Source organism: Bufo bufo, chromosome 2 (genome assembly GCF_905171765.1).
Source record: "Bufo bufo chromosome 2, aBufBuf1.1, whole genome shotgun sequence".
In the NCBI taxonomy this organism is placed as follows: Eukaryota; Metazoa; Chordata; class Amphibia; order Anura; family Bufonidae; genus Bufo; species Bufo bufo.
The window spans coordinates 780,212,976-780,482,927 of record NC_053390.1 but is presented as its reverse complement, the minus strand read 5'-3'; the positions used below and the strand labels follow the sequence as shown (position 1 = coordinate 780,482,927).

At 44.4% G+C, this 269,952-nt stretch overlaps 2 protein-coding genes across 5 annotated transcripts in view; one reads left to right on the top strand and one right to left on the bottom strand.

The window, feature by feature from the left end:
• The first annotated feature begins 26,610 nt into the window (after positions 1-26,610).
• Positions 26,611-140,736, top strand: AFAP1 (actin filament associated protein 1). Of its 3 annotated transcripts, XM_040419149.1 has the most exons (18): positions 26,611-26,767; positions 75,181-75,309; positions 81,141-81,238; positions 93,789-93,897; positions 100,186-100,397; positions 103,103-103,282; positions 113,752-113,832; positions 114,305-114,383; positions 120,769-120,921; positions 121,033-121,244; positions 122,374-122,519; positions 126,954-127,071; positions 128,070-128,327; positions 132,271-132,385; positions 134,458-134,622; positions 135,604-135,788; positions 137,729-137,890; positions 140,112-140,736. In XM_040419149.1, exons 1-18 carry the CDS (start codon positions 26,716-26,718, stop codon positions 140,136-140,138), a joined length of 2,481 nt encoding a protein of 826 aa, XP_040275083.1. In that variant the 5' UTR covers positions 26,611-26,715; the 3' UTR covers positions 140,139-140,736. The 3 variants fall into 3 exon arrangements, with proteins under 3 accessions (XP_040275083.1, XP_040275081.1, XP_040275080.1); XM_040419147.1 differs by lacking the exon at positions 128,070-128,327 and having other exon boundaries at positions 93,789-93,870; XM_040419146.1 differs by lacking the exon at positions 128,070-128,327.
• A 44,764-nt stretch (positions 140,737-185,500) lies between these two features.
• Positions 185,501-269,952, bottom strand: part of SORCS2 (sortilin related VPS10 domain containing receptor 2) — an 894,852-nt gene continuing 810,400 nt past the window's right edge. For both annotated transcript variants that reach the window (XM_040419144.1, XM_040419145.1), the window contains exons 13-27: positions 262,435-262,526; positions 260,993-261,100; positions 254,220-254,340; positions 251,753-251,886; positions 250,195-250,320; positions 240,425-240,596; positions 236,107-236,293; positions 216,344-216,477; positions 215,988-216,111; positions 206,966-207,078; positions 203,722-203,847; positions 196,052-196,151; positions 194,149-194,251; positions 191,375-191,532; positions 185,501-186,151 (exon numbers count right to left, since the gene is read on the bottom strand). In XM_040419144.1, the coding sequence (XP_040275078.1) occupies positions 186,087-186,151; positions 191,375-191,532; positions 194,149-194,251; positions 196,052-196,151; positions 203,722-203,847; positions 206,966-207,078; positions 215,988-216,111; positions 216,344-216,477; positions 236,107-236,293; positions 240,425-240,596; positions 250,195-250,320; positions 251,753-251,886; positions 254,220-254,340; positions 260,993-261,100; positions 262,435-262,526 (1,863 nt within the window). In that variant the 3' untranslated portion in view covers positions 185,501-186,086. The remainder of the gene's footprint in view (positions 186,152-191,374; positions 191,533-194,148; positions 194,252-196,051; positions 196,152-203,721; positions 203,848-206,965; positions 207,079-215,987; positions 216,112-216,343; positions 216,478-236,106; positions 236,294-240,424; positions 240,597-250,194; positions 250,321-251,752; positions 251,887-254,219; positions 254,341-260,992; positions 261,101-262,434; positions 262,527-269,952) is intronic.

The following is a 269,952-nucleotide window of genomic DNA, read 5'->3' as shown; positions in this document are numbered from 1 at the left end:
CTGCGTTGCGTGAAAAACGCAGAATATAGAACATGCTGCGATTTTCACGCAACGCACAAGTGATGCGTGAAAATCACCGCTCGTGTGCACAGCCCCATAGAAATGAATGGGTCCGGATTCAGTGCGGGTGCAATGCGTTCACGTCACGCATTGCACCCGCGCGGGAAACTCGCTCGTGTGAAAGGGGCCTTAGAGATAACACTAGGGAGGTGGAGGATGTTTTACTAGCAGATCATTGTGCAGAGAGGGAGAAAAGCATCCAAGTAATCAGGAAGGGCAGATCACATAGGCGGGGACAGCACCCAAAGCAGATTCTGCAGAGCAAGGTGGGACTGGTCCACCAGAAGATCCTCTGCTGGGCTTAAGCTCTGATGTCTTACTGGGCACTAAGGTCTTGTGATTCAAAGCCTATTCAACTTTTTTGTTGATATAATGTTTAGGCCCCAAGAATAATTTTCTCTGGTGGGGCTAAGGAACCTCTGTCTGACACTGATCCCTTGGTGCCACACATCAGTGTCTCCTTAACCCTGTGGGTCAGCTGTTACTGAACAGAGACTGCTCCAGGAGGTACAGTAGCAGCCTGGTGGTTCCCTTGCAGCATAGACCAAATCCCTATATAGGGGTAAAGGGAAGACCAGAGAGGCCACTTAGCTAACCTCCTGAGGAGTAGCCCTAAGCTAAATCCGTTCAGTGACACAGTGGGTCCACTCCAACTTTCACAACAACAGCACATGAGAGCTAGAGAAGACAGCAGCTTCCTGGACGCCCAGAACTTACATTAAGCATGTTGCACATGGAGGGACATATCCACATGAAAAGGATGAAGGAATAGAGACTGCAGCCTGACACCTAGTGCAACTTTTTTAACTCAAAATAACATTTGGATTTTTTTTTTCTCCATGTTAAAGGTGTCCAAATAATGCATTGTACCCCTCATGGCCTAATACATAAATGCATATAGAAGTCACGGGGCCTTTCTTAGGCCACTGACTGCCATGTTGAAAGGGAGTCCGCCAACAGCAGTTTTCACCATGCTAAGCTGCTAACAGCACTAGGTAGGGGCTGTTAAGAATAGCAGTACAAGCATACCATTCATGGAGCTTTTCTTATCATGAGTAGTGAGATTATGAAGTTTTATTCTGCCATATTCTGCTAGTGCAAGTGCCCAGGAAGAGGAGCTTTACTGTGAAGTGCTCTCTGCATTGAGCTGCTTCACAGCCCCTCCCCTCTGCTCTGAGTGACAGCTGTAGCATCGAACCAGGAGACCACTGCAGCAGAGGGGAGGGGCTGTGAAGCAGCTCAATGCAGAGAGCGCCTCACAGTGAAGCTCCGCCCCATGGCAATTGCAGAAGCAGATTCTGGCAGAATAAAACTTCATATTCTCAATACTCCTGATAATAAAAGCTACACAATAGGTATGTTTGTACTGCTCCCCCCAGCCCCTACATAGTGCTGTCAGCAGTGTAGCATGGTCAAAACTGCTGAAAGACTCCCTTTAACCAATAGCCTCTGTGGCGGTGCATGTGATGGTACAGTCATGTTGAAGATTTTCAGTGCCTTAACAGTACAGAGGGTAGCGCCAACAGGTTAAAAGAGGCTCTTCAGAAGACTGTGCTCCAGCTGCTGCAGAACATCAGAATATACACCTCAGACGCTACAGAATATGAAAAAACAGATATAATTCTATGCAAAACTATCATCTTGAAGTGGTAAAGAACCTGCAAAGAAAGAAACGTATCAGATTTGCAGTGTGGGTGTAATTACAAGGATCAGTTCAATGACTCAGCAGCATAGTCATAAAACATACCCCCGGTGCAACCTTCAAATACTGAACTCATGTTTTCTAGCTACTTTCACACTCGCGTTTGGTACGGATCCGTCATGGATCTGCACAGACGGATCCGTTCAGATAATACAACCGTCTGCATCCGTTCAGAACGGATCCGTCTGTATTATCTTTAACATAGCCAAGACGGATCCGTCTCAAACACCATTGAAAGTCAATTGAGGACGGATCCGTTTTCTATTGTGTCACAGAAAACGGATCCGTCCCTATTGACAAAACAGATCCGTTTGGCTCAGTTTCGGCAGACGGACACCAAAACGCTGCAAGCGGCCTCCAAAGCGGAATGGAGACGGAACAGAGGCAAACTGATGCATTCTGGGCGGATTCTTTTTTCATTCAGAATGCATTAGGCTACTTTCACACCTGCGTTAGGTGCGGATCCGTCTGGTATCTGCAAAGACGGATCCGCACCGATAATGCAAACACTTGTATCCATTCAGAACGGATCCGTTTGCATTATTCATAAAAAAAAAAGTCTAAGTCAAAACGGATCCGTCTTGACTTACATTGAAAGTCAATGGGAGACGGATCCGTTTTCAATTGCACCATATTGTGTCAGTGAAAAACGGATCCGTCCCCATTGACTTACATTGTAAGTCAGGACGGATCCGTTTGGCTCCACATCGTCAGGTGGACACCAAAACGTTGCAAGCTGCGTTTTAGTGACCGCCTCAAAAACGCAACGGAGACCAAACGCAGCCAAACTGATGCATTCTGAGCGGATCCTTATCTATTCAGAATGCATTGGGGCCAAACTGATCCGTTTTGGACCGCGTGTGAGAGCCCTGAACGGATCTCACAAACGGAAAGCCAAAATGCTAGTGTGAAAGTAGCCTAAAAAGAATAATAAAATCACAGCGGTGCCAGAAAATGTAAGAAAACCTGAATTCAGAGGCTTTGAGTATTACAGCACGGCAATAGCATCAGTAATGAGATGACACATGGCGACATTGCATCTAATGATTGTCAATGGTGTCGCAACAGTGTGAAGATGTGCCCTTTTACAGTAGTTATGTCCAGATATGTGCCCCCTTACACTAGTTATGACCAGATGTGCCCCTTCACACTGCCCAGATGTGCCATTTTACACTAGTTATGCCCAGATGTGGCCCTTAAAAATAGTTATGCCCAGATAGGAGCCCCCTTCACAGGAAATATAAAATTAGGACATACAGTCCAATGTAAATAACATCACTCTCTCTCACCTATTAGGCAACTTTCACATTAGCATTAGCAGGGTCCGGCAGGGGGACAGCCTGCCATTTCCGTACTAATGCTAGCCCACAAGTGCCATCGGAAGTCCGCTCTGTCCCCATTCACTTTAATGGGGACGGGTCGGAGATGTGTCTGCAGCACGGCAAACATGCAGAGAGGCGGCCGGACAAAAACCACAGCGTAAATAACATCCCCCTCTTGCCCCCGGGAACCTAGAATATACAGTCCCATGTAAACAACATTACTCTCCATCTCCAGCCACCACCATTGTACAGTCCCATGTAAATTACATCACTCCCTCACCCAGCCACCTCCAATATACAGTACCATGTAAATAAACTGGCTCCATCACAGGTCCTTTAGCTGCTGAGCTCTGCCTGCTGATGTACTGAGCTGTGTCTACTGAAGCAATCCGTCACCGGTCCTTCAGCTGCTGAGCTCTGCCTGCTGACGTCATTGCAGGTCATTCAGCTGATGAGCTGTGTCTACTGAAGCCATCCGTCACAGGTCCTTCAGCTGCTGAGCTCTGCCTGCTGACGTCATTGCCGGACCTTCAGCTGCTGAGCTCTGCCTGCTGACTTCCTTGCAGGTCCTTCAGCTGCTGAGCTCTGCCTGCTGACGTCATTGCAGGTCATTCAGCTGCTGAGCTCTGCCTGCTGACGTCATTGCAGGTCATTCAGCTGCTGAGCTGTGTCTACTGAAGCCATCCGTCACAGGTCCTTCAGCTGCTGAGCTCTGCCTGCTGACGTCATTGCAGGGCCTTCAGCTGCTGAGCTCTGCCTGCTGACTTCCTTGCAGGTCCTTCAGCTGCTGAGCTCTGCCTGCTGACATCATTGCAGGTCCTTCAGCTGCTGAGCTCTGCCTGCTGACGTCATTGCAGGTCCTTCAGCTGCTGAGCTCTGCCTGCTGACGTCATTGCAGGGCCTTCAGCTGCTGAGCTCTGCCTGCTGACTTCATTGCAGGTCCTTCAGCTGCTGAGCTCTGCCTGCTGACGTCATTACAGGACCTTCAGCTGCTGAGCTCTGCCTGCTGACAGACAATGCTGAAACAGAGCAAGTCTTGGTCAGAGCTCCACATCTCCCACCCCTCCTGATGACTAGGTTAGTGGAAAGTGGGGGAGTGGTACCCAAGCTGAATAGGGGAGCGGACGGCTCCTGCTTCACCATTACAATCAGCTGACATGCCTGTCTAGGGACAGCAAGATGAAGATAATTTGCACATATTTTATCCATACAGTATTCCTGGACTTATGCTTGCTCAAACTAAAACCCAAGAGACTAGGAAAGATACCTACTGCAAATATGGTAGGTACAGTGGTGCTTGAAAATTTGTAAACCCTTCAGAGTTTTCTGCATTTATGCTAAATTAGACCTAAAGCTACATCAGATTGTTACTAAAGTCCTGAAAGCCTATGGAAAAAAAGTGTAAAATATATATATTTTTTTTTATAAAAAAAGTTACAATTTAAATCCCTCCTCCTTCCCCAAAATCAAAATAAACAATGGAAAAATAAACATTATGAACATCACTGTTTGCGAAAACGCCTGTACTAATAAAATACAAAAATGTTTATCCCATATAGTAAACGGAAAAAAAGTCAAAATTGCAAAGTTGCCTTTTTTTGGTCGCTTCACCTCACCCAAAGAAATTGAATAAAAAGTGATCTAAAAGTCATACACTCCCCAAAATGGGATCAATAAAAAGTACAGATCACCCTGCAGAAAATGAGCCATCACACAGCTCCATACACCATAACTACCAAAAGTTATAAGGGTCAGAATATGGCGATGAATATTTTTTTCAATTTTTTTTTTTTTTTCAGTATTGAAATGCAAGAAAAAACTATACAAATGTGGTATCGCCATAAAACACCCCATTTTGACTTTTTTCAAGCTTCCCACTACATTGTATGGTGCCATTAGAAAGTACAACTCATACGGCTATGTGAATGGAAAAATAAGCAAAAAAAAAACAAAACTCCAGGGATGAAGGGGTATCGAAGAGTTCCCAGATGAAGGGCAATGAGTAACGATCCTTGACCATGATCTTGTTTAGACCCTGATAATAAATATGTAGTCTTAAGGAAACGAAGAAGAACTCAGCCCCTGCAGGGGAAATAGATTTATGAACTAATGCCCTCTCCAAATCCTCTTTGATATAGGTTGACATGGCCTCATTCTCTGGTAGCGACAAAGGATACACCCTACCTCTTGGCAATTCTGTACTTAGAAAGAAAGAAATAGCAAAGTCAAATGGATGAGGAGGAGGCAGTGTCTTAGCTTTTGGTTTGGAAAATATGGTGGAGAAATACTGGAATTAATTGACATATAATTGAGTAACATAGTGGCAGGTTGAGGAATGACTTTAATACAGTTCTGGAAACAAGATGTCCCCATTGGGTAATTTGGTTAGGCGACCAATCAATCACTGGTGAGTGCTGTTTTAGCCACCACAGTTCCAGAGGCACCTGGATGCTAACTAGTAAAGGCAAGAACTGAAAAAAGACGTTTCCTCAAAAGGAAGAACTCCAACTTGGACTAACACCTTCTAGGTACAGTAATGAATGAAGTCATGTAGAATTGAAAGTCTTATTGGTGTCTAGAGGGGTAGCAATGGAAGGTTTATCCTACTGTCCAGAGAATAAAATATTCTACACATCCTGAATCCACAAATACCTGGCCAGAGAAATGGGAAGATCTCGAGAAGAAAGAAACTGGTATCACTAATTTATCTGTAACGGTCGCGTACACACACACACAGGGGGGAGGGAAGTGACCACTGTGCTCCACCCTTACCCCTGGCCCTGCCTACTTGCCTCGCGAGTCCTAATGACAGGGGACAACTGGACGGCAATCCCTAACTTGGAGTAAGTGCAGGGATGACAGACAGACAAACAACAGGACGTGAACGGACCGAGTCAATACCAGGAAAGCTGCAAAGTACAAATGGAGCAAGCAGAGAATTGTCAGGAAAAGCCGGGGTCAAATACCAGGAGAGCAGAGAAGTACAAGAGGAGTCCTAAGAGAGTAGTCAGGTGGGAGCCGAGGTCACAATACCAGGACGGAAGCGCAGTACAGGAGGAGCAGGCAAAAGGATGGTCAGGAACAGGATCAGGTGAGTATTCAGCAGTCCAACAAATAGCCAGGAACCTAGAAATTAACAGGCAACCTGTAGCCAGCAGGCTGCCTGTATTTATAGTGGGGAGTGAGGGTCATGTGACGTGGCCAGCGTCACATGACCGACAGACCAACCAGTCGAGCACCGAGTGATCAGCTCGGCGCTCAAGGCAGACTAGGAGCAGGGAGCCACCCAGCTAGTAAAGCCGCCCTGGGAATGAGGTCAAACACAGATCCTCATTCCAAAAGCTAAGCAACAGTTCTGCGGGCAATGGGGGACCGAGTGCACCTTCGGAACCCCGTGACATTATCTTTGATGGATGATAAGGTGAACCCTCCACTCTTACCTAGGGAATGGATTTTTCCTGCTTCACTTTAAGTCTGGGACAACCCTTTCAGGACTGGCTGTCTTCTCCACAATATAGGCAGACTGGGCATAGATCCTACAGGGAAATTTCCCAGGCTGCCCAAGCCCTCCTCATGGTATTGCTGCCCCTGCCTACTTCTGTTGTCCTGCCTTCTGTCAATTTGGACCTGCCTACAACATGGGTACACTTTTAGGGTTTTTCCAGGGTTACTTGAAGTTCACAGTCCCTCTGATAAGTGGCAAGCTCTCTCTGAGGAAGGCTAGATATGGTGCCCCAGTTGCATGGGTTCTCTCCCTGAGTGAAAACTTGGAATACATACTAACCCACGGGTCTTGGGGATCCTGATCCTTCTCTTTAGATTTCCCCTTAAATCAAAAATCCACCCTGGTAGCTAGGGTGACGAGTTCATCCAAGATTGTAGGCATCTTCTGGCTAACTCGTCGTTAACACAGCTGGATAGCTCTGCATAGATAGTTGCTAGAAGAGCCTTGTCATTCCAATAAAGTTAAGATGCAAGGGTGTGGAAGAGCATGGCACATTGTCTCATGGAATTGGATGCCTCAAGCAAAGTAAGACACCAGCTGCAGAATGAACGCAACAAAGCTCCTGAAATACACAGTGAAAGGCTGCTATGAAGGACGACAGGGAATGCATAACGGAGTCATTCCCACAGGAGTACTGCCCTGGTCAATGCTTCTCCTGAGAGCAAGGAAAAAAATATATGCCCAGTTAGAGAGGAACTGCTTCGGACAAAGTTCAAAACGTACCAGTAGACCTTAGGTTCTCCATTGAAGCAAGCAGGGGTTGGCAGATAAGGTGAAAATCTGTGAGGAGTAGAAGATCCCCAAAGATCCTCATGCAAAGTATTAGGGCTCGTTCACACAACCATTCGAAGCCCGTGCTGTGGACCACAAATTGCGGTCCGCAATGCACGGGCACCGACCGTGGTTCAGCCGCATGGGGATCGTGGACCCATTCACTTGAATGGGTACGCGATCCCTCTGTTTCGCAAAAAGATAGAGCATGTTCTTTTTGCGGTGCTGAGGCATGGAACGGAACCCCAGGAAGCACTCCGTAGTGTTCTGTTCCGCATCTTCGGATTTGCAGACCCATTGAAGTGAATGGGTCCGCATCCGTGATGCAAAATGCACACGGAACGGTGCCCGTGTATTGCGGATCCGCAATACGGCAACGGGCTGCACACGTTCGTGTGAACGAGACCTTAGACTGTGGTATATGTTGTAAAATCAAGGGAGATGATACTGGAGCAGATCCCTGAGCATATATCCATGCGGAGAAGTCACCTACATTCTGGTCTACCTCTTCTTGGGACACCAATCTAGCCAATTCATCAAGGTCTAGCAGTGCAGCCAGTGCACCTTTGGGATCCATGGACTGATTATTATGTTTCACCTGGTGAGGAGGATCTGCTAAGCCTTCTGTCTTGAGTAGTAGGTCTTGCGCCCCACTGAAAGGTGGCACTGGTGTGACAGAATGGAAACAGATGTAGCAGTGCTAGTGAATCAATGTGGTGGAATACAGACCTGATGCTGTACAGTTGAATAGGAGTAGTGGAGTTGAGAGTGTAGAACAACTGGAGTGATGCAGTAATGTAGCAAAGCCGAACCGGAACCGAACTGATACCGCAAAGCTGGAGTAGTGGAACCAAATTTAATGCAGCAAGCCAAGCAACTTGGTATAGCAGGGTTGATGAAGTAGATCAGCTTGGTACAGCAAAGCTGATGTAGCAGAACAACTTGGGATAACAGAATTGGTGAAGTGGAGCAAATTGGTATAGCAAAACTAATGCAGTAGAGCAACTTGATATAAAAGAGTTAATGTAGTGGAGCAACTTAACATGGCAAAGCTGATGTAGTGGAACTACAGACTTGAATGGCATAGTGGTAAACAGCATCCCCAGAGGGGACAAATAAAAAGGGGACACAAGAGTGAGTCCAAGAGTAGAGCTGGAATTGTTACTCACCTGTCCCAGATCCAGTGATAAGCACTCATTCCGCTACTCTAGGCAGCCCTGTGTCTCCTCCAGTGCATTGGGTTGCTATCCACCGAGCATTAATGTCATCACTGCCAGGTTTTTATTACTGGCTCCCGGCTGCATGACGGTGAATGATTATTCAGAAAGTGGCGTGATGTCATTAGTGGACGCTGGAGGAGAGATATGGTGATCTGGAGAAGTAGAATGATGCAGTGTTGGGCGTTGTATCTGGGACACTAGCTAAATACCTGCAGGAAACTGAAGCGTCTCAGAAATTCCAGCTCTCCTCTTGGTCTCTCTCTTGCGTCACCCATGCTCTCATATTTATTCTCTTGAGGGATGCTGTTTTCCACTACACTGTTCAAGTCTGCTATTTCAAATTACTCCGATAATTCAACTCAGCCATACTCTGCTATATTATGCTGTGTTATACCAAGTTGATCTACTACATCAACGCTGCTACATGTTACTCCACTACATCCACTCTGCTATACAGCAATTCCCACTTTACTCTTGGTCTCTCTCTTCTTGCACTTCCCCATATGGCTTCCCTGTACTTATGTACTGATAGCTACCCCTCTGTGGATGCATAAATGTGATGTGAACAGAGCCTAAGGGTACAGTCTAGCGGCCATTTCCAGAATCATTGAAGTCTATGGGGCTATTCACATTGCAGTTTTTTTAACGACCATTGAATAATGGACGTCCAAAAATAGGACATGTCTAATGGCTGTTAAAAATGGGTACATAAACGACGTAGAAGGTCCTTCCAGGGAGTAAAAAAAATAAATACAGGCATGGCTGTGAACACTTTCTCCGCACTGGAGGCAGCAGGACCTGACATGTCGTGCTGTCACATGATCACACTGGGAACGTCGGGTCCTGCTGCCTCCAGTGAGGAGCAAGTGTCCCCTGCTATGCCTGTGGTGAGTTTATTTTTATTTTTTGGCACTTCTGGGGGAGGGGCATTATTCATACTGCAGGCACTATGGAGGGCATTATATGTCCTAGGGGCACGACAGAGGAGCATTATTTATACTGGGGGCACTATGGGAGGTTTTTATATACTGAGGGTACTACAGGGATTGTAGTTAAACAAAAAAATATATATGAAATTCATCTGCAAAACAGATTAAAATCGGACAGCAAAAGTGGTTAGACGGCCAGGAAATGGATAGACACACAGATGCAAAGTGACCATGAAAAACTGACAGGTTAAGCGTTTTTAACACACGTTTATTACACTATCATGTGAATATATCCTTTTTTTGCATCTCTTTAATGAGAAGGGGGATGTTTAGTGTTTCCAGTAGAGGATCCAAGGTTAATGGTGCCATCATAAAGAGTAGAGGACGCAGACATTGCTGGAGCTGGTTTATTTAGACTTTGTTAATGGGCTGGATTTTTATTTAATTTTTTTTGAATGTTAGGTGGGATTGATAGAGGGACTTACCATTCCACTCCACTCCAGTACATTTATTCCCCCTAGCCTGAAGTGTTTCCAGGTGTAATCACTAGGATGGTTACTGGGGAATAAATAGAGGCCCAGGTGACTCAGTCTAGGTCAGAGCCTTGAAGCTGGTAGACCTGTCACCTGTGAAGAGTCTGAGCTGCATGGGATTTGTACCTAGGTGAGGTAGAAACTACTGTGTAGTTAGTACCCAGATGGACGAGGACTCGTCATTAATTTTTATGTGTTATTATAGTGCCGTGCCTTCACCAAAAGTGCTTCTATAACTTGGATGCCTTGTTTTGTGCTGGATACAAAATAAACTGAGATTAGACTTTTAAGATTGCTGAACCCAGTGATGTCTATCATCGCTGGCCCCGATCACACACAGATCCCTACACTAGCTATAAATATTGAATGGTATTTAAAAGGCCAAAAGACATAATATTATACCTCTAGTCAGAATGTCTCTGTATAGACCTTTCATTTTTAAAGTATATCATGCATTGTGGTATTTGGGTGGTGGCCTCCATGACACACAACCCTCCTAGAGCATCCCATCGGCACTGCCGTGTCTTACACACCCATGTGGTGGTCCCCTTTGTGCTAATTCAAATAGAATTTTTTATGAAATCTGCCAGCAGATTTTTTTTTATTATTACAACATCTGGGACATAGCAATAGAGTAGTAGATATACTAGAAATGTCATAGAAATGTGCCAGAGAGGGGGGACCTCCCTATGAAGGGTTTATTGGCAAGTCACTTTACTGCAATTAACTTGACATTACATAAACATTACTTCATTCTCACCAGAGCATACATAGCTGTAAATAAGAAATATTGGATTTTTTTTTTAAGATATTAAATATATATACTTACAATGTATACTGGTTTCCAATACAGCTTGTTCCACCACTACATGTAGTTCCTGCTACTACTACAGTTTGTTAGTGGTATTTGCAGAGTCCAATGCATGGTAGGTAATGGATGTCCATGGTAGAACAAATTTGGTGGGCCGTATTTGTAAAAGTAAGGATGTCCCAAGGGGCAATTGATTAAGATGAGCATGCTCGCTCTGTATTTCCCATAAACTATAATGGAGCATGACCACTATAATCTGGCCAGAACCTTGCTGCCATCAAGGTGCATGGGACACTGAATGTCATGGGAAGACACCCGAAGCCTTTACAATATGGTGGGCTGTATTTGTAAAAGTAAGGATACCCCAAAGGGCAATTGATTAAGATGAGCATGCTCACTCTGTATCTCCCATGGACTATAATGGAGCATGACTGCCAAGGTCTGGCCAGCTCCTTGCTGCCATCAAGGTGCATGGGACACTGAATGTTATGGGAACCCATCTAAAGCCTTTATAATGTGGTGGGCTGCAAGGGGCAATTAATTAAAGCATGCTTACTCTGTATCTCCCATAGAATATAATGCTGCATGACCACCGTAGTCAAGAAGCATTGGTTGTTGAATGCCATCTGAACACCTTATGATGTGGTGGTATGACCACCACTGTTGGCCCACATTTGTAAACATAAGGATGCTCCAGGAGCAACTGATTAAAGGGGTTATGCCATGATTGATAAAAAAAATAAAAATCAGACATATAATACATGACAATCTCTAACAAAGCTAGAACCAGCCCCGTACCTCACATGGATCTAAAGATATCCACATTCATTGCTCCAAATGCTCTGCTAGATTTATTTCAGACTGGCCCCTCAGGGGCGTGTCTTTCCTGCTACAGCTCCCTACCTATCACAGCTCAGGGGCATGTCCTTTCTGCTGCAGCTCTCTTTCTATCACAGCTCAGGGTGTGTTTTTCCTTTCTGCCGCAGCTCTTACCCTGTAACTGCCACAGCATCTAACATAACATATGGCAGCTGAAGATTTAAACTGACCATGTGTGACATAGACAACGAATAAGCAAAAGAACAAACAGCAGGTGGTGCTACACAGATGCATTTTCTTGAATAACATATTTTTTTTATTACATGCTACAAAAGGATTAAGATCCAAGGGCTGGGTTGAAATTTTTTTTATATTTTTAGTGGCACAACCCCTATAGACTATAGTGAAATGAGACCACCTTGGTCCGGCCATTGAATATTGTGGGTTGACCACCACTGCCTAGATAACTTCTTACATCTGGCCCTCATCTCTAAAGCTGGATTTACACGGCCCGATGAACGGTCTCATTATTGGGAAAAAATGTTTCTACAAACGCTCATTGCCAAAATTCTGACCATCTAAAGGTGCCGCAGATCACCCGATGGATGAGCGAAACGTTCGGTTATCGGGTAAAATAATCATCAGTGCAGACACTTTGATTATAGTTCCCGGGCAGCAGATTGTACTGTCTAAACAATACTCTGCTGCCCAGGAACAATCATTTTGTATGGGCTCTCGTCATCATACTGCGGGTGTTTGCCGCGCTTCCATCCCGACAATCAGCTGCTCCTCACAGCATCTAAATGCCCCTTAAGAGTGTCCCAAAAAGGTGATTAAGGGGGTCTCATTTGCTTGAAATGTGCTAAAAATGTGAAACAACCGAGATCCCCCTCTAGTTGTCTTCCTGCCTTCTGTGCGCTCTCATGAAAAGATGCTTTGATAATGTGACTGTAGGGCACATACTGTAAATGTTCTCCTCATCCATAACTGTTATGACTTTACCACCCTAAACATCTGTTAACAGCTGTCTATTCCCTCTTCTCGGGGGGCTCCTGATTACTCCCCACGCAGACAGGAAACTTAATCTATGTCGGATTAATGAACAATTATTTACAGCCCAGGGAACCGCTTGGCTTGATGTTCTCCTCAGGCCATTCTCCCAGGATACTTGTGTAGGAGAAGCGAAGGGTTATGGCTCACAGATGTCATTATGTAAAACCTTCTAGATGTGCAGATACGCAATTCTTATGGGCTAGAGGTCGTATCTCGCCTACTAGAGAATACAGTTCAGGGTGTGGATACTGACGGACATAATCTTACGTGATTTTATTTTCCCAGTGCAAAAATGTGGCCTCATACATCCTACATAGCTGCAAAGACCCAAAGGGATCATTCAGGAGAGGCCGATCATCTTCAGGACTCCAGATGACTGATGTACTTTACAACCGCAGAGTCAGACCCCTTCCTATTGCATGTGTACACAATCCTGTGCATATAGATTTCTTGTAACCAAAAATGAATCAAAAAAATAATTTGTAAACATGAAAGAAACTCTAGTTAGTAATGTGATTTCATGGTAATCTAGACAGGGCCGGTATTACAATGCTTTAACAAAGTCCTTAGACTTTTTGTACCCCATAATGAGAAAATGAAAACAGAATTTTAGAAATCCAGACCCTTTGCTATGACACTTGAAATTTAGCTCTGGGGGCCTCTTGTTTCTCTTGATCATCTTTGAGATGTTTCTACACCTTCACCGGGGTTCTCCTGTGGTAAATTCAGTGGATTAGACATGATTTGGAATGATACACCTCTGTCTATTGAAGGTCTCACAGCTGATAATACATAGCACAGCGAATCACCAAGCCATGAGGAGGAAAGAACTGCCTGTAGAGCTCAGAGACAGGATTGCATGGATGCACAGATCTGTAGAAGGGTACAAAAAATTTCTGCTGCACTAAAAATTCCCAAGAGCACAGTGGCCTCCATAATTCTTAACTGTAAGAAGTTTCAAGGAACCAAGACTCTTGCCCCACCAAAATAAGTAATTAGGGGAGAAGGGCCTTGGTAATGGAGGTGACCAAGACCCTAATGGTCACTTTGGATGAACTCCAGAGAACCTGTGGCAAGAAAGAAGCCTCTTCTCAGTAAAAGACACATAAAAGCCTACCTGAAGTTTGCAAAAAAGCACCTAAAGATTCTTTGGTCTGATGAAACTAAGACCAACAAACTAACAAAACCTGTGGTAAATCCATATATTGATAAAATGGTATGGCTAGAAGTTATGCTCAACCTGCTGCTCTATCTGATCAGGGAAATGGGACCCCTGTTCTTGGGATTGGTGAGGGTCTGACCGCCGGCTCTGTGGATAGGGGATAACTTCAAAACTTGGCACAACCCCTTTAAATATAAAAAGAGTAGAGATATAAATGTATAAATTACAAGTTTTACTGAATCTTCCCCTACAAAACTATATATCAGTCTGCTCAGCTCCTCCTGCTCTATAACATCCTGCCTGCAGTCTGAGCTGCATTTTGTGGTGACAGGTTCTTTTTAAAGGGTAGCTGAAGATATCTGTGTTGGTCCCATGTTCATATGTGCCCGCATTGCTGAGAAATATGAAGTTTTAATATATGCAAAGGAGCCTCTAGGAGCAACGGGGGCATTGATGTTGCTCTGTCTGCAACTGCCGTGCCCATTCCACTTTGGTTGACAGGACCAGGCACTGAAAACGTCATCACGCCTGGCCCTGTCAATCAAAGTGCAGAGAGTGTGGCAGTTGCAGAGAGAGCTGAGCCTCTAGGTGTAACGGCAATGCCCCCATTGCTCCTAGAGGCTCATTTGCATATATTAAACATAATTTTTCTAACCATTGCGGTGTGAATTCCGTCAGGTTGTTTTGGCAGAGAACAGCCTGCCGGAATTCACTGTATCCGGCACTGCCAGCTAGTATAATGGGGTCCGGCAGAGATCCATATGCCTTAAGGTAGGCAAGCGGAGAGTCAGCCGGGCACAAACCGATGCATGTCCGGTCGATTCTCTGCTTGTCTGTCAAGGTGTAAGGATTTTTGGTCACATGCATGACCAGTCCAGACACATTCCCATACCTCCCAAATTTTTGGACGGTCAAAGAGGGACACTTATAGTTCATTGCGTGAAAGATCCATTTTTCATGCATATCTATACACGTCAATAGTTTTCTTTTACGAAATGGCGCAAAAATAACTTGAATATAGAAATTTCTAAAATCCCAACTGCATCAAATAATGAAATAATATAATATACAGTACAGACCAAAAGTTTGGACACACCTTCTCATTCAAAGAGTTTTCTTTATTTTCATGACTATGAAAATTGTAGATTCACACTGAAGGCATCAAAACTATGAATCAACACATGTGGAATTATATACATAACAAACAAGTGTGAAACAACTGAAAATATGTCATATTCTAGGTTCTTCAAAGTAGCCACTGTAACGGTCACGTCCACACACACACAGGGGGAAGGGTAGTGACCACTGCGCTCCACCCTCACCCCTGGCCCTGCCTACTTGCCTCACGAGTCCTGATGACAGGGGACAACTGGACGGCAGTCCCTAACTTAGGATATGTGCAGGGAAGACAGACAAGACAAAATACGGAACATGAACGGACCGGGTCAGAACCAAGAGAGCTACGCAGTACAACGGATAAAGCAAAGAATGGTCAGGAGAAGCCGGGGTCAAATACCAGGAGAGTAGCGAAGTACAAGAGGAGCAGGCAGAGGATCGTCAGGGAACAGGATCAGGTAAATATTCAGTAGTCCAACAAATAGCCAGGAACCTAGAAATTAACAGGCAACCTGTAGCCAGCAGGCTGCCTGTATTTATAGTGGGGAGTGAGGGTCATGTGACGTGGCCAGCGTCACATGACCGACAGACCAACCAGTCGAGCACCGAGTGATCAGCTCGGCGCTCAAGGCAGACTAGGAGCAGGGAGCCACCCAGCTAGTAAAGCCGCTTTGGGAATGAGGTCAAACACAGAACCTCATTCCAAAAGCTAAGCAACAGTTCTGCGGGCAATGGGGGACCGAGTGCACCTTCGGAACCCCGTGACAGTACCCCCCCTTTTACGAGGGGCCACCGGACCCAAGACTTCAGGCGATGGCTTTTCAGGGTGTTCTAAATGAAATTTACGAACCAGTCTAGGAGCATGAACCTCCCTGGCAGGTACCCAAGATCTCTCTTCAGGTCCATACCCCTTCCAGTGAATCAGATACTGCAAGGAGTTACGCACCTTCCTGACATCCACTATTTTAGACACGACATACTCGACAGCATCATTAACAAGAACCGGCGGAGGCGAGGCTTTCGATGGTACTACCGGTTCAAAATATTTTTTAAGTAGAGATTTATGGAACACATTATGAATGTGGAATGACTCGGGCAGCTCCAACCTAAATGATACCGGGTTAATCACCTCCGTGATCTTATATGGTCCAATAAAAAGAGGAGCAAATTTTCTAGAAGCTACCTTGAGAGATAGATTCTTGGAGGACAACCATACTTTATCCCCAACCTGAAAGTTCACCCCCCTTGAACGTCTCCTATCGGCCTTGAGTTTTTGAGAACTTTGAGCCTTTTCTAGGTTCGATTGAACCCGGGCCCAAACTGTGCACAGTTCGAAGGAGAGTTTATCAGCTTCAGGGTTAGAGGAGGAGACGGACGACCCAGAATGAAAACGGGGATGAAAACCATGGTTACAAAAGAAAGGGGAGACCCCAGCAGAAGAATTGACACGGTTATTCAGAGCAAATTCAGCCAACGGAAGGAATTTGACCCATAATTGCTGGTCATCAGCAACATACAACCTCAGGAATTGTTCCACAGACTGATTAAGGCGTTCAGTCTGCCCATTACTCTCAGGATGGTAGGCGGAAGAAAAAGACAACGAAATTTTACATCTTTGACAGAAGGCCCCTCCAGAATTTGGACACAAACTGCACACCCCTGTCCGAAACAATATTTTCCGGGATGCCATGTAAACGAACAATCTCTCTCACAAAAATAGACGCCAGGGTTTTAGCATTCGGAAGTTTAGACAGGGGGAATGAAATGAACCATCTTGCTAAACCTATCGACCACTACCCAAACCACAGTCTTACCCTCCGCCAGCGGTAGGTCAGTTATAAAGTCCATCGAGATATGGGACCAGGGTCTACTGGGAATGGGTAGGGGTCGTAGGTTACCAGCAGGGCGAGTCCTAGGTGTCTTAGACCTGGCACAAACCTCACAGGCTGACACGTAGGACTTGACATCCCTGGTCAGAGTGGGCCACCAATAAGATCTAGAAACCAGATCCTTAGTGCCCTCAATACCCGGATGTCCACAAAAGGCAGAATCGGGACACTCACCCAACAGCTGGAGATGAAATTGTACGGGAACAAACAACTTATCTGTTGGGGTGGATGCCGGTGCCAGATGTTGTTCAGCCTTAATGCGAGCCGAGATATCCCGGGTTAGAGCCGCTAAGAAAATGTTTGCTGGTAGGATGGATTCAGGAGGCGTCTCAGTGGGTTGAAAAGCATGGAAGCTCCGAGATAATGCGTCTGCCTTCACATTTTTACTTCCCGGCCTGAACGTAATAGAGAAATCAAAACGGGTAAAAAACAGAGCCCATCGGGCTTGTCGGGGATTCAACCTCTTAGCGGACTCGAAAAACATTAGGTTTTTATGGTCAGTGACAACAGTTATCCGATGCCTTGCCCCCTCCAAAAAATGTCTCCACTCCTCAAATGCCCATTTAATGGCCAACAGCTCCCTATTCCCTATGTCGTAGTTTCTCTCCGTGGGAGAGAATTTCCTAGAGAAGAAGGCACACGGTCTCAGGTTAGTGAGGCTAGCAGGACCTTGTGAAAGGACTGCTCCTGCGCCGTCCTCGGACGCATCCACCTCCACAATAAAGGGTCTCTCCTGATCAGGCTGGATCAGAATGGGAGCGCTACTAAATGCCTCCCTTAATGTTTCAAATGAAGAAATGGCCTTGGTAGACCAATTCTCCAAATCCGCCCCTTTCTTAGTAAGGTCGGTCAATGGCTTAGCAATTACAGAAAAATTCATGATAAATTTACGGTAGTAATTAGCGAAACCCAAAAACCGTTGTAAAGCCTTTAAGGATGAAGGCCTTACCCATTCCTTAATTGCTAAAACCTTACCAGGATCCATCTTAAAGGCGTGAGGAGTCAAAACATGCCCTAGAAACAGTATCTCCTGTACACCAAAGACACATTTCTCTTGCTTAGCGGATAGCTGGTTCTCCCTCAACACCTCTAATACTTGTTTGACATGGGACACATGAGATTCGAAATCAGGAGAGAATATCAAAATGTCGTCAAGATAGACAATAATAAATTTACCTAAGAACTCCCTAAAAATATCGTTCATTAAGTTTTGGAACACAGCTGGGGCATTGCTGAGTCCAAAAGGCATCACCTGATATTCAAAGTGTCCTATCGGAGTATTGAACGCTGTCTTCCATTCGTCTCCCTCCTTGATTCGGATTAGATTGTATGCCCCTTTCAGTCAATCTTGGAAAAACCAGGTTGCCCCCAAAACCTGGTTAAATAAATCCGGAATCAATGGGAGAGAGTATCTATTTTGGACAGTGATTTTATTTAATCTCCGTAATCAATACAAGGCCTAAGACCACCATCCTTCTTTTAACAAAGAAAAACCCTGCTCCCATAGGAGAGACTGAAGGTCTAATATGCCCTTTAGCAAGGCTCTCCTTAATATAATCTTCCATAGCCTTGCGTTCGGGGCCCTGAAAGATTATAAATTCGACCTTTAGGAAATTCGGCACCCTCAATTAGCTCTATGGCGCAATTATAAGGTCTATGGGGGGGGTAGAACCTCTGGAGTAAGGGACGAGAACACATCAGAATATTCCTTAATAACAGAGGGTAATGTATTAGACCTTACTGAAACCCCAGCCGGGACCACGGACAAGCATGAGTCACACTTAGGTCCCCATTTCACCAACTCTCCTTTGGACCAATCAGTTGTGGGGTTATGTAAACGGAGCCAAGGCAACCCTAGTACCATCTCAACCGGTAGGTTCTCCAGGACTAGAAGAGAACATCTCTCAGAGTGGCACACACCCACGGACAGAGAAATTTCAGAGGTACATGACCTCACCGTACCACCAATCAGGGGAGTAGCATCAATAGCCATGACATGGATAGGTGTAGGTAAAGCAAACATTAGAATACCCAATTTACAAGCAAACTCAAAGTCAATAAAGCTGGCCGCTGAACCGGAGTCAATAAAGGCCTTACCCGGCCACTTATTAACCCCCAGAGAAATTGTTATGGATACCAAAAGCTTACCTTTAGAAAAATCAGGGTGTACCTGGTCTTTAGGTTGTCTTGCCTTAGAAGACTTGTCAGAGAGGTCCCTCTTAGGACATTTGTTGATCCAATTGCCAGGATCTCCACAGTAGAAGCACTCTCCGCGTCTGCGACGAAGATTACCCTGGGTCATGCCAACCTGCATGGGTTCCTCGGTGGAGACCTCAGTGTTGTCCCTGGAAAAGGCCTCTGGCTGGACCACCATCTGAGAACAGAACTGTCGTTCTTGTCCTCTCTCTCTAACTCGTCTGTCAAGTCGGACAACTAGGGTCATCATCTCCTCTAAGGTCTCAGGAATTTGGTAATTGACCAATAGATCTTTAAAATTATCAGATAGACCAGACCTAAACTGACTCTTCAGGGCTGGTTCATTCCATCCTGAGGGGACACACCACCGTCTGAATTGGGTGCAATACTCCTCCGCAGGGAGATGGCCGTGAACCAGTGCCCTAAGAGCTGTCTCGGCTACCAGGGCCCTGTCTGGTTCGTCATAGAGGGTACCCAGGGCCTGAAAAAAACCCTCCACAGAAGTTAGACAACTGGCCCCAGGAGGTAACGAAAATGCCCAGTCCTGGGGATCACCCTGTAGTAGAGAAATGATAATCCCAACGCGTTGGCTCTCGGGACCGGAGGACACGGGGCGCAAACGGAAGTAGAGTTTGCAATTCTCCTTAAAGGAGAGAAACTTCTTCCGGTCTCCAGAAAAGGGTTCTGGGAGCTTGATCTGGGGTTCAAAATATGGACTGGAGGACAGAGGAGTGGAAGAACCTTGCCCTAACTCACAAGAACAGAGTTTCTCTCCTAGCTCCTGCATTCTCTGTGTCAAGTTAGAGACATGGTCAGTCAGGGTAGTAAGAGGATTCATGATACAGTGGTTATTGGGCCTGTTAATCTGTAACGGTCACGTCCACACACACACAGGGGGAAGGGTAGTGACCACTGCGCTCCACCCTCACCCCTGGCCCTGCCTACTTGCCTCACGAGTCCTGATGACAGGGGACAACTGGACGGCAGTCCCTAACTTAGGATATGTGCAGGGAAGACAGACAAGACAAAATACGGAACATGAACGGACCGGGTCAGAACCAAGAGAGCTACGCAGTACAACGGATAAAGCAAAGAATGGTCAAGAGAAGCCGGGGTCAAATACCAGGAGAGTAGCGAAGTACAAGAGGAGCAGGCAGAGGATCGTCAGGGAACAGGATCAGTAGTCCAACAAATAGCCAGGAACCTAGAAATTAACAGGCAACCTGTAGCCAGCAGGCTGCCTGTATTTATAGTGGGGAGTGAGGGTCATGTGACGTGGCCAGCGTCACATGACCGACAGACCAACCAGTCGAGCACCGAGTGATCAGCTCGGCGCTCAAGGCAGACTAGGAGCAGGGAGCCACCCAGCTAGTAAAGCCGCCCTGGGAATGAGGTCAAACACAGAACCTCATTCCAAAAGCTAAGCAACAGTTCTGCGGGCAATGGGGGACCGAGTGCACCTTCGGAACCCCGTTACAGCCACCTTTTGCTTTGATTACTGCTTTGCACACTCTTGGCATTCTCTTGATGAGCTTCAAGAGGTAGTCATCTGAAATGGTCTTCCAACAGTCTTGAAGGAGTTCCCAGAGATGCTTAGCACTTGTTGGCCCTTTTGGCCTTCACTCTGCGGTCCAGCTCACCCCAAACCATCTCGATTGGGTTCAGGTCCGGTGACTGTGGAGGCCAGGTCATCTGGCGCAGCACCCCATCACTCTCCTTCATGGTCAAATAGCCCTTACTTTCAAAGTTTTCCCCAATTTTCCGGCTGACTGACTGACCTTAATTTCTTGAAAGTAATTGATGGCCATTTTTTTTCTTTACTTAGCTGCTTTTTTCTGCCATAATACAAATTCTAACAGTCTATCAGTAGGACTATCGGCTGTGTATCCACCTGACTTCTCCTCAACGCACGGATGGTCCCAACCCAATTTATAAGGCAAGAAATCCACTTATTAAACCTGACAGGGCACACCTGTGAAGTGAAAACCATTTCAGGGGACTACCTCTTGAAGCTCATCAAGAGAATGCCAAGAGTGTGCAAAGCAGTAATCAAAGCAAAAGGTGGCTACTTTGAAGAACCTAGAATATGACATATTTTCCGTTGTTTCACACTTGTTTGTTATGTATATAATTCCACATGTGTTAATTCATAGTTTTGATGCCTTCAGTGTGAATCTACAATGTTCATAGTCATGAAAATAAAGAAAACTCTTTGAATGAGAAGGTGTGTCCAAACTTTTAGTCTGTACTGTATATTATTATATATATAATTATTATATTATTATTATATACATAATATACAAGATGGGCTCAAATATACAGAGGGGAACCAGACAAACACTTTATGTGTCAATATTGTAAATGTAATAATGCAAATCTATCCCTCAGATCAAAAAGAGGGACATTTAAGGAGTTGTGATAAAGTGTATGGAAAGGTCGTGGAAGGGGTGTATATCTCACCCAGGTTCCTCAACTGGGTGAGGTAAGTAAAATCCAGAAAAAGCTAAAGTGGTTTCAGCAAGGTATATCTTGTTCAAGGGCTAGATTTTATTTGGACTGGGAAGGTAGGTTTGGTAGTGGGACCCTCCCAGTCCACCCCCATTCCAAGGCAGGTTTTCCACTAACCTGAGGGATCCTTAGCTGTAGCCAGCTGGGATCGTTAGAGGGAAATAAAAGCACATCCCAGGCTGTCAGTCTGATAGTGTGATGCCTGGAAGAAGTCTAGGAAGCTGGCTGCCTTGCTGGCTAGAGATGGCGGGGTCTCTGTGTGTGACCTGCGCTCAATAGGTGAGCTAGAAACTAGAGCCCAGAGGGGAGGAGTTTATTTTGTTTGTTTTTTGTTTTGTGGTGCTGGAACTTCACCGTACCCAGTGAATTATAACTGGGTTTGCCTGTAAATTGCCGAAGTGTCATAAAAATAAAGCATCGATTTGGACTTTAATACAATCCTGTTGTCTGCAAACGAATCTTTCACCGCCGCCCTGCTTAAGAGAGCAAACCCTTACAGAGCAAAGAGGGACAGAGGGACTTGGGTCAAAAAGAGGGACACTTGGGAGGCATGCATTTCTGACAAAAATTATTATTTGTTATCACACAATTGGGTCAGAAGTGTATGAAATTTACAGAAAATACACACAGATGAAATAATATTGCAGGAAATCATATTAGTAACATAGTTTATAAGGCTGAAAAAAAGACATCTGTCCATCCAGTTCGGCCTGTTATCCTGCAAGTTGATCCAGAGGAAGGCAAAAAAAACCTGTGAGGTAGGAGCCAATTTTCCCCTCTTAAGGGGAAAAAAATTCCCGACTCCAATCAGGCAATCAGAATAACTCCCCGGATCAACAACCCCTCTCTAGTAGCTATTGGGGATATTCTTCCCCAAAATTAACTGTATTGTATTTGAAGAGAAGACCACCAAAATATTCATTCTAAGCCCCACCCTCACGTTAACAATAATTTCCCAAGAACATCGCAATATCATCAGCGGCATCGCCTGGTGCCTGCGAGGTGGTCCATAGTACGCCCATCAGGGACTATAATGCTATCAGTGAACTTGCACTATAGAGTCAAACATCTCTGCGGCTGTCACGTGGGGTCAGCGCTGATAACAGAGGGGGTCAGCGTCTCAATGTGCCAGGAAATCACTGCTAGAGAACACATGGTGATCAGATCTGCCCTCTAGTCAGCGGATGCCCTATGGCAGCTTCCTACCAGAACTAATCGAATCATTATTTTAATGCTCTGAGGTGAACTCTTCTGAGGGCAATAGACAGATTTAGCTCCGGTCAGGACGGTGAGGGAAGAAAATGTCTAGAATGTGTTAAAAATAAGCAACCTCAGCTGTTCTGATGCTGCTCTGGTCCCTGCTTCTCTCCACTTCCTAGTTAAGGCTCAACACACAGGAAATGCCTGCTCAGCCAATCACTGGCCGCACAGGTGGCCCGCCTTAGCCAGTGATTGGTCGAGCCTGAACCATGAAGTTGAGAGAAGCAGTTACAGGAGCAGCGTCGGAACAGCAGTGGAGGGTCGGCGAGGTGGCTTATTTTTAACCCATTCTAGCCCTTTTTAAAACACATTTTCTCCCCCTTAAATAACTTTTAAAAGAAAGGATCTGTGGATGCAGATTCTCATCTGTTCCCACTTTGTGTGGGAGCAGTGGTCTTCAAGGGGTTGGCAAACCCCCTCACTTGGTTGGACCTGTAAAGGGAAGCTTACTTACCTGCTTCCCCGCTCCTTCTCCTCACGGCCTACGATGCTCCCCTGTGCTTCCTTGCAGAAAACATCCGGTTTGACACTGCCTGCAGCCAATCACTGGCAGCGGAGGAGGGCGGATCCCCTTGTGTCATGTGACCACTTGTCATGACATGATTTGTCTGCTCTTTTTATACTTAGGAGTCATGTGGGCGGTCCTACTTACTGATTGACAGCTAACTATGCTTAGTCATGTAGAGATAGCTGTCAATCACTGATAAGACCGCCCACATGACTCCTGAGCATAGAATCAGCAGAGGTTTAGGGCTCATTCATGTATTTTTTTTCCGTGTTTTTTTGCGGCCCCTTATGCGGAACCATTCATTTCGACGGGGTTGCAAAAAAAAAAAAAGGAAACGACGTGTGCATTCCATATCCGTATGTCCGCATGGCCGCTCTGCAAAAATCTAGAAAATGTCCTATTATTGTCCGCATTACGGACAAGGATGGGACTGTTCTATTAGGAGTCAACTGTTCCGTTCTGCAAAATGCTGACGCATGCGGCCAGTATCCGTGTTTTGCGGAGCCCTCAAATGAATGAATTATTAGGCTTACTGAATCTTTTTTTTTTTTTACAAAACCATGAGGGAGATTTATCAAACTGGTGTAAAGTAGAACTAGCTTAGTTGCCCATAGCAACCAATCAGATTCCACCTTTCATTTTCTAAAGGAGCTGTGACAAATGAAAGGTGGAATCTGATTGGTTGCTATGGGCAACTAAGCCAGTTCTACCTTACACCAGTTTGATAACTCTCCACCTATATACCAATCTGCTCAGCTAGTCCAGCAGATTACACTGCCACCCTGGGCATGGGAACCTATACTGCCACCGTTCTCTACGTCCTGGGACATCGATTATGTCACAGGGACATGTGATCACTGCAGCCAATCACTGGCCGCCACAGTAATTTTTTTCCCGCTGACAACCCCCTTTAAATATTTAAATGAGTCAAAATAAACGGTTCTATTTAAAGGGGTTTTCCACTTACCTACTACACGCTGCCTCCATCTTCCGGTCCCAGCACTATTTACATCCGGCTGGCTATAGGAATGGTCACATGCACAGCTCCAGCCAATGATTGGCTTCAGCAGTCACATGACCACAACCAGCATTTCACCGCTGAAGCCAGTCATTGGCTGGAGCAGTGCATGTGACCATGTCCATCCCAAAACAGTGCTGGGACCAGAAGGTGGACTGGAGCGGGTAAGTTTGTACAGTCCTGATCAAAAGTTTAAGACCACTTGAAAAATGGCAAAAAATCCTATTTAGCATGGCTGGATCTTAACAAGGTTCCAAGTAGAGCTTCAACATGCAACAAGAAGAAATGGGAGTGAGACAAAACATTTTTTGAGCATTCAATTGGCCAGCGGACGGGATCTTTCTCTGCTGGCCCTGTTTGCTATTAAGATCTCGCGCCTGCGCCGTAACGGTATTCAGTTGGCGCAGGCGCACTGAGAGGCGGCAGCTCCATCTTCAATGCGCCTGCGCCGATGACGTCACATCTACACCCGGAGCAGGCGCATTGAGGATGGAGCGGCCGAGCGAGCGTCCTCCTCTCAGTGCGCCTGCCGCCGACTGAATACCGTTACGGCGCAGGCGCCAGATTTTGAATGCAAACAGGGCCAGCAGAGAAAGATCCCGTCCGCTGGCCCTGTCAATCAGCATGCGGAGGGGGCGTCTTTAGTAAGGGAGGATGCGGCTGCTACCAGCAAGTAGCCGCCCTACTTGCTGGTAGCAAGGTAATTAGCATATTTTAAAAGTACGTTTTTAACAGAATCTGCTGAACGAAAATGATTAATTACAGTATGTATGCATAAATCGCATTATAGGCATTATAAGTAACCAAAAAAAAAAAAACTGTTTAATGGGGTGACAAAAAATGTTTTGTCTCACTCTCATTTCTTCTTGTTGCATGCTGAAGCTCTACCTGGAACCTTGTTCAGATCCAATCATGTAAAATATGATTTTTTGCCATTTTTCAAGTGGTCTTAAACTTTTGATCAGGACTGTATCTTCTTTCAGGGGGCCGGCTGCTGGCACGTGCTAAAATCATCATTATTACTGGAAAACCCCTCTGAAGGGGTGTCCTAAATAATTAGAAATATTACTAATGTTCCTGAACGCTATTAATGAAAAAAAAAAATTACGGACCCATGGACTTCAATGGGCGTGCCTGGTTCAAAGTAATGCATGTCTCCGTGATTTTTTTACTGACCCACGGTCAGCAAAAAAAAAAATACTGATGTGTGACCGGACACATTTAAAGCATGTGCTGTCGGTGGACGAGGCCTTATAGGTCCCCAATATACCAATGGCGGTCAAAAAAGGCATTATTTTGGCCTCCATTAGGCGGTATCCATTGGGTTTCCGTTTTTTTATTGCATGGAATAGTGCAGCAGAATGCGGCGCGATTTCCTACAGAAGCATCCATAAAAATAAAAAAAACTTAGACCGTTTGGATGCAGCAAGCAGTCATGTGACACATACCTGCGCAACACGGCTGCATCCACGTGGTATACTTTTTTTTTTACCGGATGCTTCTGTAGGGAACTGCACGGTGTGCAGCGCTATTCCACGCGCTGAAAGAACAGATCTTGGGCTCATGCAAACAAACATATTTTTTCTCCGCGCCTGTTCCATTTTTTTTTTTTGCTCCCTGTAGGCGGAACCATTTACTTCAATGAGGCTGCGGGGGGAAAAAAAAAAAAAAAAAAAAAAACGGAGATGACTGTGCGCATTGCGTATCCGTATGTTCGCAAAAAAATGAAACAAGTTACATTCTTGCCCGTTTTGCGGACAGACGGGCATTGTCACAACAGATCCGCAAAACAAACGGCTGTAACACAGACATCCCACACGTTTTTTTTTGCAGATCAGTGTTTTGCGGACCGCAATATACATACGGTCATGTGCATGAGCCCTAAGGGAAGCCAAAAGGGCCACTTTTTTGGGTAATATTAGGGTCCTGTTTAACATATGCATCATTCCCAGTAAACGCACAGTGTGAAAACACCCTAAGATTTTGCAAACGATTTGCCAGGCTGGAAAATGACACTTGTTTGCACCATGACCGGCAAGGGCCGGTTATCAGGAACGATCTCCCGGACGACTGACCGGTCGGCCGACGCTCTGCCGCCTCCTGCAGGCGATGAGAGGGGCGGCAGCCTTTGTGTGCACACAGCCGCTCCGGTAGTCACCGACTGTCAGCCCGTCTTCTTTGTTCCACAGGCCCCGCCCCCCGGCTGCAGCGCCTGCCCATCGGCTGAGGTGACTGGAGGGGACATGCTGGCCGGGCACTAGCAGTAGTCAGCCTGTGCTGCCGCTCCGCCGCCGCATTGTTACCGGGAGTCCGTCCTCCTCCTCAGCAGCAGCATGCCCGGGAAAGCCGCCTGCTCCGGAGCCGCCATGCAGAGGTCGTGCCGAGGTAAGAGCGGACTGTGGGCATGTGTTACTGTATGGGCAGGTCTAGGTGCTGTACATGTCGTGTTATGGGGTCTGTGCACATAGAGGAGGGTCTGCGCACTGTATGGTCTGTGTACTGTATGGTCTGTGTACTGTATGGTCTGTGCACTGTATGGCATGTGTACTGTATGGTATGTGTACTGTATGGTCTGTGCACTGTATGGTATGTGTACTGTATGGTATGTGTACTGTATGGTCTGTGTACTGTATGGTATGTGTACTGTATGGTATGTGTACTGTATGGTCTGTGTACTGTATGGTCTGTGCACTGTATGGCATGTGTACTGTATGGTATGTGTACTGTATGGTCTGTGCACTGTATGGTATGTGTACTGTATGGTATGTGTACTGTATGGTCTGTGTACTGTATGGTCTGTGTACTGTATGGTATGTGTACTGTATGGTATGTGCACTGTATGGTCTGTGCACTGTATGGTATGTGCACTGTATGGTATGTGCACTGTATGATCTGTGCACTGTATGGTATGTGTACTGTATGGTCTGTGTACTGTATGGTCTGTGTACTGTATGGTCTGTGTACTGTATGGTCTGTGTACTGTATGGTTTGTGTACTGTATGGTCTGTGCACTGTATGGTCTGTGCACTGTATGGTCTGTGTACTGTATGGTCTGTGCACTGTATGGTCTGTGCACTGTATGGTATGTGTACTGTATGGTCTGTGCACTGTATGGTCTGTGCACTGTATGGTCTGTGTACTGTATGGTATGTGTACTGTATGGTCTGTGCACTGTATGGTATGTGCACTGTATGGTATGTGCACTGTATGGTCTGTGCACTGTATGGTATGTGCACTGTATGGTCTGTGTACTGTATGGTATGTGTACTGTATGGTCTGTGCACTGTATGGTCTGTGCACTGTATGGTCTGTGTACTGTATGGTCTGTGCACTGTATGGTCTGTGTACTGTATGGTCTGTGCACTGTATGGTCTGTGCACTGTATGGTCTGTGCACTGTATGGTGTGTGTACTGTATGGTCTGTGCACTGTATGGTCTGTGCACTGTATGGTCTGTGCACTGTATGGTCTGTGCACTGTATGGTATGTGCACTGTATGGTCTGTGTACTGTATGGTCTGTGCACTGTATGGTCTGTGCACTGTATGGTCTGTGTACTGTATGGTATGTACACATAGAGGAGGGTCTGTGTACTATATGGTCTGTGCACTATATGGTATATGCACTATATGGTCTGTGCACTGTATGGTCTGTGCACTGTATGGTCTGTGAACTATATGGTCTGTGCACTGTATGGTATGTACACATAGAGGAGGGTCTGTGTACTATATGGTCTGTGCACTATATGGTCTGTGCACTGTATGGTATGTGCACTGTATGGTCTGTGCACTGTATGGTATGTACACATAGAGGAGGGTCTGTGTACTATATGGTCTGTGCACTATATGGTCTGTGCACTGTATGGTATGTGCACTGTATGGTATGTGCACTATATGGTCTGTGCACTGTATGGTATGTGTACTATGTGGTCTGTGCATTGTATGGTCTGTGCACTGTATGGTATGTGCACTATATGGTATATGCACTGTATGGTCTGTGCACTATATGGTATATGCACTGTATGGTCTGTGCACTGTATGGTCTGTGCACTGTATGGTCTGTGCACTGTATGGCTATTATGCAGCAAGGCATGCTGTACTGGCACTGTATACATTAGGTTCAGAGCTCATTGGGATTCGGAGCAGGTCTCGCCCTATACGGTTTCTACACAGCTGCTGCGGAACATCTTTCAGGACGTATCATGGAGTATACTCTTAGGCATGACTTGTGCCACCCTGTCCCTGCATACTTGGCAGTGGGATTGCATCTGTGGGCTGTGAGCGGTTCCCCTCGCCTCCTGACATCCCGATTTCCTGCGCCCCTGTGATTGGAGGACGCCCGGGCTTAGCTCACCAAGACGTATTTCAATTTCTTCCATTGGGAATTTTGTCCTCCCCTTTTTTTTTTTTTTTTTTCGTAGCGAGGGAAAGTAACTGAATGACTTCTCCGGGGCCGAGAGGAGGTCTGCAGCTGTGGCCGGCGGTGAACTGGTTAAACTGGCCCCCTCTAACGTCCCCCCCGGCCGGGATCGCTTGGTCCTCGCGTCCTTCGGTTTACAGCCTGGAGTGAATTATCCTCCGGGTAACGTAAGCCGCCGTGATGTTGTCTCATAGACCGAAGCCCTAATACAGCATGTCCTTATCTGGGAAAGCTGGGTGTCGTCCATGGTGGCCGCCGTCAGTCCGGAATTATACGTACTGCATAACTAGGCTTATTACCGCTGGAAAGCTGGGTGGTGTTCAATATAGTTACCACCATAGCGTCCGCAAGGATAGTCCTTTACCTTTCCAGTCCTAAAGCAAAAATCTGCCTAATTGTGGACCCCTCTTCCCATATCATTGTGTAACCGGGCGGGTGTGTCCTTCAGGACTCTTAGAAAGATGAGTGACAACCTTCTATAGGAGCAGAATCATAATGGCTATCCTCTAGGGCAGGCATGGCCAACCTGCGGCTCTCCAGCTGTTGTACAACTCCCACCATGCCCTGCTGTAGGTAGTCTGGGCATGCTGGGAGTTGTAGTTTTGCAACAGCTGGAGAGCCTCAGGTTGGCCATCCCTGCTGTAGGGTGCAGATGGTGGGGCTTTGGGTGCAGGACACCGGGGGAGAGTGGGGTAAGGGTGGCAGTAAGGCTGTGGTGTTCAGATATAGGGTATCAAATTGAATATTTTCCCCTACCTATTAATCTCGCTAATGAATGGGGGCCCCACTGTCCTCATGGCCTTGGGCCTTGCAACCAGATCTCACAGTCAGGGCTCAAACCTATATACAGCTACAGTCTGTAGCCTCTTGATAGGGCGGCATTATTTGTGCGCTGTATGATTGTATTATTTGGGTCCTACATAGAGGGCAGGGGTGCACCACCAATGAGGCCAGGTGAGGTGGTCGCCTCAGGCAGCGCCAGGTAGGGGCAAGAGGGGGGAGGCAACCAAAGGGTTAAGAAATTTGCATTGGGAAGAGGGGGTGCTGTATCAGTTTTCGCCTCAGGCAGCAGAAAGGCTAGGTGCCCCCCTGATAGAGGGTACCAACCGACCTAAGTGGGTCTGGCTGATATACCCCGTATTAGTTATGATGAGTAACAAGGGTCTTCTTTTCTTTTCCCAGAAACAGCGCCACACTTGTCTACAGGAAGCGTTCGGTATTGCAGCTCAGGTAAACTGCAGTACCAGGCACGGCCCGAGAGTGGCGCTGTGTGTGGAGAAAAAGCAGAGCTTTCTAATCATAGAGAACCCCACCGATTTGTAATCACGGTGACGGAAATATTCCACACATTTTGTATCCGTCCGGACATGTTTACTTGCGTTTTTTACTGACTTTATTTTTTGTTTTCTATGGTGAAATGTATGAAAACAAACCCAAAAACCCAAAAACGTAAGGAAACGGACTCAAAATGCTGCTGGCAGTGTTTGCAGGGCATTTTATCGTTACTCATGTCACATCTGGCGGCGGTGTTTTTTTTTGTAAAGTGTGGCAGCACTTTAGCACTTTACTGGTGTGATGTGTCTGAGGGGGGAGCACAATTAATTCATGGGCTCAGCGTGCGGTAATTTAGGAAGAGTCATTATTCACACAGAAACATATGTCGTCCCAGGGGCTCGGGGAGGGGATCTGCTCGTGGGACGGTAGACGATAGACTGGGGGGTGATGGTGTCTACCCGGTCCATTAAATATATATAGGGCTTTTGTCTCTTCGGGAAGCTCTTTGTCACTGTGATTTTTGTGGAGGCTGGGTCACAACCAATATGGCCGCCTCCATAGTTCTCACAGGAGATGTCACCCAAGCTTCCAGGGAAGATCCTACTATGGGTGTGGTGATAGGTCCATGGCATCTATTTCCATCACTGGGTGGTATTTAATGTTGGCGCTGAGGCCTCAGTGGTTGTTACTCAGAAAACACATCTTTGTGGCCCCCATCGGCCTAGTGTTTTTTTTGGTATACCGCAGATAAAAAAAGGTATGGAGTAGCGTAGACGACACTATTCCATACGACAGTATGATGTAAAAAACGTAGGGACCCCATGGGCGACATATCCCACTGTATGCCCGTGCGTGGTGATACGTTGAAGGGATACATCTAGAGCGTTGCCCGGTGTGTATGGCAACTTGAAGCCGAAAGACTTCTGTCTTCTGGGGTCTTCTCGTCTGGAATAGATCGGACGTGTTGAACGAAAACCCACAACTACATGTGGCACATGCAGATTGTGGTGCGGATTTCTATACTAGTTCAACATGCGGTGTGTGAACGTGGTCAATAATAGCTAGGGTTCCAGCATCAGTAGGACCACTCATGATCAGCTTATTATCGGGGTAACCAAGCAATTTTTCTAAAATGGACAACCCCCATTATCACTGTGTCTTAGGACTGTGACTAGAAATGCATGTACATGGGGAAAAAATAATGCTGATCCCATGTCTGAGGGTATCGGGGATCTCGTTTGTCTAAACTGATGAAAGAAAGCTCATTTTTGGCGTACAGAGAGCTGAAAAGGATTTAACCTTCATCTCAGAGGAGAAATCTCCAGCCTGAAGGCAAGACCGGGCCGAGGAACAATGCAGAGTGTGATTACTGCTGCCTGCGAGGCGCGATAAACATCTTAATCCAAAAATGTGCCTGTCCCCGACATGGCCCAGGGTCCTCCTGCTCCACAGCTTTATCACAATGGTCGCACCGAGAGCCAGACGTTACGGGGGCACAATCCAACTACGGATCTGTTTCAGTAAATTTTGTTGGGCCAGTGCCCATGCGATGTGAGGGGACATGAACACTTTTGTAAAGGACAAAGGGGAAAATTTGCATTGTGCAAAGCTGGAGACGCAGACTATGGCCTCCTGCACACGACCATATGTGTTTTGTGGTCCCCACAAATCGCGGATCCCCGAAGTACACATGCATCCCACCTTTTTCACAGGCCCCATTGTAGTATTGCCTATTCTTAGAATAGAACATGTTAAATAATTTGTGGCTCGACCATCTACACTACAGTATGTGCTGTGCCGTTGAAATGAACGGGTCCACATTAGATTCGCAAAAAATGCAGATCGGATGCATGAGGCCTATGCTTGGGGGGGGGGGGGGGGGGGGCCTGAATAATTATTCATTTGACTGCTTCTTGTGGTTAGTAATCTAAACCAATGTGGATCACATTTCTTGTCGATTATTGTCCTGTGAATGTTATCTAATGGAAGATGGAGAAGTCTAAAGGGAGGTGAATATTTTTATACACAAAGTAAAGGTAGCCATACAGCATAGATGAATGTTGGCCAAGCCTCCCAATTTCGACGGAATGTCGACCATCTAATATGTATGGTGGTGTCCTGTCTCACCCCCAACGGTAGGTGTCCAGGAAAAGAAGGGTTGGGCTGTTGGATTTTAACATATTGGATCCTTTTGTTCTCAAGGGAGATTCGGAAGTTCCTCGCCAACCATCAGTGTCCAGGCAGAATGGAGATTTCATCCCTGCCAAGTTGACCTTCTCTTCTGTTTATGACTACATAAACTTTCGGTGACGGTGCTGCATATCCTAAAATATTACACTTCTATGATGGCACCTGCCGTAAGATCATGGGTGCAACAAGGCAAGACGAATCCCTTGAGCGGTGTACCCATTACTAATGGAATATTTCTTCTGATGCCCAATTTTTTTAGTTATTTTGTGTTAGGTCGTATTTCTAGGCTACTAAAATAACTAGGTTGACACCTTGAGTGGTCCAATGTCTACAGTATTGTGGACATCCCCGGCTTTGTAGTAGCACCCTACTGATTTACAGAATCTCGTTATACACATCAGATAAAAATCTGCTGATTTTGGTGGGATCTGTAGATATATCTAATGTTCATGGGGCCTCCCAACTCCAGGCATCAGAAGAAATAAAGATATGGCGTATTGGATTTCGACGTGCCCAATCCTTCCCAGAAGAGTCTAGCTTATTTCCTTCTCCCCATGGAAAAATACATACATTCTTGACCAAGCCTAGTTTGAATGTTTATGGTGGAGATGGGAGGAATCTGTCTGGCCAACAGCTATTGGGTTTTCTGCCCTATGTCCATGTTATTGGTGGTACTTTTCATGCCAGTTTATTATCTGAAACGCTATTATTTTACAAGATCTGTCAACAGCTTTGTCTCATTTGTGATATTGTGTAGTAGATTTGGTTATTTTGCATTGTGGATCACAATCATGTACAGATACAAGAACACTCGCTGAAATATTCCCATCCTTCTTTTCAGCTACGAAGCACGTACCCACATGCTTGGTATTAGATAATTATGCCAACATTTACTGTTTTTGCCAAAAACTCTATGTATAGACTATGAGTCACTGATCTTGAGGTAACGTCAGCTCCTATGGTATCTCCAGGCACAATACAGATGTCTCTGAAAAGGAAGACAAGAAACGGCATTGTCATGTAAGAAGCTGCTCATTAGCTGCCTTTTGATGAACACAAAGGCCCTAATCTTGTAAGCCCCCATCATTAAAGGAAACTTTCCTTTCCTCTGTCCCTCATTTCGACACACGTCCTCTTCGTTGCCTTTGTTACATGGTGTGGAACATGGACCTTCTCGTCCTGGTTCAGTACAATATATACAACATGGAACATTTATTGTGAAGACATCTGCAGACGTTCTTCTCGGCAATTTTACATTTACAGCAATTTACAGGGAAGCAGGAAAATTTTCTTAGGAAAATAAGAGTGACGTTCCTACAAGAGGTCACACAGATCAAATTAGGCCTCTATTGTAGTGCTGGGTTTTGCCATCCAGGACACCCCTTTCCATGATTCTTGGGCTTCTTCCTCACCCCTTTGTTTGGTGAAGGGAGTGCCACATAGCTAGTGCCACTCCAATAGGACTCCATATAGCGACACAGATCTGTGGCACATTAAACTGCACATGGCAGCAGAAGCCTAGTAGTCCCAGCCTTCGCTTTCTGCCTCGGATCATGCAGTTTGCAAATTCTACATGTGAACATACCCTTATCTGTGTAGACTTATACTTGTGGCTGTATTGAGACATATGGAGAATGTATACGTTGTTGCTGTGAAGACCCTGGGTATGTAACTCTATATGACTTGTACAAGGGGGTAATGACCCTTTATGATAACGTTCAATTAAGCATGTTTTCTAAAAATACACACATACAGTAAAAACACAGGAAATGTATAACATATATATTATTTATACGATGTTCACACTAAAAATAGACTTCAATGGGGCCGCAAACAGACTTTTTGTCCATGACATAGAGATATGTTACAAGAAATCAAGAAATGTAAGTTAGCTCTTTTTCCGAAATGAAAAGGAAGCTGAGCCTCTCGTGCCACCAGACGTAAGGTAGCTGTCCTGTAAGTTAAAGGGGTTTTATCAGCTCAGACATTGGTGGCTTATCACTAGGATATGCCACCAATGTCAGAAAGGTGTTGGTCCCACCTCTGGGGCCTGCACCTATATCCAGAACGGGCCCTGGAAAGTGTAGGAGAGTGCATGTGCGGCCATTCCTTTCTAAGGGAGTTCTGAAAATAGCTGAGCGAGCACCATCAGCTATTTTCAGAAGTCCCAAATAAATGAATAGAGAGAACACTGCGCAAGTGCAGTCACCGCTAGATTCACCTCTATGGGTCTGCCGGAAACAGCCAAGACAGTGCTCAGCTATTTTCAGAAGTCCCATAGAAATTAATGGAGGGTGGCCACGCATGTGTCCTGTTCTCGTGGTAGGTGCAGTTCCCAGAGGTGGCCACCAATGTCTGAGGTGAGACAACCCCTTTAATGTTTGACCATTTAAGCAGGTCTTGAGACATAATTTAGGATTAAAACTAAGCCAATCCACCATCTGCACACACTGTTTTGGAGTGATTGCTCCTCATCAGTGCAGAGCAGAGAGAACTGGCTTAACTGGGTGAGAGGCCTTTGTAAGGACCAGGGGGTACTATTTCTTCTTATGGAGAGCTCTGAATATCACAAAAAAAAAAAACATGCAGTGAAAAAAGATCCAGCCTTCATTTCATTATTTAGTATTTTCAAATACTCTCTTTATCAGACATACATGAAGCAGGCCTTACAAATTAGATATCCAAACTGGAAGTTTCGGCCAAGCATCTAATGTGTATGGGTCCCCACTGATTCTGCCATCTGGGGAAGTAAGGGTCAGGCTTGCTGGAGTTCGATTGCATGAACCTTTTGTTCTCGTGGAGAGAACTCTGACAGTAGCTTCCTTCCATCATTGCCCTTTACCCACTTGCAGTATCCCAGTAGACTCCAACAACACCTGCAAATTACCACTTAAATAATAATTTCACAACAGATCCTATTACTTGATTAGATCCTAGTCAATTGATATAATAGATTTAAGCTTCAGGAACCAAGTAAATCTGGAAACATCGTATTTTAAACCTTGATTCATTTTGGATCACTCTGGTTCTTCTGTTGTGGATCCACAAAGATTATGCCTGATCCTTTTTTATCCCATGAGAAATAATCTGCTGCCAGAGCGACTCCCTATCAACACTAGCGGGAAGGGTATGGGGACCTTTAGCTGAGAAGACAAGTTTGTGTTATGTTTCTTGGCTAAAATTGTGGTGAAGAAACCAAAATTAGTTTTGTTTTTCTTTTTCATTAATGGAAGGGAGTACAGAGGACCACCCATCACATCTCAGTCTCCTGTTTTCAGATTGTTTTCCTTGACTTGACAATCTAAAGTGCAGAGTTGGCATGGTGAGGAGCTGGTCGTGATGCTCCGAGCCACCACAATGGGCAACGTCAGAATATTCTGCTCAGTCTGCATTTCTCATGTTGGGCAAGACAACCAGAAACCTGCGTGGTTCACCACACCACTCCGAATCATTTCCTTTGGGAATTTTGGGGCTACAGTGGCATTCAGGTTGATTTTTGTTTTTAAAGCATTACCTGTCCACATAAAAGTGAGGCGTAACGCAGAGGAAAACAGATGCAGATGCGCTTACTTTCTTCTGTGACCTATGATTTTGGTCTTCCTAATTGAAGGTGCTCTAAAACCAGATACAACCCTTCATTACTTTGTCCTTTGAAAGAAAAAAAGTGAATTTTCTGTATTTTATTTTTCATTTTATGTAAATTTATGTACATGTACACATTTTTCTTTATTGGCATTGTCCTGAATATGCAGACTGCCTGAATTTAATTTGAATACATTTTCTGAATATTTATGTACATTAATAATCTCTATCCATAGCTTCTTAGAAGGGGTCCTCTGCTTGGACCGCCCTGTATGAGCGCAAGCATAGAACTGAGAACAAGCAGAAGTTCTCACTGTGGTGGACTCGAGCCAGCCATATTTTACATGAATGACCAGTGGTGAGTGGCTCACAGATTCTGGAGAGTGCCCTTCTCCTTAAATGGATTGTCTGTGATGGGACAACTCCTTTTTAAATGGGTTTTCCAACCCCATGAAAACACGCCAATATTTCTGTAGTACCGTATTTTTGTACTCCATTCTAAGTTCCACAGCTTTTGCATTTGGTCTCCATTAACTATCCTAAAATTAGGAATGAGGCATATATTTTTGGGATTCGTGAAGGAAGTGATGAAATATCATCTTCTGCTTTAGGGTATGTCCACATGGGACACATATTCTGTGGATTTGCATGTGGCAGTCTGGAGTACCAGGAAATTGGATTGGAGATTTCATCCTCATACTACGATACTTCTGAAGCGTAAATTGACCTGACATGAAGATTTTAAAAATGTACTTCATGAATTTCTAAATCATAGATTTCCCTTATTGTTGTAGAAGGTGAAATCTGCAAAAAATCGGTAGCAGAATCTACAATAAATTGGCAGAGGAAATTCCACCCTGCGTTGCTATATCTGAAGGGCAATGCTAGACTTTTATGTGGAGATCTTGTGGCTTTAATCTCTCATGTAATAATTGCATTCTTGGCCATTGCTGATTATGGGCCAAGTTTGTCAAAACTGGCCTTGTTGCCCTTAGCAACCAGCCGTAAATCATGTTAACTGCAATGTGATGGGTTGCTATGGTCAACCAGGCCAGCTTTACTCTAAGGGTATGTTCACACAGCGTCTTTTGCCGTGGAACTTTTGGTGTGGACACCCTCACTGCAATTTCTGCACCTGCTGCGTCCTTTCTGCCTCCCATTAATTTCAGCGGGAGGCAGCGTTGAGGACGGAACGGCTTCACTATCCTCAATGCGACCTCCCATTGAAATGGGAAGAACAAAAGGATTGGGCGAAAAATTCATTTCACCCAATCCTTCTCTCTCCCGACGTTATCTTTGGGGGAGAGTCAGGAGCTCACCATAGATCCAAACAAATGTGCATGGGGGGCTTTGGGACATTTTTGATATATGACTATGTGGTCCAAAATGGAGCATTATAGTCATAGAATTGAGTCAGCTGTCAAGAAAAAAAGGCTCGTATTTTTTCTGCACATGGTCAGATTGGAGGTCATTCGTTCTACTGTGTGATTCTAAAATTGGTAAATTATTAGGGTTCATGCACAAGCTGCTCTCTAGGCCCTATACTGTAGCTCACTATTGAAAACCTGTAGGTACTTCATGATGCACCGTGTTCTGAATAATTCTGTAAGGATACATGCCATGGGGATACAAAATGGGCTTATATAATTGTTTTACAGATCCTTAATACAAGTTGTAAATGAGAGAAGATTTCACGTGTTCCTCAAGAATTGCTCTACATGACTAAGGCGTGAGGTAGAACGTCTCGGTATGGAATGAATGAAGAATATATAAACACACTAACCCCTTGTACAGCTCTGGAAATTCATGTCCGTGCGGATTCACGGCTGCTGTTCTGGGCTGCGGGATCAGATTACAGATGGAATCAATGAGAAGAAAGCTTCTTTATTCCGAGTCCCAAGATCTCTTGGAAACATGAGACCAAACTAGCAGACCGACAGCTGGGACTCGATTAGTATGGCCCTACATGTATAAGAAGGCTGTTTCAAGGTATCTAATCCAATATAGGCTGATATCAGCTGGGCTGATAAACTTTGCTCTCTGTCATTAATGTAGGGACCCTAAGGACCCGGAGTCCATATTGCAGAAAACTTGGTCACCATGCCAGCTAAAAAATCTGTTGTGTCGGGGGCCCTTCTTTGACTACTGCGACAATTTGTGCGAGTGTAGGCGATTCATTGACTACTGGGGAGGTAGGAAGCAAGCTATGGCAACTGGCGAAGTGTGTTGAGGCTGCTGTGAGTACCGGGTAAGTGTTTGTGGGGGCTAATGTGCCTACTGTGTAAGTTGGAGGCGAGTGCAAGTGACTTGGTCGGGAGGCATGGGAAACAATTTTTTGGTAATGGTGCTGTAGAGAGCAACATGGTATTCAAAGAGTAGGAACACAGACTACACTTGCCCTACAGTGTGTCATGGCTGGCAAAGATTTATTGAGGTCTGTGTCACCCATCCCCTAATAAGGTCCCCAGCTTTTTTCTAGCTTGTGAGCTACTTTCGGACATGACATTCAAAGAGGTATCTCCCAGAGAAAGAGAACCGTCTCACTAGCGTCGCTTTTTGGAAGTGGTTCCCTATGACTCAGTGTCCAACTTTTTAACAAGCCTCGAAACATGACAAGGAAAAATAGCCAAATATGCATTCACAGACAACTATTTGGGGGTATTTAGCCACATTGGTTTCTAAAAGGAGCAGAAATTATGGAAGATATGATTTACTCTTACCTCTGTTTACTGTAAACCAATATACAGAAATGTTAGGACTTCTGTGCTGCCACTGGTGCACAAAATTTTTGGCAATAACTGGAAAGCCACATGCTGAGGACCCAAGAGCCAATAGTTGGGAAACACTGACCAAGACACTACATAATTTGGCATGGGTCGGAGCATATATAGATTTTATATAAATATGAATCCAGTATGAGTCCATAGAAGTCTGTGAGCACCATATTACATATCCATATAACATAATTTTGTCAGACATCCATGTGCATCCTTTTTGGCTTAATTTTCTTCATATTGCAAGACCAAGAGCGATTTTTCTAAATTCGTTTTTTTTTTAATGTGCCTAAGACACATTCCTTATGTCCAAGTGACAAGGAGAATTGGAAGAGTTTGTTCAGAAGTAGGCAATTATGCTGAGCTGAGAATTCCACGAGGAATTACTTTTGGGTTTACGTCATTGATCACACATTTTGAAAAGGATCATCTTTCATGATTCTTGATAGTTATAATTGCACAGTGATGACCTATGCTCAGGATAAGTCATCCATATTAGATATGCGGGGATCTGACACCCCACACCTCTGCCGATCAGCTGTTCGGTAATAGCTTGGAAGCAGACAACTCCATCTACTTTTTGGTGGACTGAGCTTGTCCCTGCAGTGCTACTCCCGTTGACTTCTTGGTTCCGGTTTCTACTTCCTTGTCCCTCTTGACACGCAGGATGAGGTGATCACCACTGTGACCAGTGATTGGCTGGGTGGTGATTTCCCATGTATCAAGAGAGATTAGGAAGTAGAGGCTACCAGGGAATCAGGAGAGACGGAATGGGATTGGTGGGGGATCAATAAGGTACGTAGGACTTTCTTTTTATTATTTTGCTTTGTTGTGACCATTTAAAAAAATAATAATTTTAACCCGCTAGCCAACCTGTTGACTTCAGCATAAGCTGCATAATGATCCATGTCCACTACCGTGGTGCATGCAGGTTCCCAGATTTAAGTTGATCACTGAAGGCCCAGCAGTGGGATCAACTTATCGGAAGAAGACCCTTTTTAACAAAAAGAAAAAAAAATTAGCTCAAAATGGACAACCACTTTAAGGACCATTCATGGGAAGTGGGGGAAATGCATGGACCTATTCAGTTAGAAATGCTGGCCCCGTGGTAATCATCTAGTCACTAGACTGACTGACCTCTTCAAAAAGGGCTTTTAAGGGCTCCCAGGTTGCAATTATATCATCACAATATGTAATTATAGAACCTCTTAAAAATTCCATAAAATTAATATCTTCGGCTTATACTAGAAATGGTGTCCTGTCTTTAAAAAATCGTGACTTGATTTTGTCTTCTTGGCTTGTGATGTCTCCTTTATTTTATGCATTAGCTTTCCCAATTCCTTACTTGGCCCTTCTGACATAATCAGAGAGAAAAGGATTCCTAAGCAAAGAAAGCAATGACTTGTGGTTGGCAATGCCACATCTGCCGAAGGTTTAGAACTTCGGGAAGTTATTTTATCGTAGGCACTGACCCAAAGAACCTGTGATTATGACATATAAATAGTATGGACAGCAGATCAGCAGTGCTGAGTGGTATTTATATTGCGGAGACGAGAACACAATCGGACAAAAATAGCTGGAATTGTATCGTAGAGCTTTTATGAAAACAATAGAAATGTGAATATCTGAGCATACTTTTTATTTCAGGTGAAATAGCTGTTGGATTAACAAGCTATTTAAGGTGTATCTTAAGTTAGGAACCCACCCCCATATGCATTAGAGTAGCTTGCCCTGTTGGTCAACTTTTATCTAATTTGTTTGGCCAGCTTACTTATGCGTTATGCTAGAAATGACCCCAGAAGCCTTACTATCCTGCATTGTGAATGGACATTAAATACATATGGGAATATGGGGGGGTGTTGTCTCATGATCATCCCTTTGTCCCTGGAGAGTAAGGCGTTTATTAGAAGCTGTTCCCCACCGCAAAATCTGTAACAGGGCTTCCAAACTTCTATGAGCTATTATTACTGCTGGTGTCTTCTGATGTAGAATCTTTAGATCTTGTCAGGCATCGGGGCTACCCCTCCAAGTCCAAAAACTATGCTCCTGATGTTTGTTTGAGATATAAGAGGGCGTCCAGTGTTCTTGATGAGATATAAGAGGGCGTCCAGTGTTCTTGATGAGATATAAGAGGGCGTCCAGTGTTCTTGATGAGATATAAGAGGGCGTCCAGTGTTCTTGATGAGATATAAGAGGGCGTCCAGTGTTCTTGATGAGATATAAGAGGGCGTCCAGTGTTCTTGATGAGATATAAGAGGGCGTCCAGTGTTCTTGATGAGATATAAGAGGGCGTCCAATGTTCTTGATGAGATATAAGAGGGCGTCCAATGTTCTTGAAGAGATATAAGAGGGAGTCCAATGTTCCATAGTAAAATCAGGCATGATTATCGTCATTTGTTAAAATGGGGCACAATAATGGGGAAACAAAAATAATAATAATAGCAAAAATAATAATAGCTAGAGAATCCACATGCTGTGTCATGGATTTTAGGAGTCATTTTGTATTTCTAGAAGCGTGCTTTAAGAATCGTGTGTAGACAGAGGCCATGCATGTGATTGCCGAATCCGTATCAAATCATTGTGCTGTGTGTACATTGGATGACAAGATGAGCAGAAGAGAGAACAGCTGCCCAGGGGCAGTATTTGGATGAGAGTCATGGGTTAGTTGGGAGGCAGCTGCAAAGACAACACAGTGTAGGAGGAGCAGGGGGACGATTTGTCTTGGAATGTCAGCTCTCTTTTTGTGATGTTTTTGTATGGTAGATTTGACATTTGTACGGCCCAGATCAGATGATCTCATATTCTGGCAATGAAGATTATGCTATATCAGTTCTGCTTTGTTCAAAACTTAATGACTCCCTAGTTCACTAGAAGAGCAGCATTTTTTTTCTTATTTTTGTATAGATATAGATGAATGCAAAATGAATATTTTTGGTTTGTTGCCTGATATATTACACATGGCTTGACAGACTTTTTATTCAACATGTTCCATTGAAAATCTTATACTGCGTATCTTATGCTATACTTTACTAGACTTCCCGTAATCCATATGCATTATGTCCTTTGTGTAGCTACAGTGCTATAGAAGAGGCTTAGGGAATTCGTTTGAGAAACTTTGGAAAAGGTTAAAAAATATCATAATTTATTTTTAAAGGGGGTTTCTCATGAAGACTACCCTTGTCCGTATGCCCAATTAAGAAATGTCTTTGTATTACGTGGATGGCCATTCAACTGAATGGCCTCCATGAAATACTACATTTCACCAGCTGTGACCACAGTAGGGGAAATGCCAGCACCCGTTCTGGAGATAGGTGTGGACCCCACCTCTGGCATCTGCTCCTATCTGACATTGATGGCATATCCTAGCGATATGCTATTGGTGTCTGAGATGGGCCAACCCCTGTAAGGGTGAAACCGCTTGAGGCATAGCCACTGAAACCTGCATCAACCAAAGGCTGCACAGTGTTCAAAGGCTACTGCGGGTAGGCATGGCTTGGCCATGCACGGCCAGCCATACCATGTGGTCTTATCCTCAGTCTGGTTGCTTTACCTTCTGTTAATCCTGATAGCGAATTGCATGTGAACCAATTCCTCATTAATTTCTATGGGTAATATGGAAATCATCGAATCACTATAAAAAGTAACATTCTTATTGCGGTTGGAGGTCCCCGACATATGGGGCATCAAGGATTTTCAGTAAGAAACAGTAATAATTGAGGTATCACACAAGATTTGCCAGCTTTTTTTTCGAATGTCTTTTACGTCTCTTGAGCCCCTTGCTCCAACACGAGCACAGCTTTATTCATGCCCTTCCTTGGTTGGCCAGCATAAAGGGGTCACTTGTGGCCAAATTTAATTTCTTCTGTGTGTGTCAGACATATACCGTTTAAATTTCTATTTCCTCGTTCTCAGCCTGTATGTTTTTCTTCACCTTTCTGTGTCCTTGGTGGAGACGTGGTCAAGCTGTGCTTTATATTTCCTTTCTCTCCAATGGGATTTTATGATTAATAGATATGGCTTTCATCATTTCCCAGATTTATGTGCTTCTATCCCATGATGCACCTGGCAAATCTGACTTCAATTAGCGTCCAGCTACTTGGATGGAACATGCAGAAGATACAAACAAGCTACTTTTCTTATCTCAGACGCTTGTGTTGCATCTGTGTCCGGGGGTTCCTGATCTGTTTTCATCAGGGTCTTTTGCAAAGGCAATGGCAGCAAAATGAGTTCTCAACAACAAAAATCTGCTGGAAAATATTCACTGGGGTGTCGGAAAATTTTTTGTGGTTCGTTTGCCTCTGGGGACTAAAATTTTTATTGGCGTTCGCCCAAGTTGCTGGGATGATTTTCTGGCTGCACAGACGCAAATGTTGTGAAAGTATAGATAAGATCTAAGAGTTGTCAGCCTGGAAAACCGTATGATAAATAGTTGAAGAGGTCTAAAAAGATTTGTACAAGAGTCCCATGAAAAAGAGGCAATGGACATGGTTATAGATAAAATATGTGCCTACTCAGCTGGCTATAGACTACAAACTTTTTGACACTTTCTGGTGGACCAGTTCAACCCTTTCAGGATCTTGAATATTTTTATTTTTAGTGACCAGTGAATAGGAACTTGATTTCTGTAAGCAGTTTTTGCCTTTTGTTTGTCGTATACATTGGCAGAATTTCCTGACTTATACCTACGACTAAGGCTTTGAGGTATGCCATTGTATAGGAACTCAGTAGCTTTTGTCCCATATACACATATCACCCAGTATGTGTTTTCTATTCAATTTTATGGGAAAAGATTCAGTATAACTTGCAGATTCTGGGCTTTGGAGTCCAGTGGGTGGTCATATTCAGTGATTGGCAGCCTTCTCTGCATGAAATAGTGGTCAATCACTGACAGGACCTCCCACTGGACTCCTAAGACAAGAGTGTCCCTGAGTTTAGACCAATAAGTTATTCTGAATATTTTCACACACAATGTAACAGCAGTCTGCTCAGCTCCTCATGATCTATAACATGCTGCCTACTGCATTTTCAGGATGAGAACTTGTGAGAAACATTTTTATCAGTCTAATTTGGTACCAAAATGGTGTCAGATTCTGTAAGTGTCGTAATATCCATTATGTTATAAATGTTTTAAGTTCTTCAGCTAATCTTTTATTTAGAATGATGTTAAATATAGAGGAGAACATTAGGCTGTAAAGCCCATTATGCAGCTCTTAGAGACAGAATTGTCACTTGGATGATGAAGACTAAACCTTTCCACCTCTTGGAACTTGTTGCTGCCTTTTCAGTCATGCGTCAAGAGATAAGAACGGGAATGTTGAGGTCCTTTTAAGATCTGTTTGTTCTATTCCTTTGAACTTGTCCCAGGCTGTGACTGTGTAGAGGCATGCTTGTCTTTACTTGGGTCCAAAATAACAAAGTCATATACTAAGGCTTGCCGTACACTTTAGCCAACGGCGTTGTTCCCGGTAACTCCATACACATGCCTGCTCGGTTGAGCTTTCATATGCCATGATTGGAGAGAGGGTAGAAAGCTAGAGCCAGACACTTCTAGGGTGGCTTATCTCCTCTAAATCAAAGATAGCATGTTGAAATCCAACACCGTGATCTTTCTCTCCTCCGACATCTGCTTTGGGGAGGGTTGGGAGGCCCCAATACACATTTGCCAAAATCGGTAGTTTCATTGTACATTAATATAATATGTATGGTTACACGCTGGTTATACACTTTAGGTTGCTGTCAGTGAATGCTAGCTTCCCGAACCCCAACCCCCCCATACAGATGTGGCAGTGGCTTCCCTTCCATGAGAACAAATGTGTTAGGCATGTTTGAAATCAACACCATGATCCTTCTGTCCTACAACATTTCCCGTCGGGTGAAAATTGATGTACCCCCATGCACATAAGTAGATGGTTGGCTGGTCCCTCCAAAATGGATGGGTTCGGCCACCATAAATCTAATGTGTATGGCTAGCTTACCCTTTCAAAGCTCCTAAGTATTTGTTCGCTGTGCCACATCGATGACCTACTGTACTCAAGATAGGACTGTGACAACCACTGGCCACAATGTTAGTAGGGATGTCGCTACTATGATTGCTACCATCTTGTGTTGAGTACAGCACGTCATGACAATGGCCTAGTGAGCCAACACCAGTGGAAGACTATGGATAAGGATATCTGACTTATGCTTGAGTTTTTGAAAATATCATAAAACCCCCTTTCTTGCTAATCTAATGTCTTATGGTCTTGGGGAAAATGTATTCGAATTTTTTTTTTTAGATGCCGTTTTATGGAGCACTGAATGGCAGCACACAGAGTCCACTGTGGACTGAGCCTTGTGTATAAGGCCTAAATGGCGAATATCTCAGATGATAGTGTCCAAACTCTCTGAGCTATTATTATGGGGCAGGATACAGCTTCTTTATTTATTTTGTTCCTCACATCTTCATTAACCCCAGCACATTCTTTTCTAGACCACCTCATAGATGAACCCATGCCAGGACTTGATTTTTCTTAATCAGCATTCTCTCTGTCCTTAATATCGAATCAAGCAGAATGACTTGTGTACCATCATTGTGTAAGACGAAAAAAACAATCTGTGCTTTGTTTCAGAGGTCAAAATTGAACGTCTCTACAAAATCCAGTTTTATTGAAGTTCATAGAGTTTAATCAGAGTTTTATTCTCCATTGTTAGGCTGATTAGAGGGATTTGTGTCACATTGTGATGTTCCTACTCATTATCTACCATGGGTTTTAAGCGTGTGTTTGATTTCACGTGATGAGCAAGCACACAATATAATAAGAGGGCTGGTAACATGGACTTTAGTTGTTTACTTCTCATGGTGTTTTTGACCACCTAGTCTTGTGTCTACTGTCTTGTTATAGACATGTCTGAATCATAGTCTATTTGCATTTACTGTGAATTTATTTTATTTGGTGATATCCTTGGAATTGACTTGATAAGTGCTATGTAAACGTAGTCGTGTTTATGTTCTAGTCAAGTTCCTTTAATTCGGCGCCCACTTCACGGGTGGACATCTTCCAGGAAGGCCAACGTAATCAACATTCCAGCCTCCAATTATTTTTCATACTCTTTACTCCTTTCTGTCAATACACCATATCTCTTTTTTTCTTTTTCAACACTTGGACTTCCTCCTTATCCACAAAATCTGCTTGCCTTAGTTCTCTGTCTCAACTGACTTGCCCATAAACATGCCTGTATAGCCTTTATTTCAGAGGGGTGAAAAGTGTATGAGTCTTTGCCACAGACTGTTATTCGTACTCATGACTGAATATACTATTGGAGGACTATGGGGTGGCCCCCAGCTTAAGGACTACAAACTATTGACTTCCAGAATCAAATTTTACTATATTTTTTATTTTAGACTATGTATATGCTTTAGGCTGAAATTGCACATGCAGTTTGAGGTGCAGTTTTTGTTGCACTTTTATAAATGCTATGGACACAATTTGATATTTAAAAAAAATTGTTAAAACATTGTTGCACCAAGTTTCATTCTGCAGTCTTCATTCCTTTATTCTTTTTCAGAGCCCCTGATATTCAGTTTACGACCTTCTGGTTTCAGACTTTTCATATGTGGGTGCATCCTCGTCAGTAATAAATGCTGGTCATGTGTGTCCAGGTTGATGCTGTCTTCCCCCTGCAAACTGCCCGTGTGTATGTGTTTTCTTTCCTATCTACAACCAATGTAAGCTGCCCTCCATGGATCTTCTCTCCCCTCCGCACACATTCGCTATATACAACCTCTTGCTACCATGTCTAAGACTAAGTGATAGGAGGTGAAGAGCAGAGAGAGCTGACAGAAACAGGAGAAGAGCTCCGTCAAATTTAGCAGAACCAGCAGCTAGGTGAAGGGATTACACACACTCTACAGAAGCAAAATAGGGATTTTTTTTTTAAATTAAGATTATTTTAGAAAGTTAAAAATTTTGCATTTAGGAAGCAAATGAAAAATAATAAATCAGTGCAAAAATTTCCATAGCCTTTAAGCCAGGGCCAGATGTTTATTCAGCAGCATGGAGAAGACCATACTTTTTATTTCCCAGCCCATGCCTGGCTTTGGCTCAGAAAACAACACAAAAAACTGCATGTGGGATTCCATCCTTAAGGCCCCTTTTATACAGGCTGGGAAACCACTAGATAATTTCATAGGAACGCTCATTATCGTTTATCTGGTGGTGTAAAGGTGCAGTTGATTACCTGATGAACGAGAAAGATGCTCGTTTGTTGGGTAATATGCTAGTTTGTGTAGGCACCTAAATCATCAGTTGCCGGGAGCAGAGTGTGCTGTCTAAACAGCCTTTGCTGCCGGCAAACAGTGAGTCTGTATGAGGACGAGATATGACATTAGCGATCGCTCCTCCCCATACTGTTGAGGAGATCACTACATGTAAATGCAGCGGTCTTCTTCACTGATGAGAAAGCGATTTCTGGGAAGGTACCGTTCCTTTCCGACAATTGCCTGATAAATTGTCCTGTGTGAAGGGACCTTAAAGGGACCTTTACACGGGCCCATAATCGCACACATTATCGCTAGCGAGTGCTCATAGTAACACTCAATAGCGATGATCAGGCGGTGTAAATACACCATCGATTACCGGATGAACGAGCAAAACGCTCATTTATTGGATAATGCAATTGTTTGTGCGCACGAAAAATGTATCGTGTACCAGCAGCAGACTGTGTTGCTGGCAAACAATGAGCCAGTATGGGGATGAGCAATGGTATTAGTGATTGCTCCTCCCCATCCTCTGGAGGAGATCGCTTCCTTCCCGACTATCTGCTGTAATATCATCCTGTGTAATTTATGCCTGGATGCCTTGTTTGCACATAGTAACATCCCGACATCGCCCGTCTAATTGACACTTCCATTGTGCAACATCTAATGGCTAACTTAGTCAGCGAAACTATCATAGCATTGTTGGAAGGTTAATGAATACTAATAAGTAATGAGTCTTCTGAGAGACATTTGTTGTCCAGCTCAGGATATGGATGAATATAATACTATCATTTAGCGTTCTCTTATGTGGTCTATGTTCTATCTTCTCAAAGGGACATTAATGGATTACTAGACTAGTGTGAAGCATTTAAGCTGGCCTCAGGATGCTGACACACGTTCAGTTTTTTAATGCAGTTTTTGAAGCTAAAATCAGGAGGGGATCAGAGAAGAAGCTAAAGTATTAAGGACAGATACTCCTCCTCTTTCTCTTTTTTTAATCCACTCATGGTTTTGGCGTCAAAAACTGCATCAAAGGACTTAAGCTGTTTTAGAATGGCTATTCCTAAAAAAAACTCCTAAACATGATTGATTTTGCTGATTTTTATTTTTATTTTTGGTGGCATTGTATCTCCCTTGAGAACAAAGGATCCTGAATCTTCAAATTTTACATGCTCGACCCTTTCTTTCCCCTGATATATACTAAACGAATGCTGGCTTGGCATTTCATACACATTAGCTGGTCAACCAACCCAGCTGAATTTGGCAGGTTAGAGCGGAGTAAGTCTACTGTGGCCTTAGACTCAAGTACAAGAAATCTTGGCCATGATAGAGGTGTCCATTAACTGAGGAGGAGAAGTTTGTACTTGACCAAGAGAAAAGCAGCATTTATCTAACTTCCTAATGGACTTTAGGGCAGCTTCAAAAGGATTGTAAACCTTGTGGTTGAGAGAATGATTTATTTTGATGAGCAGTTTGAGGAGCAGATACTCGTTTTGTCCTTTATCAAGTGGTCAGCAGTCATGTTCCTGATCCCTGGTCAGTAGAACTAGTCCCTTGCAGGAACTGGTTACCACTCCGGATTCTTGGTATCACACTTGCGAATGTGCAAACTTCACAGACAAAGCCTTGGATCTTGGTGGTTCATTTCTCTCAAACAAGTCCTTCTAAGTATAGTGTTTTCTTTCACCTAATTCATAAAACATGTCTAAAAAGAAAAGGACTATTTTGGCTGCACCTTGATAACATGTTATAAGATTTATACAAACCACATGAACCGAAAATCATAATTGAAGACAAGCAACTACCGAACGTGAGACATGTGGCTTTAATCTGAAGAGATCCAGTTTTATTGACCTTAATTTTATTTTAGTAATAAAGGCATACGGTAAAGCATACCTATATTAAGAGATCAACTATGATAAGATTTATAGGTAAGAAGGTGGTTACAGAGGAAGCGGTTCAGTCTTGGACATATAATTAAAATTATATTCTTAAAATCTCAGCATGTTCAAAAAAATAAATAAACTTTCTTTTACTAAAGCTACTTTCACACTGGCGTTTTGGCTTTCCGTTTGTGAGATCCGTTCAGGGCTCTCCCACGCGGTCCAAAGCGGATCAGTTTTGCCCTAATGCATTCTGAATGGATAAGGATCCGCTCAGAATGCATCAGTTTGCCTCCGTTCTGTCTCCATTCTGCTTTGGAGGCGGATACCAAAACGCTGCTTGCAGCGTTTTGGTGTCCGTCTGATGAAACTGAGCCAAACGGATCCGTCCTGACACACAATGTAAGTCAATGGGGACGAATCCGTTTTCACTGACACAATCTGGCACAATAGAAATGTATCTGTCCTCCATTGACTTTCAATGGTGTTCAAGAGAGATCCGTCTTGGCTATGTTAAAGATAATACAAACGGTATTATCTGAACGGATGCGTTTGTGCAGATCCATGACGAATCCGCACCAAACGCGAGTGTGAAAGTAGCCTTAAAGGGGTTCTCCAGGAGTACAGATTTTTCAGCAAGTGCCCTCAGCCTACTGTAAAGAGAAGATTCATACTGACCTGCTCCCTGCTGCTATGGTCCTCTTCGATGCCTCTGCTGTGTACATGTTTCGTTCTCCAGCTTGGTTTCTTCTGGCGATACGTGGGCAGGGTGCGGTGACGTGTTGCTTCTTGATGATGGATGACCACTTTTAGCCATGTGTGAGCAATATGGCTGTGGTGGTAGTCTGTCCTGGAAGAGTCACATCAAAGGAAAGATGTGATATTGTCATGTGGTCAATTCATTCCTATACATTGGCATGTGGACACCTCAACATATTTCTAGGACAGAATGGCACGACTGCCAAACTGTCTCCACCGTGGCAAATTGCCTTACTTTTCCCCCTTTGTGCATTGAATTCTTACCGGCAGATTAGTCATGAAACATTTTGGTTGACAAGACATTATTACTGCCTCTTACTAATAGCTCCTGGTCTTATGTTGCTACCATCCAAACTCTACATAATTATGAGCCACCAGGCCAAAAGTTTCCTTTCCAGACTATAAAAAGAACAGTAAGATGATGCCAAATTGCAGCAATATTAAAGCTAAAATAACACCATTTGGCTTGGAGGTAGACATTTGTCTGTTAGGGGCTGGCAGCAGGACCTGTGATCTTCAGACCTTGAAAGAATCATGTCTGTGGGCTGGTGGAGGGGCGCTTGATCGACAAGACTTTGGAACGTTTAATACATAATTAAAGGGGGGAATATAAAAGTGAAGATCATTGCGCTACAGTGACCTTGTGGCTTATTGAGTTGCCTTTTTTCTGACTTCTTTTTCCTTGTGCCTCATTTCTCGCTGACAGAATAGTAAGAAAGAACAAGTCTGCTCATGGAGATAGAGAGTAGATGCAGCCACTTAGCTTTACTTTCGCCCATTTGGTACAGATTTGGTCAGTAGTAAATGTGCCTAATCCTATAGTATGAAGTGGACATGACCTGGACTTGCTTAAGTACAGCCAATGTGATCTTCTTCATTTGTAGCATTAGTCTCCATCAAATGTACTGGAATCTCTTCTCGATGGGATCCATCCGGAATCTCTCCAGACATCACTCCATTATGTACAGTATACTCCGCCATTATGCCAGCGGGAACAGAACTGTATTATTTTGAGGGGGAATGTGTTTGGACAGATTTTCGTAAAGGACAGGCCGTTTGTTTTAGTGGTCACCACTTTTCCACATTTGGATGGCAGAGACGGCAAATACCCAAAGTACGAGGGCACATATATGTTTACTTTTGTGGTTTGAATGACCGTTTCTATTGTCATTTGAACAATATGGTCTTTTTTTGTGCAGGACAGGTCCTCCTGACTCCTCTGACAGCAGATGTCGGGGGAGATAAGCATCGGGCCTATTGGACTTCAGCTGCCCAATCACTTTGTTCTCAGGAAGATAAGCTCTTAGCAGAGGAGTCGGGCAGCCCCATTCTCTCCCTTCTTCTACAAACAGTGCACATTGTTTGGCCAAGCGGAATGTTTATGAGGGGATCGGCAGTGATGGCTGTTGGCCGAACGATCGTCTTTAGCAAATCACTTGTAGATGAAAAGAAACCTCTGCTAAAAGGCAAAAGCCTTAGGTGGCCAGAAGAACAGTGTGATTATATGGCTTTTTCCAATATGGCTTGCAAGGTGGTTATCACGGCAGTCACTTCTCCAAATTAAACTGCTTGTTAGATGGAGCCATCTATGCTTGTTAGGTTCTTAACCATATCAGAGGCGGTGGATTTTGTATTTGTGAATAGGTAATGTATAGTGTGGGTTTGTAGGCCCTTTAAGCATTCGCGTCTTGCCCAGACCTGATTGGTATGTACATGCATCTTCTTTCCAGTCATGCTCGGATTACCTGATACAACTTTCTGATGGTAACATGTCGTAGACTTTCTTTACCTGAATGTGAGTTATGTCCTTCCACTTAATTAAGACTTCCTCTTCTTACCATCAGATTTTCCTCACATCATTCCTCATTCTCATATGCTTAGCTGTTGAAAACTCTGATTTATGAAGGAGAAGTGAAGAAAAAGTTATCCCTTCAAGTGCTTAACTCCAGCATGTATGACTAGTCCCTACAAGCCTCAATACTCCATCAAACCCCTAGGTCACATCACTATTTTAGATGAAGAGCTCTTCTCGGCTGAGCTCATGCTAATGAATATTCACACATTCATACTTGTCAGGTTTTAGTGAGGAGCCAGATATTACATCATTTGAGAACTGCTATATCTGTGCGGCATGGTATTACGGAGGTATTCTCAATACCTTAAAAGCATGCCACGCTTCTTCAGATGCAATATTTTTATATCTATATGAAATTGGAGGCATATGGATATACTATATAGAAGCCAGCAGAATTATGAATGCAGCTCCGGCCTACGACTTGACAATTCATTTACGAAAAATCACAGCATCAGTGTCTTCATAAATGTATATATTTTATTCTTTGGTGAAATCATGTGTCCCAAACAACCAGGACGCGTTTCGGCAATATGCCTTCATCAACAGGTACATCCTTCTACATACAAATATGTAGAAGGATGTACCTGTTCATGAAGGCATATTGCCGAAACGCGTCCTGGTTGTTTGGGACACATGATTTCACCAAAGAATAAAATATATACATTTATGAAGACACTGCTGCTGGGATTTTTCGTACGGTACTGGTGGGGTTCGCTCCTTCAATTTGCAGCGTGCACACACGAGTGAATGCCGGCCGGCTTCGCTATTTAGCTTGACAATACATTTAGACATTTGTGGCTCATTTACATGGGAAGGCTTGTCCCCATACATTAGCCCATGTACGGCACGTCTACCGATCAAGCTCTCATTTGTAGTCGATCACATCTTTAATCCAGGCAGAAAGATTCTTTGTCGGCAGCGTGCCGCCTTATGTAAACAGGAGATGTGCTGCCGAAAATAATGTAAACTGTATGGGATGGAATGTACGGTACTCACGGTAATTGCTGCATTTACATGGAAGTTAAAGAGAGCCAATCGGCTTGCTATATGCTAGTTAAGGGCATATTTTCTACATGTCAATGGACCCTTAAAGGGGTTGTCTGACAATGGTGACATATTGCTAGGATACCTATTTCTAGAATGAGAATGCACCGTGCATGCGCGCGCCCTCCATTCATTTCTATGGGAGTTCCAAAAATAGCCAAGCACTGGCTCAGCTATTTCCGACAGTCCCATAGAAGTGAATGGACCCTTGGCCACGCTTGCGCGGCACGCTCTCCATTTATTTGTATGGGACTTCCGAAAAATAGCCTAGCGTGCTCGCTCAGCTATTCCCGGAACTCCCATAGAAGTGAATGGAGAGCATGCCGCGCATGAGTAGTGCACTCTCTTTCCCTGTGGAGTTCCTGTTCTAGAGGTAGTTGCGACATCTGACATTGATGGCGTATCTTAACAATATGCCGCCAATGTGTGGGGTGACACAACCCCTTTATACACGGACGAATGAGCGTTCATTCTCGATCCTTGTGCTCTGTAATCGGGCAGTGATCAGCGGAGAAACGAGACATCCGATCTTTTATGCAAGCTTAAGGGTCCCTTCACACGGTACGGATAATGCAGATTTACATGCTGAAAACCCGCAGCGCAATAAAGTACCAGCAAAGTGTATGAAATTAGACAAATGTCATATACACTTTGCCTTTTTTTTACCGGGCGGATTTAGAAATCCACAGCATGTCAGTTGTTTGTGTGATTTTTTTTTTTGTTGTTGCAGATTTCGCCCTTTTCAGTGGAAGGCTGAGATCTGCGGAAAATCTGAATCAAATCCGCACCAAAAACTGTGGTTTGTAGCGCGGATCTTGTGCAGAAACGCAACGAAATCCGCACCAAAACCAGCTCAGGTTTAGTGTTGAGCGAACTTGTGTTTTAAGTTCGCCGTCCAAGGTTCGGGGTATCGAGGAATCCATAACTGGATTCTTCGATAACCAGAACCCGAACTTTTGACGCCGAACTTAAAACACAGGTTCGCTCAACACTACTCAGGTTTTCTGTTTTGAAATCTGTGCAGGTACCCTAAAAATCCTCACTGGTCAGCAGCACCTCTCTCCGTGTAAATAAAACGTTCTGTCGACGTAATGTAAAGTGTACAGGGAATGGACCATTTTAGTAGGGATCGCTCATCTCCCGTGCAGTATCCTTCAGCCCAGGTGAAGGCTCTTTAAATGAGCACCGATCAGCTTGTTATATCGTCCATTGGTGCTCGTTATGGCCAAGCATCGGGGAGTCCTATAGGATTCTTACTCATCTCTGGGTAGGTTTTAGGTATAAATATAGGTAATTAAATGGTATAATGCTTGTAGGCTCTTTGATCTGTCTTTAATCGTATTAGACGTCTCTCTCGCGTATTTTCCGGCTTTTAAACTAATGAGCACACGACTGATATTGTGTGTGGATATCCCGTGTAATCTACATTCTGATTGATGTCATGGAAGGAAGAGACGACACAAGCTAAAGTCAAAGCCCTTCCTGAGAGTACGTGCCATGGCGGTCAATCACTTGGAGCCACTTTGAAGACCATATGAAGGAAATACAGAAATAACAACTCCTTAGAGTAATCTTGTTTTTAGACACAAGAATTGGAGAAATTCCAGCATTAGGCCCCATGCACACGCTTGATTTTGCATCTGTGTCCGGTCCGCATTTTTTTATTTTATTTTTTTGTGGATGGCACACAGACCCATTTATTTCTATGGGTCCGCAGAAGAAAAAAAAAACATGTCATCCATGTGCTGTCCGCATCCATATGTCCGTTCCGCAAATTATAGATCATGTCTTATATTTGTCCGTGTTGCAGATAGTAGTCATTTGTAGTAATGGGAGTGAGAAAAATAGGAAATGCACACGGAAGGTGTCCGTAATTTGCGGATCCATGGTTTGCGGACGCGATATGGACGCAATCGTGTGCATGATCGTGTCCGTTTTGTAAAGGGATGGCAGCTGACTCTGGTATTGCAACGGAGCCCCGTTCAAGTGACTAGGGCTGGGCTGCAGTACCAGGCTCAGCCACACTGGAATGTGCGGCGCTGGGTACACAATGCCAGGGGTACGGCGCTCACTAGAGTGCTGCGGACCCATCTCCATGTTGATTGTCAGGGTCAAGCAACGAACCTCCACTGATTTAGAAGTTAATGGATTATGCTAAGGATATGTTGATATTGGATTTTAAAGGGGTATTACCATCGCTAGGGTATGCCTTCACTTATCAGTGGGGGGGCTATATAGCGCCATGTGACCAAGGATCGCTGTGTAGCAGTGCAGCCATGCAACTGAATGCGATCACAGTGCAACCTGCAAGTTATTGCAACCCCAGAATCGCTAAAAATCCTGCAGGGTTCTGGTGTCGTGATTCCGGCAGCTTGCGAGTAGCACTTTGTTTGACTCCAATAAGTTTTAAGGTTGCACTACATGCATGATGGGTGTTTCAGTCAAGATCGCCGTGTAGCCCCAGCTACAGTAGTCCTGAGATTGAAAGGGGGAGACGGGTCCCTTCTTCACCCGTTCACTGGTTTTCCTGTACAGCGGCGCTCCCGGCCATGCATCTGTGCAGGGAACTGCAGCCGCCCCCTTTCACAGCCTCTAAAACACACAGTCGCCCAGATGTTACAGCCTGAAGGTACTCCGTGTGCCGCCATATGGTCCCACTATTATCATTGTCCTATAGAAGCCCTACTTCTAGGGGAGACTACCCACTACCATGACATGCAATGGTCCTACTGTATATCACGCTCCTGTGGCCCTACTGAATTCTATAGGCCCCCATATTACGGATTCGCTATACAGCCATGTGCATGACTCCGAGTTCAGACACAAAGTCTAAGAAATTCCCGGTGCAGCCAGTCAGATGTCTCCTAGTATTGGTGTAACTGGGGGCAGGAGCGTGTCCTCTAAGACAGAATGGCTCTGTGTGTAGGGTACATCTACCATGCCAGATGCTGAGGGCTGCAGATTTCTGGATCAGATCAGCTGCGGGGGAAATAATGACCTCACCGCTGAACGTGCCGCAAACTGATGTAATGACCTGAAATGCTGAAATCCCACGTGTGCTGTCAGCGGGAATGTGACATCATCCAGACATGGGACATTCACAGCTTAACATCTTACTGCTCGGAGGGCAACATTTCTTCTTTCTTCTTTTTTTTTTTTTTTTTTTGTAGTGGAAAAAGGATTTATTTCTAAAGTCCATCTGTCAGCAGATTTGTCCCTATGACACTGTCTGACCTGTTACATGTGCACTTGGCAGCTGAAGACATCTGTGTTTGGTCCCATGTACATATGTGCCCGCATTGCTGAGAAAAATGATGTTTTAATATATGTAAATAAGCCTCTAGGAGCAACGGGGGCGTTACCGTTACACCTAGAGGCTCAGCTCTCTCTGCAACTGCCACGCCCTCTGCACTTTGAATGACAGGACCAGGTGTGATGACATTTACACTGCCTGGTCCTGTCACTCAAAATGCAGAGGACGCAGCAGTTGCAGAGAGAGCAGAACCGCTAGGTGTAACGGTAACACCCCCGTTGCTCCTAGAGGCTCATTTGCATATATTAAAACATCATATTTCTCAGTAATGCGGACACATATGAACATGGGACCAAACACAGATGCCTTCCGCTGCCAAGTGCACTGAGCAGACAGGGGGTGCAGGGTTCAGGCCCCTCCTAGTCAAATGTTGATAGCATATTTTAGGATAGTAGGCCATCAAGGTGAAAGTTCCAGAAAACCACTTTAGGGCCTAAACTATGCTATAAGGTAGATTTGTCAAAACTGTTGTAAAGGAAAACTGGCTTAGCAACCAATCAGATTCCATCTTTCACTTTTCAAAGCTCCTCTAGAAAATAAAAGGCTCACTGTGATTGGTTGCTTTGTGCAACTAAGCCAGTTTTCCTTTTCACCAGTTTGATAAATCTCCCCCTATGTCTTTAAAGGGTTAATAACTCAGATGTCTTAGAAAACATAAGTCACTGGAGGAGATTTATCAAACGTGTAAAGAAAAACTGGTTCAGTTACCCATAGCAACCAATCAGAATCAACCTTTCATTTTCCAAAGGAGCTCTGAAAAATGAAAGGTGGAATCTGATTGGTTGCTGTGGGCAACTAAACCAGTTCTACTTTACACCATTTCTTATGAGAGATTTATTTTATGGCCTATGGGCTTCAATAGTCTGAAATCTTCCTACTCTCATCAGGCTGCAGCTCTCTCCAGTCCCATGCTTTACACTGCAGCTCTGCTTTTTATATCAAGGATAACGTTACTAGAAAATCATATGAAATTGAGCAAGCAGCGAGAAAGAGTATCAGGTTGCTAGAGACCTAAATAAACTGATCAAATCCATAATTGCGTTATTTTCAGGAAAAAATACTTTATTCCAAAAAACAACACCATGCCTGACCTTGAGTTGCGTCCAGTATATAGTTACCAACGTTTCAGTTGGTAAAATCGGAACATATAAGCCTCAACGCCCTAATTGTACCCAGGAACACCCACTTATGGGTAGGGTTTGTGTTAGCCCTCCCTATTTTCGGCCCGGGACAGCACATATTTGCCGGGACTGTCTCTGAAAATCAAGGTCACCAGTCCCACCAAATTCGGGGCAGTTGGCAACCATGCCAGTATTTCAGCTCCGCTCCATTGAAGTGAATTGGGCTGAACTGCAATATCAGATGCAACCTGTACATAGGCGTGGCGCTATTTTTGGAAGAAAACATTTTTCTAATATTTGACAACTGCTTTAAATATAACCTTAGTACAGCCTAGGTTTAGGCGCCCAGATGTAATAAATGGTATTTAAAAGGAGAACTGAGGGGGAGAAACCTGCAAATGATGGAAAATTGGATTAGTTTTGTCACTTATTCATGGAGTCGATTAGTTTTAATTTTTGTCCTTTGGTGCAATTAAAAAATATAAGAGCCTAATGCCTCTAAGAAGAGGGCTGGGATCCCCAGCTGGCGACTACCCTTTGTGAAATCATCCTCCCGCCGACTCCGCCATCACAGATTCAGATTTATTTGACAAAGGTTAGAAGATATCAATGGCCCGGCATGGAGATTGCATCCCCCTCCTCACCATCTGCTCGCCCCCTGTCAATTAATAGGGCGGCTCTTTGATGCAAAAGTCATTTCTGCATCTGTTTTCTTTGAGCCGCAGATAATTGTGATATACAGTGGAGTCCGGGACCAAATCAGCGGCTTTTATATTTCTCTGAATCAGGCAACAATTAGGAATATTACCGAAAATACCCTGTCAGCCAAGTTACTCATTTTTGTGATCTTGAGATTCAAATTAACAGCTGTACATGGGCCAAATTCAGACTGTCGTAAAACAGCCATTTTCAGGTCTGAAATAGTCGGGTTCTGTGGCGGTTCATTGTGAGAGATCGTTTTCCTGAATATCTATATGATCCAATAGTTTGAACCTAGACAACAGCACAAACGATTTCAGAATATAGAAAATTTTAAGACCCGAAATGCACCAAATCCTGAAATGCTATACAGTGTGGGGCTAATATACAGCCAAAAAAGCGGGACATTTAGGCCTCAAAATACGGACACCGACCGCATTGCATGCACATTTTTTAGCGGAGACCTAAAGTAAATTAAGCGCGCGCCACACATTTGTGGCAATCACTGCTATGGGACTTCACAAAATGGCCGAGGGAGTTGGGACAGTGAGAACACTCCCATATACAGTCGACGGTCGCGCGGTCCATCCCGAATTGGCAGGTGTGGCCAAAATTCATCCAGTGTGTATAGCTTTTGACCCAAGTCTCTCCTTAATATCTCATGCACATGACCGTATCTTGTTTTGCGGTCCACAAATCGCAGATCCCCAAAAAATACGGATGCAATTTAAAAAAAATTTTTTTTAGCAGACCTATTGTCTTCAATGGGTCCGTTACCCACATTTCGCGGCCAAGTATTGGACATGTCCTGTCTTTTTGCAGAACGCACATATGGGTCATCTATGTGCTTTTCGCATCCATATATCTGTTCCGCAAAAAGATAGAATATGTCTGCCAAATGCGAGACACGGACCCTATTGAAGTCAATGGGTCAGCAAAAAATAAAATAAAATGCAGACAACACTCGGGCTGCATCCCAGTGGTTTTGCGGACTGTAAAACATGATACGGACGTGCTCATGAGGCCCTAAGAAGAGACAGAGACTTGGATCAAATGTAAAGGTGGCCATTCGACCGTATATGGAGGTGTCCTGATGGTCCACCTTGCTCGGCTATTTTCTGAAGTCCCACAGTAGTGATCGGAGTGGATGCCACACATGTGCGGCTTGCTCTTCATTCACTTCAGGTTCCTGTCTTTAAGATAGGAGCGGGTCCCAGAGGTGGAGCTTGCACCCACTGGACATTTTTTGCATTTTCTGTCGATATCCCTTAAAGGGAAGCCATCTGACAGCTGTCTAAAGTGTATAGCCATTTTAAGGGCAGTCCGTCCAGAAAAGACCTTACCTGGGAGGTGTAGTAGTGAAGTAGAGGGGAGAAGGATGATCACATAAACACATTAGCCATCCAGGAATTTGTAGGAACTACCTGGCAAACCCTTTGGTTTGGTGCGATGTCGGCTAGAAAAACTTGACGAAAGAGGAGACCCAACAATTTTTTGTAGATATCATGGCTCGGATTGCAATATGGGCACAGTTGGCCTTAGATGGGTGCGACCCGGGGGCGTCTCACTCTCGCCCTTGCTGAGGGAGATGCCATAGATGGCCTGTATTATCTAGCAGTCTTTATGTGTGAAGATGTCTGGTCACTGTGTGGCGGTATTATTTGAGCACTTTATGAAGGTACAGTATGTGGTAGTGGCGGCACTATATAAAATTGTTATCTAGACACCTGAATGGAAGGGATGTTTGGGCACCATGGTGTGTGGTAATGTTTGGGGCATGGTTATTTGTGCACCGTACGAGAGGGGTGCCAACTGAAATATCAAAAACTTTGGAAGATTTTTGCGATGGGATTAATCTTGGCATCGGTGTGTACATACATGAAGGGTCTGAGTATATACAGCGTGTCCTTAGTTTACATAGCCGAGGTCTGTGTGAGTCTGCAAGGAGACAGGTTTACATTAGACCACCACAGACCCGGGAGCACATTTCTAGGATTATTTTCAGGTGGATTTATTATATACTGTATTTACTACTCGCTATGCATCCCATATATACATACAGCATATGCCAGGCGGAGTCTGAAGGAGAACCGATAGGAAGAACTTTCCGACCAGAAGAGATTTTAAAAAAATCACTATCCTATTATACATGCACAAGATGGCCGAACCCAAATATTTCAGTGGAACTTTGGGGTTTCTCTACTTCACGCTAATGGCACTTGCCATTATAAGACATCCCAATGTTAATGGGGCGTTTCGTATATTTTTGTCCAAAAATGACATCCACAACAGTCTTGGTCCCCGTTCTAATGGAGCGTGACTTGTGATTCTTATAAGTCTCAGAAGAGTTGCACATACTGCACGGGTACATACATTTACTACCACAGAAGGAACCTTTGGGCCATATAGTCACTCCCAACCAATTCCCCACTGTGTCCTTTGTGAGTACAGTAAGAAATATCACCGCTCCAAATTTGCTTTTCAGCCACATTTCAATTATTGTGATGTCACCAAAGGGGCGGACTGGGAACTTTAAAGTGTCCCTGGAAAAAGTACAAAAAGTGGCCCGTTTTGTAGTTGGGTCCAAATTGATGGAAAGCAGGGCCAGCAATACCATATTGTGGCACATTACACCACACCAACAGAGCCCATTACCACAGTTCATCACAATATACTGCCAGCAGCACAAAATACATCCCAAAAAACTTCCACTGGCCGGCCTTGAGTAGGGCTTGGGCGGCCACCTGGGCATCGGCCCACCGGGAAATATCCCTGTAAGGTCTATGGCCAATCCGCCCCTGCGCAAACCATCACTAGTCTGTTTGGTTGATGACCAATGATGTCACAATGCATAAAATACTGCTATCCTTATTATGATGTCACCAAACTAATCAGTTTGATTGGTAGATGACCAGTGACATCATAATACATGAAATACTGCCATCCTGTATTCATGATCCTGATTACGATGTCGCCAAACCATCACTATTCTGTTTTGTGGTTGACCAGTGACATCATAATACATAAAATACTATTATCCTGTATGCATGATCCTTGTGATGGTTTGGTGACCTCATAACAAGGATCATACATACAGGATACCAGTATTGTATGCATTATGATGTCACTGGTCATCTACCAAACAATCAGATTAGTGATGGCTTGGTGACATCATAATTAGTCTGTTTAGTTGATGACCAGTGACCCCATAATGCATGAAATACTGGTATCCTGCATGCATGCCCCTTATTGTGCTGTCACCAAACCATCACTAGTTTGTCTGATTGGTTGATGACCAATGACATCATAATACATAATATACTGGCATCCTGTATGCATGATCCTATTGTGATGTCAGCAAACCACCACTAGTCTGATTGATTGGTGGATGACCAGTCACATCATAATATGCGAAATACTGCTATCTTGTGTGAATAACTCTTATTGTGATGTCACCAAACCATTAATAGTCTGGTGGATGACGAATGACATCATAATACATCAAACACTAGTATCCTGTATGCATGATCCTTATTGTGATGTCAGCAAACCACCATAGCCAGTGACATCACAACGCATGAAATAATGGTCCCCTACATGCATAATCCTTAGGGCTCATGCACACAACTGTCGTTGTTTTGCGGTCCGTTTTTCGCGGATCCGTTGCTCCGTATATGAGTTTTTTTCCCCTCTGATTTAAGTCCTCTTCCGTTCCGTTATTCCACAAAACATATCCGTATGGTTTCCATGTGCGATACGTTTTTTGCAAAACGGAAACAGTAACTTATTAATCACCAAACACATGAGCAATATGGGCTGGGCATAGCATTTCTACAGTATGGATACGCAAAATACGGATGACATACGGATGTGTTCCGTGTCCGTTCCATATTTTTTGCAGACTTATTGACTTGAATGGGGCCTCGGACCGTGAATTGCGGACAATAATAGGACGTGCACTACTTTTTTGTGGAACGGAAATACGGAAATGGAATGCATACGGAGTACCTTTTGTTGTTTTTGCGGACCCATTGAAGTGAATGGTTTTGCATACCGTCTGCAAAAAAAACGGAACGGAAGCGAAAAGAAAATACGTTTGTGTGCATGAGCCCTTATTGTGATTGGCTGTTTTTGATAACTTTTTAGCAGGTGCTAGCTTTCCCTTGACTCCACATGTTATTATCCTCATCAATCCCATATGTCATTGTGTCTTGCAGGGCTGTGGGGAATTTCGAGTTCCCTATTGTTCAGCAGACATGCCCTGTTTTATACCCACCTGATGTTCGTAGGCCGTATATGTTCATGCATAAAGAATACACAACATGGTAGAACATTGCTGATACCCACCCCTTGGAAAGAAGAAGCTTATTATTGTGGACCCCCGGTTTGCAGCTATTGTACAGGGTTTCTCATTACAGTAATTCAGCTGGAAACTTTCCTGGTGTCCTGCAGATGCATGCGGCAGGTCCAGGTTCTCATGGCACAATGAAAAGCTGGGCCAGATCCAAGAAGTGGTCAAGCCTGGGTTGGCACAGATTTCTTGGACGGAAAATGACAGCTGGCTAAAGTCGGACACAAGTCAGATGTCAGTAAATCCAAGGAGTGTTTGTCCATGTTCTGTAGATTTACATATATACGAAATTCCATGTATGTTAAGGCAAGATGACCATGAGAAAAACCGGAGAGCAGAACTATATTCCATGGCAGCCATGCATTACAGGGAGTGCAGAATTATTAGGCAAGTTGTATTTTTGAGGATTAATTTTATTATTGAACAACAACCATGTTCTCAATGAACCCAAAAAACTCATTAATATCAAAGCTGAATATTTTTGGAAGTAGTTTTTAGTTTGTTTTTAGTTTTAGCTTTTTTAGGGGGATATCTGTGTGTGCAGGTGACTATTACTGTGCATAAGTATTAGGCAACTTAACAAAAAACAAATATATACCCATTTCAATTATTTATTTTTACCAGTGAAACCAATATAACATCTCAACATTCACAAATATACATTTCTGACATTCAAAAACAAAACAAAAACAAATCAGTGACCAATATAGCCACCTTTCTTTGCAAGGACACTCAAAAGCCTGCCATCCATGGATTCTGTCAGTGTTTTGATCTGTTCACCATCAACATTGCGTGCAGCAGCAACCACAGCCTCCCAGACACTGTTCAGAGAGGTGTACTGTTTTCCCTCCTTGTAAATCTCACATTTGATGATGGACCACAGGTTCTCAATGGGGTTCAGATCAGGTGAACAAGGAGGCCATGTCATTAGATTTTCTTCTTTTATACCCTTTCTTGCCAGCCACGCTGTGGAGTACTTGGACGCGTGTGATGGAGCATTGTCCTGAATGAAAATCATGTTTTTCTTGAAGGATGCAGACTTCTTCCTGTACCACTGCTTGAAGAAGGTGTCTTCCAGAAACTGGCAGTAGGACTGGGAGTTGAGCTTGACTCCATCCTCAACCCGAAAAGGCCCCACAAGCTCATCTTTGATGATACCAGCCCAAACCAGTACTCCACCTCCACCTTGCTGGCGTCTGAGTCGGACTGGAGCTCTCTGCCCTTTACCAATCCAGCCACGGGCCCATCCATCTGGCCCATCAAGACTCACTCTCATTTCATCAGTCCATAAAACCTTAGAAAAATCAGTCTTGAGATATTTCTTGGCCCAGTCTTGACGTTTCAGCTTGTGTGTCTTGTTCAGTGGTGGTCGTCTTTCAGCCTTTCTTACCTTGGCCATGTCTCTGAGTATTGCACACCTTGTGCTTTTGGGCACTCCAGTGATGTTGCAGCTCTGAAATATGGCCAAACTGGTGGCAAGTGGCATCTTGGCAGCTGCACGCTTGACTTTTCTCAGTTCATGGGCAGTTATTTTGCGCCTTGGTTTTTCCACACGCTTCTTGCGACCCTGTTGACTATTTTGAATGAAACGCTTGATTGTTCGATGATCACGCTTCAGAAGCTTTGCAATTTTAAGAGTGCTGCATCCCTCTACAAGATATGTCACTATTTTTGACTTTTCTGAGCCTGTCAAGTCCTTCTTTTGACCCATTTTGCCAAAGGAAAGGAAGTTGCCTAATAATTATGCACACCTAATATAGGGTGTTGATGTCATTAGACCACACCCCTTCCCATTACAGAGATGCACATCACCTAATATGCTTAATTGGTAGTAGGCTTTCGAGCCTATACAGCTTGGAGTAAGACAACATGCATAAAGAGGATGATGTGGTCAAAATACTCATTTGCCTAATAATTCTGCACGCAGTGTAGACTCTTGGGTGTCTATACCATTGTCTTGGCAATCACACCAACCACCCTGATACATGAGTCATACCTGATGAAAATCAGACATCACATAGCACATGACCACCTCTTTCTAACAAAGCTACAACCAGCCCTGTACCTCACATGGATCCAGCTCTGCTAGATTAATATCAAGCTGGCAGCTCAGAGGGTGCTTCCTTTCTGCTGCAGCTCTTTCCTTTCCATCATTCTAACCATTGCCATGTGTAAAGGTCCAGCGACCAGTTGGAGAGCCGAGATTGGCTGATCCCTATATCACAGCTCAGAGGGTGTGTGCTTTCTGCTGCAGCTCTCTACCTATCACAGCTCAGGATGTGTGTCCTTTCTGCTGCAGCTCTTTCCTTTCCATCATTCTAACCATTGCCATGTGTAAAGGTCCAGGGACCAGTTGGAGAGCCGAGATTGGCTGATCCCTATATCACAGCTCAGAGGGTGTGTGCTTTCTGCCGCAGCTCTCTACCTATCACAGCTCAGGGTGCGTGTCCTTTCTGCTGCAGCTCTTTCCTTTCCATCATTCTAACCATTGCCATGTGTAAAGGTCCAGCGACCAGTTGGAGAGCCGAGATTGGCTGATCCCTATATCACAGCTCAGAGGATGTGTGCTTTCTGCCGCAGCTCTCTACCTATCACAGCTCAGGGTGCGTGTCCTTTCTGCTGCAGCTCTTTCCTTTCCATCATTCTGACCATTGCCATGTGTAAAGGTCCAGCGACCAGTTGGAGAGCCGAGATTGGCTGATCCCTATATCACAGCTCAGAGGGTGTGTGCTTTCTGCTGCAGCTCTCTACCTATCACAGCTCAGGATGCGTGTCCTTTCTGCTGCAGCTCTTTCCTTTCCATCATTCTGACCATTGCCATGTGTAAAGGTCCAGCGACCAGTTGGAGAGCCGAGATTGGCTGATCCCTATATCACAGCTCAGAGGATGTGTGCTTTCTGCCGCAGCTCTCTACCTATCACAGCTCAGGGTGCGTGTCCTTTCTGCTGCAGCTCTTTCCTTTCCATCATTCTGACCATTGCCATGTGTAAAGGTCCAGCGACCAGTTGGAGAGCCGAGATTGGCTGATCCCTATATCACAGCTCAGAGGGTGTGTGCTTTCTGCTGCAGCTCTCTACCTATCACAGCTCAGGGTGTGTGCTTTTCTGCTGCAGCTGTCTCCCCCAAAGCTTCTAACAGTAGATATGGCTGTGGCGTTTAAAAGATGTAGCTGAGCATGTGTGACCAAATCGGCGATGTTACTGAGGAGGACGGAGAAATAGTGAAAAGAACAAACCACAGAGGGCGCTGTACAGATACATTTTATTGAATAGCTCAGTGGCTATACTCAATTTTTTCATCATATGCAATTACAAAAGTATTCAGATCCAGGTGCTGGTTTCAAAAAATGTAGAATATTTTTCCTGGGCCAATCCCTTTAATGTAATTACTCCACTAAAGAAAACAGGAAGAGTTCCGTGTTCTCAGCTGCAAAGGATTTTTCGCACTCAGTGTGCATTTCATCCTAGCACCTTCAGTGGTCCTGCTCCTTGTCATGGACTCTCACAACCGAGGCATTGTGTGCAGAAAGTCAAACAATTGAACAGGAAAAAAAAAAAAAGGCTATTCCTGGTGCACATAATACTGAGTGTGTGCGCTAATTGACTGAAATTAACATGGACTAGGTGTCCCTCGGGGAGCGGCCCTATAGCTGGCTGCCATCTGCTACCCGAGAATTCAGGCCTATTACAGAGGATGCTCTGTCTGCCTCAGGCATGTGCGGCCATACCCGGTGTCGTTTCCAAGGGGGTATTGCCTGACTTGTCACAGGACATTCGACTTCAGTCCGTGCGTGAGACCTGATGCCAGGCACTCTGAAGGATGAAGGCTAAAAAGAGGAAGACCATGATTAGTCCCCGATGAGGAGCAATTGTCGACCCCATGGAGGTTCCTCAAGAGTGGAATTAAGAGAAAGTGGGAGTTGACGTGAGATACATTTATCTGGTCTTTCATGGTGAGTTCTCCTTAAGAAAAGCATCTTTTACTCTAGAATCTACTGACTGGACTGTACATAATACCACTGCTCTGACTGACTTTCCTTCATTGTAAAATATGCCGATGTAGCAGAGCCGAATGAGTGAAATTTCTTCTCGGGGATTCGGTGTACTTGCAGTCCTGTGTAAACGAACAGCAAACGCAGCTCTTCTACATCTGTGCGTGCTTTTAGAAAGAAAAAATAATAATCGCACTCGCTTGTTTTCTTGTGTGAGTTTTACACTTCTTTTTCTGGAGGACGTCTGGAAAAAATGATGTTATACGCTTTTTGGATTTATTTTAATATCTGTTTAATATCGGATTATTGTAGCCGGGGAAACACGAGGATAACATCAGTACTGAGGTCCCAGAGGAACCCTATGAGGGATATTCATTATATAGTGAAATACCTATCGTTTTCTACTCACCGTTTTCAAGATCTCTGCTTGCTGTCAGTGATTGGAAACCTTATTATTTACCTCTAAAGTCTGCAAAACTGTCCCAGATCGAATTCTTCTCGCAGCTGAGGGTTTGTGACAGTCGTTCCCCCCCTTCCCACACCCCCCCTCTGAACAACCCTGTGTGGGCTAGGCTGACATATTTTTACCCGCGCTGATACTTTTTGTGGCAGGAGAGGGATTTGTGCCGCTGATACGTTTATTTGACATTTGGATTTGAGGAGCTCATCCACATTAAATGATCGTCAGCCAAACCTGCTGATATTGGCAGGGAGATAAGCCACTGACAGATGTCTAGCAGCGTCTTACTCCCCTCACTTGCACACTTGGCCGAGCATGCATGTGTACAGGTGGGGGGAGTGGGTTATGAGGAGAATAGCTGTTGTCTACCCCTCCTGAAGAGATCCAATCTTTCTGCCCCCCTGATATCATCTGTCAAGGGAGAGTCAGGAGGATCTCGTACACATAAGGGCCTGTTCACATCTCGTGTTTGCTGCACGTCAAGCGGATACATTTAGACATACAGTGAAAAAAAGTACATAAATGTTTGCAATTTTTTGGTTATCTATCCTTTTTTTGACGGATGTGTCTGTCACTTAAAAAAAAAAAGTACCTTTTTTTTATTTTTATAAATATAATCAATAGAAGTAGGAAGTATCTGGATAAAACGTATTGTCTTATATTTCCATCTGTTTCCCATTCACTGCAATGTAAAAAAACAAAACAAAAAAAAACATATATTTTTTTGCATGACAGAAATGCGTGGTATGCTGCGTTATTCTATCCTGCAATAAATTTTATAGAAGCGTAAATGGTGACAAACGGAAAAAGTATGTCACTTTTCAACTACGTTTGCCCAATTATACTCTATGGGTACGTAAATCCATAGGTTTCTATAAGTTTTTTCAGTATCCGCCTTACGTACAGCAAAAAGGAGATGTGAATAGCCCCTTGGAGCAGTGATCAGCAACATTCGGCACTCCAGCTGCTGTGAAACAGAGATCTTGAACATGAAATTAGACATTGGCACCCTTATAAACGTTTGGTTGCCAGCTGAAGGACCAGAGATCGTCCATTGCACCCTTGTTAAAAATGAAAATCAGACATCATATTGTCCAGGACAATCTCTTTCTAACAAAGCTAGAACCAGCCCTGTACCTCACATGGATCCAGAGATCTCCACATTCATTGCTCTGCTAGATATTTATATCAGGCTGGCAGCTCAGGGGAGTGTCTTTTCTGCTGCAGCTGAGGGGGCGTGTCTCAGCTCTCCCTATCACAGCTCAGAGGGCGTGTCTCAGCTCTCCCTATCACAGCTCAGAGGGCGTGTCTCAGCTCTCCCTATCACAGCTCAGAGGGCGTGTCTCAGCTCTCCCTATCACAGCTCAGAGGGCGTGTCTCAGCTCTCCCTATCACAGCTCAGAGGGCGTGTCTTAGCTCTCCCTATCACCGCTCAGGAGGCAGTTAAAGGATGAAACTGAGCTTGTGCGACCTTCTCAGTGATCAGGTCAAAGAAATAAGAGAAAAAACAAACAGCAGGTGGCGCTATACAGATACATTTTATTGAATAACTCAATGGCTATGCTAAATTTTTAATTACATGCAATTACAAAAGTATTCAGATCCAGGTGCTGGTTTGAAAACTGTAGAATATTTTTCGTGGGACAACCCCTTTAACGTCTTTTGTTTTAGTAGGGCATCTCAAATAAGTAGCAAGGCGGTTTAGTTGGACGCAAGGACTCTACTTGTTTGGCAGAAGGACAGGAACTAGTTTCATTTGTAGTGTTTTCATAGTTGTAGTGGATTATATTTGCTGTCCTGGTTCATTAGTTCTTTTCATCTCTACTAATGGGCTGTATCTGCAGGGCAGAGATAAGAGACCATTTAGATGGTTTCCCTTAGATAAGAATTAAAGGGCTCTGCCGCAGCTCATTGTGACAGGTCAGATCGGGGCTCTGATTGCTGCCAGACTCCTTTTACTTAAACATTGGATGTTCTTGCTCAGCTTGTGTGAGGCTACTTTCACATATGCGTTTTTGCTGGATCCGTCATGGATTAGCAAAAACGCTTCCATTCGGACAATACAGCCGCCTGCATCTGTTATGGATGGATCCGGTTGTTTTATCTTTAAAATAGCCATGATGGATCCGTCATTAAAACCAAGTCTGGATACGTTTTCTTTTGTGTCTGAGAAAACGGATCCGGCATCATTGATTTACATTGTGTTTCATGCCGGATCCGTTTTGCTCCGCATCCCATGCCGGACAGAGAAACGCTGCTTACAGCGGTTTTCTGTCTGGTATGGGAACGCAACCAAACGGTTTGCATTCCGTTCCATTCCGTTTTGTCCCTATTTTGTCCTCTGCCGGATCTCAATACCGGAAAGGAAGAACGCAGATGTGAACGTAGCCTAATTGGGGAATGCCAGATTGTCTTTGTCTTTGGGTGAAGAATTGTCCAGCAGGTTGGATTTTAACTTCTTATTGTTTCCTTTTAAGATAAGCGGTGCCAGAGGTGCCTGGTAGCTGCTTATCCCCTGCTCGTTCATGGGCAAAAATACTTATTATTGGCCATATAATGCAACATTGTAAAGTGGTCTTCTAATGAAAATACACCCTGTTGATATTTTGTTCGCGCATATGGACATCAGAGGTGGGGGTCCAACAATTGGGACTCTCCCCACTATGAACGACTATAGAGGAAGCTGATTCCCCAGCTATAACAGCTGATCGCGGTGGTTAGAGAAGCCTATCCTGTGCCCCACCCCCTGATTGCCAGGCGGGGCCTGTGCCCCACCCCCTGATTGCCAGGCGGGGCCTGTGCCCCACCCCCTGATTGCCAGGCGGGGCCTGTGCCCCACCCCCTGATTTCCAGGCGGGGCCTGTGCCCCACCCCCTGATTTCCAGGCGGGGCCTGTGCCCCACCCCCTGATTTCCAGGTGGGCCTGTGCCCCACCCCCTGATTTCCAGGCGGGGCCTGTGCCCCACCACCTGATTTCCAGGCGGGGCCTGTGCCCCACCACCTGATTTCCAGGCGGGGCCTGTGCCCCACCACCTGATTGCCAGGCCAGTCGGCTTGATACGTCTGTCTTCCAAGTCAACGAAGGACCAGACAGATTTAAGGTTATGTTCACACTTGCATCATAGTTTCATTGGATCATAGCTTCATCTATGAGTTTTTCCAGAAACTGAAGAAGACGACTCGAGGAATTGTATCTTCTGCTTATTACATTGTCCTGTAGTTTCTTCAGCTCCAGCCAACATGGACCCAGTAACAGCTGGTGCTCCTTGTATTCACTCTCCTTGGGGCTAACTCCTTCTGTATCTTGAGGAACATGCAAAGTCCTTGTCAGGGTGGATTTTTATCAGGGCTGACACGTTGCATTACATCCAGCAGGTCAGTTTAGATGATGTGTTGTACAGTAAAGGGATTTGGCTACAGAGGCCGTAGAGGAAATCGGCCATACCACATAATTCATCTCTACAGAGAAGCAGACAGCGGAGAATGCTCAGAACTTGATTAACATGACATCAAAGCAGTTATTGATGACTTGCTGTAAAATAAAGAGATCTCTTGAGTTGCTACTGGGAAGTATGAGTATTAAAGGGAGCCCATCACCCATAGATGTAGATGGAGGAGGTAGTGTTGCTTATGGTGCAGGACCTCATTTTTCAGTCTTTGCATCCTCGGATGCAAAAGCAAAGTTCACAATTTAGGAAATTATGGAAGACCATGCCATCTAATGGGCATTGTCTACAGTCTTTTAGGCTCTGCCACCACCTATATATTAGAGGCAGCCTTTTTTGAGATGTTTATCTGCTAGTGTCAGGCCTGAGGCATACTGGTTCCTGTGCCTATACATCAGTAGAGTCTTGTGAACCTTCATGAACATTTTTTATGGAGCCATATTTTTCATATCCGATATGATGAGCACTAGATCAGGCCTTACGCCTATAGGTTGCTCGATTTCGGCAGGATCGTACGTGTATGGTAGTCTACTGACTGTTCCCCATGGAAGATGCCTGAGGGAAAAAGGTTTTAAGTGTGTCTAAGCATGCGTGATGCTTTGTTCCCGTGGGAGATGAACCACTGCCAGGCACCTCTTTTCCTGCTACAAGAAATCTGCACACTTGACCAAACTGATAATGGTCGAGTTTCAAGGAACAGCTGATGGCCACATGAGGTCTTCCCATGTACATGACCAACTAAGGTCGCGTTCACATCTCTGTCAAGATATTCCGGCTGCCTGATCCGGCACAAATGCCGGCTGTTGTCCAGACCAAAAACCGCTGCATGCAACGGTTTTCGTCTGACCGAAACCTGGGATTTATGCACGAAAGTGGACGGTTCACCTCCAGATCCCATTATAATCAATAGGGATCCAGGGGTGATCTGTAGAATCCAGCAATGCCGAATCCGGTGAACTCTGGCAGGCTGTTCTCTGATGGAAACATTTACTAGAGATGTGAACATGGCCTAAGCTGGAATCCATTTCTTACATACTGTAATCAATAATTTTGCATACATAGGCTATACACCAATGATTCTGCAGAACTGGTCACTTTTTGTTAGAAGATTCCCCTGAAGATAAGCTGGTTATAGAGTGATCTCCAGCGATCAGTTGTAAACTGTGGTGGAAACCTGCAGCACAACTACAGGACAAGTGAAGTATTGCACAGTTCCTACTGAAATCAATAGACTGTCTGTGCAATGTATGGATGTGCTTGGTCCTACAGAGGGAGAGACTCTGTGGTTAATCAATGAGGTGGTGGTGGTGGGGGGGTCATGACTATGAATATTAGGTTTCAAAATGGGGGCATTCCTTTTAACCTAAACATTTTAGATGGGGTCCTGAAGCTTTCACGGCCACAAACTTTAGAACAAATATGGTCTTGGCCATAAATACAGGTGGTAATAGTTGGCGGTGATATCTCTGAAGGACTCCTTTGCTTGTTTTTGCCGATAAGCCTCAGATCTGTCTCCGGGATGGTGGGGGTTAAACCTGCGTCTGGCCTGACGTCACGAGGAGAAACGGTTCTTGTTCATGCTGTGGATTTATTTTACCATGTGTAGTTACTAATCCATTAATACTCTTGCTGATCCTCCTTATGTAAAACATATGGACGGTGTAATTTGCATGCCTGATGTTCTGACACCTGGATAACATTATTACATCTGGGTCGTGTGGAAAATTGGATGCAGTTGTCTTCATAACGAAGCTGAGGAGCGCCAGTACTTCAGCACTGCATGTTCAGATCCGGAGGTGGTGGATGTCATGTCCTGGCAACAGTTGAGCCTATAACTTCTGGTAATCTTTTCTGCAACCCTATCTGGCACATCCTGGCACGCCATCAATGTCAGTGCAAGCCCCACCTCTGCGACCCGCTCATATCTCCAAAACAGGCCCCTGAAGTGCAGGAGAACGCAGCGCACACGCACAGCCACCTCTCCATTCACCGCTATGGGACTGCCGGAAATAGCTGAGCCAGCACTCAACTATTTTCAGAACTCCCATCGTGTTGAACGGCGAATGGCCGTGCATGTGCGGTGCGTTCCCATGCTCTTCAGAGGCCCATTGTGGAGATAGGAGCGGGTCCCACCTTCCATCGGAGGTATACATCTGGAGGATTTCCTGACTAAAGCCTCATTCACACATCAATGTCCCACGTACGCGTGCTGTACAAGTTCTCCGCGGACAGCACACATATACCCATTCATTTTTAATGTGTGTATACTCAGAAATCTGTGTTTTAGCGCGGTTTGTGGGTCCGTTATTTTAGCACGGATGCCTGCTCTATTTTGTCCATCACGCCCATTATAGTCGATGGGTCCGTGAAAACCACGGATGCCATCTGTGTTTCACGGAACATTAGGAAGAGATGCTTTGAAAATAATTTTTCAGCTGTGCAGTGTCCGTGAAACACGGATGACACACTGATCCAACACGGACATTTTCAGAAACATCACTGACCACCTTTTTAGGCCTCATGCGTTTTTGTGATTTTCTGCGGACCCATTGATTTTCAATGGGTCCGTTGAAAACTCGGCTAATGCACCGTTTGCCATCCGCGTCCGTGATCCGTGGTTCCAGTCCGTTAAAAAAATATAACCTGTCCTATTATTTCTGCGGAAAACGGTTCGCGGACCCATTCAAGTCAATGGGACCGCTAAAAAACACGGAGGCACACAAGATTTTCGTCCGCGTCCGTTTTATTCCTATCATTTGCATGGCAAACCTGTCTTAGACTTTTTTTTTTTTTACATTCCTTTATGTCTGGTGGTCCTCCAAAAATAAAGGAAGACACACGAAAACAAAAACGGATCACGGAACAACGGAACCCCATTTTGCGGAACGGAACACAACAACGGTCGTGTGCATGAGGCCTTACAGGCATATATTGCCCATAGGCTTCCCTGTGTACTACGCCTCTGCACAAGGAAGCATATTTCATTACACATTGCTATAAATTAAAAAATCTATGCCTAAAGGACGCTTTTGGTCGCCATCGAATGACTGGGGCTCTATGGATACATTTGACATATTTGCCACATATGCAGTCCAAACAGCGCAGTGTGAACAGAGCCTTATTCAGACCATGCGCACACAGCTGCTTTCCTTCCATCTTCTGGGCTGGGTTCTGACAGGAGGGGAGCAGGAGGAAACACTGATCCCTCAAGGGGTCATTGATTTTTCGATCTTGTTCAGGGGTAGTGTGTCACAGGACGGCAGAGACGTGACTCTGCTGACATCTGTCTCTGTAGGGCCCCATGTGCCCGGCTCAGTTCATTGCTTTATAGACCTTATTGATCTCTGTAGATAATAGACGGCCTGTACATTGTATTTGAAGGAAATTTAGCTTTATATCTATCTTGATTTTGCGTTGTCAACTCTTAAAGGGAATCTGTCAGTAGAGCAGAGAGCAGGAAAAACATACCTTGTATGCAGATTTATTGTCAGGAGTCATTTAAATATGAAGTTTTATTCTGCCAGATTCTACCCTTGCAAGTGTCCAGGAGGCGGAGCTTCACTGTGAAGTGCCCTCTGCATTTATCTGCTTCACAGCCCCCAGCCTGCTCTAAAGTGGCGGCTGCGTCCTCCAGGCCTGATCCCTGTACAGTGGTCACTCAGAGCAGAGGATGAGAGGCCGCTCTGTCATGCCATTCCTCTATTATTCCTACTGGAAGCTTAAGGCTGGGTTCAGACCTGAGCGTATTTGATATGCGCGTTTAACGCGCGTTTGTGTAACGCGTTTTTGTCGCGCGTTTTTGGCCATAGTTAACGCGCGTATTACGCGCGTTTGTGTGATTTAACAGCAGTGTCCTATGGCTGCAAATGCGCGACAAAACGCCCCAAAGAAGCTCAAGTACTTTTTTGAGCGTAGGGCGTTTTTCAGCGCGTTCAAACGCGCTGTAAAACGCTCAAGTGAGAACCAGGGCCATAGGGAAGCATTGGTTTTCATGTGTTGAGCGTTTAAAACGCTCAAGTGTGAACCCAGCCTAAAAGTTAGTTGCCAGCAGCTTGCAATAAAGTTCCAGCTGCGTGTTACCAGTGGAGGGTTTGTCCCTGCACAGTCTGACACTGGCAGCACTGATTGGACAGTGTCAGGCCTTAGGCATGACATGCACACAAACGTATTTTGTTTCTGTGTCCGTCCCGTTTTTTTTTGTTTTTTTTTTGGCGGATACGATGCGGACCCATTCATTTCAGTGGGTCCGGAAAAAATGCGGACAGCACCCCGTTTGCTGTCCGCATCAGTATGTCCGTTCCGTAGCCCCGCAAAAAAAAATAGAACATGTCCTATTCTTGTCCGTTTTGCAGACAGGGATAGGCATATGAACGTCATCCATTTTTGTTTGTGGATCCGCAATTTGCGGACCGCAAAACACATACGGCTGTTGTGAGGCCGTTCCGTGCATTGGGGACCGCAATTGCATGTCATATTTTTTTGCGGTGCGGAACCACGGATAGAAACACCACGGAAGCACTCCGTAGTGCTTCCGGTGTTCCGTTCCTTGACTCCGTTCCGCATCTCCAGAATTGCGGACCCATTCAAGTGAATAGGTCCGCATCCGGACTAGGAATAGGTCCGTGCCGTGGATTGCCGACCTGCCGTTTGTGGGCCGCAATACGGCCGTGTGCATGAGGCCTAAGGCATCAGACTGTGCAGGGACACACCCCAACTGGTGACACCCAGCTGGACCATTATTCCAATCTGCTAGTAAGGTCTCTTGCACACGACCGTATGGTTTTGTGGTCCATTTTAAACGGATCCGTTTTTTTTTTTGTTTCAGTAGTGTTTCCGTTCCGCTTCCGTTCCGTTTTGCTGTTCCGTTTGGTTTCCGTTTGTGATCCGTTTTTTGCGGATCACAAATGGAAACGGAAGCATACAATAATGTTTAAACAGGAAGTACATAAAAAAAAATTGGGCTGGGCATAAAATTTTCAATAGATGGTTCCGCAAAAAAACACAAAAACAGAACGGATACGGAAGACATACGGATGCATTTCTTTTTTTTTGCGGAACAATTGACTTGAATAGAGCCACGGATCGTTATTTGCGGGCAATAATAGGACAAGTTCTATCTTTCAGCGGAACGGAAATACGGAAACGGAATGCATACGGAGTACATTCCGTTTTTTTTTGCGGAACCATTGAAATGAATGGTTCGGCATACGGAATCCGCAAAAACGGAAAATAAATGTTTGTGTGCAAGAGGCCTAATTCAATTAGAACTTCTAGTAGGAATAATGAGGGGGCAGAACAGAGAATTACTATTACATGGGGGACATGTCAGGGGAGGTGACGGGTCAGCGATATTCTGCTCTTTATGATGAAACGTCTTATCATTTTCTACAATCTTCTGTTAGATATGGAGGAGCTGATCGTGGAGCTGCGCTTGTTCCTGCAGCTGCTGGACCACGAATATCTTACCACAACGGTTAAAGAGAAAAAGACCGTCCTAAGCAACATTCTGCAGAGGATACAGTCATCCAAAGGTCAGTAAGACGACTGCCGTCCAAGCCGAGCTGTCTCTGTGGTTAACCCAGCACGTCGTAACGCCGCGGCCCTGCGGAGGATGAGACTGTCACAGCGAGCGTGTATTCCCAGCCTGACACATGAGCGCTCCTACATTACACACTGGAATGATTTAATACGTAAAAAAATATATATTAGAAAAAATATTGGGAAATTTGAATTATTATCATTAATTTTTCTATTTTATTATTTTTTATTCATTTTATCATTAATTCTTTTTCTTTTATCACTTAGATTGCTGCATAACATGACAAAAGGGGTCGTCCAGGATAAGACAAAACACGGGTACTTTCAGCAACAGTGCCACGCTTGTCCGCAGGATGCGTGTGGTACTGCGGGTTATACAAGATTACAAAAACAAGGCTGCTTATTTTTTTAATTTTTTTTTTCCATAAACGGTGCCACATAGGACCAAGTGTTGTGCCTAGTATTGCATCTCAGCCCCATCGGACCTGTAAGAGGCTGAGCCGTAATACCACACACCACCTGTGGACAAGTGTGGCGCTGTTTCTATAAGAATGCAGCCTGTTTTTTCTTATCCTGGATAACCCCTTTAACCCTTTATTTTAAAGGTGTCATTAAGCAATCTAAATGATAAAAAAAATGGTAAATTATGTGAGTTTATGATATTAAATAACTCCAAAAAAAATTAAAATTGAAAAAAGTGATAAAACCCAAACAGTTTCTCTTGCAAACCAGTGAATAAAAAAATAAATAATACAGCGACAAGCATATAAACTATGAGCTGCCGAGTCATGACCGCCTAGTCCGTTTAGTGAACGCGATGGGAAAAGTCCCGGTGCATCCATTAAATAGACCCATATGAACCAGGGTGGATAAAAATCAATGATTTGTAAAAAATAAATAAATCAGATTTTTTTTATTTAAATCAGATTTTTTTGATTTAAATCAGATTTTTTTTATATAAAATGCTTTTTGAGGAAAATATATTACCATTCAAAGGTTATTCCATCATGAAATAAAGATTCGTTTTTTAATTATGTAGAATATGGCTGTATAGGTTTCATTTTTTTGGTAAATAAATTCCATTAATCCATTCACAAGGTCATGCTCTTCCAGGAGGTTTTTGTAAGATTATTGGGCAGTTTCTCTGCCTACAAGATATTATCAGATTCTTGTTTACTTTTGCAGTTCTCAAAACTGAATTTGACTCAGCAGAGATCTCATGCCTCATCTTCACAGCAAAATGTTATAACATGAACAGAGTTGAGAAAAAGACCTTAAGGCCTCCTGCACACGACCGGTTTTTTTTGCGGTCCGCAAAAACTGGTTCAGTTTTTTCGTGATCCGTGACCGTTTTTTCGTCCGTGGGTCTTCCTTGATTTTTGGAGGATCCACGGACATGAAAAAAAAAGTTGTTTTGGTGTCCGCCTGGCCATGCGGAGCCAAACGGATCCGCCCTGACTTACAATGCAAGTCAATGTAGACGGATCCGTTTGACGTTGACACAATATGGTGCAATTGCAAACGGATCCGTCCCCCATTGACTTTCAATGTAAAGTCAGGAGTTAATATACCATAGGATCGGAGTTTTCTCCAATCCGATGGTATATTTTACCTTGAAGCGTCCCCACCTGAGGGGTTAATTGTGCGTATCTTAGCCCCCTGTAAGAGATCAGGGGCTGCCAGGCAGGAGGGGGCAGACCCGGCCAGTGCGCCCCCCCTCCCTCTATTGTATTATCATTGGTGGCCAGTGCGGCCCCCCCCCACCCCCCCTCTATTGTATTATCATTGGTGGCCAGTGTGCCGGGCCCCCTCCCTCCCTCTATTGTATTATCATTGGTGGCCAGTGTGCAGCCTCCCCTCCCCCCCGATCATTGGTGGCAGCGGAGAGTTCCGATCAGAGTTCCATTTTAATCGCTGGGGCTCCGATCGGTAACCATGGCAACCAGGACGCTACTGCAGGCCTGGTTGTCATGGTTACTTAGCAATATTACAATATTAGAGGCATCATACTTACCTGCTGCGCTGTCTGTGTCCGGCCGGGAGCTCCTCCTACTGGTAAGTGACAGGTCTGTGCGGCGCATTGCTTAATGATCTGTCACTTACCAGTAGGAGGAGCTCCCGGCCGGTCACAGACAGCGCAGCAGGTAAGTATGATGCTTCTAATATTGTAGTATTGCTAAGTAACCATGGCAACCAGGCCTGCAGTAGCGTCCTGGTTGCCATGGTTACCGATCGCGGAGCCCCAGCGATTAAACTGGGACTCCGATCGGAACTCTCCGCTGCCACCAATGATCGGGGGGGGGAGGCCGCACACTGGCCACCAATGATATTACAATAGAGGGAGGGAGGGGGGGGGGCCGCACACTGGCCACCAATGATATTGCAATAGAGGGAGGGGGGGGGCCGCACACTGGCCACCAATGATATTACAATAGAGAGAGGGAGGGGGGGGGGGCCGGGGGAGGCCGCACACTGGCCACCAATGATATTACAATAGAGAGAGGGAGGGGGGGGGGGCCGCACACTGGCCACCAATGATATTACAATAGAGAGAGGGAGGGGGGGGGGGCCGGGGGAGGCCGCACACTGGCCACCAATGATATTACAATAGAGGGAGGGGGGGCCCGGTGGGGCCGCACTGGCCACCAATAAAATTAAAACGGGGGAGGGAGGGGGGTCTGCCCCCTGCTGCCTGGCAGCCCCTGATCTCTTATAGGGGGCTATGATATGCACAATTAACCCCTCAGGTGCAGCACGGTCGCATTAAGGCTGGTTTCACACTGGCGTTGCGGGAAAATGTGCGGGTGCGTTGCGGGAACACGCACAATTTTTCCGCGCGAGTGCAAAACATTGTAATGCGTTTTGCACTCGCGTGAGAAAAATCGCGCATGTTTGGTACCCAAACCCGAACTTGGGATCGGTGTTCTGTAGATTGTATTATTTCCCCTTATAGCATTGTTATAAGGGAAAATAATAGCATTCTGAATACAGAATGCAGAGGGGTTAAAAAAATTATAATAATAATTTAACTCACCTTAGTCCACTTGATTGCACAACCCGGCTTCTCTTCTGTCTCCTTCTTTGCTGATTGTAGGAAAAGGACCTGTGGTGACGTCACTCCGGTCATCACATGGTCCATCACATGATGATCACATGGTCCATCACATGAGTCATCACCATGGTAAAAGATCATGTGATAGATCATGTGATGACCAGAGTGACGTCACCACAGGACCTTTTCCTGCACACAGCAAAGAAGGAGACAGAAGAGATGCCGGCTGCGCGATCAAGTGGATTAAGGTGAGTTAAATTATTTTTTCTTTTTTTTAACCCCTCCAGCGCTATTTTACTATGCATTCTGTATTCAGAATGCTATTATTTTCCCTTATAACCATGTTATAAGGGGAAATAATAATGATCGGGTCTCCACCCCGATCGTCTCCTAGCAACCGTGTGTGAAAATCGCACCGCATCCGCACTTGCTTGCGGATGCTTGCAATTTTCACGCAACCCCATTCCCTTCTATGGGGCCTGCGTTGCGTGAAAAACGCTGAATAAAGAGCATGCTGCGATTTTTACGCAACGCACAAGTGATGCGTGAAAATCACCGCTCATGTGAACAGCCCCATAGAAATGAATGGATCGGGATTCAGTGCGGGTGCAATGCGTTCAACTCACGCATCGCATCCGCGCGGAATACTCGCCCGTGTGAAAGGGGCCTAAGGCTAGGTCTACACGACGACATGTGTTGCGCGACAATATTTATAATGATAGTCTATGGTGTCATACTGCGATGCGACAGTCGCAGAAAAATCCATTTCGAATGAATTTTTTGCAACTCTCGTGTCGCATGTCGCAGTGCGACACCATAGACTATCATTATAAATATTGTCGCGCGACACATGTCGTCGTGTAGACCTAGCCTTAATTAGCTGAAAGTGAATTCTCCCAGCGGTCCATGAACATGCACACTCGGCTTGTCTTGAATGCGCTTGTTTTATTTCAGTAGGTAGAGGAGAATAAGCTGTTTATCTCCCGAGGGAACAAAGGATCGGACATGTTGGAACTTGGCATGCCCAATCCTTCCCCACCGTCATCTGCCGTCAGAGGAGAGACTGGGGAAGCCCACACACAGGCCAGGCTAATTTGCGGGTATGGCTCCAGACTCATGAACTGCAAATTTATATTGCTTTAAGACAAGAGGATTTCAAGAAATTGTCCTATTCACGGACTAACCCCAGACGATCAAAAAATGCCATTTATTTATATTTTTGCATATAGTGCAAATAAGAAGTGTATGGCCATCTGCTTCCTATGTGTAGGATTTGCTCTCTAGTATTTAGTGTATATATTACGATGTTGGGTCCAGGATGGCGGGGCTAGCGTCAGACGTTGGAGGGCCGCCAGCGGGACAGTGCTCATTTGTATAATGATACAGAAGAGCGGCGTTGTATAAATATTTCCATCTTTTTGTGCTTTTTCTTTTCTGCAGCTGTTTTTCAGAGCTACTGGCTTGTGTAAAGTACACGCCCAAGGTTATAATGAGGTTTCTCCAGCGTGTTCCGGGAAAGAGCGTTAAGCCCCGAGCGATCGTCTCCAGTTTAGCTCCGCAGTCTCGCTGGTTCACATCCACGTCTCCAACCTGTGACACTTCAGCCGTTACAAAACTACAGCTCCCATCATGCCCTTACAGCAGTAGACTGTCGGTACATGATGGGAGTTGTAGTTTTGCAACAGCTGGAGGGCCAAAGGTTGGGGAATATTGGTATAGGGTGTTCTTGCCCCAATCCAACAAATGCTTGGATTATCCTGTGATCTGACCTTAAGGGCTCATGCACACAAACTTATATTTTGTCTTTTCCGTTTTAGTTTTTTTTTGCGGCCCATATGCGACCCCAAATTTATACAGACCGTAGATCAGCCCCCAAATTTATATAGGCCCCAAACAGCCCCCAGATTTGTAGAAACCATAGATTAGCCCCTAGATTCATACAGACCTCATATCAGACCCCATATTTATTCAGAGCCCTGTTGCCCCCTATAATTCCCATCCCACCTTCCTCTACATGCAGACCTCAGACCAGACTAAAAAACAAACTTTCCCCTCTTCTGCTCAGAGTCCTGCTGTCCCTCCGGGTCCGCTGTGCTCTCCATGCAACACTGTCACACAGCGTCAGGTCATAGTGCGCACCTACGCTGACTACGTCCCGGCGTTGTATGCTGTCAGGACCCAGTACAGTACCGGCGACTGAAGGACCAGGGAGTGGTGAGCAATGCCAGCGCTAGAAGCCCAATGCTTCCAAGGAGGACCACTCCCTGGTCCTCCTGTACTGATGAGTGCTTCCACAATAGAGGTGCTCATTAGTTCCAATTACAAAATTGCATCTACCCCCTTAAGGTGGAGCCTTAGACGGGCACCTAACTTTTGCCTACTTGTTATCCTGACCCAGTGGCTATCATTTTACTAGAAAATACAGAGCTGCATGCTCCAAATGCTGCCTTGGAATGGAGAAGGCCTTAGACATTAGTTCTTTTTCTCAGCCAAATGTACGTGTTTGTTTTTACTCCAGGGGAGAAGGGGGCTGCCAGATGGAAATGGAACCTGTATTATTCTTGCCCTCCTCATCCTCTTCTGACATCTGCTCTCCATAGTCCTCGTCAGTCGTCCCTGTGGAAACTGATGGGATCTGCTGACTAATGTCTATGTCCAGCTGGGCGTGCCAACGCCATGATACTGGAGAACCCCTCTAACTATGTAGTCTCATGTTTAGCAGATCACAGTAAGACGTTGTTCTCATGCCAATGTTCATATTCTTGTCCACAGAATTCGAGCTGAAGAACCATGTGCACAGAGCGGAGACATCAAGCAATGTACCTGCCCCTCCTCAAATGCCTCTCCCAGAAATCCCCCAGCAGTGGCTGGTAAGACATTTGTTGATTTTACCCTACGATAATCATAGAAGGACTCACTACTGCGCATTGAGCAAATAATCTGCGAGCCCTGGAGCCGTAACCCAAGTCGTACCATAATTGGAGACTGTAACCCAGCAGATGTAATCCTGTCAGTGCTATCTCAATACACATCTCTGACCTGTTCCTTTTTCTTGGAAGGCAAACATAACCAGAATGTCCAATACTCACTGAAGGCTGAGCCGTTCAGAGGTGTCTGATGTTTGCAGTAGGCAGTGAGACAGCAATGTTTTAATGTTTCGTTTCCAGCCGTTGTTTGAGATGGTTGAATTACCATATTTTTCACTCCCAAAGACACACCTAGGATTTAGAGGAAGAAAAAAAAAATATATATTTTTCATCAGACCTCAGATCAGACCCCCAATCCTTATCAGACCTCAAATCAGACCCCCAATCTTCACCAAAACCCAAAATCAGACTCCCAATCTTCATCAGAGCTCAGATCAGACCCCCATCAGAGCTCAGATCAGACCCAGATTAATTTGCTCCGGCCAGACCCCCATTCCTCTCTAGACGTCAGATCAGACCCCCTATTCCTCATTAGACGTCAGATCAGACCCCCCATTCCTCATTAGACGTCAGATCAGACCCCCAATTCCTCATTAGACGTCAGATCAGACCCTCATCAGGCATAAAATAAATAAATGAACTTACCTCTCCTGCTCTCACTACGTGCTAATGCTGTACGCAGTCAGGACACAGTGCAACGCTGCACCTGGAGAAGACCAAGATTCCCTGCCATTTCTCCCCCACTTTTGTGGAAAAAAAGTGCGTCTTATGGAGAGAAAAAAAATACGGTATCTCCTCAAGGACGAGAGCTAAGTTTTCCAGCTCGCAAATTCTTAATCTGGCTGCATAATATATTTTAGAAGGAGGTCTGTGACTAAAGTAGAACTCAAACCAAAAAATGCTTCAGAATGGACAAGCCTATTTCTCTAGTTTAGCTATATGTCCGCCAGATCTGTGGAGCTAGGTGTTAGATTTGATATCTCTTGTGCAGGGGCGTCGTTAGGTCAAAACATTCGGGGCTGGAGCCCCGGATGTTTTGTCCAGTGCCCCGAATGCAGGGCCGGTGGGGGCCCCCAGCCAGCGGTGCCGCCACCCAAGCTAATTTATTCACTTCACTTGCCTCTGTCATCCACAGATCCCCTCCCCGCCCAGCGCAGCCTCCTAGCTAAGTTATTCACTTCACTTGCCTCTGTGTAATTTCACACAGGCGCACTGGCAGAGGCATCTTCGAGCGAAGTGCGTATGCGCCGTCTTCCAGCTCACCTCGTTTGACGATGCCTCTGCCAGTGCGCCTGAGCAAGATTACACAGAGGCAAGTGAAGTGAATAAATTAGCTAGGAGGTGGTGCTGGGCGGGGAGGGGATCTGTGGATGACACTTAGGAGGATCTGTGGATGACATTTATGGGGATCTGTGGTGGATAACACTTATGGGGGATCTGTGGATGACACTTAGGGGGATCTGTGGATGACACTTAGGGGGATCTGTGGATGACACTTAGGGGGATCTGTGGATGACACTTAGGGGGATCTGTGGATGACACTTAGGGGGATCTGTGGATGACACTTAGGGGGATCTGTGGATGACACTTAGGGGGATCTGTGGATGACACTTAGGTGGGATCTGTGGTGGATGACACTTAGGGGGATCTGTGGTAGATGACACTTAGGGGGATCTGTGGTGGATGACACTTAGGGGGGATCTGTGGATGAAATTTATGGGGGATCTGTGGATGACATTTATGGGGGATCTGTGGATGACACTGATGGGGATCTATGGATGATCTGTGGGGTTGCCCAGGCGGCTAGGCTCTTCACTGTAGTTATTAACCCCATTCAGCAGTCGTTCACTGAAGGGGGGACTGCTGAAAGGGGTTAATAACTACTGTGAAGGCCCCCTCCCCGTGGTAATGAGGGTGTGGCTTCATGGGGTGGGGGCGTGGCTTCACGTGGGCTCGTGCCCCGGATCTCTTCAGACTCTAGCAACGCCTCTGCTCTTGTGGTTGTAGTGTTGGTTTTCTAGTCTCCCTAAGCCTACAAGCCTGTGTGATTACATCAACAGGTTCCCTGATACCTCCTGTCCTCTTGTCACCGCCCTTTCTTTTTTCTTTTTCCTATTGGATGAGGCCAGACTTATACAAATAGAGACAGGAATGGCCATGCCCACCACGCCAAGGAGTCCTGAAGAATTTTAGTTTTATGGTGTCATTGAGGAGGAAGGTCCTGAAGTGGCTGTACCTAGATATTTTCAAATCGGCAGAACTTTAGTCAGATGGTCACTTCAGATTATTAATTCAATGGCCTTCCTTCAGTGGTTACTGAAGAGGAATTTATTATATTGAGGGTGTTCCAATAACACATGGACGCCCTCAGTCCACCAGAACAATAATCTCTGCTTGTTAGCTACCATGCATGGCATATGGTCAGTTTTTTTGGGGTTGGCCAGAAATGTCCACCCTTTTCCACCTACCTATTTGTTAGATGACCGGCTTCTATTTCTTCCTACCTATGAAACATGCAGTCTTCAAGCTAAAGCAAATGCACTCAAGTCCCTTTTCAACATCTAGGTCTGTGAGGTCTCTGTAGGCAAATTATGCTGTCTTCATTAATAATGCAGCCAGGAGGAGAAAGTGTGATCCAGGGTTTCACACAAGCCTGCTGACAAGAAGCCTCCAGGAGCCAAATGGGCTATAGTTTCTGGATGAACGATGAAGAATGTAGGATGGCGGCTTAGGAGAACATAGAAGGGATTTCACCTAACCTTTCAGTTCTTGGAGGGGGAATCCTGATGCAAATTATTTTTGGAATAACCTGAAGTTTATGTGATTCATCTTGTGACCCAAGCTTCTACAATAGTTCTGAGGCTGAGCCGGTTGGAGAGTTTGTGATTTTCCCCTGGACTTGCCTGGCTTTCATTTGTATGCATTCCTCCATGTCTACATTTGATTTGGTAAATGGGTTATATACAGTTGCTGTGGTCATTGGGTCATTGGTAGGTTTATGAAGGACATTTGACTTCCATTTGTTTCTTTTTGCCCGGAGACATCCGGACTCCAAAGCAAAATCTATAACAGGGATCCAGCTACCATGTTCTAAAAGTGTGTCTTTTAGTATGGCAGAGGGAGTTTTGGGTCTCCTCGGATAGCAGGACCGTGGTGCGAACCCTACCTCTGCACCTCGTATAGCAACATCATTTTACATGCTGATCATTTTGTTCTCCAAGGAGATTAGCGGCCGTCTGTGGTGTCTGGTCGTCATACTCCCCTCTCCCCAATCAGAACATATGCACACTCAGCCGAATTGAGCATGTATGAGGGGTTGGGAGGAATAGTTGTCCACTGATGGAGTGTTTGTCAAATTCCTATTAAAGGTGTAATGCCACTTTAAGATTTAAAGGGGTTTTTTGAGATATTTTTTTACCGATGAGCAGTATCCGTATCTGATCGGTGAGGGTCCAACACCCGGTAGCCCTGCTGATGAGTTGTTTGAGAAGGCACCAGTGCTTGCCGTAGCGTTGCGGCCTTCTCTCTGCTTTGCCTAGGCCATGTGACGACGCGTTCGTTAGTCACATGGCCTAGGCGCAGTTCAGCCCCATTGAAGTGAATGGGTTAATGTAATACCAAGCACAGCCGCTGTACAATGTGTGGCACTGTGCTTAGTGAGCTGAGAGAAGGCAGCAGCACTACTGCAAATGTTGGTAGAGCCTTCGCAAACAGCTGATCAGCGGACCCCCACCGATCAGATACTGATGACCTATCCAGAGGATAGGTAACATAGTAACATAGTACATAAGGCCGAAAAAAGACATTTGTCCATCCAGTTCGGCCTGTTATCCTGCAAGTTGATCCAGAGGAAGGCAAAAAACCCTGTGAGGTAGAAGCCAATTTTCTCCACTTTAGGGGAATAAAAAATTTCTTCCCGACTCCAATCAGAATAACTCCCTGGATCAACGACCCCTCTCTAGTAGCTATAGCCTGTAATATTATTACGCTCCAGAAACACATCCAGGCCCCTCTTGAATTCCTTTATTGTACTCACCATCACCACCTCCTCAGGCAGAGAGTTCCATAGTCTCACTGCTCTTACCGTAAAGAATCCTCTTCTATGTTTGTGTACAAACCTTCTTTCCTCCAGATGCAGAGGATGTCCCCTTCGTCACAGTCCTGGGGATAAATAGATGATGGGAGAGATCTCTGTACTGACCCCTGATATATTTATACATATTAATTAGATCTCCCCTCAGTCATCTTTTTTCTAAAGTGAATAACCCTAATTTTGATAATCTTTCAGGGTACTGTAGTTGCCCCATTCCAGTTATTACTTTAGTTGCCCTCCTCTGGACCCTCTCCAGCTCTGCTATGTCTGCCTTGTTTACAGGAGCCCAGAACTGTACACAGTACTCCATGTGTGGTCTGACTAGCGATTTGTAAAGTGGTAGGACTATGTTCATATCACGGGAATCTATGCCCCTTTTGATGCAACCCATTATCTTATTGGCCTTGGCAGCAGCTGCCTGACACTGGTTTTTGCTGTTTAGTTTGCTGTTTATTAAAATTCCTAGATCCTTTTCCATGTCAGTGTTACCGAGTGTTTTACCATTTAGTATGTATGGGTGACTTGCATTATTCCTTCCCATGTGCATAACTTTACATTTGTCAGTGTTAAACCTCATCTGCCACTTATCTGCCCAAGCCTCCAATCTATCCAGATCCCTCTGTAGTAGTATACTGTCCTCTTCAGTGTAAATTACTTTACACAGTTTAGTGTCATCTGCGAAAATTGATACTTTACTATGCAAGCCTTCTACAAGATCATTAATAAATATATTGAAGAGAATAGGGCCCAATACTGACCCCTGAGGTACCCCACTAGTGACAGTGACCCAATCTGAATGTGTACCGTTAATAACCACCCTCTGTTTTCTATCACTCAGCCAGTTACTTACCCACATACAGATGTTTTCTCCCAGTCCGAGCATTCTCATTTTATATACTAACCTTTTATGCGGTACAGTGTCAAATGCTTTGGAGAAGTCCAGATATACGACATCCATTGATTCGCCGCTGTCAAGTCTAGAACTTACCTCCTCATAGAAACTGATTAAATTAGTTTGACATGACCGATCCCTCACGAAGCCATGCTGATATGGTGTTATTTGCTTATTTCCGTTGAGATGCTCTAATATAGCATCTCTCAGAAAACCTTCAAACAGTTTACCCACAACAGATGTTAAACTTACCGGCCTATAGTTTCCAGGCTCTGTTTTTGGCCCCTTTTTGAATATTGGCACCACATATGCCACGCGCCAATCCTGTGGGACATTCCCTGTCAGTATAGAGTCTGCAAATATCAGAAATAAGGGTCTGGCTATGACATTACTTAATTCCTTTAGGATACGGGGGTGTATGCCATCCGGTCCTGGCGATTTGTCTATTTTAATCTTGTTAAGCCGCTGATGTACTTCTTCCTGGGTCAGACAGGACACTTTTAATGGGGAATTTATTTTTGCATTCTGCATGTCATCTGACAATTTATTTTCCTCAGTGAATACACTGGAGAAAAAAATATTTAACAGCTTTGCTTTCTCCTCGTCGCTCTCTGCGACTCCCCCCTCATTACTCTTTAAAGGGCCAACACCTTCAGCTTTATACTTTTTAACATTTATATAATTGAAGAACATTTTAGGGTTGGTTTTACTCTCTTTGGCAATTAATCTCTCGGTCTCTAGTTTGGCCGCTTTTATTTGTTTTTTACATGTTCTATTTTTTTCCTTATAGTTTTTCAGTGCTTCCGTGCTACCCTCCTGTTTTAGTGTTTTTATATGCTTTCTTTTTGTCATTTATTGCTTTCTTTACAGTTCTGTTTATCCACATTGGTTTCTTTTTGTTCCTTAACCTTTTATTACCATACGGTATGTACCTCTGACAATGAGTTTTTAGGATGTTTTTAAAGATATCCCATTTTGTGTCTGTATTTGTGAGGACTTTGTCCCAGTTAGTTTGGCCTATGGCCTCTCTTAGTTGGCTAAATTTAGCTTTTTTGAAGTTTGGTATTTTTGTTCCTCCCTGTAGAAACGCTCTTTTGAATGATAATTGAAAGGTTATTACTTTATGGTCACTATTTCCCAGGTGTCCCCCGACCTGCACGTCTGTTGTTCTGTCAGGTCTATTGGTTAATACTAAGTCCAGTATGGCCGTCCCTCTAGTCGGGTCCTGAACCAGTTGGGAGAGGTAATTGTCTTTGGTTATAGCCACGAACCTGTTTCCCTTATGAGATATACAAGTTTCAGTTTCCCAGTCTATATCTGGGTAGTTGAAGTCCCCCATAATAACCACCTCATTATGATTTGCCGCCTCGTCTATCTCGTTTAGTAGTAGATTTTCTGTGGACTCTGGTATATTAGGTGGTTTATAGTAAACTCCTATTAGTAATTTATTGTTGTTTTTAGCTCCATGTATCTCTACCCATAGTGACTCCACATGTTCACGTCCCTCACTTATATCTTCTCGGACTGTGGGCTTTAGACAGGACTTTATATAAAGGCAGACCCCTCCCCCTCTCCGGTTTTGACGATCCTTTCTAAACAGACTGTAACCTTGTACATTAACCGCCCAGTCATAGCTATCATCCAGCCATGTCTCAGTTATTCCCACTATGTCCTAATCCTCCTCACACATCACTAATTCCAGCTCCCCAGTTTTATTAGTCAGGCTTCTGGCATTAGTATACATACATTTGAGAGGTTTATGTATATTTTTTACCCTACACCTTTCCTTCTGAATTGTTCTAGTCCCTCCTTCCATTCCTCCCCCATTCTTATTACCTTGCCCCCGGTCTCTATCTGCACTATCTTCCCCTCCTATAACGTAATTACCCTCCCCCCCAGTCCCTAGTTTAAACACTCCTCCAACCTTCTAGCCATCTTTCTCCCCAGCACAGCTGCCCCTTCCCCATTGAGGTGCAGCCCGTCCCTACGATAGAGCCTGTTGCCGATAGAAAAATCGGCCCAGTTCTCCAGGAACCCAAACCCCTCCATCCTACACCAGTTCTTGAGCCACTTGTTAATCTCCCTAATCTCCCATTGCCTTTCTTGTGTGGCCCGTGGTACAGGCAGTATTTCGGAAAATACTACCTTAGAGGTCCTTGCCCTCAGCTTTTGACCTAAATCCCTGAAATCATTTTTAAGGACTCTCCACCTACCTCTAACTTTGTCATTGGTTCCGATATGGACCATGACCGCTGGATCGTCTCCGGCCCCTCCCAGTAATCTGTCAACCCAATCCGCGATGTGTCGAACTCTAGCGCCAGGAAGACAGCACACTGTTCGGCGATCACGGTCTTTGTGACAGATTTCCCTATCTGTTCCCCTAATAATGGAGTCTCCCACTACCAGCACCTGTCTGGCCTGCCCTGCTCTCCTGGTTCCCTGCTTACTGGAACTGACATTCCCCTGACTGGCAGAGGAAGTGTCTGGCTGCAGCAGTGCCGTCCCCGGACTGACATCCCCCTCATCTGCCAAACGTGCAAACTTGTTGGGGTGTGTCAGATCAGGGCTAGCCTCCCTGGCACTCTTCCCTCTACCCCGCTTTCTAACTTTTACCCAGCTAGCTACCTCACTTTCCTCAGCCTCCTCTCTGTCACCCTCCCCCTCATCTACCCCAAAGAGTGCTTGCTCGGTGAGAAGCAAACTCTTTTGCAAATTATCAATGCCTCTCAGTGTTGCAACTTGCCCATTTAGAGACTCGATCTGCGATTCCAAACGGGTAATTTGCTCACATCTAGAACAAAGATATACACCCTTGAACGGCTGTTCCAGGACTGCATACATCATGCAAGATGTGCACTGGACTGCGTTGTAAATTGTGCAACACATACTAAATGGGGATTACAACAGTAAAAAAGTAAAACAGTATAAATGATTTAGATTTAGACCCTGTCTGCTGTAGTTGAAGGACCACGTAAAATTAAGCCAACAACACACAAGGAAATTATATCCAACCTTAGTTTCCAAACTCCTTTTCTTAAACTCCTTATTTTTTAACTCCACTTAATAAGAAGCCACTTAGTAGAGCAAGCCTCAGAAAGAGCAGGCTCTGAAGAGTATAAGTGGCTCAATTTATAGCACCTGGTTGCCCCAGGCACTCGCCTTAATTAAGCAGAGAAAAAAAAAAAAAAAACGATTTTAAATGCAAGTACAAAAATACAAACACTTAACTTTCAATGATCTCTGCTGCAATCCACACTCAGCCACCTGCAATCACTCCCACAAAACCACACACAGCTCTAGAACTCCTTATTTTTTAACTCCACTTAATAGGTCATCAATATAAAAGTCTCAGAAAACTCCTTTAAAGATGGGAAGATTTTTTTCGCAGGTCATATGGACCCTGCTGCGGTGCTTTTTCATGGCTACCTTCTACTAGTGATCAGCGATGGTTACAGCAGTTGCACCTTAACTAATCAAACATTGATGGCAAATCCTAGTGATATGAGATCAATTTCTTTAGGGTGATGTCTCCCTTAAAGGGAGTTGCACCAGGTTTAGAGGGGTTGTCCGGGTTCAGACCTGAACCCAGACATATCCTATTCTCCCCCCCCCCCCCCTCTGACATGCGCCAATGCTCTCCCTTGCCCTGCACTGTATCGCACAGGGCAAGGGCTTTTTTGTTTACATTTTTCACTGCTAGGCGGAGGGTTCCACCTAGCAGTGTTCCCGGTGACGTCACTGGCACTGATGGGCAGGCCCCCGTTTTACAGGCTAGGGCAGTGCTAAAGCCCCGCCCATTAGTACCGGTGACGTCACCGGGCTCACTGCTAGGCGGAAGCCTCTGCCTAGCACGGTACGTCACCGGATGTCCAGAAAAAGCCCTTACCTTGTGAGATTCAGCACAGGGCAAGGGAGAGCATCGGCGCAAGAAGAGGATATGTGGGGGAAGAAGAGGATATGTCCGGGGTTCAGCTCTGAACCCGGACAACGGCCTTTAACAGCTATTCCTTATCCACAGGATATGGCATAACTATCTGATCCTGTGATCCCCATTCTTGGGATTGGTGGAAGTCCCAGTGGTCACACCCATCCTGATAACGGGGGTTCCAATTCCCGGGAATGACTGGAGTTGTAGGTCGAGCATGCAGGCTTCCCGTAGAGTCCCGTAGAGAAGGAAGGGAGGGGCAAGGTACATGTTCCTCATTCAGTCGTGAGAACGGAACCCACCTTTCAATATAGTTATCGCTTATCCTGTGATAACTTTTAAATATGGCACCACCTCTTTTAAAGAGTGCATTCAGCAGAATCAACCCTATTAAACCATGTTTACTACCTGGCAGGGTTGATCCTGCCGAATAAAATGATACCTGCCTTGAGAAAATTGGTTGCAGCATTCCTGAGAAAAGATACTTTTATTCTTCATGCAAATGCGGCCTTCAGTGCACTGGAAGGTGGGGTCTAGTCCCTCAGTGGACCTCTGCTTCGCAGTGCTGACCATGCCCTCGTCTCATTGTCCACAGAGTCTCATCTCTAAACTGTTGTGGTCACAGGTAGCAATTAATATAGGAAGTCGCATATTGTTATGGAAGATGGATCCCAGTTTAGTTGGACGGACACTGGTGGTAATCAAGCCCAAACATCCAACGTGTCCAATCCATTTTCCGTCACCTAAAGTTTGCAAGCAGAAGATGAGAGTAGTAGCATAATTGTCATAGACTAAACTGAAGACCTTTTTACACAGTCGAGGATCGTACAAATGCTCATTTCCGATAATTGCCCTGTGTAAATGGTGTAGCCGATCACCCGACACTCTTTCGTCAGTGGCTGCATCTTTTATATGACGCATAGTTATTGTTTGCCAAGAACACAGGTGTCTGCTGCCAGCAAACGATGAGACGGTATGGGGACGAACAATCGTATTGGTGATCATTCCTCTCCATGCAGAGGTCATCATTGCAGCATATAAATGCAGCCCGCCCCTCACATCAACAATTAGGCTATTATTGGGAATGGATGGTTCATTTCCAATAATTGCCTGTGCATCGGCCCCTGTGAAAGGGCCTTAAAGGGGATGTGACCGGATCTGTAAAGGGAAGAGTACTTACTTGCTTCCCGGGGTTGGCTCCTTCTCCAATAGGCCTGCGATGCTCCGCTGGGCTTCCTCGCTGTAAACCTCTGGTTTGAAATACGCTTTACAGGTCCAGCCAAGTTGGGAGGGTTGCCAACCCCCCACCCCCTCCTCATTCTTGCACGACCCCATTACGGCCCTCTTACAGTGCCCGATAAACAGGCAATTATCGGGATTGAATCATCCATTCCCAATAATAGCCTGATTGTTGATGTGAGGGACAGGCCGTATTTATATGCTGCAATGATGACCCCCTGCATGGAGATGAATGATCGTCATTATGATTGTTCTTCCCCATACCATTTCATCGACACCTCTGCTCCTGGCAAGCAATGACTTTGTGTCACATAAAAGAGTATCGGGAGATCGTCTGCACCACCTACAAGGGGCAATTATCAGAAATGAGCATTTGTACGATCCTCCCCCTGTGTAAAAGGGTAGCAGGTAAGTAAGCATCCCTTTAGAGGTGCGGCCAAGTGGGGCATTTGCCAAATCCCCCTCCCTCTATTCTTGAACAACCCCTTTAAGCATCGATCGGCGTCTTATCACTACCAGGTATTTATCTTGGGCCCCCTTCCTACATCTGAGGTTCGTTCTGTTTCAGAAATAACAGAGTCATGTTTGTTAGATGGACTTTTCCATGACGGACCTCTCGGCAGAGGAACCTTGCTAGGCAGCTTGAAAGAACGACTCGCACAATCCTAAATGGAATCCATCTGTGTTGACATTGGCGAAACAGCGCGGCCCGCCCCAGCCCTGTAGTAACCATCGGTGTAAAGGTATCTGCCTCAGACACGAACCATTTGTGTTTCATTTCCTTCATTGCTCGAGTTCTGTACTGCTTCCACATGGAAGAAAACAAGGGGAGATTTACTCGAAATATAGACTTTCATATTAATTATGAAACGACTTTCCTGCTCCGTCTCTTAGCTTTCTTAGTAAGTTTTTGTGTTATGTAACGTGATCCCTCTAAGATGTTGGGGGCCTTTACCATAAGAATGCGTTTAGGGTCAGGACCTGCCGCACTAATGTTTTTTCATTTCCGTATGTGAATTCCAGAAAAAAAATTGCAAAGCGTAGCATTAAATACTGCACGGTGGTTGTAGGTAGATCATAGATATAACGTGCTAATATGTCTAAAGCAGGGAGCAAAATGAGCTATGACGGAGACTAATGTTCTAGTAACTACTGATATTGTAATACCAGACGTGGCCTGTGGACGAGAGTGGCGCTATGTTTAGTCAGACTGCAAGCACTGTCATGATTGTGGGGGTCTCAGTGGTCAGACCCCCCACTGATCGCATATTGCTAGCATCAATTTCTGTGCTCAGTTAATTCTATTCATCCTGCCAGACAGTGCTCCGGTTCTACAGCCTTCTAGTGCTGTTTACATGGGTTGTTCTAAGAAGAATATTTTACTTTTTTTTTTCAACACAGCCCCTGGATCTGAATACTTTTGTAATTGCATGTCATTAAAAATGGTGTATAACCAGTGAGCTATTCAATAGAATCTATCTGCTTAACGCCACCTGCTGCTCGTTCTTTTTCTCTGTCCACCCCCGTAACATCGATGAGGTGGTTGCACGTGCTCAATTCCATCCACCAGTTGTATCTACTATTGGAAATGGCCCCTGAGCTAGATAGCAAGAGAGCTGCAGCAGAAAGGATATACCCGCTGAGCTGTGATAGGAAGAGAGCTGCAGCAGAAAGGATATACCCGCTGAGCTGTGATAGGAAGAGAGCTGCAGCAGAAACGACACGCCGCTGAGCTGTGACAGGGAGAGGGCTTCAGCAGAAAGGACACACTGCTGAGCTGTGATAGGAAGAGGGCTGCAGCAGAAAGGACACACTGCTGAGCTGTGATAGGGAGAGAGCTGCAGCAGAAGGGACACACTGCTGAGCTGTGATAGGGAGAGAGCTGCAGTAGAAAAGACACGCTGCTGGCATAGGGAGAGAATTGCTGCAGAAAAGACACACCGCTGTGATAGGGAGAGAGCTGCTGCCGGCATTTTACCAAGCAGAGCACCGTCCATTGTATAGTGGTCATGCTTGGTATTACATTCAAGTCAATGGGTCCCAGCTGTAACTAGGCCACGTAATGTACGGTGACGTCACTGGCATAGTAAGAGACCACAGCGCTCACAGAGTGTCCAGTCTCTTCTAACAGCTGATCAGCGGGGGTCCTGGGAGATGGACCCTCGCAGAACTGGTATTGATGACCTATCCTATGCAGGCATCCTAAAGCTGTAAAGTAGCCTACATGAAGCAGTCTGAGGTGCTAAACTTCATTGCTATAATGTAAAATGTTGTATGCAGTCTGTAGACTCTTGTAGCCTCTGCATTCACTGACATATTTTTTTAATGTTTTACATCTTTACAGCCTCCAGACAACGGACCCCCGCCTTTGCCAACATCATCGCTTCCAGAAGGGTATTATGAAGAAGCTGTGCCTCTAAGCCCTGGTAAAGCCCCTGAGTACATAACTTCCAGTGAGTTATTAATATCTGTTAGTCCACAGCCATAGGGATTCATGTACCACAGTCCTTTAAAGCAGTGGTGGGAAACGGGCACCCCCGGACTCCCCTCTTCCATCTGTATACTGTACAGTGTGTATATCAGGACTACTAAAGGAGCTCTCCTACTATAAAGCTTTAGGACATAGCAGTGTCCCGGGGGTTTCAGCCCCGACTGTCCCAGGGGTTTCAGGCCCCGACTGTCCCAGGGGTTTCAGGCCCCGACTGTCCCAGGGGTCTCAGGCCCCGACTGTCCCAGGGGTTTGAGGCCCCGACTGTCCCAGGGGTTTCAGGCCCCGACTGTCCCAGGGGTTTCAGGCCCCGACTATTTCATGCCCTGACTGTCCCGGGGGTTTCACGCCCTGGCTGGCCCTCATGGTTTTCACACCCTGGCTGGCCCTGGGGTTTTTAATGCTCTCACTGGCCCCGGGATTTCACGGCAGCTGGTGAACCACACATTGAAGACCTGTTGAACTGCCACCACCCCCACCAAATTTGAGAAGTGGGGTTTTGTGACCACTGTTTACATAGGTACGGTGAACACATATGCATGGTCACTGTCAATTATAGTGGGCACACTTACTTACCTGAGCCCCCCATAGTATAGTGGGTTGACCACCGCTGCTTTAAAGCATCTTAGATGAGGTCAGCAGTTTACAGCATTTTCGAGTGTAAATCTACATAAAATGTTGAGTAACCTTTTGCTTTGTTAATGCTTTGCTTTAGTGTTTGCTTTGATTTCACACTGATTTTGAAGTGTTTTCTTCAAGAAGCGAAGTGTATAATAAAATTGGTAGTAAAAAAAAAAGATGTAAGCCAAGTGTTGCAAATTTACTCAACTTTTTCTCTAGATTTAAATGGCAGAATATTTTTGACAGTGCAGACTAGATGTGGAATTAAGGGGTCAGTAACTTCATGGAAACATATCAAAAGTTATGATTGGTGGGGGCCTGAGAGTTGAGACCCCCAGCGATCCCCAGGATGAGGTGAGAGAGGCATGCGCATATTTCCGAGAAAGTGATCACGAGGGGCCTGCAGACTGCGATGAAGATAGCCTCGTGCAGTGAGAGAGAATGAGAAGTGCATGCTCATCTCCCCTCGTTCAGACCCCCATAGAGAACGTTTCTTTATATGTTTCTCAGTTTTACTTGTAACATTAGAAAATATAGGATCAAAGGAAAAGGAAGGGAGCACTGGGATTTTAACAAAGAAAGGTTGGGCATTTTTTATGTTCAGTGATCGTTTAATAGACAGAGAAGTATTATAGATTATTGCAGTTTCCAGAAATTCATGTAGTAATGCCCGTCCCCCAGAAACCATGAAGTGACAGGGGAGATGCATACAAAGCCTCATCTGTGTATATACTGCTACTGTTCTTCCACTAGAGCTTTCATTACTGCCTGCTAGTTTAGTAATTATGAAATGACTCTGCTCATTGTGCCCCGATTCGTCTCAGTGTGCCGCACGAGGGATAAGCAGCCATCTTGTCCTCTAAGGTTCGCAAACGGGAGGTAAGGGTCCTGACCAGAGCAACCGAGTCCTTCTTTAGTTTAGAGCTTATTGCAATACAATGCCCCCTCATGACCGCCTTATGGGCCTCCCACAGGGGACGGACATCCCCTACTGACCCCTCATTCAGATCGAAGTAGGACTTCATATGTTCGCGAAGTTCCTCCTTAGTGATGGGCTGCTTCAGAAGGGAGTCATTAAGTCTCCAGTGGCATTGGCGAACATGACCCGACCCACTACTAATGTCGACCAGCACTGGGGCGTGATCAGACTAGGTGATTTGGCCCATGTCTGCCCCCTCCAGTAACCGGAGGGTCGAGATTGTACCAAAGAAATAATCGATACGGGTGTGGGAGCTGTGTGGGGCAGAGTAAAAGGAGGACCTGTCAGTGGGGTAGGTGAGACGCCAAAGGTCATACAGGGAATATTTCCGCACCAATTTACGAAAGTCCCTAGCTAAGCGCTGCTGTGTCGCATGCACCGGCCTGTCTGGTAGAGCTAAGCGATCCATGGATTCAGAAAAAACGGCATTAAAGTCCGCTCCCTCAACAAAAACCTTGCGGAAGATTCCGCCGAGAAAGCGGATCTGCGAAGTATTTGGGGCATAAATGTTACATAAAGTAATGGGTTTATCTGCCAAGTGACCACCGAGAACAATCGGACGCCCCTGGGGGTCCAGAATTGAGGATTAGATTCTGAGGGGACACTTCGCAGATATCAAGATGGCGACCCCCGCCCTCCGACGGCAATGGGTAGCCGAGTAAGCAATAGGGTACAAGTGAGAGGCAAAACGGAAGGAGGAGTCGCCATCAAAGTGTGTTTCCTGTAGGAACTCAACATCCGCTTTAAGGGATTTCAGTTCCAGGAGCAAGAGTTTTCTCTTGGCATTGGAGTTGAGCCCCTTGACATTGAAAGTTACGCACCGCACCATGAGGGTATGTGATGGTATATATTATATGCAAGATACAGCTCACCAAGGGACTCCGTTTGCGTCAGTGGTGTCACACTAACGGAGCTACGGACCACAGGCAAGACTGAGGTATACGATCCCCACAGACGAGGAGGTTCAGGCACCTACAATAGGAGAAAAACACAAGAAGGAGACAGGACGAGACAACACAAAGTCAGACAAATAAGTAACAGTAAATATCTATTCCCAGGGATGAAATCCCTGCCAGGGGAAAACAAAAATCCCCTCAAGGGGTAAGAGTGTCGGAGACCAGCGAGTCGAGGCCGGCCAAAGAGCAAATCACAGAAAACCGATAAAATAAACAGGCAACTATAAGGGCCCCACGGAGAGCCCGCACCGTAAGGGAGCAAAAAAGTAGTCAGCAACTGGCTAAACAATACTGATGGACGACCCATATGATGATCCATCGTCCCTGTGAACCTGAAGGGGGTTAAGAACAAGGCTCAGGACGGCCAATTCGTCCAGGCCAGGAGCGGTCAGGCAGGCGGACGTTGCCCCTGTGACAGAGGAGACCGCAGAGAAGAGGATGCACTTGAGCCGGGCCTTCTTTTCCTGGTTACAGATGACCAAGTGCGTGGTGGCGGAGGCGCTGGGGACTCAAATTCCCAATCAGGGATGTCGGGTACAGGAATTCCCAGCGATTTGCAAAAAGGGTGGAGATCCGTGAAAGAACGGAGAGTCTCTGTTCTTCCCTGATAACGGGCTACCAGGGCAAATGGGAATCCCCAGCGATAGGCAATCTGGCGGTTCCTGAGTGACGCAAGAAGAGGTTGAAGGTGTCTCCTTTTCTGGAGCGTAAACCAGGATAGGTCAGGAAACAACTGTACAGGAGCGCTGTTAAAATCAAAGTTGTGCAGGGATCGCGCTTTAGCCATGATGGTTTCTTTAAGGGCGAAGACATGGACGCCACAGATTACGTCCCTGGGATGAGCCGCAGAGCCCTTGGGCTTGAGTGCCCTGTGCGCCCTGTCCAGCTTGATCTTATGCGAGGGTGGGTGCCCCAAGATCATATTAAATATGGCTTCCAGTGTGGCAAAGAGGTCGTCTTCTCCAGATGCTTCTGGAAGGCCGCGTACCCGGATTTTATTTCGACGACCCCGGTTATCCAGGTCCTCCAGATGCCGTCCCATGCCCCTAAGCACAGCTGTTTGGGCAGTGATGGATTCATGAAGAGCAGAAACGTACTGCCTGGTGTCATCATGGGCATTTTCTAGAGAGTCCACCCTGTCCACCACGTGTTTGATATCAGTGCGAACTGCTGCAATCTCAGCCCTGCAGGCTTCTGTAACTTCAGAGATAAGAGCCCGAAAGTCCTCCTTTGTAGGCAAACGGCTAAAGTAACTCGCCCAAGGTTGTGGGGGTTCAGATGGGGCTGGTGGGCCCAAAACAGCGAGTGGTGGAGGGCTTGGTGATCTGGCCCATATGTCAGAGGGCAGAGGAGAGCTGCTATCCCCCTGATCCAGTACAGGGGGGGATGGAGGAGACTTGCCAGGCCAGGGTTCTTGCAGAGGGGCCCTAGTAAGGCTAGGTGTGGGGGCCACAGGGGTAGTATCCCGAACCCTAATAGGAGTCCCGGTACCTGTGTGCACTGCCTCTCCACGAGGGATGAATCCAGGAGCCGCCATGACAGGGTCCATGCTTCTAGCAGCGGCTGGCAGATACTCCAAGGCAGCAGGGGAAAGCTCCAGATCCGATACTCCACACGGAGGGGCCACAGGTGAGGCTCCGATCCCCTGGGGAGAGCCAGCAGATGTTCTCTGCGCCGATTTGCGCTCACTGTCCGGAGCGCGGTAATCGGGTGGAGGAACGGAGGAATGGCGGGAGGCCCTCTGGGCCCTGGTGTTGCGTGGCGGGAGCGCCGATCCAGACACTCGATCCCAGCACTGCTGAAGGGTCCTGGCAGGTGAGGGGGACCGAGGAGGAAGAGGGGTTCTCCTGGGTGCCGATTTTTTCCCCCATAGGGTCTGGTAATGGAGCGCTGCAGGCCAGATAGTTGCGGTGTGGGCAGGAGCCGGTCTTTCAAGCGGCCATCTCCAGCGGTGTCCGACACACCCTCTCTGTATCTGTATCTATTTCTGTATCTGTATCTATTTCTGTATCTGTATCTATCTCTGTATCTGTATCTATCGCTGTATCTATCAATCTATCCATCATACAATTTTCTTTAAAAAAAAAATTAACAAAAAAAAAGTTAAATAACATTTATAGAAGACTTGTCTCCCCTGTCTGTTTTAGTAACTACTTGCATTCCTCATGAAATAATGATTTTGAAGCATCTTTTCATACAATTCCGTGTTGTGTCATTCCTCTTTTATTCCTACTGTCATTTAATAAATGAATTGGCAGAAGCCTGCAATAAAGGTCTGATACCATCTAACCAGTGCTTCCAGTGTCAGACCGGACCAGCCGGACCTTTAATGCAGACTGCTGGCTATTCATTCGTAATCTACTGGTAGGAATAATAGAGGAGTGGTACAACATAAGTTATATGAAGAGACGCTCCAGAATTGTAATTACATGGGGGTTGCAAGTAGTTACTAAAACAGACATGACAGGAGGGGTGATGGGTCCTCTTTAAATAAGGCTATTTTCTGATTATACATTTCCATTAAATGTAGCTTTTGCATTCACTGGGAAAAAAAAGTATATTTTTTTTATTGTTTTTGGTAATAACTGCGGCTAAGAACTGTAATCTGTATTATTAGTCATGAAGAGATACCCTGGGTTAGTGCCGGCAGCTATCGGCAGCCTTTTGACCCCTCTTCTTGACAGCGTTAATGCAGTCCAGGCTTTGGAAAGGCTATTCCCTTCTTGCTGCAGTTTTCTTTGGCGGCTTTCCTAAGATTCCCCTGGGACCTAAGAGGAGGAACGTACACACAGCTTGTTCTGCTACAGCAGGGACTGTCACGTCTGTGGCCAAAATCCCCCCCTCCCCGCTGATCTAAATGGAGGCCTGTCCTGTGTTGTTGTTGACGCAGTTACAAAACCACGTATCCGCAAATGTAGGAAAAAACGTATAGGACGGCGAAATGATTCGACTTTGCGGTCTGTGGTCCTCCACGAGCCAAAATATTGGGTCATTCCTTGCAGAACACAAATCAGGAAACAGGATTGTTTCTTCTCCGCGGGGATAGAACATTCTTCACAGTTTGGTACCGGCGTGGACTTCATGTTTGATCTCTGGGGTTAGTTAGAGGATGGAGCTGGAGGATTTCCATGTGGTGATATTGCTCGTTAGATCAACATGAAAATGATTTATTTACACAAGCAGCCAAGACTATCCTCCGCTGAAGGCTTGGATCGCTGCGTCGGCCTCATTTGACTGTTTTCTAACATTATAAAAAATAATGATGATCGGTTCCCATCTGAACATGAACGCACTTGGGGGTCTGTACGTGATCCAACGCTGGATAAATATTGGACAATATCAAGACCCCCCAACATGTAACCTCTGGTTTTCACACATTCATGTGATATTCCAACTCGTAAAACATTTCATAATACCCCTATGTTGAAACATTTGAAAGGCTTGGGGTCATAAACTTTTTTTATCAGAGCATGTAAATGTCGTAGAGGGGTCCCTCTATTAGCTATTGCTCCTGCTCTGGAGGACTCGGCGCTGCCATGCATTACACAATTGCCTATTCATTTGAATGCGGGTCATGTAATACCACGTTTCTCCTGTAGTGGCTGCTGCAGGAGAAACGCGATCGTCTGCTGCTTCCTCCGATTGATAGGGATCTCTGTGTTCATATATTCATTTTGTTTAATATCTTCTTCCTAAGATTATGACTCGGATGCGATGAGCAGCTCATACGAGTCTTACGATGAAGAAGATGAAGATGGGAAAGGACAGAAAAAGAGACTACAGTGGCCGTCTGAAGAAGCCTCCATGGACCTTGTCAAAGATGCTAAGATCTGTGCATTCCTGCTGCGGAAGAAAAGATTTGGGCAGTGGACTAAACTTTTATGTGTCATTAAGGAAAATAAATTAATGGTAAGATTTAACTGGATATAAACGAAAGGGTGTTCCCGACCTGTCCGACACCCCGCACCCTCACTGATCAGCTGTTCTGCAGTACTTGCTGGGCTAGAACTCCACAGCTCCATCCATTGTGCAGTGGACAGAGCTGGTTACTGCAGCACTGCTCCCATTCACTTCAATGGGAGAATTGCTGCATTAACCAGCTCCATCTACTGCCCAACAGACGGAGCTATGTAGCTCCAGCATCAGGTTCCTGTGTCGGGTGTGGGGTGTCAGGGGGTTGACACCTTTGGATCCCACTTTACAGTTATTCAACTAATTTCTGTAGAAAAAGCCGAGTTACTTAGTGAATGCATTACATTACTTGCACTGATCCTGAGTTACAGCCTCTATTACTCTTCAGAGCTGCATTCACAATTCTGCTGGTTGTCATGGGAAACGGTCGACAAGGTTGTTGACAGATACTCTCCTAACAGCTTTGCTTTGATGCTCCAATGTCCTAACAGCTGCCCTGCATTCTAGCTATGGCAGCCTTAGACTCAGTTCACACTGGCATCATGGCTTACGTTTTCACAGCATCTATGATCAATGAGCTATGATCTAGGTTTATCTGCCTGTTGGACTAATAATGATCCATTTTTATTTTTATTTTTTACTCCCCTTTGACTTATAATAGTTTGATTTCCAACAGGTACATTGGTCAAGGTATGTTCAGACACTGAACAAGCAGGAATCAACAGCATATTTGAGCTCAGACCCCAAAATTACTGTAAATTGTAAAGCGGTGCTCATGGCTTAATACTGTATTCCAGCCAAAAGCATGTATCCTCTATCTACTAGATTATAAGTACTAGATTGGTGGGGGTACAATCACTGACGACCCCATTATTTCTAGAACAGGGTTTCCGCCATTGCCCCTCAGCTGCATGACTGAGGAGTGTGAATGGAGGGGCTGTTTCTGCCACTGCTATAGACCTCAATAAGGGGTTTATCCGCAGGTGATTTCCACATTTTTACTCATACAGCTATGCCACAGGTCAAAATAGGCTTCCAGGGATCTCACTGCACTTACTATTATCCCCGGGCGCCGCTCCGTTCTCCCGCTATGCCCTCCGGTATCTTCGGTCACTAAGTTATGGTAGGCGGAGTCTGCCCTTGTTCTGCTGTAGCGCTGGCAAATCGCAGCGCAGAGCTCACAGCCTGGGAGAAAAGTCACACGCACCCCAAAATAGTGCCAAAAAAACCATCATCTCATCCCGCAAAAATCATACCCTACCCAAGGTAATCGCCCAAAAACTGAAAAAATTATATCTCTCTGACTATGGAAACACTAAAACATGAATTTTTTTTTTGTTTCAAAAAAGAAATCATTGTGTAAAACTTACATAAATAAAAAAAAAAGTATACATATTAGGTATCGCCGCATCCGTGACAACCTGGTCTATATAAATATCACATGATCTAACCTGTCAGATGAATGTTGTAAATAACAAAAAATAAAAACAGTGCCTTGCCTCACAAAAAGTGTAATATAGAGCAACCAAAAATCATATGTACCCTAAAATAGTACCAACAATACTGCCACCCTATCCCGTAGTTTCTAAAATAGGGTCCCTTTTTTGGAGTTTCTACTCCAGGGGTGGATCAGGGGGGCTTCAAATGGGACATGGTGTCAAAAAAACCAGTCCAGCAAAATCTGCCTTCCAAAAACCGTATGGCATTCCTTTCCTTCTGCGCCCTGCTGTGTGCCCGTACAGCAGTTTACGACCACATATGGGGTGTTTCTGTAAACTACAGAATCAGGGCCATAAATATGGAGTTTGGTTTGGCTGTTAACCCTTGCTTTGTAACTGGAAGAAAATTATTAAAATGGAAAATCTGCCAAAAAAGTGGAATTTTGAAATTGTATCTCTATTTTCCATTAATTCTTCTGGAACACCTAAAGGGTTAACGACGTTTGCAAAATCAGTTTTGAATACCTTGAGGGGTGTAGTTTATAGAATGGGGTCATTTTTGGGTGGTTTCTATTATGTAAGCCTCGCAAAGTGACTTCAGACCTGAACCTGGTCCCTAAAAATGGGGTTTTTGAAAATTTCTGAAAAATTTCAAGATTTGCTTCTAAACTTTTAAGCCTTGTAACATCCCCAAAAAGACATATGGGGAATGTAAAGTAATAACTATTTTTGGAGGTATTACTATGTATTATAGAAGTAGAGAAATTGAAACTTGGAAATTTCCAAGTCCTTAAGGTGAAATAGGGCTGAGTCCTTAAGGGGTTAAAGAGCCCAGCTATATATGAAGTCTCCGTTGCCACATTCTGTCTTGTCCGTTCTCTCTGTACTTCATGTCTCTTCATGAACTCCATTCCTACAGATTCAGCTGAAGATCTTATCAGCTGTATTTAGGATCATAATCCCTGACAAGCAGAGCAGAGAGGAGGATGAGGAAGCTCTTTAGCTCAGTGTTCTGAAGTAACTTGTCCTGCTGTGTGATTAGGACAAGTTTTGTATGTACTAATAGGACGGCGGCCATTTTATTTCTCCTCATGATGGCTCCTCAGACAAAAATTATAACTAATGAAAGGTATTTGGGAATATGTTTATAATAAAGTAATATTTTAATATTTTCATTTTCTTAATTTACGTTGAACCCCCTTTAAGGAAAGTGAGTCCATCAGACCGGAGTGACTGATCCATTTAATCTTCTCTCTTAATTAGTGCTACAAATCTTCCAAGGATCAGCAACCTCAGATGGAGTTACCCTTGAACGGCTGCTCAGTCTCCTACGTACCGAAAGATGGGAAGAAGAAGAAGCATGAACTGAAGATTATTCACCAGGGGACAGACGCTCTGGTTCTCGCCGTCCAAAGTGAGGAACAGGCCGAACAGTGGCTGAAGGTAACCTGATCTCTTCTGTGTTGTCTCGCTGCTGATGTGGAGTGTTTGGAGTTTTCCTGCAATACTATGTCAGTTAAACTGTAGATGATGATGTCGGTCTTATGTTTTCACCATAAATCAAAGGGTTATTCCCATCACAGTCAGACCCTCACCAATCAGAAAGTGATGGGGATAACCCTCTAAATTCCTTCTTTCATGGTCCTACAGTATAATGCAATAGTCTCCCAGAGGGTAGAAGATAAGAGCATCTTTTAAATATTTCCTATGCCAATTGTGTAGAAATCCGGTGTCTACGAGCAGCCTGTGCCGCCCCTACCTTCCATTGGCTCCAATGGTATAGAATAAGCATCTCTACACGTAGGATAATACTGTCCTGTACCTGTCACAGCCCCTCAGAATTGGGACGAGATTTGTATTGGAAAGTTGCACCTTAATACACAATTTATGGAATATTTAAAAAGTAAATGCACTTTCCAAAACTTTTTGATAAGTCATAGGGACATATGAAAGATTTTGATTTTTGGTGGGTGCTGAGACCCTCGCCGATCGCTGTGACGAGGATTCAGATGCGTTCAGGAAAGCTTTACTTGATTCACATATTTATCATTAAAAAAAAACCTTCTAGAGAATTTTTTTATTTTTCTGTTTCCCCTGGAAATGTTTGGTTGCTACCATTTCCTTTTTCTGTTGGGAGTGCCCCTATACAGTCTGAAACTGGTACACCCCATTGCCAAAGAGAATGGTAATACACAGCTTTTAAAGGGGTTTTCCGAGATTTTTTTTAACTGATGTATCTGATTAGTCGGGGTCTGACACCCGGGACCCCCACCGATCAGCAGTTTAAGAAGACACCGATGCTCACAGTAGCGCTGCAACCTTCTCGCAGTTTTGCCTAGGCCAGTGACGTCACGGTCATCGGTCACATGGCCTAGGCGCAGTTCGGCCCCATTGACGTGAAAGAGCTGTGATACCAAGCACATGCACTGTACAATGTACTCTGTGCGGAGGCTGTCGCGCTTATAAGAGAGCCAGTGCCTTTTCAAACAGCTGATGTGTTGGACCCCCACCGATCAGATACTGATGACCTAGCCAGAGGATAGGTCATCAGTATAAAACTCCCAGAAAACCCCTTTAACTAACCAAAAAAAAAAACAACTGTTGGAAAACCCTTTTAATGTAAGTAGTTCACACTACCCAAGAAGAAGAAGAATTGCAGGGCAACCTGATTTAGCTTCCCTTCCTTCATGGGCCCCATTGCAATTACTTTTGCCTCCTCTATGGCACTTCTACCCCTGCATTTTATATAAGCCTTTCCAGGGAATTTTGGGAACTTTGGGAATCTTTCTCCTTTGTAACCGATCACATTCAGCTGTTCTCTCATTTCCATGCTACATGATGATGGGGGTTGCAGCACTACAGCTGTTCCTTTATGTTTCCCTATCAACGCCTTGTCCAAAAATCCAGTTTAACGCTTTTTCATGTTTTTCGGAAAATGCTAATGTAACATCTGACTATTCCCCGTCCCCCCCCCCCCCCTCTTTTTGGAGCGCCAGATCTGTTTCATGTAATATTTTCAAGTCACATTTCCAACTACGACACATTCATGCGTGAAATCTCCTCCTGAGCTCCATTCGGAAGACGTTCTCTGAACAAGTTCACTGAACACAAAGTATAACATTATGTAGCAGTCAGAGCCGGCCAAAGGAAATCATTGTGCCGCTAAGCCCCAGATTTCTTTTTGGAAGAAAACGGATTTCGCTGCTGCACATTGTGATTGCTGTTGGCGTTTTCCCCGATGAGGTGCGAATTCTTACACTGCTTCCTTCGCCCGTCAAGCTCACAATCAAGAATGAGTCCTTTGTCATTCAGATATAACTTTTTACGTGTATGTTCCTCTTCTTTACAATATTTCACTGCTGTTAGAGCAGCAGTTTATACTGCAGAGCTGTTCTTCCTAGTAGACCATTTTTACTTGTATAGGCAGACATTCTCCCCTTCGTTCAAGACTCCATGTCTGTGAGTCCAAGGGCTCACGCAGTCTGTGTCCATTCCGTTTTTTTTTTTTGCGGACCGCATGTGGAACCATTCGTTTCAGTGGGTCCACAAAAAAAAAAAAAACGGAAGTCACTCTATGAGCATTCCGTTTCCATCTGTCCGTTCTGCAAAAAAAAAGAACATGTCCTATTATTGTCCGCATTACGGACAAGGATAGTACTGTTCTTTCAGGGGGCAGCTGTTCCGTTCCGCAAAATACAGAATGCACACAGATGTCATCCGTATTATTTGCTGATCCGTGTTTTGCAGACCACAAAATACATACGTCGTGTGCATGAGCTCTTATGTGTATGGGTAAGTCTACATGGTGATACTGGTTAGCGGTGATCCCATAGAAATGAATGGCATTGCTGTGCAAGTCGCCAAAAAATCCAACACTGTTCATTTCTTTGGGATCACCGCTACTCTGGGATCCTGGCCGCGACCAGTGTCGCCATGTAGCTGTACCCTATCACTCCCATAGCCACTTCTGTGCCTGCCTTGATTTGGAAAATTCAATTGATTTTGAATATATGAACACTTCCGCTTCTCCGTAGCGGGAGCCACTCGTTCCAGCATCTCCCAGCTTGGGACCCTATCCTCCTCTTTGACATCCATATGACCTAATAGAAACATCTAAAAGACTAAAAAAGTGGTAACGCTGTATAGATGTCAGTGCCCTTTGCCTTTCGTGGGTGGCATTATCCTCTGCTCTTCCATACGACTCTCTATGGACCACATGGCCCCAGCTGAACCAAGAAAAGACAGTCGCAACGTGTGCCCTCAGCAGCAGAGAGGTGCTGGATGTCACGGACGTTGCCGCGAAAGGTTGCAGGAGATCGGTGAGACTGGCAACACGTGGGTTGATCTGACATGTTTTCCGTTTTGATCAAATGACATCTGTGTTGTTTCTGGTGCTTGCACCCCTTCTTTCCCCAGGTGTGGCTATTAGGGTCATTTAACATTCTCTATTTATAGTTGCTTCTCCCACAATGCTGTGCGGGTTATAGCTTCTGTTTGGACCTTTGGATAGATTGTGGTTGGATCTCGGCTGAGTTCCTGGTGCTTCCATTGCTCCTTTGAAGTTAAGTCTTTCCTTTCCCTTTTGTATTAAGTTGGGGTTCTGTGTGTAGCATTTCCCTATTGTTTGTATTAGGCCTGAAGGAGACTCCTGTTTGTCCTTCCTTTTGGAGGAACAGGTAGTCTCGTCCCTACCATTAGTACCAGGGTCTTATAGGGCTTGATAGAACTCTAGGTATTCCTGTGTATGAACTCACCTAACTTTGGGGTCTGTTCATACTGGTAGTCAGTCAGGATTTTAGTTAGGGTTTTCACTTGGAGGTGTCCATTTTCGTTCCCTAGTTCTCAGGCCTGATTCCCTGTTCCCCCCTTCCCTCTTATGCTCTGTGTGGTGTTTCCCTCCCACACTGAAGCGTGACAATATAGTGGGAACCACCGTCACCCTAGGGCAGGGATGCTCATCCTGCGAACCTCCAGCTGTTGTAAAACTACAACTCCCACCATGCCCTGCTGTAGGCTGATAGCTGTAGGCTGTCCTGGCTTGCTGGGAGTTGTCGTTTTGCACCAGTTGGAGGTATGCAGGTTGGGCATCCCTGCCCTAGGGCCTTCAGAAACATGGAGCCAGCCCTGCGTTCACTGTGCACCCCTCCACAGCGTCATTCAGGATGCACACTACTGTCACCTGTGCATTAACTGAGCCAGCAAGTGGTATAATGTCAGAGAATCCTATTTTACCTATTAGGAGGAATCTCTTTAAGAAACCATACATTACGTATTCTCCATTATTGATACAGCGCTGACATGTTTTATTCATGTATTCGCTCGCGTCAGCCCCTGTGCTTCCCTCTATTGCTTATAGCCTAGTATCTCATCTATGGTTTCTGCTTCTGGGAACACAAGGAGCTTCTTCACATTCCTTATAAATGAGACCCACATGAGGCATTTTTCTCCCGAGGGGTATTTATGAACCATTGATAGAAGCACGTACTACTATGAATGAAAATGTATGCAGGGCTAGGGGAGGGGGGTGACTTGTCCAGTGCCTTATACAGCTTTTCTCCTTAATATAAAAATATATAATAAATATATAAAAAATAATATATATATAATTTTTATATATATATATATATATATATATATATTTACCAGTTGCTACAAGTAAGTCTTTGAATCATCCTCTGCTGTAGTTCTGTTTCTAGAAAAGCTGGGTTATGAGCACTATGGCTGCAGGTACAGGAGATATCGCCCAGCTTTCACTCTGCTAGATTGCTAGGAAGATTTATCGCTGTGACTTAGCAAAAGTTGTAACTCTCTTTAGCCGTTTGTCTTGCAGTACCACCTCCCACCACTGCTGGTGACGAATGTTTATTATAGACTCCTAAGTAAGAGCGCCCCCAGATCAATTTAAAGCGGTATGACCAAAATATAGATATTTTATCAATTTATGATTGCTTGGAGTTCAACCTCTGGAACAACACAGTACGGTATGTGTGGCCACGTGTTTGTTCCCTTTAAGAAGATTTTAAGGGGGTGTCCATGAAAAGAGTGTTCATGAAACAGTGTGACACCTGTCCACGGGTTGCATCTGCTACCCTAGTTCAGCTCTATAGAAGTGAATGGGGATGAGTTGCAATACCACATACAACCTCTGAACAGGTGCGTCACTGAGCTGCAGAGTGTACAACATTTCATTAGCCCCCTCTTCTGCTGTCTGTAGTTTTGCAATAAGAAGGTGCAGTGGGAATGGATAAAAAAATGGCTTCAGCATCAGACTACACAGAGTTTGTAGTCTGTAACCATGGAAACAGATAGGTCTGCATCGGAGCTGTATGTACAAAACCGTTCAATATTTTTGATATTCAGAACTATAACAAAATGCTAGCAAATGTATACATACCCCTTTATTTACATGTAAGGCCAGGCTACACAGCATCATGGCGCCGCAGAGTCTTGTGACCAAAAACGTTTGCGCGACTTACCTGCAACTCGCTGTCGCGTGACTGTTTTAGAGCTGTCCAAATGGCAGAAAGGTGTCCGTCACATGCAACTTTTATTTTTTGTCTATGAGAACACAAGAAGCTTCTTTGCATTTCTTAGAAATGAAACGCACATGAGGCATTTTGCTCCCGAGGGGTATTCATCAACCATTGGTAGAAGCACGTACTACCATGAATGAAAATGGATACGGGGCTTCAGGGGCGTTACATACCATAAATAATCTCAATTTTTTTTTTTTAATGATTGCATTTTACTCATTTTGGTCTATAAATCGTTTTTTCAATTGGTCTTTATTAAAAAATATTGAGCCGTTCTGTCATAAAGGGTTAACAGACAGCCGGCTGCTCGAGAATCTCAAGGCTGTACAGAGAAAATGGCTTGAAATTTTTAATAAAGACCAATTAAAAAAAAGATTTTTAGCTCAAAATGACTACAATGCAATAATAAAGCAAAATTGCCCCCAAAGGTGTACATAGCCTTCAACAAGAAGAAGGCGCAGAGGGAATGACGTACCACACACATGGCTGTGGCATCAGACTACACAGTTTGTAGTCTGTAACCATGGAGACAGATAGGAATGCCTAGGAGCTGTATATACAAAACAGTATATTTTTAAACGGCACGATTTGGAAAATTGATTCTTATTTTTCTTTTTTTTATATATTTTTTTTATATTCAGAGCTATAACAAAATTATTGCAAAAGTATACATGCCATTAAAGTGGTTGTCTCACTTCAGAAAATCACATTTGTCATGTAGAGAAAATTAATGCAAGACACTTGTGATTCTCCATATTGTCTCCTTTGCTGGCTGGATTCGTTTTTCCATCACATTATACACTGTTTGTTTCCATGGTTATGACCACCTTGCAATTCAGCAGTGGTGGTTGTGCTTGCACACTATAGGAAAAAACACCAGCCTATGCACACTCCTGCGGTCCCGACCATCACAGAGGCCGGCGCTTTTTCCTATATTGTACAAGTACGACCACCACTGATGGATTGCAAGGTGGTCATAAGTAGGGGTGGGCGATATAGACGATATGCGATATAAACGATAAATTTGGCCAACGATAGATATTTCGTTTATATCTCCATATTGCGGTAGAACATGGCATGCGCCGCTCTCGGCACGCCCCATGTTTTTCTGAGCCGGCACAGTGGAGAAGGAGGGAGTCCTTCCCTCCCCACTGTGTGCGGCTGCCGCTGACCACCAATGAGAACAGAGTAGGAGTAGGAGGGACTGTTGCCACTGCGCCACCACTGAATTTAGTTAGTATGCCTGAATACAAACATAGCCTGCTTGTGTCGGCCATATCCCATACCTGGCCTCTATGACTGCACGCTGTGATCCACTGCAATTAACCCCTCAGGTCCTGAGGGGTTAATTGCGGCGGATCACGGCGCACAGTAATAGAGGCCAGGTATGGGATATGGCCGACACATGCAGGCTATGTTTGTATTCAGGCATACTAACTAAATTCAGTGGTGGCGCAGTGGCCACAGCCCCTCCTTTCTACTCCCCCTCTTCTAAGTATTATATTAATTCCCCCCCCCTCCACACGATTAAATCATTGGTGGCAGTGGCCCCAGGGTAGCAGCTTCTGATCGGAGCCCTAGCAGTGTAATCGCGGTGCTCCGATCGGTTACCATGGCATCCAGGACACTACTGAAGCCCTGGCTGCCATGGTAATCTCCCTGCTGCTGTGTGTACTAAGCACAGGGTAGCAGGGAGAGTGTGAAGTCCTATTCACACTGATAGAGCTCTATTAGCGAGAATAGGACAAGGGTTCTAGCCCCTAAGGAGGCAGATAGTTATTAAATAAAAAGTAAAAAAAAAAAAAAGTTTAACCCCCCCCCCCCCGAAATATAGAATATATTGCGATATATATCGCATATCACACATGCTTAAAATTATATCGCAATATAGATTTTAGGCCATATCGCCCACCCCTAAGCATGGAAACGGGCAGTGTATAATGTGACGGAAAAATGAATCCAGCCAGCAAAGGAGACAATATGGAGAATCACAAGTGTCTTGTATTAACTTTCTCTACATGACAAATGCGATTTTCTGAAGTGAGAACAACCCCTTTAGTTGAATTTTAGGGCTAGGACTACACAGTGTCATGTTTCGTGCAACAGCAAGACCCCAAAAACTTGCGTGCCCCAAACCCATTTGTGCCACTTATCTGCCACTTGTTGTCGTGGGACTATTTTAGAGCTGTGATTTGGCTGTAAAAAACGAAAAAACAACACAACTTGCATTCTTGTCTATGATGGAAAAGTCGCGTCTGAATTGCAACCGAAAATCCGACAGCATTGTGTCACAGGAGGTGACGTGTCTCCATCGACCGCCATGACTATCGACATCACACGCCGCCGGGTGGCCCCAGCCTAATAGCCAGTAAGTGATAGGAGGACAGAACATTATACACAGTGGATGAAGGAGCCATATTCAGGAGCAAAGAGAAGGCCACATCTGAGGTGAGCGTTTGTCTAGACAGCAAAACCACATTAATGGCCTGAGGGCTGCGTACAGGAAACGGCGCGGTGGAATCCCTGTCATTTCAAGCCCTTCCTTAAGAAGCAAACACAATAACTATTAATTAGAATGAAGCTGCTTGACCAAGGAAAGGGTCACGACAGGACGAAGGCTATCTGAGGCCAAATTCTTCTCCTTGCTCAGGCACAGTGTATCGGTATACAGCATGTACGGTTTTATATATATATATGGCACTTGACATGTGGAACCAGGCCCTTTACACTCCTTGTCAGGGGAGTAACTATGGGGCTGCAGAGATTGCGTCTAAAGGTGGCCATTCCTTCCGTCTTCCAATATACATGCATGCTCGGCGGATGCAACACATGATCAGGACTGTATTTTCTGGTGACTTTTTTGCATTTTTTCCCTGTTTTTGGGACGAATGCCCTTTTAGAGGCAGCACAATCTACTAGAAATAGCCCAGCTGTAAGAAGCGGCAGCCTTTCGGGTAGGAGGACGGATTTAATCGTGAGTCTTTTCCTGACGAGACTTTGCGTATAGCTGGTTCAGGGCAGAATGTGATGAGCGCAGCGGATTTTTTATAGCCAGATATCGACTTTAACATAAACACGAGTCCGCACCTATATGCGCACGAGGTGTGACGGGGGGGGGACTTGATGGAGAGCATGAATTCTTCAACGCTACTTTTGTGCACTTGCCAAAGCGCTTCCCAGTGTTTTGTCTGCAGCTTGCATTACACAAAGCGCTTGCCAAAATAACTTAATCAGCGCTCGGGGGCCAAAAAAAAGTCCACAATGAGTTCAAATGTCAAACAAGAGGTAAAAATAAAGTTCCAGGATGCTGAGTAACTGGATTCCTTTGTTTGAGGGAAGAGTTTGTGCTGTACATGGTTTGGATAGGTCAGGTTGAGGTGCTTTGTGCTTCTACACCAGCAGATTTTAAATCCGCCGCGGAATTTCGGGACCGAATACACGCCAAAATCTGCATGAAATTTAGGGAGTGTGAACACGCCCTTACCAAGCAGCTGTAATCTGAGTGGGAACCTACCTGTTGGCACATGTTTTATTTCTCTGCAGCACCCCCGCAGGGCACATTAAGTATTACACTTATTAAAATCAACGGGCAGTCCATATAATGCAGGATGTGTCGGGTCCTCCTCTCTTTTTATTAACACTCTCTATTCTGGCCAGATGAGAGTCCTGAATCAAGGGCCTAACTATCAGTCTGAATTAGCCAATTGAAATGGCTTGTCTAGCTGCGGAAGGAGTTCTTTTATTTGGGACTTTAGTCTTATAGGCAGAATGATGTGCACATCTCATACTGCGGAGGATGGATCATGTCCATGCAATGCTTCATCTCCCCTGAAGTGGCCGCTCTAGTGCACTTACATTTAAAGGGGTATTCCCATCTCAAACAATGGGGGGGGGGGTTATATCGCTTGGATATGCTCCCCTTGTCTGATAGGTGCGGGTCCTACCTCTGGGACCTGGACCTACATCGAGAATGGATCCCTGCAAGTTGTGGAGGGCGCACTGGCTCAGCCCTATAGAAATGAATGGGAGCGGTGGCCGCGCAAGCGTGGTGCGCTCCCATTCACTCTTCTATGGCAAGAGCGCTTGGCGGTGGCCGGCCACCACTTTCCCCACTCCGTCCTTGGTGTGGGTCCCAGAGGTGGGACCCACACTGATAAGACAATGAGGGCATATCCTAGCGATATTCCCCCATTGTCTGAGATGGGTGAAAACCCCTTTAACTGCATGATGAAGAGACACAACAGCATCCTGAGCCTCGGATGAGACAGGTGTCAGATTTTAGCCTACCTCAGACTCCTGAGTCCATGACCAAGATAACAGCAGGGCTATAAAGAAAGAAAGCTCTAAAGATTAGACACAACACATAGACATTACCCCGTGTCACTTTAATTCATTTTATTCTCTGACCTTTCTATGATTAGGAGTCCGGTGGGCGGTCCTATCTGTGATTGACCGCTATCTCTGTATGCCCAGTGCACACAGTGAGTAGAACCGCCCACTGGACTCCTAAGCATAGAAAGGGCAGGAATTTACTTAGGGGTTAAAAAAAAACCTGGCTGCTTTCTTCTGAACACAGCGCCACGCTTGTGAACAGGTTGTATGCGGTATTGCAGTCCAGCCTCGTTCATTTCCGCCGTGCCGAGCTGCAATCCATGGACAGGCGCGGTGCTGCCACATGTTTCTAATCCTCGACAATCCCTTTAAAAATAAACCTTCATGGAATTTCATGTGTTTGTTTCAAGAAGGAACTTAAAAAAAAACAGAACGACGACTAGTTGATATTCCTCGATGGCCGCCCCGGCTGATAATATCACGACCAGACCATTTTGTTTTTCTTTGCAAACCAGAACTCAGACTTGCAGAGGCATTATGGAAAACGCTGCTTATTTTGGGCCGTGGCCATGAAACGGCTTTTGATGTAGGTTCCAGTGATTGGTATAATCTGCGACGGTTATGTGGACCGCGCACCTGCAGACTTTATGGTGCAAATGTATACGGTAAATGAGAAGGACATAGATAAGGCCTCATATATGGCCAGAGGCCCGCCATTGGATTATTGCAGCAGATTGAACAGAGAGCCCCTTTAATGTTTAGAAAAAAGCTGATAACGGGCTTTCCAATGAATAAACCCCTTCCAAGTCATAAAACCTTGAAGGGTGGTGGGACCCCGATCAGTTCTGAGATCTATTGCATTTTTCTGAAGCTGCCAGTAGAGGGAGCTCTGGTCACAGATATTTGTATTGCGATGAGCTCCCCCTAGTGGAGCCCAAGGGGCAGATTTATCGATATGTTTATGACATTTTATGTTCATGCTGTGACGTATAGGGTTAGAAATATCGCATAATCTGACAGGTCTGATTTATTTCCCTTTGCTTGCAGGTAATAAAAGAAGTATGTGGGACCGTGGACTCGGATGGACCCTCTTCGAGTTCTCCTGTGCCAAAAACAGAAATAGAAAAGGTATTCCTTGCCTACTGCCTAATGTAACCTATTTATCAGTGATGGTTGTAATTGACTTGAGTGTTATTTTAGTTTATTAATCTGAACAGGGCCAACGTATCTATTTATAGTAGTCAGAGCTTAATTTTTCTGATACAAAGTCCCAAATCTCCTCCATAGCCGTTACATTGGATGATCATATTCTGGCTGCCTCTTGCCACCACTAGGGGGAGCTTGCTGCATACAGTGTATGCATAACAGAATTACCTCACTGATCCTCCACTGCTCCCAATCCAACTCTTCATGGTCTCCTGCTGGACCTTGTGGTATCAGGGAGCGGTGTGGTGAGTATGATTTTTTTTATTTATCACCTAGAAAAAGCCCTCAGAGCTCCCCCTAGTGGTGACTGTAGGCATCCAGAATATGAAGGAGCTTAGAAAACGTGAGCACCAACTTAATTAATTAGTACGTTGTCTTTTTTTATTTTGATCAGAAATCGTCGGAGAGGCCGAGCTCAGACGGGGAGTGCAATGTGGAGAATAGCACAGCAGTTGTCAATGGCAAGGAGCCTGGTATGTTCATAGCTTGATCACCCCTTACATTCAAAGGGGCCACTTGCAGCAGATGTGTGCGTATATTGGACGGCATGGCATGTTGTAGATAGATGTATAGATACTAGGCAGCTCGGCCCCTTCAAGTGAGTCGTAATGTAATACTAAAAATACGGAGATGTGCCTGATAAATAATGAAGGGGGTAGAGCAACTCTGACCGGTGGTGGTCCGTGAAGTTAGACCACCACCAATCCTAGGCCGTCAGGAGCTTCTCCCGTTTTCAGCCACTATGGACATAGTGATTTACACGAGACGGTTTCCGTCTCCGTCTGTGTCTTTAAGACTGAATGACTTCCTCTTATCTCCTCTGGGTGGACCACCCGGCATCCTTCCAGCTGTAGGCTTTCTTCTGGTGTTATTCTTCATGGAGAATTGACTTCCTTGCGGTAGCTCATGTATAACCCTGTGGTTCCTGTATGTGTGGCCTCTGCCCCCACCAGCCTTCTCGGCATCACTTGGAGAGTGCACGGATAGTTATTATCCTGGGTCGTGAAGCAGTCATACACCAGAGAACATTATATATAGCCCACTTTTGAAACTTCCTAGGAGTAATTCAAGCGGTTTCATGAAATTGACAGCAGCCTGGAGCAGATGCGTCGGCACCGGGCACCGGATAGCTCAGAAACGCTGATAACCCTGCGCAGAAATAATACAATGGGGATTCTGAGAAGAACAGGCAGTGTAGTATTGTGCTAGAATTCTGTCCTTTAGGGCACAGTCAGACGACCGCAGTGTTTAGCGAACTTGCAAAACATGGATACCGGCCGTGTGCGTTCTGCATTTTGCAGACCGCACGTGGCCGCAACCATACTAGAAAATGCCTCTTCTTGTCTGCGATTGTGGACAAGAAAAGGACATGCTCTATCTTTTCTATGGAGAGACAGAATGGAACCACGGATGCGGACCGCACACAGTGTGCTGTCTGCATATTTTGTGGCCCCATAGAAATGAATTGGTCCGCACCCGTTCCGCAAAATTGCAGAACGGATGCAGACTCATTCATACGGCCGTCTGAATGAGCCCTTACTCTAAGGCCTGTATTAACTGACGGAGGGTCGGCCAGATCATTGCTAACGAGCGTTTCTAGGAACGCTCTATAGTGATGATCTGCCTGTATAAGGGCTCATGCACGCGGCTGTTGCTTGGCCGTGGCCGTATTGCGGCCCGCAATACACGGGCATCGGCCGTGTGCATCACAGATTGCGGACCCATTCACTTGAATGGGTCCGCAATCAGGGAGAGGCGGCGCGGAACGGAGGCACGGATCGGAAGCACTACGGAGCGCTTCCGTGGGTTTTCTGTCCGTGCCTCTGCACCGCAAAAAAGTAGTGCATGCACTACTTTTTGCAGTGCGGACCGTCGGATGCGGATCGCAGACCCCATTCAAGTGAGCAGGTCCGCGATCTGCATGCGGCTGCCCCACGGTCGGTGCCCGTGCATTGCGGACCGCAGCATGGGCCCAGCCAGCAGACGGCCGTGTGCATGAGCCCTAACAGTGACACCTATTACCCGATGAACAAGCAAACTCGCTCGTTCATCTGGCAATCGCATTTTTCATGCAGGCTAAAAAAAATCATTGTTTGCCGGCAGCAGATCACGCCGTCTAATCACGCTCTGCTGCCGGCAAATAAAGATTCTGTCTGGGGACAGGCGATGGCATTAGCGCTCATTCTTCTCCACATACTGTAGAGGAGATTGCTGCATGTAATAGCAGCGCCCTCCTTCACTGACGAGCAGGCGATTGTCCTCCCCGACAATCCTAATGCTCTTCTGCAGTTCTAATACAGCCCCAAAAGTGGATTTAGACGGGGCGATATTTGGGCAGATTATCGGGAACGAACGTTACTGCGAAAGCTTGTTCCTGGCAATCTGCCCGTCCAAAGATGAAACTGGCGTACGAGTAAATTATCGTTTCAGGGCAGCAGATCGCTGTTTAGACAGCACAAAACAATGCAGCTGTATGAGGAAGAGCGGTCGCACTAGTGATCACTCGTTCTCATGCTGTGGAGGTGATCACTGCATATAAGCTTCACCTCCACCTAACGAGCAGCCGACTTCTCCTCGCCCCATCTAAATCCACCCTAAGACATGTGAAGCTAGCCTGATAATCATCCCCATATCACGTCGTTAGGATACAACCACACGTCATGTCAGGGTTATGGCGTTGTTGCGCTGCAGTCGAGTACTGCGCGGCCGTAAGTGCGGCAGCTGGCTCTTCTTAAACGAATGAAACTGCACTGGATTGTTAATGACGGCACCTTTAATACCACGTGGCCATTAACAATGCAGACTGACTAAACAGTGCGGTCTTCATTAGTTAACAAAAAGCAAGGTGCGGCTGCACAGTACATGACCGCGCAGTGGGGCCGTACCCTTATAGTGCCCTGCATGGAATTTTCCTTAGAGGGATTGTCTAATTTACACAGGTGCTATTGGTATGTAGTATGTACTATTATGGCATATGTATGTATGGGATGGTGTTTGGGATTCTCCTGTAGTACCCCTTTTATTGAAGGATGCCTCTTCCCTTGGCGTATGCCCCTCATTCATTCGCACAGGCACCACGTAATGCTTGATGTCCAGCAGTAATTGATCATGAAATTAAATGAAACCTCGCCGCAGTCCTCCCTCCGCAGTAGGGCGGAAAGTTTTTTGCTTTCTATCTGATATTGATGGCTTCAAATATTGTGATCCCCGAAAAAACCCCTTTAACGAGGCATCAGTGGGTTCTTTGGAAGCTTCCATTGGATATCAATCTGTGTTGAGGTCGTCAGATTCGCGTTCTTCGCTCTTGCTCATTTTTGGGTTTGCGGGGCCCAGAGCTGAGATGATAACCAGAAGCTGTCTGTCGCTCAGGCTTTTCCAGCAGGTTAAGCCGATCATTGATTTTGTCATCCCTGATAAGCCATCCATTAGAGCGGATCTCGGCGGGTTTCCTATTGATTTCCTACTGCAGTTTATCCCGTCGCTGTCAGGCCGCCAACCACACAGCCGTATTCAGTCCGAGGCAGAAGTACGACCTTGGGAACAGTGTTTACAGGCCCTTCTGATGTGAGCGTTTCATCATCTGCCGTCCTCCTCAAGGCCGCCACGTTCATTTATATGTCAGATGTGGCGGTACATTAATGGCAGTGCTGCCAATGAAAGACATGGCTGAGCGGACGCATCAGTGACAGCAGGATTATACGGGATTGCAAATGAATTAAGGCTGCAAAGTAATAGCCTGCTTGACTTTAAAAGGCGCGTGCTATTGTGCTGTCCCTCTGTTATTCCTCCCAGAAGTTTATGGTTAAATTGACGTCTGGGCGTTACCGCTCTCCTGGTAGGAAAAGGTAACGCCCACTGTGGTGTATACAGTAAAGTCCCGCTGTACAGAATGTCACCTCTGCAGCCAATCACTGTCGTCAGTATTAGATCTGCAAGCAGCGGCTGCAGATAAGATGTTGGCCGGTCTGAGATCTCGGAGAACCCCTTTACAGATTAAAATTTTTTAAAAAACGCAGCATACACCGACCTACCTCACTCCTCTCCCGCGTCACGCTGCGGGGAGAACATCCTGACGGCACCAGCATCAGGACATGGAATAGGTCCACAGAATCATTCCCAGACTGGAGTGTCACGTGGCCCCTGGTGGGTTCTCACTGCACCCCGAGGCACGGTTGGGGAATCGTATATATGACAAATAATAGGTTCTGTCTGTTCTGCTTAGTGTTCATTGTGGTCGACCTCACGGCCTCCATTAATCACAAGGAAAGTGTCCCAGAGCTTGGCCCTGCCTGACATTCTGCTTTCATGGTAATGGAGGCCAAGAAAAGCCGGTCACAGACATTCCTTCTCATTGCGGCATCCCTGGCACTGGCCATTGGCATACCAAGGACGTAGGCTAAACATCATTACTGTGGGAAAAGTCACCCACGGCCAGGTCGCTGTCTAATCTTATCATAAGTTGTATGGACTATGCTGCGAGATTTTTTGAAACTTTTTGTGACAATTTTGCTGTCTTCAATACTTTCCCATTTCACGTATCATCCATATTGTTAAATAGGGAAAGTCCACTCATCTGACACGTCTGATTTAATAAATGTTTGGAGCATCTTTTTTTATATAAAGCTGCATTGGGCAGTTCTTCTCTTATTCCTCCTGGAAATATATGTATGAATTAATAGACAGTCAGACGTCCCTGTACAGTTTCATCCCTGGTTGGACAGTGTGTGTCCAGGCAAGCCAGTTGCTGATATACAATCATACATTTCCAGGAGTCTGACCCTCTCCGATCTCGGATAGGTCATCAATATGTAAATCCCCCGAAGAACCCCTCTAAGGCCCCCTGTCACGTATGCACCATCCCGGCATGTGACACGGGCATGACTGCAAGGGGTTAATCTACCCCCGCTCACTCCATTTTGAACTCCTTTTCCACACAGGCTACAAATTGAGCATAAATCACACCCCAAACGCCATACACGCAGCCCAAATAAACGGGAAATAAGCCTCAGTCAGTGGTGTTTGGCGTTGAAAACCGAACCATGTATATCTATGGCGGAGTCGGAGAGATAGCTGCCACCAACACCTTTTAAAAGGGTTTTCCGAGATTTTGATACTGATTGGTGGGGGTCTGACACCCGGGACCCCCGCCTATCAGCTGTTTGAGAAGGCACTGGCACTCCTGTGAGCGCCGTGGCCTTCTTCTTGCTCACCAAGCGCAGCGCCGTCCATTGTGCAGTGGTTGTGCTTGGTATCGCACTCAGCCCTATTCAATTCAATGGGGCTGAGCTGTGTCTAGGTCATGTGACCGGTGAACGTGACGTCACACGGTCTAGGGAAAGATTAGAGAAAGCCGCGAGTGCCGGTGCCTTCTCAAACAGCTGATCGTTGGGCGTCCCGGGTGTCGGACCACCACCGATCAGATACTGAGGATAGGTAATCAGTATATAAAGGGATTCTGTCAGCCCGATTTTCGATACTGAGCTGTTCATATCATCTTCTCAGTCTCCTTTATCTAATTAAAAATATACTAGTTTTACCCCCACCTGTCCTTTCATTTTTGATAAAAATCGCTTTTATTTCTATGCTAATTACCTTGATAACGTGCCCAAGGGCCGTTGGAGCCCAGCTGCGCCCCTTCTCTTGGAGCCCAGCGCCGCCCCGCTGTTAATTATTCACTCCACTCCTCTGCTTTCCCCCCCCCCCCCCCCCCCGCAGTTTGCCGTAATCTCGCGCATGCGCTGATGTTACACACGTTCGGGCCCGCGCGGTGTCCTGGCAGCAGCCTCATCGAGTTGAATCGCGCATGCGCCAGCTTTCTTCGCACTTCGCTCGACCGAGAAAGGAAGAGCGGAGTGGCGCCAGATCAGCTGACAGGCGGAAGACGCAGGTGAAGCATGCGCGATTCAACTCGATGAGGCTGCTGCCAGGACACCACGTTGAATCACTGGCCCGGACGTGTGTATCATCGGCGAAAGCGCGAGATTACGGCGCACTGCAAAAAAAACTGAGGAGAGGAGTGAATAATTAACAGCGGGGCGGCGCTGGGCTCAAAGAGAAGGGCACCAACGGCCGGAGGGACGGCCCCTTGGGCAGGTTATTAAGGTGATTAGCATATAAATAAAAGCGATTTTTATCAAAAATGTAAGGACAGGTGGGGGTAAAACTAGTATATTTTTAATTAGATAAAGGAGACTGATATGATGATATGAACAGCTCAGTATCGAAAATCAGGCTGACCGAATCCCTTTAAGTCTTGTAAAACCCCTTTAACATATTTAGGCCTAGTGGCCAGTGTAAGAATTGCAGGATTATATACATTTTTTAAATATACGGACATGGAAAAAAAAAAGGTCATCATTATCACATAAGCGGGTGTCCAAGTCTCAGCATCCCCACCAATCACCTGTTTGAGGGAGCCTCCAGCTATGGTGACCACAGGGGGTTCCCGGCAGCTTACCAAGCACAGCGCCCTACATCATGTAGTGGCAGTGATTTGTATTGCAGCTCCATTGACTTGAATGGGACTGAGCAGCAACTAGGCCATGTGACTGGTGTACAGTGATGTCACCGTCCTAGGATGAGGCTGCGGCGCTCATGGAGCTGATCGGCAGGGGTCCCGCCTGTCACCTCCCACTCATCTGATATCGATGACCTATCCAGAGCACAGGAGATGAATATAAATTCCTAGATAACCCCTTTAATGACCTGAGTCTCAGACCCCTCTCACTCCTCTATTGTGGACTCTTCAGGAACTCTTCTCCTAAAATGATCAGGATCGGAGTTCCTCCACAGATATGCAGATATATTGTCAGGTAGAAGACTAATGACTAAATGTTGTGTTCTCGCCCCCCTCCCCAGGGAAACGAAAGAAAAGTGGCACAAAAGCTGAGCCGAAAGGTACAGTAACCAAAGTAACAGGAAAGAAAATAACAAAAATAATTGGTCTGGGGAAGAAGAAGCCAAGTACGGATGAGCAGACCTCATCGGCAGAAGAAGACGTTCCAACGTGTGGTAAGAAATGTAGAAAAAATGTGGTAGATTTTTTCTCCTTTTATGTGTCCATGAGCCATAGAAGAATGATGTCATGTTTGTTATACTGTTTTATTTCTTCCTCCATTTAAGGCTACCTAAATGTCCTAAGCAACAACCGGTGGAGGGAGCGGTGGTGCCGGGTCAAAGACCATAAACTCATCTTCCATAAAGACAGGACCGATCTTAAGACGCACATCGTCTCCATACCTCTGAGAGGATGTGAAGTCATCCCAGGCCTGGACTCCAAGCATCCCCTGACGTTCCGTCTTCTCCGTAATGGCCAGGAGGTGGCCGTGCTAGAGGTATGTCTGCCTATGTATTCCAGGTTGCCTAGTCATTGAAAGTATTGGGTTCATCCTAAAGTAGGAAGCATTTTAGATTCAAAACCAATTTCATAAAAGTACAACATGGTGGCGTTTATGAGTGTGCGCAATGTTGAAGATTATGTCACTTGTGTCCCTACTACAGTCGCGTGGACCATAGGAAACAGTAGCCTGAAGATAACTGCCTTCTGTAAGGCTGGGCTCACACATTATTTCATTTTCCGTTCTGCTGATCCGTCAGAAGAACAGAAAACAACGAAAAAAAGGACCCTATATCTCAAACATTCGTTTTGCCATTTCAGTCTGGGATCTGTTATTTTACCTGAAAAAAATAATGGATTTCAGGTGGAAATGGCTAAAGCAGATGCTTAAAATACAGGATCTTTTTTTTTTTTTTGTGTGAGAGTGTTGTGGGCATGCTCTGCGACCTGTGTAGAGGTCATTGTGCAGGGAGGAGGTGAGTTATGACCATCACCTTCTGGGAATATTAAGTCCATGGTAATTTCTATATAGGTGTCTACTTTCATTGTAATCCTGCCTGTGATGATACTGAGATGACTGCTGAGAGTCATCTCAGTGTCAGTCTGTTATTAGGCATTCTTCGAGATTGTGACCTTAAAATTTGGAGAACTGGAGATTTTCAAAGTGGGATGGAAGGTCTCTTATAATGAAAGGAGAACTGAACGGCGGGCTGGGGCACATCTAGGATTCTGTATAGTAAATGTAGAGAAATGTCTACCACAAGTAGTAGCAATGGCTGAATAGGGGACCTTACGAGAGGGCAGTGGCGTACATAGAGCAGTAAGGGCCCCATAGCAAGGATCACACCAGGTCCCCCACACAGGACAGAAGGGTTTCCGCCTAAACCTTTTTCAATGACCCTTGGGCCATTTCTCCACTGCTTCATTTGAAAAGTTGTTCCTTTAGAGGGTAGAGTCCTGACCAAGTTTTCACCTCCAGAAGAAGAGGAGACAATCCCAACTTAGACTGGACCCCCTCTTGCCCATGGCCCCATAGCAGTCGCACGGTCTGCCGCTATGGTAGTTACGCCCCTGCGAGAGGGCTGGATGTTCTCCGCACTAATAACGTGGCTTATTCCTCTTCTTAGGCCTCATCTTCAGAAAACATGGGCAGGTGGATCGGCATCTTACTGGCAGAAACGGGTTCCTCTACAGATCCTGGAGCGCTGCACTATGACTACATCGATGTGGACACCACCGCCAATGTCATCCAGACAGCTAAGCAGTCTTTCTGGTAAGAGGATAGGTGAAGAATGGTCCCGCACACCTAAGGGACTAAGCTGCTTAGTGGCTGGAATTTGTTACAATGTATCGGTGTGGACCCATCCTCGGCGAGCTGAACCCAGCAAACATTACAAACCTCTGCACTTCTGGTTGATTGCTCCACTGATACCTTGTTGTAATCTCTATCTCTACTGTGTGAGCAGGACTAGGCCTTAAACAAGCTTTCTACCTCCTAATATATATAGGAATGTTTGCATTTACTGACAGCAAGCAGAGATCTTGAAATCTCAGAACAGATGAAATCGCTGGGCATTGCTTCACCTAAAATGCACTTTCATATGTAGAAGCTCAAAGCAAACTTTTTTCTGGCTTTGTTTTGTGGAAGGTTGCCAAGTACGGCCTTAATTATCCATTTAGTAACTCCTCACGTCCATTGACATCACATTGCAGACGATATGTTCACCTATAAATCCGCTCTTCTGTCCGGTCAAATTAACTGTACTTCAGTCGACCAGGTCAAAAACCACAATTTGGCATCTTTTCTGTGTCTACTCCCTCTGATTTCATTTTAGCAAAGTAAAATGAAGATAAATGTGGTCGTCTTCCCCGATCATTCATCTCCATGTGGTTAGTCTTGCGAGTTCGCTTCTGCACGGCGCCACCCAGTGGCGATCAGAGGAGCTGCAACTCTAGCAATAAAATCTCCTGCAGACCCTCTGCTTGGTCTTGACGTAGAAGCTGTAGCCTAATCAAAGTTATAATGTAAGACAATTCTTCTTTGCCGGAATTGCAAGGCCCAGTTTCTGTGTCCATGCCAGAGAAAGGTTATTGGGGCCAGCTGAAACTGTGCCTCTGTCTTCTATTGGCGGTGTCTGGTATCGCAGCGCAACCCATTTCACTCAAATGGGGATTAAGTGCAATACCAGATACAGTCCATGGACAAGAGTGGCGCTGTTTCTGGTGGAAAAACCAAATCGGGCTGGTCGAGATGTTCCATCCCAGACAGTGCGAATTTTTTTTTGTTATAGTTAAAGGACCGCAAAGGGTTAAAAGGGTTGTCTCATCTTAGACATTGGCGGGATATTGCTAGGATATGCCGCCAATGTCAGACTGGTGCGGGTCCTACCTCTGTGACCCGCACCTATCTCAATAAGGGGACCCCTGAAATGAGTGGAGAGCAGCCGTACATGTGCAGTCAGCCTTCATTTATGTCTATGGGACTGCCGAAAATAGCTGAGCGCTGGCTATCTCTGACTGACTCATAGAAGTGAATCGACCAGTGACCGTGCTTGCGCAGTGCTCACTCCATTGATTTTATATGGAACTTCCGAAAATAGCCAAGTGCGCCCACTTGGCTACTTTTGTAACTCCCATAGTAATGAATGATGGACACACTGTGCACGTGCGGTCTGTTCTGGAGATAGGTGCGGGTCCCAGAGGTCTGGCATTGGTGGTATACCGTAGTGATTTGCCACCAATGTCTAAGATGAGAAAAACCCTATTTTAAAAAAAATATATAAAATAAGCCTTAAAGGGGTTGTCTCATCTAAGGCAATGGGGGTATATCGCTAGGATATGCCCCCATTGTCTTATACGTGCAGGTCGCACCGCTGGGACCCGCACCTATATCGGGAACGGAGCCCCGCAAAATGGTAGCTGGAGGACTCCGGTCCGGCCACCACCAAGCGTTCTCCCCATAGAAGTGAATGGGAGCGCACCATGCATGACCGGCCACCGCTCCCATTCACTTCTATAGGCCCACCAGAAATAGTCAAGCCTATTTTTGGCGGCCCCATAGAAGATGAATGGAGGGCGGCTGCGCATGCGCAGTGCACCCTCTGCAACTTTCGGGGCTCCGTTCTCCATTGGGCGCCCATTGTCTGAGATGAGAAAACCCTTTAATCTCCCTCACCGATTCAGCTGCTGGAGCTGTTTGCCTGCTAGTCTCGTCCCCATGCTTCTCTCTTAGGCTACTTTCACACTAGCGTTCGGGGTTCCGCTTGTGAGTTCCGTTTGAAGGCTCTCACAAGCGGCCCCGAACGGATCCGTCCAGCCCCAATGCATTCTGAGTGGATGCGGATCCGCTCAGAATGCATCAGTCTGGCACCGTTTGGCCTCCTCCGCTCAGCAGGCGGACACCCGAACGCAGCTTGCAGCGTTTTCGCGTCCGCCTGGCCGTGCGGAGCCAAACTGATCCGTCCAGACTTACAATGCAAGTCAATGGGGACGGATCCGTTTGACGTTGACACAATATGGTGCAATTTCAAACGGCTCCGTCCCCCATTGACTTTCAATGTAAAGTCAGGAGTCCCTATTAATATACCATCAGATCGGAGTTTTCTCCAATCCGTGAAACTCAGATCCGACAGTATATTCTAACACAGAGGCGTTCCCATAGTGATGGGGACGCTTCTAGTTAGAATATACTGAGAACTGTGTACATGACTGCCCCCTGCTGCCTGGCAGATGCTGCCAGGCAGCAGGGGGCAGACCCCCCCTCCTGTATTTAACTTATTGGTGGCCAGTGCGGCCCCCCCTCCCTCCCCAGTATTAATTGTAACCAGTGCGGCCCCCCTCCCTCTATATTCATTGGTGGCCAGTGCGGCCCCCCCCCCCCCCCCCTCCCCAGTATTAATTGTAACCAGTGCGGCCCCCCTCCCTCTATATTCATCGGTGGCCAGTGCGGATTCCCAGTATTAAATATGACCAGTGCGGCCTCCCCCTCCCTCCCTCCCCAGTATTAAATATGACCAGTGCGGCTTACCCTCCCTCTATATTCATTGGTGGCCAGTGCGGATTCCAAGTATTGTGACCAGTGCGGCCTCCCCTCTCTCCCCCCCCTAATTAAAATCACCCCCCCCCCCATCATTGGTGGCAGCGGAGAGTACCGATCGGAGTACCAGTTTAAATCGCTGGGGCTCCGATCGGTTACCATGGCAGCCAAGACGCTATTGCAGTCTTGGCTACCATGGTTACTTAGCAATAAATAGAAGCATTATACTTACCTGAAGAGCTGCGATGTCTGTGTCCGGCCGGGAGCTCCTCCTACTGGTAAGTGACAGGTCTGTGCTATAGGCAATGCGCCGCACAGACCTTTCACTTACCAGTAGGAGGAGCTCCCGGCCGGTCACAGACATCGCAGCTTGCAGGTAAGTATAATGCTAAGATTGCTAAGTAACCATGGCAGCCAAGACTGCAATAGCGTCTTGGCTGCCATGGTAACCGATCGGAGCCCCAGCGATCGGTACTCTCCGCTGCCACCAATGATGGGGGGGTGATTTTAATTAGGGGGGGGGGGGAGAGAGGGGAGGCCGCACTGGTCACAATACTTGGAATCCGAACTGGTCACCAATAAATATAGAGGGAGGGGGAGGCCGCACTGGTCATATTTAATACTGGGAATCCGCACTGGCCACCGATGAATATAGAGGGAGGGGGGCCGCACTGGTTACAATTAATACTGGGGAGGGAGGGGGGGCCGCACTGGCCACCAATAAGTTAAATACAGGAGGGGGGGGTCTGCCGACGGATCCGTTCTGAACGGATGCAAGCGTTTGCATTATAGGAGCGGATCCGTCTGTGCAGACACCAGACGGATCCGCTCCTAACGCAAGTGTGAAAGTAGCCTTACTGGTCCCCATTCGGCCAATCACTGGGCGTAGCTCTGACCCGCCTCAGCTCTGCATTTCCACCTGGGACCAGGAAGTGAAGAGCTGCGGGGACTGGAGCCGCATTGGAAAGGCAGCGTCAGGGGGGTCAGTGAGGGTACATATGGCTTATTTGTATTTGTAACCCATTAACTCCCTGTATGTGTGTGTGTGTGTATATATATATATATATATATATATATACATGTGATCCCCTCTCCTCTGTGTTTGATATCACTGGCGCCCCAGCACTAGTGATATCACAGTAAATACCATTCCAAAGATGTAAAGGTGGCGGGGTGACGAGCGGATGACCTATTACACATCCCAGCATGAGGTCACGTTGGGTTCTCTCCATATTCTCCACCCTTGGTCGTAGCCTCAGGGATTGTCCTGACTCACTGATGAATCCTATCTCAATATCAAATTCTTCTTGGTATCATTCAGCTCCGAAATTCCTCATCTAAGTGTAAGCAAATATGTGTGCAGTCTGAATTAGCCAGAGGATCGACGGATGACGTGTCCAGGTGTCTCCATGACCTGAACTCTGATCCTGGCCGTTTAACTCTTTCTGCACCACAGTCAATGCAGATCAATTCAGAGGGGGGTCCTGACACCTTGTGTTGCATTCGGTGTCCAGGGAGGTGGTCACACACGTGGTCGCTCTCCATTATGGAAATGGACGTATAAAAGCTTTCTTTTGCCCTGCCTTTCGTATCTGCGGAGTGAAAGACCTGGACTAGAAAGTGACCTTCTCTTAATAAGACATTTTCTCTTGTGTCTTTTTTTTCTTTCAGTTTCATGAACAGAAGAGTCATCTCCACTAACCCCTACCGTGAAGCCCCCACAAACGGCTATTCATGTCCCAGCGGAGTGGCCCTTCACTACGACGATGTCCCGTGCATCAATGGATTGGTAAGGCGGACATGCAGTGCACAGCTCTTGTGTCAGTATGTACTCCTCGGGTTAAGGGAGCTATCCCATCATTTAAAAATGCAAAAAAAATGAATACCGGATCCGTTTTTCCGGATGACCCCAGAGAGACGGATCCGTCTGACAAATGCCATCAGTTTGCGTCTGGATTGCTGGATCCGGCAGGCAGTTCCGGCGACGCCCTTAGGGGGCGTACGCTTTCTCAGGGGGAATTTCCTTTCTACTGCAGCTGATGGCAGTTGAAAGAAGGAACTGAGCATGACCAGAGAAATTATAAAAAGAACAAACAGCAGGTGGCGCTCTACAGATAGATTTTATTGAATAACGCGCTTGTTATACTACATTTTTAATTACCTGCAATTACAAAGGTATTCAGATCCAGGGGCTGGTTTGAAAAGTGTAGAATATTTTTAGTGGGTTATATATATATATATATATATATATATATTTTTTTTTTACGGCTATGTTCACATTTGCACTATGGGGTTCTGTTGGTGTTTCCAGCACGCTGGACTGAATAGAGCAAGCAACAGCAATAATGGTGCTCTCGGATAATACCAATAGCCAATGTGGAGTTGTTGGACCCCTTTATAGGTAAACGGGGGTCCATCATGATAACTAACACAAAATAGTTTGTTTCCTGTGGGACGGAGGATGCGTGTAGCCATGGAGGGACGGGGTCTGGCTGGGAGCACGGCTCAGCACTGTTTTTGGGTTTCACTAGACGACCATTCGATTTTCCTTTTGTGCTCATTCACTATGAAGAAATAGCAGTTCTTGCCCTGGAGGACTTGGCGGCACTATTTATTGCATGTTATAAGGTGCCAGTAGGTGATCTCCTGGGGTTCGAATGTCATTCCTCTTTGCAGTGTCTATGGCGGACAGTATGGCGTTGTGCACGGTTTGTCCCCTTTTTCCCCCTTTGTCTTCTGTTCTTTCCATGTTCCTCTACCTAATGGTGAAGCCGTGTGTATTTACAGTGGAGGCCGGACGAGGATTATTCTTTCAGGCAGAAGGGAGAAGAGGTGCTGTATGATGATGCAGATGTGTACGATAACTTACCATCTCCAAAAATCTTTGCACGCAACCCGTCGACTGACAAAAAGCCCAATAGGTTCTCCTCTGAGAAACTTTCTCCTAACCACTACAAATCTCCTGTCTCGTCCAGTCTGTCCTCTCAGTCTGTCACTAACCACTCTCCTACTCTGGGGAGGGCGTCCGCTGGCTCCTCTTCTCAGGTACTCCATACTTCTTGTATCGTCTGTGCTATCCGTCTGCTAGGAGGGGTGACATTGCTGTCTGACCGCACCTTGTAAATGACCCGCATTTCTTCTCTGGTCGTCCCTGACCGTCTGTATCCGCATACTTTGGCGGTACTATATAGAACGCCCATCTACCTTTTTTGACTAATTCCTTTATGATTTTCCCTATATATTTGTACACTAGAGCCCATAATAATTGGTTTTCCAGTAAAGGGACAAACATGAAGGAATGGTAGATGGCATTAAAGAGGACCTGTCCCCTGTCCTGTCACGTCTGGTTTAATACCTACCTTCATTCCCCATGTAATAACAATTCTGGAGCATCTATTCTTATGACTCTATGATGTGCTGTTCCTGTATTATTCCTGTTAGGAGTTATTCATGAATTACTGTAATGAAGGTCCAGATGGGTGTTACCAGTTGGGGGCGTGTCCCTGCACAGTTTGACACTGTCCAGTCAGTGCTGCCAGTGTCAGACGGTACAGGGACACACCTCCAACTGGTAACAGCCATCTGGACCTTCATTACAGACTGCTTGTAATTCATGAATAACTTCTAGCAGGAATAATACAGGAACGGCACATCATAGAGTCACAAGAATAGATGCTCCAGACTGCTGGCAATACATTCATGAACCTTTTTAGTAGGAATAATAGAGGAACAGCACAGCAGTCATAGGAATAGATGTTCCTGTATTGTTATTCCAAGTAGTTTTTAAGACAGACATGTCAGGAGAGGTGACGGCTCCTCATTAAAGGGAGTGTGTCATCAGAAAAGGCCTGTTATCTAAATCAACTTTTTATGTTTAAATAATGTTTTAGGTGTTTTTAATTTTAAATCTTAAAATCATGGCGTTTGCGCACTGACCCCATAGCTTAATAATAGGTCAAGGCAAAATGTTCTGTAGAGATTACTTTTCAGCAGTCATCTCAATATCATCAAAGGCAGGATTACAATGACGGATATATAAAAAGCACAGGATCCACCATTCACAGTAGTTGACGGTCACAGCTTACCTACACCCCCTCCCTGCACAATATACTCGGCACAGGACACATAGCATGCCTAGAAAACTCTCCCATAGAAGTCAGTGAGCTCCCCTGCTGTCCATTGTGTCCGTGGACTATCGGGGCTGCTGTAAAGCAGATCTCTAAACGCTGTTAACAGCAGCTCAGCAAGATGGCCGCCCCCATAAACCTGTTCAGGAAATAGAATAAAAAATAAATAAAATACAATTAGTGAATGAAAACAGATTAGAAAAAAGAAATGTGTCACAATCTGGTTTTAATTGGTAGAAAAAAATATAGGCAACACATTCCCTTTAAGACGATTATATCCTATTGTATACAGCCAAAGCAGTAGTGGAAGAGAACTGTGCAGTTCATACTACAACCTGTAGAGGGCATTGGTGCTCAAGATCCTATCAGAAATAACCGCTAATCAGGCCGTATCGTTGTGACAGCCTCATACATATTTCACCTGGTTTGAGTAAAATTTAAAGGGGGTTGGACACATTTTTATAGAGTGTGCCCCTTTAAGTATTAAAAAATATTGAAGCGCTGGTCAGATCGCAGGTAGATTTTTAATACTGCGGCCAGGTGTGTTTGGGATTTGTGTGTCACTGTATACACCCATCAGGGTCACAGTCAAAAGTAATCGCTCATCAGCCATAGTAATCAAAAGCCGAACTGCGACCATTGATCGTTACATCGCTTAATGATGTCTAATTAGATCCCCAGGAAAGTCATGTAATTTCCTCCATATCCCTTAATAACTTCCAATTCATTACTTCTTACATAAATTCATTAGGAGCTTTCTAATCGGATGTCGTCTCCCAACCACTAATCTAGTGATGATTGATATTAACATCGTTATACATGACGTGGAGATATTCTTACTGTTCAGCTGATAGGATAGACCCAGTCCGACCAGTGGTCGTCTTGCAGCAGAAAAGCCTCCTCCACTCTCCTCGAAGGGAGACCAGACAAGCTAAACCACGCCCCTTAAAGGGGTATTCCAGTTTTTATTTATTTGTTTATACCAGGCATGCTCATCCTGCGGCCCTCCAGCTGTTGTAAAACTACAACTCCGACAATGCCCTGCTGTAGGCTGTTCAGGCATGCTGGGAGTTGTAGTTTTGCAACAGCTGGAGGGCCTCAGGTTGAGCATGCCTGGTTTATAGAATATGAAATTCTAAAATGTTCTAATATACATGTATTTAAAATTGTACTTACCCTTATTATATCTGGCTGTTGACCCCTATCTGCACAGTAGAGTGGTTTGGCCCATGAATCAGTCGGCCCGGTGTAGTGCATCTATGGCCTAAGTCAGGGATGCTCAACCTGCGGCCCTCCAACTTCCAAACTACAACAGCATACAGCTATCATCCTACAGCAGGACATAGTGGGAGTTGTAGTTTTACAACAGCTGGAGGGCCGCAAGTTGGGCATTACTGGCCTAAGTAAAAAAAATGGCACATCAGTCATGTGCATCCCTCCCAACTTTTGTAAACGAAGCGCACTGCAGCAATTTTTTTCCGCACTAGACGACGCCTCTAACTCCACCCAAGACATAACTATACAGTCACCTAATCTCACATAGTCCCCTTAATGCCCCACAGAGTAATTATTCCCCCTTCATACCACCGCACAGTATTTATGCCCACATTATGCCTCCTTTACAGAATTATGCCCACATTGTGCCCTCCAGTAATATGCCCACATTGTGCCCCCAGTAATATGCCCACATTGTGCCCTCCAGTAATATGCCCACATTGTGCCCTCCGGTAATATGCCCACATTGTGCCCTCCGGTAATATGCCCACATTGTGCCCCCCGGTAATATGCCCACATTGTGCCCTCCAGTAATATGCCCACATTGTGCCCTCCAGTAATATGCCCACATTGTGCCCTCCAGTAATATGCCCACATTGTGCCCTCCAGTAATATGCCCACATTGTTCCCCCCAGTTATATGCCCACATTGTGCCCCCCACTAATATGCCCACATTGTGCCCCCCACTAATATGCCCACATTGTGCCCTCCAGTAATATGCCCACATTGTGCCCTCCAGTAATATGCCCACATTGTGCCCTCCAGTAATATGCCCCTATTGTGCCCCCCAGTTATATGCCCACATTGTGCCCCCGAGTTATATGCCCACATTGTGCCCCTAACAGAAAGTGAAAAACACCACATACTCACCTTGTTCCTACCAGCAGCAGGACATCGGCTGCTCTAGTCTAGGAAGGAGGCGGAGCCGAGGCGAACTGCCAGCCGGTCCCGCCCCCCGCACAGACTAGCAGAATGGAGGAATGATGAAGCAGGGAGCCAATGCCGGCGACGGCTCTCTGCTTCATTATGGCAACTGCCCCTGCTTCCTATGGACGCAGGAGCAGCTGCCAGAAAGCGGGACATACCTCCCCTGTACTAGGGCAGCCACTGAAATCCGGGACTGTCCCGCTGAATCCGGGACGGTTGGGAGGTGTGCATGTGACACCGACCCCACTGACAGTCAATGAGCAACAGTGTTACATGGCATACATGTGCTGGGTCAGCACACAGGACACCGCCATGGGATAACTGCATTTTAGTAATGGTGCAAACCATTATGGCTATTAAAGCAACTACTAGTGACTGTATGTGTTTACATGGCTGCCTGTTTCCAGGTGATATGTAAAATGGCTGCCAGTCTCTTGGTGACTTTGCCATGTTGTTAATAAAGTTAACTGTAAAAAGAAAGAGAAACACAACACCTAATGCAGTATACACATGTGCTGAATCTCAGTAAACTACCGTTCACCTGTTAGATGTCTGGACCGTTAACTAAAACTAAGGACATGACGTTTACGAATGTTTTGTTTCAAATTCATATAAAATGTAAAATTAATATAATTTGGTATTTCATTTCTGCTCTGCAGCTCAGGAGCAAGAAGCCTCCTACAGCATCTAATGGGATTGCATCAAAATCCAGACTGGCCACCAACCAGCAAAGGAAGCCGGTTCCAGTCAGCACAGTAAAGCGCAATGCCTCCAGTAAGTAAAGCATCTGCACTGTTATGATCCAGAGCTGCATTCACAAGTCTGCTGGTTGTCATTGGAAACCGTCGACAATTCGGTCATCGGACACCCCCCTTAACGGTTTAGTGGTCTTTCCATAATGCAGTGGAAAAGTTGTTTTACTGTACAGTGCCTGTTGTAAAACTGCACTGCTCAGAACGGAAATCATCAAAGTAACACAGACACTAACTGAGCAGGGAATGCTGGGGAATTTCAGCTCTGAAGCTCTAAATATGTGCATGTATCAAGGAAGTCTTTAGCCTTGATGTATTCAACTTAGATTGAAAGAGTACAAAACTTAATAACTGTGTAACTAAATGCTCTGTAACTTTGTAATATACCTAATTCACTATTTTCAAGATCTCTACTTGCTGTCAGTGAATAGAAAAGTCATTACATTTCACTTAAATGCCTCCAGCTGGAATACACTTTTATCACCAATCCTGTGGATAGGCGATGAATGGTAGATCAGTGAGGGGTCTGACCACTAGGACTCCCACCAGTCGTCGGGAACAGGAGTCTAAAAATTGCCGCCATATCTACTGTAAAGGTTGAAGGGCATCTGCATGGGTGTAGGAACCCAAAAAAATCTGGGGGGGACAGCATTTTTGCTCGCCGGGTATATTCTTATTCAGTAAACTGCGAGTTGTTTATATCGTTAAATTTTAAGTGTGTGTGAAAAATCTCACAACAAAAAAATATGCAAAAGGAACAGTTCTTTGTTTATCAGGTCACAGAAATTAACCAAACGTTTGGCATATATTTCAGTTATTCCACTTAAAACTAGTGGTAATGATGCCTGACTGGTGATTCGGTGATCTCTTTTTGTTGACATGCTTCTGAGCTTGATGAGGATGTATTTGCTTTACTAGGCTTTGCGGATATCCATTCTGACTTTCTTCACTCAAACTGACTTTTAAGCATAAAGCTAAGGTTCCAGAAAAGACAAAATTTTAAAAAGAATGATAATACTGAATGATAACAAAAGATTTAGATTCCTAACCTGGGGGCAGTGGCGTGCCTAGGGTATTTGGCACCCGGGGCGGGTACTTTCTCTGGCACCCCCCCCCCCCCTTCCCCCTCCCCTTCCCCGCCGAAACAATAATATCCCCTTATATATAATTTACTTACAGTTCTGAAGACTCAGGGGTGCTGGCTTGGCCGGGCAGAAGGAGTGTGGGAGACTGTGAGGCCTTTTTCTCCAAGCTGCTCGGGATCAGTGCTCTGGGCAGCTGGGTTCCGGGCTGGAAGTGGGCACAATAAGAAAAAAATATGTTTCATTACACCTCAGGTCAGACCACCAATCAGACCCCCAATGTTAATCAGACCTCAGCTAACAGCCCCAATAAGATCCCCAATGTTAATAAGACCTCAGATCACACCTCAGCTCAGACCCCAATATGAATGACCCCCAATCAGACCTCAGATAAGAGCCCCAGTGCCTCTCATCAGCCCCCCAGTGCCTCTCATCAGCCCCCCAGTGCCTCTCATTAGCCCCCCAGTGCCTCTCATCAGCCAGTAATAACAGCCCCCCCCAATCATGTGCCAGTAATAACAGGCCCCCCCCCATTATGTGCCAGTAATAACAGGGCCCCCCCCAATCATGTGCCAGTAATAACAGCCCCCCCTTCCAATCATGTGCCAGTAATAACAGCCCCCCCCCCCATTATGTGCCACAATGGAAGCGCTCATCTCAGTGCCCCGCCGCACACATTGCCCCGCTGGGGGGATTTCACCATACCTGTCTTTCCCCCCCCGCCCCGCATTATTTCCTGGGGGGGATCCGTCCCCCCCGCTTCCTACGCCCATGGGCATCTGTCAGCAAATTTATACCTCTGACACTGCACCTGCTGCCACCACCATTGCTATAATACTACCACCATCACCAACATAGCTATGACCTGTTACATGCTTGGCAGCTGAAGGCATCTGTGTTGGTCCCATGTTCATATGTACCCACATTGCTGAGATGCTTCAGCTGCCAAGTGCACATAGGAACAAACCTGCTGACAGATGCCCTTTAAGGTGGTGATTTCTTTGCTGCGCAGATGCTGAGCAGTATAAATACGGCAAGAACCGGGTGGAGGCTGATGCGAAGAAATTACAGCAGAAAGAGGAGGAACTACTGAAGAAGAAAGAAGCTCTGAGGAACAGACTGGCCCAGCTCCGCAAGGAGAAGCGGGATACCAAAGCCGCGATTGAAGCTAATGCAGGTACAGGCCATGAAAGGGGATGTGTCATCAGAATATGACTTACTGTTTAAATCATGTTGTGATAAGTGTCTGATATGGCCAGAATTGGCCATTTTGAACCAGAATCATGGTTGTCACTTCACTTCCTTCACAAGCTTGAATTTGGTGTCTCGCCACAAAACATCAAGGTCCTGAGCCCAGTGGTGGTCCGCAGTGGAGATAACCAGACACCCCTACCCCCACACTCATTATCCATGCGCAGTGTCTGGTATGGCAGATCATTCCCATACAAGTGTATTGGATTGACAGCAGGGGCTTCGCTTTCCTAATTCTGGACATGTTCCTTGATGGATTAGGCCAGGAAAAGATACATAGAATTAGCCAAGCAACATGTCTGGGTGTCTGCTACAGAGCTCCAAATTTCCTTTCTTCCACACAACCATAGAGTAAAATCATAACAATTTGTTTCCCTGCAGCTACCACTAGAGGGAGCTCACTGCATAGAAATGTAAATAGCCATCACCCCCCTTGTAACATATCATATGCCGTGAGCTCCCCTTAGTGGCAGCACAAAGAATTACAAAATGTTATCTCTGTGAATGGGGCTTACTTGCTATACCATGGACAAGACTGGTGCTGTTTATAGACCCTTTTTCTAATTACATGCAATCCCTTTGACCTGAACAATGATTGTCCGGTCTGCAGTAGTTTAGTTAAAGGGTTAAAGAAACTTTTAAATAATATTTCATATGTCACAGCGACACATGAAGGGTCTTTGATCTCCTCGCTGCTGGACATGGGCCCAAGAGAAAGTCCTGGGACCCATCTCGATTCCATCTCCTGAAGCAAGGAGGGAGAGCCTGCTACTCGAGCTCTTCTCTCTCCTCGTTCTAGTGATCAGTGATGGTCTCAGCGATCATCAGAACTTTTGATATGTTGCTCTGATATATGAAAAGTTTTACCAAAACTCGGTGACACTCTAGTTTCTTCACTGATTTCCAGGGAGGAAATCTCAGGCAATGCTGGAGGACAAGTTTAAGAAGCTGGAAGACGAATGTAAACTAAAGGAGACCGAGCGGGTCAATCTGGAGCTGGAGCTGACAGAGGTGAAAGAGAACCTGAAGAAGGCCATGGCAGGTGGAATCACTCTCGGTCTCGCTATAGAACCCAAGACATCAAGGCCCCAGGTAAGATGGAGGTAGCAGTGGTATTAATTTGTGGATCTGACCATATTATAACCACCCAGTATTATTTATCAGTGTATAGTGATGTTATTTGGCTAGTGAATTGTATTGCGGTATTATGTGGGTTCTCTAAGGGAATATTAATCGGGTGCTGATTATGGCAGTATTCTCTTGGCACTACAGTTGCAAGAAAAAGTATGTGAACCCTTTGGAATGATATGGATTTCTGCACAAATTGGTCATAAAATGTGATCTGATCTTCATCTAAGTCACAACAATAGACAATCACAGTCTGCTTAAACTAATAACACACAAAGAATTAAATGTTACCATGTTTTTATTGAACACACCATGTAAACATTCACAGTGCATGTGGAAAAAGTATGTGAACCCCTAGACTAATGACATCTCCAAGAGCTAATTGGAGTGAGGTGTCAGCCAACTGGAGTCCAATCAATGAGATGAGATTGGAGGTGTTGGTTACAGCTGCCCTGCCCTATAAAAAACACACACCAGTTCTGGGTTTGCTTTTCACAAGAAGCATTGCCTGATGTGAATGATGCCTCGCACAAAAGAGCTCTCAGAAGACCTACGATTAAGAATTGCTGACTTGCATAAAGCTGTAAAGGGTTATAAAAGTATCTCCAAAAGCCTTGTTGTTCATCAGTCCACGGTAAGACAAATTGTCTATAAATGGAGAAAGTTCAGCACTGCTGCTACTCTCCCTAGGAGTGGCCGTCCTGTAAAGATGACTGCAAGAGCACAACGCAGACTGCTCAATGAAGTAAAGAAGAATCCTAGAGTGTCAGCTAAAGACTTACAAAAGTCTCTGGCATATGCTAACATCCCTGTTAGCAAATCTACGATACGTAAAACACTAAACAAGAATGGATTTCATGGGAGGATACCACAGAGAAAGCCACTGCTGTCCAAAAAAACCCATTGCTGCACGTTTACAGTTTGCACAAGAGCACCTGGATGTTCCACAGCAGTACTGGCAAAATATTCTGTGGACAGATGAAACCAAAGTTGAGTTGTTTGTAAGAAACACACAACACTATGTGTGGAGAAAAAGAGGCACAGCACGCCAACATCAAAACCTCATCCCAACTGTGAAGTATGGTGGTAGGGGCATCATGGTTTGGGGCTGCTTTGCTGCGTCAGGGCCTGGACGGATTGCTATCATCGAAGGAAAAATGAATTCCCCAGTTGTTCAAGAAATTTTGCAGGAGAACTTAAGGCCATCTGTCCACCAGCTGAAGCTCAAAAGAAGATGGGTGTTGCAACAGGACAACGACCCAAAGCATAGAAGTAAATAAACAACAGAATGGCTTAAACAGAAGAAAATACGCCTTCTGGAGTGGCCCAGTCAGAGTCCTGACCTCAACCCGATTGAGATGCTGTGGCATAACCTCAAGAAAGCGATTCACACCAGACATCCCAAGAATATTGCTGAACTGAAACAGTTCTGTAAAGAGGAATGGTCAAGAATTACTCCTGACCGTTGTGCACGTCTGATCTGCAACTAAAGGAAACGTTTGTTTGAAGTTATTGCTGCCAAAGGAGGTTAAACCAGTTAATAAATCCAAGGGTTCACATACTTTTTCCACCTGCACTGTGAATGTTTACATGGTGTGTTCAATAAAAACATGGTAACATTTAATTCTTTGTGTGTTATTAGTTTAAGCAGACTGTGATTGTCTATTGTTGTGTCTTAGATGAAGATCAGATCACATTTTATGACCAATTTGTGCAGAAATCCATATCATTCCAAAGGGTTCACATAATTTTTCTTGCAACTGTATATGGCAGCATCATGTAGGCTGAAATGGACCCTGATATTGGCAACAACACAGATAACCCTGCTTCAGTCAGTGTTACATGTTATGCAGCATCCTCACGGTGACCTCCAGATACCAAATAACCAGGCTTCTCCCCTCCAGTCTCCAGTTCTCCGGCATCGGACTGTGGAGAACTCTCCCATCTCCAGCTGTGACACCAGTGATGCAGAATGCTCTCTACCAGTTAACAGTGCTGCGATATTAAAGAGACAGCCACCTGCAAATAACTCCCCGGTACGAGGCCATGTGCTAAGGAAGGCAAAGGTAAGAGTGGCTATACTGTTCTCTACGTGACAAGGAGATTTTTGAGGATTTTGACCCCTCCAATCATATTCCTTCCTTACATGAACATCACCGCCACTTACAATTTATACACCTGCAAATATCCAGAATAACCGCCGTGTTCAGCTAGGTGGGCTAGGAGTGACTCGATACGGTCCTGGTAGGTGGTCACAGGTATCTGGAGCTGTGCTGACTGCAGTGCATCCCACAGCTGCTGGAGGATGAGTGGGGGAGGATCCGTAGAGCGAACACCACAATCGAGGTGGTCCTACAAGTGCTCAATTGTGTTCTAGTCTGGGGAATTAGCGGCCCAGGGTAGTACTTGGAGGTCTTGGTGATGCTCTTCCAACATTGGTCGGACATTTCTAGCCGTGTGACATGTCGCATTGTCTTACTGGAAGATCCCATCCGCCCCAGGGAAGACAATCAGCATGTAGGGGTGTACATGATCTGCAAGGAGGGATTTATACTCAAATCAGCTGAGAGTGCCATCCACATGGATGAGTGGGCCCAGAGAATGTCACAAAAACATTCCCCCAGACCAGGGATGGGCAAACTGCGACTCTCCAGCTGTTGCAAAACTACAAATCCCATCATGCCCTGCTGTAGCCAGAGTGGGCCTACTGGGAGTTGTAGTTTTACAACAGCCGGAGAGCCACAGTTTGCCCATCCCTGCCCCCAGACCATAACGCTGCCACCACCAGCTTGTGTTCTTCCAGAGATGGTTGCAGGGTGCTTGTTCTCCGATGTTTCTCGCCTGACACACCAACGTCCAAGTGTTCCATGAAGCCACAAATGTGTCTCATCAGACAGGACAACCCGTTACCAATCAGCAGAGGTGCAGTGACCATCCGTCTGCTCCGGAGCCCCGTACGCAGTAGGGTTCGCTAAACTGTTGTTAGACACACATCTGGTAGTTAGTGTTGAGCCAACTTGTTTTTTAAGTTCTGCGTCCAAAGTTCGGGTTATTGAAGTATCCCGATATGTATTCCGCTACCACGGACCATAACGGGATTCTTCGATGTCCCGAACGTTAGACGCAGAACTTAAAAAAACAAGTTGGCTCAACACTACTGGTAGCCCCTGGTACATTTTGGCGGTGAGCTGCTCCACTGTAGGATGTCGGTCCGCCCTCGCACATCTTCGTAGCCGATGTTCACCTTTTACATTAATGGCACGTGGTGCTCCGCAGTTTCCAACGTCTCTTATTCACAATGGCGCCATTTGTCCACTCACCATGCACTTTCACCACAGCAGCAGAGAGCAGTTCACACTACGCAGTTTCAGAAATACCGCCTCCCCCGACCCGAGAAGCCAATAATCATCCCTTATTGCAACTCTGATAAATCGCTCCTTTTAGCCATGGCAGCAACGGGGGGGAGATGATATGTGTGCAGACCCACCGAGCCGGCTCCCGACACGAGTTACGCGCTGCCAACATCGAACGTAGGAAGTGGTCATAATAATGTGACTCGACCGCGTATTTATCTGTATGAGGGGACTGAAATACCACTGCATTAACCAGAGCCCTGTCTTTATAGGTGGATGAATATGTCCTGTATACATCCCTGCAGGCTATTGTTCTGTGCTCATCCATGGCACAGGGCTGGAACCACATTTACAGGGCGTGCGGTTCTGAGTGTTTGCAAAAAGTCGTACAGGTGGAATCCCATATCAAGTCATGGCACAAGTAGCCATGTGGCCCTAAACCCCCGGCGGGGGCCCTCTTGTGTCCCCAGCCGGTTAATTCATCAGGTGCAAGAGTTAAAATGGAAGATTTGATTCCAAAAATGTAACCCAACCAAACGCACTGACCTTGCACTCATGCGATTGCCGCTCCAGAGCAGGCTTATTGTATCCGGAGATGACACATTTGGTGATGGTCTGGGCATCTTGAAATAGTTTTATGTGTAACGGTTGTTCTAAATTTGGTTCTCCCATGTGCCGGTCTGCGGCTGATGCAACGAGGAAGCAATCTGCTATTTAATGGGGGAATGATTGGGTCATTATGCGCATGAAATTCACCAGAGGATAAATGGCTCCCTCTAGTGTTCACTTTTGGTAAATGCAATTAAATTCTGCCATGGTCATTTTTTTTTTTTTTTTAAGAATTATTATGTTAAGGCTATAACTGGACATTTTATGTGATAAATCATTTAGATATTTTGTATGCATTAATTTAAAAAACTTTTTTTTTTCTTAGGAGTGGGAGCAGAAAAACGGCACATAAGCCACGACACTTCATCCTGTGACCTGTATTTCAGCCTTAAATAGCACGGACCAAGAGACAGAACTACGCAGTATTTTTATACCAGGGTGCAAGAGTACATAGGTTTTGTATGAAGTTCTCCCAACACGGCAGAGCAGCTGTGAAGGGCTTTGTCTCCGAGGACCCATTCCTCTGTCATGTGGAGAGCGATTGAACGGCCTCGGTTTTCATTGCTGGGCAGCTGACTGGCTCGCTGAAGACCAGGATAAGCTGGTCGCGTCTCCAGTATCTTGTTTTATATGCACATAGTACGCCTTCAATCACATTCCAGGGTTTCTTGTCTATTGCTCTCGTCTGCCCCCTGCTGTCTCACCTGATGAATTGCATGTTGAGTTCTTTCCGGATGATTCAACGGTCATGACCCTGCACCTTCCACTTTTTTTATTGCACAAGTTTATTGGCACATTGGTCACTTACTTTTTCTGTCCGCACAATGGAGTTCTTCGTCATCAATCAAGATTGCCCCCATCTTAAATTCCCCGTGTCCAGATACCTACTGGTCTTAAAGGGGTTGTCCAGGAGTACGTGGGGGGGGGGGGGGGGGGGGGGGGGAATGGTTGCTTTTATTTCCAGAAATAGTGGCAGTAGGTATTGTTTGTGATATTGCAGTTCAGCCTCATTTACTGTAATGGAGCTGCAATACCAGACACAACCCATGGGCAGGTGTGGCGCTGTTCCTAGAAGGAAGCAGCCATGTTTTTTAATCCTGGATAAATGCTGTAAGTCAATGGCAGATAACGATTTGGTCATTGCAAGTCAGAAGTCCTAAATGATTGGCATTACACTGCTAGCGAATGGGAAAAGGCACCCGACCGTTGTTCGACACCCCCCCCCCCCCCCCCTCGTTCCCCATTATGGAAGATCTTGATGCTACCTTCGATTATGAGGTGATTTAGGACCTTAATCTTTACGTGATCAACCTGAATATAATGGTAACACATCTACCTCCACAATGTAAAGGATATGTAAACCTTGCAAACTTTTTTATATTGCTCCGTAACCATAGGGACACATAGGTCTGCATCGGAGCTGCACACAAAGAAGGTTTACTTTTAATGAGCATTATTTGCAAGGTTGTTTCAATCTTTTATTTTAGATGCTTTGAAGCAATGCAAAAATGTGCACGCCTGTGTATACCGCCACTACACGTCCTCGTGGCTGATATCCGCACTCATCCACACAGATACTATACATTTTCCTATATGTTTATTACATTTAAAGCCCATGAACTACATTTTTAATAGGAAAGTAACCCTCTTGCCTCTCATTTTGGAAAGCCCCAGTCACTGGGAGGGAACAGCGCCATATTGCAATACTTTTAGAGAGACGACCCCAAATCTCATTGCTTATCTCTAACCGCTGCTGCAGTGAGTACAGGACTGGTATACTGTCAGCAAGTACAAAGAGCCTTTAGGATATGCTGAAAGGAATGTCTACCCTTATCGAAGAGTGGATCAGTCCATCCATATAGAACACAAAATTTCTCCCACTTATGGTGCCACCTTAAGGAGAAAGCAAGGTGCAAAGGAAATCTCGCCCAAAGCATCCAATCAGATTAAGTCTTTCATTTTTCCGAATGAGAGGTGAAAAATGAAAGGTGGAATCTGATTGGTTGCTATGGGCAACTAAGCCAGTTTTCCTTTACAGCAGTTTTGATAAATTTCCCCCCAAATACATAAAACATTAAGTAGCTTGGCAGCCTATTTGCTGTTTTTGAGCTATTTGTAGTTTTCTTCTCCATTCACACCCAAAGTTGAAGTGGCTGGTATCTGCAGAAGACAGTCATGTATCCTAACAGCTCCCACTAAAAATGATACAATTTACCGTTTGTTTTTTTTTAAATGGCTCAGAACATTGTAAAGTAGTAAAATCCGCCTTACTGGATCCCCCACCAGTCTGCTTCCTGGTCCCTCCTGACACACAGGAAATGATCGCTCAGCCATTCACTGGCTGAAGTGAATCACTGGCAGGGGACCAGGAAGCACGGGAAAAAAATTATTTCTGGACAGCCCCTTTAAAATCAGTACACGATAAGTAAAGCAAAAAATGTACTAAGATATTCCACATTTTATGCAGATTCAGCTGTGGAATCTTGTAACTATGTTGAGCAAGAAGGTGTTTCCCTTTAATATTCAAAGGATATTATAGTTATGGTTTCATTTGAATTATTTTGGGCTAAAAGTATATATTTTTTCAATTGGTATTTATTAAAGATTTTCAGCAGTTATTGTGGTACATGGGGTTAAAAATCAGTCTATTTGCAGACTGTCTCTCCTGAGTTCCATCAGCTGATGGCTCATGTGAAGCCTCATCTCCTGACCTCCTAAACCTCCATTTAAGCCATATTCTTATCAGCTTGATAAGAGTTCAACTATAATGAGTGTTTATGGGGTATTGAAATCAGGGATACGGCTTCACATGTGCCATCAGCTAACGGAACACAGACTGATTTTTAACCCCATGTATAACAAAAACTGTAGTTTCTTAATACATACCAATTGAAAAAATGCTTTTTAGCCCAAAGTGGGTAAAATGCAATCATGAAAAATTGCCTCAAGGTGTCCATAACCTTTAGCAGCCTGCGTATAGAAGCGCCTGTTTCCCACTTTCCATTTGGCTCTAGCCACAACATATCCATCACCTAAAGCTTCATTTCATGATCACACCTCAGCCTTACACTTCCAGTCAAAATTTTGCCAAAAACTGTCTTTTTTGTTTTTTTTTAAATTCTTTTTGTTACTGCAAATTTTATTATTTATTTGTATATTTCAACTTTTATTGTTATTGATTTAATTTATATCTGTAAATAATTTTGAGGGAGGGGAAGTATTAACAGTGTGGATTTTGGGATACAGTATGTTTAAGGTTATAAAAAAAATATACTAATTTTCGGTTTTGATGTATTACCGTATATGTATCATTATTCTCCACAAAGATTATAACCGCTCTGGTCAAGGAGGGAAGAAGTTGTAGATTTTATAGACAACTCAAATACATCTTAAAACAGAATCTGGAAATGTGATATTGTATGTCTTACCACATTTCTTTAGCTGCTTTCTCTAAGGCTGTACCTTACGTCTTTGAATGGATAGAATGATGGAAACCCCAAGACGTTGCATTATTAGTACATATGGGGTGTCATGCGTGTTCTTAAAGGCTATGAACACCTTCTTTTATTATTGCATTCTACTCATTTTGGGCTAAGGATCATTTTTTAAATTGGTCTTTTATTAAAAATATGGCGTCCTTTTTTCTGTACAGAGCTGATATGCTCTAACAGCACCCTTTGGATTTTCCGTCAGACCAGGAGCTGACAGACTCCTTATCTCTGCTCTGTGACCTTAAAAACACTCATTTTAGCTCAGTTCCTATGTTACTGATAACAATGTGGCTTGAATAAGTGTTTATGATCTCTTAGTAGTTTAGAGATGAAGTTTATTAAATGACCTGCAAGTGAAAGTACCACAGCTAGAAAAACAGTAACCCTTTGTGACAGAACAGCTCAATATTTTTAATAAAGACCAATTGAAAAAAAAAATTTAGCCAAAAATGAGTAACATGCAATTATTTTTTTTAAAAATTGCCTCCGAAGGTGTACATAGCCTTTAATTCAGTGTAGGAGTGTACTCTTTTTTCCATAAGCACAGAAGCCACATAGATTTGACTAAGAGTAACAACCACAAGGGATAACAGAACTAGAAGGAAGTAGAGCACAGAGAAGAGCTTATCTATTTTGTAGTCCCTGTGACTGGGTGACTAAAGCTAGGTTTCTATTGCCTCGATAATGGCCGATTTTCCTGTTCCAAGTGAAATATTTAGCAGATTTTGCAAGACAGGAAATTCACGAGCACATATTAGTTTTATTATTTGGCCAGACAGTTTAATATTTAACACATCTGGAGCCTATAAATGATGTATATACCATAGGACAACATTCTCCATTATTTTCTATAATGTATACATTTGGTGTATATAGTTTTAGGTCAGTTTAAAGGGTTTTTACATCACTATTTCTTTACAACATAATTAGGTAGTGTTTTTTTCTACGAGGCTGTTTTGTAATATTCATTTTTTGTAAGAATTGCTTTTCGTAATGAATTTACAATCTGAACTTTTGTAATGTTTTAGTTTTGTATCTTCACCACCTGTGCTGTTTGTCATTCACTGTAGAGAACGCTCGTTCATTATTCAGCAGAGACTAGTGAGGCACAAGGCATAGAATGGCTCTCAATAAGCCTGCAAAAAATGCTGCCTCTTTTGAGGGTTCAGAAGATTTTAATGACTAAAATACTAACCGACTATAAAGCATTGCTTATAATGTATGCATTATAAATTGCCATAGCACCAGGTATTTGCAGATCTGAAATAAATGGTGATGTATTGTCAGAAAAAAAGGGGCCATGCAATGCTCATCTTGATCTTGTGTGCCATTTATCTTTTTCCCTTGTGATGCTAAAGGAGTTTAAAGGGAGTTCAATGCTGAAGGCAAGTCCTCTGGATAGGTCATCAGTATCTGATCGGTGGGGGTCTGACAAGAACAGGTTTCAGCTGCTTTTACATCCGACCCAATTTCTAACGGCTGTATCTCCTGATGTAGAGCTAATACTGTGATCCTGGTCTTGTTTGAAAGCTTAGATTGGCCCATATATCTAGCTTCTACAGCTACCGAGATATGAAGAGTTAAAGCAGCCTTCTCCATCCTTCATTTTGTAAATTATGTCAACCAGCCTGGAGGAGAAGATTGAGGCACTGGGGGAGCTGATAGCCTGAGTTAGAGAGAAAAAACATCCTGTCTTATGACCCCAGGAAGAAAGTAACATGACCATGTTATCCATCCCCCTCTCTTTCATCAGTCAGACAGCATACTTGCTCTCTGTCACGTATGGGGGTCTTTTTTTTTCCAAGAAAGAAGTGAGCACTTGCTCTGCACCAAATTAGGCGATTTATTGACGTCATAATACAAACAATTATCAAACTCCAGATTACTGTGTCAGACAGTCCGTCCCCAGTATAAGTGAACGGAGGCCGCTGATGGATGGGATCCTCATTCAGCAGCCATGTTTCTAGTGCAGCGCCGACACACAGGTCCAAGAACCTCCATGTTAACATGAGTTATTCATATTAAACTATTGGCCATCAACGCCGATAGTTTAATAATGCAGCACATGTGCAGCTAGTAATATAAACTGGCCGACCCCTTTAAGGCTAAAATTAAATCTAAGGGGTTAAAATGCACTTCACTACTTATGAGCCAACTGTATTTACTTATGAATTCAAAATCTTTAATAAAAGTGTGACATTTTTGGGGAAGGTTTTAATGTGATTGTTTGGGGGGGTTAAAGGAATATGTATTTTTATTATGCACCCTATTTACAACTCTGAGGGCATCTATGAGGCACCTCATTCACTCCTAGAAGCAATGGTTCTATAGGAGATCGGTGAAGGAGCACGCTGTCCATGCGTCACACAATATGGGGGCCAGGTGCATGAGGCTTGCATATCACTTAATCTCTGCCCTCGTAGTGTTCAAAAAATGATTCAGAATCTGCAATTTATTGCTTTTAATTAACATTTTGCAACAATTGGGACAATATTCCATCTGGAAATTCATGAACTGAACCTTTTGAGTATATGGTAAAGACAAATATTCATTTTTATGGGGACACTTGATTTTGCCAACCTTTTACACGTAGTAATTGGCAACAGGCGTTTAGCAGAGCTTTTGTTTTGTTTTTACTTTTTTTTTACTTCAGATTTTTTTATTTGATTTATTGCATAGACAAATTATAAATTACAGCTTTCAATTACAGCCTCTTACAGGGCAATTAAAGCACAGACACAAGTTACTAATACATAAAAAATAAAAGGTATTAATCATTGTTATGCTGTAAGGTACAGCATAACAATATATGTAAGAATGTCCATATGTGGCGTGTTTCACATTGAATTATACCTTATTTTTTTGATGTTGTTGCTATAGTTCTGTATTGAAGATTCACCAGCTGGTGTTTTAGGCTTTTTTACCCTGTAATGCGATTATCTAGGTCTCCGGGTACAGTGGCACTTTTGAGCAGTGGTTACACATCAGTGTTCTATAATATTTTAATATATCTGTAATATAACCAAACCTTAATTCATTATATGCAGTTCCTGCCATGAATGTATTATGTTTTATTGATTTTCATATTTGTTTTTTTTCCCCCAAAAATTATTATGATTTTATTGGAGGGGGGGGGGGGGGGCTTATTGCAATAGACAGACAGGTGCTGAGTACTCGGTCCAACATTTAAAGAGTACCTTTCACCGATCCTGACATTGTGAACTAAGTATCATGACCTATACAGCGGCGCCCAGGGATCTCACTGCACTTACTGTTATCCCTGGGCGCCGCTCCGTTCTCCCGTTATGTCCTCCGGTATGTTCGGGGACTTGGTTATAGTAGGCGGAGTCTGCCCTTGTTCTGCTGGGCGTCTCCTTCTCCTAGGCTGTAGCGCTGGCCAATCGCTAGTTTTTTTTTTTTCTCCCAGGCTGTGAGCTCTGCGCTGCGATTGGCCAGCGCTGCAGCCTAGGAGAAGGAGACGCCCAGCAGAACAAGGGCAGACTCCGCCTACCATAACCAAGTCCCCGAACATACCGGAGGACATAACGGGAGAACGGAGCGGCGCCCAGGGATAACAGTAAGTGCAGTGAGATCCCTGGGCGCCGCTGTATATGTCATGATACTTAGTTCACAATGTCAGGATCGGTGAAAGGTCCTCTTTAAGCAGTCTCTGTAAATGGTTTCATTTTATGGGACATATTTAAGTTTTCAAATGCATATTTTATTTAAATATTACGACGCGTCTACTTTTTATTAAAGTGGATTCAACTGATTATTGTATTTTATTCTATTCTCTAAACATTTCAGTACACTGTATTAATATGGACTTGCACTTGCGTTTTGAGTGCATATACAGTTCTGTGCACTATTAATAAAGTTAATTTACATGAATGTCCTGTTTCAGTGGTTTTCTGTACAGTTTATTTCTAGATTATTTTTATGTGTTTACAATATTCAGAACTTTTAGACTTTGCTTATACTTGTTTCCATTCCATTGGGGTTCCAGTGTTTTTTGACGGCATAAATGGCTCAGCCTGGGGTGCTTTCTGTTTAAAATACTGGAAAATTATGAGACCTCATTAGTCCAAGGGTCCCATCTTGATTCCTTGGGATCTGTCCTAAAATTGATGACATATCAGTCATGCTTGTTAAAGGGGTTGTCTCACTTAAGCAAATGGAATTTTCTATGTAGAGAAAGTTAATCCAAGGCACTTAATAATGTATTGTGATTGTCCATATTGCCTTCTTTGCTGGCTAGACTCCTTTTTCCATCACATTATACATTGCTCGTTTCCACGGTTTACGACCACCCTGCAATTCATCAGTAGGGGTCGTACCTGAACACTATAGGAAAAAGTCTCGGCCAGTCTGCTGGCCGGGTCCGTGGGAGCACGCCTAGGCGGGCGCCTTTTCCTATAGTGTGCAAGCTAAATACTAGCTGCCAGGCCCATACACTTTTAGTACTATCCATGGAACCCTCCACTACTTTCATATCAAACCCAAGGAGTTTCCCAATTACACACCCCTTTAAGGCTGATCTATTTCCCAATTAGCATATCCTACAGCATTTTAGTGATATCATGAGGGTTGGTAAAGACTATAAGGGTCCCTTCTAACACTATTTTGCACTAGTGTTTTTTTTTTTTTTTTGCTTCACTAAAACGGCCATAGAAACAGCTCATGTTTTGTCCTTCACCACGTGGTTTTTATGGTGTTTTTAGTTTCGTTTTTTTCTAAAAACACATGCTGCTTTTTAAAACAAATTCCAGAAACCCCTAAAAATGCCACCTAATTAGCAAAAATGCTAGTAGCAAAAAGAACACTTGTGTATCTTGCATTTAATATTTCCCACGGACTTTTAGCTACCATCTGGACCTGGAGTTTTTATCACAAAAAATGCACTAAAAAACGCCAGTGTAAAAAAATAGAACATCACTAAAACTGCAAAAGTGCAAAAAAAAAAATGTATCATTTGTGTGAACCCACCTTCCGGAGGAGAGTACCTCTGACTTGTACTACCAGCTAATAAATATCTTACAAGATAGCAAAGAATCTCCTCCAAATTTCCTCTTCAGGGCTGTAGGACTCAAAGACAGACTTCACTTTACCTCTGGTGAAGGGGGGGAAGAGGAACAATTCAAAGCTGATTTGATGTAAAAGAAATCCTAGAGATTAGTAGACAGGATTGCTCATCGAACACATTGAATACCAATTCATGAAATATTATTTGGATGATCCCACTCACTGCTGATGTGTAACTGAGGAAACAAATGAAGCTGTCAGGTTAGACCATGAGAGGGAACAGAAATGAAAGAAGTGTTCCTCCAGCAAAAACTATGAATGGAGTGCAATGCAGGCGGCTACTCAGACCATCCAACAAGTGCCCACAAAAGAGGATTCATCTGCTACTCAAATTGTTTCTTCTCTAAAGGAAACAACGCCCACCAATTTTTAGCACCGGGTCATAGAAAAATACTGAGAAGAGCCTCTACTAATCTAAACTGACACACACAAAAATTGAACTACGGCTCCACCATGTAAATAAATAGAAAATTCTTTATTCAATAAGCATTGGACAGACATTAGAACATGTAAAAAATATACTTCGGTGAGGCATAAAACCCTAGAGGGGACTGGGGGGTCGACACACAGGGTCATCCAAAGTCAAAAGAAAAAGCCACACATAGAGCCAACAAGGAACAAGTGACATAAAGGTCCGATAAGAAAGTTGGTAAACTAAATGTGGAAATCAACAGGCAATAGTAAATACCTCAAAGGTGCGCGCCGATCCCTCTGTATCCTCCTCCCAACGTCGTTTCGCCAGTGAACTAGCTTCTTCCGGGGAGCTCCGAAGTATGTCTTTTTACTTCTTATTTTACATGTTATAATGTCTGTCCAATGCTTATTGAATAAAGAATTTTCAATTTATTTACATGGTGGAGCCGTAGTTAAATTTTTTTGTGTGTCTAAAGGAAACAATTGTCACTGAACTTTATTGATACACGTTAAAAATCACTATACAAAATGATAATCACAATAAGGATTATCCCTTGTGCAGCTATAATTGCAACAAACTGGTACAAAACCTGGTCAGAATATCCTCCTACCCCTATCACTTGATGCAGGGTTTGAAGAGGAGATATCTCTGCCGAAGAGTATAGCTTACAAGGTAATAAACCCCTATCAATTGTAGGGCATCCACCAATACTATGATTTATGATGTGATGCATCTACAAATAAAGACCGGGCACTGAGGAGACAAAACTACTTGCAGGGAGAGGAGTGGGCAGAAATGCTATATACAATGTTCTATATAAGCGTTGATGTACCCTCACACTGTGTAAGCTATAACTTCACCCCCAACTCATCCTATTAACTCCCCTAGTGATGTTGCCCTAGTAAAGATGATACAGTGCCCGGGACGGCACAGCGCCCTACACCTAGCAGCTACAGTTTGTATGTGCCTACGTATCGCCCATTGTATGCTCAACGCGTTTCTTTGTAGCAAATCATCAGGAGCTAAGGGCATAGACAGACAACACTGACAAACAAACAAGCAGCGCTGCCCCTCTCACATGTGGAGGCGGCAACGTCGGTGGTAGGATGGCCGTGACGCGGGCGCCGAGAACAGCTGATTAAGTCATCTAGGCCACTCCTACCAAAGGCGGAGTCAATCCCCCGGACGGCCAATCAGGGAGCTAGACCTCAGTAAACCACCGCCCCCATGTCAGCCGCCCACTCCAGGGACGAACCGTTGCTAGTGTCAAAACACTGGGATTTAAACAGGAATAATTTGGCGATTTATAAAATAGCAGGTAGGTATCCACATACTGAAAATATGCTCACTACAAGTGAGTATGACGCTGGGTTCACACCAGAGCGTACTGAATGTACGCTCTGCATGCGCGATTGTACGGGCGTTTACAATCGCGCCGCGGAGACAAGCGAACACCCATTGTCGCGCGTTCCCGGGAGTCTATGTACGGGAACGCGCGACACTACGCCCCAAAGAAGCTCCTGAACTTCTTGGGGCGTCGGGCGTTTTACAGCGCGATCGTACGCGCTGTAAAACGCCCAGGTGAGAACCATGCCGATAGGGAAGCATTGGTTTCTCCTTGTTGTAGGAGCGCGCTGTAAAACGCTCAGGTCTGAACCGGCTGTAAATGAAGCACATGAGAACATATCATGAACCCATTTGTATTTGCAGGTCCATTGTTACGATACTGACACCAAAACACCCACATCCTAATCAGCGGTGGGAAGATGTCAGAAATATATGCATTAAAGGGCCATACTCCACTTAATAAACTTTGGACAGGCAAATTGATATCTCATAGAGTTGATGGATTATGGGGAATTACACGGGATCAATCAAGGATGGATGTTGTGACCCCCTATTGCAAAGCCATCACAACAGATCTGATGGGACCATCTTAAATTAAGCAAGCAAAAGAGATAAATGCATTAAGGCCTTCAGGACGCACCGTCCGTAGCCTGAAGGTCCATTGTGCCTCCTTTTGCAATACTTTCCTATCAAACTCACCACCTCGCACAGATCTTCTCACTGTTTCAATCCCCTGAAAATGAATTGAATCCAGCTGATTATCGTGGGCTGAGGCAACATGTCGTGCAATAGGGGTATCCGCAGGATTCCGAATGTCGCTTAAGTGCTCACTGATCCGTCTCCGAAATTCTCGGTTCGTTTTTCCCACATATTGCATTCCGCATTTACAAGTTGCCAAGTGCACAATGCCTCTAGTTTTGCAATTAATGAAGGACCTGATCGTGTATTGTTTTTGCGTGACCATGCTAGCAAATATACTTCCAGTTTGAATGACACTACACGCAATGCAGCCACTGCAGCGGAATGTGCCCATAGGTCTACTACCCAACCAGGTAGATGCAACGGGGGATTGGTATAAACCATGCACCAACCTATCACGCAGGTTCCTCCCCTGGCGGTATGTGATGCTCGGCTCATCGCCCACCAAATGACCCACATCAGGGTCCGATTGCAAAATTGGGTAAGAGTAGCCCGAACAGTGTCATGAGCATCATCAAAGGTTGCAATTATGCAAATTTTCTCATCATCTGATGGTTTAGTCTGTGGAACCAGTAAAGTATTACGGTCAGCCGCCAGTGAGTGTTGATGTGCCCTTGCCAATAGATATTGTGGGTACCCTCTCCTCTGAAACCTCTGTTGTAAGTCTTTGGCTGCCACCAAATAGTCCGACACCTTGGAGCAATTGCGCCGTAACCGCAAATATTGCCCCTTAGAAATGCCTTTTTTAAGGGACCCCGGATGGTGACTGTCCCATTGTAGCAGACTATTTGTGGCAGTCTTCTTTCAGAAGAGACAGGTCCCAAGGCATCCCACCTGGTCCTTAAACACTGTCAAGTCCAAAAAATCTATCTTGTCATCATGGATCTCCGAGGTAAAAAAAAGTCCCATCTCATTTATATTCAATACATGCACAAAGTCATCAAAATCTGATTTCGTCCCTGACCATAAGATGAACACGTCATCAAGGAAACGTAACCATAAATTGACGTATCGTGTCCATCTGCCATTATCATCCGTGAAGACCACCTCTCGCTCCCACCAGCCCAGGTAGAGGTTAGCGAACGTGGGGGCACAAGGGATCCCTATCGCCACCCCCCCTGAGCTGGTGGTAGATCCGACGATCAAAGAGGAACACATTGTTCTCAAGGATGAACTGGAGCAATTGCAAAATGAACTCCTCATGTGGCCATAGATGGATTCCTCGCTGTTTGAGGAATTCACCCACAGCCCTACACCCCTTATCATAGGGTATAGAGCTGTAGAGTGCCTCCACATCCAAACTGGCCAACAACATGTGATGTGCTCATCAGTTTGAATGCCCTCCAGCTTCTGGATCACCTCCATTGAGTCACATATGTAGGATGGAAGAGAAAGTACAAACGGACGGAAGACCGTATCGACATGTGTGCTAATACCATGTGTCAGGCTATCAATGCCTGACACTATAGGTCTTCCTTTTAGGGGGGAACACCCTTTGTAAACCTTCGGGAGGCTATAGAAACAAGTCAAGTCCTACCTCCAGAGAATATATCAGGGTAAACCTGGGAGGAAACTGTGAAAGATTTGATGACTGAGACGGCAGAAATAAAAAATCTACTAATGACTTTTTAGGGTACAGCCATATGTTTAGGTTTCTTGATGCAGTTTTGGAAGCCAAAACTAGGAGTGAATTCAAAAAAACAGGAGAACTCATATCTGTCTTTCTTTCATTTAAAGATCCACTACTGATTTTGGCTATCAAAACTACATGTAGAAACCTGATTGTGTGGCCATACTCTTAGTCTGTCACACCCCAAGCAACTTAAAGAGGGACGCAGAATCCAATGTGTGGCCTGTAAGGCATCAAACCAAAGTAATGCGTGTTGCAATAATTATAAAAAGAAGTACATTATACTACAGGATGTAGTGCACCCTGACTTACACAGTTAAAAGACAGAAGGTTGCAGATGAGGGAAAGCCAGTAGCCTTTTCCAAGGCCCAGTTCCAATCAAAGCAAATGTCATCATCCCCAAGTATGGAAACCAAAATAAATTTATTGTATGCTTTTTTTCCAAAATGTGTGCTACCGTATGCAACAGCTGGAGCTTCAACAGATCAACATACAGCAAGTCACAAATAGCACGTACACAACAGCTAACTTACAGATATGTGAATGCCTATTTCAGTGCCCCAGTGGATCACTGCTAAGAGTTAATTTGTAGGTAAAAAGGTTAATGTAATTTCCTATGCCATTTGTGTGCTTCCAGGAGCTGAATATGGAAACACAGCGTAGTTATTGTGCCCTGATCAGCAGGAGTAAGACTGGACCTGCCCCCTCTGAGGGAGGAGCTGTGTATTCTGATTGCATCAGCCAGGGAGTCTGGCCTAGGCAGCCAAAGTGTTACAAACTGCATGGTTCTGTGCAGTGTGAGACCTGCTACAAGAGGTTCTGCATCTCTACATGCTGAGGACACGTGCCAGACCTCTGGGAGAAGGAAGCAAAGAATCTATAGACTGCTTACAACCATAAAGCCTTGCATGATGGCAAAGGTAACACTTGTTTATGGATATGGACTTTGCTGCTTGTGGAGAGGGTTAATTGTCTCCTGCACCCTCCATGCTTTTATAACAGATTAGATACCTATTGGAGGATCTACACCCCTTTGTGGGAACTGTAGTACATATTGACCTTACCCTCAAGTGTTATTTGCCAAGAATACCTCAGTAAAACTAACGCCTGCGTTGCCTGTACCACCAGGGAGTCTTGCCTTGCACCCATCTACTTAGAACACCCCACCTAATACCAGGCAGGAGCCTCAATACCAGGCTGTGCCCCGAGGGATAAAGGGTGTGCCCTCCTATCACTACATGGCCTGAAGGAGTATTGGAGTGAGGACAGCCACCCTTTGGAGTGAGGACAGCCACTACTCTTATCTGTGCCACAATTACCACTTCTCTCCTTCCGGCTCTGCCCCTGCAGGTCGCTGCACTATCAAAAGGTCGGAAAGTGATCTCTAGTTCATTACGTATGAATAAAACTTAACTTTTAATCAATATTAAAATAGATGGCCCTAAAGATAGGCGATATACCAATTGAAAACAAACACAAGCACAAAAAGAGCTTCTGTCAAAACAAAGCATCACACAATAAATCAGTAATTCAAAACCAGAGAAATTATAGTGCACGGCGGCACTTGAAAAAACAACCAGTTGTCCAACCACACAGTTGTATGTTTTCAGGACTCCTGGACTCTCCCAATAGACGAGACAATGGTATCCAGAGGGAGAGACATCGGGCAGGTAATGAACAGGATATACAGGGGGACTATATGTCCCTAATATAACCCTATAGTATGGGTGCTACTCTGGCCCTGAGGACCTAACCACAGAGCACCCGCCCTGATAAGGGCAACCCCCTCCGGAACGTTACCCTAGATTAACTGACCCTTATTCGCCCTATTGTAGTTAGTCCCTACATGCATGTTTCAAAGAAAAATCTCATCAGGGGAAACATTGAAGGCGTTTATATAAAAAAATAAAAATTATAAAGAAAAAGCACAAAAGCCTATCGTATAGCTATAGTCCACGCTGCACCAAAAAGTGGATCGTGCCTATGATATGGCACAGTTCCAAACCAGGAAAAGGTTACTGGTGATGAGGGTAAGAACATGTAATGGAAGCCCCAATCCTCAAAAGTACCGGGCCTAAATATACCCGCAGGTATTTAAACTGTAGTGAGCCTCAAAGTGAGGCTTAACACACAATATGGTGACGTCAGCACGGCCGCTGATGCACCAGCGCATGCACAGTGGAAGCCAGCTATTTGGCCGGAGATCGCCGACACTTGCAACGTAATGACGCGAGCGGTGTCTCGACGCGGCATCACGGTGGACTGCGTAAAGATGTGCGCGGCCCGGGTTGATTAGGTTGCCAAGCAACCGGGACGCGTCTACAGCTCCTATCAACAACGCAGTCCCAGGTAAGGGGCTGCGTGATCAATAAACAAGCATTTGTGGCGCAGTGATGGTTCAAGGCACCCTGGACGTAGAGGTCCCAAACACTGGTCATGGCCAAAGGAACAATTTAATAAGAGCAAAAGATAAACCCCAAAGATCAACAGGAATTAGCAAAGAGTATAGGAGGGAGGAGGAGAGGAGAGGGAGACATTTAATATTTGATGAAGTAATGGAGAACCAGAGAGGACAATATTAGGGGGATGAGGCATATAACCACCCACCGTTAAAACAAGAGGATAAATGCCCCTACTATATATTTAACTAGAATATTCATGACAGAAACATGGGGGATAATAAGCTGTCGGGATCCTAAATGAAACAACTAAAATGTGATTGTTCATTGAGACCTAGGGGGGAAACTGTGCGTAGGACAAAGGTCTAACGGGCTTCTCGTTGTAGAAGTAAGCGGTCCCAATCCCCACCGCGAATTGGTGGTGGGACTGCTCTAGGCGTAACTCAGTGTACTAATTCGAGTGTTCCTTTCACAAATGATCTATAAGATGTCCTGCAACTGGGTTCCCAGAATGATTTGATGTCGCCTTTTTGTGTCTATACATACACCACACGGACATCTCGGTGTTCATATACACTTCTGGTAACTCCAATTCATTTCAAGGAGGATTGACTGTGCAACTGTAATGATCTCTTCATGGAGGGTCCATAATGGGATCTGCTCCACAGATATGACTTTTATGGTGTGTGATGGATATGGGAGAGCTGCTTTTTAATAAGTGATAACCTTTGTCATAATTGGATAGTTTCCAGCAAAACGTCAATGAGCTTCTCTCTTGAGCCAAGAGTCGTTCCTATCTCTTCACTGCCAAACCCATAACTGAGATCATCTGTTCTCTCTTTCAGTAATCACTAAACTGGAAACCAAATCTGATCCAAACTGGGAACCAATTCTGGCAAGGCTGATAGATTATGGATAATCATTTCAGGACAGAACATGATTTACAGCTCTCCAAAGAAATAAAAAATCACACCATCCCTGTTCTGTGCGGAGGAGGGGGCATGTTCACAAAATTCTGTGCTTGCTATGAAATAGCGTATAATAGTCATAGTTATATTTTATGTATACAAAACTGGAAAAGGAGAGAAAAAGGCAGGGAACACCCTTCACACGGGACCAGTAGGGTAGATGGTGCCTGCAGCTTGAGTGCGCAGTCTAAGGGCTCATTCACGCGACCGAATATTTTTTTCAGTTTTCGTTGCGGGTTTTTTGAAGACCGTATATGGAACCATTCAGTTCAATGGGTCTGCAAAAAAAAAACAAAGTACTCCATGTGCATTCCGTTTCCGTATGTCCATATTTCCATTCCGCTAAAAGATAGAACTTGTCCTATTATTGTCCGCATTATGGACAAGGATAGTACTGTTCTATGAAGAGCCAGCTGTTCCGTTCCGCAAAAAACGGAATGCACACGGGTGTCATCCATATTTTTTGCGGACCGGAAAATACATACGGTCGTGTGAACAAGCCCTCAGGCAGAGGCTCACTTTGAAGAGTTGTGCTGACCAGGCAAAACTCTGGAGCAAGGTGCATCAAAGATAGGTCATGGCAGCAGCCGGCTCCGAAGCGGTGGGAATCAGGAAATTCCACACAGTAATGGAGGACAGGCGAGGTACAACCCCCATTCCAAAAAAGTTGGGATGCTGTGTAAAGTGTAAATGAAAGTAAATAAAAACAGAATACAATGATTTTCAAATTTTATGCACCCATATTTTATTCACAATAGATCATAGAACATATATCAGATGTTGAAAGTGAGACATTTTACAATTTTATGAAAAAATTCAACTCATTTAAAACTTAATGGCAGCAACGCATCTCAAATAAGTTGGTAGAGAGGCAACAAAAGGCTTTGAAAGGAAGTGGTAATAATTTAAAAAAAAAACAGCTGGTGGGGAAATTTGCAACTAAGTCTCTTGACTGGGTATAAAAATAAAATGTTAGAGAGGCAGAGTCTCTCAGAAGCAAAGCTGGGCAGAGGTTCATCAATCTGCTAAAAACTGCATCTAAAGATTGTGGAACAATTTCAGAAAAATGCTCCTTAATGTACAGTACAAACTATCATCAAAAGATACAGACAACTTGGTGAAATCCATGTGCTCAAGGGACAAGGCCAAGAGTAAATACTGGATGCTCATGATCTACAGGCCCTCAGGTGGCACTGCATTAAAATAAGCATGATTCTATACTGGAAATCACTGCATGGGCTCAGGAATACCTCCAGAAATCATCGTCAGTGAACACAGTTCACTGTGCAATCCACAAATGCAAGTTAAACCTGTATCGTGCAAAAGAAGAAGCCATATGTCAACATGGTCCAGAAAAACCTTCTCTGGGCTAAAGCCCAGTTAAAATGGAGTGAACGCAAATGGAAAACTCTTCTGTGGTGAATCAAAATTTGAATTTCTTTTTGGAAACCACGGTCTGTGTCCTCCACACTCAAGAGGAAAGGAACCATCCAGCTTGTTAGCAACGCACAGTTTATCTCTGATGGTATGGAGTTGCATTAGTGCCTATGGCGTGGGCATGGAAAGGACTAGCAAGGCTGAACAGTATACTGTATAGAGGTTTTGGAAAAACATGTGCTCCCATCCAGACAACATTTCTTTCAGGGAAGGACTTGCGTATTTCAGCAAGACAATGGTAAACCATATACTATATCCATCACAACAGCATGGCTTCACAGAAGAGTCCGAGTACTGAACTGGCCTGCTCGTAGTCCAGACCTTTCACAATAGAAGACATTTGGTGCATCATTAAAAACAAATAATCCGGCAATAAAGATCCAGGACTGTTGAGCAGCTAGAATCCTACATCAGGCAAGAAAGGTACAACATTCCTCCCCCAAATGGTCTCCTCACTTCCCAGACATTTACAGACTGTTAGAAGAAGGTGCTACACAATGGTAGACATGGCCTTGTCCTTTTTTGCGATGCGTTGCTGCCTTTAAGTTCTAGATGATTTCATGAAACAGTGATGTGTTCTGTGATCTATATTTTTTTATATTTTGAAATACAAAAAGAACATGCATGTAGTAACTACATATAAAATTAATACATCTATCTTTGCAGAACTGTATATCACCAAATATACATCACAATTTATAGTTTTCCTCCCCCATCCCCCTCCCTCCCCCCTCAAAATAAGAAAAAAGGGAACTCTCTCATCTCTCCCTATCCCCTCCCCTCATACCCCAATCCAACTTCCATCTTAATCAGTTTTTTAACCATTCTGCCCACATACTCTCAAACCTCCACCTTTAAGTATTGGTAGCTCTCGCTACTTAGTATATGTAGTCTCTCGCAAGCCAATGAGCATTTGACCAGGCTGGGCCACATGTTTATTGTGGTACGGTTTTTTCTATCCATTTTCTTACAATACATCTCCTAGCCTGAAATAAAAATTTAGTTATTATTAAAAATTTCCCAGAATCGCCTATATCCTCCACCAAACCCAGCACACATGCCCTAAAAGTTCGAGGGATGTCCACCTTATGAAGTACCTTAATATAGCTAAGTACTTCATTCCAAAAATTTTGGAGAGATTGCCACTCCCACAGTAAATGCACATCTTCAACTCCAATCTCACCACATTTTAGACATCTAAATACCTTATTCTTATAATATTTCATAAGTTTGGCAGGGGAGTAGTATAGACGGTGCACCAAAAAGAATTGGATAAGCCTATGTGCTGGGTTCTGGGAGGTCTTGTTTATTACTTGAAATATTTACTCCACCCTTCGGGATTTATCTGTTTCACTCTCCCATTCCATTTTCCCATATTAATCTTCACACCTTTTTTTTCCCTCATTTTTTTTGACAAGATATTATACATATTTGATATTCTCCTCCTACCATTAATCATTTTTGAAATTTCCTTGACTGTTGAAGAGCGTGAGGTAGCTATTCTTTTCCCCAACAAAGATTGTTTAAGAGCCGCTCTAAGTTGAAAATAGTAGAACCAATCTTTATCTACCAGTTTATTTAAGGTCTTCAAACCCCATTATTTTTCCATTTCCCCATATCTGGCCAAGAGTACTGATTCCATGTATCTGCCGGAACCTCTTATCAATACCTAATAGTTCTTTTAAGTAATAGTTTCCCCCAAGCAGCGTATCGTCGTAGTAATCTATCTTTTCCCATAATTGTCTAATAGTTTGCCATGTTTTATACATTAGTTTCATGGTAGGGGATTTATTAAACTGGGTATGCAGGTGTATACCAGCTTCTAGTATCTGGCATATTCCAGTAGAGGTAATATTTTTTATAGGCAGCTTAAAACTGAATTATAAAGTTGGGATTTACTCCAGTCCAAGCAGTTTTTAAACTCTCCTGCCAAAGCATATGCTTATAGGTCAGGAATTGCCAGACCACCTTCTCCCGTCGGCAACTGTAACAATTGTAATCGCATTCTTGGCCTTCTACCCCTCCAAATTAAGGCTACTTTCACACCTGTGTTTAGGTGCGGATCCGCCTGGTATCTGCACAGACGGATCCACACCTATAATGCAAATGCTGGTATCCGTTCAGAACGGATTTTTTTTTTTTTTTTTCATGATAATGCAAACGGATCCGTTTTGACTTACATTAAAAGTCAATGGGAGGCGGATCCGTTTTCAATTGCACCATATTGTGTCATTAAAAACGGATCCGTCCTCATTGACTTACATTGTAAGTCAGGACGGATCCGTTTGGCTCAGTTTCGTCAGACGGACATCAAAACGCTGCACACAGCGTTTTGGTGTCCGCCTCCAGAGCGAAATGGAGGCTGAAGGGAGGCAAACTGATGCATTCTGAACGGATCCTTATCCATTCAGAATGCATTGGGGCTGAACTGATCCGTTTTGGGCCGCTTGTGAGAGCCCTGAAACGGATCTCACAGGCGGACCCAGAAACGGCAGTGTGAAAGTAGCCTAAATCACTCAAGAGACTCTGTATTAGTAGTAAGAGGGTATATGGTTTGTCAAAGTGACAGGTACCACGCCCCCTTTTACACGCCCCCTTTTATATCGCTTGATATAAATTTTATATCGCTTGATATAAATTTTATATCGCTTGCTTTATATCGCTTGATATAAATTTTATATTGCATCATATTAGGTTTATAATAGTTATCACTTCGCCGATGTCTGTTAATATCAGTCAATTCACAATTGCATTTAAAAAGCAAAATGATTAGCTCATGCTTTTGTCATGATTTTGTCAGACCCCCGTCACAAGATGTACGCTACAAGGGCATGACAGAGATCACAGGGGGCATGCTTGTAATCGAGCCGTATCTAATGCAGTTTTCATGACACCTTAATACAAAGGCTTTGTTCTACAAGCTCGTGACAGTTGTTTTAGACTTTCTATAGACATGCTCGTGAAACCCTCTGGACATATGACACCTTAATACAAAAGCTTTTTTCTACAAGCTCGTGACAGTTGTTTTAGACTTTTCTACAGACATGCTCGTGACACCCTCTGGACATTCCACAGACTGTATTTGTGTAATCGAGACGTTTCTAATGCATAGGTTACCCCATCTATCTAAATTCTATCTATCAATTTATCTACCTATCTATCCTTATATCTATCTATCTATCTATCTATCTATCTATCTATCTATCTTTCTATCTATCTATCTATCCATTTTATCTAACAATTTATCTATATATCTAGCTAGCCATCTATCAATTATCTATCTATCTATCTATCTATCTATCTATCTATCTCATATCTATCTATCTATATCTCTATCTATCTTTCTATCTACCTATCTATAGTCTATCTTTCCATCTATTGGTTAGCTATCTATCTATCCCTTTATCTATATATCTATCTATGTTTCTATACATCCATATACCTCATCTATCTAAATTCTATCAATTTATCTATTTATCTATCTATATTTCTATCTACATATTTATGTATCAATTACCTATCTATCTATTCTGTCTATCTACAGACATGTCAGGACATGTCCTAATATAAAGTCTATACATACCTCTATCCATCTATCTGTTATCTATCTATGTAGCTAAACAACCATATACCCCATCTATCTAAAATGTATCTATCAATTTATCTATCTATCTAGCTAGCTAGCTATCTATCAATTATCTATCTATCTATCTCATATCTATCTATCTATCTATCATCTATCTATCTATCTATCTATTATATCTATCTATACATCCATATACCCCATCTATCTAAATTCTATCTATCCTTCTATCTATTATCTATCTATCAATTATCTATCTATCTCTCTATCTACCTATCTATAGTCTATCTAGCCATCTACCGGTTTTCTATCTATCTATCAATTTATCTACAGCTCTATCCTTCTATCTATCAATTATCTATCTTTCTATCTATCTACCTATCTATGGTCTATCTTTACATCTATCTGTTAGCTATCTATGTATCCCTTTATCTATATATCTTTCAATGTTTCTATACATCCATATACCTCATCTATCTATATTCTATCAATTTATCTATTTATCTATCTATTCTGTCTATCTACAGACATGTCAGGACATGTCCTAATATAAAGTCTATACATATATCTATCCAGCTAGCTGTTATCTATCTATGTAGCTAAACAACCATATAACCCATCTATCTAAAATGTATCTATCAATTTATCTATATATCTAGCTAGCCATCTATCAATTATCTATCTATCTATCTCATATCTATCTATCTATCTATCTATCTATTATCTATCTATCTCATATCTATCTATCTATATCTCTATCTACCTTTCTATAGTCTATCTTTCCATCTATCTGTTATCTATCTATCTTTCCATTTTATCTATCTATCTATCTATCTATCTATCTATCTATCTATCTATCTATCTATCTATCTATGTATCTATACATCCATATACCCCATCTATCTAAATTCTATCTAACCTTCTATCTATCTATCTATCTATCTATCTATCTATCTACCTATCTATAGTCTATCTATCCATCTAACTGTTTTCTATCTATCAATTATCTATCTATCGATCTACTTATCTGTAGTCTAGCTTTCCAGCAATCTATATTTATAGTGCTTGATATTAAATGTTATATTGCTTGATATTAAATTTATATTGCTTGATATAAAATGTATATACTGTTGTGCACTGTCACAGATGTCCTAAGACATATCCTACACAACCAACCCCCAACACTCTGGGTCAATACACACCTTAGTATTTCTCTGTGTCAACCATCCCCACCACTCTGTGGCAATACACACCGCAATGTTGCAAAGTTGTATTCATTTAAAATGTTTACACAATACAAAATTTCAAAAAATGTTGTACAATATGCTGTAAAAATGTCAAAATGATCAATTTATCCATTTATCTATCTTTCTATCAATCTTTCTATCTATCTAACGGTCTGTCTTTCTATCTATCTTTCTTTCTATCTATTATCTATCTTTCTATCGATCTATCCATTTTATCTAACAATTTATCCATTTATCTATTTTCCTATCAATCTATCCATTTATCTAACAATTTATCCATTTATCTATCTATCTTTCTATCTATTTCTAACCATCTAGCTACTATAACATGGCTATCTATGAAACATCTATCTATTTACCTTTCTATCTATCAAACATCTATTTATCTTTCTATCTATCTAACTGGCAGTCTTTCTATCTTTATTTATATCTATTATCCATCTTTCTATCTTTCTATCCATTTATCTAACAATTTATCAATTTTTTATTTTATTTATTTATTTTTTGTCTAGCTACCACATAGCTATTTATCTAATTATCTACCAATCTATTTTATCTATCTATTTATCTAGCTTCTAATATCTATCTAACGTCCAATCTTTCTATCTATTTTCCTATCAATCTATCCATTTATCTAACAATGTATCCATTTATCTGTCTTTCTATCTTTCTATCTATCTTTCTATCAATTTTTCTATCTATCCAGCTATCTAACAATTTATCCATTTATCTATGATCAATTTATCCGTATATCTGTGCCAATATAGACAGACAAACACCACCACTCTGTCAATACACACAGCAATGTTGCAAAGTTGTATTCATTTGAAATGTATACACAATTCGAAATTTCAAAGTGTTGTACAATATGCTGTAAAAAGGTCAAAATGATCAATTTATCCGTATAGCAATCTATCTTTCTATCCTTCTATCAATCTATCTATTTATCTTTCTATCAAACATCTATTTATCTTTCTATCTAACCGTCTATCTTGCCACAATCTTTCTAGCTAGCACATATCTATTTATCTATCTATCAGTTTATCTATCAATTTATCTATCTATTCATCCATTTGCCTATTTATCTAACAATTTATCTAGACATCTATCTAGCTATCAATTTATCTATGAACAATCTAACTATCTACCAATCTATCTATTTTATCTATCTATCCATTCTGTCTTTCTATCTATCTTTCTATCTATTATCTATCTTTCCATTATCTTTCCATCTATAACATATCTATTTATCTATATATCAATTTATCAATCAACAATCTATCTAAATATCTGCCAATTTATTTATCTAGCTTCTAATATCTATCTAACAGCCTATCTTTCTATCTATCTTTCTATCAATCTATCTATAATCGACCTATCTATTTTAGCTGTCTTTCTATCTATCTTTCTATTATCTATCTTTCCATTATCTTTCTAACACATATCTATTTATCTATCTATCTATCTATCTATTTATCTTTATATCTATCGTGCCATTAAGATGTCTATATATCTACCTATCTTTCCACTTTCTATCTATCCATAGATAGGGTTTTACGGGACGCCGATCCGGGTGATTTCATACAATTGCGTTTAGACGACGGCGAAACGTTTGATTCGATTTTTTCTAATAGGTATTCTAGAGATGGATTCAGAGCCGAAACATTTTTGGACAATATCGCTAACGCTTTACAGAGTAACGCGGTGTGCATAGCGGGTAATACACTTAAACTAGTTGTCATCATTGTCAGGTGTCGCCGTGGTGGGTCCCGAAGACGTTTGGGCGGTATCGCGTATAGTCGGATTATTGATCGTAAAAAACAGCATTTATACGATTTTAATAATTACGATAATAACGTCTGTCTGGCCGCTAGTGTTTACGCTATTTTGGAGCGTGCTGCTTTGAGCGACGTCGCCTTGTTAGAGAAAGCTCAACAACTGCATGGAGACTTACAAATACCCGAGGGGTATTTGGTGTCTTTTACCGACGTTGCTGAATTTGAAAAATTAAACATCACAATAAAAATTTTGTAGCACAATAGGGGGCAGTGGCGTTATTATCACACAGCCCGCACAGCTAAAGAAAAGACCGTCTATATATTGCACCATGAAAAGCATTATTATGGCATAAAAAATCTAAAAGCTTTTATCGGTTTCGATTATTTTTACGACGTTTGTTGCACTGTATACAAACATAAATATCGACACGGGTGTATGCAGTTTTGTAAAGCGTGCCAGAGCCCGAATTGTGTTGAACAGTCTAATAATACACGTTGCCCGATATGTAGGACGTATTGCCGTTCAGAGGCTTGTTTTGAAACACATAGAAACCTGTCACTTAGTGATAAAGCTCTTTGTAAGAAAAAAAAACGTTTTGCAGATTTTGTTACAAATATATAGACTGCGGCGATGAGCACAAATGTAACGGTTTAAAATGCACCATCTGCGGCGGGCAGGTTGACAAATTTGCCGACCATGTTTGCTACATGCAGCCATACAACCCCAAAAAAATGACTGACAAGTATATCTTTTACGATTTTGAATGCATGCAAGAAACAGGCGTACACATACCCAATTTCATTTACGCAACCACACTATACGGCCCTAACTCCTGGCAATTTAGAGGAGGTAGTGTCCGGCATTGTGAGCTATAAACTTGAACCCGAAAACTTACCGACGGCAAAAAATCGCACAAAGTCTCGCGTACAGGATTTTTCCGCTAAATTGCCAGGAGTTAGGGCCGTATAGTGTGGTTGCGTAAATGAAATTGGGTGTGTGTACGCCTGTTTCTTGCATGCATTCAAAATCGTAAAAGATATACTTGTCAGTCATTTTTTGATAAAGGCCTCATTGAGCAGGCCGAAACGTTGCCGGATTAAAGTCTTTTGGGGTCTTCACCCTGTCACCTTAAAGCTGGAAGTGCTGCCTCGTCATTTGTAAAGTAGGAAAATAGATAGAAAGATTGGACGTTAGATAGATATTAGAAGCTAGATAAATAGATAGATAAAATAGATTGGTAGATAATTAGATAAATAGCTATGTGGTAGCTAGACAAAAAATAAATAAATAAAAAAAAAATGGATAAATTGTTAGATAAATGGATAGAAAGATAGAAAGATGGATAATAGATATAAATAAAGATAGAAAGACTGCCAGTTAGATAGATAGAAAGATAAATAGATGTTTGATAGATAGAAAGGTAAATAGATAGATGTTTGATAGATAGCCATGTTATAGTAGCTAGATGGTTAGAAATAGATAGAAAGATAGATAGATAAATGGATAAATTGTTAGATAAATGGATAGATTGATAGGAAAATAGATAAATGGATAAATTGTTAGATAAAATGGATAGATCGATAGAAAGATAGATAATAGATAGAAAGAAAGATAGATAGAAAGACAGACCGTTAGATAGATAGAAAGATTGATAGAAAGATAGATAAATGGATAAATTGATCATTTTGACATTTTTACAGCATATTGTACAACATTTTTTGAAATTTTGTATTGTGTAAACATTTTAAATGAATACAACTTTGCAACATTGCGGTGTGTATTGCCACAGAGTGGTGGGGATGGTTGACACAGAGAAATACTAAGGTGTGTATTGACCCAGAGTGTTGGGGGTTGGTTGTGTAGGATATGTCTTAGGACATCTGTGACAGTGCACAACAGTATATACATTTTATATCAAGTAATATAAATTTAATATCAAGCAATATAACATTTAATATCAAGCACTATAAATATAGATTGCTGGAAAGCTAGACTACAGATAAGTAGATCGATAGATAGATAATTGATAGATAGAAAACAGTTAGATGGATAGATAGACTATAGATAGGTAGATAGATAGATAGATAGATAGATAGATAGAAGGTTAGATAGAATTTAGATAGATGGGGTATATGGATGTATAGATACATAGATAGATAGATAGATAAATAAAATTGAAAAAGTGAGGAGGCAGCACACTGTGTGAACGAGGGGTGCACGTCCGGCAAATGTGGACCAGCACCTGGGTCCAATAAGCTAGAAGTAGAAATAGCCAGCAGCACTCCGAGATATTAAAGGCAAACGGTGGTTTATTAGACCCAAAGTCAAGCGACGTTTCGACAGCTTGTTGCTGTCTTTGTCAAGCATCTTGACAAAGACAGCAACAAGCTGTCGAAACGTCGCTTGACTTTGGGTCTAATAAACCACCGTTTGCCTTTAATATCTCGGAGTGCTGCTGGCTATTTCTACTTCTAGATAGATAAATAGATAGATAGATAGATAGATAGATAAAATGGAAAGATAGATAGATAACAGATAGATGGAAAGATATACTATAGATAGGTAGATAGAAAGGTAGATAGAGATATAGATAGATAGATATGAGATAGATAGATAGATAATTGATAGATGGCTAGCTAGATATATAGATAAATTGATAGATACATTTTAGATAGATGGGTTATATGGTTGTTTAGTTACATAGATAGATAACAGCTAGCTGGATAGATATATGTATAGACTTTATATTAGGACATGTCCTGACATGTCTGTAGATAGACAGAATAGATAGATAAATAGATAAATTGATAGAATGTAGATGGATGAGGTATATGCATGTATAGAAACATTGAAAGATATATAGATAAAGGGATACATAGATAGCTAACAGATAGATGTAAAGATAGACCATAGATAGGTAGATAGATAGAAAGATAGATAATTGATAGATAGAAGGATAGAGCTGTAGATAAATTGATAGATAGATAGAAAACCGGTAGATGGCTAGATAGACTATAGATAGGTAGATAGAGAGATAGATAGATAATTGATAGATAGATAGATAATAGATAGAAGGATAGATAGAATTTAGATAGATGGGGTATATGGATGTATAGATAGATAGATATGAGATAGATAGATAGATAGATAGATAATTGATAGCTAGCTAGCTAGCTAGATAGATAGATAAATTGATAGATACATTTTAGATAGATGGGGTAGTTGGTTGTTTAGCTACATAGATAGATAACAGATAGATGGATAGATATATGTATAGACTTTATATTAGGACATGTCCTGACATGTCTGTAGATAGACAGAATAGATAGATAGGTAATTGATACATAGATATGTAGATAGAAATATAGATAGATAAATAGATAAATTGATAGAATTTAGATAGATGAGGTATATGGATGTATAGAAACATAGATAGATATATAGATAAAGGGATAGATAGATAGATAGATAGATAGATAGATAGATAGATAGATAGCTAACCGATAGATGGAAAGATAGACTATAGATAGGTAGATAGAAAGATAGATAGAGATATAGATAGATAGATATGAGATAGATAGATAATTGATAGATGGCTAGCTAGATATATAGATAAATTGATAGATACATTTTAGATAGATGGGTTATATGGTTGTTTAGCTACATAGATAGATAACAGCTAGCTGGCTAGATATATGTATAGACTTTATATTAGGACATGTCCTGACATGTCTGTAGATAGACAGAATAGATAGATAAATTGATAGAATTTAGATAGATGAGGTATATGGATGTATAGAAACATTATAAGATATATAGATAAAGGGATACATAGATAGCTAACAGATAGATGTAAAGATAGACCATAGATAGGTAGATAGATAATTGATAGATAGATAATAGATAGAATGATAGATAGAATTTAGATAGATGGGGTATATGGATGTATAGATACATAGATAGATAACAGATAGCTGGATAGATAGATATTTGGATAGATAAATGGATAGCTAACAGATAGATGGATAGATAGATAGATAGATAGACAGTTGTCTGGATAAAAATTGGATTGATAGATAGATAAATAGATAAATTGTTAGATAAAATGGATAGATAGAAAGATAGATAGATAGATAGATAGATAGATATAAGGATAGATAGGTAGATAAATTGATAGATAGAATTTAGATAGATGGGGTAACCTATGCATTAGAAACGTCTCGATTACACAAATACAGTCTGTGGAATGTCCAGAGGGTGTCACGAGCATGTCTGTAGAAAAGTCTAAAACAACTGTCATTAGCTTGTAGAAAAAAGCTTTTGTATTAAGGTGTCATATGTCCAGAGGGTGTCACGAGCATGTCTGTAGAAAAGTCTAAAACAACTGTCACGAGCTTGTAGAAAAAAGCTTTTGTATTAAGGTGTCATATGTCCAGAGGGTTTCACGAGCATGTCTGTAGAAAGTCTAAAACAACTGTCACGAGCTTGTAGAACAAAGCCTTTGTATTAAGGTGTCATGAAAACTGCATTAGATACGGCTCGATTACAAGCATGCACCCTGTGATCTCTGTCATGCCCTTGTAGCGTACATCTTGTGACGGGGGTCTGACAAAATCATGACAAAAGCATGAGCTAATCATTTTGCTTTTTAAATGCAATTGTGAATTGACTGATATTAACAGACATCGGCGAAGTGATAACTATTATAAACCTAATATGATGCAATATAAAAATTATATCAAGCGATATAAAGCAAGCGATATAAAATTTATATCAAGCGATATAAAATTTATATCAAGCGATATAAAAGGGGGCGTGGTACCTGTCACTTTGACGAACCATATACCCTCTTACTACTTGTATTATCTTATAAAAAAAATTAGGGATTTCAATTGGGGAATTCCATAAAATATGGTTTATCATTGGAAGTAGACACATCCGAATCAACAATATTCTACCAGACATAGACAAGGGTAATTTTTTCCAAATACATAGTACATAGTACATAAGGCCGAAAAAAGACATTTGTCCATCCAGTTCGGCCTGTTATCCTGCAAGTTGATCCAGAGGAAGGCAAAAAAAAAAAACTGTGAGGTAGAAGCCAATTTTCTCCACTTTAGGGGAATAAAAATTCCTTCCCGACTCCAATCAGGCAATCAGAATAACTCCCTGGATCAACGACCCCTCTCTAGTAGCTATAGCCTGTAATATTATTACGCTCCAGAAACACATCCAGGCCCCTCCTGAATTCCTTTATTGTACTCACCATCACCACCTCCTCAGGCAGAGAGTTCCATAGTCTCACTGCTCTTACCGTAAAGAATCCTTTTCTATGTTTGTGTACAAACCTTCTTTCCTCCAGACGCAGAGGATGTCCCCTCGTCATAGTCACAGTCCTGGGGATAAATAGCTGATGGGATAGATCTCTGCACTGAACCCTGATATATTTATACATAGTAATTAGATCTCCCCTCAGTCGTCTTTTTTCTAACGTGAATAACCCTAATTTTGATAATCTTTCAGGGTACTGTAGTTGCCCCATTCCAGTTATTACTTTAGTTGCCCTCCTCTGGACCCTCTCCAGCTCTGCTATGTCTGCCTTGTTTACAGGAGCCCAGAACTGTACACAGTACTCCATGTGTGTCTGATCAGTGACTTGTAAGGTAGTAGGACTATGTTCTCATCACGGGCATCTATGCCCCTTTTGATGCAACCCATTATCTTATTGGCCTTGGCAGCAGCTGCCTGACACTGGTTTTTGCAGCTTAGTTTGCTGTTTATTAAAATTCCTAGGTCCTTTTCCATGTCAATGTTACCGAGTGTTTTACCATTTAGTATGTACGGGTGACTTGCATTATTCCTTCCCATGTGCATAACCTTACATTTGTCAGTGTTAAACCTCATCTGCCACTTATCTGCCCAAGCCTCCAATCTATCCAGATCCCTCTGTAGCAGTATACTGTCCTCTTCAGTGTTAATTACTTTACACAGTTTAGTGTCATCTGCGAAAATTGATACTTTACTAGGCAAGCCTTCTACAAGATCATTAATAAATATATTGAAGAGAATAGGGCCCAATACTGACCCCTGAGGTACCCCACTAGTGACAGTGACCCAATCTGAGTATGAACCGTTAATAACCACCCTCTGTTTTTAGGGGTATTAAAGTGACCCTCAAGTTCAAGAAAAAAAAATCATATTAACTGGGGAACGAACAGAACACTTACCTGGTGTCCTTCTTTTCGTCTTTCCAGCTGCAGATCCGTGAATTCCCAGGTTCCTCTTCTGTCATCCAAGATGGCTGCTTTGCTTCTCAGACTATCTGATGCATGCTGTTCTTTTGGTAGCCCAAGACATTCCTGATCCCCTTGGATTGGCCAGCACTGTTCATGTGAGCACTGCTAACTAATCCAAGAACAGGGCTGGACAAGTAGGAAGCAGGGCCGGACTGGGACAAAAAATAGGCCTGGGCATTTTTGACTGAGCAGCCCAATCACATGACCCCCAACAGGCTCCACCCCCTTGCAGTCTAGGGGCGGAGCCAAAACCGGAAGCACAATTGAGAGGCAGGGCCAGCCACCAGTAAGATAGGAAGGCTTCAGTCAACACACAAGCTTCCTTGGGGGTCCCCAGGTGACATTAGGGGTCTTAGTACGATCCGGCCACCTAATCCGGCAGAAAATGCAAGGAATCGACTGGACACAAAGCACAGCATGCAGCGGTTTATGTCCCGCTGATTCTCTGCATTTTTCCCAGATTGTGGCCGGATCTCTGCCGTACCCCATTATAGTTATTGGGGCCGGCGGGCATTCTGTCTGCGTCCAGCAGTGCAGGTCCAGTGAATTCTCAGCTGGAACAGCCTGCCAGGATCACTAACGCAGATGTGAAAGTAGCCTAATACAGCGCCCCATACCTCTTCTATCCAGTGACGTCTCCTCTGATGTAGATGTTCTCTTTCTTCATCTTCTCCATTCAGACCAGACCACCGTGATCATTTCTTTCAGCCATCTCACGTCTCTGCAGAGTTTGACAGACATCTTAGTTTCCTACTTTTCCATCATCCTCCAATTAACATCCCATCATGCACCCCCAATACTGAGAAGCTGTGCTCCCCAAAACTGTACTGCAAAAAGAACTGTGCTAAGCTGATGCTGTGCCAGGGTGCCCCCAAAGTAATGGTGCTCCCAAAGTCCCAACTATAGTAATTATTTCTTTGCCAGAGTGCATTTAGTAGTAATAGTGCTCCTACAGTGCCCCCAACAGTAATTGTGTCCCACAAGTAATAATGCTCCCATAGTCCCCCAGTTGTAATAAAGCCCACCATAATGCCCGATAGTAATAATTCTCTTTATAATGTGTAACAGTAGAACCCCCCCCCCCCCCTTATAATGTGCACCAGTACAAAAAATGCCCCGTTGTGTGGCAGTAAAAAAAAGAAATACCTCCTCTTAGTGCCCCCAGTAGAGCCAATGTCCCCAGAATGCCCTCATGTGTTCCAATGACCCGTACTGTGTGCCATTACAAAAAATACTTAGTGCCCCCAGTTGAGCATAAGTGCCCATAGTGACCTTATAATTTGTGCCAGTATAAAATACTCCCATATAGTCCCCCCAGAAGATGCCCCCATAGTGCTCCTTCCCCATCTCCATAGTGCCCTCCATAATGTGGCACTATAAAATGCCCCTATAGACTGCCCCACATAGATACCCCCATAATGCTCCTTTCCTCCCTTCCCCATAGTGGCATCAAAATGGGTGCCAGTATTAAATGCCCCTATATAATGCCCTCATAGTGCTCTTGTCCCCCACTTCTCCATAGTGCCCACCTATAATGCGTGCCAGTATACAGGGCCGCCAGTAGATGCCCCCATAGTGCAGTCATACACGCACTCTCCACATACATGGACGCACTCTCCACATACAGTCATACACGCACTCTCCACATACATGGACGCACTCTCCACATACATGGACGCAGTCATACACGCACTCTCCACAAAAATGGACGCAGTCATACACGCACTCTCCAGATACATGGACACAGTCATACACGCACTCTCCACATACATGGACGCAGTCATACACGTACTCTCCACATACATGGACACAGTCATACACGCACTCTCCAGATACATGGACGCAGTCATAGACGCACTCTCCACAAAAATGGACGCAGTCATACACGCACTCTCCAGATACATGGATGCACTCTCCACATACATGGACGCAGTCATACACACACTCTCCACATACATGGATGCACTCTCCACATACATGGACGCAGTCATACACGCACTCTCCACATACATGGATGCACTCTCTACATACATGGACGCAGTCATACATACACTCTCTACATACATGGATGCACTCTCCACATACATGGACGCAGCCATACATGCACTCGCCACATACATGGATGAACTCTCCACATACATGGACGCAGTCATACACACACTCTCCACATACATGGATGCACTCTCCACATACATGGACGCAGTCATACACGCACTCTCCACATACATGGATGCACTCTCCACATACATGGACGCAGTCATACATACACTCTCCACATACATGGACGCAGCCATACATGCACTCGCCACATACATGGATGCAGTCACCACATACATTGACACAGTCTCCACATACATGGACGCACTCATACACGCACTCTCCACATACATGGACGCAGTCATACATGCGCTCACCATATACATACACACACTCATACACACACTCTCCACATACATGGACGCACTCATACATGCGCTCACCATATACATAGATGCACTCATACACACAGTCCCCACATACATGGACGCACACATATACAATACACATATATAGACACCCAGCTTTCCTGCTGTACCTCTCCCCCATACACTAATGCCTCTGCACTTGTGCCATGCAGGATAGCAGGGAAGCTGGATGACATTTTATGATTATAATTCACCCAGCTTTCCTACTGTACTGCATGTCACATGTGCACAGTCTGGGAAAGCTGAATATAACCCCAGTTCCCCTGCTACTCACATCACTGGTGCAGTTCAATCCAACTGATGTTCAGCATGGGGTGGGCAGGAAAGTTCAGGCTGCAGGAATCGCTTCGCGGGCAGAAAAGGGGGCGGGGCTATTATAGCTCCGCCCACATCGGACCGTCCTGATGCTGGTCACCACTGTCCATCATAAGAACTAAGGAGGGGAGAGGCGGAGCAATGTCACTGATGTCAGGAGGTCAGTGACAGAGTGCAAGTGGTGCAGGAGAAGTCAGCTGCTCTGACAGGGGCCGGGGTGACAAAGTACAGTGACTGCTCTCTGGCCCCGAAGCAGCTGCTTCCCTGATAGTTACTGGGAAGCGCTCATCTCCACTCCTGCCCAGCTGATTGTGTTCGGCCCGGCCCACCAGGCGGCCCGGCCCACCGGGCAAATGCCCGGTCTGCCCTATGGCCAGTCCGGCCCTGGTAGGAAGTGTTCTACCTGATGCACATCTGGTAGTCTGGGAATCCACAGATGTACAGGTGAAAATATGAAAAGGTGCTCACCATGTAAGTGTCCTGTTCGTTCCACAGCTTATGAGAACTTTTTTTATTTTGTGGAGGGAAACAAATGATAAATTCGAATATCATTGAAAAGTTAATTTATTTCAGTAATTTAATTAAAAAAGTGAAATTCATATATTATATAGATTCAATATACACACAGTGATCTATTTCAAATGCTTATTTATTTTAATGTTGATGAACATGGCTTATCGCTAATGAAAACCCAAAATTCAGGTTCAATAGTGTAGACTCTAATAAGCTAATCAACACAAAACACCTTCAAATGTTTCCTAAGGCTTTAAATGTTCCCTCAGTCTGCTTCAGTAGGCTACACAATCATGGGGAAGACTGCTGACATGACAGTTGTCCAGAAGACAGTCATTGATAAGCCACAGTTGGCTGTTCACAGAGTGCTGTAGCTAAGCATGTTCATGGAAAGTTGAGGAAGGAAAATGTGTGGTAAAAAAAGATGCAACAGGGATAACTGCAGCCTTGAAAGGATGGTTAAGAAAAGACCATTCAAGAATTTGGGGGAGAGTCACAAGGAGTGGACTGCGGCTGGAGTCAGTGCTTCAAGAGCCACCACACACAGACGTATACAGGGCATGGGCTACAACAGTCCCATTCCTTGTGTGAAGCCACTCATGACCCAGAGACGACGTCAGACGGGTCTTACCTGGGCTAAGGAGAAAAAGGACTGGACTGTTACTCAGTGGTCCAAAGTCCTGTTACCAGATCAAAGTAAATGTTACATTTGATTTGGAAATAAAGGTCCCAGAGTGAAGAAGCATACAATCCAAGTTGCTTGAAGTCTAGTGTGAGGTTTCCACAATCAGTGATGGTTTGGGGAGCAATGTCATCTGTTGATGTTGGTCCTCTGTGTTATATCAAGTCCAAAGTCAGTGCAACCATCTACCAGGACATTTTAGAGCACTTCATGCTTCCCACTGCTGACAAGCTTTATGGAAATGCAGATTTCATGTTCCAGCAGGACTTGGTACCTGCCCACACTGCCAAGAGTATAATAACCACAGTATCACTATGCTTGACTGGCTAGCGAACTTACCTGACCTAAACCCTATTTTGAATTGAATTACTGATATTTGTATTGAGATGCACTAGTACAGGTATAGAGGAGTAAACTGAATATTTGCCCAGGGTGAAGAAAGCCTAGCTTCAGCCACTCTTTTGTCCATTCTGGGCAGGGGGCCTCCTCCACTTCTCATGTGTATGTGCCTTAATAAGTTCATGTAATAAATTCATATATTTTACTAAATATTGTATCACAAAAACATTCCAGGAAGGAGGTGACTCCAGATCTCCTCAGGGCAATGAAGATCAGGGATCATCACCATCGGGCTGTTGCTAAGCAACAGGTTGATAATCTCTAGAGACCACTAGTCGGTCAAACAGAATAGCGACAAGTGAAGAATTTCTGAGTCTATGGGTCACTTTACAAGGGACGACTTGTCAAATCATTGATGCAATGAAGGAAACGGTTGCCAAGGTGACACTTTTTATAAAGATGCCCCGATGTCCCCTCCAAGCCTTCTTCTCAGTAAACAGCAAACAACTTACGTCATGGTGCTGCACTTCATTCCGGAATTCTTACAATTTCTTGCGCAATCCTCTTGTGTATTTCTTGCTTCTTAAAGGGTTCCTGTCACCAGAAATACCTAAATTAAACTGGCTGACATTAGCGATGTGCTAATGTCAGCTGAACCTAACTAGCCTATTCCTAGTTTTACCCATGCCCCCGTTACTCCATAAATAATAAGTCCTCCAAGTCTTGATTGACAGGGCCAGGCAGCGTTCGCATCCTCCTGCCGGCCCTGAGTGCATGGTAAATCTCGCGCCTGCGCCGTGCCGTTTAGTATTCGGCGCAGGAATAGTGAAGGAAGGACGCTCACTGGCTGCCTACTTCCTTACTGTTAGGTTCAGCTGACATTAGCACATCGCTAATGTCAGCCAGTTTAATTTAGGTATTTCTGGTGACAGAAACCCTTTAAAGAGCACCTGTCAGCAGAAGCAACCGTATTAAACCAGACATACTGCCTGGTAGGGTTGATTCTGTTGAATAAAATGATACCTGTCTTGTAAAAATCGGTCGCAGCATTCCTGGGAAAAAATAATTTTATTCTTTAACAAAATGAGGGCTTCAGTGTACCAAGGGGTGGGGCCAGCACTGGAACTAGGCCCCACCCCTTGGTGCACTGAATCCCTCATTTGCATAAAGAATAAGACTTTTTTTTCCTCAGGAATGCTGCAACCAATCTTTACAAGACAGGTATCATTTTAATCAGCTAGATCAACCCTACCAGGCAGTAGGCATGGTCAGTGCTTTAAGTGGGCCAAAAGAGGTGCCGGTACTCTATTAGGCGCCGGTGCTCCCCCCCCCTGCACATCAGACCCCCCCATCACACACATATATATTAGTTCCTCTATGTACCAGTACAGTACCCCCCCCCACCACCGCACATTCGTTCCTCTCTGTACCAGTACCCCCCTGCACATCAGACCCCCCCCCCACTCATCACACACACACACATTAATTCCTCTCTGTACCAGTACCCCCCTGCCAGGGGGGTACTGGTACAGAGAGGAATTAATGTGTGTGTGTGTGTGATGAGGGGGGGGTCTGATGTGCAGGGGGGTACTGGTTCAGAGAGGAACGAATGTGCGGTGGTGGGGGGGGGGGGTACTGGTACATAGAGGAACTAATATATATGTGTGTGATGGGGGGTCTGATGTGCAGAGGGGTACTGGTACAGAGAGGCACTAATGTGTGGTGGTGGTGGGGGGGGGGGGGTACTGGTAAAGAGAGGAACTAATGTGTGTGATGAGGGGGGGGGGGTCTGATGTGCAGGGGGGTACTGGTACAGAGAGGAACGAATGTGCGGTGGTGGGGGGGGGGGGGTCCTGGTACATAGAGGAACTAATATATATGTGTGTGATGGGGGGGTCTGATGTGCAGGGGCCCCCTACACATCAGACCCACCCATCAGACACATATATATTAGTTCCTCTATGTACCAGTACCCCCCCCCCCCCCCACCACCGCACATTCGTTCCTCTCTGTACCAGTACCCCCCTGCACATCAGACCCCCCCCCCCCCTCATCACACACATTAATTCCTCTCTGTACCAGTACCCCCCTGCCAGGGGGGGGGGGGGGTACTGGTACAGAGAGGAACTAATGTGTGTGGGGGGAGGGGGGGTGCCTGTCACTCACCAGTACTCTTCAGAAGTTGGATTCCAAAGCAAAGTCGATGTTCTTTGCTGCACCGTCCGACTCCTGACTCCAAGGAGGACCAGTCACTGGTCGCCGCACTGATCGCTCCTCAGTCACAGGCGCGCGGGAAGGAGTTGACGTCACCTAACGTGAGGTCAACTCCCTGCCTGCGCCAGCCTGAGCCGTACTCTGCAACGACCCGCCCCCCTCCACTAGCTGCCCAGCCAACGACATTAGGGAGGAGATACTGCCAGCTCTCCGCTGCGCTCCGGTACCGGAAACCCACGTACTGGGCGCACGGAGAGGTGCTGGTACTCTCCAGGGCAATTTTTGGAAGTGGCGGTACTGAGTACCGCCGCGTTCCGGCCCACTTCAAGCACTTTAACACAGTTGATTCTGCTGAAAGGTGCTTTTTTTAAGTGGAGTGACCTAAAACAAGCCTGTGTAGCATGCAGAGACAGCCTATTATATATATAGAAGATAGAACCTCTTGTTACTGCTTACATTTACGCCACTTTGATACTGAAATTGTGGTCACCCAGACACAACACGTGGTTGCTAAGCAACCTAAACTTATATAACATGCAATATACAGTGGATATAAAAAGTCTACACACCCCTGTTAAAACGTCAGGTTTCTGTGCTGTAAAAAAATGAGACAAAGATAAATCATTTCAGAACTTTTTCCACCTTTAATGTGACCTATAAACTGTACAACTCAATTGAAAAACAAACTGAAATCTTTTAGGTAGAGGGAAGAAAATATATAAAAATAAATGAATATGGTTGCATAAGTGTGCACACCCTTAAACTAATACTTTGTTGAAGCACCTTTTGATTTTAGTACAGCACTCAGTCTTTTTGGGTATGAGTCTATCAGCATGGCACATTTTGACTTGGCAAGATTTGCCCACTCATCTTTGCAAAAACACTCCAAATCTGTCAGATTGCGAGGGCATCTCCTGTGCTCAGCCCTCTTCAGATCACCCCACAGATTTTCTATCGGATTCTGGTCTGGGCTCTGGCTGGGTAATTTCAAAACTTAAATCTTCTTGTGGTGAGCCATTCCTTTGTTGATTTGGATTATGCTTTGGGTCGTTGTCATGCTGAAAGATGAAGTTCCTCTTCATGTTCAGCTTTCTAGCAGAAGCCTGAAGGTTTTGTGCCAATATTGACCGGTATTTGGAACTGTTCATAATTAGAGATGGCCCGAATAGTTCACCGGCGAATAGTTCCCGGCGAACATAGCTTGTTCGCGTTCGCCGCGGCGGGCGAACATATGCGATTTTCGGTCCGCCCCCTATACATCATCATTGAGTAAACTTTGACCCTGTACCTCACAGTCAGCAGACACATTCCAGCCAATCAGCAGCAGACCCTCCCTCCCAGACCCTCCCACCTCCTGGACAGCATCCATTTTAGATTCATTCGGAATCTGCATTCTCAGTGAGAGGAGGGGCAGTGCTGCTGCTGCTGATTCAATAGGGAAAGCGTTAGCTAGGGCAGTGTTCTGTGTCCACAGACTCATCTGCTGTAAGGACAGCGTCCCAAAAAGCCCTTTTCAGGGCTGGTACATCAGTCTGCTTTTTTTATTTTATTTTATTTATACATATATTGCAGTTGCCTGCATGTGTGTGAGAGGCTGCAGGCTCAGTCACAGTACTGTGTGCACACCATTCATACAGGGTGTGACAGAAAATACCTCGCAGATAAATAAAAATTATATTTAATATTTTTCTGTTATCTAAACCCATTTGCAAGCCAGTGTGTGTCAGGCCCACACAGACTGTATTGTGTCCACTGGCTAGTGGCTAGGCCTCCACTTATACCGTTACAGGGTGTCACTCACTCACAAATACCTTGAAGATAAATAAAAATTCTATTTAATATTTTTCTGTGATATAATCCCATTTGCAAGCCAGTGTGTGTCAGGCCCACACAGACTGTACTGTGCCCACTGCCCACCACTTATATAGGGTGGCACAGTACCTTGCACGCATAGTAACACTTATCTAATAAAAAATGACAGGCAGAGGCAGGCCACGCCGCAGGGGCCGTCGTGTTCGTGGTGCTGTGATTTCCACTGGCCCTGGAATAATGCCCAGTGTTCAGAGGCCACGTACCCTGAACCCAAAAAATTCTGAGAAAATAGTTGACTGGCTTACACAGGACACCCAATCTTCAACAGCTTCCGCTAAGAACCTTGAAGCACCATCCTCCTCCAGCTCAGCTTTGGTCACCTGCTCTCAAGTTACCACTCTCCCGCCCGCCGCCACCACCACCACTACCACCACAGCCGCTTCACTTGATCCCTCAGAGGAGTTATTTACACATCATTTGGATGAAATTAGTGATGCGCAACCATTATTGCCAGAGGATGGAGATAACAGGGATATGTCTCAGTCAGGCAGCATTACACACATGGACGTACAGTGTGATGATGATGATGATGTTGTACCCGCTGCTGCTTCCTTTGCTGAGGTGTCAGATACAAGTGAAGTGGTTGATGATGACGATGTGTCCATGGATGCCACGTGGGTGCCTGCTCGAAGAGAAGAAGAAGAGGGGGAAAGTTCAGAAGGGGAGACAGAGAGAAGGAGGAGACGAGTTGGAAGCAGGGGGAGGTCATCGCAAGGAGCTAGTGGCACAGTCAGACAGCATGTATCGGCACCCGGGGTCAGCCAGACAGCACGCCAATCAACACATGCTGCTGCCACCACCAGAATGCCGTCATTGCAAAGCTCAGCAGTGTGGCATTTTTTTTGTGTGTCTGCCTCTGACAACAGCGATGCCATTTGCAACCTGTGCCAAAAGAAACTGAGTCGTGGGAAATCCAACACCCACCTAGGTACAACTGCTTTGCGAAGGCACATGATCGCACATCACAAACTCCTATGGGATCAACACATGATGACGAGTAGAAGCCTCACACAACCTCAAAGCCACCATCCTCCTCCTGGTCCAGCATCTTCAGCCACGTCAACCACTGCTGTCCTCCTTGCCCCCTCTCAACCACCCGCCACTCCGCCTCTCACCTTCAGCAGTTCCATCTCATCTGCCCACAGTCAGGTGTCTGTAAAGGAAATGTTTGAGCGTAGGAAGCCAATGTCCCAGACTTAGACACAAAGCGTTGTACGATGAGATTCAACACATGTGCCATGCACGGCACATGTGACAACTTGCCCAAATTCAATGCCGCCAACAAATTGCTTCCATTGTCACACACCACTTTGCCGATCTCCAGTTGGTGCGGGGTCAGCCACTGATCCCTTGCCCGGCGTCTGACAGCTGGCTTGACGGAACTCTTAGCCCGCCAGCTTTTACCATACCAGCTGGTGGAGTCTGAGGCCTTCAAAAAATTTGTCGCTATTGGGACACCACAGTGGAAGGTACCCGGACAAATTTTCTTTTTCAAAAAAGGCAATCCCAAACCTCTACTCATTGAGTGATTGAAAAGGAAGTCATGGCATTTCTGGCATACAGTGTTGGGGCAAGGGTCCATCTGACCACTGATACCTGGTCTTCAAAGCACGGTCAGGGCAGGTATATCACCTACACAGCGCATTGGGTCAACCTGCTGACGGCTGACAAGCATGGAATGCGTGTCTCTGCAGCGGAGTTGGTGACACCGCCACGACTTGCAGGCAAGCCTACTGCCATCCTCTTCCATAACCTCCTCGGCTGAGTCCTCTTCTGCTGCGGCATCTGGCTGCGCATCAACTGAATCCCCCCAGCTCCCCAGGGGCTATTCCACATCCCGGATACGACAGTGTCACGCTGTCTTGGGGTTGGCTTGCCTGAAAGCAGAGAGCCACACCGGACCAGCACTCCTGTCCGCCCTGAACGTACAGGTGGATCAGTGGCTGACCCCGCACCAACTGGAGATTCGCAAAGTGGTGTGTGACAATGGAAGCAATTTGTTGGCGGCATTGAATTTGGGCAAGTTGTCATCGTACAACGCTTTATGTCTAAGTACCCAGGCTTACAGGACGTCCTCAAGCAGGCCATTTCAGGCGTTCCTACACGGCCATGGCGCACTTTTCAGACATTCAGCGCCGAAACAACATGCCAGTGAGGGGCTTGATTTGCGACAGCCCGACACGTTGGAATTCAACACTCCTAATGTTCGACTGCCTGCTCCAACAAGAAAAAGCCGTCAACGAGTATTTGTAAAACTGGGGTGCTAGGACAGCCTTTGCGGAGCTGGGAATTTTTTTGCCACGTTACTGGACGCTTATGCGCAATGCCTGTAGGCTCATGCGTCCTTTTGAGGAGGTGACAAACCTAGTCAGTCGCACCGAAGGCACCATCAGCGACCTCATCCCATTTGTTTTCTTCCTGGAGCGTGCCCTGCGAAGAGTGCTGGATCAGGCTGTAGATGAGCGTGAAGAGGAAGAGTTGTGGTCACCATCACCACCAGAAACAGCCTTGTCATCATCGCTTGCTGGACCTGCGGCAACGCTGGAAGAGGAGTGTGAGGAAGAGGAGTCAGAGGAGGAATGTGGCTTTGAGGAGGAGGAAGACCAACCACAGTAGGCATCCCAGGGTGCTCGTTGTTGTCACCTATCTGGGACCCGTGGTGTTGTACGTGGCTGGGGTGAAGAACAGACCGTCAAGGACATCAGTGAGGACGAGGAATGGGAAATGAGTAGCTCGGCATCCAACCTTGTGCAAATGGGGTCTTTCATGCTGTCATGTCTGTTGAGGGACCCTCGTATAAAAAGGATGAAGGAGAATGACCTGTACTGGGTGGCCACGCTACTAGACCCCCGGTATAAGCAGAAAGTGGCGGAAATGTTACCAACTTACCGAAAGTCAGAAAGGATGCAGCAGTTCAAAACAAAACTAAAAAATATGCTTTACACAGCTTATAAGGGGGATGTCACAGCACAACGGGAATCTAACAGGGGAAGAGGTGAAAGTAATCCTCCTCCTACCACGACCACGGCGGCAAGGACAGGACGCTTTACAGATGTGTTGTTGATGGAGGACATGCGGAGCTTTTTTAGTCCTACACATCGCCACAGCCCTTCGGGATCCAGCCTTAGAGAACGACTCGACCGACAGGTAGCAGACTACCTCGCCTTAACTGCAGATGTCGACACTCTGAGGAGCGATGAACCCCTTGACTACTGCGTGTGCAGGCTTGACCTGTGGCCTGAGCTATCCCAGTTTGCGATAGAACTTCTGGCCTGCCCCGCTTCAAGTGTCCTGTCAGAAAGGACCTTCAGTGCAGCAGGAGGCATTGTCACTGACAAAAGAAGTTGCCTCGGTCAAAAAAGTGTTGATTACCTCACCTTCATTAAGATGAATGAGGCATGGATCCCGAAGGGACTGACAGTGGGGGATACGTTTGACTAACAAAGGGCCTAATGACATGCCTTGGCCTCAAAATGGTTCCCACGCTGCTGTATTTAATGTCTGCATACCGGATGACTTTTGTGATTTCTCCGCCACCAACTAGGGTTCAAGCCGCAATGTTTTAGTCACCTTTCTGCCTTGAAAACATCAATTTTTCCGGCCGCTGCTACAACAGCGGCTGCAACAATAACATTATTTTTCAGGCATGTGTACATACCTAATTTTTCTGGCCTCTGGTGCTGCACTGTGGCTGCAAAAAAAAACAAAAAAAAAAGGCACATACAAGTGTCAATTCCCCTTCGTGATCGTTACCTTGTTGTGGTGAAGGGGCTTGCGTATCACAATGAAGCGATCATCACCTCTATGAGTGTGTTGGCAATGTTGCCACACCCCAGATGATAAGGCCGTTGCTTCATTATGATCAGACCAAAAGCGATCGGCTGGATAATTTTTCATAGAAAAAACATACATTTTTTTAAATTATTTTTTAAGTTGTATGGGTGGGTCTTTAATACATAAAATAAAAAAATCATAATAAAGTCTCTTAATAGTTTATTAGAAATAATGCAAACAATTTAAAAAATCCCCATCAATTCCAATACAAAGCAAGTACAAAGCTCAGAACTAAATTATTCCAGGATGTCGTAATGGTTCGTTAATTCGACAATGGTTAATCAATTCGACACACGTCCCCGGATAGGGGACGCAACAGGGATTAAACTGATAGGAATAGTACTAGTTAAGACACCACTCATATAGGGTGTCACAGCACATTGCTCCGTGCACGCGCAGTGCCCCAACTTGGGAGTAAGAGGACCGACCAAGCTGCTTTTTCCATCTCCCGGTTCCTAAAATCAATTCATTTTGGTGTATCAGAGTTTGGTCTGTCACTGTGAAGGCAGTCGAAGGTATCCGGCCTAAATTTTTTTTAACAAAAGGCAATCCCACCCTGATATTGCACTGCGCAGACGCAGTGACCGTGGCGTGGATTCAAACAAAGAGGAGGGAGCCAGCATTTTTTTAACCATCTCCCCGTTCGAAAAAATCTATTTAATAAATGGACCCCAGATTGGGGACGTAACAGGGATTAAACTGATGAGAAGAGAGAACTACAGAAAATACCACTCATATCGGGTGGGACAGTAAATTGCACGGCACAGACGCAGTGACCGTGGATTCAAACGAAGGGGAGGGAGCCAGCATTTTTTTAACCATCTACCCGTTCGAAAAATCTATTCAATTCACCTTTCGGGGACCCTTGGTGTTGTACGTGGCTGGGTGGAGGAAGAAACCTTCAATGACATCAACAGGACATGGCTAGCTTGGTATCCAACCTTGAACAAATGGGGAGTTTGCGGTTGGGCAAATGGACTGTTTGCGGTGCATTAAAAGGGGAGTTTGGTCTGTCAATGTCTGTGAAGCGGGCGTAACCCTTACACTACCTGATCGATACAACATCATACCTGATCGTATACACACACTGGATGTTTTAAACCACGTTGTTCAAAAAAAAATTGGATTGTTAGGTGATTTATGCCCTTTATGGATTAAAATCCAACTCTGCGTCAACTACATAATTTTCCATGGGAGTTTTGCCATGGATCCCCCTCCGGCATGCCACAGTCCAGGTGTTAGTCCCCTTGAAACAACTTTTGCATCACTACTGTGGCTAGAAAGAGTCCCTGTGGGTTTTAAAATTCGCCTGACTATTGAAGTCTATGGCGGTTCGCCCGGTTCGCGAACATTTGCAGAAATTCGCGTTCGGCGTTCGCGAACGGAAAATTTTATGTTCGCGACATCACTATTCATAATTCCCTCTAGCTTAACTACGGCTCTAGTTCCAGCTGAAGAAAAACAGCCCCTTGGCATGATGCTGCCACCACCATGCTTTACTTTGGGTATGGTGTTCTTTTGGTGATGTGCAGTGTTGTTTTTGCGCCAAGCATATCTTTTGGAATTATGGCCAAAAAGTTCAACCTTGGTTTCATCAGACCATAACACCTTTTCCCACATGCTTTTGGGAGACTTCAGATGTGTTTTTGCAAAATGTAGCCTGGCTTGGATGTTTTTCTTCGTAAGAAAAGGCTTTCGTCTTGCCACTCTACCCCATAGCCCAGACATATGCAGAATACGGGAGATTGTTGTCACATGTACCACACAGCCAGTACTTGCCAGATATTCCTGCAGTTCCTTTAATGTTGCTGTAGGCCTCTTGGTGGCCTCCCAGACCAGTTTTCTTCTCGTCTTTTCATCAATTTTGGAGGGACGTCCAGTTCTTGGTAATGTCACTGTTGTGCCATATTTTCTCCACTTGATGATGACTGTCTTCACTGTGTTCCATGGTATATCTAATGTCTTGGGAATTCTTTTGTACCCTTCTCCTGACTGATACTGTTTAACGAGATCCCTCTGATGCTTTGGAAGCTCTCTGTGGACCATGGCTTTTTCTGTGGAATGCGACTAAGAAAATTTCAGGAAAGACCAACTAGGGCAGCTGAACTTTATTTGGGGTTAATCGGAGACACTTTAAATGATGGCAGGTGTATGCTGACTCCTATTTAACATGACTTTGAATGTGATTGCTTAATTCTGAACACAGCTACATCCCCAGTTTTAAGAGGGTGTGCACACTTATGCAACCACATTATTTTAGTATTTTTTGTTTTCTTCCCTCTACCTAAAAGATTTCAGTTTGTTTTTCAATTGAGTGGTACAGTTTATAGGTCACATTAAAGGTGGAAAAAGTTCTGATTTTAGACTTTTTATATCCACTGTACAAATACAATTACCATATTTTTTGCCCTATAAGACATTTCAGCGCGTCTTATGGGGCAAATACTAATGAGCGTTTCCATTATGAAAGCAGTGTGAAGACGTTGGAGCACTGTGACTTCATGCTGTGCACGTCTGGTCACAGCACAGCGTGCGGCAGAAAGAGTCGGAAGAACAGGAGCTTGATCCCCTGGAGCAGAAGAGGTAAGTTGACTTATTGTTTTTGGAGGATCTTAGGTCTGAATGGGGATCTTAACACTGGGGGTCTGATCTGAGTGTCTGAATGGGGTCTTATTAACATGGGAGTCTGATCTGAGGTCTGATTGGGGGTCTTATTAACATGGGGATCTGATCTGAGGTCTGATTGGGGGTCTTACTAACATTGGGAGTCCGATCTGAGGTTTAATTGGGGGTCTTATTAAGATTGGGGGTCTGACTGGGGCTCTGAGCTGAGGTCTGATAAAAAAATGTTTTTGTATTTTCCTCCTCTAAAACCTAGGTGCGTCATATGGGCAGGTGCGTCTTATAGGGTGAAAAATACGGGTATATTATTGAATCATTTTGATCCATACGGAACCTGAATTTGCAGAGAACCCTTCACTCATGGATTCAATGACTTGTCTGTACTTTACTCATCAGATTGTAATAATCACTGCTATTGTCTTAATTTCTTTTTTTATTTTATTTTATTAATATTTTTCAAAGATACAAAAAATACCATTGCCCTGTGTTAATTTTGCAACGACTATACCACAGTCTGGAATGTCTTACCATTTGGTGCAGAGATCCTCCTACTTTCCGGTGCTGTAGTGAAATAGTGCAGAGACTGATCCTATGTGCAGGTATACTACTGATGTATTAATACAGTATCGTTATATCACTGTTCTTTCCCAGAGCACATTGTCTTTATACAGAAACCAGGGAGAAGGAGGAAAAGAAATGAAATGGCGGAAATATCGATATCCTAAAGTAAACTTGAATCTTGGGGGGGGGGGGGGGGGGGGTTGGAAAAAAAAAACTAGATAAGAGGTAATAAAGTGTACACATAATATGAATAGAACACAAAAATATGTTGTGGGTTACAAAGTTGCTACCAGTTAAATATGAATTGTAACAATTCGTATGAAAACGAGTCCTTCAAACATATAGGTCAATTGCTCTTCCGTAGTAGCAGACGTTTCGATATCTTCAGAACGGGTTAGAAACAACTTCTCCGATTGCTCTTACAGTCTGATAATCCAGTCTGAAGATTTACCAGGAAGAAATATTACAATATAGGGAAGAGTCTGTGACGATTGTCTCCATGTGTAAACATCAGCTAACCAGGTAGTTGTGCATTTCTCTGGAGTTAATACTTAAAACCACTCCTGAGTGATTACCTGGGAAGAAGGAAAGAAGGAGAATTATTCAATGAATTGGTCTTTCGGTCAATTAAATTAAAAAATAAAAATAAAAAAAAAGGGAAAGAAAGGGCAATTTTATCACAAGAATAAAACATGAAAAGGTGCAATAAAAAAAAAAAAAAAACGGAAAAATAAAAATCACTGTGCTCTTATCCATGGTGGCTCATGGATGTTCTGGTGAGTCGGTGGGGATCATCTATCTGTGGCCAGGTGCATTGGTCTTCCATTGGGCATTAAAGTGTAGCTCCGCTTTGGAACATCATTTTTACAGTTTTACAACTTGCTGAAAATATGTCTAAATATTTTCTCTGAATTAGGGCTCATTCACACGACCGTATATATTTTTTCCGTTTCCGTTCCTTTTTTTTTTGCGGACCGTATGCGGAACCATTAATTTCAATGGTTCCGCAAAAAAAAAAGTTACTCCGTGTGCATTCCGTTTTCCGCATGTCCATATTTCCGTTCCGCAAAAATATAGAACATGTCCTATTATTGTCCGCATTACGGACAAGGATAGTACAGTTCTATGAAGGGCCAGCTGTTACGTTCCACATAATACGGAATGCACACGGATGTCATCCGTATTTTTTGCGGATCCGTTTTTTGCGGCCTGCAAAATACATACGGTGGTGTGAATGAGCCCTTATCTTTTAGACATCTTGAGATACTTCATGTGTCCTTCTGTATACAAGAGCTGCAGCAAAAATTCTGCTGGTTGCCGCTTATCACTATGTTGACAGATTCTGACAGAAACACCTGTAATGATATTCTAAAACAGGGGTAGGCAACCTCCGGCACTACAGGTGTTGTGAAACTACAACTCCCAGCATGCATACTTGTTCTGTTCTTCTCAGAACGCCCACAAAAATGAATGGAACATGCTGGGAATTGTAGTTTCACAACAACTGGATTGCTGACCCCTACACTAAAAGATGTCCCATAGTAGAACATGTCCTCAACCTGGTGAAGAATCCAATCCAGATTTGAAACAGGTTCTCCAAGGAGATACTGGTTTTGTTCTGACAGGTTTCCCTTGTTCCTCAGTTTGAAGGGGACCTGTCATCTCCTCAAACAAAGCTGGAGCATTTTTTTCTTGAAGCTCTGGATTGTGTCATCGTTCATGGCAACTGGGCGTACCATTCCTCTTGTCAATAGGCTTTGTCCCTAAACAGTAGGAAAGTGATTGGAATGGTACAAATAGGAAGGTTAAACATGGCTAAAGTTCTGAGGAATAACCTAGGAATGGCACAGTCCAAAGGTCTAAGAAAATAATTTTTATTTCATGTGGAATAAGTGTTTACTAAAGTCAGAAGACCTGTTCAATCCTCTTTAAACATTATTCCAACTCACTGCTTATGTTGAGACCCTTTGAGACTCTTAGGAACAGGTTTTCTCAGGCACAGAGGAACATAATACCAGCCTTCAAGATCTGGTTGCAGCCAATGGGGATCCTTGCCATTCTTCTTCTGTCTGATGTTGCATGGGTGACTGCAGTTATACATAGGCTTCCTTTCTCCTGGAACAAAAATGTTTTGCTCCCCTTCTACCGGTATGGATTTTGGGGACGAGAGCCTATGTGATTGAGATTGACTCCCTTGCTCTACAACCATCCTTGCTCTTTGTTCAAGAAAAGTGCATTTCAAATATTTGTCATCTAAGTATCTGGCTGAGTGGCTTTTTGACACCCCCTGGCGCACAGCACCTTGGGTGCTTGTCCTACCAGGACACTCGGTAGCAACTGTGGGTGCAAATTGTGCACATGAAATAGTAACACTCAAGATCAGTACAAGATAAAAATTTTTAAAAAACTCATGATTATATGTAGAATTACACTGTAAAATAATGTTTTAAAGCGGAGTCTCACTTTAAGAGTGCGTATACTCTTGAGGGACAAAGGGATGGGAGTAGACATCCACCTAGCATGCCACTGACCTGCGATTGAACACTGGCAGGCATCGACAATAAAGGGACCTTGTAGCTGCTCAACAATTCTCCTCTCCCAGAAAGTGTCACTGCAAGGCAATGGTGTGGAGGAATCCCAAGGGTGGGCCGTAAAAAAACAAACAAACAAGCAAAAATAAAGTATATGGGAAAATGACGTAGAGGATGAATGAGAGCTTCTGGATGGATGCTTGATGGATGGAGGCTCAATGACATAAAGGGCCACTAAGTCGATTCCATAAAAGGTGGTTGAAGTTTCCATTAAAACAATCTTAAAGCGTACCTATTGTTACAAAATCCTAATCCCCTAGACAGTCATAGACGTGCATTTGATGTAGTGCCGCCATGTTGTGTGCAATCTGCATATTTTTATTTTTTTCATTCCCTTTATGTAAATGGCTATGTCTATGAAGTTTCTCATCCATTCAGCTCATGGTATATCAGAAGAAAAAGTCAGAGCAACCGGAGTTGCATTTTCTCTTGAAGATGTTTTTCTAGTTATCCAACTTGGCTTTCTCTATTAGAATGACTTGTACAAAGAATGTCCAGCATTAAATACTGGTCAAACGTATTGAATGCCTGAGATTCCTAATTGAGAAAGCCAGCTGGAATGACTAGCAAAACATCCTCAAGAGAAAACGTCAGTCCAGTTGCTCTGACTTGTAAATGGACATTTTACCCTTTCCATGGTTGATGAGCGTGTGGGCTCTCCCAGAGTTCTGCTGTGTGATCTCAACCAATCAGATGTCACTTCTCTCTGCCGCTCCCTCTCCTTATTCAATGAAACCCTAAGAACCTGCAGCTGCTCTTCCCTCCTCCCTCTCTTCTTCCATGTCTTCTATTCACTGTTTTACACTAGATGGATTTTTAGTGACTGAGAAGGTTTCTGAACGTTTGCAGACAGGTAATGCCTCATTCACACGTCAAGATGTATTACATTCTATTAGCTAGATTGGATAGCAGCTATAAAGTTTCACATATGCACTTGTATTACAGATACAAAAAAAAAAACTTATAACAATGCATACGCTTTAAGAACAATAAATATTTTGTTCATGTCGCCTTAATTCACCCTCATGATTATGTTCTTGCCGTATAGAAAATGGATAATTTCAGTTTTTTACGTGTTCTTTACACCCCTTGTTATATATCAGGTCGGAATGTTTTTTGTTGTTGTTGTTGTGTTTTTACTGTTTTCAGGTTTAGTGGTCCTTTAAAAGTAAATAAAATCAAGCTGTGGATTCCAATGGTTTTCTAAAAGTAACATTTAAAAAACGCTGTTTTGCAAGAGACACCGTTGGCCTTTCACTGTCTACAAGATCTACAGCAATTACTGATACAAAAAAGGAATTATTAAAGGGAATGTGTCACCTATAATACTTTTCTGCCAGTTAAAACCAGATAGAAGCACATATTCCTCTTTTTTTTTAATCTGTTTTTATTTTCTGATTGTAGATTTTTTTTAATTCTATTTCCTGAACATAATTATGGAGGCGGCCATCTTGCCTGAGCTGTTCTTTACAGCATTTAGAGAGATGCTTTACAGCAGCCACCATGGGCCATAGACACAATGGACAGGAGAGGACTTATTGACTTCTATAGGAGACTTTTGCATGCTCTATGCAGAGATCAGAAGGGAGCTGATAAGCGGTGATATCAATGACTGTAAATGGTGGATCCTGTGTTATCTATATAGAGGTGATATCTGTCATTGTCATCCTGCCTGTGGTAATAAGGAGATGGCTATTGATAAGTGGCCTGTATAGAGCTGTGATGGCTAACCGTCGGCACTCCGGTTGTGGTAAAACTATGACTCCCAAGATGTACATTGGCTTGGCTGTTCTCAGACCTCCATAGAAATGAATGGAGCATGCTGGGAGTCGTAGTTTCACCACAGCTGGAAAGTCGGAGGTTAGCCATCACTGGTATAGAGCAAGAAGTGGTGCCTAGCATTAGGCTTAGTGGTCAGTGCGGAAACTGCATGATTTTTTTTTATTATTATTAAACATAGATAGTGTCATGCAAATTTTTTTTTTAAAATCACCAAAAATTCTAAATAAAAACAAAAACATAAAAACTTGATTTAAAACAATGAGACATTCCCTTTAGGAGTTCCTTGATTCTGAAATGATGTTACAAAAGCAACCAAACACATTGCACAAAGACTAAATGATCCTATAGCACAGGCATCCTCAAACTTGCGGCCCTCCAGCTGTTGCAAAACTACAACTCCCAGCATGCCCGAACAGCCTACAGGTATCAACCTACAGCAGGGCATTGTGGGAGTTGTAGTTTTACAACAGCTGGAGGGCCGCAGTTTGAGGATGCCTGCTATAGCATCTTCCAGTTACTTACTGGTGGAACCTATACTATGGTTTCCACCCTCTTGACCAAACCAACAAATAAAAGCCATCACAAACATGAACGCCCCCATGCTACGTACAATGAGATCCGATAGCTACACGCCTAGTTAGCTAAATACATCATTACGTCCGTATTAGGACTGAGAAAAACACAAAATTATAATTTAATGGCGGATTTCGCGTGTGCTAATGAATCCTCCATAGGGAAATTGGGACCTTACAAAGAGCATGCACATCTACATAAAGTTACTATGCATAATGCTAGCACTTTAAAACACTGCCCCCAACCTGTGGCTATTCAGCTACTGCACAACTACAACTCCCACCATGGGCTAACAGCTGGAGAACACTACTACAGTTGACCCATTAGGATAGCCCCTCTCTATACGCCTTGTTAGGGCATATGGACGTCATAGAGGAGTGTCTCCTGCTTGGGATCCCCTCTATTAGCTAGATGGAGCAGTTGGAGGACTGAGCAAGGACTATTTATTTCAGGGTCCCCCATTCATTTGAACAGGCTCCATGTTATACCACATTTGTCCTGTAGTGGCCGCTGCGCAGCTTTCCAGTGATCAGCCGAGACGATCCTTTGTTACCACGTGGGAATGGCAGAATATAGGATATGTATATGGCAAGGAAATATATGGCCCAGTTAAGGCAAGAATGGGCAACGTTCACCAAGATTGTCGAACCTGTTGAGAAAGCTCACAACTGATAACTACCATCCTTATGGTTTCATAAGAAGGTTGTCAAAAGGAGAAAGGATGGAGCTCACCACTGAGAAGGTCGGAAGAGAAGTTAAAGTCTTAGTTATGGTAAGACTTGCATCTCTATGGTCTTCTTAAGCTATAGAATATTTTCTCGTCCATACATCTTCCTACCAGTTTTTCATTACCTCTTGCATTTCCTAGTGTTTGTGTGTCCAAGTCATCATCAATGAACTCCTCTCCCTGGATGATATTTTGTGTGTCTTCGCTGTGATTCACAGGACTTGTCATCTCCTGCTCCTTCTCGTTGTGCATCTGAGCATAGACGTTCCTGCCGGGTACTTTCCTGTGTCACACACATAAACCACATTAAATACCTGAAACTAGTAGATTTTTACCTTTTTGCATTGAAAATAGGACTGTGTGTACAGTATTTAGGTAGTATAAAACCATTAGGTCTAGTCTAAACATCCTAGGTCGTTGTCCATATGCATTCCAAGGGGCCCACTGGCAAGGCTAATAAAGACAAAGCTCCTTATAGATCCTTTGGATTTTCTCCTTTTCCGGCGTTTAACTCATGGAGTAGGTGACACTGCTTTACCTGGTCTCTTCAAGCCAAGATCTGCCTGCATCAAGCTTGTATAGTTTACCTTTATTTAGGTCTGTTGAAAAATGTGCCCCTGCTAGAGGGAGACATATGTATTTCCTCTGATTAGATATATTACACATTTTCTAATATTTACCTGTACTATTTATTCATGCAAACTTGAATGGTTAGAAGTCAGAATTAGCTACATAGCTACTGCCACTAGAGGGAGCTTAGGAGCTTGATGCATACTGGTTATACATTGAACTCACTGATAACTCAGTATGCAGTTCAGCTACTCCCAGTGGTATCTGCTGGCAGCTAGTGTTGCCCTAATTTAAAGGGAATGTGTCATCAGAAAATGACCTATTGTTTAATTATTTTTAGAATTTTTGGTGATTTTTTTTATTTTTCCATGTCACTATCTATATTTAAAACAATTGCATATAATCCTGCAGTTTTCACACTGACCACTAGGCCTAAAATGAATAATTAGTTATGACTTCTTGTCTTTTGATACCAGCTATATGGGACATAGACACAATGGACAGGAGCTGACCACACTGACTCCTATGGCAGATTTTTATAGGCGTGCTCTGTGACCTGTGCTGAAGTCAGGAGGGAGTAGATAAGCTGTGATATCACCTATTATGAATGATGTATGCTCTGTTATCTATACAGAGGTGTTAATTGTCATTGCAATCCTGCCTGTGGTGATCATGATAATAGCTACTGAAAAATTACCTGGACAGAACAGAAAATCATGATTTATTATTAGACCTAATGGCCAGTGTGAAAATTCCAGGATTATATACATTTTTATTAACCACTTCCAGACCAGGCTATTTACCCTCTTCCCGACCAAGTCTAATTTTGCCAATCTGATGTGTGTACCACTTTATGTGGTAATAGCTTTGGAATGCTTTTACTTATCCAAGCCATTCTAATTGAATTGTGTCACATGGTACGTCATGTTAGAGAGGTTGTCCAGGTTCAGAGCTGACCCTGGACATATCCCCATTTTCACCCAGGTAGGCCCTATGATATGAGCATCGGAGCATTTCATGCTCTGACTCTCTCCCTTGCCCTGCGCTGGATCGCGCAGGGTAAGGGATTCTTTGTTTATGTATTCACACTGCCGAGCAGAGGCTTCCATCCAGCAGTGTATTCGGTGACGTCACCGGCTCTGATGGGCGGGCTTTAGCTTTCCCATGGAGAGCACGGTACGTCACAGGATCTCCATAAAAAAGCCTTTGTCCTGCACGATTCAGGGGGGGCTGCCTGGGTAAAAATGTGGGTATGTCCAGGTTCAGAGCCCCCTTTAATGGTAAATTTGAGTCAATATGTTTTACCTTTATTTATAAAAAAATAAAAATTTACCGAACATTTTGAAAAATGTACTATTTTCTAAATTTTAATCTTTCTGCTTTCAAGGCACATAGTGATACCTCATAAAATAGTTATTAATTTTAGAAGCAGTTTTTCAAATTTTCACGAAAATTTCCAAAATCTACTTTTTTATGGACCAATTCAGTTCTGAGGAGCTTACATAATAGAAACCACCCGAGCTCTTACATTTAGACCTTTTTCTATGCCTGAAACAGGTGTAGAAAATGGTAAATGAGACGGGTCTACTGTCCCGTCGCCTTCCCTTCCCACTTTTTTAAACCTGACGTGAGAGGGGAGAAGTTGCAGATTGTGGCGCACTAATCGTCTTGGAATCTGCGCCTGAAATACGCCTAATTAAGGCATATTTTAGCATCATAAATGACCCCCTGTGTTTTTTGAGATGTGAGGTGACTAAAAATAGCAGTTTTGGCATAATTTATTTTTACAACGTTCACCTGATGGTGTAGATCATGTGATATTTTTAGAGAGCCAGAGCCAGGATGCGGACATACCAGATGTCTATTTTTTTTTTATTTTTAACAATTTTTAAATTTCCTAATTGCAGAAAATGGCACTTTTTTTTACATCTGAAACTTAAATTTTTATAAAACACTATTATTTTTTTATTTTTTTATACTTTTATTTTACACTTTGTGTCCACTATAAGGTCATACAAGACCTCTGGGGGACATTTAACATCACTTTTTTTTCATGCTGATTTCTCTTATAACTGGGGGGGTCACATAGTAGCCCCAGTTACGGGGGGAATATAACCCCCAGAAAGGCTGTACAGCATAATACTGCGCTGTACAGCCTCAGTGCAGGGCTGATCTAGGTCTAAAGTAGACCCGGCAGCTCCTGCAGTCTGGAACCGGAAGTGGAACTGGAAGCGGCATCGTGCTTCCTATCTGTATACACAGCGCACATATTACATGATAATAATATTTTGCTAATCCTTACTGGATACAAAGAATAGATGTAACTTACCTCTTGAATTTATAAAGGATGAAAGCTCCGACCGCCACAAGACAGATGGCGAATATAATCACTATAGCCCAATACCCTCCTGCTCCTGCAATCGCCCCCGACTCTGTGGAAGAAAGCATCGGTTAATGGGTGCAGTCTAATGAGCCCTAGTTGGGGTAGAAGAGTTGTATTGTGTTTGGTTATAGCACTGCGTCCTGGGGTTTTTGGGCCTTGGTCGGTAAAAGCCAACTTACTCTTTAAATTTGCAATCTCATCTCTGGAAAGAATTAGGAAGAGATTGCTGTTTTCATCACCAATAACATTTTGGGAAATTGGTAAAACGTCTTGCATATGTAAATGATAGAGCTTCCAGAACTCAGCATAACTGACAGACCAAAATATGTCACTGATAATATGGTATAATATGAATCGGTAAAAAATATAATATTGGAATACAATATGGCCTCCTTGCAGGTTTGTAGCTGGTACAGGGAGTATTAAAGGAGTATTCCAGGATTTGAATATTGATGACCTACACTCAGGATAAGCCACCAATATGACATTGGCAGGGTTCCGCCCAGGGGTTGACTTGGGAACTTAAAGTGGCCCTGGAAAAAAAAAATGGCCCCATTTTGTAGGCAGGTCCAAATGAACAGAAGGAGGGGCAACACAAGTAGGCGGGGTCAACAATACCATAGTGCAAAATACCACCCCAGCAGAACCAAATAACACAGTGTAACACTATATACTGCCCCAAGAGCTGGACTTCTGTGGTGGACATCAATAGCTCCCATCTTCTGTCCTACTCCTCCAGTTGTCTATGGATCAGGGGGCTTAGAAGGTGACAAGAGGGCATGGCCGGGTACATGAGTATCTGTTTCTCACAGCGTTAATTACTGTTGAAAGCTCATTATGTACCTGGCCAGTAGCAGAGAGGAGGACTTGGGTGGCCCCCTGGGGCATCGTCCCACCGGGAAATTTCCCTGTAGGGTCTATGGCCAATCCACCCCTGGTCCTGCCAATCAGCTGAATAAGAGTAGCGCAGAAGCTAAACAACTCTGTCCATTGTGCAGTGGACGGAGCTGGTTAATGCAGTGCTGCTCTACCGCTACTCTAAAATAAGTTTTGGAACCCCCTACGATCTGATATTCATGGTCTATCCTGAGCATAGACCATCAATATTAAAATCCTGGCCAATGCCTTTAAATGGGAAGGTTTTGGCAAACACCCCTACTTGGGTGGACCTGTAAATGGAAGCTTACTTACCTGCTTCCCGGTGCTCGCTCTCCACTCCTTCTCCTCCAGGCCTGCAGTGCTCTTCTGGGCTCCCTCACTGAAAACATCCAGTTTGACATCGCTGCAGCCAATCACTGGCCGCGGAGGAGACCAGCACCCCGTGTGAGCATTTGCCATGACATAAGAAGAGATGATCACCGCTGCAGCCAGTGATTGCCATTACCGGATGTTTACAGTGAGGAGCCAGCACCAAGAAGCAGGCAAGTAAGCTTCCCTCTACAGGTCTGGCCAAGTGGAGGGAGGGGGTTTTCCAAAACCCCCCCCATTCTTGCACAACTCCCTTTAAGGTGCTGATACACCTTCAATAGGTATCATCCAATAGCTATATCTCCTGACTCTATACACATGCACGCTCAGTTCAGGTAAACGTGTGTGTTTTCAATGAGAAGAGAGGAGACAGCTGCTGTCAAGACACCTCTGGAGGCTGCTTAACTTCAATGCCCCCGATCCTACTGTCCCCCAAACTGATGATGTTGGGAGCTCCATATACACATCACATTGTCGGCAGGTCCCAATTACATAAAAGGAAGAAAATGTATATATAATAGGGATTTGATGAACTAGGTGACCCATAATGGTTGTCTTTAGTGGAAAAAAAACTGTAAGATACTTAAAAATAAGGGTTTACCTGATTCGGAATCACTTAATGTTACTAAAACCCAAAATCCGCCTCTGAGGAAGAACGTGATATTATGTGCATTCAGGGCCTGTTTTATCACCAATATCCTCTAGAAGAAGAAACAAGGAAAATGATGTCAGTGTTGGATTAATATCACGTTTCTCCCATTATAAAGAAATATATAAAATCACCAATCAATGAGCTGTGGTATCTGCACCATTATTTCCAGGGTGCTGGTCAGAAGCAACAGGGTTATTAGAAGTTGTAGGCTTAGTTTTCAGGTTGCTTTTGAAAGTTTGTATAGTGGGAGGAGAGTGTAAAGTTCTGGGGCAGTGGTTCCAGAGCATTAGGGATGCTCCTAAGAAAACTTGAAGATAATTGTGCGAGAAGCAGACAAGTGGAGAGGAAAGAAGGAGGTCTTGAGAGGATCGGCAATGGTCAGTCTTGGTCACCAAGATGTGATTGTGCTCTCGGGATCAGTGGGATCCAGCCAGGAAGTGGGGGCTATAGGGGGTGCAGAGGTAGCAGTCGCTACCGGGACCAGGAGCCTGAGGGGGCCCAACGACCCTTGTGCCACATAAGAAGACACCAGTATTATAGCAAATGCATACTGGTCAAGTTGCCAGCTGGAGGGAAGGGGTTAGGTCAGGAATTTGTCATGGGGGGAGGAAGGTGCCCTTTCAATTTTTGCCTCAGGCAGCATGAAGGCTATGTGCTTCCCTGCCCCTGGCCACAAAGCACTGAGGAAAGGGGGGCCCAATCTGAACTCTTGCACCAGGGCCCATGAGCCTTTAGCTGCGCCCCCGGAATCCAGCCCATATCTGCTTGTATCATGTAACACTGGGCTGCTATAGAAAACTAGTGGGAAAAAAATATAAAATTAAGATGTTCCCCGTTCCGACCTTCTGAGGAACACATTGTGTTACATGGAAACAAAATTAAATTAATAAAGGAAAATCGCACATATAGCAAATGCAAACGTTCCATACATAAAAGTGATTATGTCGGGGAAGTCTGCAGCCAGTCAGACATTTCCCAGGTGGAGGCTGAAGTCATACACAGTTTGGCTCCACCAGAGCAGGAGCCACTTTTACAGTTATGTTTATGGCTCGAAACATCAAGTGATGATCATGTCTGTAAAGCGCTGCGGAATATGTCAGTACTAGATACGTGAGTAAAAGGAATAAAAATGAAGATGGAGGTCCTAAGTCAGAAACGCCCTTTTATGATGTCCATATGCCCTAAAAGGATATATAGACATGGACATTTACTGTCAGATGTCATAGCTGCTATACGTACGTATGTAAAAAAAATAAAAACCTAAATAGTAAAAAAAAAAAATAATAATAATTTAAATATTACTATTAGGGTCCATTCACACGACCGTATTTCTGGGTCCGCATCTGTTCCGCAATTTTGCGGACCCATTCATTTCAATGGGCCGCAAAAGATGCGGACAGATGTGCTGTCCGCATCTGTTGTTCCGTTCCGCGGCCCCGCAAAAAAAAACAGAACATGTCCTATTCTTGTCTGCAATTGCAGACAAGAATAGGCAACTCTACCATAGGGCTGGCCGTGTGCGTTCTGCAAAATGCGGAACGCACACGGCCAGTACATGTGTTTTGCGGATCCGCAATTTGCGGACCGCAAAACACTTATGGTGGCGTGAATGTACCCTTACTGTGAAGTCGGCTGATTGTTACATTATAAAAAGGAATGAAACCCATCAGCTAACGTTTTAATTAAATTTATTTTCCGGGCTTTCAATTTCAAACGTATCTGCTAAATGCAAAAATGTGAAAACAACAACAGAAGCAGAAAATGTAAAATTAAAAAATAAAGAGATAGAAAATAACCATTTCCCATTGTTATTTTGAAAGTTGACGCCACATCCATATTTATAACATTCTTAATTCATTATTTAGCATCTTTCAATAAATCTACCGCCACACAATGGAAATAAAAAAGATCGTCGCAATCACGAGGGTCTGCAAAGCAAAGCGGTAATCCCTCCGTTCATTCATCTTTCTGCAGATAAGGAAGTGATTACCTGAAACAATATCGCGGCGGCGGTGAATTATTAATGCCTTCCACTAACTGCAGCGTCATTATACAATCAAAATATAATTACGATAGGATCAGATAAAAACAAAGCTTCAAACGGATTCATCCCATTATCAACAGCAAGCGTTCAATTAATCTCCGCAACAAAGGACTGTAACGAGTACAGTACACACACGAGGACGCAGTGCGCATATATTAACTCCAGCCGAAGTATTAATGGCTCCTGTCAGCATTTAATTTACTTGTACCCGCCGGAAGCTTTCAGCCTCACAACAATACACTTTGGGGGTCATTTATTAAGCAGAAAAGCGCCTAAATTAGGCGTATTTCTGGCGCGGATGGTGGGCCGGCAGGCCTTTCTCATTTACTATTTTCTACGCATGGTCTAAATGTAAGAAAGCGAGGAAGCCATCTTACATTTAGGAGTGGCGGAAGATCTGCCGAAGTTATGGAGAGGCCGGCGGCTCTTCATAACTTAACTTAATTTTTGCTCCCCCCCCCCCTTTAACCTCTTCCGGACATGCACCGTACATTTATGGCACGGCCGGCAAAGAATTCCGGACGAGCGCCGCCAAAGCCCCAACAAGCTGTGCTCCCTCGATCAGCAGCAGGGGCCATGCTGTATCCGCCAGAATCACCGGAAAAAAGCAGATGCCGGCGTATTAACCCCTTAAGTGCTGGGGTCAATGCAGATCGACACATATAAGGGTTTTGTAGAGGGAGGGGGCTCCCTCTCTGACCCCATGGCCCCCTGTGCTGCAATGAAAGGGGGCCGATAGCTGCAGGCCTCAGGGACTAGCTACAGAGCCCTATGAAGCCCAGGCTGGGTCCAATAGGCACACTGTCAGGACAATGTAGTACAATACTGCTGCAATGTTTCTGTAAACTACAGAATCAGGGTAATCCCTATTGAGGTTTGTTCGGCTGTTAACCCTTGCTGTGTTACAGGGGGAAAAAATGATTAAAATGGAAAATCTACAAGACTTGTCAAATTTTTGAATTTCATCCCATTTTGCTTTAATTTCTGTGGAACACCTAAAGGGTTAACACCTTTTTTAAAAATTCGTTTTGAAAATGTTCTTGAAATTTTTGAAAATTGCTTTTCAAGTTCTAAGCTTTCTAACGTGCTAAAAAAATAAAATGACATTTACAAAATGATGCCGACATAAAGTAGACATCTGGGGAATGTTAGTTAATAACTGTTTTATGAGGTACCACTACAGTATCTGTCTTAGGCCTCATGCACACGACAGTATTTTTTCACGGTCCGCAAAACGGGGTTCCGTTTTTTCCGTGATCCGTGACCGTTTTTTCGTCCGTGGGTCTTCCTTGATTTTTGGAGGATCCACGGACATGAAAAAAAAAGTCGTTTTTGGTGTCCGCCTGGCCGTGCGGAGCCAAACGGATCCGTCCTGAATTACAATGCAAGTCAATGGGGACGGATCCGTTTGACGTTGACACAATATGGTGCAATTTCAAACGGATCCGTCCCCCATTGACTTTTAATGTAAAGTCAGGAGTTAATATACCATAGGATCTGAGTTTTCTCCAATCCGATGGTATATTTTAACTTGAAGCGTCCCCATCACCATGAAAACGCCTCTATGTTAGAATATACCATCAGATTTGAGTTAGATCGTGAAACTCAGATCCGACAGTATATTCTAACACAGAGGCGTTCCCATAGTGATGGGGACGCTTCAAGTTAGAATATAATGAGAACTGTGTACATGACTGCCCCCTTCTGCCTGGCAGCACCCGATCTCTTACAGGGGGCAGTGATCCGCACAATTAACCCCTCAGGTGCTGCACCTGAAGGGGTTAATTGTGCATATCATAGCCCCCTATAAGAGATCAGGGGCTGCCAGGCAGCAGGGGGCAGACCCCCCTCCCTCCCCAGTTTTAATTTCATTGGTGGCCAGTGCGGCCCCCCCCTCCCTCCCTCTATTGTATTATTTTCATTGGTGGCACAGTGTGCGGCCCCCCCTCCCTCCCTCTATTGTATTATCATTGGTGGCCAGTGTGCGCCCCCCCGGCCCCCCCTCTATTGTATTAATAACATTGGTGGCCAGTGTGCGGCCTCCCCTCTCCCCCGCCCCCCCCCCGATCATTGGTGGCAGCGGAGAGTTAGAAGCATCATACTTACCTGCGAGCTGCGATGTCTGTGACCGGCCGGGAGCTCCTCCTACTGGTAAGTGACAGGCGGCGCATTGCTTAATGATCTGTCACTTACCAGTAGGAGGAGCTCCCGGCCGGTCACAGACATCGCAGCTCGCAGGTAAGTATGATTCTTCTAACTCTCCGCTGCCACCAATGATCGGGGGGGGGGGAGGCCACACACTGGCCACCAATGATATTAATACAATAGAGGGGGGGCCGGGGGGGCGCACACTGGCCACCAATGATAATACAATAGAGGGAGGAAGGGGGGGTCGGGGGGGCCCGCACACTGTGCCACCAATGAAAATAATACAATAGAGGGAGGGGGGCGGGGGGGCTGCACACTGTCCCACCAATGAAAATAATACAATAGAGAGAGGGAGGGGGGCGGGGGGGGCCGCACTGGCCACCAATGAAATTAAAACTGGGGAGGGAGGGGGGTCTGCCCCCTGCTGCCTGGCAGCCCCTTATCTCTTATAGGGGGCTATGATATGCACAATTAACCCCTTCAGGTGCAGCACCTGAGGGGTTAATTGTGCGGATCACAGCCCCCTGTAAGAGATCGGGTGCTGCCAGGCAGCAGGGGGCAGTCATGTACACAGTTCTCAGTATATTCTAACTAAAAGCGTCCATCACTATGGGAACGCCTCTGTGTTAGAATATACTGTCGGATTTGAGTTTTCACGAAGTGAAAACTCAGCTCTGAAAAAGCTTTCATACAGACGGATCTTCGGATCCGTCTGTATGAAAGTAACCTACGGCCACGGATCAAGGACGCGGATGCCAATCTTGTGTGCATCCGTGTTCTTTCACGGACCCATTGACTTGAATGGTTCCGTGAACCGTTGTCCGTCAAAAAAATAGGACAGGTCATATTTTTTTGACGGACAGGAAACATGGATCACGGATGCGGCTGCAAAACGGTGCATTTTCCGATTTTTCCACGGACCCATTGAAAGTCAATGGGTCCGCGAAAAAACACAGAAAACGGCACAACGGCCACGGAAGCACACAACGGTCGTGTGCATGAGGCCCTAGGCTTCATGCACACCACCGTTCCGTTTTTTTGCGGTCTGCAAATTGCGGATCCGCAAAACACGGAAGCCGCCCGTGTGCCTTCCGCAATTTGCGGAAGGGAACAGGCGGCCCACTGTAGAAATGCCTATTCTTGTCCGCAAAACGGACAAGAATAGGACATGTTATATTTTTTTTTGCGGGGCCACGGAACGGATCGACGGATGCGGACAGCACACGGAGTGCTGTCCGCATCTTTTGCGGCCCCATTGAAGTGAATGGGTCCGCACCCCCGAGCCACAAAAACTGCGGCTCGGATGCGGACCAGAACAACGGTCGTGTGCATGAGGCCTTAAAAGCAGAGAAATTCTAATTTAGAAAATTTCGATTTGGGAATTTATCAAAATTGTCCATAAATATTGCATTTTTTAAATAAATAAAGGTAAAACTTATCGACTCAAATTTACCACTAACGTGAAGTACAATGTGTCGAGAGAAAACAATCTCAGAATGGCCTGGAACAGTAAGTAGATCCAATAAAGTAATAATAATAGTAGATCCAATAAAACGGTAAGTAGATGTGTGTCTGGCTGTGTTGGGCTACTGGTAGTAGTAGTGGTGGCTGTGTAGGGGTGATGCTAGTAAAAATAGGGGGATTAGCAGCAAGGAGTAGCATCTGCAGCAGCCATACGGTACGGAACATGATGGTAGGCAGGCAGACAGCGGCAGTGGCATGATGGAGCACCATCAGCAATGGTAGATCTATTGATCGGCCTCAGCCAGAGAAAAGTTAAAATTATCACAGACCAACGCCTGATTTATTCAAAAGTGATGTTTTGGACACTGGCACAGGACACCTTGGTCTATTTGGGTGTGACGATGCCACCTGCCGCACTGAAAACCCTCTCTGAGATGACATAGGAGGCTGAACTAGACAGTACGGAGAGGGCATACTGGGCCAGATATAAAGAGGACAGGAATAAGGAAGGTTTAGGCCTCTTTCACACGGGCGTCCCGGATTTGCTCCGGATGCGTCACATGTGCATTGTGGGAAAGCCGCGCAAGTAGGCACGCAATTGCAGTTAGTTTTAACTGCGATTGCGTTCCGATGTTAGTTTTTTTTCCGCGCGAGTGCAATGCGTTTTGCACGCAAGTGAGAAAAAACTGATTGTGGTACCCAGACCCGAATCCGGACTTCTTCACTGAAGTCCGGGTTTGGGTTAGGTGTTCTATTCATTTTATTATTTTCCCTTATAACATGGTTATAAAGGAAAATAATAGCATTCTGAATACAGAATGCAAAGTAAACTGTGGATTGACGGGTTAAAAAAAACCAATAATAATAATTCACCTCATCCACTTGTTCCCGCAGCCGGCATCGTCTTCTTTCTTCTTCTTTCAGGACCTGCAAAAGGACCTTTGATGACATAATCTATCTTCATTCAGCAGGACCTGCGCTGACATCACCGTGCTCACCACGTGGTGAGCGCGATTACATCATCAAAAGGTCCTTTTGCAGGTCCTGAAAGAAGAAGAAAGAAGAAGATACCGGCTGCGCTAACAAAAGGATGAGGTGAGTTAATTTTTTTTATTTTTTAACCCCTCAATCCACAGTTTACTTTGCATTCTGTATTAAGAATCCTATTATTTTCCTTTATAACCATGTTATAAGGGAAAATAATACAGTGAATTTACTTTAATGGAGTCCGGGGTTGCTTTCATCCCTATAATCTCCTGGCAACCATGCGTGAAAATCGCACCGCATCCGCACTTGCTTGCGAGTTTCACGCAGACCCATTCATTTCTACGGAGCCTGCGTTGCATGAAAAATGCAGAATATAGAACATGCTGCGATTTTCACGCAGCGCACAAGTAATGCGTGAAAATCACCGCTCATCTGAACAGCCCCATTGAAGTGAATGGGTCCGGATTCAGTGCGGGTGCAATGCGTTCACCTCAAGCATTGCACCCGCGCGGAAAATTCTCGCCCGTGTGAAAGGGGCCTTAGAGTCATGTTCTCTCGTGGTGCCCTAAGGAGGGGGATAGAACAAACTCGCTCTGTCTGGCATACAGCCGTCATAGGGAATGAGGGTGTTTTACTATACTTACATAACATCCCCGTGTTATATGTCCTGCTTGCTTTATTGAGGACGATTCCATGTTCTGGCCACAGACTGCTCGCTTCCCCTCCGTCGCCCCATAATTCACCAATATTTCATTGAAGAGCAATTTAATATCTGCTTATCGGCGGTTTTAATGCATTGGGCGCCAGGGAGAAGGGAAGCAGCAGGATTTACAGGCCAGGAAATATTCATGTCATAACAGTGTTCACGTAACAAACTGTGATATTCTCCCGAGGTCTGTCCTTCTGCCCGGTCAGTGATGAGTGGAGGCTTCGCGGGACAGTGGACTGATTTACAGCTAGCGCCTCTATACTGTACCTTGTCAGTGGGAACGCTCCTCTTCCTCCTTAGTTGATTTGATGGCGGTAGTAGGTATAAGTCAGCCGTGGTCGGTAAGCCTGGTTTCACCACTGTCACAAGAGTTTGCCGAGGAATATCAGTTTCCTGCAAATTTTTGAAAAAAAAAAAGAAAAAGTCACGTGGATTACATTTCCATCACATACGTAGAAGGGCAAGTGTGAAAAGGGCGTATTTTTGGTGGCGGGTAGGACATAGCTACAGAAATGTTGTATGGACGGTAGTGAATTTGACGCAATTACTACATTTCTGCATATATCCGCCAAATACTGTCAGCTGAACTAGAAAAGAACATGGAGCATTGAAATAAAGGGCAGCAGCAACATTCAAAGGTAGTAAAGGGACTGTCCCATGAAAAATATTCTACATTTTTCAAACCAGCACCTGGATCTGAATATTTTTTTAATTGCATGTAATTAAAAATTTTGTATTATAGCCACTGAAATCTATCTGTACAGCGCCACCTGCTGTTTGCTTTTTTTTCAAATTTCTCTGTCCTGCTCACTGGGATGGAAGCACACGCTCAGTTCTATCCTTCAACTGCCACCAGCTGCAGCAGAAAGGACATGCCCCCTAAACTTCCAGCTGTAGCAGAGCAACTGGAGCAGTGAATGTGGAGATCTCTGGGTCCATGTGAGGTACAGGGCTGGTTCTAGCTTGGTTAGAAAGAGATTGTCATGTACTATATGATGTCAGATTTTCATTTTTTTTTACATTACTCGTGGGATACATTTTTCAAACCAGCACCTGGATCTGAATATTTTTGTAATTGCATGTAATTAAAAATTTAGTATAGCCACTGAGGTATTCACTGAAATCTATCTGTATAGCACCACCTGCTGTTTTCTCCTTTTCTAATTTCTCTGTCCTGCTCACTGAGACGGAAGCACGCGCTCAGTTCTAGCCTTCAACTGCCGCCAGCTGCAGCAGAAAGGACATGCCCCCTAAGCTGCCAGCTGTAGCAGCGCAACTGGAGCAGTGAATGAGGATATCTCTGGATCCATGTGAGGTACAGGGCTGGTTCTAGCTTTGTTAGAAAGAGATTATCATGTACTATATGATGCCTGAGCTTCATATTTTAGTCATGGGGAGAACCCCTTTAAAAGCTTCTGTTTGGAAGATTGGAGTCTGTGATGGTTTAAAACTTCTACAGGGCTGAATCCCGCACAGTATATCCTCTGACAAGAATGAAAACCGACCTGTAACTCACATCTTTGGAGACGAGAATCACACATTTTTTAATCAAATTTCCAAATAAACATTAGTCCAGCCGGTTTAGCGGAGCAGATCTGCCAAGGCAGCGAAATCTGCATATCAATCATGTGGCTGGTTTATATCTGGGGCACAAAACCAAATAATAAAGTCTCACATAATGAAACTTCCTCATCATCTGTCAGTATGTACTGCCGGAAAGAATATGAAGCCCCGGCTGGTGTACGCCCGCAGCAGGAAATATGTGATATCGGGTCCAGGATGAATATTTATCCGTTCTGTAATGTCATTTCATTATTTTATAACGAGAGGTTACAAATTAGACTTCCTGCTCGTGGCGCGGCCTGTACGTTCACAGGGTATTAATGGGTCTGTGATACGCACTTTATAGTGAGGCGCTGTATTCTCATCTAGAAGCAGGGTCGGACCGGGGTTCCTTGGGCCAAACAGAGAAAATTATTCTTGGGGCCCAACCTCCCATATCATCAATAGTCTAATAGGGTTTGACACTAAGAAACAGATACTATTGGCAATTTATTGTCTCTGAAGATAGCTCCAAATGTTTCTTCTCCTGGACCTTTGGCGCCCACTATGTTATCGGAGCCTGGCCCACCGGAGGGTTCTCCGGTGGGCCAGTCCCACACTGTCTAGAAGCAATACCAGCTTTGGTAATGGCTCTGAAACATCTAGGAGCACAGTGTACTGAGGATTTGGAGCTCAATATCAGAAAGAAAAAACTCTGACCCCGATATAAACAGGATATGAAGTTCATCAGCAGAGAATTTTGGATCTGAAAACAATAGAATGATCAAAGCTGGACTTTTATCTATTTCAAGATGTCTGTTTGCTGCAAAAAACATATTTTTTGTCTGTGTCCGTTTTTTGCAGCCCTTATACAGAACCATTCATTTCAATGGGTCCGCAAAAAAATGGAAATGACTCCGTGTGCATTCCGTATTCGTATGTCCGCAAGTCCGTTCCGCCCAAAAAATAGAACATGTCCTATTCTTGTCCGTTTTGTGGACAAGGAAAGGCATTGTTACAATGGATCCGCAAAAAATACGGACGGAACACGGATGTCACCTTTTGCGGGCCACAAAATACATACGGTCGTGTGCATGAGCCCTTAATGGGAACATGCATGTGTATATCCAGGGGCTGATAACTTGCACAGATCTATTACTGAGTGTTCGCTACAGCTGTATCCAATCTAGGTGAATACATTGTCAATTCTCTCATGTATTGATAGCTTGCTACAATGTATCAGTGCAGGCAAAGTACATCAGCCTAGAGTCAAGAGGATTGTCTACACCGGATCAATCTAAAATTGTAACCTTTCCATCAGGGGTGCCCCGCCAATGAGGCCTGGTGAGGCAGCATCTTGTAGGGGCAAGAGGGGGGCAGCGGAAGGGCCATGGGCAATGAGCGCTTTCATTGTGGCGAAGGGGTTAGGTTAAGAAATTGGCATTCGGGGGGGGGGGGGGGGGGGCGCTGTTTCAGTTTTCGCCTCAGGCAGCAGAAAGGCTAGGTGCGCCCCTGCTTTCCATATATAAGATTTCAGTCTCTGGATGCAGACAACAAGCAGAGATCTTGAAAATGGTAAGGACCTGAAAAGTCGTGCTTCATTGACAGTTGTACGTGTTGTGCTTCCACTGCCAGCTATGAGCAGAGACGATCAGCACTCGGATGCGTCAGTAATAGAGGTGGACGTAATGGATGTAACTCTACGAGGCCGGAATATGGCTCTGGAATGGCTTCATTTGATCCCATTCAGGTGCTTTCGGGTGATTATCTTGACAGTCACAGTTACAGACAACTGAGTGAATCATGGAAGCTCCTCTGCTATTATAACACACCAAAATTCGATTTCAGATATACAAAGACACAGGGCCAAATCTGCTCAACACAAAAACTGGGAAGGGGTCGAGTGGTCTGGAAGAGAATTGAAACGTTGCCGTCATTTTGCTGAGACTTGATCTATATCCCCGTGTACCTTTGCAAGGAGTCGTGTTACTATTTGTCCAATGTCTTCTCTCCACTCTGGGATGTTGGGATTATACATGTCCAGGTGTCTGCTGAACGTGAGTGGAAGAACCTGGTATTCATCTGAAAGATATTACATTCATAAAGAGCCATGAGACAGAAAACGTTCAGGTCGGAAAAGAAAACGAAGTCAACTAAGACAAACGTTGGTTGGTGGCCCCAGTAGACGTGTTACATTTTCATTCACAAAATTGTGACAGTAACTGCCTAATTGTCAACAGTGATGATTTTCACTAGAGATGAGCGAATCGAATCCCACGAAGTGTAAGTCGATCCGAATTTCAGGATAAATTCGATTCGCCTAATTTCCTCGTGCTTCGTGTCAGCGAATCGATTTAACCTGAAATAGTATAAAAAACAAAAAAATTCTAACTTACCGTCTCCATTTGCTCGCGACGGGCCGCCAGCCTCCATCTTGCTTGAAGATCTCGGCCGAAATCCCGTGCGGTGCGAGATTACATCATCACGCCCGGCCGGCGTGATGACATCATACGTCACCACGCCAGCCGGCGTAATGACGTAATCTCGCACCGCACGGGATTTCAGCTGAGCTCCTCAAGCAAGATGGCGGCGGCCGGCCCGTCGCGAACAAATGGAGGCGGTAAGTTTGATTTTGTAAGTTTGAATTATTGTTCATTTTACACTCAGATGTCGCGATCATGTAGGAACGTGGCATCTGAGGGGTACAATAACAGGGGCGGCGCTATCGCAGCTCCCTGTCATTGCCCCCGCTACTTACAAAAAAAATGCGCTTCGTGACGAAGTAATTCGCTACAAAGCGAATTGTTTTGTAAAATTCGGCAAAGCAGCCGAATCAAATTTTCAATACATTTGCTCATCTCTAATTTTCACCTTTCCTCTAAGGGTCCATTTACACGTCCGTATGTGTTTTGCGGATCCGCAAAACACGGACACCGGCAATGTGCGTTCCGCACTCTCATAGAACTCTCAAGAATAGGACATGTTCTATTTTTTTGCGGAACGGAAGTGCAGATCCGCAAATGCGGACAGCACATTCAGGCCTAATTGAAAATGAATGGGTCCGCACCTGTTCCGCAAAATTGCGGACCCATTTTGCGGACGTGTGAATGGACCCTAACTGGACAGTAAAAGGGATGGCATTTAGGCTAATTTGACTTAACAGGGTTGTTTCTGGTACAAATTGGGGACATTCCTGAGTGGATCGGGGGAGCTGGTCATATTCCAAGGGATTGAAACAGTGCAACTCTTCTCCATGGGTTACAGTACCGGTCAAAAGTTTGGCCATACTTTTTCATTCCATATGTTTTTTTCTTTCTACATTGTAGGTTCATATTGAAGACATGAACATGATGAAGGGACACGTATGGAATTAAGTAGTTTTATATTTTAGCTTTTTCCAGTAGTCTCCTTTTGATGACAGCTTTGCACACTCTTGGCATTCTCTCAATCAGCTTCATGAGGTAGTCACCTGGATGGTTTTCAGTTAACAGGTATGCCTTGTCAAGATTTAATTTGTGGAATTTCTTGCCTTCATAATGTGTTTGAGACCTTCAGTTGTGTGGTGCAGAGGTAGGTCTGGTACACTGTACCATATAGTGTTTAGTCCTATTCTACTACAGTTCTAATCCACATCATGGCAAAAACCACTCAACCAAGAGAAACGACAATCCATCATTACTCTAAGACATGAAGGTCAGTCAATGCAGGATATTTCCAGAACTTTGAAGTGCAGTCATAAAAACCATCAAATGTTATGATGAAACTGGCTTTCATGAGGACTGCCACAGGAAAGGAATACCAAGAGTCACCTCTGCTGCAGAGGAAAAGGTCATTACAGTTACGGTACCAGCTTCAGAAACCGAAAATTAGCAGCACCTCAAATTAGAGCCTACGTAAATGTTTCACAGAGATCAAGTAAAAGACACATCTCAACATCTACTGTTCAGAGGAGACTTCAAGAATTGGTCATATTGCTGCAAAGAAGCCACTACTGAGGAAAAACAAGAAGAACTCGTTAGGTTAAGAAACACAAGGAATGGACATTAGATCATTGGAAATCTGTACTTTGGTCTGATGAGTCAAAATTTTAGATTTTTGGATCCAACCTCCATGTTTTTGTGGGACGCAGAAAAGGTGAGCTGATGGTTTCTACATGTGAAGCATGGAGGAGAAGGTGTGATGATGTGGGGGCGCTTTACAGGTAACACTGTTGGTGATTAATTCAAAACTCAAGGCACACCTAACCAGCATGGCTACCTCAGTTGTGACATGCCATCCCATCTGGTTTTCAACAGGATAATGACCCCAAACACACCCAAGAAGGAGAGTGTCAAATAACATGGCCTCCACAATCAACACTTCTGGGAAGTGCCTCAAGACTATTGGAAAACCATTCCAGGTGAGGACCTCATAAAGCTGATGGAGACAATGCCAAGAGCGTGCAAATGTGTCGTCAAAGCAAAAGGGGCGAATCTAAAATATAAAACTGATTCTGGTTGGCTTAAAACTTTTCTGTTTATACTTGTTCCTTCATCATGTTCATGTCTTCTATATGAATCTACAATGTAGAAAGAAAAAAAATGTAAATGAGAAGTTTAGGTATCAGACATAGCACATGGACAAGATTGTACAATTTAGTGAAAAAACGGACTCATTTTCAAAAGTCATAAACTCTGATATGATAGCAGAGATAATAGAACCAGTGCTCACTGATGTATTTGACATCTGACACATGTGTGATATTCCCTGGTGGCCCAGTGGCAAAAACACAAAGAGTCCAGTGGAAAAAAAAGGTCACAACATTAACAACCAATATACATATACACAAAGCAGCGACAGGGGGCAAGTTGGCAATGCGAGTATTAGGACAGTGCCTGAAGTCCATGACCAGAGGGACGGAGCATGGTGTCTGATCTGCAGGTAACAGGTTATAGAGCAGAAGGAGCTGAGCAGATTGATATATATTGTAGAAAAGATTCAGCATAACCTGTATTTTACTAAAGGGGTTTTCCGAGTCTTTAAAGGGGTTTCCGGGCTTTTTCTATTGATGACCTATCTCTTCCAGCTGCGGACAGGTAGAGAGAAGGGAGATGGCACATGCACACGCCGTCTACTCATACAGCCGGGTGTCGGACCCCAGCCAATCTGATATTGATGACCTATCCTGAGGATAGAAAAAGCCCGGGCAACCCCTTCAATACTGATGACCTATCCTCTAGTCATCAGTATCTGATCGGTGGGGTTCCGACACCTGGCACCCCTGCCGATCAGCTGTTTGAGAAGGCAGTGGCGCTTGCAGTAGCGCCGTGGCCTTCTCACGGCTTTCCCTAGGTCGAGTGACGACACGTTCATCGGTCACGTGGCCTAGGCACAGCTCAGCTTTATAGAAGTGAGTGAGGGTTAAGCTGCAATACCAAGCACAGCCACTATACAATGTGCGGCGCTGTGCTTGGTGAGCAGGGAAAAGGCTGTGGTGCTCACAGGAGCACTGGTGCCTTCTCAACAGCTGATCGGCGGGGGTCCCAGGTGTTGGACCCCACCGATCAGATACTGATGACCTCTCCTGAGTATTAGGCTACAGTAGGTGTACACGACGACATGTGTCGCGTGACACAGGGCACAACTACACTACACTCCTGAGGAAAGGTCATCAGTATTAGGCTAGGTCTACACGACAACATTTGTCGCGCGACATTTTGTCGCACCAATGTCGCGTGACAATATTTATAATGGTAGTCTATGGTGTCAAACTGCGACATTCGACATGCGAGATGCATTCGAGATGGATTTTTCAACGACTGTCACGTCGCAGTCGCAGCATGACGCATGTCGCAGTGCGACACCACAGACCACCATTATAAAAATTGTTGCGCAACATTAATGTCGCGCGACACATGTTACAGTGTAGTTGTGCCCTGTGTCACGCGACGTCGTGTAGACCTAGCCTTAAAGTCTCAGAGAAACCCTTTAAACCTCTGATCTTTGTATACTTAGGGGTCCAGTGTCCGGTCCCACATAAATAGATGTCAATCGTTAATTCGGACACCTACAGGACTCTTAAGCATAGAACGAGCAGAGATTTAAGTGAGTATAATACAAGTTCTACTGAATATTTTTCTACAAAACTATATATCAATCCACTCAGCTCATCCTGCTGTATAGTAGTTAGTAAGTGACCCACGAAGCACAGGGCCCATTTAATTAACCCTCATCCAGTAATGATCTGCTATGATAAATTCAAGTACTGTGTGATTTTTCATTCTGTCTTATGGTTTGAACATTTTATATAAGAGATTATTATTGCAGTTATGTACTTGTATATTACATATGACCCTTGTTCTATTTCGCCCAAGGCTAACACAAGATCATTCATTCCAATAGACAATATGAATTACTGCTGTATCCTCATACATGACATATAGAATCTCCAACCAAAGGCTCAAAAAAGTCTGCTGCTGGCGCTAAGGATATGTATTGTGAGTACTGGACAATACTGGTAACCATGGAAACACTATACGAACTGCAACAACAGTCTCCATGGTTACAGACTGTCCATACATGATCATATCTTTCCAACATGTCTGACAACTATCAGCAGCAGCATACTTGTATAAATGTATAGGGGACTTCTGAACATGATTTTACATATACAGTTGCAAGAAAAAGTATGTGAACCCTTTGGAATGATATGGATTTCTGCACAAATTGGTCATAAAATGTGATCTGATCTTCATCTAAGTCACAACAATAGACAATCACAGTCTGCTTAAACTAATAACACACAAAGAATTAAATGTTACCATGTTTCTATTGAACACACCATGTAAACATTCACAGTGCAGGTGGAAAAAGTATGTGAACCCCTAGACTAATGACATCTTCAAGAGCTAATTGGAGTGAGGTGTCAGCCAACTGGAGTCCAATCAATGAGATGAGATTGGAGGTATTGGTTACAGCTGCCCTGCCCTATAAAAAACACACACCAGTTCTGGGTTTGCTTTTCACAAGAAGCATTGCCTGATGTGAATGATGCCTCGCACAAAAGAGCTCTCAGAAGACCTACGATTAAGAATTGTTGACTTGCATAAAGCTGGAAAGGGTTATAAAAGTATCTCCAAAAGCCTTGCTGTTCATCAGTCCACGGTAAGACAAATTGTCTATAAATGGGGAAGGTTCAGCACTGCTGCTACTCTCCCTGGGAGTGGCCGTCCTGTAAAGATGACTGCAAGAGCACAGCGCAGACTGCTCAATGAGGTGAAGAAGAATCCTAGAGTGTCAGCTAAAGACTTACAAAAGTCTCTGGCATATGCTAACATCCCTGTTAGCAAATCTACGATACGTAAAACACTAAACAAGAATGAATTTCATGGGAGGATACCACAGATGAAGCCACTGCTGTCCAAAAAAAACATTGCTGCACGTTTACAGTTTGCACAAGAGCACCTGGATGTTTCACAGCAGTACTGGCAAAATATTCTGTGGACAGATGAAACCAAAGTTGTGTTGTTTGGAAGAAACACACAACACTATGTGTGGAGTAAAAGAGGCACAGCACACCAACATCAGAACCTCATCCCAACTGTGAAGTATGGTGGTGGGGGCATCATGGTTTGGGGCTGCTTTGCTCCTTCAGGGCCTGGACGCATTGCTATCATCGAAGGAAAAATGAAAAATGAATTCCCAAGTTTATCAAGACATTTTGCAGGAGAACTTAAGGCCATCTGTCCACCAGCTGAAGCTCAACAGAAGTTGGGTGTTGCAACAGGACAACGACCCAAAGCATAGAAGTAAATCAACAACAGAATGGCTTAAACAGAAGAAAATACGCCTTCTGGAGTGGTCCAGTCAGAGTCCTGACCTCAACCCGATTGAGATGCTGTGGTATGACCTCAAAAAAGCGATTCACACCAGACATCCCAAGAATATTGCTGAACTGAAACAGTTCTGTAAAGAGGAATGGTCAAGAATTACTCCTGACCGTTGTGCACGTCTGATCTGCAACTACAGGAAACGTTTGGTTGAAGTTATTGCTGCCAAAGGAGGTTCAACCAGTTATTAAATCTAAGGGTTCACATACTTTTTCCACCTGCACTGTGAATGTTTACATGGTGTGTTCAATAAAAACATTATAACATTTAATTCTTTGTGTGTTATTTGTTTAAGCAGACTGTGATTGTCTATTGTTGTGACTTAGATGAAGATCAGATCACATTTTATGACCAATTTGTGCAGAAATCCATATCATTCCAAGGGGTTCACATACTTTTTCTTGCAACTGTATATATATATATATATATATATATTTTTGGGCATTATAGATAATGTGATAACTCCTCCTGTTATTTATTATTTATGAACTTTAAAACTGCAAGGTGCTTGATTTTTATATGTACAGTACATAGACATTAGATTGTCCTCTGATCTGTTCTGACAATATGGTGAGTATGGGGGAAACCTGTATACCCATGACATCTGAATCAACATGTTCTCTCACTTCAGCAAGTGGCGTGTATCAAGTAGAGAAAGTTAATACAAGGCACTTACTAATGTATTGTGATTATCCATATTGCTTCCTTTGATGGCTGGATTTATTTTCCATCGCCGTATACACTGTTCGTTTCCACGGTTACGACCACCCTGCAATCCAGCAGCGGTGGACGTGCTTGCACACTATAGGAAAAAGCATCAGCCCTATGTACACTCCCGCGGTCCTGGCCACTAGAGAGGCCAGCGCTTTTTCTTCTAGTGTGCAAGCACGACCGCCACTGATGGATTGCAGGGTGGTCATAACCATGGATGCAAGCAGTGTATAATGAGATGGAAAAGTGAATACAACCAGCAAAGGAGGCAATATGGACAATCACAATACATTAGTAAGTGTCTTGTATTAACTTTCTCTACATGATAAATGCCACTTGCTGAAGTGAGAACAACCCCTTTACCTCTTTGGCAAAGAAGCAATAGATCCTCCAGCACTGGATAAAAGTCCAAATGTTATTATCACGCCTCTAAAAGCATCAAAGTTCAAGCCAATAGAAAACTTACGCATTTTAAACAATCAAAGACATGTTCTTTTTGATTGTTCGAAATGCGATTGCTATGATGAAGAACATGTATTTGATTGTTCAAAATGCATAAGTGTCTTTTGGCGGAATCTGTGATGTTTTTCCAGATGTGATCATAACCATTCAGGGGGACATTTATGAAATCAGATATGTCAGTTTTGTGGCTTAAAAAAGTCACAAGTCATGGTGATTGCTCTGTTTTTTGCGACATTTGATCAAAATTTGCGACATTTGGTGTTCCTCGCCACTTTTCAAAGTAGTCTATGTTTAAGAGCTGAAAGTCAGATTAGACCTGGATTATGGCACATTTATAAAGTGCAATTTTTGCAAAAGTCGCAAAAAAGTTGCATCCCATGCCAGGCAACCCCCTGGTGTACTTTTACACATAAAGGTGTAAACCACATGGCACTGCTAGGATCTGCCCCATTGTCTGATAGGTGCGGGTCCCACCGCTGTCTCCTGTCTCCGAAAGTGGTGGAGGGCGCACTGTGCATGCGTAGCTGCCCTCTATTCATTTCTATGGGGCCGCCGAAAATAGCTGGCTTCGCTATATCCGTCGAGCCCATAGAAGTAAATAGGAGCGGTGGCCGGTCATGCGCGGTGCACTCCCATCCACTTCTATGGGGAGAGAGCTTGGTGGTGGCCGGATCGGAGTCCTCGAGCCACTACTTTGCGGGGCTCCGTTCCCAATATAGGTGCGGGTCCCAGCTGTAGGATCTGCACCTATAAGACAATGGGGGCATATCCTAGCGATATTCCCCCCATTGTCTTAGACCCTTTAAGGTCCACCAGTACATAAATTTGGTGCAGGCACACAAAGCAAAGACAGGCTGAGGCTACTTTCACACTTGCGTTCAGGGTTCCGCTTGTGAGTTCCGTTTGAAGGGTCTCACAAACGGCCCTGAACGGATCCGTACGGCCCCAATGCATTCTGAGTGGATGCGGATCCGCTCAGAATGCATCAGTTTGGCACCGTTTGTCCTCCGCTCCGCTCAGCAGGCGGACACCTGAACGCAGCTTGCAGCGTTTGGGTGTCCGCCTGGCCGTGCGGAGCCAAACGGATCCGTCCAGACTTACAATGTAAGTCAATGGGGACGGATCCGTTTGAAGTTGACACAATATGGCTCAATCTTCAAACGGATCTGTCCCCCATTGACTTTAACTTTTACACTTAGAATTTTTTCAGAAATATAATGCAGACGGATCCGTTCTGAACGGATCCCATCGTTTGCATTATAGGAGCGGATCCGTCTGTGCAGACACCAGACGGACCCGCTCTGAACGCTAGTGTGAAAGTAGCCTTAAAACTCACACAAAAATAACAAATGATAAATCCCCCTTAGATTTTTATCGATTGCTGGAGGATCTATCGCTTCTTCATAAACTACATTATTCCTACTCTCATTATTGGTAAGATTTTTATTTTGTCGCAGTCCTTCACTCCTCTGTGTTCTCCCAGTTTGCAGACTCTCACACAATTTACATGCAGATTTTGCAGCAGATTTAACCCTTTAAACTCCAAACCTGTGTGCATACTACTAGGTTTTGCTTGTGGTGGGCTTGTGCTTATACCCAGCAGCCAACCTGAACAAGAAGAGCCGCAGCTTAATCCTCTAATTTCAGGGTAATATGATTTCAGTCTACCTCAGACGGTCAATAACCAGTTTAAATACACTACTTTCTCTCATCATGGCTGTGCCTGAGTGGTAAAGAGCTAAAAAGAGAAGCTAAAAAGCCAAGACAAAGAGAAACCAAAAGACAGGTAAGTAGTACACAAATTCAGGTGAAATAGTTCAGGTGATAATATTAATAGCCTACATAATCTTCAATCATTTTTTTCACATTTTTAATATGTGTTATTGAGTGGTAACATCTGACTATTTATGGTGAGCATCTTGCAATATAAAACGAATGATGGTTTCTCACCGAACACTCTGACGACCTTAGAGTCTTGCAACATAGAGTTCCAGTATAAGACCTGCACCGTCACCCTGTACTCTCCGGCCTCAGCAAATCGGGTCACGAGGTAGTTGTCCAAAGTCAGGAACGGCTATAATTAACACATGAAAATTAAATAAAGTGGAAGGGGGGAGGAATTGCAGAAATATTGACACCCTCTATTATAGCCATGCTACACTATGTTACAGAATTCCTATTTCTTTTCTTTTCAGTTCAGCTTTACAGGACCAAGCTAAACGAGAACTAAACCGCTAGCAGTAATGACCTTCAGGATCAATCTGTGTTAAAATGCTCGACTACAACACAAAAAAAAAAGCTGGTACCTGCAGGTTATTTCCGATCCACCAGTAGTAGACAGACAGGTTTACATTGCTTGGCTGTATAACAGCTGACAAATTCACTTCTTGGTTTCTGCCGGCGACTGGCACCACTTCAAGATGTACGGCCTGGAGAGGAGCTGAGAAAGAATTCACATTTTGTTTTATTCCAGATCACCATAAAAACATCACAAATAGCTGCCGCAAAAATCAACAGTCCCTACAGTACGTAGTATTCTTAAAGGGTGGCTGTTAGCAGTTATGACCATGCTAGTCTGCTGACAGCACCACGTATGGAAAGAGCAGTACAAACTTACCTTGTGGAAAGCTTTTATGATCAGGAGTAGTGTGAAAATGAAGTTTTATTCTGCCAGACTCTGCTCCTGCAAGTGCCCTAGATGCAGAGCTTAACTATGAAGTGCTGTCTGCATTGAGTTGCTTCATGACCCCTCCCCTCTGCTCTGGGTGACAGCTATAGCATCCAACCAGTAGACCACCACAGCTGTCACTCAGAGCAGAGGGAATGAGACAGCTGAATGCAGAAAGGACTTCACTGTGAAGCTCCCCCTGCAGGGGACTTGATGGAGCAGAACCTGGCAGAATAAAACTTCATGCTCTCACATTTCCTAATAATAAGAGCTCCACAAAAGCTATGATTGTACTGCTCTCCCCAGCAACTACCTAGTGCTGTTATCAGTTTAGTATGGTCAAAACTGCTGACGGGCTCCTTTTAAGTAAACACTGCCATAGCGCTCATGTGAGCTCTGCGTCCTCTTCAGTGTTTACCTAAACGCCATCTCCTTTGAGTAATTACTGCAACTGCTTGTTCTGTTCACTTGAACGGGATGAACATTTGTAATTACACTGATCTGCGCTACAAGCTAGACGGATTGCAGTTAAATTCTGAAGAGGACATAGGGGGAGATTTATCAAGACCGGCACTTTCTGCACTGGTCTTGATATTCCCCACGCTGCCAGCAGCCCATGTGCCTAAACTGAAATGTACGAGAGCTCAGAGCGGCCATACATTTCTGGCTTCATTTGCTCCAGAAAACTGCGAAAATGTATATACTGTACTGCAAATCTGCTGAGGTGGCTGGCCACGCTCCCTTTGTAAATGGATATTTTTTAAAAAGTTGCATATAAAAAGACTTTTCTGGCGCAGACTGAATGATAAATCTCCCCCGTAATGCCACGACCCCTTCGTACAGCTGATTAGTGGTAGTTTTGGGAGCTAAACTCCCGTCAATCTGATATTGATGAACAATTCTGACCATAGGTCATCAATATCCTGCACCCCCCCCAACCCATTTAAGAAATGTAATGTACACTCTCCACCTAAAGACTTCTTGCAAAAGGTTCCTTCCCAATTTCATCTGAGAGCTTCGCATTCCTGTGAATTCTTAACTCTCTTCATGTTTCTCTCTCTCAAGTCTGTGGTTCTCAACCACTTCTCCAAGAAGTCTTCCAGCATTTCAACTCCTCCCTTTGGTCCTGATGCAAAGTATGGAGTCAACAAGATCCTTAAAAGCTATGAACACCTTCAGAGGCAATTTTTTAACTACCGGTACTCATTTTGGGCTAAAATAATTTGATTTGGTCTTTATTAAAAAGGTTCAACAGTTTTTCCCCTGCAGCTTTCAGTTTGCTTTAGGCCCCTTTCACACGAGCGAGTATTCCGCGCGGATGTGATGCGTGAGGTGAACGCATTGCACCCGCACTGAATACCGACCCATTCATTTCTATGGGGCTGTTCACACGAGCGGTGATTTTCATGCATCACTTGTGCGTTGCGTGAAAATCGCGGCATGCTCCTCTTTGTGCGTTTTTCACGTAACGCAGGCCCCATAGAAATGAATGGGGTTGCGTGAAAATCGCAAGCATCCGCAAGCAAGTGCGGATGCGGTGCGATTTTCACGCACGGTTGCTAGGTGACGATCGGGATGGGGACCCAATCATTATTATTTTCCCTTATAACATGGTTATAAGGGAAAATAATAGCATTCTGAATACAGAATGCATAGTAAAACATCGCTGGAGGGGTTAAAAAAAAAAAAAAAATTAAACTCACCTTAGTCCACTTGATCGCGGCCCGGCATCTCCTTCTGTCCCCTTTGCTGAACAGGACCTGTGGTGAGCATTTTACAGGTAAAGGACCTTTGGTGACGTCACTCCGATCATCACATGATCTTTTACCATGGTGATGGATCATGTGATGATCGGAATGACGTCACCAAAGGTCCTGTTGCTGCACAGAGATCAGATGAAGACAGAAGGAGATGCCGGGCATCGCGATCAAGTGGACTAAGGTGACTAAGGTTTTTGGATTTTTTTTTAACCCCTCCAGCGATGTTTTACTATGCATTCTGTATTCAGAATGCTATTATTTTCCCTTATAACCATGTTATAAGGGAAAATAATACAATCTACAGAACACCGATCCCAAGCCCGAACGTCTGTGAAGAAGTTCGGGTTTCGGTACCAAACACGCGCGATTTTTCTCACACGAGTGCAAAACGCATTACAATGTTTTGCACTCGTGCGGAAAAATCGCGGGTGTTCCCGCAACGCACCCGCACATTTTCTCGCAACAGTGAATCCATCAGGGAGCTGCTCGGATAGCTCAATCTGTGGCACTTGTCTCTGAACTCCTGACAGCTCTTAAGCACTCACTTAAAGGGAACCTGTCACCTGGATTTTGGGTATAGAGCTGAGGACATGGGTTGCTAGATGGCCACTAGTACATCCGCAATACCCAGTCCCCATAGCTCTGTGTGCTTTTATTGTGTAAAAAAACGATTTGATACATATGCAAATTAACCACATATGCAAATTAAATTTAGTCAGAGCTTGAAAATATGACTCTTCTCTGGGCACACAAGTAAGATATGACTCTTTTATGTTAATTTGCATAATAGGCGGGAAGTACAAAAATGCATAATACTTATTGAATTTGTCTGCAAATGAAATTAAAAGTGTAATTTATTTGTTTAGAATATAGTTGTAATTAGTGTTAATGGGCTGTCAGGAGTTCAAAATTAAGGGCTATAAAAGGAACTGTCATATTCTCTGTAAATCAGAAAGTAAGATAGTCTCCAGACATAAAGAAAGTGAAGGCTATAGTAAAATGCAATGGTACAAAAATGTCTCTGAAGATGTTGATAGCCTTTAAATTGCCCCTGTACTTTGGGAAAGCTTAGACTTTCTACTGAGTCCATCTCACTTCTGTCTCATGCAGTGAGGAGAGAGAGAGTACTATGTAAGAACCCTCTCAGACCCCCCTGATCAAAACGTTTGATATGTCACTATGTTCCCAAAGAATAGGAACACTTTAATGTCAAAATGTCTAGAAGTAAATTGTACTTTGTTGCAGACTGGCAGAATTACGGTCTTGAGGAAAGGTTCTTTGAACCTAAAGAAAATATTCATGAACCATCTCTTATCTGGAAATTCTATCAATGGTTCCCAGTTTGGGGCCGTTATTTTGCTCTCCATTGTTCCCCTGCTCAGTTGCCTCCATGGATACCATCTTAGGTATACCTCCTTTCTTTCTTAGGGTCTCTGGGATTGGCTTCTTCTTTTCTGCTTTGGTTCTCCTGGGTCCCCTCATGCCTGCCAGGTATACACGACGACTCTGAGCTTTTAAAGTCCCAATGTGCACCAACCAATCTCGACATGTCACAGTCTTTTTATGGACCCTTCCCCTACTTTCCTGTACCTGAGCAAGAAGGTCCTTTTGGTACCAGTAGCTGCTAAGGTGTTCTTCCGTTCCATATTCTTGATTTTGACTTAGTTTGTCCTCTGATCTCCTCTACCTATCTACTGTTTGTCCTGACCTACTGCCTGACTACAGTTATACCAGAACACTGCCCTGACTTTTGATTGTCTTGCTTCATCTTCTAACTACTGATTTTGTTCTATATCCTGGTGTCATCTGCATTATTCTAGTCAGCCATTACTAAAGGAGACTACCTCAGGGGTTTTCAACCTGGGGATTCCCAGTAGCAGCATCCAGATTAAAAATTTAATTTTATGGAATAATTTACACTTTACTCCTGGGTTTAGCCCTAAGCCAAATCTGTTGCAATCCAGTAGGTCCACATGATCTCCAATAAGGACACAGTTTTTCTAACAAAGATTTTCAAACTATTTAAACACAGAGCCAAATGATAAGATTATGCCTGTCTACAGCCACCACTAGATGGAGCTTAGGAGCTTACTGCATACTGAGTTATTACTGAGTGTGTGATACTGAAAGGTGCTCAACTCAGTTATAGTTCTGATTAGGAGCTGCAAATAACCAGGCAGGTAGGAATAACAAAATTCAAAAAAGCTTTACTCCAGAGAGGTTTATTTCTGAGACTAGTGGTCTCATTGGGCTGCTTCACATGTACGATTCAGACAGGACTGGGTAATTCGGCTCAGTGCTAATAACCCTCTGCACCGCTCTGTCAGGTGTGCTAGTTTGGTCTTCCAGATTTGTACTGCGTTGTAACCAGGGGCGTAGCTATAGGGGGTGCAGAGGTAGCAGTCGCTACCGGGCTCAGGAGCCTGAGGGGGCCCAAAGACCCTTGTGCCACATAAGAAGACACAGTTTTTTTATAAAGTCAAGTTATACCTCTGGCTGGAGGGAAGGGGTTAGGTCAAGAATTTGGCATGGGGGGGGGGGGGGGTGGTCTACTGAAGGCTATGTGCTTCCCTAGCCACAAAACACTGAGTGAAGGGGGGGCCCAAGCGGAACCCTTGGACCAGGGCCCATGAGCCTTTAGCTACGCCCCTGGTTGTAACACTTCTCCAAACCCCCTTCACTGAGGCTAATTTTGTCGACTCACTGTCCAGGACTTCGGCGCGGACCCTGCCACTTGCCAGCCTCCTGTCTGCGTGGCTTCAGCATACGTCACACACAATTTGGAAACAACCTTTCATACCAGTTCCTTACTGCAGATCCGCCTCCTAGGGCATCACTAATAGAGTTTTAAGCCACTAGAAGTTCCCACTCTCATAGGTGACTGAATACAATTAGATCCCAGGTGGAAAACCACCATCTTAAACCACCAATCAGCATTACTTGACATTCTTTATAAAGACACAGACAAAACAGAAAATGGGACTAAGTACAATCGAATTGCAAAAGTCATTCATTTATTACATCAAAAACAGTTTGTCTCCATATTTTGTATGCACAGAGCTCCCCCTAGAGGTGGCTGCAGATGAGCGGAAATCTTTGCCTTTATGAAGCATGGTAGAGGATTTGATTCTGTGTGTAGCTCCAACCCCAATAAAGGTAACATTATTAAATTAATCAGTAGAGTATTTGGCATAAGAAACACATGTTGATTAAAGGAGAACATTTATTTTACAGTGATGACTTGTGGGATATCCATTGTGGTTATTTCTTGATTTTATTATAAAAATATGAAAATTCTTTAATCCCTGCAAGATTTATGTCATGTATCCATTTGAAAGCCGAGCTCATTAATATAGGATTCTGCATGTTCCAGGCTTCTGCTCCACTTTAAGTAAACCGTTCAAGAAACACAAGTGATTAAGAGCATCTAGTGATGTCATCCTGAAATCTATTACCATTCATCACAAACTCTTTCCATATGGTTTGTATAACCTTATAATGGCCGGATAGAAACCACGGCCGTACGTATCCTGTGCCGTCATGCTGCTACAGATAACCATTCAGTTTTAATTGTTCAGTAATTATTTTCTATGAATAACATATTTAGGCTCCATTCATACGTCCGCAATTTTGTTCCGGAACGGAATTGTGGACCTATTCATTTCTATGGGGCCGCATGATGTGCGGACCGGCTCCGGAAATGCGGACCCGCACTTCCGGGTCCGCATTTCCGATCCCCCAAAAAATAGAACATGTTCTATCCTTGTCCACAATAGCGGACAAGAATAGGCATATTCTATTAGTGCCGGCAATGTGCGGTCCACAAAATGCAGAACGCAAATTGCCGGTGTCCGTGTTTTGCAGATCCGCAAAACACACACGGATGTGTGAATGGACCCTTAAAGGGGTTATCCTACGACTAATGTAAAAAATAACGAATCACACATAATCTACTACATGACAACCTCTTTCTAACAAAGCTAGAACCAGCCCTGTACCTCACATGGATCCAGAGATCTCCCCATTCATTGCTCTGCTAGATTTACATCAAGCTGACAGCTAAAGGGGAGCGTCCTTTCTTCTACAGCTCATGGGGAGTGTCTTTTCTGCTGCAGCTCAGGGGGCGTGTCCATGCTCTCCCTTTCACAGCTCAGGGGGCGTGTCCATGCTCTCCCTATCACAGCTCAGGGGGCGTGTCCATGCTCTCCCTATCACAGCTCAGAAGGCAGATGAAGGATGAAACTGAGCATGTGCGGCATCTCAGTGAGCAGGACAAAGAAATAGGAAAAAAACAAACAGCAGGTGGCGCTATACAGATACATTTTATTGAATAACTTAGTGGCTTTGCTAAATTTTTAATTGTATGCCATTACAAAATAATTCAGATCCAGGTGCTGGTTTGAAAACTGTAGAGTGTTTTTTTGTGGAAAAAACCCCTTTAAAGGAATTTCTAGTTTGGACATTTCAGATATGTTCAGTGAGACATCACGATCATATGGGGAAGGAACGTCTTGAGTCATATGTCTATGATGAAAGTGGTTTGTAAATGTGCATCACCCCAAACCTGGGAGTATCTGCAAATATTTTTATTGTAAATAGTTATGAATTGTTGTTGTAATGTATTTAATGCATTGGCCGCTCATTCCCGCGAGAGAAGATATGGAACAAACCCGTTCCTCCCCTCTTGGTAGGAGTGCGCTGCTCCTGCTTCCTGCTCAGAGGGGGAGATTCTGTTATGAGAGTGGGGAAATGAGGAAGCACTTGCAGAGTTCTGTAGGAACCGTATCTTATTCCCCAAGTAGACCAACTCTCCAGTGGGAAACTCAGGAACCAGATATTCTTTTTCTGTGAGAACAACTTAATCCTGCCTCAAGAAAACACTTGAGAGACAGGACAGCAGCGTGACCAGTGAAACAGAGCTTTACAGACACTGCTGCAAGGTGAGGGACCACAGCTCAGACACCACCACCTACCTAAGCCATCTCTAGGCACGGCAAAAGCTAAGCATGTACTCAGTGGCGTAACTAGAACTGAATAGGCCCTGCAGCACACTTTTGAATGTCTCGCCCCCTGGCAACCTTCTCCTCCCATGCAACCCTCACTCTTGTTGCTAGTTAAGATAGCTTTTTCAGACTAGGTCAGGCAGCCGCTCCGTCCATTTCCATTTCCTTCATATACAGTTGTGTTCAAAATAATAGCAGTGTGTTTAAAAAAGTGAATAAAGCTCAAAATCCTTCTAATAGCTTTTATTTCCATACACACAAATGCATTGGGAACACTACACATACTATTCCAAATCAAAACATGAATAAAAATATATCAAATTTGTGTTGTTACTCTAAAAAAATGCAAGAAAAGTGAATATTAGCAGTGTTAGTATTCTTCTTTACAAACTCAAACATTCACTATATAAACTGAAAAATGTTTGAAGATTTCGCTTTCCTTTGAATCACTTCACTAATATTTAGTTGTATAACCGCTGTCTCTGAGAATTGCTGTACATCTGTGTTGCATGGAGTCAACCACCTTCTGGCCCCTGTCAACAGGTATTCCAGCCCAGGATGATTGGATTACATTCCACAGTTCTTCTCTATTTCTTAGTTTTGCCTCAGAAACTGCATTTTTGATGTCACCCCACAAGTTCTCTATTGGATTAAGATCCGGGGATTGGGCTGAGCACTCAATAACGTCAATCTTGTTGGTCTGGAACCAAGATGTTGCACGTTTACTGGTGTGTTTGGGGTCGTTGTCTTGTTGGAACACCTATTTCAAGGGCATTTCCTCTTCAGCATAAGGCAGCGTGACCTCTTCAAGTATTCTGATGTATTCAAACTGATCCATGATCCCTGGTCTGCGATAAATAGGCCCAACACCGTAGTTTGAGAAACATCCCCATATCATGGTGCTTGTCCACCATGCTTCACTGTCTTCACAGTGTACTGGGGCTTGAATTCAGTGCTTGGGGGTCGTCTGACAAACTGTCTCCGGCCACTAGACCCAAGAGGAACAATCTTACTTTCATCAGTCCACAAAATGTCTCTTTAGGCCGGTCACTGTGCTCTTTGGCAAATTGTAACCTCTTCAGTGGGACTTTGCGGGGGCTTCTTGCAGATAGAAGACGCCTATGTGAAGCCAAGCTAATTGTAACAGTACTCACAGGTAACTTTAGACCTTCTTTGATCTTCCTGGAACTGATTGTTGGTTGAGTCCTTGCCATTTTGGCTATTCTTCTATCCATTCGAATGGTACTTTTCCGCTTTCTTCCATGTCTTTCAGGTTTTGGTTGCCATTTTAAAGCATTTGTGATCATTTTAGCTGAGCAGCCTATCATTTTCTGCACTTCTTTATATGTTTCCCCTCTCCAATCAACTTTTTAATCAAGATACGCTGTTCTTCCGAACAATGTCTGGAACGACCCATTTTCCTCAGAATGTCAGAGAGAAATGCACTGTAACCGGCATGTACAACATTTGCTGCCTTCTTTCCTTAAATAAGGGCAATAATTGCAACCTGTTTTTCAAAGACTCCACACTGCTATTATTTTGAACATGACCCTTTCAATAAGTGATTCAATTTCAGAGAATCAGCAGCATGCATGTCATGACTGTTGGGTCTGTTGGGTTTCTATTACTCTACTACACCTGCTAGTAAATTACTTGCCATGTAGAAATATAATTTCTACCAAAAACAGTGATTGATCAGGTTAGGGATGTCTGACTGCTATTATTTTGAACACGACTGTATATACTGTGTGTCATGTCACTGTATATAAAGTCATTGTTTAATACTGTTGAGGGGGCCCTGACAATAAAATCTTTCAATCCTCCTCCTGGGTGGGCCCCTTCTGAGTTAGGAACCCGAAGCAGCTGCCTCCCCTGCTTCTATTATATCTACTCCATTGCCTGTACTACAGTGGACACCGAAATCCACAAGTGCTTGCTAGCACCAACCTATTGCCATCCAGTCAGCCACCATACCTCTTCATCTGGTGCCAGACAAACTGCACTTTGTATTTAATGCTGCTATATTTTGCACTAAGTAAAGAGAGACTGTTATCCGTTTACTACTGGCCTGATTCTTCAATCTACAAGGAGCGATGGCCTGAGAGAGTAGAAAGTGACAAAACAGCTCATCAGGGCCACTACCACTCTCATCCTCTACCCTGGCTCCTCAAGGGCCCATTGCAAATATAGTGCCCCTACAGGGGGAAAAAGATATTGCAGGGTGCTCACTACATGGATTGTATTAAAGGAATGTGTTCTCCTTCACTTTGTGAGGCCCCGTTCTGGAGATAAAAGCGGGTGCCAGAGGTGGGACCTGCACCTATCTGACATATCGCTAGGATATTCCACAAATCTTGAGATGGAAAAACTGCTCAAAGTGCAAGATGGGTCCAAGCCACTTGCTTAACAAGGCCACGTCCCTGCATAGTCGTCTCGCCTGGCCCTGTTGGCGGGACAATACGTGTTACAACACCCTGGACCACCAGAGAGATAACCTTGGTTGTACCATTGACCACATTAGTTATGAAGCACTGAAAATATTACTGAATTTCCGGGGGCCAGGTACAAATTGCTGCACAGACCACCAAGTATGCAATGTTACGGCTGCACTAACTACCAGGGACCATTTGCTGAATTACTCAGACCACCAGGGATAACCCACCCTGCCACCACGTAAGTACATTTCAAGCTCTGCTATGCATTTCTACACAGTGCATCCAAGCTTATGTAATAACAAAGCATTCTGAGTTGCATCCCATGGTATAAAGATGGATTACTCAGAGCCTAGCAATAATAATACCATAATCTCACATTTACAGCATCACCCAATATAAAAAAAAAAGAAAGAAATTAAATATGTTCATGAGCCGAAATATTTATCGAGGACTGTACTAACATATGCTTTGATTTAATGTCCTTCTGCGTTCAGTTGTGGATTAAATAACACAGATGTAATTTGCTGGCACAGCTCCGATGCGACGCGGCCAACAATAGAATCCCACTCCCAGTAATGATTTGGCCGGTCGCAGAATATATTCACACGATTACTCACTTTGAGGATGTTTATGATATTTTAGGTCCACGTTGAAAATCATCTCATTAAGTGTCTTCCAGTAAAGCAGGGGCCTCGGTGTATCCCTCTGGTTTAGGCAGCGGCGCACGCCATTTGTACGTACCTGGTTAGACGCTGCATTTAATAACCTTCATTAGATTTTCATTGTAACACTATAGGGCGGTAGAGATAAGACTGGACTCGCAGGTCCACCGGGGGCACGCAAATAATAATACGCTGAAAATATTTCCTGCCATTGGACTGGATAATTTCCTCAGGGTTTCACAAAATGATGATGTTTGCCTAGATAAAAATTGTAATTTTATTTAGATTTTTCGGCGCAGAGGAAACACTTTCTGAGTTGTGATAAAATTGCCGTCATTTTCCGCTGCGGTGAGAATTTCGTCTTATTGTCGAGGAGTTTTTCTCCAACAAGAAAATGACAAATTCGCGTATAAACATCTTCCCTATAAGAGATCTCGTCCGCCCCTTCATTTCCCCGGACGATGCTATGTTACGGTTTAGTACAATTCTTTCTAGTAAAACATACGGTGTAACAATAGAATGATCCAATCGCACTTAGCTACGGATCTCTATTTATATGCGGACGGGAGAATTTTTCGTTCATTTGACGCCAGAATTCTGGGAGAAAAAAAGTAAAATTTTTGTAAATTTTGAAAACTGGGTGTAATTATCTACGGTACATTATAAAAAGTCCTCCTTGATTGACAGGGCCAGGTTCCTCCATAGTCATCTCACCTGGACCTTCCAATCAAGAGGGAAGGGCTGGCAAGGGTGCACCGAGTGGCTTGGGCCCGCCCTCGGTGCACTTAACTGCTCGGTGAAAGATATCACTACAGGACAGGGGCAGACTTACTAATAGTGTCGCACTTGGCACTGTCCAAGAATACGAACCACAGTCTTAGGGCTCATTTAGACGGGCGTATCTTTTTTGCTGTCCGCAAAAATACATATCCGTTTTTTTGTGGACAGTTCAGCAGTAAATGGGTCCACAGCTAATCTGCAAAATTGCAGATCAGATGTGGAAAGCAACATACGGCCGTCTGAATGAGCCCTTAATATTAAAAAAAATTTACTATTCTGATGCATAGACCTTTAAAGGGAGTCTGTCATCAGCATTTCACTTTTTTAACCCTTCCCACAGCTCCCTAGCATGCTTACATTTAATAAAAACGTTACCTCTGACATTAATCCTGGACTTATAGAACCATCAAAAACGATCTTTATAACTTATGCAAATGAGGGCTCGCAAGTGCCCAGGGGCGGCGTTACTCTCGTAGGTGCCCTGCTTGCTCAGCCTTTTCATCCCCCCGCCCCTTCCTACCCTCTGCCCGCCCATCCTTTCCCTCTGACCGCCTTTCTACTAACTTGTTATTCCGCCGAGATCCCGCGCCTGCGCAGTCAGTCCATCGGCCGGCGCATGCGCACTGCGATGCCCATTCCTTGTACGGCATCACAGTAACTATTGCGCATGCGCCGGCTAACGGCGCGAAGCCGGCGCATGCGCATTAATTACTGTGATGCCATACAAGGAATGGGCATCGCAGTGCGCATGCGCCGGCCGACGGACTGACTGCGCAGGCGCGGGATCTCGGCAGAATAACAAGTTAGTAGAAAGGCGGGCAGAGGGTAGGAAGGGGCGGACAGAGGGTAGGAAGGGGCGGGGGGACGCAATGAAAAGGCTGAGCAAGCAGGGCACCTACGAGGGTAACGCCGCCCCTGGGCACTTGCGAGCCCTCATTTGCATAAGTTATAAGGTTCGTTTTTGATGGTTCTATTAGTCCAGGATTGATGCCAGAGGTAACGTTTTTATTAAATGTAAGCATGCTAGGGAGCTATGGGAAGGGTTAAAAAAGTGAAATGCTGATGACAGACTCCCTTTAACTTTGTAAATGTGTAAATTTTACCGTAAAATTCCATTTGTGCACCAAAAATTTGTGTACCACAATTCTGCACCAAAAATATGTGTCCGTGTGAAAAAAAATAACTGTCTACTCTATAATTCCCAAAATTTTGGTGCATTTTCGGGGCATGGAGGTGCATTTAGGTCACGTCCCATTTCTGAGAAGTAAAGCCCATTTCCTGTGAAGTCACTTCCCTTGTTGGACAAGGCGTAAAAATGCTTAGAAAAGTGTGTAAAACAGTTAGTAAATGTGATGCAAAGCATGAACGCCAGTTTTTTTTTTGTCACAAACTGTACCAAAAAAAAGGCACATTTTCAGTAGTAAATCCGCCTCATTGTGCCTGGTTTTCTAGTGAGTTTCCTGGTGACACTCTCCCTTTAATACAATTGATGTAGTAGACACCTGATTTCAGTGAGCGCCATGTAATACCTTTCTTCCTCTGTAGGGGCACTACATTTACAAACCCGTTTCATCACAGACAGCTAGTGATGGGTGAAGTTTTGATTCGCTGCATCCGACAGTCACCCTTTCAGGGGTTAATCAAGGGTTTTTAAAAAAGCCGTACATACTCACCTCATCCATCTGCTCGCGGAGAGGCCGTCGCGGCCATCTTGATTGAAAAGAATGTGCCAAATCTGGCGCGCGCTGATGGGATGACGTCACCGTCTCATCATGAGATTTTGCGCATGTTCTTCAATCAAGATGACCGCGGCGGCCTCTCTGCGAGCAAATGGATGAGGTGAGTATGTATTTTTTTTGTTTTTTACCACCATTTCAGGAAACATGTCTTAATTACCACAAAGTGCCAGGAAATTCAGATTCGGAATTTTTCCTGTAATTCAGATCAAAGTCAATTCGTTTAACTTTGATTCGCTCAACACTAAAGACAACCCTACCAGTGCCCTGCCAGGCATTGTGCCGGCTTTACCAGTGAATTTCTTTATAATATTACAAAGGGTGAAATCAGTTTCCTACAAAATGAGCATGCTGGAGATTAGAAAATCCACAGCATGCCCTGATTTTCAGGCAGATTTCTTCCTCTATGTGTGAACTCCATCCATGTGTATTGTACCATACATTGGTGCAGAACTGGGATGCAAACTCCACAGCGATTCCACATCTGATCATGGCCTTAGAGGGATCCTCCAGGTTCCCCCTTACAAAGTTTGTGCTGCTGTTTCTGCAGTGGAAATCATCTCGTGAACTTGAGCTTGTGTGTTTACACAGCAGCCAATCTGAGGAGGCAGAACTGCAGGGGGAGGGACCAAGTAGCAGCCTGAGCCAATGATCAGATAGGGGGTGTGTCTCAGACTCCCTGTAGTCACAGATCACTAATGAACTGAGCTAAATAGCAGCCAGTAAATGGCAGGTAAAAATCCCATACAGGTTCTGACTTACAGATTATTTTTGAGCAACTGAATGGACAGTCGCTTTAAAGATTGTCTTGTTGTATTTTCCCTTTAGTGTGAAGGCCATATCCAATTTCCAAGACCCCTGGCAAACAGCTAATTTCCCACAAGAAACTGCTGTCGGCTACCCAAGTGTATTTATTACATATGCCCATTCCAACAGGGGTGAACTGGCCATAGACCCCATAGGGAAATTTTCCGGTGGGCCATCCAAGCCCTCCTCATGGACGCCAGCCAGGTACATAAAGATCTGAAGCGCTCGGTATTAATACTAGGAGTATCAGGCACTTCTGCAATTGGCCAGTGTCAGCAGGTGTCCTCCTGAATTCAACTGTATTCACAAGACCCTGCTGCCTTCTCAAACAGCTGATTGGCGGCAGTCCCGGGTCCGATCAGATACTGATGACCTATCCAGAGGATAGGTCATTAGTAGTAAAATCTTGGAAAACCCCTTTAATAATCTGAATCTTAAAGGTAGAGGTTACACAGATCGCACAGGGCCCAATAACAAATCTTGGGCCCCCTGCCCCTGTTTCCCAGTGTACGTGTGCCAGTCACTCTCAGGCAAAGCAGAACGTGCACAATGCCCCAGATTCCTGACAAATTTACAATTTTTTTTAAATCAAGGTAAAGAAATTTTAATTACATACAAATTCTAATTTTTAAAATTGCCTTTGGCCTAAGCTACTTTATCCGACCTTTATGTCAGGTGCTTCAAATATATGGCACTCATTCTGAACATCATATTTCTCAATGTATTAACATTTATAAATCTGCTTCTGCTCTATTACAAGCTGCCTGCAGCCACCACTAGGGGGAGCTTAGTCAATAGGAATTAATACAACTACCATGGAAGCTGTAATAATCTCTTTGCACTGAGCGCCCTCTAGTAGCGTCTGTGTTAAAATGCAGTGTTTTCAAGCAGGGAAGAGAGAAACCAAGTTCTGTGTTGGGGCCCATAGCAGTCTGGTTCTATTGAAGGTACGCCACTGCTTAAAGGGAACCTGTCACGCTGAACATGGCGTTTGAGCCGCATACATCATGTTATAGAGCAGGAGGAGCTGAGCAGATTGATATATATTTTTGTGGGAGAAGATTCAGTATAACTTTTGATTTATTCATTTAGATTCCTGCTCATTTGGGGCTTTGAAGTCCAGGAGGCGGCCCTATCAGTGATTGACAGCTATCTCTGTATACACAGTCATAGAGGGAAGGCTGCCAATCACTGATAGGACCGCCTCCTGGACTTTAAAGCCCAGGGCTTTGAATGAGCAGGAAATTTAAAGCCTATATATACCTTTGTAGCAATTTTTTTATTACTGCATTGTACTCATTTTGAGCTAAATATCATTTTTTAAATTGGTCTTTAATACAAATATGGAGCCCTTTTCTCTGTACAGAGCTGAGATGCTCTACGAGAGGGATCTCAATTTTCTCTCTGCCCCGTCAGCCAGCTAATCTGACGGGCTCCTTATCTCAGACCTTACTGATAAGAATGTGGCTTCGATAAGTGTTATCTGACATCTTAGTAAATTAGAGATAAGGTTTATTAGATGACCGGCACAAAGTGAAATCAAAAAGTACGATTCACACAGCTAGAAAAACAGTTAACCCTTTGTGACAGAACGGCTCAATATTTTTTAATAAAGACCAATTGAAAAAAAGATTTTTAGCCCAAAATGAGTAAAATGCAATCATAAAATAAATTTGTCTCCGAAGGTGTACATAGCCTTTAATGAATAAATTAAAAGTTATAATTAATCTTTTCCGATAACACTACATATTAATCTGCTCCGCTCCTCCTGCTCTATATGTAGCTTACTTTGTATTTTCATGATAACAGGTTCCCTTTAAATGCATAAATTCTCCAAATTACCCGTGAATCTATTTCTATAATTGCACAGAATACTATCTATAATTATAACAAATGACCGTGTTAAGGCCAAATACCTATACATAGTCTGTACTTGTGTAAAAATCTCCTATTTGACAGAGTTAATAGTCTGCAATTTAGGTGCCTAATGATATATACGGTACATTAAGCGTCATTTTATCCAGGTGTTTTTATAATTATCTCTATTATTATATGTCATTATCATAAATGGTCCGATTAATGTAAGATATTCTTATATATTAAGAGCTTACATATAAATCTCTAGTATTTGACAGCGTACACCCGCATAAAATTATTATTATTATTAAAGCGCCATTCATTCCATAGCGCTGTACATATGATAAGGGGTGCACATACATAATACAAACAATTGCACTAAGCATAAACAAGACGAGTTACAAACTGGTACAGAAGGAGAGAGGGCCCTGCCCGTGAGGGCTTACAATCTACATGGTATGGGAGAAGGACACAGTAGGGGAGGGTGAAGCTGGTCATGGCGGTATAGAGGCAGCAGGGTCACTGGTTGTAGGCTTGTCTGAAGAGGTGGGTTTTTAGGTTTCTTTTGAAGGATTCCACTGTAGGTGAGAGTCTGATATGTTGGGGTAGCGAGTTCCAGAGTGTGGGGGATGCACGGGAGAAATCTTGGAGGCGATTGTGGGAAGAGGTGATAAGAGGAGAGAAGGAGGTCTTGTGAGGATCGGAGATTGCATGTGGGGATGTATCGGAAAAGTAGCTCAGAGATGTAGGGAGGGGACAGGTTGTGGACGGCCTTGTATGTAGTTGTTAGTATTTTGAACTGAATTCGCTGGGCAATGGGGAGCTAGTGAAGGGATTGGCAGAGGGGAGAGGCAGAGGAGTAACTGGGTGAGAGGTGGATTAGTCGAGCAGCAGAGTTGAGGATAGATTGGAGGGGTGCGAGAGTGCTAGATGGAAGGCCACAGAGGAGAATGTTGCAGTAGTCTAGGCGGGAGATTATAAGGGCATGTACAAACATTTTCGCAGATTCAAAGTTGAGGAAAGCGCGGATGCGGGAGATGTTTTTGAGTTGGAGGCGGCAGGTGGTGGAAAGGGCTTGGATGTGCGGTCAGAAGGATAGGGTAGAGTCCAAGGTCGCTCCAAGGCAGCGGACTTGGTTGACCGGGGACAGTTGCAAGAAAAAGTATGTGAACCCTTTGGAATGATATGGATTTCTGCACAAATTGGTCATAAAATGTGATCTGATCTTCATCTAAGTCACAACAATAGACAATCACAGTCTGCTTAAACTAATAACACACAAAGAATTAAATGTTACCATGTTTTTATTGAACACACCATGTAAACATTCACAGTGCAGGTGGAAAAAGTATGTGAACCCTTGGATTTAATAACTGGTTGAACCTCCTTTGGCAGCAATAACTTCAACCAAACGTTGCCTGTAGTTGCAGATCAGACGTGCACAACGGTCAGGAGTAATTCTTGACCATTCCTCTTTACAGAACTGTTTCAGTTCAGCAATATTCTTGGGATGTCTGGTGTGAATCGCTTTCTTGAGGTCATGCCACAACATCTCAATCGGGCTGAGGTCAGGACTCTGACTGGGCCACTCCAGAAGGCGTATTTTCTTCTGTTTAAGCCATTCTGTTGTTGATTTACTTCTATGCTTTGGGTGGTTGTCCTGTTGCAACACCCATCTTCTGTTGCGCTTCAGCTGGTGGACAGATGGCCTTAAGTTCTCCTGCAAAATGTCTTGATTAACTTGGGAATTCATTTTTACTTCGATGATAGCAATCCGTCCAGGCCCTGATGCAGCAAAGCAGCCCCAAACCATGATGCCCCCACCACCATACTTCACAGTTGGGATGAGGTTTTGATGTTGGCGTGCTGTGCCTCTTTTTCTCCACACATAGTGTTGTGTGTTTCTTCCAAATAACTAAACTTTGGTTTCATCTGTCCACAGAATATTTTGCCAGTACTCCTGTGGAACATCCAGGATCTCTTGTGCAAACTGTAAACGTGCAGCAATGTTTTTTTTGGACAGCAGTGGCTTCCTCTGTGGTATCCTCCCATGAAATCCATTCTTGTTTAGTGTTTTACATATCGTAGATTCGCTAACAGGGATGTTAGCATATGCCAGAGACTTTTGTAAGTCTTTAGCTGACACTCTAGGATTCTTCTTCACCTCATTGAGCAGTCTGCGCTGTGCTCTTGCAGTCATCTTTACAGGACGGCCACTCCTAGGGAGAGTAGCAGCAGTGCAGAACTTTCTCCATTTATAGACAATTTGTCTTACTGTGGACTGATGAACAGGCATCATTCACATCAGGCCTTGCTTCTTGTGAAAAGCAAACCCAGAACTGGTGTGTATTTTTATAGGGCAGGGCAGCTGTAACCAACACCTCCAATCTCATCTCATTGATTGGACTCCAGTTGGCTGACACCTCACTCCAATTAGCTCTTGGAGATGTCATTAGTCTAGGGGTTCACATACTTTTTCCACCTGCACTGTGAATGTTTACATGGTGTGTTCAATAAAAACATGGTAACATTTAATTATTTGTGTGTTATTAGTTTAAGCAGACTGTGATTGTCTACTGGTGTGACTTAGATGAAGATCAGATCACATTTTATGACCAATTTGTGCAGAAACCCATATCATTCCAAAGGGTTCACATACTTTTTCTTGCAACTGTAGATCTGTTGGGGGAGTTGAGCAAGATGGGGGAAAGATGATGAATTCTGTTTTATCCATATTAAGTTTGAGAAAGCGAGAGGAGAAGAAGGATGATATGAAAGATAGGCATTGTGGGATTCTGGATAATAAGGTGGTTATGTCTGGACCAGAGAGGTAGATTTGTCGTCAGCATAAAAGTGATACTGAAAGCCATGGGACTCTATGAGATGTCCCAGGCCGAAAGTGTAGATAGAGAGGAGCAGGGGTCCTAGGACAGAGCCTTGCGGGACACCAACAGAGGCAATAAGACGAGGAGGTGGTGTGAGAGTGGGAGACGCTAAATGTCTGCTCTGTGAGGTATGATGTGATCCAGAAGAGGGCCAGGTCAGTGATGCCAAGAGATGAGAGAGTTTGCAACAGAAGCGAGTGGTCAACAGTGTCAAAGGCAGAGGACAGGTCAAGGAGGAGGAGGACAGAGTAATGTTTTTTTGTTTTGGCTGTTAGTAGGTCATTGGTGACTTTGGTAAGGGCAGTCTCAGTTAAATGATGGGGTCGGAAGCTATATTGTAGGCGGTCAAAGAGGGAGCAGGAGGAGAGGTGAGAGGACAGTTCAGAATGGACATGTTGTTCAAGTAGCTTTGAGGCATACGGAAGAAGTAATATGGGGCGATAACTGGACAAAGAAGATGGGTCAAGTGAAGGCTTTTTGAGGATGGGTGTAATGGTAGCATGTTTAAAACTAGAGGGGAAGACACAAGAGGTTAGTGATAGGGTGAAGAGATGAGTTAGGGCTGGGATAAACACTGTGGTGAGGTTAGGGATGAGGTGGGATGGGATTGGGTCAAGTGCACAGGTGGTCAGATGTGATCTGGAGAGTAGAGTAGAGAGTTTTTCTTCTGTAATGGTGGAGAAGTCGGTTTTGGGAGAAGAGGACCGAGCAGTAGTGTAGAGAGGGTCTGTGGGGACTGTGCACTGAAGCTTTCTCTGATGTTGACTATCTTTTGTTTGAAGTATGCGGCAAAGTCCTCAGCTGAGATGAGAGGAGAGGGTGGGGGCGCTGGGGGACGGAGAAGGGAGTTAAAAGTGTTAAAAAGTTGTTTAGGGCTGTGAGCCAGGGAAGATATGAGAAATGAGAAGTCGCCTGTTTTGCATCAGCGAGTGAGGATTTGAATATGAGGAGAGATTGCTTGTATGTGGTGAAATGATCCTTAGAATGGGATTTCTTCCATCGCTGCTCAGCAGCCCTGAAGCTTGTCTGAGTATTTTGGTAAGGTTGGTGTGCCAGGGTTGTCTGTTGATTTTTCAGGTTTTATTGTGTGTGAGGGGGGCAACTGAGTCCAGAGCTGTACTTATTGTGGTGTTAATGTGGTGTTAAAATGTTAATCAACCTTGCATTTACTTTGTTTCACTAATTTTGCCCGAATTTCCTCCATTCACACCCAAAGCTGCAAGCAACACCTGCTGGTTGCCCTTGGAAACAGAATGTTGCAATTCAGTATCAGTCATACAAGATACTGTAGCTGTTCATAGCTTCAGATGTGCCATTGCTGTTTCAGATCCTATTATGTACTGCTTTCTGCTAACAGAAAACCAGCAGAATTTTAAATGCAGCTCTGGATGTGAATAGAGAATAAAATAAACAAAAGGGAAAGCAGAAATATTTACAAAACTGTATATAACTGATGACATCACTACTGTCACTTACTGATGACCTGCACGTAGATGACGGCTTCATCGTGTCCAGCAACATTCTCTGCTTTTACAGACACCCTGTATATTCCAGCATTCTCATAGTGGTGGCAGACGGGCTCATCATTCAGTGTAAGATTCATATAAATGACCTTGAGTCCATCTCCAAAATCCACTTGATATTTCGTGTTTAAAAGATCCCCCTGTAGGAAAAAGAATCCAAAAATCCTATTAGAAATGCAGGTTTTTGTAAAGGTGATACTAAAGTGAAGAGGCCACCAAAATACAAGGACAAACTCAGGAGGGAGGGCTGAAAAAAATCACCCCTACCCCTATAGTTCAAGGGAAACTGTCTGCCTGATACAGATTTTTTGTTGAGATCATTCCCTATGCATGAAGCTCCCTCTAGTGGTGTCTGCAGGAAGACAGAATTTTGATATTTCACTGGGTTGTTGTCACGGTCTCTCCCGTGACAGGGGTCAGAGGATCTAAGAGACTGGCTGCACGTGATGTGATCTGACAGCCTCTTTGGTTTCACTTGTTTCTGTGTTGTTGCTGGAGATGGCCAAACCTCTTGTCTCAGGTGTAGCTTAAGTGTTCATTCGAACTCCTCTATTTAGTATGGTCTCACCCATCATGCTATGCGGTTGATAGCTCCTTTCTGGTTGTGGAAGTGCTGGTGTTTGGTTTTCCACTGAGTTCCTGCTTGTCCGCATACTTCGGAGTTAAGTGTCTTTTTTCTATCTCTAGTTTGTTGTATTCCCCTATCTTATGGTATTAAGCCTGAGGGAGTCTCCTGTTCCGTCAGCTCAGAAGGAATAGGTCATCTTTTGTCCTGACACTATTTCCAGGGCCCTCTAGGGTTAGATAGGGCTCTAGGTTCCTGCGTATGAACATTCCTACCATCGAGGTCTGTTCATACTGATAGTAGTCAGGGCTCGGTTTAGGGATTCACTAGGTGGTGACCTTTTTCTAGTTTCCAGGCCTAGTACCTTTCCCCTTCCCTCCTGTGTTCGGTGTGGAGTTTACCACCCACACCGCGCCGTGACAGTTGTTTGGTAAAGAAAACCAGGGGATTTGGAGAAAAAAAACCAGAGCTCTATTCCCTGTAAGAATTCTAGACTTATGTAAAGTGAAAGGCTATTCCAGCCTAAAGCATGTATGACCTGCTGGGACCAGCACCTAAACACCAGATTGGGGATGGCACATGCCACAGAACTGGTCCCCTGCAACCTTCATCTGCAAGACCACAGCTAGGAGGAGTATGAGTGCAGTGGCAGTCGAGCATGCACTCTGCCACTCCATTCATACTCCTCCTAGCCAAGGTCTGGCAGCTGAAGGGTGCAGGGGACCAGGATCCACTGTTCTGCTGATCGTGGGGGTCCAAGCAGTCGAACCCTAACCAATCTGATAAATGGCTGATAAATGTTTCAGGTTGGAATACCCCTTTAAATAAAATTAAATTATAGTTATACTTTCCTGGTATAGACCTCCATCATTTATATTTACCCCTTTATTATCCTAAACCAACCTAGACATCTGGGGGACATTAAAGCGATTAATCCATAATTATCACAGTAGACAATGGATATTAATATTAAAGTGGTTTCAAGATTATTGATATTGATGTCCTACGGTACCCAGAGAATAGGTCATCAATATCAGATCAGTGGGCGCCAGAATCCCCCACTCCCGGCTGTTCCCTGCGGCTTACAGCGTCGCAGCTAACACCTTGAATGGAGCTGAAAGTACAGTACTTCTGTTCAATGTGTAGCCGGTTTACTGCAGCTCAGTTCCCGTTCACTTCAGTAGCGCTCTCTAGTGGTGCAATTCTTCTTTTTATGTATGCTAGTTTACCCAGGTCATTCTCAAATGTATAAAACTTCATACACTAAGGTTCCAAGGCTTGCGTTGTTGTTTTCTGGTATTGAGATCCGGAAGAGGATCTCAATACTGGGAAAAAAAACGTTTCCGTTTAGTCCTCATGCATTCTAAATGGAAAGAGATCCGTTCAGGACGCATCAGGACGTCTTCCGTTCCGGCAGCATTCCGTTTTCTGACCGGACACAATACCAATGCAAGCTGCGGTTTTGTGTCTGGTCATAAAAATGGATCCGTCACTGAAAACAATGTAAGTAAATGGTGACGGATCCATTTCTTATGGAGCCTAAAAAAACGGATCCGTCACCCATTGACTTTCAATGTATGTGGTGACGGATCCGTTTTTTGATTTTGATTTTACACATCGTAACGGAAAGGATGCATCCTGATGTGCAAAATCAAAACGGATCAGTTTAATTCCGGTACTGAAATCCTCTGCCGGATCTCAATAACGGAATTAACAACGCAAGTGTGAAAGTAGCCTAATTTTGGCAGGAATGGTATGTTTTTACTGGGAAGGGGATAGTTTATTGAGTAGCCTGTGCTTTAGGCTTCTTTCACACGACCGTATGGCTTTTTCAGTGTTTTGCGGTCCGTTTTTCATGGATCCGTTGTTCCGTTTTTTGTTTCCATTGTGTTTCCATTTCTGTTGTGTTTTCCCGTATGGCATATACAGTATACAGTAATTACATAGAAAAAATTGGGCTGGGCATAACATTTTCAATAGATGGTTCCGCAAAAACGGAACCGATACGGAAGACATACGGCTGCATTTCCGTATGTGTTCCATTTTTTTGGCGGACCCATTGACTTGCATGGAGCCACGGAACGTGATTTGCGCGCAATAATAGGATATGTCCTATCTTTCAACGGAAGGGAAAAACGGAAATACGGAATGCATACGGAGTACATTCCGTTTTTTCCCCAGAACCATTGAAATGAATGGTTCCGTATACAGACCGTATACGGAATGCAAAAAATGGCCCCTAAACGTAAAAAAAGAACCGGTCGTGTGAAAGAGGCCTTACTAAGGTGCAGTACCCCAGCAGGGCCACCATACAGTGGACAGAGTCTTCTGCTTCTGGCTATGTGCAGTGTACAGGTTCCGGCGCCTACTGCTGCCTGAAACAGCGGATCAACGGGGGTGTCGGACCGCAACCGATCTGATATTGATGACCTATCCCCAGGATAGTAGAAAAAGCAATGTGAAAGCAGCAGTAATATACCCTCCAGACCTCCTTAGGAATGCCCAGCCAGTCAGCAACCACCGATCCTCTATGGTTGGCCCTTAAATAATCCAAACATAGTCGACGGCAGCATGTCCTTCAAGGATTTCTTTAATATTCAAAACGAGTCCATAAAAATGTACAAAAAGTTACAAACGAAACGTTGCACAATCTTTGGCACCTTTTGTACATTTTTATGGACTCATTTTGAATATTAAAGAAATCCTTGAAGGACATGCTGCCGTCGACTATGTTTGGACTATCCCCAGCATAGGTCATCAATATGTAAGACCCGGAAAGCCCCTTTATAGTATAGGTAAAGTTCTGTTCACATTACATTTAAGCCTCCCACCAGAGCAGAGGTACAGCTCAGGAGGATTTCTTGACATACAGACACAACAGAAGGCTCTAACGTATGCCACTGTATCGGCACAATGTGGCAATCACTGCCCATAGGATCCCATGTTATGTGCATGGTATATGCTTTTTTTGGAGGAATGCCTCTGAACAGAAAAATTTTGTCAGCTATGATTTCTTAAACAAAGTATCCAATTTTGTCCACCATTTCACAAACATAAAGAATGATTCTATATAAAAAGTTGAGCAACTTTGTAACATTATATTGTTTACACTGTTTCAGCTTAAAGCATAACTGATTTTATTTTATTTTTTTAAGTCTGCATAATGGCTGTGCTTCTTTGTACAATCATAACTGTGAAGGAACTGGTGTTTTTTGGGGGCTTCCCTAAAGTCTCTTTCATTATTCCCTGTTTCAGCTGCAGAGCTAGATGCATTTCTCTCAGAAGCAGGGGGTGTCTCTTTTCTGCCAGTACTGTTATGCAGTGACCTCACTTCCCACAAGAGATCTCAGACAGCTAATAAGGAGGGGTAAATCACACTTACAGAAAGCCAGAACTCTGAGGTGACTCTTTAAGTTACAGTCCAGAGCTGCATTTACAATTCCGTCGCTTCAGAGGTGAAATCTCCAAGCATTCCTTGACTATTTCGAATGACAATTAGCAGCATTGTAAAAGCAGCTCTAGTCTTTTTTTTTATAAAGGGTGTAACTCAACAGGGTAAAATGCAGAAGAAAAACCTACACGAGAGAGTGTGAACAGGGTCTGAAATCAGGACAGAAGATTCTGGGCAGTAGTTACAGGAAACCATACCTTGCACTCTATTATAAACGTCAGAAATGTACTTTATTTGGTATCACTAATAAGTTACCTGCTCCTGCTGTACCATAAACGTGATGTCTTCTCCTGGCTTTACAGCCATGGAGTCTCCTTTCATGATGATTCTCAAACCTTTTGGTGCAATTAAAGGACACTGATTACGTAGTAGATTTTCTTGCAGGTCGATGCCTCCTTCACACACGTTAGATATGAGTTTCCTATATCTGTAATATAACAGACAAATTAGGGGGAATATATATACAGTATATATATATATCCATACGTAGCTGAGCCTTGAGCTGTTTGTGCATTCATTTCAATGGGCACCACGTCATTCCTAATTTCTCCTGTGGTGGCGCCGCGGGGGAGTTTAGATTTCAGGGTGATAGCGGTCCCAGCTACCCAGCTTGTTGATGGTTTCTACATACATGTTACAAATATTACACTGTAGATTTGATGACTGGTGTTAATGAAAGGTTGAGTTTCATTTAAAGGGAACCTGTCACCGGGATTTTGTGTATAGAGCTGAGGACATGGGTCACTAGATGGCCGCTAGAACATCCGCAATACCCAGTCCCTATAATAAAGGGGTTATTCCATGATTAATGTAAAAAAAATGAAAATCGGATATCATATAGTACATGGCAGTCACTTTATAATGAACTTAGGACCAGCCCTGTACCTCACATGGACCCAGAGATCTCCTAATTCACTGCTCCAATGGCTCTGCTAGTTTTATTTCAAGCGGGCAACTTTACAGGGCGTGTCCTTTCTCAGGGGGCGTGTCCTTTCTGCTGCAGCTGGTGGCAGTTGAAGGATGGAATTGAGCACATGTAACCATCTCAGTGAGCAGGACAGAGAAATTAGAAAAAGAGCAAACAGCAGGTGGCGCTGTACACATAGATTTCAGTGAATAGTTCACTGGCTATATTAAATTTTTTACATTTTCGCATACAATTACTAAAGAATTCAAATCCAGGTGCTGGTCTAAAAAAATGTAAAATATTTTTTATGGGACAACCCCAACGTCATGTTTTATATAGTGGTAGCCGAATAATCCCCATTGTTTTATGATCGAATACAACATATGACAAATCTCATTGACTCTAGGTTCTAGGTTTGTTAGAAAGAGATTGTCATGTACTATAGGATGTCTGATTTCTTCGTTTTTTACATTAATCATGGGAGAACTCCTTTAAGTGTGGGGTGAGGGAAGGAAGTCATAAAATTCACAGAGGGGTAAAGCTGTTAAACATACCTCGCTGGGTGCTCAGGCGGCTTGCATGACCAAAGAGGAGAAGTTTTGAGACCCCTGGCCCCACAATTGCAAGTGCCATTGAGGCGGTCCTGGGTTCTCTGTATCAAATCCTCCCCAACTACTCCTGGTTGGATGGTAGAGCCAGGGGCGCACCTAGCCTTTCTGCTGCCTAAGGCGATTCCGCTGCCCCCCTCTTGCCCCTACATGGTACTGCCTGAGGCGATCGCCTCACCTGGCCTCATTGGTGGCGCACCCCTGGGTAGAGCCATCAATCTGAGCAGAGGGGATGGGTTGGGAAGTCTTCAGTGCAGAGAGCCCATGACAATGTACATGAAGGCACCACCTTTATGGCACTTGCAATTGATCGCGGGGCTGGGGGCATTAAAACCTCTCTTCCTTGGTCATGTAAACAGCATGAGCACCCATCAATCTACTTCTGAGGGGTCAAAACTGCTGCATTTCGGGTTCGAATCTTAGGAGGTATGGTCTCTGGGCGTTTCGGAAGAAGCCAGACATCAATAAATGATCTTTATTCAGTGCCACCACCTTTAATGACCCTCACAGTCTTCTTCAGTTATTTGTCTACAAAGCCCCGGATAAGGACTCTCATAAATAATTTCGCCCATATGTCGTGTCACAGGATTGCTCTTTACTGTTCTGCATTAAGTCCCCGGAAAGGCAAACAATGTAAATGCAGCTTCCGAGTCACTTAATCCTCCATAACAGCCACAAATGGCAGAGATGCAGATCTTCCAACAGCACAATGCGAGCGAGAGACCGTTAAAGCCCGTCGTGCCTCGCAAGAAATACAGAGAATCTCCAGATGAAGCGGAGATAACCCCCTCCACGGGCTCCGCTTTACTAAACAGCCTTGTGTTTGCAGTAAACCCAAATCCTTTTTAAATTGGATGGGCCTAAAATGCAAAGTAGGCAATTATGTTGTTTTCAAAGGGTCAGGCTGTCTATTCCAATGGAAGATGAGCTTTCCCTTTCGTTGGCTTGTATGCTCTAGGAATTTCATGGACTCCTGCTCGGTTGGAGAACACTAACTAGTGAATTTAATTAATGGTTCAGTCAATGCCGGGTGAATTAAAATGAGGTCGAAAAGACTAGGGAAGACACGTAACGTTTCTAAATGCCGACCCTATGCCATGATCTACCTAATTTACCGGGGGAAGAAAGGAGCCGGGAAAGGTACAATAAAAGGACTAGAAGCAGAGAACATCCATCAATAGGCGCAGTGCAGTAATACACATTGCCACGGCTCCTCTGCTTATTAATTCCAGATGAAATGGAGAGTTTTTAGGTCAATATATTATAACAACTATTAAATTTAACTAGTTCACATCCTGGGTTTGGGGTCTTCAGAACCAACCAGCTACTGTTCAGCCTTTTTAGTGCGCATTAACTGTTAGCTGTAACAGTTGTCTCTTGTGCTTTCATTCATTATTGGTTGAAAAAAAATAGAACAAAATTTTATATTTAAACGCAAAATACAAATTCAATAGCACTCTGCAACCAGCATTCTGCCCTGCCTCTATGCTGGATGAGGCATTGGTGTACATTTTGGCCAAAGCGTAATAAGCCACTCACCACGTCAAGGTCGCCTCTATGGAGTGGTCCCTAACACTAGTTCCTACCTGTTTATGGGCCATGACAGCCACACAAAGTCCAGGGAATGCAGGTGCAGCATGAACGCCAAGCACACTCTGCTTTTAACCCCGTCCGGTGCCATTACAGCTTTCATCGGATCCAGGGATGCAAGTACCAACATGCACGCTGAGCCCACCATATACTTCTCCTGGAGCCAAATGGCTACTGGTAGGTGCTATATAAGCAGACTCAGTTTTATACTGACTTTAAAACCAGCCTCCAGGACAGATTGACTGGTCAGGTGTGCATGACTCCAAGGAGATCGCCACGCCTCCAATATATACTACAACGAAAAAATGTGGGTGATTAAGTCAGCACAACCCTGTATGCAGGTGCACATCGCTATGGCGAAATACATATACAAACTCAAAATACAAATGCAATAGCACTCTGCAACCAGCATTCTAAAGTCAGTATAAAACTGAGTCTGCTTATATAGCACCTACCAGTAGCCATTTGGCTCCAGGAGAAGTATATAGTGGGCTCAGCATGCATGTTGGTACTTGCATCCCTGGATCCGATGAAAGCTGTCACGGCACCGGACGGGGTTAAAAGCAGAGTGTGCTTGGCGTGCATGCTGCACCTGCATTCCCTGGACTTTGTGTGGCTGTCATGGCCCATAAACAGGTAGGAACTAGTGTTAGGGACCACTTATAGAGGCGACCTTGACGTGGTGAGTGGCTTATTACGCTTTGGCCAAAATGTACACCAATGCCTCATCCAGCATAGAGGCAGGGCAGAATGCTGGTTGCAGAGTGCTATTGCATTTGTATTTTGCGTTTGTATATGTATTTCACCATAACGATGTGCACCTGCATACAGGGTTGTGCTGACTAAATCACCCAAAATTTTATATATGCTTTCTAGTTAAAGAGGTTGTCATTGTATTCCCTCCAGAATGGGGCCCACAAAGCGAAGGAAAGCATGCCGCACATGCGCAGTGTGCTCTCCACCGCTATGGGAGTTTCGAAAATAGCCGAGCAAGCGTGTTTGGCTGTTCTCGGAAGACCCATAGCGGTGAATGGAGAGCGCACGGTACATGTGCTGCCACCTTTACCACTATGTGACTGCTTGAAATAGTCAAGCCTGCACTCAGCTATTTCTGGAACTCCCACAGAGGTAAATAGAGGGCGGATGCGCTTGCGCGGTGGGCTCTCCTTCACTTTACGGGAGCTCGTTCTGGATATAGGAGCTGGTCCCAGAGGTGGGAACTGCACCTATCTGTCATTGATAGCATATCCTAGCGATACGCCATCAATGTACGAGATGGGAATACCCCTTTGGTGCCTTGTCAGTGCTGGGGTCCTAGGTTCGAATCTGACCATGGACAACATCTGCATGGAGTTTGTATGTTCTCCCCGTGTTTGCGTGGGTTTCCTCCGGGTTACTCAGGTTTCCTCCCACACTCCAAAGACGTACTGATAGGGACCTTAGATTGTGAGCCCCATTGGGGACAGTTGGATGCTAATGTCTGTAAAGCGCTGCAGAATATAGTAGCGCTATATAAGTGCATAAAAAAATAAATAAAAAAAATACCATAAAATAGACTTTTTGTTCATCTTTATCATGGTAAATTTAAGATATATTACATGTTCCATTTAGAACAATTGTGTCAGAGCTAGAGGCATGAAAGTGATTGTGGGTTTATTTTATTTCATTCGTTTTTTAACTTGTATAGTCAAAGATCAAAGATCAGAAAAGACCATTAGGGGCACTTAAAAGTTACCATATATTCCGACATACAATTATCTCAGAAAATAATAATTTGCCTTAAAGCAGTTGTCCGCTTTGGACAATGTGACAATGGGACTCACATCCATCAGCTGTAATCTGCCAGGAAACCTGTTAGTAAATGTGCAATTTCCCTGCAGTGCCCCCACAGGGGAAATTAAGTATTATACTGTGCGTATTCAAATCAGTGGATTGTCTGTGTAATGACAGGTCCTCCAGAGAGATATAGCACATGGCTGGGAAATCCTCTCGGAATCCACAGCAGGGAGTCTTTCTCCGCTGGCTGCCAGTATAGTTAGGGACATCGGCTGTCACTATTTTTGTGGACACTGTGGCTGCCAGTATATTTGGGGTCACTTAGGCTGGCACTGTCTGAGGAGGTATTTCGGGGACTGTGGCTGCCATGAGCCTGGGGAGACAACGTCAATGTATTTGGGGATAACATGTCTGGCTGTATTTGGGGGAATGTGGCTGACTTAGAACCTGTGGAGACTACAGTATATCAGTGTAATACCATGGCTGGCACAGTATTTGGCGGACACTGGAAGGAAGACTATACTATGTATTTAAGGACATTGTGGCTGGCGCTGTATCTGAGGGTGTGTTGCTGTCACTTTCTTAAAGGGCATCTGTCAGCAGATTTGTACCTATGACACTGTCTGACCTGTTACATGTGCACTTGGCAGCTGAAGACATCTGTGTTGGTCCCATGTTCATATGTGCCCACATTGCTGAGAACAATGATGTTTTAATATATGCAAATAAACCTCTAGGAGCAACGGGGGTGTTGCCGTTACACCTAGAGGCTATACTCTATCTGCAACTTCCGTTCCCTCTGCATTTTGATGGACAGGGCCAGACATCATGTCAGGCCCTGTCAATCAAAGTGTAGAGGAAACGGAAGTTACCGAGCGAGCAGAACCTCTAGGTGTAATGGAAAAACACCCCCGTTGCTCCTAGGAGTTCATTTGCATATATAAAAATTTCATTTTCCCCAGCAATGTGGGCACATATGCAGTCGCGTGCCTAGGGTGTTTGGCACCTGGGGCGGGTCCTTTCTCTGGCACCCCCCAATTCTTTAAAGAAATTGTACCTCCTCACAGTAGTATTGCCCTCATTGTACAACCTTTGCAGTAGTTTTGTACAGATCTGTGCCCCCTCACAGTAGTTATGCCCACATTGTGCCCTCTCACAGTAGATATGCCCTCTCTGTACCCCTTTCACAGTTGTAATGCCCTCTTTGTTTCCCCTTCATAGTAATAATCCCCATTGTGCCCCCTTCACAGTAATAATCCCCATTGTGTCCCCTTCATAGTAATAATGCCAATTGTGCCCTCTTCACAGTAATAATCCCCATTATGCCCCTTCAAAGTAATGATGCACATTGTGCCCCTTTACAGTAATGCCCATTGTGCCCCCTTAATAGTAATAATGCCGACTGCGCTAGTAATGCCCTATGTGCCCCCTCCATAGTAGAAATCCCCATTGTGCCCCCTTCACAGTAATAATGCCCACTGTGCCACCTTCACAGTAATAATGCCCATTGTGCCCCCATCACAGTAATAATGCCCACTGTGCCCCCTTCACAGTAATAATGCCCACTGTGCCCCCTTCACAGTAATAATGCCCACTGTGCCCCCATCACAGTAATAATGCCCACTGTGCCCCCATCACAGTAATAATGCCCACTGTGCCCCCTTCACAGTAATAATGCCCACTGTGCCCCCTTCACAGTAATAATGCCCAATGTGCTCCCTTCATTTTAGTAATGCCCTCTGGCTCTGTGCCCCCTCCATAGTAGAAATGCCCATTGTGCCCCCTTCACATTAGTAATGCCCTCTGTGCCCCTCCATAGCAGTAATGCTCTATGTGCCCCCTTTATAGTAATAAAGTCCTCTGTTGCTCCTCCATAGTAATAACGTCCCCTGTGCCCCTCCATAGTAATAAAGCCCTCTGTGCCCCCTCCATAGTAATAAAGCCCTCTGTGCCCCCTCCATAGTAATAAAGCCCTTTGTGCCCCCTCAATAGTAATAAAGTCCTCTGTACCCCCTCCATAGTAATAAAGCCCTCTGTGCCCCCTCCATAGTAATAAAGCCCTCTGTGCCCCCTCTGTGTCAAAAAAACAAAAATACAGTAACTACTCACCTTGTCCCGTTCCTGAAGCTCACAGTCCTCTCTTGCCTGCAGGCACAGATCGCTCTGCAGCACTGTGTGGGCGGAGCTTATGCAGATTTCCAGGCTGCAGTTCATTGCTGGAGCGCAGGAAGCTGCGGTCCTGTCACTCAACGCTCAGCTCCCTGCCCTTCTCCCCTCCTTCAGGCCGGCGGCGCTCCGAATGGTGAAGCAGAAAGACTTCTCCCCGCTCCACCATTCAGCCTGCAGACACAGATCGAACTGCCAGCTGAGCGGTGAGTGACCGGACCGCAGCTCCCTGCGCTCCAGCAATAAGCGCTTCCATCTGTATTGATGGAAGCGCTCATTGCTTCTGGCACCCCCCTGAGAGCCGGCACCCGGAGCGGACCGCCCCCCAACGCCTTCCCCATAGTATGCCACTGCACATATGAACATGGGACCAACACAGATGTCTTCAGCTGCCAAGCGCACACGTAACAGGTCAGCCAGTGTCATAGGTAACAAATCTGCTGACAGATGCCCTTTAAGAACTCATTGACGGTAGGAGAGACACTAACAAACAGAGCTCGTCTCAAGCACAGCTCACGTGTCCTTTCCACAATAGGCACCTTCATGATATCCAGTCTATTTTTGGCCATTATCACACGCAACAGACCACAAGGGGGCACTTTGCCACTCACTGCACCTATGACCTTGGATAGTACTGTCTCACCTGACACATAAGCTACAAAGCATTTAAGTGACCCCGAAAAACGTCCACCCCTCACACTGCCACCACCCGTCAATTATTTAGCATGGCAGATTGGACTTCACTTCAATGGGACTGAGCACGATACCAAGCACAGCCACTATACAATGTAAGCACAGAGAAGGCCGCGGCGCTCACAGGAGCCTTCTTAAACAGCTGATCGGCGGGGGTCCTGGGTGTCAGACCCCCAAAGATCAGGTACTGATGACCTATCATGAGGACGGGTCATCAGTATAAAAATCCCTGAAAACCCCTTTAATAAAATAACAGTAAATACTTACCTAGACCATTCCCCTGATGATTGGAGCACATCCTGCTCTTCCCTCGCAGGTCACATGCAAATCGCACATGCTGGGCTGTGTATGAGGAGCATACATACTGATTCCTGGGCCTGCATGCTCCTCCGACACAGCCCAGCAATGTGTGACCACGTCATGCCTGCTGGGGGGTTGAATGGTGAAGCAGAGAGGGGACGGCTGCCTGTTTCACCATTGCTATCAACTGTCTCTGTGTCCTAAGGATGCACAGAAAGTAGGACATACATCGGCCGTTCCGGGACTGTCACTTCGGATCCGGGGCAGTTGGGAGGTATGATATTCACTAGTGTGAGGTATTACGGTATGTATTCTATGTCACGTGGAAGCAGCCCCCATGATGGCGAGCTGCATGGAATAAAAGGCAAAGATACTGGAAATGCCAGGTCCACGTTAGACTTCGCCAGCAAGATTTGCACAGCACAGATCTGGAGACTTCTGAAAGTTTCATCAGAAATCTCTTTGATATTAATAGTTGTGGGCACGCGGAGCAGGCATGGCGTACCTGTGGGCCGAGCAGTGGTGGCTCAATACATCTAAGTGGTCATTCTTCAAAAGCAGACATCTGATCCCGACCATTCATTACAGAGGCATACGGGCAGGAGAGAATCAGGACACAAGGACTATTTATCAAACTGCCCTTCAGGAACTAAGGCTTTAGAAGGTGCATACATCTTAACAGGGTTATTTTTCATTGCGGTTCCCCGGGTGTTATCGAGGTGGACTGGGAGCCAGTGTTTTAAATTTCATGCTTCAAGACTTCCAGTCATAGAGAGCGAACGATGCTGCAATCCATCCTGTACTGATGGAGCAGCCGTGTACAAAGGCCCACTACCATTCTATCTTTTATTCTTTTGCTTACATAATAATCATATTTAAAGGGATATTTCCATCATATAATGTTATAACAAATTGCTAAAATATGCCATAACAGTATGACTGGTGGTGGGCCGTCTACTGGGACCTATGTCAAGCCCCTTCGGCTTATTCTATACACAGCGTTACTCCCATCCAACCATCATTCAGCCTGCTGAGGACCTTGGTCTCCTCTTACAGAAGGTGGACACTGTTACATGCATTTAATGGCACCAGTATATCTGAAATTAGGTAAATATGCAGTCCTTTTATAAAAATAAATAAAAAACACGCCCTACAGTTTTGTGTACATAGCTCCTATGCTGATCTGTGTATCTCCATGGTAACTGACTACAAGCAAACCTTGTGTGTAGTCTGATCTTGCGGTCATGTTTTGCTGCGCTCCAGGTCAGGACAGACCAAGAGACAGAGGAACTGGAGCTGAGGCGTAGCTACCAGGGATGCAGGGGAGGGGGTTGTGGTGTCATTCGGCCCACCAGGGGTGGACTGGCAACACCAGGAGGAGCTCCATGCTCAACTGTATCATCACTCTAAGGAAGCCAATACAGTTGAACTCTGTGGTACAGCAAAGTACTGGAAGAAGTTGTCATTGAGGTCTGGGCCAGATGAAGAAGATAAGGAAAATGAACAACTCCAATCAGAAAACGTGTGTCAACTGTCATTGGTTTTTACTGTAGTGTAGTCACCTATAATGTCTGCATATCTTTTGTTTAAACCTATTACCTACGACCATATGGTGACTATGTGGAGGTAATACTGGTCTATCCATAGTGATAATAGTGATAGTGATAATACTATTAATATTTTTCAGTGGTTATTTAGTGGTGTTTGTAGTGGTCATACTGTGGCGTTATCTAGGTTGGGGTCCACTCTGGCCTCAGATGTGTTTCCCTCCCCCATGCTGACTTTCTAACTACGTCTCTGAACTGCATGATCAGACCACTTATAGTCTGCAAGCATATAGACACCCAGACTTTTATCACATATCAGTATGAATCAGGAGCTGCAATTCCAGCCTTGATGTGACTGAGCAATGTCATCTTTCCACTGGTAGAATTACCAGTCTCTTCAGGGTCATTACAGCATACAGTACTTTATACAGTCCTTACCCAGTGGTACTTGTATAGGTTTGTCCAACGGTGCAATCTTCTGGTGGAGATTCCGGGTTAAACCAAAAATCAGGAAAACATCGGCTAGTTTGTTTTTGGGTGACCTCCTGTTCAAATCCATAATCACTGCATGAAAAGAACATGTTTTAGCACTTACACTTTATTTAAAGAAACAAATTTAGAGAATATAGAATGCACAGCCTGAAACGCATAAACTCACCATGTTCTCCTGCTTTGCCCCAGCTCACATTAATCTCCTTTCTATTAGCTACCTACTGCCTCTGCTCTAACTCTGGGTCCTGCCCTCTCCAATACCCTCATGTCCCCTCCCACTGCTTACATGTGGGAGGATTCCTAGGTTCTGCAGGGGAGGTACAGCAGTACTCAGCACAAGTAAACTGCTTATTTGTGGGTGGGTTTCTAGGTTCTGCAGGGGAGGTACAGCAGTACTCAGCACAAGTAAACTGCTTATTTGTGGGTGGGTTCCTAGGTTCTGCAGGGGAGGTGCAGCAGTACTCAGCACAAGTAAACTGCTTATTCGTGGGCGGATTCCTAGGTTCTGCAGGGGAGATGCAGCAGTACTCAGCACAAGTAAACTGCTTATTCGTGGGAGGGTTCCTAAGTTCTGCAGGGGAGGTACAACAGTACTCAGCACAAGTAAACTGCTTATTCATGGGAGGGTTCCTAGGTTTTGCAGGGGAGGTGCAGCAGTACTCAGCACAAGTGAACTGCTTATTCGTGGGTGGTTTCCTAGGTTCTGCAGGGGAGGTACAGCAGTACTCAGCACAAGTAAACTGCTTACATGTGGGAGGATTCCTAGGTTCTGCAGGGGAGGTACAGCAGTACCCAGCACAAGTAAACTGCTTATTCATGGGCGGGTTCCTAGGTTCTGCAGGGGAGGTACAGCAGTACTCAGCACAAGTAAACTGCTTATTCAGGGGAGGGTTCCTAAGTTCTGCAGGGGAGGTACAGCAGTTCTCAGCACAAGTAAACTGCTTATTCGTGGGAGGGTTCCTAAGTTCTGCAGGGGAGGTACAACAGTACTCAGCACAAGTAAACTGCTTATTCGTGGGAGGGTTCCTAGGTTCTGCAGGGGAGGTACAGCAGTACTCAGCACAAGTGAACTGCTTATTCGTGGGTGGTTTCCTAGGTTCTGCAGGGGAGGTGCAGCAGTACTTAGCACAAATAATTCCAGTGATCTTATATAAATTGCTAATCACAATGGAAGGACTAATCCACCCGTATCTATTTCATGTCCGTATTAGTTCCCTATTTTAGAGATGTAACTTGAAACTCCTAAATCCCAACAAATCCATGATAAGGCCCCACCTTGCCACCATGTGCCACTTATACTACTGCTGCTTACTTATGTGGCAGAGAGGCATTTGGACCCCTCAACCACCAGGGCCCTATTTAGAAGGTCCTGAAAACTGAGCTAATATCACTCAACGGAGCCGATCACATGGACATATTTTTACCACCCATATGTCAAACACACAACATGTCCTAGTGTTACCCCTATTTGTATCATATAATAATGAATATATAGCGCACATACCACACGAAATCTGTGCTTTCACACTGGCATAGTCTTGATGTACGGGCTGAGGTGAAATTCCTACCCTTAATGCACCACGAAGAGGTCTTTCTCTTACGGAAGCTTCTCTGCTGACCCATGATGCAATAGTCTCCCTGTATGTAAATTAAATGAAAATGAGAAGGAAATTAAATGAAAATTACGGATTTGGTGGCAATATGGTGTCTGCCTGTTTCGTTGGGATTCCTTTCAGGTTTACTGGATTCCTATGTAACTGGTCCCAGATGGATGTCTAAAATAGGGAAAATGTACCGTGAGCTGCACATGTACTAGAGAGTATGCCACAGATGTATTAATAATGTATACGGTATATAACTAGTTATATACAGTACTGCTCACCCAAATCATTCTGTTCTACAGTGCTAGAGACTGTAATTGAGCAATTAATATTACACCAGGGAGTTGTAAATGACCTTTAGACATTTTCAAATAAGGGATGCTGTCATTAGAAAGATTACTTTTTTTAAGATTAATTTTACAGGTATGCATGTTTATTCCAATGGAAATAAGTAATGACATATTGCAATTTTCACATTGGCCACTAGATGTCAGCAGTGCAGGCTAGACTCCAGACTGGTTACATATAATGTCGTTTTACAGTGTACAGTAAAACTGAATGGCAGCTCTGCCTGATCCAAGATAAGCAGCTTTCACATTGACTATAGAAAAGGGATGATTCTAATCAGATTTAGGGACAGTGTTATCTGAGGTTTGGTGATGTCACCGGTCAGCTTGAATCCTGCTGTAATAAGAGATTCAAGACTCCCTTTGAATACTGCATAAGAAATATAAATCAATTTAAAGGGGTTATAAATAAAAACCTGCAAATGCTATAAAATACTAAAACAATACTCATCACTTCAATCCTCTGCAGATGGAACCCAGACAATCCAGAAGTCCGCCCATCTTTTTTCTTTTTTTTTTACCAAAAGCACATGACCGCTGCAACCAATCAGTGGCCTCAGTGATCATGTGGTGTACTACTGGTATTATGGCTCCCATTTCTGAGCAGTGATGTTACCAGTATGGCATGTGATCACTGAGACCATTTATTGGCTGCGGCGGCCATGTGCTGACTTTAAGTCACAGGGACCACTGGAGCACCTGCGCTGGGTCAGCAGATTGTCCTTTTATTTTATAGCATTTGTTGCTCTTTTTATATATTTTTTGAAACTGAATAACTCCAGGTAAGTACTATTTACTAACCATATTTGACAATAGTGTCCTTTTAAAGGGGTTGTCCACTCATTTACTATTGATCGACTTTAATATCTGATTGACGGTTGTAGGACACCCCACACGCCTGCTGATCAACTGACAGGTCACCTCTGCGTCCAGTGATTGGCTGCAGCAGTCACGTGGTGCCCGTCAACAGGATGTTGATGCTAGAGCAGGGATCAGCAACTTGGGTATTCAAGCTGCTGTGAAAGTACAACTCCCAGCATGCACACCTATTTGGCAGTTTTTGTAACTCTCATAGAAGTTAACAGGAAGATTCTGGGAGTTGTAGTTTCAGGACAACTGGAGTGCCGGAGGTCGCTGATCTCTGTGCTAGAGCAATGGGGTGCAATGGAGCTGGAAACCAGGTAAGTATGAATCCCACTCTGTGAGGTCTTTTTAAAGGGGGATTCCCATCACAGACAATGGGGGCATATCGTTAGGATATGCCCCCATTGTCTGATAGGTGCGGGTCCAGTGTCAGACTGGGGTACCTAGGGCCCACCAGTAAAATTTATTTTGGGGGCCCGCCATATGGATACATTCAAGTATAATAAATAATCTAACAAGTTTTTTATATGAACATAGGCTGGTGGAGGTGCTGTACATTGAATATATGTATGTAGTGCCCCTTGTGCAGGGGGTGGGAGACTAGGGGCCCACCTTGCTCAGGGGCCCACTGTGGGATTCCTCTGTACCCCTGTGGGCCAGTCCGAACCTGTGTGGGTCCCACCTCTGGGACCCGCACCTACACCGAGAACGGAGCGGGGAAGGTGGCGGAGGGCACACTGCGCATGTGCAGCCGTCCTCCATTCATTTCTATGGGACCACCGGAAACCCGGGGTCCTCCACCCACCACTCTCCCTGCTCCATTCTTCTAGCGATATGCCCCCCATTGTCTGTGATGGGAATTTCCCCTTTAAGTCCTGGATAACCCCTTTAAAACATACAGTGTATACCTAGAGCTGGATAATTGCTGAGTATGCAGTTTGCTTCTAAGCTTCCCCTAGTGGTGGCTGCAGACAGCTAAAATTTTAGAATTTGATTGTATGGCTATGCGGTGGATTTAGGACTCTGTATGTAACAAAACAAAGCTCCGGTCGCTATAAAGATATAAAGAAATCAATTAGCACAGAACATTTCAGCTAAAAATGGCTTTCACTTTAACAGCATGTTGTATGGGCACCTCTTCTCCATCATGGTACAATACCTGTGTATTAGAGAGATCCCAGGAGTCGTAATCCTCCTCAGTGCACTCTCTTATAAACGAGGGTCTAAAATCTACTTTCACCAGCTCCCATTCTGATCGGTAACTGATATGTCCGAACACCCTGAAAGGAAAATAGTCATGTGTTATGGTATAGCTTCCTGATAGCTGAGCAGGTGCCGGATGTTACAGCTGATGGATATGCTCTACAAGCATACCTACCGTGTGACCAGGCCTGTAGTACATACATAACCATGTGACCAGGCCTGTAGTACATAACCGTGTGACCAGGCCTGTAGTACATAACCGTGTGACCAGGCCTGTAGTACATAACCGTGTGACCAGGCCTGTAGTACATAACCGCGTGACCAGGCCTGTAGTACATAACCGCGTGACCAGGCCTGTAGTACATAACCGTGTGACCAGGCCTGTAGTACATAACCGCGTGACCAGGCCTGTAGTACATAACCGCGTGACCAGGCCTGTAGTACATAACCGCGTGACCAGGCCTGTAGTACATAACCGTGTGACCAGGCCTGTAGTACATAACCGTGTGACCAGGCCTGTAGTACATAACCGTGTGACCAGGCCTGTAGTACATAACCAAGTGACCTGTCCTGTAGTACATACATAACCATGTGACCAGGCCTGTAGTACATAACCGTGTGACCAGGCCTGCAGTACATAACCGTGTGACCAGGCCTGTAGTACATACATAACCGTGTGACCAGGCCTTTAATACATACATAACCGTGTGACCAGGCCTGTAGTACATAAATGTGTGACCAGGCCTGTAGTGCATAACCATGTGACCAGGCCTGCAGTACATAACCGTGTGACCAGGCCTGTAGTACATAACCGTGTGAACAGGCCTGTGGTACATAATCGTGTGACCAGGCCTGTAGTACATACATAACCGTGTGACCAGGCCTGTGGTACATAACCGTGTGACCAGGCCTGTAGTACATACATAACCGTGTGACCAGGCCTGTAGTACATAACCGTGTGACCAGGCCTGTAGTACATACATAACCGTGTGACCAGGCCTGTAGTACATAACCGTGTGACCAGGCCTGTAGTACATACCCGTGTGACCAGGCCTGTAGTACATAACCGTGTGACCAGGCCTGTAGTACATACATAACCGTGTGACCAGGCCTGTAGTACATAACCGTGTGACCAGGCCTGTAGTACATACCCGTGTGACCAGGCCTGTAGTACATAACCGTGTGACCTGTCCTGTAGTACATACATAACCGTGTGACCAGGCCTGTAGTACATAACCGTGTGACCACCAGGCCTGTAGTACATAACCGTGTGACCAGGCCTGTAGTACATACCCGTGTGACCAGGCCTGTAGTACATACCCGTGTGACCAGGCCTGTAGTACATAGCTGATAAGCCCCATCAGCCGAACTGCTCGACTATTACGGTGTTTGTCATCAGAAATATCCCAGTAAACCTGAACACGTTTTGCTGTGATCAGCCAGGCATGGAAGCCAAGCTGCTGGACTTAATAGGGAATTGCCATAAGGGAATATGGCTTGTAGCAAACGCAGAGTTTGCAGAAAAGTGATAAACAAAATTGCAGACTTTTTGGATAGAATATTTTCCCCCAGTAATTGGATATAAAATTTAAAAAAGTGTGGGTGGCCGGGCATGGCTGGAGAAATAAAAACCTCACCTGGTTCCTGCTGTGTGGTTTGCATCCCTGACGCTTCCTGTCCTCGCCTGTCTGGAAGTGTCCACATGCACGTCACCGCTGCTGGCCAATCAATAACCTCAGTGGTGACAGTCGTGCCACCCCAGTGCCTTCAACTCTCCCCACCCAGTGCCATCAGCTCTCCCCCACCCCAGTGCCTTCAGCACCACTCCCCCAGTGCCATCAGCTCTCCCCCACCCAGTGCCATCAGCTCTCCCCCACCCCAGTGACATCAGCTCTCCCCCAGGCCAGTGCCTTCAGCACCACTCCCCCAGTGCCATCAGCTCTCCCCCACCCCAGTGCCATCAGCTCTCCCCCACCCCAGTGCCATCAGCTCTCCCCCACCCCAGTGCCATCAGCTCTCCCCCACCCCACTGCAATCAGCTCTCCCCCACCCCAGTGACATCAGCTCTCCCCCACCCCAGTGCCTTCAGCACCACTCCCCCAGTGCCTTCAGCTCTCCCCCACCCAGTGCCATCAGCTCCCCCTCCAATGCCACCATCTCCCCCATGTCATCAGTTGCTCCCCCTCCCAGTGCCATCAGCTCCACTCCCCCAGTGCCATCAGCTCTACTCCCTCAGTGCCATCAGCTCTCCCCCACCCCAGTGCCCTCAGCTCTCCCACACCCCAGTGCCTTCAACTCTCCCCACCCAGTGCCATCAGCTCTCCAACCCCAGTGCTTTCAGCTCCACTCCCCCAGTGCCATCAGCTCTCCCCAACCCCAGTGCCATCAGCTCCACTACCCAAATGCCTTCAGCTCTCCCACCGAGTGCCATCAGCTCCCCCTCCAATGCCACCAGCTCCCCCATGTCATCAGTTGCTCCCCCTCCCAGTGCCATCAGCTCCACTCCCCCAGTGCCATCAGCTCCACTCCCCCAGTGCCATCAGCTCCACTCCCCCAGTGCCCTCAGCTCTCCCCCACCCTAGTGCCCTCAGCTCTCCCACACCCCAGTGCCATCAGCTCTCCCCCACCCCAGTGCCATCAGCTCCACTCCCCTAGTGCCATCAGCTCTCCCCCACCCCAGTGCCATCAGCTCTCCCCCACCCCAGTGCCTTCAACTCTCCCCACCTAGTGCCATCAGCTCTCCCCACCCCCAGTGCTTTCAGCTCCACTCCCCCAGTGCCTTCAGCTCTCCCCCACCCCAGTGCCTTCAGCTTTTTCCCACCCCAGTGCCTTCAGCACCACTCCCCCAGTGCCTTCAGCTCTCCCCCACCCAGTGCCATCAGCTTCCCCTCCAATGCCACCAGCTCCGCCATGTCATCAGTTGCTCCCCCTCCCAGTGCCAACAGCTCCACTCCCCCAGTGCCATCAGCTCTCCCCCACCCTAGTGCCCTCAGCTCTCCCACACCCCAGTGCCATCAGCTCTCCCCCACCCCAGTGCCTTCAACTCTCCCCACCCAGTGCCATCAGCTCTCCCCACCGCAGTGCTTTCAGCTCCACTCCCCCAGTGCCATCAGCTCCATTACCCGAGTGCCTTCAGCTCTCCCACCCAGTGCCATCAGCTCCCCTCCAATGCCACCAGCTCCCCCATGTCATCAGTTGCTCCCCCTCCCAGTGCCATCAGCTCCTCCCCCAATGCCACCAGCTCCCCCTAGTGCCATCAGTTCCCCCACTCCCCCTCCTAGCCATCAGTGCCCAGCCGCAGCGCCAGTGAACTAAAATGTCCTGACAATGTGTGTACATCAGGATCCAGTGCAGCGTTGTGCGAGCAGGTGGGTGACCATGGAGCGTGAGTAATAGCAAGCTCTTCACTCACTCTCTGTGGTCACATAGCACAAACGAATCATTGATTCGATCGATTTGAAGATTTTTTGTGTGTCGAGTTAATCGATTAATTCGAGTAATCGTTTCAACCCTAGTCACGACAAACATAAAAACTCTAAGGAAAGACTCCTGGCGGCCGCGGCCCGTCCGTCGCGCAGACACTTAGCTTTATAGTTCACATGATTAAAACGCTGTTTTTCTTTTGTTGATCTGAAGCTCCGTTCCCGAATTATGATATTTTTTCTTATTATAAAAATTAGGTGCAATGAGGGCATGACCATTGCTCTTGTTGCACCCAAGCTCCGCTCCTTTATGTTGACTGACAGGGCCAGGCAGTGACAAATCAGACAGGGAGAGGCTGGCCACAAACAGGAGTGGAGCTTGGGTGCAACAAGAGCAACGAAGATGCTCTCATTGCACCAAAGGCCTAATTGGCTTAGTAACAGCGACTTAAATCAACAAAAGAAAAACAACATCAGGTGAACCACAGCTATGTGTGTATGCAGACAGCGGGTACTGTGGGGAAAATCAGTCTCCTTCCCCCTTTGGCAGCTGACAGTATAGTCCCTTAGTCCCTTCTTATTGTCCCTGCAGAAGGAGTCTCGTCAGCTATACTGCTATACTACTGCTGAGGCTTTTCTCCTTCCTGCCTTTCTATTGGCAGAGGATCACTATCTAGAGACCTGGCCATGGGGAGAGTGACTGAGCATGTGCGACCACCAGCACATTAGGTGGACATGCCCTTTATTACAAGCTCTGAACATCAGGTGGTGCCATACTATGTAAATGTCATAACTCTTTTGATTACATGAAAATAGCAAAAAAAATGTTTTCTATTTTGTGTGATTTCTAGAACATTATTTTATTTATTTATTATACTCACTTATACATAATGAATAAAGTAGTATTCATTCCTCCCCCCCAACTCTTGTCGGTGTGTGTGTGAAGACATGAAGGAGCCATGACCACAAGAAGCTTTATCTCAGGCGAGCATATTATGGGAAGACATGATTCGCTGAGAAAAGCTAATGTGGCACACTGGGAAGAAGGTGGTGCGGATGGATGGACGCCATGACAGAACTCATGAGCGAAACACTGGGCAGCTCAAAGCTTGTAGACCCAAGCAGAATGCAGGACATTGTGGAAGAAGCCTCTGCATTTAACTGTGCAAACTGCTATCATTAATAATTTGGGCTATTAAATATTAGATGACTAGGGCTATCGAAATGTAACGGAATGTGAAAGCGTCCGTATTTTATTTTTTATCCACTAGGTGGCACTGTGATACAAGTCCTGTTCCTCATCCCTTCACCCACTGAGAAATAGTGATGCTTTGAAGAATATTAAAAACTTGTGGTTGCTTTGCAAAAATACCCCAGATAAAAATGCTCGAAGCACATCTGTTAGTCTTTCAGGTAAGCATGCTACATTTATCATCTGAATAAAAGTTGAGGCCCAGAGAATTGTCAAAGAGAATCAATCGGCAGGGTACTGCTTCACCGGTGAATGGGCGTCACGTCAAGCTTCATTGCCCTCACTCAGGTTCTTCACATCCTCAGACGCTTCATTTACACAAGCTCCAATGCATAACGTATAGGTCTAGCTAATAAAATTCTTCTAATTGTCCAAATATATAGCGGTTGTAATGGAGGTCATATTAGTTACTTTCACCCAGCTTTCCCAGAAGTGGATTAGGACACTTACTGAACCTCCCTATCCGTTGCATATCAGAAAATGACCTAGTGTTATAAAAAAATGTCCTGAAATCTTGTAATTTTTACACTGGCCATTAATCCTCGCAATAGGCTGACATTTCCTGCTCTGTGGAGATCAGTTCTCAGCAGTCATCTCATTATCATCACAGGAAGGATTTCAATGACTGGTAACACCTATATACACAGTCGAGTCGGCAGCATGTAGATCGTGAAGCAAGTCCCGTGTGCTGAGCTAGCGGGGTGGGTATATAAGGTGAACGTAAGCTATACAGTGGAGCAGCTCACCGCCAAAAGGAACCGGCGGGTGTCTCACAACAGTTCGGCAAATCCTACTGCGTATGGGGCTCCGGAGCAGACGTACGGTCAGTGCACCTCTACGAATGAAGTTGCATCGGCATAAAAGGCTTCAATTCTTCAATTTTCGTAGCGGTATCGGAATTGGACCTCTGCTTATTGGTAACGGGTTGTCTTCTCTGATGAGTCCCGTTTTCTTCTTCATCAAACAGATAGACGTTGGTGTTTTAGGCGAGAAACATCAGAGAACAAGCACCCTGCAACCATCTCTGGAAGAACACAAGCCGGTGGTGGCAGCGTTATGGTATGGGGAAGGTCTTTGTGACATTCTCTGGGCTGACTCATCTATATGGAAGGCACTCTCCACCAATTTGGTTATGAATCCACCCTTGCAGATCACATACACCCCCTACATGCTAATTGTCTTCCCTGGGATGGATGGGATCTTGTCACACAGCTAGAAATGTCCGACATTGGTTGGAAGAGCATGTCCAAGACTTCCAAGTTCTACTCTGGCCCCCTAATTCACCAGATTTGAACTCAACTCAGCATCTGTAGGACCACTCCGATCGTCGTGTTCGTCCTATGGATCCTCCCCTCCAGCAGCTGTAGGATGCACCGGCTCCAGATAGCAGCCCACCTAGCTGCTGTCCATGCTGCGGTTACTGGTGGTCATAGTAATGGAAATCGACTGTGCAAATAGATAGATAGATAACCCAGGATCCACTAATCATAACTGTCACAGCTTACCTCTTCCCCCTCCCTGCACAATGACCTCTGCACAGGTCACAGAGCATGCCCACAACACTATCCTATAAAGTCAATGCCCACAACGATACCATTGTGTTCATGGTCCATAAGCTCTTAATACTGTCAGACAACAGCTGAAGTAAGACGGCTGCCCCCCATAATTATGAACAGGGAACCATTAAAATAATCAGAAACTAAATACAGATTAGAAATTAGAAAGAACACTTTCCTAACATTGCACTGGTGGACCTGGCCATGTATAATATGGGCATATAATACTATATTTGTATCTCACACCTAGGGATGTAGAGTGTTAAAAATGTAGGGTGCGTTAAAAAATAAAATAAAAAAATTGTCCATATAAAAATGTAAATGTAACTATTGTGAACCATTGGCTACATCCATGTATGTCAATATTTATACACAGAAGGGTTCTATGGATGTCCATGGTCGTAGCCATGACAACCAAAATGAAAAACATCCATTGTTATGTTCCTGGCTGCATTCAGAAAACCCACAAAAAATGAGCCCGAACCAGAGGGTAACGTACGTCATCACCAAAGTCTCGTCTCCAGGTTCACTGAGAAGTCCGTCCACGAACACGGATGTGCTGGTGAAATTGTGTACGCTCCATGTGTAGCCTTCATCTACACTGAATCTAAGAAAAAAAAAGAATAAATCATCAAATCGGTCATTTTTCAATATCATTATAACTGAAATACCAAAATGTCTTGCATTAATTGAATTCTCGTCATCTGCGACCAGGTTGAGCGTATTCCAGGATTAGCATCGCAGCCTCATTATACTATGCAAAGCACAGCGCCGTACATTGTACAGTGGCCGTGCTTGGTATTGCAGCTTGATCCCATTCACTTGGATGGGACTGAGCTGCACAAAGGCCATGTGATGGATGGACCTGATGTCACAGACTTGGGGCTCATGCACACGAACGTATTTTCTTCTTTCGTGCCTGTTCCGTTTCTTTTTCGCGGACCGTATGCCGTAATCTCGCGCATGCGCCCTGGATCCACTGGTCAGCGCCCGCGCGGTGTCCTGGCAGCAGCCTCAGCGAACGCAAGCTGTCTGCGCACATTGCTTGCAGGCACTGACCAGTGGATCCAGGGCGCATGCGTGAGAATACGGCGGAGAGGAGTGAATAATTAGCAGTGGGGCGGTGCTGGGCTCCTAGAGAATGGGCGCGGCTGGGCACCAACGGCCGGAGGGACAGCCCCTTGGGCACATTACTGAGGTAATTAGCATATTAATAAAAGCAATACTGGTAGATTTTAAAACAAATCGAGGAGACTGATGTGATGATGTCATAAGCTCTGCTACTAAAATCCAGGTGACAGAATCCCTTTAAAGGGGTGTGCCCAGGGTTTAACTCATCAACAACAAAGGTCGGATTGGTGAGGGTCACACTGCCGAAACCCCCGCCGATCACAAGATCAGAGGGGTTCAAGCAGAACACTGCCACACCAGTAATGCCAGTGACATGGCCCAACCAGACCTACAGCGCATCAAGGCCTCTTGCATACGACCGTATGGCTTTTTCAGTATTTTGCGGTCCGCAAAAAATATGGATGACGTCCGTGTGCATTCCGTTTTTTGCGGAACGGAATAGCCGCCCCCTGATAGACCAGTACTTCCTTTGTCCGTTATGCGGACAATATTAGGACATCTTTGAACGGAACGGAAATATGGAAACGGAAAGCATACGGAGCACCTTCCGTTTTTTTCCGGATCTATTGAAATGAATGGTCCGTATACGGAATGCAAAAAACGGAAAAAAAAACGTTTGTGTGCAAGAGGCCTAAGAGCAGGGCACAGCATGGGCTGAAAGTACTAAATAAGACACAAACCAGGTACAGTGGATCTGTCAACAGCAGCTTGTTGGTTGTTTTCCAACATCAGGAGAAGAATCGAGAAATGTAGAATTTTGGCAGGTTATAGGTTATAAATTGTATCAGAAAATAATATATGATACGTTACTTGAGTATTTTCAGTGGAATGGACGTATCTTTGATGGCTACAATAACCCCACCATGGTCCAGATACAAGATGTGATGCTCTTCTTCAAAAACCTATGATTAGAGGATGAAGATAAGATTATTAGAGCAATTTTAATTTTTCAAATTATTAAAATTGATTCTTGGTTCACTGGGCATATTCGAGATTTGTACTTCATTAGGGGATCTCTATCTTTTCCTGCGCTTGAAGGACTTTTTGAAGGACCTCTATGACCCATGTTTATCCCTGGCAGCAGCACGAATAAATTATTTCCTTCTGCATTTACGATCAAAAAGATAGAACCGATACCTGGTATATGATGAGTATTTTTTTCTACGTTTCTCGGGAATTGCAGAACGATGTTTTTATTACTTTTTGATCTCTTTTACAGATGATCGTTTCCCATACTGTAGAGAAGCTGCTAATCCCTGTAAGGTGATCGTTGGGAGCAGCTTTCTTTTTCTGCAGTGTTATTTTATGCACTTGTTTGTTTTGGACGGGTCCTTTGTTTGACAGCACTATAACAGCTGCCGCTATCTGAGGCTGGAAGGAATGACAGATTAATACCCTGGAAGGTGAGGATCACAATGGGCTAAATCTTCACCAAGTTGCTCTACCAGTTCCTAAATCTTTCCTGCTCTATCTCCCCGAGCGTTCACTGCCAAGAGAAAAATTCTTGTGGAAAGGAGGATTTCTTACTGCAATTTTGAATTGGAAACCTTTTTTCGGTGGCTGGCAGCAGTTCTGCACTTGTTCATCATCTGCCGAAAATGATCTGTCAACTTTATTTAGCATTACAGGACGGCTGAGACCATTCTCACAGCTCCACAAAATATCATCTTTAGGGTTTTTTCCTGGATTTTAGTCAATACAAAGGTTTTTGCTCCCTCCCTTGGCTTGACGAGGCTAAGTTGTTGCAGAATTCTTCCTGTGGAGAAGGCTTATTCTTAAAGGAAATGTGTCACCGAAAAATTCATCTGCCAGTTAAAACCAGATAGTCACACATCTCCTTTTTTCTAATCTTTTTTTTATTTTCTGATTGTACATTTATTTTATTTTATTTCCTTAACATGATTATTGGGGCGGCCATCTTGCCTGAGCTGTAGAAAAAGCATTAAGAAAATTACTTTACGGCAGCCCCATGGGCCATGGACACGATGGTCAGGAGGGGACCTCATTGACTTCTATGGGAGAGTTTTTTTCTAGGAATGCTCTCTGACCTGTGCAGAGGTCATTGTACACGGAAAGAATAGATAAGCTCTGACAATCACCTTCTGTGAATGGTGGATCCTGTCTTATCTATACACAGAGGTGATATCATTACAGGCAGGATTAGAATGACAGATAAGCAGATAACTGCAGTAAAGTGATCGGTACAGACCAGGTGTACATAGCCTTTAGGTACATTCTATTTATGAACTGAACGTAATAAAAAAAAAAAAAAATCCATGTCACATATTGCATGCCATTTACGGTCCATTCACACGTCCGTAAGTGTTTGGCGGATCCGCAAGTTGCGGATCTGCAAAACACGGACACCGGCCATGTGCATTCCGCAATTTGCGGACCGCACATCGCCGGCACTATAATAGAAAATGCCTAATCTTGTCTGCAATTGCAGACAAGAATAGGACATGTTCTATTTTTTTGCGAAAGTGCGGATCCGCAAATGCGGATGCGGACAGCACATTCCAATTGCGGAACGAATGCGGACCCATTTTGCGGACATGTGAATGGACCCTTAAGTAAGAGAGGCTGTCAAGCTATCTGCTGTGTAAAATGGTACCACTGACTTCTGAATGGAGCTTTGGATGTGACTGGAGCGTAAGACACGACGGCATGCAAGATCAGTACAAGATCATCACCTTGTCGACAAGGGGACCAGATACCAGTTAATAAAAAAGTTTAAGTTAAATCCCATTGTTCCTGCAGTGGCCGATATGGTTCACATTGATATGAGTGTATGATCACGGTCCTCCGCTCTATTAGAGGGGTTCCCGAGTATGGATCCTGAACCTTTTGGTGAGGAATAATAATGGGTTTCCATCTACCAGGTTATGGACTGAAGAAGCCCCTCGCTGTTGACAAGATGGCTGTTGGAAGGCAAAGGGCCCATATACTGTACTTGAGCAGGGGCCACTCTCTGCTCCATCTACTACCACGGAGCAAAGTAGTAAATGTATATAGGAAGAGTGTAACTTTGTAATAAAAAAGGCGTTCATTGGTCTAAAATATTATGACATGACTTGTAGAGAGAATATATCTGCTTATAGGTCTATATATACTGTATATATTACAGTTACAACATACTGTATATTTGCTGAAGTAATGCAGTACAACTAGGATATATAGCAGAGCTCAGACATCGCCGGTACAGCCATATATATTAACCAGCAAGAAGGTTCAGTCTTTAAATAACCGGGATGACAACATATGAAAGTGTCTCGGAGCCGAGGTCACAGCGCTGAATTGTGCTCGGATGATAAACTGGATGGACTAATATTTTCCTTGGACGCACGCAGTCCCTATAATTCTCCAACTGGCCAAACACTGGATAGTGTAATTACAAGAGAAAACGCACCAGCTTTATGCCATGCCCATATAACCAGGGTCCAGCCATACAATCCTGACATCAACGCCTTAAAGGGTAACGGTCATATTTTTTTTATTTGCTAGTTTATTAGAGCTAGGCATGTATACCTGTGTTAGTCTGTCAATGATTGTGAAAACATCTGTAATTACCTTATAATAACAGCTTTCATTAATGTCCTCTGTCCCTTTCCACTGCTCCCTTAAAAGACCGCTGCTAGGGCTTGTCTGTCTTCCCTTTAGTATAAATAGACGACAGAGGGGCGGTCCTCCACACTGCATGCCTGTATTAGGCTTCAGAGTGAGGAGGCGTGTCTCTCAGTAATCCAATCTGATTGGCTGGCAGGGAGCTGCTGGCTACAGCAAGTGTGTATGGGAAGTGAGGGAAAGCAGTTTGGGCCTCAGAGAACTGGCAGAGGAGCCATCTGGAGAAGATCCTCATAATGTAGGATTCAAAACAGCCGTAACTAAGGGGAAAACTCAAGGAAAACAGTGGTAAGTGAAGAAACTAAAGATTGCTTTATGAATAATGCTGCTGCAGCAGTAACATATGATGAAAACGTGACAGTTACCCTTTAAGGATACAGCCTATTTTTGACTTCAAGGTGCAGCAATTTGTTTTTACTCTTACATCTTCATATTTCACAAGCCATAATAACTCGGTTTTTCTTTCAGCATATCTGTATGAGGATAGATTTTCTGCTGGATGAGTTGTATTATTATTATTTTTTTACTCTTTTATTAACAGATAAGACATAGCAATGATAACATACATTTCTGTTACATATGAACAGATAAAAAGAGACTTTTGTTCTATTATTTCAAACATCCGCTGCACTGTTGTGAATTCCTTAACTCCTTGAGTGACTTTACAATGTATAGTATCTTCATGTGACCCCATCAAGCCGACTGAGCCATGGACCCTCGGGCTGCTGACAAAGCTTGCCGCAGTCTCCAGGTTGAGTACATCGTGTGTGCAGAACCACACCATAGGCTCAAATTTTTGAGGTTTATTGCGGTGTTTAAATACCAACACTATATGCGGTAGAATCCGATTTATCTGCAATTTCCACATGGATGAGTTCGGTGTATTGGGGTTGTACCATCTCAAAGCAATACATTTACGTGCCATAAATAGTGACTCCTTCAAGAATGTTGTCGTGTAGTGATCCCAGTTATCCTCGTTCAAATCTCGGGGGTGCGAGCCATCTGGACCCGCAGCAAGTTGGAAAGAAAAGCCTTCACTTCCCCTCAGGATGTAGCAATCGGGCTGCGACTCCACATCATGTGCCAGAAATCCGTCTCCGATTCCCCACACGGTGGACATGCTGTGGATGACGCTCTACCCATTCTGTATAACCTATTCGGTGTGAGATATGTTTGATGTATGATGTATGGTTGGATTGTTTTATTATTGACTGCTGGTGAGACATGTACAGTCATGTGAAAAAATTAGGACACCCTTTGAAAGCATGTGGTTTTTTGTAACATTTTTAATAAATGGTTATTTCATCTCCGTTTCAACAATACAGAGAGATTAAAGTAATCCGACTAAACAAAGAAAACTGAAGAAAAGTCTTTTCAAGATCTTCTGTAAATGTCATTCTACAAAAATGCCTATTCTAACTGAGGAAAAAGATAGGACACCCTTGCCCCTAATAGCGAGTGTTACCTCCTTTGGCTGAAATAACTGCAGTGAGACGGTTCTTGTAGCCATCTACCAGTCTTCGACATCGGTCTGAGGAAATTTTACCCCACTCCTCAATGCAGAACTTTTTCAGCTGTGAGATGTTTGAGGGGTTTCTTGCACGTACAGCCCTTTTCAAGTCACCCCACAGCATCTCAATGGGAATTAAATCTGGACTTTGACTTGGCCATTCCAGGACTCTCCATTTCTTCTTTTTCAGCCAATCTTTGGTTGATTTACTAGTATGTTTTGGGTCATTGTCATGTTGCATGGTCCAGTTCCGCTTCAGCTTTAATTTTCTAACTGATGGTCTCACATGTTCTTCAAGCACCTTCTGATACACAGTAGAATTCATCGTGGATTCTATGATGGTGAGCTGACCAGGTCCTGCTGCAGCAAAGCAGCCCCAAACCATGACACTTCCACCTCCATGCTTCACAGTTGGTATGAGGTTCTTTTCTTGGAATGCTGTGTTTGGTTTACGCCAAACATGTCCTCTGCTGTTGTGTCCAAATAATTCAATTTTGGACTCATCTGTCCAAAGAACATTATTCCAGAAGTCCTGGTCTTTGTCAACTTTATCGCTGGCAAATGTCAGTCTGGCCTCGATGTTTCTCTTGGAAAGCAAAGGTTTCCTCCTTGCACACCTCCCATGCAAGTTAAACTTGTACAGTCTCTTTCTGATTGTAGAGGCATGTACTTCTACATCAACAGTAGCCAGAGCCTGCTGTAGTTCTCGAGATGACACTTTAGGGTTTTTGGATACCTCTTTTAGCATCTTGCGGTCTGTTCTTGGGGTGAACTTGCTGGGGCGACCAGTCCTGGGCATGTTGGCAGTTGTTTTGAAAGCCCTCCACTTGTAGACTATCTTCCGGACAGTGGAATGGCTGATTTCAAAATCTTTTGAGATCTTTTTAAATCCCTTCCCAGACTCATAGGCTGCTACAATCTTTTTTCTGAAGTCCTCTGACAGCTCTTTTGCTCTCACCATGGTGCTCACTCTCACTTCAACAGTCAGGAGCACACCAAACTAAATGTCTGAGGTTTAAATAGGGCAAGCCTCATTCAACATGCAGAGTAACGATCTACTAATTATGTGCACCTGGTGTGATATACCTGTGTGAGATCTGAGCCAATTTAAGAGGGAATACATGTGAGGGTGTCCTATCTTTTTCCTCAGTTAGAATAGGCATTTTTGTAGAATGACATTTACAGAAGATCTTGAAAAGACTTTTCTTCAGTTTTCTTTGTTTAGTTGGATTACTTTAATCTCTCTGTATTGTTAAAACGGAGATGAAATAACCATTTATTAAAAATGTTACAAAAAACCACATGCTTTCAAAGGGTGTCCTAATTTTTTCACATGACTGTAAATGTGATTCCAATAAATCGGATATAGATTCTTCTGTAAGTGCGGGTATCCGTCTTTTCCATCTGTCTATGACCGTGAGGGGTTTAGCTCTGACCTTTGCTTGTACTAGATGTGAGTAAATTACTGATACTAGTCCTCTGGGTTTTAACAATTCCTATGAGTGAGTACTTAGAGACCATAGTGTTGGTGTTCGGAAATGTATTCTGCATGGCGGATCTAAGTTGTAGATATGAAAAGAAGTGGGTATGAGGGATGCTATATTTCTGGGATAGTGCCTCAAACGTCATTTAGGGTACTTTCACACTTGCGTTTTTCTTTTCCGGCATAGAGTTCCGTCACAGGGGCTCAATACCGGAAAAGAACTGATCAGGCATATCCCCATGCATTCTGAATGGAGAGCAATCCGTTCACGATGTCTTCAGTTCAGTCATTTTGACTGATCAGGCAAAAGATAAAACCGCAGCATGCTACAGTATTATCTCCGGCCAAAAAAACTGAAGTCTTGCCTGAATTTTTTTCCATAGGAATGTATTAGTGCCAGATCCGGCATTCAAAATATTGGAATGCCGGACCCGTGACAAAAATAAATGCCGGATCCGTTTTGCCGGATGAAACCGGAAAGACGGATCCGGCATTTCAATGCATTTTTCTGACTGATCAGGCATTTTTTAGACTGATCAGGATCCTGATCAGTCTTACAAATGCCATCAGTTGGCACACGTTTTGTCGGATCACTCTGCCGCAAGTGTGAAAGTAGCCTAAGGGCACTTTCACACTTGCGGCAGGACGGATCCGACAGGCTGTTCACCCTGTCGGATCCGTCCTTCCGCTATTTCGCTGTGCCGCCGGACCGCCGCTCCGTCCCCATTGACTGTAATAGTATATAGTCAATGGGGACGGAGCGGCGGTCCGGCGGCACGGCTAAATAGCGGAAGGACGGATCCGACAGGGTGAACAGCCTGTCGGATCCGTCCTGCCGCAAGTGTGAAAGTAGCCTAACACTCCCTGGTCATGGATGAGTTGTATTTTTAAATGGCAACATATAATCGGGGCCACATCTGCCATGAGGCAAGTTGATCATCTCAGCCAAACTGCCTCTAAAGGGGGTGGCAGCTCGTGTTAACTCTCTCAGGCCTCAGGCCGCAACCGTCTGCCACGGGACAAATGCTAAATACTGGGGGCATTAAAAGGGCGCATTACAACTGCATTAGTACTACTGGAGGTATTGAATTGAGAATTTGCACAGCAATTTCTATTTTCCCCTCAAGTAGCAGTAAAGCTAGAATCAGCCCTGCATGCAATGTACTGGATACATAAATTACATTTATAAATAAAATAAATGAAACATATTTATATTTTTTTTTTTTTTTTGGGGAGTCGGTGCGAAAAAAACTGTAATTGTGGTAAAAGTGACATGACAGCTTATTCCGCTGGTCAGTACAATTACGGCAATAACAAAATACGGTAATTTTTTTTGCTTTCGTACCTTTGTACAATACAATTTCTATTTTAAAAAATAATTTTGGTTTGTGTTGCTTCAATCAAAGACCCATAACATTTTTATATTGTTATACTTCCATCCATGGAGCTGTGGAGGGCTTGTTTTTTCTGGGATGAGTTGTAGTTTATACTGGAGCCATTAGTCTTTAATCACTTTTTATTGCATTTCTTTGGAGGTGGAATAAACAAAAAACAGGAATCTTGAAATTGTCTTTTATTATATTAAAATATTATATTAATATTATTAATATTATTAAAATATTTTTTATACAATCAGAGGCGGACTGACTATAGACCCCACAGGGAAATTTCCCGGTGGGATAGCACAGGGGTCCTGTGGCATTTGGTTCTG

What these genes read in the sequence shown, in the direction of transcription:
- AFAP1 (XM_040419149.1), top strand. Translation starts at nt 26,716, where the DNA reads ATGCCCGGGAAAGCCGCCTGCTCCGGAGCCGCCATGCAGAGGTCGTGC. An exon ending in AAATCCCCCAGCAGTGGCTG is followed by an intron (nt 81,239 to 93,788) that starts GTAAGACATTTG and finishes ACATCTTTACAG; the next exon opens with CCTCCAGACAACGGACCCCC. An exon ending in ATGTGCTAAGGAAGGCAAAG is followed by an intron (nt 137,891 to 140,111) that starts GTAAGAGTGGCT and finishes TTTTTTTCTTAG; the next exon opens with GAGTGGGAGCAGAAAAACGG.